Source organism: Ambystoma mexicanum, chromosome 6q (genome assembly GCF_040938575.1).
Source record: "Ambystoma mexicanum isolate Mex_15411 chromosome 6q, UKY_AmexF1_1, whole genome shotgun sequence".
In the NCBI taxonomy this organism is placed as follows: domain Eukaryota; kingdom Metazoa; phylum Chordata; class Amphibia; order Caudata; family Ambystomatidae; genus Ambystoma; species Ambystoma mexicanum.
This window is the reverse complement of record NC_090937.1, coordinates 288,074,412-288,362,769: the sequence shown is the minus strand read 5'-3', so window position 1 is coordinate 288,362,769 and position 288,358 is coordinate 288,074,412.

Sequence of the window (288,358 nt, the reverse complement as noted above, 5' to 3'; positions counted from 1 at the left end):
CTGTGAGGCTGGGCTGGGCTGCTGGCTCACACAGGCTCTGCACTGGGATGGCAACTCAGAAGTATGAAGGTAGCGCTGTGTGACCATCACTCCACCCACACACATTACGTGATTACAATTTCTGTTGGCTGAGAAACAGCCAATGGAAATACCTTTACCATGCAAGGCATTTATTTCTTTAATTTATTTCCACTACTACGACGTGCCTTGCATGGTAACAGTATTTCCATTGGCTGTTTCTCAGCCAATGGAAATCGTAATGTGTATGGACTATGATGACTTGATTCCTACTCTGAAACTGCATCCACAACGCTCGCTGCGTATAAAATAAATACAAAACGTACAAAAGTAACCCTAATGCTTTGTCTGTGTTCTTGGGCTTTGTGGGCCACATAAAATGGCTTGGAGGTTGCTTTGCAGCCACCAGGCCGTATGTTGGACAACCCTGTTCTAAAGCAATGTATCCTAGAGCAAAAACAGAGCCTAAAACAACCTGGAACATACAAATGGTAAAAATGGTCAAACAAATTAAAGTTACTTTCAGGTTTTTATGAATTTCTGGGGAACATGTTGCTATCAGCTTAACAGATCCTGGCATTGCTTTTAGGAATATAAAAAGGTTTTGTTTTTGACTAGGCATGGGGGAACCTCCCAAAATGGGTTTATTTAAGTCTCAGTATAATTTCCCTTCACCAGTCTCTCTTCAACAGTCAAACAGGCACTCCAGCATTCTCATTCTATCATCCACTCAAACCCATACATTCCCCTCATCCATACATGGCAGTGCATGCAGCCTCATACATCATCAAGCACACTACATACCTCCGTTTCGTAAACAACCAAAAACCCACACCGTCAGAGGAGATAGTAAAATCAACCAAACAACAAACAAAAGAAAAGGTACAAGAGTGTTCACATGTTTCTTTCACTCATTTTTGTCACACAATCCAACCACATAGTCTGTGAATTTCTCAGGAATTCTCATTCACTGTTCTGATCTCCTTCCCACTTCATCCATTTCTTTGTCTTCTTCCCCAGTAGCGACCGCAGGAACATCCTGATCCCCTGGTTTCACCCCTCTACTAACATTCCAGGTTCTTTCATCTTCAGTCATAACAGTGTTATGGAAAACGGTTTTAATTTTACAAGGCTTTTACCATTTCAATGGCCCCTGTCTTAAAGATACCAAATCACCAGTTCACAGGCAACAATCCTTGACTGCCTTCCTCCTTTCATAATTATTTGTGTAAGTTATTTGCCTCTCTCTGACACGCAATCTAGCTCGCTGCACACTCTCCCAAGCCCACCTTGCTCTCTTCATCCATGGAGGATACATTATGCAATTCGTTTTCCTCCCCCTACTCATCTCACAGGGGGACACACTGGTCGCCCCATGTGGATAAAATTGGTGTGCCTCAACATTGCTTTCCACCACACTTTCCCAGTCCTCACCATTTGCCCGTGCACATCTTATGAAATCCGTTATCACTTTGTTGAACCTTTCAGCCACACCATTGGCCTGTGAATGATATATGGCCATGAATTTATGTTCAACTCCATTCTCTGCCAAACACTGACACATCTCTTTAGATTTGAATTGAATGCCATACTCTGTAATTACAGTACACAGGTATCCTTCCGGTTTAAACACCTGTTGCATAAACCATATGACATCCTTAGTGGTAATGCTCATTGTGATTTTCACCTCCACACACTTTGACAATACATCAACCAGAACTATGCGGTACTTCTGCACACCCTTACTACAGATGCACTATCCATTCCAACCTTATCCCATGTTTTTGGGGATCGGAAACCAAGGTCATGGGACTGTCTCTGGTCACCACATTTCGTTCATACAATGAACAAGATACACATTTCCTTACAGCTTGCACATTCTCTAAGTCACACCCAGGCCACTAATACTCCACGTAAACTGTTTGTTTCATCTTAGAAACCCCTTGATACCCTTCATGAGCAATTTCGGCAATCTTCGTCCTCACACCACAAGGAGGAATAACTCTGTCTCCTCTCATAGCATATTCTCCATTCACATGCAGATCATCCTTCACCATCCACAAACCTTCCAGCTCCGATCCCAACACACACCCTTTCATGATCATCCCTTTCTCCACAAGTTCACCCTTCACCTTTCCTAATATCACATCATTGACCATGCTCTCTTCCCATTACGCCTTTGCAACCATTTTCTCTTCCACAAGCAGCACACTGTCTTCCTCTTCATCAACTTTAATAGTGGTTAAGTGGGACAGACAGTCGGCAGGAATGTTCCTTTTTCCTCGAAAATATTCAACATCAAACGATACTCTTGAAGTGCCACAACCCATCTAATCCTTTCTTCTGTAACGTCTCTTTTAACGGCTTGTGATCTGTCCTTATTGTGAAACATGAACCCCATAGGAATGGTCTAAACCTTTCGACAGCCCACTTTATGGGCAGTAGCTCCTTCTCAATGGTAGAATAATTGAGTTCTGCTCCCTTCAACAAATATGTTGCAAAGAAAATAACATGTTCTTCACTCCCTTCCATCTGTGTTAAAACTGCTCCAATCCAGTGTCAATTGCGTCAGTTGAGATGATGGTTTTCCTGTCTATTTCAAAGTTCTGCAGAGAAGAGGTGTTCTCCAAGGCCAATTTGATACCTTCAAATTCCGCTGCACATTGCATAGACCATTCAAAAGGGGGTTTGTTCTTTAATAGAGATCTCACATTAACAGTCTTGTCTGCAAAATGTTGTAGAAACTTGGAGTAGAATTCAGCCATGCCAAGAAATTATTATAGTTGTTCCATATTACTTGGTTCCGCCACACTTCTCATATTGTCCACCAGTTTTCTCTATACATTTACTCCCTTAGCTGAGACTGTGAGGCCAAGATACTCAATTTCTTCCTGGTTAAATTTGCATTTCTCTTCGATCAAAGTGAGACCCCTTTCGATCAACATGGCCATGACTTTTTTTCAATCTCCTATTGTATGTTGACTGATCAGGACCAAATACTAACACATCGTCCTGGAAGCATATCTCCCCTTGCTCATCCTCAAATATTTCATGCATAGTCCTTTGAAAGACGGATGCCCCTGACACTAGACCAAACGGCATCCTCAAAAACTTGAAAAGGCCCTCTGATAAATAAAAGCAGGTAGCTGTATGGATTCATGGTGTAGTTTTATATGGAGCATACCGATGTGAGGTCTAACGAGGAAAAAACATGTGCCTCTCCTAAAGTGTTTCCGGTATATTTGGAAGAGGATGGCGATATGGAATAACACATCTATTCAATGAGCTAAGATCAACACAGAGTCTCAACTTTCTGTTGGACTTTGCAACTGCCACCAACAGAGATACCCATGCTAATGATTCAATTCTCTCAATTATTCCATCTTGCTCCAGTTTCAACAGATCATCTTTAACTTGTTCTCTAAGAGTCATAGGAATGGCCCTTACCTTATGCACATTGGGCCTTGATCCTAGTACCAGCCGTTTTCTAGGTGCAATACCATTCAGACATCCTATTTTGTCAAAGAATCGACGTGGGTGAAAGTTACAGCATCGGACAGAAGAACTCATATGATGACATCATTAGGGTTCAGTCGGATGCTCAATCATTTTTGTTGTAGCCAACTCAGTAACGGGACACTCCCTCCCGTTGATGTTCCCACCACCATATGCCTGCGGCTTTATGTCAACATCTCTCAAAGCCATATTCGGAAACACTTTATCAAAGACACTTTTAGGCACTAGGGTCTATTTTGCACAGGAGTCTATCATTATGTCCACTTGTCGACCATTAATACATACTAGATCCTTAAGACCATCTATATCCTCATCATCTTCACCATCCATTGCAAATACTTATTCTGTGTGATCATACCACTCATCAATCATATTTATAGTATGAGACCTACAGTACTTTGCACAATGACCTTTTCACTTACACTTGGTGCATTTCACTTCTCTTGCTGGACAGGAAATGTTGTTGCCAGCTCGCACCTTCCCTCCCTCTCTCCTCCCTCTATGGGTCCCCTCCCTCTCACCCTCTTGTGAGGCAAAAAAACTTGCTGTCATCTTTGACTCCTCTCTCTCCTTCTCTCCTCATATCACAGATCTTGCCAAGAAGGCCCACTATCAGCTGCACCTCCTCAGAGGTGTTCTCCCTTTTCGCACCTTTCCCCAGAAACTCAATGGGCCTCATTATGACCCTGGCAGTAGCCGTGCCCTTATTAAGGGCACGGCTGCAGCCGATAATGATTTTTTACCGGAGCCCAGAAAAGGACAATAACCGGGTCATGTCGACCTTGGCGGACCCGGTAATTGCCCTTTTCTGGTCTCCGGTAAAAATTAATCCCCATTCCCATTTGAGCCCCATAGGGCTCATTGGGAATGGGGAGGATGCTAACAATGGGCCCGTTAATGATGGGCCCGTTGTTAGCATCTTGGTCTGCTAGCGGGTCCTGTTAAGACGAATTTCTGAACTCTGTCCTGGTGGCGCAGAAGTTCAGAAGGCCAACCTAATTACTTGGAACAGGGTAACCTCTGGACGAGCCAGACCAATCAAGGTAGCGATCGCGGAGGTCAAGACTAGGTCTCAAGAGGGGTGAGGGTGACTGAAAGCCCGCAATGAGCACACAAAGCAAGAACACTTACAAACTACTCCAGACAGTTGTTATATTAAAAATATATACACATTTATTCCAAGGCCTTTAAAACAATGACCGTAGCGAGAAAATCACAATATAACGATAGTAAACCAACACATACCATATCAACACAATATATATACAAATACGACAGTCTCAAGCGTTAGATGCACGAAATGGGTAGTCCACCTAAAAGGGAAGGAAGACAGGCAGTGCGAAATAATGCTTCAACCCAGTTCGCCTTCAGAGGCACCTAACTAGATGGAAGTCCGAGCCCTGCGAAGAGTGGAGCCTTGTGCTCAAAAGTACCAGCACGCGCTGGTGCCAACGGGCAAAAGGAGAAGCTCTTCAAGGGAAATCAGGCAGTTCAGTTTAGTGCACAAAAGAAGAAGAACAGAACACGTTCCGCGACTCAAGCGCAGCCTCCACAGTGGGCAGAAGCAGAGCGCGAGTACGGAAAAGGGTGCTGTTTGACACAGCGGGAAAAAGCAATGGGCTCCTGCAGGAGGGCGACCAGATCCTAGCTATGCTACTCACCGGTCCCCGATGCAAGCAGACCCAGGCTTCTCCGCGTCCGTTTCAGTAGCTGGCAGGTTCAGAAGAGCAGGGAACGCCTCGTCGTCGTGTTGAGTAAAAAGACGTCCCAATCGAAGAAACCCGCACAGTTTGTTACCACAGCAGGGCAACGGAGCGGCCGTGTGTATCTGAGCCAAATGTACACTACTCACTTCAGACCTGGGAACGCCAAGTGTACGAAGCGTGTGAGAGTGACAAGGACTCGAAATACTACACAACCTGGCGGCGGTTACAGAGCAAGACTCCCGTGTAAGCTGGTCAGTCAGCTGGATGGCCCAGAGACGCTTCCGAAGGCTTACTGGCAGGAGATGGTGAAGATGCCGAGAATAGCTGTTCCCGCTATTCCAAGGGTCGAAGTACCAGTACAGGCCTTCTGATTCGATCAAAGGTGAAAAGGGTTTCACAAGGCAACAGCAGTGCAGAGGAGAAGTCCTTCAGCGGGTCACCAGCGATTCCTCGGTCCAGCCTCTTGGTTGCAGGATACTTGGCTCCTGTATTCCTTCGTTCGTGAGAACTCAGGAGATCGACATGGTAGTGGTGTTTCCAGCCCCCTCTTATCCACGGTTCCCTTCGCGCCAAAACGGAGGGGACCCAATGGGAGATCCGCTCATCAACACTCACACCATTCGTGGACCAATCACGGACCACGGTGGTCCCAGGCATTCACACCACCCTAGACTCTCTGGCACCCAGGATGTGTATTGGGACCAGACATCCCAGCCCACATCCTGGAGGCACACACAAGACATGTAGAAGCCCGCGAAAGCATCCGTGTTTCGCGGGAAAGTACATGCCCAAATAAGGAAGGCCCCGGGTCGGCTCGACCTGGGGAAGGTGAAGGGAGCAAGACGGTCAGCGGACAGGACAAAGGAGCCTCGTGGTCTGGCCATTTTGGGAGCCAGGCCACCATTTTGGGTTAAGCGCGAGAAACGTGCTTAGAACGCCAAAAGGAGCTCAAAACACAAGAAACGATTGCTGCCACCATTCCCGTCCCTGAATCACTTGCACCGATCAGATACAATCCTAAACGAGTATCTAGGGCCTGTAGAAGGCTAGAGACCCAAGAGAGCTGTAACTTAGCTTACAGTGCCCTCTTGTGTCATGTTGCACGAAAGCCGCAACATGATAAAAGAAACTACGGGAAACAGCGTTCCCCGGTACTGACTGTCTTAAGGGCATGTCAGTTTCCCCGTAAGAAAGGAGCGAAAGCCCAGAGGAGTGCGGCAGAAGGCTGCACTTCTTTGGCAAAGTCAAGAACAAGGTGAAAAACAACAGCAAAAAGTTTAGGGGTTGCCACATGGAAGGAAAATTACCTACAATTAAGAAATCTTTCCTAACAGGTCCCGCTAAGGACACCTGGTCTGACTAGGCGTTCCTTAGCGGGACCCGCTGCAGACCTCGTAATAGGACCCTTACCAGCACCGTTCATTCTGTGGCCGCCTGGGTCGTAATGAGGCCCAATGTCTCCAGAGCGCTGGTCCTCTATAGGCTTGACTACTGTAACAGCCTCTTCCTCAATCTTCCTTCTTACTCCCTTCTTCCCCTTCAACTAATCCAGAATAGGACTGCAAGACTTATTCCTGGCCTCAAACCCAGGGACCGCATCTCTCCAGCCCTCATTTCTCTCCACTGGCTCCCGGTTACTGCTAGGATCAAATTCAAGATCCTCTGCATCATCCACAAAGCTTTTTGGGCCCTGGGACCCTCTACATTCGGCTCTCTCTCCCTAAATACGTCCCTGCTTGATCCCTTCAGTCTGCTAGCTCCAACTCTCTGTGAATCATAGGCTTCTCTAAGCAAATAGTATGAGGTAGATGTCTCTGCTCTGTAGGAGCACCCCTCTAGAATGGTCTCCCTGCCCCTCTCAGGCTTGAGCCGGCTCTCCTTAAGTTCCAAAAGCTCCTCAAGACCCTCCTTTTCTTCTCCTCTTTCGCTCTCCCTCTCCCATGCTAACACCTTCTTCTATCTCACTGACAGGCTGCCTGGTTTCCTCTGAGTACTGCAGGGCTCGAGACACCGCCCCCCGCACAGTTCCCCCTTCCCTGCACTTGCCTGCATTCCATGGCACTTGGCCGCTGGCCTCCCCTTAGCACTTACACTTCGCCTCTTCACCCTTTTCCCTTCCCACCTTAGCACTTTTTATGCAGACTGCCCACAGCTCCTTCGCACCTCTTTTTTCTGCAATGCCACGCCCCGTTAACCCCCTACCGCCTCATTACGAGGTCCGCTCGTGGGACCTGCTTAGGACTCCTGATAAAACCAGGCGTCCTTAGCGGGTCCCGCAAGCGGTCCAGCATGCTAACAACGGGCCCGTCATTAACGCGCCCGTTGTTAGCATGCTCCCCATTCCCATTGAGCCCTATGGGGGCTTAAATGGGAATGGGGATGCACAGGGGATGCACAGGGTCAGGGTTCCCTGGATGGGGAAATACCGGGCCCTCCAAGGTCGGAATGGCCCGGTATTTCCCCATTCAGGGAACCCAGACCCGGTACCCGGTATGGGGATAGCCATGCCCCTATATGTACGCAGAGTATCATAGGCCGATCTAGCACTCTAGCTCTGTCTCTCTGTCTCTCTGCCTCACTCTATGTGTCTGTCTTTTTCTATGTGGGTGAGGGCCGAGTTGTCAGGTGCATGCTTGCTGGAGCCATCGTGACTGTTGTCAGCAGCTGCTCAACCAGAGGAACACACTGAAATCATGGGTGGGGGAAGTGTTTTTTTTGTTGTTGTAAAAGCAGCTAATTAAAAAAAGAAATTATTTAATTGGACTATCATTTTAAATGGACTCTTTTTAAAATAGTAATTATTCATGTCTAATAATCACTTCCAAAATATATTCCGATGTATATTTTAGTCATAATACAAAGCTAAGCTTGCAGTTCTCTTAGCAAAGCACATTATCAAAAGCTAGAAATGTCATATCAAGTATTTTCTGATAAACGGTGATCATTCCAAGATGGAAAGTCTGGTATGCTCCTATTGTACTCTCATGAAATGCACTACGGGCAATGGTGAGGGTGTAAATAGCACCACGTAAGGTTCCAACCTGCTTTGTATGAAATCAAAAAGCAGCTAGGAAAAAAAGAAAGACACAAATATGTACATTTGACAAACACGCCTCTGATAAATGGTTGCAATACCTGATTCACTAAATACATAATGCACACAGGGTGTGGTGCACTTTTCTTCAATAAAAGTCTTCAAATTGTGTTAACATTGACAGATAAATACAGATGTGGAGAGCTGCAGATTATGGATGTGAGGATAACATTTGTGCAACATAAGTCACTCCATTGGGTTTGAGGGCTGTCTGGGGATAATGTTTCCTTTCCCCGCACAGAACTTTATTCAGGGCTCATGGAAAGGATGGCTGTGTACATGGCCAGTTCCCAAATGCACAGACTTCCCAAGGGAATTATGTACATAAAGGATACAATAAATGAATCCTTCAAGAATAGGGTGTGACCATCTATTTAAGTTCCAACTCTGTTGAAATATAGTTGATATGACATGATAGGTTATTTATAACGCGCTTAATACCAAGAGGTTTCTAATCGCGCACCGGGGATTGAACCTGTGTTGCTTCATGTCCTCTTGCTTCCAAGGCCAGCACTTAGCCCCAGAGCTATCCTCCTTTTTCTCATCTTTTGCCTGAGTCCAAAGTCCAGAATGATGGGCTCGGCTAAAACAAATGGGACTCTCTTAGGTTTCTCCTCTTCTGTTCCCTGTTCAGCCCACACCTTAGGGAACTGGACATTCCACGTTAGGTTTGGAGTGCGTGTTCCTCACTTCTACCTTCGTGACATTCCTCTTTTTAAATTCGGGGAGCCTCACTGTACATCCCCTGGAAGTGTGTTGGAGTGTGCAACTTCAGCTCCGATGCAATTGGGATAAAGGGAGGTTCTTCACCACACTCGGCGGGAATGTGAGTGTGGAGGGTGGGGCTAGAAACCGAGGAGACCTCGAGAATAAAGAGGGTCCATTCTGCCAGCCAGTGTTGCTCGCTGGGGATGAAGTCCGGGGCAGCATGAAGCATTCGAGGAGCCAGTGTGTTGGGCGAGAGTACCTTTCTTGGTTCAGTGGGACCGCCCAGTGGTGTGAGCTCCAGGTCATGTTTCACAATGTGATCCTAGAACTACGCTTCTTTGGCGACACTATCTGTTGAAGTGAGGAGGCATCCACACAATCCAAAGGCTGCGGGGATGCCCGTGGTAAGCCTGCTCGCTAAAACGAGGTGCTGTTTCCACAAAGATCTCAAAATCCTGCACGGGATGTCTTGGCATCCTGCCTGCTCACCAGCATGCACGAGACCTACATTCGGATCCCAGTGGCATGGAAGAGGCTTTTAAAACACTGAAGCACAGCTGGTGCGCTGAAGATAATCGCGTATAACTCCTGTACAACATAGGCAGTCGTCCATTCTGGGGACCAACGTAGACATACCTTCTATTTCCAATAGTGTTCCCACTCAACCCCTCCTATGTGAAAAAAGAGGGTTACACTTAAACAGGTGGACATTTCTTGGCCGCAATTTATTGACCCATGTGCATCACATATCAGCCCAATGCTGTCAGCAGACACGGGTGTGTTCTAGATACCCAGAAGCGTACAGACAAGTTCAGATACAGACAATGCCCCCTTTACCCTGTCTAGAATTCCAGAGACACCTGGTCGCCCTCCCCATCCTTCCCTGGGCCTTCTCTATGCCCCAGGAACACTGGTTGGCTGATCCAGCCGGTTTGCTGCAGGTGTGAGCTGTAGGGGGTGCCATTCTCTTATGCATAACAATGAGCGGAAGCTGTAGGGCTGCAACCTTGGTGCGTCTCGCTGCTGCCTTACAAGGCCCCCAAATGGGGCAAGGAGGCGTAAATCCCCCTTTTTTCAGTTTTTTTCCAGTCCTGCCTTGGTTGCATGATAGATTTGGCGGCTGCCATCTTGCGACACTAAAAGCGAAACAATATTAGTAATACCTGCAATGAACAAGTCTGGTGTGGAGGATGGGCTTTTCAAGACATCAAACACTTACAAGAAGCCCCTTCCATGTGTTGCCCTCACTTACCCTGCCTTTCCTGCCTCAGGATAGGTCTGGGGTGTGAGCAGCTTTGGGAGCATGTGTACCCCTTTCGGTGCCACAGCGGCCGCCCAGGCTCAACCAAAACTGCCTGGCTGGTACCGAGGCATCAAGTTCAGCTCCTGCCCTCTTGTTTCCCCTTCCTCTGCTATGCTACTGCTGCCCACCACTGCCGCCCATGGCGTCTGGGCCATCCTTCCTTCTACTGTCGATTCCCTAAAGTCTTCCTTTTCATAATAACGTGATATTAAAGAAAAACACGTAGTACTTGATGTTTTTATTTTTGAAGTGCTGTATATAACAGAAGTGACTGATGGTCCTGCCCCGGGCGGGGTTTAAAAACGGTGACTTGCGCAATATCACAGATCAGGCCAGCAAGCTTTTAAGTCATGGTGCTGCTTGGCCGCCTTATGTGGTAGGAATTGTTTGGAGAGTACCCTTTATTTTGAAAGTGAGCTGAACGGTTTGTTTATTCACTGTTTCACCTCCTTAACTTTAGGAGGCTCATCAGGAGAGTATCTCAGGGTACTCCAGAATTATGTTTGCAAGGATTTTCAAGGTGCATCGGATCGGCTGTACCTCACTGAGGGCTATTGAATCCTCTACATCTAAGCCATCTCTTACTATAAACTAAAGTCTGGAGCATAACGATCCTTAACAAGAAATGTTCAACAAGAAAAAAAGGCAAATGCAACTACTTACTTTGAGAAATCCTTGCAAACATAATTCTGGAGTACCCTTAGATACGCTCCGGATGAGCCTCGTAAAATTAAGGAGGTGAAACACGTGTTGAGGGTCAAAAAATTGAAACTTTGAAATAAACCACATTTGCAAACTATTAAGTGTGTAAACCAATTATTTAGATCTCACATTGGAGGCACCCTACTGTAAAATTGGAATAACATAACGGGAGAAAAATGGAAGCAATTGAATAGAAAATCTGAATCCGTTGGCGCAACAAGGACAATAGCATCGACAAGAAAATATTCTCTACTATTTCTACAGTCGAAATAGAGGCTCAAACAAATCTTATAAGAAGTTAGTTTCGCCAAAAGGTCGTTTTTTCACTGTACTTTGTGGAAGAAATGTTTATTCACCGTGTCCGCCTGTTATTCCCACAGGGAATACCTATTGTAAAGCCAGTTACACAAAATGCCGCCGGGGGTGACACCACGGCCATTGTTCCCGCCGTTGTGCAGTACTTTTAGAGCCTCTCACTATGGTGGCCGTGAAATAAACACGAATTGCCTTACCAGCAACTATCAATTACCCTTCAAACTGATATATTTAGAACGCAAATCAATTCACGAATTTAATTTAACAATAAAAAAAATCCAAATAAATGAAAACCGGATAAAAATACAATTATTGAAGTACAACAACAAGTGTTATGTATACAAAGAAAATACGCAATCTGAAATAAGAGAGCATTAATATAAAAAAGTGTCTGTATAAATTTGCAGCGACAATGTTTTAGTCTCTGAACCTCTGACCTAGGAAGGAGAACGTCATTTAGGGGTCGACAGAGGTCACAACTGCGACCTCTGAGGTCTCCCTTGCGACCTCTAAAAAAGTAAAAATAAAACAAGTGTTTTTTTTTTTTTAATGCAATCTCCTGGGCTGTGGCCAGCACCATGTGGCTCTTTATCTCTGGAGTGGCCGGTTTTCTTGTTCAGGCCCCTTAATAAAAAGAAGAAAAATAAGAACATGAGGGCCACAAGTCTAACACTTTCAGCACTGACCCTAAATCAGAAAGAATAGGAATGCCAAAAAATGTGTCTTTCTGGAATTCTATACAATAATTGCTAGACTCATTAAAGGTTTATTTCAGGCACACTTCAGGGAGTGAGTCACTGATTTAGTCTGTTCTTAAACGCCTCAACTCAGCCTTTCATCCTTCTGAGGTCGATAAATGAGTACCAACACAGGTTGGGTGATATTGGGTGTATTTTTCTATATAAAGCGCTTAAGCGTAAGTGCTATATAATAACACATCATTATCATTTGGTCTTGGACGTCTGCTTGCATTCACAGTAATTTGGTAATATGGGCCTATACACACTGATCCTAACAATACATATGGCGATCCATTCTTGTATGTAATGTACATCACATTATAGTGATATCGCAACCATATTTTTCGTAGAGTACAATGCTATGAGATGCCACTTCCTGTTTTGTGAACGGGTGAAAGGTTGTGTTCCATCGCTTCCCGCGATATCACTTTGGGGTGGAGTCAAATGACATCACTTCCTGTGATGTCACCAGGGGTCAAGGGTCATGTGATGTTACTTCCGCTACCCCTGTCATTTTGGTGGAATGACGTTCCTGGAAGAGGATGCAGAAGACGAGGGAGGGGGGAGAGGGGAGGCGGAGGTGTGCACAGGAGTCAATTTTACAGACAGACTATACAAACATGCTCCTCTAGAAAACCTGAGTAGCGTAGATTGCAGCTTTAGTAAAAGCGTGTGGCGGCGCTCCTCACGCAGAAGTCATACTAGACGGCGAGAAGGTTCTAGAATAAGAATGACTTATTCAGAAGAAGATCTATTTGCTGCAGGCCATGGTATTTCTTGTATTTATCTTAAACTGCGTCATGCGAAGTCGTGTAGTGTACGGTTCAGAGGTATAGAGGTGCTGTACAGGCATGTGACCAGTAAGCGCTTGAGGCAGACTGTACAGCCAGGACCTTTGTAGAGCGCAGTCTTCAGTCGCTTCCTGTAGCAGAGATGGCAGCTTTCAGAGAGGGAGCTCTTCACAAAACACCTGGAATACGTACATAGAAAACGCATTAAACTATGAAATAATTAATAAGAGACGATTCCACACTCGTAGTTTTTTGATGGGGGACCCAGAGAAGACAAGGACAGCTAGGCGCGTACGGAGGGCGTCCTGCAAGGTAATGGCTGCCACCGCCCCTGATTCGGTTACTCCGCCCATTCTTACAAGGACCTTCTTGGATTCCATGGGCCTCCTCTACTCTCCTTAAAGACACCACAACTCTCTGTTTGGCATTAATGCTACGTTCTGTTTTCAAGCAATGATGCACTGCGGGCAGCCAGTGGGAGCCAGTAGGAGCTGTGATAACCAAATAACTTTGGCATCCATTGTCCAAACATTAGATAAGATTAATATGAGAATCTCCTCGGGCATTAATTCGGGTTTCTTTGATAGAGATAAAGCACAGATAGCGGGTGAAGGAGCCAAGCCTGCCTCACCAACCGGCAACTCCCAAGCAGTTCCTTGGAACCCTCCCATCACACTGGAGAAGCACACTTATTCCCCAGCACCAATGCAATTTGGTAGAGTTTCAAGGCTGAAGAACGACCCCCACAGGCAGCGCTCCTTATATCTCTGAATGAAGATAGCAAGGTATACTCGCCCTACTGTTCCCTTTCATTTGTGATGGGACTATTTTGACTTTATCAGCCTGTAAAGTCCTTTCGTTTTCAAGTTCTCATCAGAGCAAATTCCCAGATAATTAACAGGAGTGAGTGCACGAGGGCTGGAAAAATCATGGGCAAGGGACTGGAGTTTCTCTTTAGACTCTAAAATAAGCTTTATTTTAATATTTTTCCATAGCAGCACCTTCCGCTTAAGTATTTTTTGGAAACCCCCCGGTTAGGCAGGATCTTGAAACCTTCTTCTGCACCCTCATGACTTCTCTGCGCTGCTCTTCTTTTCAGGACTCTATGTACATACTGGAAATTAGGTGCGCGCGCGCGCGTGTGTTTGTGTGTGCGCGCTCACTACTGTAAACTACTTTATATGAAAACATTCCATCTTTCAATAAAGCAACACTAATCTGTGCATTATAGTTCCTGATTGGTAATTACCAGGGTTGGATTGTTTCCTTTTCAAGTCGCCAAAGTGTCGCACCCGGGGCTCCCTCCCCCACACCCTCTTATTCCTGGCCCCCGGGAACCTGCCAGGCACCACCACTCCCCAGTCTCCCACCACTCACTGCCTTGTCTTTGTACCCCATGAATGGACACCCGCTGCCAGACATAGCAAAGCCACCCAGTCCGGTGAACCCTGTTCCAGCTGGTCCATAGCGCCTTGGCTGGACGTATGGCGGCAGAACAGGAGAAATCCCTCATTGATATGATATGACAGGTTATTTATAGCGCGCTTAATACCCAGAGGTTTCTAAGCGCGGACCCGAGGATCGAACCTCTGTTGCTCGTGTCATCTTGCTTCCAGGCAAGCACGTTGTCGCTGAGCTATCCTCCCGAGACCCATTGTCAAATAATTCCATTTGAGATCAGTGAGCATTGGCTTTGCTACCTGATCTCATCTGTCTTTCACACAAGACTGGAGCTGAAGGTTTTGAGCGACCCAAAAATGTGGACAACCGTGCCACCGCTTCCCCCACAGCCACCAAGGATCTTCACCGTTCCACGCAGTGCCTTCACCAGCATCCTTTTGGTGGTCTTGCAAATGTAGGAGGCCCCATGACTCTGGGGCATGATGTCACCCTAGAGCCCACAAAAATACTCCGCAAAAGATTCTACTGCAAGCACAGTGTAATATAACTCACATTTCAACATTTCCAATCAGCAATGATGACATCCCACTTGCCTTATTCCCATGTGTGCAGGAGAAGGGTTTGTGCCATTCCAGCCATCTCTGCATTTCCAGTGGCTGTTTCGCAGTGGTAAAAGTACCAAAAAAGTAGTGGAACTGTGACCTCGGCCCGGGATGAGGTAGGTGGGAGTGCAGTGCAACAGGTGGCAAAACATTGCAGCTGGGGCAGCTTGACAGCCAAGTGGGGGGAGCGGGGAGAAGAAAGTGGTGCCTCTGTATCAGAGGCGTTGCTAGGGGGGGGGGCTGAAGGGGCTATAGCCCTGGGTCTTTTGGTTGTAGCCCTGGATAGAAGATCAGGTGCTACAACCAAAATGCTAGCTAGACCCGAATCCCACCAGTCCCGACATTAGCTTAGCCCCTGATCTTTTCCAGACTTAGCAACACCCCTGCCCTGTATTGTCTTTATTTTGTTTTTCTTAGTCACTCAGTGGGAGCATTTCATATACTGCCTAGATTAGCTGATCGTGGATCCACTAGGACTTATTCCTAACATCTGCCTGAGCAGATGCCATTGTAACAGGGGCCCGGAACTAGAAAAAGCTTGTGATATCATAAACAGAATTTGGTCATTTATTGCAGATCGTGGATCCCAAGCTTGAAAGTCTTATCTCCTCTGGTCTGACATAATGGTTTAGGGGTGAATAGTCTGCGATCCTCTGCAGACCAAAGGTCCCATCCTGGGATACACTGTGTGATGCCCATGCCCAGGCAGGCCCATGCATGCACTTGGAAAGGATGCAAAGGATTTTAAGCTGAACTCTCTTCTCTACTGGAAACCACAGCCTGTTCCTGTGAACAGAATGGACAGAATGGACTTGATTACTTTTCCTACATCCAGAAACCAATCCATGTTGAGCCACCTGCAGTCTGCTCATAGGTTTCATTGACGTACCCCAAAGAGTCCAGGTGACTAGTCACTAAGACGACTACTAGAGCTTTTCACTTCTCCAAGGGCGTGAATGGACAAGTCTTTTACAGCCACCTGGTATTAAAATAGTATCCCCTTGCAAAAGGCAAGGACCTTTAGAAGCTATATTCTCTTAGCATTTAACCTGAGATAACAACTTGACAAGATTGGGGTAGATGGAGTGTGAGGAGAGATTCCTTCTTAGTGTTAGCAGGATCTCCTCCATCTTCCTCTGGCTAAGATGAGTCCAGCTGGAATCCATTCAGGCTATGTCATTTAGGCTTCATCAATGCACAGTCAGATTTCAGTTAAGCTGCAACTGCCATACGATGTTAAAGTAAAGAGGCATGCTTAAGCTTCAAAAAGTACAGTTCTGGAATAGTGAAAATGATTGTGAAAGGTAGTGGAACTGTTAATAGTAAAACATTTAAGTTGTGAAACTCGGCTCGCGGATGTTCCCGCTCACTTCTATCTGTGCTCTTTAGTTGCATTTACAGCAGGGGCATAATTTCACCATAATGCCTGGGGTAGCAGACGTGACATCACACAACCCTTGACCTCCGATGACATCACAGGAATTGATGTAATTTGACCCCACCCCAAAGTGACATCACGGGAAGCAATGGAACCTTCACCCCTTGACAAAACGAAGTGTCATCACATAGCATTGTTCCTAAGTACACTACGAAAAAATATGGTTACGGTAACACTGTAATGTGATATACATTTCATACAAGAATGGATCAACATATGTATCGTTAATATCAGTGTGTATAGGCCCATATTACCAAATTACTGTGAATGCACCCTGACTTCTAAGGCCAAATGATAATGAAGTGTTATTACATGGCACTTACGCTTAAGCGCTTTAAATAGAACAAATATGCATAAAATAACATCCAACCCGTGTTGGTACTCATTTATCAACCTCAAATGGATGAAAGGCTGAGTTGGCTTTGCTGGGATTCAAACCTGTAACCTGCTAATCAGACACACATCGCATCAGCGAGGACTCAACCCACTAAGCTATCTTACCAGCTGTAGCTATCTTAACGACTATAGTAAAATGAGCAATTATATGTTTGAATGTTCTCAAAGTCAGAAAGCAAACTACACTCTGTAGTGGATATCATTAAACTGGTAACTAAGATTTAACAGCAAGCCAGTTCATCTGCAGGTCTGGTGCAAAGTTGGCCACATGTCAAGCCTGCGTGGATCTACTTTTCAGGCTTCAGGGGTTGGTAAAATACATACCATTGCGAGGGCTCATAACTGTGTATTAAAGAATATAGAGCAGCGCAGGGAAAGCAGCACACTCGCATGGCATCCCGTACTCTGAGCACTCGTTACCTCACACATGCAAACAAACATCCTGAACAGCATGGCATGGAGACAGGAAAGATAGACACATTGCAAAAAAACTTTACTTGTGGCACAATGAAATCAATGGCCACTTAATGGGCTAGGGTCAAACATTTTAACACTGCACACAAGGAGGATTTTGTGAAGTGAAAATTGGACACCGAGGTGGAATGTCTTGTATTGATCGTAACAGAGAGAACGGCAGAAAAAACATGCTATTACGGCAACTTGCGAAAAGCAAAATACATAGTCCAAAATGGATGCTTATTCTACTCTAAATGCTTTTTGTACCTTTTTGTCTGCATTGTGAATCTGATGTGCTTAAGAACAGACTAAATCAAGTGACTCACCCCCTGAAGTGTGCATGAAATAACCTTTAATAAGTCTAGAAATTATTGTATAGAATTTCAGAAAGACAAATGATTTGTTATTTCTATTCTTTCTTATTTAGGATCACAGCTCAGTGTTACACTTGTGGAGCCCCCTGTTTTTTTAAGAGGCCTAAACAAGAAAGCCAGCCACTCCAGAAACAAAGAGAGACATGGCGCTAGCCACAGCACAGGAGCTTACATTACAAAAATAGAATAAATCTTTTATTTTTATGGGCTAGCAAGAGAGACCTCAGTTGTCCGGCTACCCATGGTGATCCCCAAATGACGTCCCTGATTTACAGAGTGCAGCTTACATCAGAAATGGTTCTTGGTACTCATGAGAAGTCAGAAATAGCAAAGAAGACAATTTAGAGAAAAAAGATCACTAGGGGTACAGCACATTTTCTTTCTTTAACAAATGGGGTTCAGGTGTAACTCAAACCTTCAAATGAAAGCAGGTCCACACATGAACCACATGGATCAAAAAATTCAGGCACCAAAAAAGCATATTTAAGCACGTATCAAGAAGCATACGTTTGAAATTTGGACACAGGAAAAGCTGGACTCTGGATGGTTTCGGGTACAAAATGATTAGCTTCAAACTTGATGTGTTCATGAACTGATAACCAATAAAGACAAGGACTAGTTGAAGACACAAGGCTAGATCATCTATGTTTTATAAGAAGACATGCAGCCACATTCACTTACATCTGCAAGCTCAGGATTGAGGGTTTTGAAAGATCCAAATAGAGTTGTGTTCTGGTGTGTCCCTTCACAAGATGACCAGGAACCACGGGTAGAAAAGGAATGCCTCTTCATTGATAAGTAATGGCAGCAGGTTTGTACAGGCCCCAGCAGCAACACAGGACATTCACAGGTAAGGGACATCCACCGGCATACCCTCTCACTCCAGCAGCCTCTCTCCAACTGTCATTCCAGCCACACTCAGCATGTAACTCCACACTTGGGCAGATGGTAATGGGGGAAACTGCCTCATATTGCAATTTTTCTGTAGTCCACCTGGAGGAAGATCTGGGTGTTATCAGCATATGTGCAAAAAGGCAGGTCAAAGAGGGCCACATGATGTGCCAATGGGGAAACATACATATTTAACCGACCTGAGACCTTTGGAAGCCTACAGACCAGCATGCAAGAAGAGGTTCCACAAACGGAGACTTGGGCAAATGATATATTAGAATCCCGCCAACAGGAAGGAACCCTCTGCAAAGCCGAGACACTAATAGCTAATGACTGAAGGCAGTTGCACTTGATGGTGGTGTCAAAGGCCACAGAGAGGCCTATCATTAATAAGGCTCCCAGTTTTATGGTATTTATTTGTATATCATCTCCAAATGTATTTGTCCATATTTATCTTTTGCCCAATTTGTCTGTAGTTATGCTAATTTATTGTTGGAAATACAAAACAATCATTTGCAACCGTTATGTTCCTTGCTTTATTCAAATGGAAAATGAGCATTTATTAAAACCCACACGAAAACAATGTGACTTGTCAATGCCAGCTCCATTTCTACCATGACAACAAATGGTTGCTCCTGTGATTGCTTTTGACCTAAGATACATGTTAGCAATTTAATTGGCCTGCGATACATGATTGACAGCCTAGGGAGCCAAGCAGAAATACCTGCTTTTCCATTTTTATAAATAAATACAAACTACTTTCAGTTTGTATTTCTGTGTAAAAATCAGTAACATTGGAAACAGGGATCCTTAATCACAATTAAGGCCCCACTAACAGCCAAACAAGGAGGAATAAGTCACAATAACCAGCCAAGACCACCTCTTTAAAAATCCTCAATTGAAAGCCATCTTGGAAATCCTATAGCAGTCCCGATTTCTCGCCAAAATATTGAAGTTAAGATTTTACTTGAAAAGGGCAGCTGTGAAATGAGAATTCAATTAGTTGGAATGGAAGGGTCGAGAGGCGGTTCCCTTAGTAACCGGGCAAATACAGCAGCTTATTGAAGGCCTGGTGAAACAAAGTCTGAAGACAAAGAGGATGTTTCCATTTGTCTTAGACCATGACTGATCGCTGAAAAAACATCCTTCCATAATTTGACAGGGCAGCCACCCCTAGGTAATTCCAAGAACTTGCTACGTAGTAAAACCTTTATTAAAGGATTATTCAGATAATTGAGAGAACAAAATATGTTTTTCTGAGGTCTCCAAAGGTGGAATGAACAGTGAACTGTCTGGCAAGTTTCCATGCTCCTCTAAATGGGTAACATTGGAGATGGCAGCTTTTACAGGGCACATCTTTCCCATTGATGTCCTTTAGGTTTCAGGTACTGTTTCAGCTTAACCTGGCTTTTTTCCCTTCTTTTACCTCACTGCTATCTATCCGCCATACACTTAAGTGGTAGCTAAGACTACTCCTCCGAACTGTCGTAGGGCTGCATCTATATTTCCAGAATACTCAGTCTCTAGCCAAGTCCCCCCAGGGGTAGAAGGGTACATTCAAAAAGTAGTGTAACTGTGGCTTGGGCTGGAGTCGAGGTACGCATGAGCAAGGATGTCCTACTTTATTGCTTTTCATTGTTTTCTCTGTTGGTCAGTCAGTTATATATCGCCTTTATGAAATCCGTTGCCTCTACTTGCTAATCCTAACTCCACTTGAATCCATATCGAACACCTACCTGAACAGCTGATGCATCAACTGAGGCCTGAAAACCTGATACACTTGGCTACCATTAATAGAATTTGGTAACTTATCCAAATCCTGGTTCTCAACACTGGCATTTATCGTCTCTGGTCTAAAAGAGAATTCTAGAGTTGAACAGTCTGGGACAATCCATAGACCAAAGGTCGCATCCTAGAAAATATAAGATCATGCGTGATCTGTCTTACACACGCTGCCTTTGCAATGCGGGCCTTTACCTTAACACCTTTGTGTCGTGGGCCATTACCACAATGCAAAAGAGTTGCGGTAACTCAACCTTCCGGATCCGTGGCATGGAGGAGGGCAGGGAGTGGCAGGAATGAGGTGGGCGGGAGGGATGCTGGGCGGTGAAGATGAGGTGGAATCAGAGTAACGCAGTACGCTAGGATGGCGGCTGCAGGCCCAAGTAAGTCTCGGGGTGCGAGTAGGATGAGCGATTGAAGGGGGAGACCTCATCTTCATGGAAGAAGGAGGCGGGGATGAAGGTGACGGGAAAGCCCTCGTTTGAAGAAGCAGATCGCGGTGGGGCAAAAGACGGGCAGCGAGGAAAGTGCCCCATGGCATTTGCTTTGTGGGAAAGGCCTGCACAGTAAATGTCACCGGAGCAAACTATATGAGGTTTTTCTTAAGGTAGACAGGAGCAGGCCCATTGGATGCATTTGAAGATGATGCAGAGTATTTCAAGCTGAATTGTCTATTCTGGAGTTTGCTGGTATATTGAATTGAAGTCCCCTCCAGGAGTGCATTACAATATTTTAAGCTACTAGTCACTAAGGCTCCTATTAGAAACGGCGCAATCGTTCACTGGCATGAACGTAAACGGCCCACGTAGCAACTTGATATTAAAATAGCATCCATCGTGAATGGTCTGGACCTTTATCAAATATGATGTCTAACAATTTAACCTAAAATGACAGCTTGACATATTTTCCTAAAATAAAATAAAGATGCGTGTGAGGATGAATTCCATAAATCTATAAGGAGGACCCCCTGCTGTTAGAGTCTATCCAGGCTGAGATGTCATCAAAGCTCCATGAACACATGGTCAAATGGATTTCAGTTTAGCTGTAGTTGCTACAGAGTGGTAACATGAAGCGGCATGCGTTAACTTCATGAAGAACCATTTTGGAATGGTGAAAATGGTTCTAAAAATGTGTTAATAGTAAAACATAAAGGTAGTAGACATCAGTTCGTGATAGTTCCACACACTTTGGCCTCAGAGTCCCCATTCCAGAAATTTAAAAAACCCTTGGGCCCTCTAGTATTGTCACGGGTTGCATTTGAACATTCCTGTTTTTGTTTTGCTAGACTATGTACCAGAGATAGCAATTATTTACCAAACTCCTTTAAGGCAAATGTGGAAGTGGGAGGCAGGCCAAAATGGGGGAGGCCGTGAGGGAGACCCCGAGACAGGGCCACCGTTTTGGACCAGGGAGTCAACAGACCCAGTGGGTGTGTGTTGTGTATGCAATGCAAACGGACTGGGTCCCCCCTCTGGTAATAACAGGCAGGATAAACTGAAAGGTGGGAACACACTGAAGGCACCAAAGTCTTTGTAGACACTAGGAACAGATTTATTGCAGGAAGAGGGGTAAACTCATTGCCAACAGGGTAAATTAGACACACTGGACTAGTTATGCACACACACTGGCATGAAACCCAGGGCCGGGTAGTACCTTGGATTCAAGGTGGTGGGGGGGGACACCAAGGGAGAAAGGGAAGGGTTGGAGAGGGAGTTGGAGTAGGGGGCTGGTAAAGATGGTGTGGGGGAGAAGAGAGAAAGAGGCAGGCGCAGAGAGGCACAGAGAGAGAGAGAGAGAGAGAGACAGGGGCCCAGGGAGACAGATACCAAGACACAGGGAGAGGGGGACAGGCACAGAGACACAAGGGGACCGAGAAGCAGAGAGGCACAGAGAGGCAAGTGGGAGGCTGAGAGGCCAGGGGAGAGAAGCAGGGGAGGCAGAGAGGCCAGGAAACCCACTTGTGGACAAATAGAGCAGGCTGGGGAGGAAGGGAACCAGAGGAAAAGGATAGGGCCAAACAAGGGTAAGGGTACCTTCTAGAAGGGCAAGGACCTCAATAACCTTGCGCGCAAACCACACAGTCAGCACACCACACCGCCAGCAGCCAAAAAGAAGAGTGCCCTGTTCTCTCTCCACAGGTCTTATAGAAGGCTGTCGCTCCCACCTGGAACACAACATGTGGTTGCCAGGGATATGTTCTTATGTGGTCTCCAGGGTAGGGGAGACCAGGCAACTGATGTGTTTGGTTGTTGCCAGTGACAAGGTTTTGGCTTCCAAAGGAGGGGCGATGGGCACACATTTTCAGGTAATTACAAGGTGGAGGACAAGAGTACTTCTAGAGCCCACTCCCACCTATTCCCACAATGGGGAAACTAGATTCTGTGTGATTAAAATTATAGAGTGCAGGGCAGTTGGGATTAATTGCAGGAATTTGGAATGGAGGAGGTTCCCAGAAAAGGTCAGGGTCTACCTTGGTTACTTGGGATAATTACATGGTGTGGGACGAGTGTCTTTCCAGAGCCTGCCCCCCATGATGGACACTACAAGTAGAACTTGTTTTGCAGAGATCGGAGAGGCTTTATGCCAAGACAAAGGGTAGATAGAAATTATAGGGTGGGGTGAGTGGAAGGAAGAGTTGAAAGGGGTTCAAGGCTGCAGCTGAGCAACAGCTAGAACTTTTTCTTGGAGGGATTATGGTTCTGGTCCACAAACCCCCCTCCACACACGCAGTCCAGGGGACACAAAGGAAAACACAGTTGGAAGAAAAAGTCACCCAATACTTTGGAATATGAAGTTGTGCAATACATTGAATACAGTGGGGCAATGAAAAGTCATGTACTACATTGCAAATGAAAAGGGAAAACGAAACTGCCATTTGCACACAAACACCATGAACCCACATTGTATTCTATAAATGTGACATGTCCCAATCGTTAATCAATATGGCAATGTGAGTCAAGCCTTTTTTGGGCTGGGTCCATCCACAACAGGTTCACAGTTAGAGACTCAAATGCTCCCTGAGGATGCTGTCCCACTCCCAGTGCGGTAGTTAAGGAAACGCAAAGCCATGTATGGCGTCGGCAGTGCATGCATCTGAAGATGTGGCAAACCCTAAGTACAAATACTTGCTCTGAGTTTCCAAGGTCACAAGAGAAGCTTCGTAAGTACTGACTACAGGCACCTCTCGACACACTCCTGAATTCTGTGCCCAAATGGTGTACCTGCTTTAATTTTACTTAATGATGTCTATCCTTTCTTGCACTAGGCACTGCCTGGAGGCAACACTCCACCATCACTGTTGTTAGTCGTGTGTGCTGTTGTGTCATCTGCCCCCACTGGAGCCTGTTAACTGCTGTACAGTTTGTTCCTCACAGATCCCCCTGTGCATGCCATGATGCCTTCCTAATATGTAGAGCCATGCAGAGCACGTGCCAGATTGTGATTGACTTCCAGAAGCTTCCACTCAGTCTCACTCTTAATGTGCCCTTCCAGTTCTGGTCAATGGAATCTTAACCCACACTAATCGAGGGCCGTTGATATACCTTCAAAAACGCCAGTCTCTGCACCCGCCAATCCCAAAAATATGTTGCCAAGCCTAGCCTATCATTTAATTAGGGGAACAGGCAAAGAAAAGAGCACATTTTTGAGCCACCTCCCCCAACCAATCTGTGCAATAAATTTAAATTAATAAGCATCACATTGACATGCCATGCCTTTGTACATGCAAATACCATTTTTCCTGGTCAAACAAGCATTTCTTCCCAGCTTAAGCGAAATGTGGCCATTCCAACAGTGGGCATGGCCATCGGTTCATCCTTTCGGTCATCCTCTCCATACACTGAGCCAGAGGGTTCAGGTCCTGAGGAAGGGCCGCGGGGTCTGATACACTCTGAACTGCAGCACAGAGCTTTTCACAGTGGCTTTTCATCGGGAGCAGCATGGATTCTGTCTAGCTGTCTGGCTGCATGTCCAGGACCAGGTGCACTTTTTCTCATGATATAAATTGTTCATGAATTCCTGAACAGGCCGTAATACATAACATGCACTTACACTTGGAAAATTGCTGTGTGCATTCTCTCCTCGGAGCACCATGATATGGACTGCAGAGGGAGGAGTCTGGCTGCTTCTAAAAAAAGGCATACCTCCGTCGACTGTCTATTTAGCACACAGTGTGTGCCAGTGTGCCACCTGAAACACATGAACACATTGCACCTATCTAGCAACACCCATGAGAAAGGTGCTTTTCTCAACCACTATCCAGGACATTCCTTAACCACATATTGAAGGACTCAAATGTGTTTATATAATTGGACCAGTCTTAGAATATGTTGGGCAGGCGGTATAGTAACAATGGGCCTCATTATAAGTTTAGTGGTAATTTGGTGGTGAATCTGCTGAATTACTGCCAAACTCTACTAGCGTTACTGCCACATGGTCCCGTGGAGTTACCAAGGGATTGCAGGTGGAGATAGGGTGGTGGTAATCCCAGTCTTTGACATCAATACAACTCCATGGGGATTTTAGTAGAATTACCACCACCAGAAAATTCCACTGTGGTAATTCTGCCGACATTTGGCCTTAAAGAAGCACATTTTTTTCCAGCATGACGCTAGAGGAAACTCCTCCACTTCAAGGCCAAATCTATAGTTCGGTTACCACCAAAAATAGTGGTGGTAATGGAATTACCACCCATTTTTTTCCCACACCGCTAAACTTGCAACGAGGTCCAATGTTGGGTGAATTACCTTCCTGCCAAAATCCGGGTCTTCGTGAGCCATTATGAGTTTCCGGGTCTTCGTGAGCCATTATGAGTTTCCGGGTCTTCGTGTGCCATTATGAGTTTCTGGGTCTTCGTGTGCCATTATGAGTTTCCGGGTCTTCGTGAGCCATTATGAGTTTCCGGGTCTTCATGAGCCATTGTGAGTTGGCTATTGGAAAGAAGGGCGGGGTCTCAGGAGGCTTAGAACCTCATCCACTGCGTCATTGGATCCGGGCGACCGAGTCCTATGCCTTTCTCCAGACAAGATTGCAGATTAGGGTTGACCCATAAAGTAGAAACCCCGCCCCGACACAAAAGCGACGCACGCTTTGCACGTGCACGTACACACTGTAATTGGCTTCCAGACGCGCTACCCGAAGGCATGCCAAGGGAGTCGGCCATGAAAGCAGGCCGAGTCCGCTGCCCAGACCGCTTCTGCACAGAAATCCGACCATGCACTCAATGCTTCTGCTGTAAAAGCTTTTTAAATTGAAGTCATCCGTCAAGAGTTGTTTTCCTTGCTGTGCTTCATAAACCCGCTGCAGCTCGTTCTGTGAATGCCACACACTTCTGCGGGTGCATTCATCTCTGGAAAAGAAACGGAATGTGTTCAAGTGCTGGAGCAATTCCTGAGTGGGTGTGCATTTGCCGAAATGAATGGCCACCAGGGACGGCGCACGCGCTGCGCTTATGACAACCGTGGGCCCATTATTATGAATACGTTTGCATGCTAAGCATCTGTTCAGAGCACGCTTCTGAGGTGTACAACCAGGCTGAGCTACCTTTAAAACCTTTTGTTGTACATTGTTGCTAAAATGCAGTGCATAGATTGCAGCACTCTGGTCCTTCCGCTCACACCCCCGCGCAACCCATTCAAACCTCACCTCCCGCACTCGTCTCACTGAAAAGACTGCCCGTCCTCTCTCTCCACCCTCCCGATTTCGAACAGCGGTCACTCTGGGCCTCTGAGAGTGACATTTTTATGTTAAGATTTTCTATTGTGACCATCGCCACCTTAGTGGTCAACAGTAACGAGGCTTGTCCGGAGAGTGGCTATCATGCCCAGGGCCAGCCTTAGGGTAGGGCCACACAGGTGAACGCCCAGGGTGACGTTAGGCCCCTACTACGCCACTGGGGTGAGTATTTCAAGGTCTCCCCCAATCTTGCATGGTGGGTGCAGGCACGACATGCATCCTATTGACATTAAATGTGCCCAGCTCTTTGGAGCAGGGCGCATTTAATAACAATAGAGCGCTAATGCTTTCACATCCCTGCCTATTGAAAAATGTGGCACCACTCCCGCATTGCCTGCGGCGCGCGCGCGGCACAACATTTTTGTTTTGCTGCCCTGGGCGCTGCCGCCACTATGGCCGTCCCTGATCATGCCCCTGCTGGTGGTATTCAGAAAGTGGTCTGGGAGAATAGGGCAGCAGGGAAGAGTAAAGGGGGAGATGCTTAAACATGCGTGATAGATTTGCACAACTAAGGAAGGACCTGAGGGGTAGAAATGAAGAGTCAGGCACAATGAGCAAAGCATTGCGCTCATCAGAAACGAGCCAGCGCTTGATGCTCCTGGCAGTTACCGTCTACCTCTGTACTTAAAACAAAGTGAGTGGCTGCATGATGGGCATGAGAAGGGCTTGAGCGTACCCTCGAAGCGTGGAGGCTTGTTTGCTCGTTAGGTGTTACTGCAACATGACGAACCTCAGAGAGATTCACCTGGGACTACCTAGAGGACTGCCAGAAGTGACAGAGCCCAGAGAGGTGGGCGCACAGGCGAGGAGATATCAGGTGGGTGGGCTGTCCTTCAGCTTATCATGCTTGAGGGCCACCTACTGAGCAGGAAGTAGTAGTGCAATAATCTGCTTGTTGCCTGCAAAGTCCCTGCACAGCTCAGGGTTGATGTACAGAGGGGGTGCCTTGAAACACTTGTGTATAGGCGTGTTATAAACGCCATATCATATCATATCATATAACATGACTGTCAACACATAAGGGTATGACAAGCTTGTTGGTTATACAGAACTTTATGTCATAGTGAGACCACCGCGCAGATCTAATGGCAGGGAGAAGGGATACTGTCTTTGATGCTGCAGGTCAACAAAGTAAGCGGGAGCGCACGCACCCAAGGATCTGCACTGGGACCCCCTTCAACCACGACCAGCCGGACCTAAATAAAAGTGGGCGATCATAAAGAAACACCCATGTTAGGCTATGCTATGCAAGTTCCACGTGAGAATACAACCCTTCAATGCTGCCCAAGCAGTCATTAGACCCTACCAGCAAACCGCTAGGGATTCTGAGGGCCTTGTGGAGACTGGTAATGCATATACCGGTTAAATGTGACATTATCGACTATTAATTACCATTTTGTGTTACATCAGTGTTAAAACATCTTTCACTCCAATGTCGCTTTCCCACCAAAACATTATATTTTAATGTTCACAGTTCCCAAACACCACAGCAATCTTGCTGTCACGGTCGCTTATCTTCTTCTCATTATTATTATTTTTTTTTTAAAACAATTTTATTGGTTTTCTTCAAACAAACAACATACAACCAAACTTGCAGTACATGTCACCATTTTCCAATTTTACACAGATCAATCAGTCTCTACTGCATCCCCATTCCCTCCCCCATTTGAGCCTACTCTACTTCGCGATCTGCTTCTCCATCATGCAAGGGTGTTTCCTCGTCTATGCTCTCAACTGAGTCCTGGTCACTTTGCCAGTCCTGAGTGGGGCCATACAATGTAGCCACTACATGTTTCCAGGCTGCCAGGGTCTCTGCTTCCTCATCCCCTCTTGTATTACCAGCTTCTTGCCACACTCCACCTCTATCCTTGGTCTGTTGCATGCCTTCCACCCCATGGCAATTCTGCGCTTTGCTAGCATATATGCCAAATCCTTTAATTTACTTACATGTTTCAATTTGCGTGGTCTAGAGAACCCTCCTATCAAACATGCCCACGCTGTTTCAACATTTATCTTAAATCCTTTCTCATATAATCTGTGGGCTACTTCTTCCCAGAATTTACCAATCTCTGGACACGCCCAAAACATGTGCGTCATCCCAGCATTTTCTTCACCGCATTTGGGGCAGGTTTGCCGCCCACATTTTTAAATTTAGCTATCCTCTGGGGTGTCATATATGCCCTGTGGGTTATGTATAGCTGTATTTGCTGTAACCTCGCATTCCTTGACACTTTCTTGTGGTATCCTTGGGCTCGTTCCCACATCCCGTCGCTCATTGGAGCACCCACCTCTTCCTCCCAGTCCTGTCTTAGTTGTATCACTTCCCCGCTTTGGACATCATCAGCTCATATACTCTAGATACCTCATGCCCCGCTTCTGCTATGTCGTATATCATTTCTATAGGTTCATCCGGTTGCTCCTCTAGAACTATTTCCGACCATGTCTCTTTAATCCGCCTCACCATCCTGATATATGCAATATATTGACTTTTATGCAACCCTGTTTCCTCCACCAACATCCCAAATTCCTTGATCCCCCTCTCTTGTCTTACAACTCCCACTGTTGCTATCCCTACTGGTTCCCAATGCTTCCTAATCATCTTCATTAGCTGGCCATCTTTTCCCATTAGCGCGACTAAAGGCACCTGCGGGGAGCACAGGGTTGGATTCTCCATAACCTGGCAGGCTTTACGCCATATTTTCCATCCCAGTATCATCATCTCAGGGCGTTCTTCTATCTCTAATTTGGGCAGCCATATTACCTCTCTCAGGAAGAATGACGCACACTCCAGTCCCAGCAATCTAGATTCTGAGGTTGTATCTTCCGATAGCCATTTGGCCACATATTGTAGTTGGCTAGCTAGATAATAGATCTCATAGTTTGGCAATTTTATGCCCCCTTTTTCATACGTGTTTTGCAACTTCCAGAGGGCAATTCTGTTCCTCGTCCCGTGCCAGAGAAAGTCCCTGCATATGCTATGTAGTTAGATAAAAAATTGTCTTGGTATCAGATATGGTATATTCCCAAAGTAATGTAATAATCTCAGCAGAACTGCCATCTTCAGCATTGCTCCCGTTCCCATCATTGCCAAGTGGAGTTTCTCCCAGAACCTCATGCTACTTTCAATGTTTCATATCGCTTTCTCGGTGTTGTGTTGGTGTTCTGCCTTAACCGTGTGATAAATGTCTATCCCAAGGTATCTAAACGTATCTATCTCCCATGGTATTTGTAATATTGGTAGCTGATCCCGCGGGATCCCCACATATCTACCCAGAGGGAATGTACATGATTTTAGGGGGTTCACCGCTATGCCAGATAACGCCGCAAATCGCTCCATCACTTCCAGGACGTACTGGAGATTCTCTTCAGGGTATCTCAAGTAGAGCAGCATGTCGTCAGCTTACAGTGAGACTAAATGTGACTCCCCTTTGATGTCAATCCCTATTATGTTGTATTGCTGCCTCAGGTATGTCGCCAGAGGTTCTAGTGCTAAGATGTACAACATCGGGGACCACGGGCATCCTTGTCTAGGACCTCTGCTGAGTTGCCACCTCTCCGATATTATCGCTCTTCTCATTATTATTATGGTATTTGTTGAGCACTGACCTAGCATTGAGAAACCACAGTGGGCTTTACAGATGTATACAACAATACAGATGCATCACAGAGCACGTTACAGAGGTAACAACAGAACAGATATACAGTGGGAGTTAGGATACAAAGTGACACAGAGGAGGGGTACAGCTGTACCGGGTGGCATGGTGTTGATGATGAGAGACTCCTTGAAGAGGTACATCTTGAGTGCTTTTGTGCATTGTGAATACTGCCTCCATTAACCCATGCTCACTGAATGCACCGACTCATTCCTGGAGAGTGAATACAGTGCAGTAACTGTCTTCCTGCCTCTCTGCCTCTCTATAACTTGTTCCGCCTCTTTCAAGCCTGCAAATTTAGTATTAGGTACGCCTGCCAGAAGACAGAGTGCATTCGCATCCACCGGGCCCATAGTGAAATGTTTTTGCATTGGCAGTTTCTTTACCATGTGAGATTGAATGCTCTTGGATGCCTGCAGGCTTTGGGCGCTCTACAAATGCAAAAATAAATAAATACATACATTTTCACCATCTACTTATGGCTTAAACCGATAAATGGCAAAGAAATATCTGCCTTTTGGGGTTTAAAGAATTAAAGGAACATGTAAACACACAGAAAAGCAGGTAGAACGTTGGTAAGGTCAGCAGGACAAGGCAGAAATCAGAAATGGCCCATGGCCATGCTGCTCCAACAGATCGTCTTGTCTCTGCCATTAAGACTCTTCCACAATTTACCAAAGGTTCTAAAGTGAGGGGCAGTATCCTGGACAAGTCATCTTTGACTCCTCTTTTATTTCCTCACTCACATTCAGGATCTTGTCAAGAGGCCCACTTTCAACTCCACCTCCTCAAAGGAATCCTTCCTTTCCTCACTTTCGCCTAGAAGTTCAATGTCTCTGGAGCTCCGGTTCTTTCTTGGCTTGACTACTGCAATAGCCTCTTCCTTAATCTACCCTCTTCTTCTCTACAACCCTTCCAGCTAATCCAGAATAGGGCTGCAAGACTTATCTTTGGCCTCAATCCCAGGGACCGCACCTATCCAGTTCTAAAAACTCTCCACTGGCTCCCGATTGCTGCAAGGATCAAATTCATATCCCTCTGCATCATCCACAAGGCTGTCTGGGGCCAGGGACCATGCTACCTACAACTTGCTCTCACTAAGTACTCTCCCTCCAGCTCTTGAAGCTCCTGCGGCACCAACTCTCTGCGTGTTAGCGCTTCACTAAACAGTGAGCTGCTGGCTGATCTCTTTCCTCGTCTTCCTGTTCATCTTGAGCCGGATCTCCTCAAATTCCGGAAGCTCCTCAAGACCTTCCTTTTCACCAGCTCCTTGTCTCCTCTGCTAAACGCCACAGTTGCTGAGATTTGTGGTCAGGATGTGTCCACCCGGGTTCTGACCTCCCACACCCAATCACCTCAGCCTCTGCCTGATCCCAGCACTTGCCTAGGCACCCACTTGCCTGACCTATCACAGGCTTGAACTTACATATTTATTGGCGGTTGACCACTCTCACAAAGTCACTTTTAACAGCTGCGTACTCCCTAGCACATCCCTCCTTGGTACTCCTAGCACTTAACCCCCCCTCCCTCATCCCTTCCTTCTCTCTCTGAACTTGCACGTTCTGAATGCTCACAAGGCTTAGTAGGTCTGCCTCTATCTTTCATTTTTATATTTGCATTTAATTCCCATGTTCTCTCCCTTTGCCATGTGGGCGCTTCGAAACACAATTTAATTGATGTATAAGTGCCTTACAAATGCACAATAAATAAAAAGATAAAATAAATAAATGCCTGCAAACTCTTCAAAGGGACACATCTCCTGGAGTGGCGTGAGTGTCGGTGGTTGCTATAAAAATCTGCACTAAGGCTGGGTACCTCAGCATACCCATCACCAGTACTATGGATACCCTGGGTCTGGAACTGAGCACATTAATGATGACCCGACAGTAGCACACTTCTGTTCACCCATACACAGGATTCAGAAGAGCTGAACCCTTTGTGCTTCAGTCCCCTGAGTTATTCACCTGTCCAGTGCGTGTCATCTTTTTTTAATTGGTTCGGCCGGCAATAGGCATCCTGCTCATTTTGATTGTGGAAAACAGGGCCAGCCCTTCTTGTGATGCTCAAACAATGGTAAGCACGGTTCAAGCTTCGGATTTGGGAGTTGCCATCTTGCCCTTTGATTAGCAGCCCACCTGATCCTTGTAACCTCTAGAAAAGCCTCAAGCAGCTTCATCCTGGCATACTACACCAATGAAGGGATGTATTGCCACAAAAGCACACACTCTCAGAAGGGAATTCAGTGGAACACAACCGGATCAGGTCTTCAGGACAAAGAATAGCACCTCACAAAACAGCACTCGGGGATCCCTGAAGGAGAATCCATACATTCGAAGTCATGGCCATGACATTATGAACACTTAGAATCCCAGTGGCACCATGGCACGGCATGCCACAGACCCCTGCCCAATGTCTCTCTCATCACTGTACATTACCTCCAACACCCGTTAATGTCTTACTGAGGTTGTGGCACAACCCCTCCTTCTCTCACAATGATGCCGCCAGCGTGGTAGTGGCATCTTGCTCAAGCTCACTACCAGGAGTCAAGTGAGACCAAAATGGCTTCAACATGCAATGATGTATACACTCTACCCCACCACTGGTCACTCTGGGTTACTGTGGGCTTCATTTCCCAAAATGCAGTCACCCCACACACTGCAGGTGTCATGTGATCTGCCCTGGACCTTGGTAGGTGCAAGCACACACTCCAAATTGATCCCCATTGTTTCACTTCGTAGGGTCTGATTCAGAGGGGATGCTACAAAACAATGACATAGTTGCTTATCTAATCAACATAATCAAGAGATTGATGGAGAGCTGAGCGTGTCCTCCTACCTGAACTCCACCCTCAAACTGTTTTCTTGCACAAGTATGTGAAAGGCAGGGGGATGCAGCTTTCAATGTGGCCTCCTGCTCAAGAGGAGGTTGTGTCCCCCTGCTCAAGAGGATACCCAACCCCTTGAGCCCCTGCTGCTGAGTGGAGGTTTCTGTCTTGTCTGTGTCAGTGATAGTGTTCCTACACAAATGCATCCTCATGGAACCCTCGAAGTGTGCTGTTTGTCAACTACGCATTTCATCTCCACACACAATGCAATGTTCACAGTGGTCTGTCACTCTGCCCTGACTCCTAGGGACTTGGGATTTGGACAGATGGAGAGGGAGCAGGGGTGCAGGCTAGAAGTGTGCCTCCACTGAGCAGGACAAACCCAGAGGGGCAGTAGGCAGGTGGCTGGGGCTACACAGGAGATAAAATAAGGATACTGAGCGTCTCTCCGCCTGTGACCTCAGAGTAGCGGGGAGCGGAAGAGCTGTACCCCATTCCAGTTCCTCCCCTGATTTAGGTGCTTCCAAAAACCAATGGTTTGGGAAAGATTAAGAAAGCTGCACACCTACATAGAAAGGTTTATACTGTAACTTGGCATATGGTGCGAACATCTGGGGTTCTGAAGGCAGTACATAGCCTTTGCTGTGATACCGCGGCATATGGTGGCTATAACAGGAACATAGTGTGAAGACCTTGGCGAATTGTGTGAGTACCTGGGAGTTAAATGACAGTACCAGGAAATTGGTGCTAGTAGCTGTGGCCATGTTATGTTACCACCATAGCAGTTTCAAAGCACTTGCTTGTGACATACTGTGCCCCTGCATGGAGTGAACCAGACCCTAGTCTGCCTAAAGAAGACCATGAGCCAGGGAGAAGAAAGAGGTAAGTGAAAAGCGGGAAAGAGGTTTTCGAAAGAACAAATGGAGGATGGTAGGGTAGGCTGCTTGTATTTGTGTGCGCGCATGTTCTACCATAAAGCAACATCTTCGTGAGAAAGGCTACACAGAATTTCCTGGATTGAAATAATAAGCCCATGAGGGTTCAAAGGAAGTATTGGAATGTCTGTAGAGAAGACCTGAGGTGCTGTGAGGATCTAGGACAATGACACCAACACCTTGCAAATGGTGTGAGGGCCTGGGCACATGATGGAAATAACCGCCAGCCTGAGCACCAGGGCATACAATGCCAATCCCTCGCAAATGGTGGCAGTACCTGGCCTTATGATCAGCATAACATTTGAAAACTTGATATGTACTGTGAGTATCTGCGCATTGGGATGGAATTAGCTGCATGTATGATCACAATACCTGGCATATGATGGGGATAAGTGCAGTTTGCCAATGTTACTTATTCTTACCTTGCCCCCTCCCCTCTGCCTGCACTCTACTTCCCAGCCACCACTACACCATTAGTGTATGTGTGTGTATGTGGTGGCAGGGGGAGTTTCCTCCTGTATATGCTGTGTGTGGGGTGGGGGGTCTTGCTCTTTCATTTGACTCTTGAGTATGGGGGTGGGGGTTGTCTGCTCTTTCATGTGTGTGTCTAAAGGGCGTTCCTGCTCTTTCACGCGTTGTGTGTGTGTGGGGGGTCGTTCCTCCTTTTTTGTGTGTTGTGTGTGTTTGGGGGGCTGCCTGCCCTTTTGGTTTTGTGAGTCACTCTCTAGGATATCCATGTCGGGGACGCGGCAAGGAGAAGACCTTGACATGAGTCATAGCCTCAAGCCAGAGATAATAAGGAGGGAGGCATACTTGCCAACCCTACTGATTTAGGCAGTAGGCTACTGCTTTTTAAGCATTCCTACTGCCTACAGATTTGGGTGTCAGATCCTACTGCTTTTTACAGTGGCAGGTAATTTATGTGACTCGCAAGTCAATTAATCTTTCAGTGCCATGGGCGGGAAAGTGATCAATTTGAGTGATGGGCTCAGATCAATCCACTGGCCTGACAACTACATGACTCTGGAAAAACTATAACAAATAAGGGTGCTGCTACCAAAGGGTAACTCTGCCCTGCACTCTGGCCGGGAAATGTCTTCTTAGGTGAACCACCAGTGAAGGCAAGTGGCAGAGCGTAACGCCATCACACAGCATCTGCCTATCAGACTGGGGAGGGTATCAGCCTCCATGTTGTTCAGTGTTCAACCTGCACTGCAGGAATATGCCCAGGCTGCACACGTTGCCTACCAGCTCTGTGTGATTATTTTCTGTGAAGTTAGGTAATTAAATTTGGTGTTAATTTACCATTCACAAAATTATACATTTTAAATATTTGAGCGTCTTTGCATGTTGTCCTGTTTGAGAGGCTGTGCATTTTAGAATACTCCAGCGGTGCCAACAATGAGTGTTTGTAATTTCCTGTGATGTCATTGATACATTGATATGCTAAGTATCATTTTTGAAATTTGAAAAATCCTACATCTTTTTGGTCACAGAAGGTTGGCAAGTATGGGGAGGTATCCAATGACTGCTATGAACCTATCACCTGGACAGCAGTTTCCGTCCCATTTCTGTCATTGCGCCAGATGAGACTCAACGCCTGGGCTTGGGAATGCACAGAGAGGCGCGCAGGTGCAATAGGTTCTTATTTACTTTCTGATTTATTCAAAATGGCGGGGCCTCTTGTGGGCATCGATACACAGAACGACATGTGGCTTTTGTATCCCTAAGATCACATTGGGCGGCCCCTGACACCTCCTTCTTCACATGCATGTATCAACCCTAGAAAAAAACATTCAACATGGAAAATGAGAGCAACCATAAGGATGATGTGTTGCACCAAATTCTGCCATGACCATTTAGACTGCTTGAGTTTTTTTGTGGGTTTGAAATAAAGCATGCTTTTAATGTAAGCCACCATAAGACACTATAGGGCACTGCTCATCATCAGGTGCTCCAAAGTGATAACGCCGATGTTTGGCAAATTAGAGATGCACTTAAAAATTATCCTGAACTAAAAAATAAACAGTTAAAATTTGTTGAGCTGTTTTGTATTAAAAAAAAAAATACAAAATAAGCTGAGGCTTCCATTACACCTGCACCCACTCGTGCAAGTCATTCGTTTTTTTTCTAATTAACATTTTCACTGAGAAGACTACCTTACAAATCAGAGATTAATCTACATCACACACATTGCAGGGGTCTCAATTTTATTACAGAAACAGATGGCATTATTAAGCATACCTACACCCAGGAAGCACCAAAGAAAACATATATTTCATTGACCAAATTCAAAACATCAGTGATAGCGGACCCCTTCTGAGAACATAACCTATGACGTAACGCACCGTGATCAAAGTATAGTGCCCACAGTCTGTGGTGTGACTTTCCTCCTCCTCGTCTGAACAGATTCAGAAATGTGAGATAGAGGATCCACAGCTTCTAACTTGCAAACAGAAAAACTGAAAAGTGGCAATTCAAGAGGATAATAAAAGTGACATGCTTTCAGTATTAATACAAAAAAGGTAGCATGCGCCCCTCTCTAGAAAGAACATGGCATGATAACCTGTTCTGTGGTTTCTACCCACTTTGAGAGCACCGAAATGGCTGGCAAAACTCCTTTGAACAAGAGTGCCAACAGCAACCCCAGATGCGTGTTTGGGCTTAGTCGAGTCTCATCAGTGAGGTGGAGCTGTGCCTCTCTGAGCACAGTGAGCAAGGGGGCAACGTCTGGGTTCCCCCAGGTAACTTAGGGTGACCAACCTCAAGTTCCTTGCAAAAATACAAAAAAGGTAGCAGGCGCCCCTCTCTAGAAAGAACATGGCATGCTAACCTGATATGCTGATATGCAAATGGATATTCCTCCTTTGTGAAAAGTACAGTGAGCAAAAAGCGATGGCTGTGGACTCTCACAGTGGGTAAAAACCACAGAACAGGTTATCATGCCAAGTTCTATCTAGAGAGGGGCACCTGCTACATTTTTTGTGCTTTCAGTATTACACTAAAAGAAAGGAAATAGAGAGGATCATACAAGGTTGCGTGGGAGGGATAATACTCATGTATGTGTCATCAGTAGACGCAAAATCTCCACTCATAAAACTAGTGAGTGAGATTAGACATTCTATGTCGAAGGATTGGGATCTCCCTGTTGAAAGAATATCAATGACATGTTGTACAGGACGAAGGATAGATTTGTGGTAGAACTTCTTAAAGGTATACTCAGGTAATTAAAGTCATCTTTGCATTTCTAGCTGAATTAGCGACAAATGCAGTAATGTCAAAAGCCAGCTTCCTTAAGAGCTCTTTCGCCCTTCTGGTTCTGAAGGGTATGGCGATTTCGTACAAGTCTGAGCATGGAGAATGGAATAGAGTTCTCATTTTTTAATTAGACTTACAAGGTTTTGTCGGGTGGTCTGGAAACCCTATTCTTGGCTCAGGCTCTAACAGTTTCTCATTCTTACAGACTTTGGGAACTTTATATTCAAGCTCCCACAAGTAACCTTTCTACTTTTAGGCAGTCTATTATTGGGTTCTATGAACTTTGCCTTCAAGTGCCAGCCTACAATTTCTCTCTGCGCTCCCAGTTTCTCAATGTCTCTAAGAACCTGGCCTTCAAGTATCTCAATGCAATGTGTGTTTCTCAGTGCAATTGGCTACTAAATGTCTCTAGGACCTGTTCCTTCAATGACCATCATGCACTGTTTCGTGTATCATTTTCTCGATGTCTCCAGGAACCTGGCCTTTAGGTTCCAGCATTCAATATGTGTGTGCGCAATCTGTTTCTCAGTCGCTGTGGGACCTAGGTCTTCCACATCCACATGCAGCATCTCCTCTCCTTACACACTACAGGCCTCTTTGCACCTTATTTCTGAAAGGCTGTTGGAACTTTCTCTCCCGCAGCCTATCTTTTCATTGTCAATTTCTCCGGCAGCTCGAGGAACGTCCCCTCCATGTTCCTGGCCATGTCCTCACTTCTCACAATAACCTGTTTCACATCAGCTCACCAGAGTTTGCCTTAGGTGTATCCTCACTGGGCTGAGGTCTCCCCCTTGGTTCTTCTTCACTTCAGCCTTGGGCAGTCACAAGCCTATCTCTGATCTCGGTACTCCTTTCCTCTGCATTGTCTTCTTTTGTCCTCCTCACTCACGCCAACATCTTGTCAGTGGTCTTCCAGTGGTTCCGCGTGGGTGCAGCCTCTGGTCTTCCACCTGTGCCTCTCACTCTTGACCCTCTCCTGTGATGTCCTCCTTTCCTGCTTTATGGGACCTGCTTTGTGTCTTGTTCTCATTACTGCCTACAGGATCAGTGTCTGACGTGCTCAGTCCCACTTCACCTTGGTCACACTAGCAACATTGTTGGCTCTTGCACCACTTTGTTCAGATATCTCCTGATAGCTTAGTCAGAAATCCCTTTGGATTTTCTTCTCCTCTCTCCTCTCTTTTGCCCCTCTCCTAGACTGTTGGGCCGCAGGCAACGTCAAATGACCATGGACATGAAAGAAAACCCCTAGTGGCACGCAGGCCTCATTGTCTTAAGAGTACATCACAACAGCAGGTGGACACCAGTGTAACTGGTTTCTTATATGAGATGAAGAATTGGAAGTCTTAAGACGGTTTCGATTCAGTTGTTATTGGCCCTTAGCATTTCATGCAATGATCAATAATTACATTATTGTTATAAACAAAAGGTAAAAAAGAAAGAGACATTGGTGTTGTTTTTGTGCATCTGTTGCTAATAACTGTTACTGCTTGTGGGGTATGTACTCTAGTGTCCTTGTCAAAAACCTTAATCTCAAAGACTCTTTTGAATGAAATTAGGCAAAGAAGGATAGGTGAATTGGCTGCAAGGGATTTGTATGGGCAACTCCTCAGGTGTGGAATGGGCGGTAAAGGTTAAGACAACATTGGTGTCTTATGGGGATGCTTGGGTTTAGGAACAAGTTCAGTAGAACAGATGTCAGAGTTTTCCTCATCAGTACGTTTTTCCCAAAGGGTTCCAGTAGAACCAAGTCCTCACCCCGATAACCCTCTTCCTTACTTTCCACAGACGAAGGTCTGACACCATACCGGTGGGGCTACAATACAGCATCTTTCCGACAAGCAGAGGCGCCGTAAGACCACTCCAGTGGTGTGCAGTAGAAATATTGGATAACATAACATAGTCTGGCTTGTAAGGCTTCTGTCTCAGGGACTTAATGCCAGAGGGAAAGTCGTGGAAGCTGACACTTCAGTCAAGAAGTGAATAGTTCAACATCAGAGGGGCCGAGAGTTGAAGGAGTGATGCGCATATTCTGATGAAGGATCCATTTATTATGGTGTTCTGAGTTCCAGTCTGTCACCGCCATGCATAGGCCTTCAAGGCATTCTGCTTAAATGGAAATGTTTCTGTCAATACAAAAATGGCACATGTCTTTCAAGATAAGCTAGTTCTTTCAGTGTGTTCCTTGTAGGTGAGTTATGTAGCATACTGATTAAATGGCCTCCATTCTCAATAGTACATAGCAGTTCACTCGTTCCTTGGCAAAGCTTTTCAGGGTTTCAAGAAACTGAGCACAAGTGGCCCATGCAATTGCCCCCAAAGACATGTTTTTAACTATTTCCTGTACTGTAAAAATCAGGAATCTGGCAAAGGTGGTTAAAACACTAATCCAACCAGGAGAGAATGAGTATCTCAACATGCAAGATCTGTGGGATTTGGAAACTTCAAAGTTTATCACAGGGCCTAACCCACAAGACCCATCGAGACCTAGATTGCTGATGCCAAGTGAATGGAAGAACCTAGGATAGATAGCCTGACGGGTAAGTCAGGAGGTTAAAAAGAATAATAAATCTGGTGTCGAGTTAATTCAGTGACTTAGGGCCTGATTCACAGAGCAATTTCCAATGGGGTTTCACCATTATAAAACGCTTCTGTGAATCAAGCCCTTAGTCTCAAAACAGTGGAAATGTGTGTAAATTCCATGGCGGGCCAAGCCAGCCTGGCTTCTGAGTGAGGGAGAGGATGGGGGCTTCTTTCTGTCAGTGTGTCAGAGCAATCAGCAGGACCTGCGCTTCTCCCTGCAAGCGCTGTGGTTGTATGGGAAAGAGCTATATTTCTCAACTAAATGGTTATCCACTAGCAGGGAAGTGGTTTCCAGGTTTGGTCTACTCTCCTCTTGTTACTTTGCTTTCCTGCACCTTGGCCCATCCAGGATAGTGATGCATTATGGGAAATGGTGTCCTGTTTGATTTTGATTTTGTTGTTTCATTTTGACATTTTTTATACCACAAAAACTGACAGACGGATCTGCAGCAGGAGTGTAGCAAACCATGGCAGCAATGAAAATGACAGACTTCAGAAGTTAACAGAAAGGTTATTAAGGCTGTATGAAATGTCAGCAACGAAGGAGGAATAGCTCCGAGGCAACACGTTTTTGTCTTGGAAACAAGACCACACATTGTGACACAGGTTCGAATCCCATTCCCCTGCTTAGACACTGGTCTCCTGTGTTAAGAGCGTTTTTATATCAGAGACAAAGCCTATAAGCGTGGGACAGGACGGGTATTGAACCCATGATGCTCTGTCTTGTCGTGTGCCAAAGAGAAGTGACTTGCCCTGAGCTATCCTCGAAGCTCAATATATACTGTAAAGTATTCTAGAGCTGGCTCAGCACTTGAAAACGTCACCTCAGGTTCTGAATTTGGTTTTAGGAACCCGAAGAAGAGATGGGTTTTGAGAGCAGGGGTCAAGTCCAGCTTGTTAAATGGAAGTCTGTTCAGCTGGGTAAATTGGAGCCAGACCATGGAGGTGTAAAGAGCACCGCAGTAGTGCAATTTAGTTTTTATTAGACAAACATTCAATATGGAGAAGTCAGATTTAGTGAGAAAAGGTAAAATCCTATGGAGTTGTCGTACTCATTGAAAAGGTGTTTTTTTAAATTTTTTATTATTATTTATTTATTTACAAGTATATACAGAAACAGTATTATAGTACAGAAGGAAAAGTAAAAACACCAAAATTAAAAGAAATAATTAAACACATTCCAGATCTTCTCATATAAAGACAATTTACATTTCAATTTGTAAATCAACTTTTCTGTTCTTGACAGACAGTGCATTTCCTGGACCCATTCCTCAAATGAAGGAGGGATCCGATCTTTCCATCCTCGAATCTCAAGTTATGCTTAAACAAAAAAAAACATGTTTATTTTACAGATTTTGCAAAGGTGGTCTCATACCCACTGGGTGGATGTCTGGCTGGATCATGAAGTAGGTGTTTATGGTTTGACAAAATAATCGGCTTCTGAAGTATTAAGATGTCAATCATTGTTCAACATCAAACCCTGAATGTGGTGCAGGTCACTAACCAGGTAGGAAAGGTCTTCGGAAGGGGTGCAGATTGTTATATAAATCTGGGTATCAGTGCCATTCGAATGGTATTGCATTTCACAGTTTTTGAGGATAAGGAAGAGTGGGCAAAAGTAAATATTGATTAATACCACACAGAGGGTGGACAACACCAAAGCACCTTAGTTTGGAGCCCAATCTTTTGGTCTTCCGCAAAAAACTCAAGACAGAGCTCTTCAAGTAACCCCCGTCTTGGGCCCTCTGAATCAGTTATCTGGTATATATATGTCTCCGTCCCATCGCCTCACTCTGGCTCCTTCTTGAGCTATGTATATGTCTAATTGTAAGTGCCCAGAAGCCTGCGGGCTATATAAATAAATAAATAAATAAATAAATAACAGAGAACCACTGTTGAGTCTAAGGGAAAATGACCCTTTTTTTATCCACTAGGATCTGTTACATAAAACCTGAACTAGCAGATGATCCATGCAACTTCTGTGAGTCGGGAGAGTAAAATACCATGGTCTACAATATCAAACGCCACAGATAAGTTAAGTGTCACCAAATGGATTAGACATCCTTCCTCAGCATTAGAGAGGATGCCGTCCCAAGCAGAAACATGGACAAACTCAGTGCCATACGCATAATGCAAGCCAGTTTATATCATCTCTAGACTCTGGTAGATGAAATATTTCTACATTTGATGGAAGCTGGGAGGCCACAATTGTTTTTTCTGGGATATTGGAAAGCCTGGGCAGGCCAGACATTTTTTAGGAGTGCTGGGTTTAGTTAAGTTTTTTTTTTTTTTTTTTGTTAACAGGGAAGCAATACTTCCTTTATGGCCAAAGGAACTTCAACTTCATGGAAGCACAGGTGAACAACCTGAACCACAAAAGGGGCAACTACTTCTGCATAATGAGAATCCACTAAAGCAGGCAGGCCATCCTCAGACCGGCATGTTGGTTCTAAGGTGTTTCCCATCCCTCTGGTAGGTATTGCTGGGCTCTGGGGCCATAAGGCAAATCCCATTTGGTGCCATTGAGCAGAGGGTCCTTACTATGGTTCTACACATCCCCTGCAGATTTCCACAATTTCAACCCGATCCGAACCTTTACAGATCCACTGCAGGTTTTCAGCATGAGAGTTTGATTCATTATGGGAGGTGTAGTCCTGGATTCTCTCGCTCGGCCGTAATGTCTCCACTCACTAGCAAAAGGTCAGGACGGATGTTTGATTACATGGAGAGGGTACCAAAAGCTCCCAGTATAATCCCCAGGTACCAGGCACAACTCCAGCCTCACATTCCAGGACTGTGGGACACGGGACATGTTCTAAAAACATAAAAAGTAAGGTTTCCTTATTGCAAAACGAATTATAAAAAAAGCCTTCCCTACCAACAAGAAAAGGATTCTTTGCCGCACTCAGAAGGCAAAACAAATAATGGTGGCCAAACTAGTCAAACAAAATAGATGTCAAGCTAATTCTTGCTCTGAATGAATCCTCACACTCAACCATTAGTTTGTTGATCAGTCTCGCTGGGCTACATACATCGATGCCCAAAACTCAGTTCCACATCAGACTCACCTGGATATCATCCGATCACCTGATCTTTATGCAAGTGGTTCACACATTCCTAATTAACCAGCAAGCTCTTCTATATCAAATGGGTGAGCCCACAGAGAAGTGAGATTCGCTCAAACTGGCAAGCGGCCCATACCAGTTAGTGTCACTCGCTGGAAGCATGCCTGCTAGCCCTAGTTTATATTGCTCTAAAAGGCTTTTTGTCTTTACTGCTTAGACTATAAATATTCCGAGAACGATATATTGTTGGTAAATGGCAATGGATTCAACAGGGACGTTATTTCACCAAAATGCCTGGGGTGGTGGAAGAGAACTCACATGACATTTGACCTCTGATGACATCACGTAAAGTGACCCCACCCCGAAGTGACATCACAGGAAACGATGGAACACAACCTTTTACCCCTTGACAAAACAGGAAGTGTCATCACATAGCATTGTTCCTAAGTACACTACGAAAAATATAGTTACAATATCATTGTAACGTGATAGACATGTCATACAAGAATGGATCACCATATGTATCGGCAGAAAAGAACATGCTATAACTGCAACTTGTGAAAAGCAAAATACATAGTCCGAAATGAATGCTTATTCTACTCTAAATGCTTTTTGGAGTTTTTTGTCTGCATTGTAAATTTGAGGTGTTTAAGAACAGACCAAATCAGTGACTCACCCCCTGAAGTGTGACTGAAATAAACCTTTAATGAGTCTAACAAATCCAGAAAGACACATTATTTGTTATTCCTATTCCTTCTTATTTAGGGTCACTGCTCAAAGTGTTAAACTTGTGGAACCCCGTGTTTTTTATTTAAAGAATCCTGAACAACAAAGTCAGACACTCTAGAAACAAAGAGCCACATGACATTGGTCACAGCCCAGGAGCTTCAATTTGTAAAGAAAAAAGAAAAAAAGAAAGGTTTTCTTTTTTAGGGGTAGCAAGGGAGACCACTGGGGTAGCAAGGGAGACCTCAGGGGTCGCAAGTGCGAGCCCTGGCAACCCCTAAATGACGTTCCTGGGATTCAATCTGTTTTGTTTGCAGGGAAATGGAGGAGCGGGGTTTCGGGATCCATGCCAATGGTGTGCTAGAGAGCATGCGGATGGACCCACCACAGGGGCTTGACAGCTAGTGGACTGGAATTAGAAGGTGAATCAGAACAGCTCTGTAACCATGCACACGAATCAAGATAGAAACGACTCTGTTAAACCCTAGAAGTCTGAAATAACCTAAGAAGTGTTCAACTACCCTAAGGGGATGCAGATGGGGAAAGCATTGTTACCAGAGACCTTTCTCCAAACTAGACTTCACAAAATACTCACTAGGGAACCACATTATCACAGCTTCTTCTCTGCATTGAAAAAAAGAGATACCAGGGCTTTGGTTTGAAAACAAGTTACCTTCAAAACAATTGCCAAACTTGAGAGGTGCCTACTACTTGAGAAGCACAGAAGGGACAGATCAGGCCCATCTTGATCAGCACATAATGATCTAATACAAAGAGCAGACATTTTAAATTAAACCTTTAACTGTGAGTAGTCAGCTCAGAGAAGGAGAGATAATAACTAAACTGCAGTCTCCACTAGTCTTAAATAAAGCTTCATTGAAGCAGGGTTATCTCAGTAAATTGCACCTGTGCTGAGCCTGCAGTCACATGTTTGAAACCCGGCAGGGGTAACATAACTTCATAACTTTTCATCATTCTATGGTCCAGCTCCTGTGCATTTGACCAAACGTGGTGTCAACTTTGGTGCTATCTTTGTGTCCAGGTCCACAAAACCACTGTCGGTTCGGATAAAATAACCCAGGTATTTCAACCTGTCGACTTTGGCTGTCTTAGCTCCATTTTAGCTCCATCAATTCACCAGCTGACATTTCTGGGTTTAGCCCTGCGGTCAGAGATTGTCATAATCGCAGACTTTACAATTCCAAATTGTTATTCCTTAAGTATAAGTCCAGACTTTCGAGAAAGGCTAAGGAGCCCTATCTGGGTCTCATTGACTAGGATAATATCATCCACAAATAACAGTGCCAGGATGTGAAGGTATCCCAAATTGGGTGTGAATGTGTTGCATCAGGATAAATCATCAATAAGATCAGATATGTATATGTTTAAAACTGATGGGGCAAGGACGCAACCCTGTCTGAGTACAACAAAGGTCTCTAAATAGGTACCCATAATGCCTCTGTTGGTCAGTTTCACCTGTAGTATTGTTTTATGTTATGTCATGTCGTGTCATGTCATGTTATGTTAAAGGTCTTTTTATATCACGCACTATCACCACCTGCATGGCCCCTTGGTGCTCTGGTGGTCTGTAGCACCAAGCAAGAGGGTAAAGTAGGAGGGTAAGTTAGTAGGATGGAGCGGGAGAAAAGAGCAAGATAGCTGTGATGTGCTGTTGGCAGCTTCAGTTCCGTTTACACCGTTCGCTGAGCGCAGGTGTGAATTTCCGGTTGGTAGCTGTCATGTGCTGTTGTGCTAGGCTATGTATGGTTTGTTTCATTGTTACGGTGTAGTGAAGTGTGTCCGGTTTGTTGTGCTGTACAGGTATGGTTGTGTTTAGTTGAGAGTTTGAGAGGTGTCTGCAGAAGGATGAGTTTTTTATGTATAGTTGTATAGTGGCTATACATTCATGTACCTCCTCAGTTTTGGCTGCCTGTGGCACATATCCCTTCCCCTGTCATACATTGTGGTGTGCTACAATTCCCACTCCTATTTTCTGTGCAGAGGTGTGGGTCATTAGCAGGGCTATTTAGTAGTGGACCCTTCGTGTTCAGACTAATGGATGTCCTGATCACTTTACCTCCTGGCACATCCCGGTGTGTGCAGCAACTGTCGCCCCCGCGGGCCTTATACTCCCTGTGTCCTTGAGCTTCCTGTGCCCTCTGGTCCATTTGGGCTGAGTGTGGGTCACCTCTCTCTCCTCTTTAATTCTAATGCCCTCTATCTCTGGTTCACTTAGGTCAGTCCCATCTCTCACCTTTGTTTCCAGTAGCACCCTCTATGGGAACGGGTACACCTGGGTCTCTCTCTCTCTACTTCCCTGCACTTGGCTGTGGTCCAGCCTAGTCCCCCGTCTTTCCAGTTGTGTGTTCATTCCATGGGGCATAGGCGTTGCTCATTCCTTTTTGACCCATTCAGAGTTGAAGAGCCAGGTTTTTAGAAGTTTTCAGAATTTTAGATGGTCCTTCATGGTTCATATTTGTCTGGGGGTCGGGGGGTTCCAGTGTTTAACGGCTAGACAAGAGACAGCTGATCCACCAAGTTTTTTCCTTGTGTACGGTTTAGGTTCTAGGCGGATGTCGTTGCTGGATCTGAGTGTTCTGGTCGGCTGGTAAATAGTGATTTTCTTTTGTATGAATTTGTCTCCTAGACCATGGATTACTCTGTGTGTTATGCAAAGTGTTTTGAAGGTAATTCGTTTTCTGACTGGCAGCCAATGTAGCATCCTTAGTGCTGGAGTGATGTGGCCCCTTCGTGAGAGTTTCAGAAGAAGTCTGGCAGCTGCCTTCTGTATACAATGCAGTTTCTTCAGTGAATAATTCAGCAGATAGAGTGGAGATGCATAATCAGACAAACCTCCTGGTATTTCCCAGTCATATAGCTTGTTCCATAAAAAGCACATGAGAGGTCCACTGGTGCCATGTACAAATTCTGAACTGTGATTTATTCCCGTGCTTGACCGACCGAGGAGCAAGCTTACCAGCAGGCCATTTAGAGATTACTATAATATCCCTGAATGCCAGTTTGGAACTTTGATGGGCGATTTATTGTTGATGCCCAAACGGAGAGGACAACCAGGAGTAATGACACAAAGACCTTTGAAGAGGCATTTGATAATGTAATGGGATGGTAATTACCTGGTTTTGGGTGGCGCCCCTTCTTATATATTGGCACAATAGTGTGCCAAGTTGATGGTAATGGTAGTATTATTGTTTGTAATAGGCAACATGACTGTGCTTATGCAAAGGCAATATTGGCATATACTGGTATATATTGGCATAGTCAGCATTAACATGTCTTCTTACAGATTAATACTGGCACTATTGGGCATTTCCACCATGAGTGTGTTCTTGCAGTGGACATGCTGGTATATATTGACAAGCCAGCATAAACATGTCTTCTTACAGTAGCAATTCTGACGCGATTGGGTGCAGCTAATATGAGTATGTCCTTACAGTTCCAATACCAACAGATATTGGTAAAGCCAATATGACAGTGCTGTTGCCTTCCTACAGTGGCAATACTAGCATATATTGGCCAAAGCAACATAAAAATGCCTTGTCTGGAAAGTGGAACATTGCTGACACATATTGTGGGAACACACACCATGAAGATTGTTTTCCGATTGGAATTCTATCAAATGCTGTGGGCACAGGAAATGCATTGGAAAATGCTCATGTACACTGTTGGTGACCTGGCATCTAGTAGATTTTACAATGGTTTAGCAATTGTAAGTTATATGGCTTTCTGCCCACATTTACATAAAAAGTGGGTTGTAAAATGTGCCAATGTAATCCATTATTTTACCAATGTTTTCATGGGGAGGACACCACACAGCCTCTCTTGGTTGGTTTGGGGACCCTTGCTATGCTTCGTTTCTCATACTCATTGGCACAATATAGTTGCCCCCTACATTAAAACAACTACCTCGCTGTCACGGAAGGGTCCTCATTGACAATAAGTGTGGGTCATACCACCTTCCCATCTCTATAAATACTAAACCCTGGTAACAGCAACTTCATACCATGCGTTGGAGGGAATGAGCTTTGATTCCTTTGTTGCCAAGACATTTCTGCAACATTCAAATCTTGTAGCCAATGTAAGCAAGTATTTTAATGTGGAGAAGACAAAAGAATGTACTTTGTCCAATAGAGGCACAGGTACCTGCAGATGGCAGTGTATGGCAAGTTACTAAACCATTACCAAAATTAAACATCTTAGACAAGGCTTGCAGAAGATACTTAATGTTTCTCGACCAGTGAGGCACTATATGATTAAATGAAATGAAGACCTGTGTAGCAAAGCTGATTAGGAGAAATGGAAGCATAGTCGATCCAGGGCTGAATAGACACCAGTGTTCACACAGGACTGTGCAACGAAAGGGCATTAAAACTGATCCATTGCAGTTACTGCACATCGGCAAAAATATTAAAAATAATGTTTCTTCATCCAAGAGGATATTTCTTACAAATATGTGGTCTGGATGTTAAGATGCAAGGGTACTGGATTTCCAACTGGTTGTGACGTTGACCATAACAAATAAATAAGAGTGTATGCTTTTAAGAGTCATCGTTTGATGCTCCATTGGGTGCATCTACTGTGTTTGTTGAGTCGGAATGATCCTAAGAGTATTGAAGACACCGCTTTTTAGGGCTTCCAAACCGGAGATCTTTGAGGGGTAAAACAGTTCACTAAGCAAATTAAGAGGACCTATGGGGTAAATTCACAAAAAATATTACGGGTAACTGTGACATACCATTGACTGGAGGGGGCTATGCTGTACATAAAAGAAGTTACTGTGAGTAACTTTGACGTGCACCTGACTTGCTTAGTGTAGGTCAGGTGTAAATCAGTGTTACTAGGTGTGTTCCATTCCGAAATGCATGTTGGCTGAAAATGTGTCACCGGTATTGGTTGTTTTCATGGGCGTAATTTTAGGGGGGGCAGGGGTGTTTGTCCCCCCCCCCCCAACTTTCATGGCACACCATTTTGTCCCCATTCATTTAGCTGGGGCACCTTTTCATCAGATGTCATGTCCCCGCCAACATTTTCAGCAAAGTGACTCCACTGGTTGTTTTAAATGTACATTTTCTCTTTGCTTGTGTGCAGTGTCCTCTACGATTCCCCTAGGACCTCCACTTTCTGGCCACCTCTTCCCACCTTGACCACACCTTGTTGCCACAATATATAATTTCTAATTTGTTTTTATCAAAATGCATTTTTGGGTTGTAACCCCTTAACTGCCAGGCTATTATGCACGTCTGTGCAAAAAGGACGAGCATACTCGTTCTTGGCACTAGGAGTGTTGGTCAGTTTTAGTTATCTGTTTTCTGTGTTTGAACATAAACATAAATTAATGTGGTGTATTAGGACATGGTGCATTTTAGAAAATGATCAAATGAACTGCTCCAATCTGAACAATTGATTTACAAATATGTCTGCCTTCTGTTTCCCCTTTATCCCATTTAAGGCTCCCCAACATTTGTAAATAGCCTTTCCTCGGAGGTTGAGATACTTGCAAAACTGTGAGCAAGGAGGCTGCCGATGAAAATACTGGTGCTCGCTCATGATGCATACATTTGGGGATTGGGTAAATCCTTGGGTAAATCAGGCAGTCAGGTCAGATAGGGATATGACGTCTCTGGGTAGTCCAGCTTGGCTGCAGGTGGTAATCGTGTACTTCATAAATGTGCAAAGTTCAAATATGTGACTGGAGAACATTTTACAGGAAGTCCATATAACGTGCTGGCAATTGCGGTAGATTAGAGGCTGCTATAATTGTCACGTGCCTGTGCTTTCATGTAATGAGACTGAACAATTCAAATATGTTCGCACATAACATATCTGCGTCGAACACAGCCAAGCAATTGTTTTGAGTACCCTTTGATAGTTGTTTAGATTATATAGGATTATTTGTCAAGATAGGCATATGAGGACTGAGTGGACCTTGAGCTACGTATTTGTTCTTAAATTGTGTGCTTCTACGGAAAAGGTATAATTGAAGTGTGTATACTATGTTGAAGTTCATATTTTGTCGTTTTACGGAAATAGTGATGAGAGAGTGAATATAGCTACATAGGATTGACGAGGGTTACTAGAAAGCCAAAAATGTACATTTGAAAGCATCTGGGTATAATATAAAGAATGCTTTGTTTTGTATGAACAGTCCCGCACCAAGCCTACATGCAAGGTGAGCCGTCTATGAAAAAAAATAAAAACACACACTTTCAGGGGAAGGGGGATAAATGCTCCCCGTTTTAAACTTTCCTCAGCCCTGAGGACATCCTTGGCCTGACCTATGAATTAATCCAACCATGAATACGATTTACAGGCCACCTGTTGCCACCTATTACTTTGCATTTTAGGCACCACCCACTGTACCCCTGAACTCCCAGGAACCTCTTCTAATGAAAGAGGAACAGAAAACTGTGAAGACGACATTGGGAACCTCACAGTGGACCCCATGTTAATTGTACCTTCGTTTCAGAAAAGACCTGCCCTCCATGATGGAACAATGGAGAGCAGCAGGGGCCTCATCTAATGTTTACCTCTGACCAAGCAGCATGCACTGTGTAGAGTCAAAATCCCTACTACCAACGCAGCTAAGGATAAGGCTCCTCTGCCACATCCTCAGTAGTAGGGGCGATGGGAGCAGGATCAGGATAAATCTCTGAAGGAACATTTGTAGGTTGGGGATCAGGGTCCCTAGGAGTGGTGTCTTGACCCATGGGTGGAGGAACCAGCACTAGTCATTGATCAACAAAAGGGTTGCTGCAGACACCAAAATTGATCGCCATTGGCATCTTCACTGGCTTTCAGCTGGCCTTTCAATGGTCTCGCTCTCTGTATCTTGAGGAGCTTATAGGGATTGGGGCATCAAAGGGTGTACCTCTGCTGGCCTGGAAGCATGGAGTCAATGCTGTCAGGTCATCAGCACCTTGGGTGATACCTCTTCATAATCTGCCAGTACCAACTCAACCTCATCACCCACTGGGAGTAGGTGGAACTAGGGCATTGTCTTGATGTTCCTTAGTTGTCCTTCCTCTTGTAGTCGGTAGACAGGGTGCTCTTAGTTGTCCTTCCTCTTGTAGTCAGTAGACAGGGTGCTCTCCTTACTAATGCAGTATGAGGACCGGTTGTGACACCCACTTATCACCCAGCTTGTTCCATGCTCTCTTTCCCAGCAAGCAGAATAACAAACGATTGCCAGACTAAAGAGCATGAAACCTGACCTTGGCATCCTAGCGTTTCTTACTCTCTGCAGTCTTCTCTACAGCAGCCTTGGCAAGTGAATGGGATTGCTCTAGTTCACATTTGAGATGCTTCACATAGCTGACGTAGATCATGCTGCCTGTTCCATCTGTGGACACTCCAACCCAAAGCTATACAGGCAGCCAGGGCATCCCTTTCGAACATCAAGTAATACAGCATAATCCCGGTGGCATCTTTCATCGTACAATTGTAGGCATGGAATAAGCAAGCCATATGCTGACTCCAACTGGTCTTCTCCTCTGGCCTCAGAGTGCTCAGCATCACTTAGAGAGTGCGATTGAATCTCTCCACTTGGACATCCTCTGAGGGCGGGGCAGAGTTGTATGGCTCTTCTTGATGCAAACCAGCTACAACATCTGCTTAATGAGAGCTGATTCAAAATTTGGTCCTTGGTCGGAATGAATTCTGTCTGGCCAACTGTAGTGTACAAAGGACTTTTCCCATAGCATGAGAGCAACTGTGGTGGCCCGCTCATATTTGGGAAAAACACATACATGTACTGAGTAAGTAAAGTAATCTGTCAGCCCCCAAGATGTTCTGTACACCTTATTGGTCCATCTCCAAAATCAGGAAATCAATGCAGGCAAGGTCCATGATCCCAAAGCCCTGCAGGTGATGCAGATAGGCTGCAGGACGAGCCACTGTCTTCCTGGTGACTCTTGGTACAGTACTGGAAATAATACTCTATGCCAGTGGATAGTCTGGGCCACAAAAACCTTGAACGGACCAACTCAAAGGTTCTTTCACCCCTGAGATGTCCATGTTGGTCATGGAATGTTTACAATACAGCTTGTGGAAGCGCTACAGTAGCTCCAGGCAATTTGAAACCCTTTCTCTGATGTTGCTTTCCTTGTACAGGACTCCACCCTTCTGCACGTTTGTCTTCCACTTCCTCAGAATAGAAGCCTGCTCTGTATCTCAAGAGAATCGCTGGGAAAATCTTCTCCCCTAGTCTTGGCTTTCAGGAATAGAGCAATGCCAGGACTCACAAGTTGGGACAAACGAATCTCCTCTCAGGTCAGAATCGGTATCTCAGATACCTCCATGCTAGTAATATTGCAGGAAATGGCTGGGACAGCCTCTGGTGGTGATCCCAAGCTGTCAATGCCACTGGCTCTATCTGGCTACTGCTGACTCGTAGCCTGTCAGATAGCTCAAACACGGTTCTATGTCATTTCATCGTCAGTCATTTTTACGACTGGTATTTTTACGAATACATTTTGCCAAAATAAGTCCCCCCCAAACCCCTCTCTTCCACCTATTTTCATCTAATCCCAACATCTCCAACCCAATTATCGACACTGAAAAAGTAATTCTCTCCCTCAAACCCTCTAATTGCAAAGGCGACAGCTGCCCAGCGCAAATAATAAAGGATGTGGCTAGGGACCTAGCCCCCTTCATCTCGAAGCTCATAAATGCCTCCTTCAAATCAAATACAGTACCTACCAATCTCAAAGAATCCTGGGTCCTTCCCCTACTTAAAAAACAAACCCTTGACCCATCCATCCCTACCAATTACAGACCTACCACCACCGTGCCCTTCCTACTCAAAATCATCGACAGAGTTGTCTACTTACAAATTCAGGACTACCTGGAAGTCAACCACCTGTTAGGCTCTCGGCAATCAGACTTCCGCCCCCTCCATGGCACTGAAACACCCCTGCTTGACCTAAAGACACAAATTGAGGAGCTTAAGGATAGTGGGAAAACAGCTTTGCTACTCCTGTTAGACTTGTCGGCAGCCTTCGACTTGGTGGATCATGCAGTTCTATGCAGTCATTTCAGGCTCGCGGCCAACTTCACAGGGGAAGCCATAGCCTGGGTCCAATCCTTTCTAGCTAACCGGACCATTCGAGTCTTCTCCACATCAACCGCCGCTGATCCTATCCAAATAACCTGCGGAGTCTCTCAGGGGTCATGTGTATCAACCACCATGTATAACATTTTCACCAAGCCGTTGTTCGACAAGTTGGACAATCTGGGTGTCACCTACATTAATTACGCAGATGACACCCAGATCCTCATACCCCTCTCGGGCAACTTCGAAGCGGATTCGGCCTTGGTGAATAGGATATACATCCTCATTCAGGCATGGATGGCGACCCATGGCCTCTGCCTGAATGACGATAAAACCGAAATACTGATCCTCGGCTCTGACACTAATTTAAAAAAAACGAACCCCAAACTACACATCCTTCAACATAGGTAATATCATCAAGGTGATGCCAGTGGTAAAAACTCTAGGTTTCTACCTTGTCTCATCTCTCACCCTAAAAAAACAAGTCAACTCCCTTGCCTCCACAACAGCCTACACATGCAAATTAATCCGAGCCTCCAGACCATTCCTCTCCAGTGCCAGCTGCATCACCCTGGCTAATGCTCTCATTATGGCCAGACTAGGCTACTGCAACGCCCTGTACTCAGGAGCCAACAAGTATGTCACCGACAAACTTCAAAGGTTGCAAAATAATGCCAGAAGAGTAGCATTAAACATCCCTTACAGAGAGCCCATCACTTAATTCAGAAAAGAGACTCACTGGTTAAACATTAAGGATAGAATCTTCCTTAAAACAGTCTCTCTCACCTCTAAATGTCTAAACAATCTAGCTCCGTCCTACTTGTCAGAAAGAATCTCAAGGAGAATAACTACCCGACCCATGAGAACTGCCAACGCATCCATGCTTGAGATCCCTAAATTCAAACTGACCACGGCCGGAGGAACCAGCTTCCCAGTTAAAGCTACGCAGTCGTGAAATACACTCCCTATTGACCTTAGACAACCACAACCCTATGCCACATTCAGACACAATGCTCTCAAATGGCTTCGTACTAACGACTCATAACTGTCTCTACTCTCACCAACTATCCCTGGACCTACTTGACTATTGTGACATACCATGCACCCAACACTACTTTTGCTACCAATGCACCATACCTTGGCCATAGGTGTTTCTTAAGTATACGTAATGGTAAGCACTGTCTTGTCATAAGTACATCTTTATCTTCCATGCTCCTTGACCTGCAACTGTCTGCACTGTATCCTATGTATGTATGACCATGTATGTACCTGCCTGTGCACTGTAACTAAGCACTGTAACTAAGCTTCAAGACTTCTTGTACTGCTGCGCCCAGCACCCAAGGGTTAGGTGCGCATTACCAAATAAATAAACAAACAAACCCCTTATCGGCCCTTTCCCAACCCCCCACCCAAAAATGTCAATGAATTATTTTGGCAAAGTGTACTTGTTTAAAAAACAGTCATAAAAACGACTGTCGATGAAACGTTATACCCTTAAACACCTTCTGAAGAAAACTTTTCCACAAGATCGATCCATTCTGTATCATCCAGCAGAGCATGAGGCCTCCGAAAGAGGACATCAGTGTTAGTACGCCAGGTCAGTATTGTAAGTTTAAGTTGTATGTGCACAATGCGGCAAGCCACGATGTCTGGGAGCATCCAGTATTGCCAAATTTGACACATTTTCAGAGAGTTATTGTCCGTCCTCACTGTGAAAGTGTCACCATAGAGGTAATTCTGTAACTTCTCTGTAATGGCCCACTTTAATACCATAAATTCCAACTTGGTGACTGGGAAGTCCTTCTCCCCAACATGCAGACCTCAGCCAGCGAAAGCGACCAAACCCATCTGACTGTTGCTCTCCTGGTAAAGGACAGCTCCCAATCCCTCCAGATTCGCACTGACATGCAAGATGTACAGCAACCCTGGATCCTGGTAGGCCAGGACTGGTGCTGTGGTGAGGGCCTGCATGCATCAGTCAGTCCATGTCTCACCAAAGAGCTTCTAAGGATGGTAAATATGATCTGCAGAGCTAGCGGTAGTCTACTGGGCTTGCTTGGTAGACGGTTATCCTTTGGTGAGGTCCTCAAGTGTCAGGCTATGTTGGCATTATCTCCAATAGTAGTTGCAGAATTCTAGGAAATTCTGCAGTCCCTTCGGGTCTGAAGTAATGGCCATTTGAGGAGGGTGTGCCTCTTTGCCAGATCTACTGTGGGCCAGGCGGATAGCTGAGGGGCAATGTGCTTGTTTTGGAAGTAAGACGATGCAGAGCAACACAGGTTTGAATCCCTAGTCCATGTATAGAAAAATCTTTGTTATTAAGCGCATTATAAAAAAACTATTATTCTGTTCACGTAGATGATGTGTCCAATGTACTAGACACTCGCCCAGCAAAACTGCCACCTGTCCACACTAACCTTCAGCCTTGACTGCATTAGGTGATCCAAAACCTTCATTGTTATTTAAAATTATTTTTAAATATGTTAATTACTTTTCATTTTCCAGGCATTATCTCATTGAACAGCATGTTATGTGAATGACACACCATATGTTCCAAGTTTCCCCCGCTCCACCTCCCGCTTACCCAACATCCCTCCCTAACCCAACAAAACAGTAACATAAATCACGGCTTATCATCTGCTTAGATCCACGGGGATGTTATTCACAGCTAATGTCTATGATTGCTCCGTGCTTTTATCAAGCATTTTTGGAGGTTCAGGGGGTCTGTCATCAGCTGAGCCAAATAGTGCTTGTACCAAAGTGTTCCAGGGCATTATGTCCTCTGAGGCTTCTCCCCTCTCTAATTGGATAGCCTTATACCTCACAGCTGCCATGGCAATCCTTCTTTTTGCCAGCACGTAGGCCAGGTCTTCCAGCTTGTTCTCTGGCCTGAATGATTTTGGACGTGCAAATATGGCAAGAAGGCAAGCTTCTAGAGTACATGTATATCTGGTTATACCCCCTTTCCGTATTCTAAGTTCCATTTCCTGCCAAAATAACTGCACGAGTGGGCACTCCCAAAATATGTGTCCCATTCCCACCCTGGAGCTGAGATGTCATGTATGCTCTATGTATTACATAGAATTGGGTTAGTTTCAGTCTAGCGTTTATTGAGATTATTTTCGGGTACAATATTGCTCTGGGCCAATCACTGCTTGTCAGTGTTCTACCCAAATCCGATTTTCATGCGCTCTTCCCTTTGGTCACGTCTTTCGGAATGGCCTTGAGTAATCCCTGATACAGTCGGCACACTCCATGACCACCCTTTGACACATTGTATAGGAGCCCCAATACGTCGTCCTCTTCTGGGGGGGTTTGGAAAGGTTGCCCATTTCATGCGCATTGAGTGAGTTATTCTGGAAAAAGTCAGTGGCTTATCCGAGGAGACTAGATCTCTGACCATTATTATCCCATTACTTTCTGAATGTGACCTAATCTGCACTAGATACTTGGTGTTTTCTCCGTAGATGGCTGCCAACGGTATCTGATGTGAAAAGGGTTCTCCCATCTTCGGTATAGACCAGGTTCTAGCCAAGACCTTCCTATCCAGTTGCAATTGTAATGTTGGGTTGGGGATCTTTTCCTTCTCCAGCCACAGTGCTTCCTTCAGTACATAGGGGGCCATCCCCGCACCGGACAGGGTGTGTTGTATATTTCTGTGGTCTACTAGCCACCCTGTCCCATGCTGTAGCTGGCCCACCAGGTAATAAAGCTCAAAGTTAGGTAACCTCATTCCCTCATTCGCATATTCTCTCTGCAAGGTATTCAGTGCTACTCTCTGTCTACCCTGTACCCTAATGAGTCTACTTATCACAGCGTTGAGCTCCCTAAAAAAGGACTGCGGTATGAGATATGCGACATTCACAAAGTGGCATAACAAATGGGGGATGGCCATCATTTATAGAAGCACGACTCTGCCTGTTACAGAGAGGGGCAGTTCCCCCAGAATTTGATCAAGACTTCTAAGCCGGATCTGGTCCTTAGCGTGTTCCTCTGGTGGGTCTCTTTTACGTTGTGATGGACATCTATACCCAGGTATCTAAATGTTTTGGCTTTCCACTTTAGACTCAGGCACAGTAGTCTCGACTCTTCAACTCCAACCCAGCCCGCAAGGGAAATACACAAGACTTTTCTTTACTACCTGATATACCCAAAAGCTCAGCGAAGTTAGCCAGTAGTGCTAAGTATGACTCTAGAGTATCTTCTGGGTTCCGCATATACAATAGCATGTCATCAGCGTAAAATTATAGCACATGATGCTCTCCGCCCACCAGCAGCCCTCTGTCTCTGAATTCCCTCCTGAGAAAAACTGCAAGTGCTTCCAAGGCTACGATGCACAACATAGGGGAGAGCGGGCATCTTTGTTTCATGCCCCTCTGTATAGGGAACTGCTCTGATATGAATTTACCGGTTCTCACTCTAGTTACAGGCCTGTAGTAGCATATCTGGACCCATCTTAAGAACTGTTCGCCGAATCCGAAGCTCCTCAGGGAGGCAAATAGCCGCTCCCACCTGACCAAATCGGAGGCTTTAACAGCATCCCGTGCTATCACTGCACAGCCCTTTGTCCAGTCTCGTGTTTTGTCGATAATTACATGGAATCATCTCAGGTTTTCTGTCACCACCCTCCCCGGGACATAACCCATCTGATCCGGGTGTATGAGTGATTCTATCACCCTTTTAAGCCTCTCTGCTGGGACCACCGTAAGGATCTTAGTGTCCTGGTTCATCATATCACAATCATAGATAGTATCTGAAGTTTTACTCACATGGCTTCTTACGAATTGGAGGTTGTTGAGTTTTGTTCAAAGAATTGGGTATGTCTCCCTCAAGTCACTAAAGAGACCAATGATTGGGCTCTCAGAGACTGGAGGGCGGCATCCACGGGAAACCCTCAGGGGAAGAAAACCCGCCGTTGAGATGCCTGAGCGGTGTCCGATGTTTTTCTGTGAAGCTGAAGGTAAGATGAATCCTTCCATGATTATAATCCACAGCGGCTGCAGACAGCAACAAAATAGGAGGAGATGGAATCCTTCCGTGAGAAAATCCTGCAGCGACTGCAAGCAGCAACAAGGAAGAGGGAGCCGAAAAAGAACGGCACGGCACCGGCAGCGCCGTGGAAGGAAGGAATGCAGGAAGCACAGTGAGGAGCAACTGAAGGAGGATGATAACGGAGAAGGCAAGGTAAGAAGGGAAAGGAAGTAATAACAAGAGCGTAGCGATAAAGCACACAAGGTAGCCAAGTAGTGACGCACCTACCCGATGTCCTGAATGCACTAAATAAATTTGGGTAGATGGCGGTCGCCATCTTGGAAAGAACTAGACCGCTGCATTGGAGTTGGAAGAACGGAACAAAAAAAAGGCGCCATCTTGAATTCTCCAGAGTGTAACTGGGATGATGCTTTTTCCATTGCATCCATAAGGATCTCCGTGTGGTTCTGACACATCAGCGATATCAGACAATACAACTCCCAGTGCTTCACGTCTTTCCCAGGCTTCAGAATCGGTATTATGATCGCTTCCTCCATGCTTTGGTGCCACCTCCACCATGAATTCTCTATTAAATGCTGCTGGAAGGCCATCTCCCCTCAGAGTTTTGCTTATGGGCAGCGAGGTGATGTCCTCTTGCACCTCCTCTAGTGAAAGGGGTGCTTCCAACATTTCTCTCTGTTCCGCACTCAGAGTGGGTATTGATATTTATATTAGGTCTATCTCAGTCAATGTCTCCTCAATCTCCTGTAATTTGGCTTCCCCTGAATCTTCGTACAGATGTCAGTAGAACGTCCGAAAGGTCTCGTTAATTTCTTTCTGCGACATCCATAATTCCCCACATTCGTCTTCTATTTCTAAAATGTTCTCTCAGTCCGCTCCCCTCTTGCACAGCCAGGCTAATCATTTTCCAGGTTTGTCCCCTTGCTCATGTAACCTTTCTGTGTAGATTGCAAAACTGTATTTCCCAAGCATGTAGCATTGCGCTCTGCACTTTAGTCTGGGTCCAATGAGCACCTCCTACGTCTCCTTGCTTCCCTCCCCTGTGCCCTCAGACTGCTTAATTTGTGTTTTCGTTCATGTTAGTTCCCGTTCCAGCTGTTTCCCTATCCCGCCCGCCTTGACCATACTGGCTACCCCTTTCATCACCACATTAAACGCATCCCAGAGGGTTTGTTCACTACCCACACTGCCTTCATTTAGATAGAAATAATCACTTATTTGCTGCCCCATTTCCTCCCTAAATAGTCCATCTCACAGGGTTTCGGCACAGAGCCGTCACGTGGGTGTCAGGGTGGTAGATGGCTAATGGTCCAGTCTACAAGTAAGGGTGAGTGGTCTGAGAGAGTCCGCCCCTCGTATGAAGCCCCCACGAATTCTCCCAGGTGATTTGTTCCTGTAAGGAAGTAATCTATGCGTGTATGGATTTTATGTACCCCTGAAAAGTATGAGATACCACCTTAGTCACCTCCAGATCTCTTGCAGCTCTAGGTCTTTCATAGGTTTCAGCAGGACCTTTGCGGAAGGGGACAGCGAGGTGCATATACGGTCAGATCTGTCTAACTGTGGGTTAATTGTACAAGTCTTCTCCCCAAATCCAGGTCAAAGCTCTAAAATGGGCTAGTCGCCCATAAAGGGACATGAAGAAGGTGCCAGCATTGTGGTTGGGTGCGTACGTGTTTATTATGTAGATTGCCTTTTTTTCTAGGTATCCATGAACTAGTACCATTCTACACTCATTGTCCATGTGAGTACCCATTGCCCTGAAGGGTACTGTTGGGTCCACCCAAATAAGCACTCCTCTTGCAGAGTTGGAAAATGTCAACCCTAATCCCCTTGCCCCCATTTTTTCACCACCTGTGCCTGCCTTTTGTTAGTGAAGTGTGTTTCCTGGAGTAGTGCTATTTTGATCCCCTTCCAGCGCAGATATGCAGCCACTCCTAACTGCTTCACATAGTTGTTTACATTCCAGAAGGCCTCACCCATGCATTTGGTACCACCCCTCCCTCTTATCTTCACTGTGTTGGCGTGCCCCAGCTGCCTTGTTCCCTTCATCACATGCCTTAGGGTCTTCCTCCATTGACCCCTCTCTCCCAGATCTAAGCCATGTTGTGATTGAGACCAACTTACCCCAACAGTAACATAAACAATAACTAACTGCCTGTCATAAAAGTCCTGCAGAGGCGTAACCACCATTTTTCCCCTCTGTTCTTCAGGTCCTGGTGGCTGGGTACCTGCAGGTACCCGAACTACCCCTTAAATAAGGAGATGATAAAACCAATAAACCAACTTGGGGGGGGTCAGATCTGGGGGTTGTGATTGGTAATGGTTTTCTGACCTCGTCGTTTTTCTCCTTGCCTCCCTGTAGAACTGGCGTCTGTGAAAGGTCCATGCACCCGAGTCTTTGATCATACTTTGCATTCAATTTTCACCCTACAGCTCGTCTGGTGTCCTCACCTTTGTCCAACATCTGTTTCATTTGATTAGCATCCATCCATATATTCACATCCTCTGGAGCATTGAAGAAGAGTCTTTCTTTGTATAGTACTTTTAGCTTTGCAGGGTACAGGAGAATGTATATTAAGCCCTGTCATTGCAGTCTCTCTTTTGTGGGGACAAATAGACGCCTCCTTCTCTTGAGTTGTATAGTTTAGTCTGGTAGATAGCTAGGGAGGTTGAACCCTAGCAGATTACCCCTCCTGTTCTAGAGAAGGGTAGGATTTTTTATTTGTTTTTGTAGTTTAGAATTTTAGCAATGACAGGTATAGGTGAGGCTCCTGGGAGGGGAGGTGGTGCTTTCTCATTAGTGCCCTATGGGCCCTTTCCACAGTAAACCCCTGCAACAGCTCACCCGGGCACATTTTCTTAAGGAGCATGTTTTGCACATACTCAGTGGGGTCTGTTCCTTCCACCCCTTCCGGTAGCCCCACAATTCGGATGTTACTCCTTCTTGTCCTTCCTTCTGCATCTTCTGCATGGTCTTATATCAGCCTCACCTTCAATTACAGCACCCGAATTGCCTCTTGCAGTTTCGTCATGTTTGTTGACACCTCTTCTACTTTCTTTTCATTCTCGCTCACTCTGCCCACCAGGTTTATGAGATCTTGTCGCAGAAGCCCTACATCACTTTTAACCTCCCCAATTCGGGTCTCCAAAGACGTTCTCAGATCTGTGATTGCCTCCAGCAGTCTGTCATTGGAGCAATCAGAATGAGGGTCCTGGGTATCCCAGGTCTTCTCCGTTGGCTGCGCGCCAGTATCATTGAGTGGCTGCTTGGGCTCCCCTTTCTTGGCAAACACCTCCATCTTTTTTTGTCTAGAGTGTGCTGAGCCCTTCTGCCTTCCCCCCTCTGACATCAGTGCACCTTGCATTCCCCTAACACCGTCCGGCTACTAGTAGGTCTGGGCTTTCGGCAGTCCTTTTATTTTAGATATTTCACTTCAGGCCGTAATGGTACCACTCCTAACTACGTCGCTCAATTTCAATTTCCACTTTTCTCACTCAAAAACGGGCTCCATGATATTAGGCCCCTCACCCATTCAGGACGCCTCTGAGGGTGTATTACACAGAGGGCAGGCGGGGGTAGTCCTACTTGATATCACCTCATGTGATAGGGGGAACAGCCTTAGTTGTCAGATATCAGTCATATGGAGTATATTTGCCTTTGACTTTATGTGGCTGCATTCACTTATTCCTGCCGTACCTTTGAGGTCTGTGTCTCACTGTGTTTTGCTGTTCAGTGCGGTGCTTCCCCCATTGACCTGGCTGTATCTGCATGCGGTGTGTCTAATCCCTTGCGCCTGCTCACCTTCCTCACCTGGGTGTCCTTTGTCTGCTCTCTGCACCGTCCTCTTCCAGTTGCAGATGGGTCATTCGAGCTGGCAAGAAGGATTCTAAGACTCTGCAGAGCCTCTGGTTTGGTCCGCCCTGGCGCTTTCTGCTCCTCCTCTTTCCTGCTTGCGTCGCGTGGATCGTAGGCTACCGGGTACAGAGTACTGCAGTCGCACCGCTATGCGTCATCAGATGTGTCCTCACCCGCGATCCTTCTGTGGTGCCACCAGGCATCACACGCTTCCCTCTCCATGCAGGCCGCCCACTCCTTGAGATCCTACGCTCCCCCACCTCAGGTATCCAGGCAAAGCTCTGGGGCAGCGCAGGTCTCGCCAGCAGTCCGCAGCCCCTTCTCAGGCCCCACAGATCAGTGTCCTCACACACGGAGAGTCGCGCCCAACATTTTGAATACGACGGGTGGTGGTGACTTCCCACTTTTTCTCCAGCTTTGAGGCTATTTGGGCTTTCTGAGCTCACTTCGGAGGACCAGAGAGCTCCTCTACAAATCCCTCTCTCTTTGGGCCGAGCTCCTGGTCCTTATCATACGCCCAGGTGCATGAAAAATATCACTTTAGAGGATCTTTTCAGGGAGCAAGGTAGGAAATGTGACTTCTCTACATTGCTGTTGGCAACGTCCCCCTCCAACACCTTCATAAGCCTCCTATTGTGTTCCTCCATGGTCTTGCCAAACATAATGATGAATTCAAAGTAGAACAGCACGTCCAAGAGGTTCATGTCTACGGCTCTGGAATGTCACTGGAGCACTGAAAATCCCCTGTGGCATCCTAATGAAATAATAAAATCCTTTCTGTCCACCGCTGGTGCATTGTGATCTGATAATAGACACTCTGCAAGTTGAGAACTGAAAACCACTTACTCTTTGCCATGCAGCACAATGTCTCATCTACCCGGGTCACGGTGTATTGGTCCAGAATAGTGCTGTGTTAAGCCGATGATACGCGATGAACTCCAGACACCCTATTCTTCTTCATGATGATGATGATGGGGGATGCGTAGGAACTTATGGATGCTCCCTGTCTGCAGAAAATCATCCAGGTTGCAGCGGGGTAAGTATCATGTGATCCTCCTTGAAAGTCATCCCACCCCTCACATGGATCAGCTGTTACACTCCCTGGACCTTGCTGATGCCATAGGGGTGGGAAAATTCTCGGCTGTTCCCTCAGATTGTCCTTGTCTCTTTCTGAGATTGGTGAGTCTAGTCTTTGGATCCAACACTGTCCTGTGGCAAAGCTTGCTGGGGATACAGAAGTGGTCAGATGGAACTGTGTTATAATGGTGCATCCTGGTAATCATATGGTTTAATTGGTCACATTTATGACCAGTAACTTGAAGGTTTCAAATTCATGCCATCCGTGGTTATCAAGATTCACTGTACGAATAAACCCTCTGAGCTCCCCACACTCTGGCGCCTCCATCACTAGAGTTCGTGGGTGTTGCTCCCTGCTGAGTGGAACCATCACAGTGGTGTGTGCCAGGACAGTGATCTGTAAACCTCTCCAACAGGTCTTTCAGGTGGAGCTCTGGACCAGATATCTCTCTGCTATACACCTGCTGACACATGGGCTACATGGACAACATGGTGACATATCATGGTCCAGCCATCTTCTCACCTAGTGCAGCCAGTGCGATGAAGATCGAGGAATTGGTTATTCTCACCAACAGTGTTTTGTGGTTCTACACCCCGATTGCTGCAGACCAGGGCCAGGATGTCAATGGTGGTGCTGACTCCAGATACATTGCATGGAATCTGCAGTCTGATCCAGATGTATTCCAGATAGTTTCTGGGGTTGTCCCCCACACTGGCAAGATTGAATTTAGCCAAGGGTTCCAATGGGATATGCACCAGGTGTTTCCTGTAGAAGGGCTCGTATATGATGGTCACCCGCTACCCGCGATTCAGTAGCCCTTTCACTTGCTGTCCAGGGACAGCAATTGCCTCATTGTCTGGTGGTGCTATTAGCCCTTCATGTACTCCCCAAGATGTTCAGATGCTGCGCTTGCTGGTACTGATACTACAGGCAATATTCCTCTCAGGTGGACTGGTAGTCCTGGGAGGATGCTGGTTCCCAGATGACTTACATACCAGTGGTGTAACTGCAGTCATGGGCCTGTCTGGTGGAGCAGACTTGGTTTTCTTTCTATTTAGTCAAAGCGCAGCGCATCTAGAGAATTCAAGTGTTCCATTTCCTGGTCCACTCTGGCATTTGCCACCTTTGATCGTGCTGGGTTGTTCCAGGCCTGGAACCTTTCTGTTTGATGAAATCTGGTGGGTTCATGGAAATATGGAAGGTGTGGTCATCCTGCCAACACATGTGCCAGTACTGCCAGAGCTGGAGTGGTGCAGGTTGTTGTAGCTCTTGAGCACATGCAGGAAAACTTAATGTTCCATCTCCCAGGATGGCAGTGCAGACCCTCTTCCATGCCAGCACCCTCCTCACATGCATAGCCTGGATGGTGTGGCACAGAATCCCTCCACTTAATGTCTAAGGTCATACTCTGGGGCTGTTGGCTGGGCAGATTATACACAGTGCCCGCCATCTCTCCTTCCAACCTACTCACCCCAAGACCAGTTCCTGAAAGGATGGGGGTTTCTGGGTCCATTCCCAGAGTCACAGCTGCATCAGCATCAGCAGCAGGGCTTTTGCTCTGTGAATGACTTGTTGCAGTCTTACCAGGTTTAGGCTGTTTGACTCAACACCCTGATGCTGGAAAGCCACCCAAAGAATCAGTTCCACCCTGGCCAGATATTCTGAGAGCCTCTCACCCAGTTGGAGGTGAGTGATGAAATATTTAACCCTTAGCTCTGAGCCTGATTCCGTGCCTCCAAAGACTCCAGCCAGCATGTACATTATATCCTCGGTGGTGGGGTGTGGGAGCACGGCACAGAGCACCTGGATGACTCTCAGCGCAAGACTTGTAGACTCCTGATGATGGATCACTGTTTCTCCTGATTGATCAAGAGCTCTAGAGTGGGGAATCATCTGATTGGTTTGGTCGGCTCAGATCTGACACTCATCTTCACCTCTAGGGGTAGACCTCTGCCCTGAGAAGGTTCTCAGGTGGACAGAGGATCCATGCTCAGGTGGTGTAGGAAAGGTCTCAGTTATAATGACCTTGAAAGCGTCTGCCATGGAGAAAGTGATCAGTCTGGCGCCTCTATCCTTGGGTGTAGTACTGGCACGTGTGCCTGGCACAGTGGAAATATGGGTGCTTGCTTGCACAGCTATGATGGTACCTATACTGGGCATTACTGGGAGACTGAGCACAGCACTGAACAAGGTAGGGCTTGGCCTAGGTACAGATGACGGCCTACTCTTCAAACATGGCAAGGTGGTTAAGGCCCAAAGAGGATGGAACACTATGGTAAGGGGCAATAGCTCAGGGTATACTTCTCATGGGGCATAGCAGACCAGGATACTGGTGCCAGTTAGACCTGGGGCTTTACCCAGGCACTTGACCTGGCCAGTGAGGGATTCTCGGTACTCAACTTGTGCACCTGATGGTGGGGTTTAATCCATGGAACGTCGCCTATAATGAAGTCATGTTCTGGCTTGATACCTCCATCCTTAGCCGATCTAACTACCTGAAGCCGATCCCTGAGGATGGTGCCTGACTGTCCCCTGGGGGACAAATCTGATAATATCACAACACAGTGTTTAGACTGCAAATCAACTCTATTCAAAATATTGCACAAAATAACTCATCAAAAAAATGAATACTTGCACTAGCAATATGTACACTTACCCCAGGATAGGGGGCAGGAAGAGATTAGGAATGACCAGGTAAGTAGGTAGGGTAGGTACAGACACACCAAAGAGTGTGCCCTTAAAAGATGTAGAGGGGGAATGTTTCTACTCGTACTTGGCGGGAGACAGGTGTATACGGGCACGGTAAAACACTTTTCTTCCATCTAATTACTAAGTCCCACCTCTAATCTGTTTCCAGCATCCCCCATGTACTTGCGGTCCTGAATTCACTCTGGGTGTGCCTCATTGGGATGAGGACTAGGTCGGTACAGGCAATAGGTATAGAACTACACCAACCCCTATAAAGAAGCACTAGATTAGGATAAATCCACAACACAGGGAAAGGCATTTAAAGGAATGCTGCTGTACGGTCGTTTAGAAATCATATGTTGTATATATGACTTTAATCAGGCCCAGTACACCAGCAGTTTTATATTTTTAGAAAAAGGGGTAAACACACTACATATTATAAAAAGCTATTATGCATAAACAACTACATTTAAAAAAAAGTTTAAAAAAGAGTAATTGAAAAATGCATATATAGTCCTTCTAAAGTGCCCTTTATAATTTCAAACTATTTACTAGAGTCCTTATTTAGAAGGCACGCTGACAAGGGCTGCCTTAAGGTTCACTTGGCTGCAGATGTCCTCTTAAAGCTCTGAGGCCCACCGGCGTGTGGCGCTTTATAAAAATTTAAATGAATAAATAAATACATACATACATAAATAAAAAGTACTCCTGGAGTGAAAGGTGTCACTTCAGAGCAGCAGCAGCATTGAAAGGGCCCCAAAGTCCATCCTGCTGAGCCATATTGCCCAGATACGGGGTGTGGCCTGACAAGTTCAGCAGCAGTATGAGGGCCCCTGACACGAGCCCTTTCAGACTGCACATGCCAGCAGTAGCCTGACACTAATTACATTAATGGGGACCCTCAGACAAGTCTCTTATCCCGGGACGCACATGCCAGATGTGGCCCAGGGATGTAGTATGGTCCCACTGTGGCAGGGGCGCCACCCAGCAGCAATCACTTGGCTCTCCCTTCTTCCCTGGCTAGCGCCATGCACCAATGTTATGCTGCCTGGGTGGTGGCGGCGGTGAACAGGCGGCTCTCCCTTCCCTCATGGGAAGCGCATATCCATACAGCCTGTGCCGCAGACGTGACAATGAGTGCGGCGCCCCTCCAGGCAACAGGGAATGGCTTCGTCAAAGGCAGAATCACTCACGTAATGGTTTTTATATTACAAGACCCTGACAGAGCGTGGCGAGGTGTCGCACTATATTCAACTGACCCAACAGCATGTCACACGCGGCGCATGCGCCATCTAGAATGTTCAATTTGTGCTTGTTTGAAGGGTCCCTCGCATGGCAAACGTGCAGGGGGATGCTTCTGGACACTTCTTTAAAAAAAAACACATCTGACTAAGCAAAGGAACCCTTCTATAAAAAAAACGCATGCATGCCTTATACACCTTTGGGGGCGGAGGGATACATACACACTTAAAGTCCCATTTAATCTCTCCAAAGATTGAGTTGAGAAATGTAGTTCTATACCCCATGCAGTGGTTGACAGAGTTTCTCCCTTTTACAGGGCTCCTGCTGGCATGGTTTTCACTTAACCGTGGTATTTTAGGGAGCTAGGGACATTGAGGAACAGTGGACCTTTGGGAGAAGGAGCATTGCTGGGTGAGAACTTTGACAGGTATTGACTACACTGTCCTTATAATCTGCCAGTGGCTTTATTTACACACGTTCTTCAGTGGAAAGACACTTTATATTGTCCTGACAACTACATGCCACAGGACTATGCTGTTACCATGGGGATCTTCAAGTGGGTCACTGTTAGGCTAGGCAGCCGTAGAGCCAGGATGTATTCAACAGCATCGATGCAGTAGATTCAATTCTGCCTTCTTAAATAGGATCACCACTTCTTTGCTGTTGCCAAAGCTATAATTATACCTGTACCTGGAAGAATAAAGCTTACTCTCTACTCCCTTTTGCTCACTTGTGGGTGAATTGGACCACTCGCAATAGCATTTCTGTCTTTTAGTGCTTCCTAGAGAGTGTTTACAAATAGTTACCCTAAGAAAGCAGCTAATATCGAGACCATGAATTTGAAGGTCAATTTCTAAATTATCATGCAGAGGTCACAGCATTCTCAATGTGCCTGCATGTCACTTGACACTCTCACAATTTATCTTTCCAAATGATCCACTCGCCAAACATATGTTCTAAATGATTTCAAACTACCAGGCATTCTACTTGTATATATCCATAATCCTTGAAAATAGGTAGTACAGTTCTCAGCAAAGCATGTTACTTGCCCGCTTGTCCATCTAATATATAAACACTACGTACATATCCTTACATTCCCAATGACCATGTTACCCGCAAGGTTGTCCTATGTGTAATTGCTTTACTCTTCCAATGGCCTTCCGGCCAACAAGGTTGTACAATGCATGAACTCTTTGCAGCCTTTGACCACTAGCGCTGTCGCCAATGTCCATGCCCAGGTTTTGCGTCTTTTGTTGCGTGCAGCAGTCACACAATCTATCTTGTGCATGCAGCATATTATTACCGGGGCCTGCTTAACTCATAAGCAGTGGTCCCATCAACATGGCATCAGTGTTCAGGAACTGGAATACTCTGTGTCTCTGCACCTTCGCTCAAGCTGGGAAGTCCTCAGAATCATGTGCAAGGACATAGGGTGATTACATAGCCTGCAATCCAAGATGGACACCCTCTGAGGAGGCTGGGACATATAGTCCTGTCACTGAGGATACTTGGAATGAGCACACTGGAGCATGAAGAAGGGCAGTAGTAGCCAGCAATTCAGCCAGTTTACCTACTCTGGTGCTCCTCTAAATATGTACCTAATATGTCCTCACCACCCCATGTCCAGCAGGTTTACCTCTGTCCTCATTTCCAGGCACATCCATAAGTGAGTGGGTCCGACTCTGGGTGGGCGGGTGTCGGCTAAGCTCATCTGAGCTCCGGAAGCAGCAACTGGTTTACTGCTCCCGGAGGTTCCCTTCACTGAGCCTCGTGGTCTGGCTTTGACCACTCCCCTTTTTTTCGTAATTGGTCCGGGGCGCATGAGAACAGCAGGCGTGGCTCCTATTGGCATCAACATCAACGTATTCGCAGCTTTTTCTCGTTGCCAATTGAAGGCATTTTTGCATGTCTATCTGCCCTTTTATCCAGGAGCAGCAATCGGTTTGCTGGTCTTGGAGATTGATTTGGTTGACCCATTTGTGATGGAACATGACCGGTCTTTCGGGTCAGGCATAACACGTTATTCATGGAGCATGTTTGGACTGGCTCACTAATTTATTTAGTTAATCGACAGTACAAGGTTTTGGGGTATGAATGGTGGCCATAAATGGGCCCACCTGATATAAATTCAAATGCCCTAGACTCACCACCATTACTGAGCAAACAACATGACGAGGATGCCTATTAGGGTTGCAATTATTTTTGTAAATGGACCAACTGTTAAGTACATTCAAACCCATTGTCAATCTTCCAAGAGATTTCATTGGGGCAATTTCTTATTGGCCAATTTGCCAACAGCATAGGAGCCAAGAATAAAGTGCTCATTTGCTGCGACACCAGTGGAATATGGCGTTGCCTCGTGGCCTTTGGTCTAGATATCTATTGATAAGGTAACCAAATTAGTGGTATTCCTTTGAACACATTCAACGGCTAATTTAATAAGCACTTCTCAGCATTTTTTATTATTTGTTCCACATTCAACAGAGATATACATGTGAGCAATTAGTGCCGGGTCCCATTGCTGCAGAGAAACTGTGACAGTCTATGTCCCGCTCCAGTTGATGAACATTTTCAAATTGAACATGGATGTGTCTAAAGCATAGGTAGGGTTGTTCTCTTCTTCCCTTGCATTTCAATGTCAAACCCTTAGGAATAACAGCATGCTTTGGTTAGACACATCAAGTGAGTTCTCAGGATGGGTCTCAGGCTGTGGTTCACACAGTTAAACACTGCTCTCTATGCTAATGGCCTCTCATTCTAGGTCTCTCTTTAGTCCTTCCTTTCACCCTCTGACTGTAGTGTTGTCCCTTGGGAGGGTGGGGGCTTACCCAGTGAAGGTGGTGGGTTCTATAACCCTCTAGAAAGATAAAGTCTGTTTTTATTTAATTTTTGAGTGACATATGAAATAAGCCACAACAGAGACAGACAGATTCATCGACAGGTGTACTTCAATTTAAGGACAGCTTAAGAGGATTTTTCTTTAACTCTTGAAATTTATTCCATAGATGTATAGAGTTAATGATGTTTAAATAACTTTGTTGTTTGAGAGACTGATTTAGACATATGTTTTTTCTTTTTCTATGGTCTCTCTATAGACAATTCATTGGCTCAAGCAAATTGATCAAAAATAAAGACTGTTTTAATGTCCTGATGAGGGTGTTGGTTGGAATACTTCATTATCAACCAGCCCCAGTCGACATGAACATAATTCTAGCTCCTGTTTAGGATTTTGACTCGTTTTTGGTCTATATAAATGTATATGGTGAATTGTACATATTGGAATCATTTGAGAATATGTGCCAATATGATATTAAGCCACTGATGCATTGTTAGATGATGAATACGAATTTGAATCACAGGTCTAATAGATAGTCCTTATGTGTTTGGAAACAAAGGTTTACAGTAGCATTTTTTGAACAGTATGATTGGTTTGTTTTGAATGAGGATGGGTGTGATTGAGGTGGATGAATAGGTATGTGTGATTACAGTACGGTGTGTTATGATAACATTGGAATTGCAATAGTTGATTAGTTGTACTTGGTAGTAATGAATTTTAAAGACTGTTGACCAATGATTGTCAACCTTGTGTACCCTGTTTCTATATATATGAATAAGATGATGTTCAGAAGAGAAAAAAGAAAATATGAATAAAATAAGAATACATTGAATTAAAAATAGTTTTTTTTAACTTTAATCTCTCTAGAAGGGATTAGTGTTGAACAGTTGAGAAGTAATAGGAATGCAAAGAAAGTCTGTACATGTCTTTTGACATTTGTACTTTTTGTGAAACATCTGTAAGCCAGACCAGCCTTCTGTTGTCCTTTCCATACCTGCCATAACTCTCCAGCCCCAAGACCATCTGTGTGATGTTCCCATTAGTATTCTATCCCCAGATGAATGAGCTGTGAATGTTCAGGAGACTTTCACGGGTGGTGACAGTTATTCAGTTTCTAGCCATTTTCAATAATGGCTGCAAATACTGTCATGAACCATCGAACTCGCCCCTTCTGGGCCTCCTGGTCCCTGACACGTCGGCCTTAAACTCTATAATGCTACCAACATGGCGGCAAGCTCAGAACGCTGCTCGCCAGTCTTCACGTTCTACGCAGCATCCTCTATAAAGAAGCCACACCCCCGCGGCCCTGCGTGTCTCAACGCTGCTACTAGCTGTGATCGGACATGTGCTCCGAACCTTCTCTAGTGCTACTTGCTATCCCCTGACCCCTGGATTCCCTTCTCCCGACTTCTTCCCTCTTTCCTAACTTCCCGGTAACCCTGCATCGCTTCCACGTGCCCCCCTACTCCTTCTTGAATACTCCCGGAGTTTCCCGTGATCCTGGACATCGAAGCTGAACGTAATCTGGAAGCCGAGGACGGCCGAGCGGGCTTATTTAAGTCCCGAACCATACGAAAGAAGACTCCACCTAAAGAGGACATCAGGCAACATAGACAGGTGAGAAGGGGGGAAACCTGTGACAAATACTAAGAAAAGGTTCCCAAAGACAATACATGTATTTGAAATGTCATGCCCAATTTACAAGACATTTCACCACAGAGTGGATATTTGTTTCACTTTTAGCACAATTCATACAATACTTGAACAATGTAATAGTCAATCTGCTTGTCCAGTGACAGCCACAAGTGGGTTTGTACTAATGTCTTAATGCCCCTTATTACACTAACTTTGTTAAATCCACTCTGGGACAGCAACTTTCCTTTAATGCACAACACCGTTTTCAGAATCAAATGTGTTAGTATATAGTATATACTCAAAAATACTGGGTTACTCCCCTGCCCAAGAAGACCTCATAGGAAGTAGCTGACTGTTCTGATTGCAGACATATTTCAAATTGCTCATTCCCTTTAAAATTCCTTGACAAAGTTGGATCTCTACAATTGAGAGACTTCCGAGAGGATGGGAAAACTAGCTATCCGGCATTCGTGCAAAACGGAGCATCAAATTGGCTTCTTAAGAAGTTAAAGAAAACCTCCTTAAGCTCTTAGATTCTGATGGATCATACATGCTCATGCTGACAGACTTATCAGCAGCATCTGAGACAATTGACCATTGCATATTGCTGCATAGACGTGACCAGACACTAAAGCTTCATGCTATTACCCATCATTGGTTTCAATCATTTCTTCAGAGACGTACCTCTACAGTCAGAATGGCCAACTTTGAATCCTTTCCATCCACACTGGACTATGGTTTTCCTCAAAGTTCATGTCTTTCGCCAGTTTTGTTTGATATGTTTCTGATGTGCCTGCATGATCTGCTGATGAGCTTTGATTTGAAATTTCGAAAGTACGCTCATGACACACAAGTCATATTACAATTCATAGGCACTCTGGAAGAATATCTGTCCCCAGTAAGGGATATCGTTGACAACATCAACAAATGGATGACAACAAATGTCCATAATCTAAATCAATCCAAAACGGAATTTCTTTGATTACACACTGATCGCTTAAGGACAGACATACCTTCTACTAACCCAGTCATTCCCCAATCCTATGAACATATCCGAACTACAGATAAGGTTAGGTCTCTTGGTATGCTGCTCGATTCCACCTTGTTTATGACACTTGATGTTAATGCAATTGTGAAATCTTCCTCATATTACTTGATGTTGCTCAGGCAGGTGCAGTATTTGCTATGTGAAACCAAGTGTGCCACTGCAGCGCACGCGCAATTATTGGCACATAATTAGATTGTTGCAACATCTTATACTTGGGGATTAACAAAACAAATATTCAGAGACTGCAGATCAACCCCAACACCACAGCATGCACTGTTACAATTACCTCAAGACAATCTCACATTACTCAGGTCCTTGAAAACGTACATTGGTTCCATGTGAGGGTCAGAGTTATATTCAAGGCCATGACCCTTGTCTGTAAAATTTTACATTACCAAGCACCCAGCCTACCTAAAGGATAGGATCGCCAGGTACACCCAGCTTAGACCGCTCAGATCTTCTCATAAATTACCTGGCAAGTTTCCACAATACAACAGTAGAGGGCCTTTAATTGCTCTTCATGTTTTAGCAGCATCCCTATGGAATTCCTTGTCCCTAGAGATTCAAACAACTAATACATTATTCTGTTTCAGAAGGAAACTCAAAACGTTTCTCTTCAAGAACTGTACATGAATCTATTTTATCCCTCTCGATTGTGAGACTGTAAAACCCACCTTTGACACTTTCTTGAGCCTTTCCCTTCTATTTTTCTGCTGCATCTGCATTCCTAAGGATCTTTTGGTACTGTGCTTAGATATCTCACCCGGTCATTACCACAATATAAATACACTTTCATTTCATTTCATGTCAAAAGTGACAGGCGCTCCCCTGGGAATGGACCATATCTCAAAAGTGCCCCCCCCCTTTTGAATTTACTTTTGGATCAACTTTTTTCATGTACATTTTTTAAATGTTTTTATCATGTTATTCTTTGTACTTCTTTGTATATTAAACACATGAAATGTTTATTTTGTTTTGATTTCTTTATTCTAATGTTTTTAAATCTTTTTTTATATTACATTTTAAACTTTATTTATTTGATGTTGCAATCATTTTTATTTTAAAAAAATCGTTTTTTCACCCTAAGACGTTTCCCACAGCATCACTGCCTTCGTTGCCTCGGGTTTCCACTGCTGAAGTGGCATCATCCAAATATTGTTCTGTGAATCTTCTATCATTCTGATCCTGTTTCACAACATCCATGTTCAACTGGGCTTCACGGATCCCCAGTGAATGTCTCACCCCACAGTGTTGATAGCTTTCTCCGTTTCCCAGACAAAGACATCCTCACCCCAATAGCAGTTTCTGCAGGAATTATGAGCAATCAATGGTTAGTATTGTTTACAACATTCATTGCCCCGTTGCAAGCATCCTCATGCATCACTATTGGGCTTTGCGTTGAAAGCAAACACACCCTTTTTGTTCTCTTGCACTGTGTTTGGCTTGCTCTGCAGATATCCCATCAGTTTGTAGATAAATGCACATGTTGAAAGACAGTCTCTCTTTATTTCTTTTATATACTTCACATACCCCTCAGACATACCACACATCAGCATGTGCTGCCATGCCCACCAGTGTGACAGCTTTTCGGAGGGGCAGGGACCACCCCCTCACCTTTGACGTACATACTGTGCCCTGTGGGGTTGGGTTACAGATATTTTAGCAGTAATATAACAAATATAAAAACGTTAATGAAAAGAAAATGTACAAATTCATATTAAAAATGCATACATTTAGTATAAAAAATAAATAGAAATCAAAAAGAATTTTTTAAAACAAAATGATATTCAAAAAGTATCACAGAGGAAATCAAAAAGATGTGGGGCCTCATCACCTAGAGTAAGCTCACAGAGTACTTGAGGAAAGGTATCGCTGTATACTAATTACGTTACGTCCCTTCTTCCTAAATTGAGTTTCATATAGCAATTCACCATACAAGTCGTATAAGCCAACTCTTTTCCCTTTCTGTTTCCTTCTTTTCACATCTAGAAATAGTGTTGGAAGTAGTCAAATAGATCTGTTTCACCGTTGTTCTCCACTACGCCTCCATTTTACTCCACCTGCAAGTAATTATGTCTTCAAAAAGTGCATTCTGTCTCTCTCGAATCCAATCCTCCCCAGATGTATACTTAAATGATCCTGTTATCCATCACAAAATGTATCCCTTTATGTAGTATTGGCAATCTCTTTAAGGGTTGTGATCTGCTTTCACATTAAATATTGTTCCACAGGAAAATCAGCCACATTTCTCCACAGTCCAAACAATAGCAATGTGTTTTTGCAAATCACATTGTATTTAAATTCTGCCCCTTTTAGTATGTTGGGAGAATAGACCTCTTCCTTTTCTTCCCCAGTATTGCATCCTTTCACACAGACCCGCCTCTATAAGATCAGCAGTTGCAGCACTTCTTTCTCAGCCACAAGACAAGATAGCGAATGAGCATTACCAATTGCCTCAGATCTTCGTGAATGGCTATTCACATTTCCCATCACTCACCAGACAGATATTGAGGGTAATTATCGTTGAGACGCAGATCGTACAAAATAGCGGTAAAAATGTTGGAGAGGGAATGGGTCGAACCTTTCATGTCCGCCTCCATTTTCTGTTGTGCTAGGCAAACAAGGCCGCCTTACATTTTGCTAGTGGCAATGCTATGGATTCCATGTGGTAATAGGAGGTAGATTCCATGAGAATCCATTGTAAATGCTTGCCGCAATTATTAATTGCAGGAGGCATTTCCTCTTACCCACCAATACTGGAATGATGAAGATGAAAGTGGAACTTGCTTATATTTTATTTTTCTCTTTTCCTCTATGTGCTGGAGAAGTTGAAAATTGATTAGAGGGGATCTCATTTGCACTTAAATTCAAACGTACATGGTCGATTCAGTGCAGTTAACGTTTACAATGAAAAAGTCCTCCTGGGACCGATTCTCTCCTGGTAAATCAATCAAAATAATCAAGAAGCTTACAGTCTTTGGTGTTTGAATAGCCTGAGCTCTTCTTTCAGTCCATGTCATTTCCGGTTACTTAGGGGTTCCCAAACTATTTTCCCACAAAATGCTCCGGGGATCTGCTCCTCAGTTCTGGGACTCGGGAGTTAAGGGTACCTGCACGTTGTTTCCTACAATTAGTTCTTCCGTTTTTGATGCAGCATCTACACCCTGGGATCAGCTCCAGACCTGCCTTGCAGACTCTGACAGTGGGGTTGTGAATGGTGGGGTTTCCAGTGGGATGGGATTTAGAGGATGATAGGGGGCTGCCCCAAAGCTGGGACGGTGTTCTCACTATGTCCCACACTGCCTCCCTATTAGGGTAATGCTTCTCCAACTACCTGCCCAATCTCTCTCTCTCTCTCTCTCTCTCTCTCTCTCTCTCTTTCTCTCTCTTTCTGTCTCTCTCTCTCTCTCTCTCTCTCTCCTGCCAAGCATCTCACCCCAAATCTCGCTCCCACAATTTGCACTGGGATTTCCATCTTCTTAGGTGTACTCCTTTTGGTCTTAGGGTCAGCCATCTCCTCTTTAACAATTTTTCAATTGACACATTTTTCTACCACCTCATCTCTTAGTCCTTTAATGGGTCTCCACTTCAGATCTTCAGTTCTTCCACTACCCTCCGAAACCCACCGCCATAATGTGACCCTGTTTCCCAATTACTTATTACTTACCTCCTATTACATCCCTCCACCTCCTTCAGCAACTCTTCTGTGAAGCCTGCTTATCTTCGCTCTATCTCCTGTTCTTTTATTATCCACCTCTCATCAGTATTTCCTATCAGACTACTCTCCTCCCCACCTTCTTCAGTCCTTTGTGTCCCTTATTCACTCCTTTGGGCACTCGTCATGTAACAGTCTGTATCCCCTACCTCTATCTCACTTCCTGGGCCATCCTTTCCCCACCCTCCTGTGTATTTCTTCCCCCAGCCATCTTGGTTTCTAAACTCATTACCTTTTTGTCTGTCTTTTTTCTGCAGCCTCCTGTCTCCTGCTCTCCCGGATTTGAGTGATCCTCAAGGGAGCATCACCTCAGTGGAGGGTCAGGGGGGATTGGGAGGAAGATACTCAAGGACGAGACATGGTATGTTCCCAATCCTAAAAACACCTTACCCTACTCTCCCTCAGCCTTTGTGGGGTGTTTACAATCTCACTCCATCTCCCCCTCTCCATATCCAATAAATACTGAGATGAGGAGGTCACTGGCATCAGTAAAGATTACCCATAGGAATAACATGGGGAAAGTAAGGGAAATCTACTTTAGAAAAAACTACTGTCCCACTAATAGAGGGAGGCAGAGTCAGGCATTGGTAGGTAACCATTCACACCAGACTCCACTTGACAGTGTGTTCAATAAATGGTGTGGTCAGTAATGGAGACATGAACGAGCTGAGGATGCAGTCTGGACTGGTCAAGCCCCGGACCAGAGAGAAGCAGGAGCTGCAGGCAGGAGGAGCACGGTGCATGGAAATGCCGGCCCGGCTTGTGTGGGCTGCAGTGTGGCGAGGGAGCTGTGCCTCCAGGAAGCCAGAGAAGCGCTGCCTGCACTCTGCAAGCTTAGTCCAGTGAAGTGCTTGTTCCGTTGGGGCCTGTGCCGACCCCAAGGGTGCCTGAGGGGCAGGTGGCTGGACACTGACCTGAACCCCACATTGCCTGGAGGAACCGCCTCTCAATGCGACGCTGCCCAGTGAGTTTAATAAAGAATGTAAGAGAAACTCGGGAACCTGCGTTTAAATGAGAGCGGGAGAAAGGCATGAACAAGAAAAGCAGCACAGCAGCTCGGAGGGAAAGGCAATTAAAAGCCTGATCGAAGCTGAAAGCGAGAGAAAGTGGAAAGGAGCAGCGAGTGGACCGTAGAGAGAGAGAGTGGCATGAGAACGGCAATGAAAAGTGCCTGGGCCATGCAAAAGAGGGTGCAAGTGTGCACAGAACAAAAGAGGGTGCAGGTGTGGAAAGGCAAGCAGATCAGCAAAGTGCCAGGGGTACATTAAAGAAGGTGCAAGTGTGCATGGAAAAGAAATCAGAGAGTGCAGGTGTGCACGGAAAGGAAAGCTGAGAGTGCAGGTGTGCATGGAAAGGAAAGCAGAAGAAAAGGGGTGCAGAAAGCACCAGAAGCAAACAAAAAGGTAACAGAAGAACATGTGAGCAAAGAGAGGGGCATGAGGGTCAGAGCGTTTGCGCCTAGGAAAAGCAAAAGTCTCCTGGTCTCCCCCAGCTCGGAGGAGCTTGGGAGACTAAAAACGAAAGCTGCTGCAGTCATAAATGCAATGCGGTTGTATTTATAATTGCTGCGGTTTTCTTTCTAAGCTTCCTGGGGAAACTTGGAAAGAAAACCACGGCAATCATAAATACAACGCTATATATGATTGCTGTGGTTTGCTTAGAAAAGGTAAAAAAAATAAGCACTTACTGGCAGCAGCCTTCCTGCCTGCATTCTCTGCTCTCCGCGTCTCGGGCACTAATGAAGCAAAACCTGCTGTAATAAAAGCTACCAGCAGGTGGATTTTGTTTCATTAGTGTTAATGTTAATGTTAAAGGATATTTGTACCGTGCACTATCACCACCGGAGTGGTTCCCTGGCCCTCTGGCGGATCTGAAAAAGGGAGAAGGAGGGTGAGTTAGTGGGAATAAGCTGGAAAAGTGCAAGAGAGCAGTGATGTGCTGTTGGCAGCCTCAGCCCGGTGGGTTCGTTGGCTGGGCTGGGGGTGTTTTACGGTCTGTAGTTGTCGTGTGCTGTTGTGCAAGTCTATGTGTAATTTGTTTTGTTGTTGCAGTGTAGTGAAGTTTGTGCAGATTGCTGTGTTTTAGGTTTGTGGCTGTGTTTGGTTAGAGTTTGAGAGGTGTATGCAGAGGCATGAAATTGTTAGTGGATTGGTTAGTTGGTATTGCTGTCTTTGCAATTGTGTCTAGGAGTGATGCTTGCTGTCATTCACTGTTCCATCTGAGTGTGGCACTTGCTAATCTTCAATATTCAATATTCCGTGAGGGCAGAGATTAACTCAAGCACAGGCGGCTCGTCCATTTTTCACAAAATGAACGCCTCCTAGTGCTTGATATTAAAAGGGCTTAAACATTTTTTTTTGTAACATTTTACATAGGAACTTTCATTAAAAAGATGTTTATTGTATATTTTTTATTAGTGCCCATCTTTTAAGACCATAACATTTTTTAGTGCACTATTCCTTTAAGTGGCATTCAGAATTAGGTTCCATCATTCTGTCCAAGACATAGAACTAGTGGAAAGGATACAGCCAAGTTGGTCGAGAAGGACTAAGGGAAACATTCCTATACTCAAAGAATGTAAGACATTTATCATTTCTTTTATTGTGCATTTGTAAGGCGCTTATACATCAAGAAATTGTGTTTCAGAGGGTCCACATGGGCAGAGGGGCGGGAACATGGGAACAAATGCAAATAGAATAGGAAAGGGGCGGTCCTACTAGGCTTTGTGAGCATTCAGAACGTGAAAGTGCAGGGAGAGAGAGAAGGGACAGGGAAAGGGATAAGTGCTGCGAGATCCACAGAAGGAAGTGAAAGGGAGTCAGTTGTGGGCCACAGAGGGAAGTATAAAGACGTATAACTTTTTTTGAGGAGCCTTAAGTGAGATACAAAACTTTTCTTTGGTGAAGTGTCAAGAAAATGTTTTTGAACACTGACCAATACCCCTAGAGAGATCCAAGTAACATTGGCCGGACAAAGCCTGATCTGGGAGGCTAGTGTTCTGGCTAAATGATATGTTTTGTTTTTTTTCTCAGGTGGTATGGCCAGATAGTTAATAGGTTTCTGGACTGAGGGCTCATGTTGTTTTGACGTATGACAAGCACTTTTGGTTTAGCTTATAGGCAGGCAAATAAATCCCTGTTTGCAATAGTGACAGATAGACATGTTCATTTACTTTAAACAGAAACCCTCGAAATGAAATCCTCGAGTCTGACTCCTTCTTTCTGGTTCGCCACAGCTCTTTTTTGGCAATTTTATGACAGAAATGTTTGCCTCCACAATTCACAACTGTCTTTTAAAGACAGCCCATATATACATCTACCTAGTATCATTGCATTTGAACAGTGGCGAAGCGTTACACGCCGGTAAAACAGCTCAGCAGCGTGTGTGCTTGCTGCCGGGAAGTGTGTGTGGTCTGCAGGATGCAGGTCTGAATCCCGACAAGGTCAACTCTGCCTTACATCTTTTCGAGATCAAAATATAAGTACCAACTTTGGTAGTGTGGTAATTGTGTGCAAAAATGTTCTATGTGCTCGATGTACAGCGCTTTGGCAAAGCACTATATTAGTACCAAATCATATGAAACTAAAGTTTCCTTTGTTCATTATGAGGAAAGAGAATATATTGTGGGACGAACCATGCCTAATCCTGAGGCAAGAATCTCACTTCGAACCCAAAATCCCAATGATCTGTGATCTTCCAAGTCAAATTCATGCCCAACAGAGAGGCTATGACAGCTCTGCCACTTTCTGGATTTATATATTGTTAAGCGCAATCCTTGATCCAAGGTCATACAGCGCGCCGAACGATATAGATTGTCGATCAAAAGCGACAATATATCCTCAACAGTCAGTATAAAACATTCTCCAAATAGAAGGAAAAGCAAGACAAATTACAACATTTAGAGCCGTAGCAAGTACTCGGTCGCAGGATTGGGACCAAGATATTAGCAGATATGTTTGGTGCGCCCGGGGGCAAGTGGACACATGGCGTGCCCATGAACACCTATAGGATGCTTCCCTCTACACTGACGGGGCACACATTATCAAGTCAAGTCATGGTGCAGTTGAACACGGTGCCACCTGACCTGCAACGTGATTTTTTCAACTGGCGGCACAATTTACCTTTTGTTGCCCTTTTTATGTTGGTATCCCTGGTAAAGGATGCTGACAGCACCTTGAGCGAAACCTAGTGTGCCGCCAAATATATGAAAGCATGCTGATGATGGTGTATTCTGGTTCCATTTTGACGTAAACAGATACTATCCAAACGAGCTGGGAAATCCCTCTTGCAATATTTCACAAATTCATATGTAATGACAGTGTTCCATCTGAGGTTGACTCTGGATTCAGATCATAAAGAAAACATTTAATTACAATCTAATTTATGTTGAAACGTACAAAATTGTACAGGTATTGCGATGCGTGTGGGTTTCCCGGCCCTCCACCCTGTAACATTAAATGCGTTATTTATTTATTTATTTTGCATTTGTAAAGCGCACTGCAGCCCACGGGCATAGAGGCGCTGTCAAGGATACTTAAGAAGGCTTGCTTGACGGTTACAATAAGCGGCCCAGGAAGTATATAACGCATGCTTTGGTTGGTACAGTTACAGCGAAACATTATTATACATTGTTAGGTGTGAAACATTCAGTGATGGAGCATATGTTATGGGAAACTCCTCCTCTCTGTAGGACTAAACACACATTTATTACAGCAGAATTGTGTTGGTTGGCCCAATACTTTTCAGTGCATGCAACATCATGGGACTTGCATACTTTATGTATTAACGACCATGGCTCTGTTTTTACTGGAGCCGTTTTGGGATGCCTCATAAAATTATGAACATATTTTACCCAATTATGCTTAGTGCTAGGGGCCCTGTGGTTATGGCTTGCATCCAACGCTTACCACTGAAGGTGATTCAGCCTTTTCTGTAACCTAAAGCATTAAATACCGAAGCAGATATCACTGGGTTCAAAACTCTTAAGCTTTCTGTCATTTTGGGAAAGAACGCAACCTTTCACCGTTTTACAGGTGCGCTCTGGCTTGTAGCGACTAGCTTTTAGGACACCGCTGTCATAGAACTAGACGAGAAACAAGTAATGCTTTGAAGAGTTTTATTGCAGCATTTAAGTTGGCTCCTGCGTTTGTTTTTTTAGACACCAAAAGTGATGTGGGAGGATGCTGAACAAAGAAACAAAAGGGAACCAATGTTAGGTTTAACCTCTCCAGGCTTCACACAGGAATTGATGGGGAATGGTCAGGTCCTGGAGTATTCAGATGAAATGAACCCTCAGTGAACAGGGGAAGTGCTGAGGACCAGTGAGAACCCCCAATATCAGGATGGGTGCTGGTTGAAGGATAGATCTCGACGGGATGGGTTCCAAACAGGTCATGAGGTTTCTGAACTGGTGAGAAGCGCGCTGGTGATGTCGTAATGGAGAAAGAGGAGAGTTAGAACTCAACTACCACCTTCTTAAACCAAACTTCTCTCTATTTGCTTGTGGAAAATCACAAATGTACCATTAGGGCCTGATGGGGAGGTTTGGTGGGTGATACCACAGCACAGGGGACATCTGGGTGTCTTTCAGACCAAAGACTGGTAAGGTAAAGACTGAGAAAGTCTACTGTTGAAGGCAGTGTAGGGGAAGAACACGCAGGGTTGCTTACAGGGAGGAACAGCACAGCATGTCTGAGTAGGAGAGCGGACCACCAGGGCAGGTGGACACAGAAGGTAGCCTACAGCTATCGGGCAGCTTTGCACGCTCTGGGATGATATGATAGGTTCGAGAGCAGGTCCTCACGGATGTTCAGGAGAGCAGTTTCCATGCTCTGGCAGCTCTGAAGCCAGACTGATGGTCATTAAGACTACCAACAGATTCAGCATGGAGATTAAGCTGGGAGATGGCCAGTTTCTCCAGGAGCTTGCCCAGGAAGGGAGTGATAGAGATTGGGCGATAGTTAGCCGGGCAGGAGGGGTCAGAAGAGGGTTTCTTAACATGGGTAGAGTGAGGAGGGCAGGATGCTTTGAGACTGGCAGAGCAAGAGGGGAGAGAAGTCAGAGAGAGAGAAGGGAGACGGGAAGAGGGAGAGAGATAAGGAGAGGGAGAGAGAAAGAGAGAGAAGACGAGGGAAAGAGGGACGGAGAGAGAAAGGTAGAGGGAGAGAAAGAGCGAGAGCACACAATGCGCCCTCTTATTTGCATAAATAGTGACAATGATATAGCAGACAATGATATCACAGAATGAATCTTTAATACGTAAAGGTATCATGGGAAGTTAGATTATAAACATGTTGCCACAAGGAAGGCAGGAGACAAATACACTGTAACGTCCAGTATATGAATTGCCACTGCTAATCTTTGGATGTACGTTAAAAGAACGTAGACAAAAATACGGAAGCCGAACACAGTGAGGCTGAAATGCTAGAATTATTTAAACGGCTCTTATTTAAAATTAATATATATGTCCCTCACTTTTGATGTTATGTAAGCAGGGGCCACCCCCTCGCCCTCCGAAGCCATTAATGCCGAACTGGGTGTTGGGGAACACCCCCGCAACTCCTGCTGCCGACGTTCGGCATTATTGGATTCAGCATTTTCTACTAGCCAGAATGCGGCAACCAACGTTCATGCATTTTTATTCCTGTTCATTTCGTCTGAAACATTAATATTTACCTATGTGGCAACATCTACAATGGGCTACTTGTGAAGTAGCAGACAGTGTGAGCTGAATACCTTGTAGAGACTTCTAATTTTTGCAGGAAAGGCTTAGTGAGAAAGTGTTGAAGCCGGGATTTGACACCAGTCTGCAATTCAGGCACTTGAACACATCTATTCAGAGATAAAATTCTGTTTCACATTTTTTTGAACATATGGGAATCACTGCCGGCTGGGCTAGGAGCTACTGCCCTGATCACTGCTCTCGTGGCACTACTTGTGTAGTCGTAAGGTTTTTATCACATGCTGCCCTTTGCTTTAAGGGCGCACGCGATGTGTGATGTAATGACACAGGGCGCCTTGGAAAATGCAGTTCGGTGCAGTGGAGAGTACGAGCCGACGCCCGGCAACGAGCCAGTCTGCGCACGGGCCCCGCTCCCTCCCCGCTACTGTAACCATGGCAAGGGATCCCTAGGTAACCCCACTTGGCATAGAAGAACCTGTGGTGAATTACGGATCACCTGTAAGATAACTCCAAGACTTTATGCAAATAAAGCTGCTGTGGCATTTAACTCTTCCAACTTTACAAAGTGTCTGGTGTGTTATTTCTGGCTGACAAATCTCTACCGGTTTGGAGTAGCGCGCGGGGTGGGGTGGGAGGGCGGTGGCCTGAGGGAACAAGTCAATGGAGGGGGGGTGCGGCACTGGGATGCCCCGCTAAGGAAAGGCTGCCGCCTACGGCAGCTCAAAGAGGGCGACCGAATCCCGGCGTGCAATAGAATGGTCCTCTACTGAGCGCACAAACATGCGTCGCACAATACAATCTGCCTAATCTGGATCTTCGGCACACGCGCAGGATCCGCCCTGTGACTGGCACTAAAATCAGCCTGAGGCGATAAATGTTTAATTCTACACACCTTCAAACATAGAACAAAACCAAGCAAAGGCCATAATTCCAATACACATACAACCTCTAATCAAGAAAACGGTTAAAATTCAATATACAGTCAATAATGATTAGAGAAGCATTCTGAGGTACTTATCTGCTAGAGAGCACCATAAAGAAGAGGAAGGGGCCCAGACATGGCAGGACACATGGTGGAGGACTGCACCCTGATTGGACGAGAGCAGGGCATTCAGGACTACCAGAAAGAAAGGAACTATGGGAGATAGTAGTTCTTGTTTCATTTTGGGCTTTTTCTGCAGTTTATTGCTAATGTTAAATAAAAAATAAAAAGAACATTTTAAAGTTTCTAAGAGCTGCTGGAGAGTAGCTAATAAAAGAAATGACGCATAATGCTTGCCTTGGTGTCTTCAATAGATTCAAGACTCCCTGTGCGGTAAGCTTGGGTAATCTTCATTGGTAGAACTATAGTTTGCAAAAGGTCTTTTTGAAAGTTTGGCTTGAAAACACCACGTGACAGTGGAAGGCATTGAGCAAATATGGTGATTTTGTTTTGTTAACTGAAGCTAACTGCTGCTTTTCCAGAAGTTTCACAATTCTTTTGATTTTTATTGCATATACACTGTCCAAACTAGCAATATGCTTTCAATTCAGAAGCTACAGGTAAGAATTATTTTGAATGCTAAAAGAAATAAACTGGAAACAGGCTCCAAGGATGGCATGTTAGGGCAGGGCTTGGGCCTGTGGCAGACAGGGAAGGTTGAGTCAACTGCAGCATTGCCTAATAGTGCGATAGAGACTATTTACCTGGGAGATCATGAGGCAGTGAGAGTAAGCAATTTTGCAGGTCTACAAATAATACGAAGATTAACAGGGCTCAAGTACTAAAAAAAGTGGGGGGCTCAATAATATATGCATAGTAGCAGAGTACAAAGGGGCAGAGGGTGATGTTGCGGCAGCCTTTCTCCTTTAACCAATGAGGGCAAGAGTGTCATTTTGCTCCTGTGGACATTCTGCAAAGTTTTTGCATGGGACAACCAAAAAAGAAACAAAAAGCTGTATAGAGTGCCCTGCTCCTCTAAATCACTGGGAGAGGCAGGGCTTCTTTCTCCCCTCCTGCTGGGTGCAGGCCTGGTGACGTGTTAGCATGCATCTTGCAAAATTAGAAAGTGCTGCTCACTACAAAGTGGAAAGGCTGCCTCATCAATGAACCCTATGAGCCTTGATTGGAAGGGGTAAGCATTCCAGAACTATTTGGGGAGCTGGAATAACAGGGGATCGCATAGCAGAATGTTGCAACACAAACCAGCAGGTTAGGAGACTGTTGCTGAGATGTTCTATGTTTTTACCTTCCTGTAAATCACATGGCTGTTTTCCTATTCCTGCTCCAAAGTATGCTCTAAAATTTGTTGTTTCCACCTGGGAACAGGAAGGGCTCCTTCACTTCACTCAGTGTGGGAACTTCTGCCCCATCACAAAAATCAAAAGCTGGACCCATGAATGTACGCACAGTAAGTGAACATATCTTAAAGTGAAAGATAGACCTTTAATTAATGTGATCTTTCCCCTTAGATAGAAGTGCACAAGACAAAAGAGCAATGGCCTTTCAAAAAAAAGGTATAAACAGCTGAGAAAAATAACACGAGAGAGATTTTCCAATAAAAGTTGCCCACCTTTTAAACCCAGTACTCTATAGTGAAATATTCTCTGGAACAAAATCCCAATACAAGACGTGCTTTAATGACACCTTTATGTGGTCTTGTGGGTAAGTGTCTGCACTGGGAACATGGCAACCTGGGTGAAATCCTGGTAGCCAAACACTTGAGCAAGCTTGCAGGCCTCAAAAACATCAAAGGGAGGCTTGTGTCTGCCCTCTGAAAAAAATGGGTAGGCGCTGTCCATCCACATGAATCCTCTACTTGTGCCCTGAAAAGCAGCACATGGCCACAAGCAGGGAAAATGACCGCTCCAGTCTCTTTTGCCATATCATTGGCAAGTATTCATGACTCACTTACCATCTTATTTCCTTTCCTCACCCAATGTTTAGGTTTCAACAATACTCTGTTTCATAAAGATGACCTGATAAATTCACACAAATATATAAACCCATATAGATATATGTTGGCAAAAGGTGTACAATTGTGGCATTATTCTCCCCACCTTGAATGTGAGACTACAAATACCAGAATACAATTTAGCAGAAGGCAAAACATGGCCTTTGGATTATGAAAATGGATTTTCAAGACTTAAAGGCGCATAACTAAAGGTAATGTGTGAAAAGGTTACACGTGTGTTTCAATCTTTCACAAATGCAAGCTTCATATATGATATCAAAATATTATATTCTACCTATAAAAAGGTAAAAAAGGTATAAAGGTAAGGCTACCTATCATATTCTACCTATAAAGGCTTATTGGTGTGTTACATATGAACATCTGAACATAATGTGGTTACTTTAAAACTATTTTGTGTGATATATTTTAATTGGCCTTGAGGAGGTGTGAGGATCCTGAGGGCGTCCTCACTTCTTTTCTCCCATTATCCTCTTCTCAGGTGGCCAGGGAAGGGCCATCGCTTTTGGATCCTGATCATGGGGGTGGATATGCGAGGGAGGATCACCTGGGTGGAGGTGACTTGGGGAGTGGGGAGAGGACATCCTTAGGTGAGACATGGTATCCCCCATTTCCCTTTCACCACAAACCCTCCATCCCTCAAGGCGTTTGTCTGCCCTTTTATTGTGACCCCCCCAAAAGTATCCCAAAAATGTCCTCAAACTGGTACTAGGACGAAGAAGAGGACACCTAGACGCGCAGATCCTCATTTTATAAAAACGAACAAACATCAGCTCCAACCAGGTACTGTTCGAGGAGGAGGACAACAAGAGCAACTCTGGACTGCCGCTTAGCTGGTCTAGTCTTTTTCATAATAGAAATGGAGGCCCGAGCTTTAAAAACTGGAAGCCTGACACTAATAGAGTCAGCTGTGGCACGGTCAGCTATGGAAGCCCGGTTAGCTACGGGCAGGGAAACATCTCTGGTGTGGCGACTTGTCAGGAAGAGTGCTGGAGGCCTGTGAAGCAGTGCAGAGTGTATGCAGCAGGAAGCAGTAGCAAAAGAAGCTGGAGGCCAATGGCAAGCCGTGAGAAGGAGGCCGACCAGACAGAGGGAAGCAGTCCTAAGTATCCTGCTTCACTGAGGAAGCATTGCTGATTGTGCACAAGCCACAAGGAGACCACCGGTAGAAGATGCAAGCAACCGCACTGAGAAACTGGAACCCATGGCGCCCGGAAGGACTCACGAGGAGCTGTAAGACCAACAGGTGAGTGAAACCAGAGAGATGGGGAACACTGGGCTGGCATGTGGTGATGATGACTGACGTTAAAGTGTACTTTGAATACCGAATGAATCGAAAACAAGTTGAAAATACTTGGGCACATTGAAAGGAGTGAAAGAAAGATTTTGAACTTTACTGAAAGGAACGTTTTGCATCACATGGATATAATGATATAATATATGATATGATAGTTTATTTATATAGCGCCTCTACACAATGTGTTTCAAAGCGCTTTAAGGCATGGGAGGGAACAAGGGAAAATACAATTACATTCTTACAGGCCATGAACAGTAAGGATGTGAAATTAACTATGGTACTCGGCCTGATGACATTTCAGATAGTGCAAGAGCTAAGACATAGATAAGGAAGGAGAGAGTGGGAAGGAAATGGAAACAGACAGGCGACTACCATACTAGGCCTGACAACATTTCTGTTACAGCCGGAGAAAAACAAAAGGTGAGGGAGAGAGGTGCAGAAAGGGAGGGGAGGAACAAAACAAGAGACTATCGTAGTAGGCCTGACAACATTTCAGGTAGTGCTAGTGGGGGAGAGGACAAGTAAGGGGAGAGGAGCGGTGACAGACGAGGTTGCTATCATACTAGGTCCAGGGACAATTCTGATAGAGTAAGTGCATAGAAGAAGGTACGGGGAGGAGGGAAGGAGATAGGAAAAGGGAGAAAGGGAGAGAAGGAGAGAACATAGAGTAAGCAGTCAAAAAGAGTGGAGAAGCAAGAGGGGAGAGTGAATACAATTTCAGAAGTCAGTAGTAACACATAATGTTGCAAGTCAGGATACAAGATGAAGATGGGAACAGCATGATTCAGGGCCACCATGAACTGCATTAACTGAAACAAGTGCTAGAAAATTCAAGAGAGCACTAGGAGTTGAATGCAGGATATGGAAATCCAACACTGGTGCAAAGACCTGTGTAAACATGCATTGGCAAGAGCCAAGGAAATATAAGGAGGGGTAACAAGTGAAAGGTGGTGAAACAAGCCACAATACTGTGTCAGGAGAATGTGACTGAGGCAACCCTCACTGCAGAGGAAAAGCAGTGTACTGATGTCAAAGGAAAAGCAGTCAATGAAGGGTATTGGTTGTGAGACCTGTTATGGGTGGACCGTGTGGTCCGACAACTGCACCTAAACCGAGTCCACCTGATTGGAAAGCCACTGAAAGCACCCACAAAGAGGATTGTGTTGATCAAAGACTTTGTTGTGATATTTACGTCAAGTGTTGTTTTGAAAGCTGGAAGATTTGAACTTTAGGGAAAGAAACCCCCTGTGTTGTTTCTGTTTTGAAAGCTGGGAGATTTGACTTTGGGGAAGGTTACCCCTGTATTTAATAAACTACCTTGAACTTGGGGAAGGGGAGCTGATTACAAGACAGAGAACTAGAAGAAGCTCTGAACTTTATACTGAATACTATTCCTTTTTGTTGCTGACATCCCTACACATTGTATACAGTTAGTTGTGAGGGCAAGTATAGGTTTTGGATACAGACAGATGTTTTACTTTGGACTTCCTGATTTAGGCTATCCTTCGTTTTCTTTAGGAAGGGAAATCCCACCTTAAAATAAGGCAATTTAGGAATTCATCAACGCTGCCTTTTAAGTTGAATAAAGGTTTTGTTAAGAAAACTTAAACCTGTTGTCTGTGTCTGACTCATGATGTCTTCATAGAGGGCATATATGTAGGTAGCTAACTGATGCTTTGTGTGTGCTTTCAGAATAGAAATTCCCCTTTGCGTCTCTTAACACGGAAACGTCAAGAACGTCTTGTCCAAAACAATGATCTCTCATATGAGCCATGACTTATAAATCTCTCCGACTTTAAAAGCTCTGCTAGAAAAAGAACGGGATTAGACTTAATCATCAGACTGCATCATCAGACTGCAGCATCTGCTTGGCCTTTGGTAAGTGGTATTTGCATCTAGAGCCTCACGTGTATGGAAGCAGCACAACCCTATTTTAAACCAATATCACTTGGTGGGTTGGAGCAGGCACAGGGTCCTTGACAAAAGAGGTAGGACACAGCTCTGCGCCATGTGCATGTAGAATAACCTGATCCAGGGCAAGTGGCTAGAGACCAAGATCACAGGAAAAGAAAGGTGGGAGAGTAAGAGGAAAACAGAGATGGATTGCGGACCAGGTAACAAAGAAGTCAGCATCGGCATGAGGTTGCAATACGTTCACTCCTGGGGCCAAGATAATGCCTCATCTCTGGGTGAGAATGATCAGCCTGATTGCAGCCATCCCTCCTGCAGGCAGAAGTGCCACACTATGTTTAGCCCTGCCTACCAGCTTATGCCACACTGATTTCTACTCGCTAACAGAAGCACAGACAGCAGGTAGGTCTACTATTGCATTGTTCCTGAAACTCCTGAGGTGGTACAAACACAACTCACCTGGACTGTAGAAAAATGTGATTAATGGAGAATATATTGACATATGGATAGGCCTATCATTTTTAGGCGAGGTGTAATGGTAATAAGGTGTACACAAAGAGATAGAATAGAGGAATGCATTTCCAAACATCTCTGCACTACAGAACACTTTCTGGCATATATTACATTTTTACAAATCTCCATCTTCAAAATAGCTTTGAGCCCTACAACAATTTATGGCAATGAATAATCCCCCATGAGAGAGGGGTTTAGATTCCATTAAAGACATGGAGGCGAGTATTATGCTTTAACTTCTTTACTACTAACAAACATCACACAAAAAAGGTTTCAACTTTTAAAACAAGTTTTTTTCTTATTGTTAACACAACATTAATATTTTGTTCCAAGGGCTGACCTGAAACCAAGAATGAGAAAGGTCATGCCCTGAAATCCTCCAATAGGCTAACACTGCAATGTATATGTTCCTTCTTTCTGTAAAGCATCATCCTCTGCAGCTGTGAAACGACGTCTGGCAGCCAAAGGGAAAAAAACACTATTCCATCCAAAACCTGAATCCAGGAATCTCACTTTGGTGATACCGTCTTCTGAGCTTTTGGCCTGCATCTGCATCAACACCTCCTCACACCGTAACCGTAAGAAGTGAAAAACAAGCTAAGGTGGGTAGGAGGCATTACTCGCCTCTTTGTCTTTACTGTGTCTTTAATAGAATCTAAACCCCCTCTCATGGTAGCAAGAGAGATTATTAATTCTATGCCAAGACCGAAGGCTTCTTATTATGCAAGTTTAAAGCTCTTGCAAAACATTTATTACTACATTTTGAATGCATTTATAATGACACGTTTTGAACGGTGATTCTATAGACCAATCAGCTGCTTTTAAGCTATGTTCAAGTCTCCCTCCCAGATATGCCGATTTTGAAGCCATGTCTCCCCTTACTGAATGTGCCCCATAGACTGAAATGTCAATACCTGCTTCCTTCATCACTCTTCTGATCCATCTAGCTAGAGTGGCTGCAGACACTGGACCATGAGGTTTACAATATAAAATAAGTAACTGAGAGGTAGCCGGTGGTCTAATAGTAGCTGTTCTATGTTCAAAGCATTTCAAATATTGTACCACACACAGGTCATGATTCTCCTGAAAGGAAGGATAAGAAACTGAAAAGGACATACATTTTTTATTACCCGAAGAACTAAATCTAACTCCCACTGGTGATGAATGCACCTTATTATCAATGGTTAATGGTCTTTCAACAGATATCCTTTTAATAGAAATCGAACACAATAACAATGAGTTGGGCAAACAGTTGATGAAATGTTAATACCTCATTATCTGTCCAAGACTTGAATAAACTGAAATCCAAATTTGCAGCCCACAAAACAGAATACTTAGGTGGTGCGTCAATGCATATAGACCAAAGAGCCTTCCTTACTAGGAAATGTTTGCCTATGGTTCCCCTTTGACTGAGATATGACCTACAGCTATCGCTGAACTGAACCCATTGATTGTGCTGTAAGCTTTCCCTTCTTTGAACAATGAAACCAAAACATGTGTAACTACTACTGGAGAGGCAAACATGGAATAGATGTGATCCTCCACACAACAGCCCACCCACAGGGCCCGTGAGGAAGAATACCCTGACTTTGTTAAGTTTGCCCAAGAATCCTTAACTTGCAAAGACTCCTGCAAATCCCTGGTAGAGGTGGAATCGTCCAAGCCATGAAGCATAGGTGTTGCAGATGGACCAGGTCATGATGGAGGCCTGCATCATCTGTCAGCAGATGAGGGTATTTGTATTTTTGTATTTGTGTTTTATTTATAGAGCGCACCGAACCCTTAGGTATCTGGGTGCTTTTCTTACTGTTGCATAGAATAAACTATTGCAGGTGGGGAAGAATAATACAGTTACATAGAATAGGTATTTACATGATGATGGTACATTTTACAGAGTATTTACAGAAGATATACAACAAGTTTGGTACATATTTTTACAGGTAGTAGGACAGTGCATAAGTGGGATACAAGAGCAGTAGATGCAGTGATGGGTACAAGTGTATAGGCTATGAGGAGGTTAAGGCTCATTTGAGATTAGTCATAATTTTGCATTTTTCCTAAAGTTACAGTAGGTGGGTTCAGCTCTAAGGGATGCAGGTAGAGAGTTCCTAATTTCGGCTGCTAGGACTGGGAAACTGCTGCCCCCTGCCTTTTGGAGCTTGATCCTGGGGATCATAAAGCAGTGAGACTGTGCAGATCCGGAGGGTCGGTCCGATGAGTTCCATGTGAATTTGTCACTTAGGTACTTAGGTGAAAGGTTATTTAGGTATTTGAAGGTGAGTGTGAGTGTTTTGAATCTTATTCTTTGATTGATAGATAGCCAGTGTATACTGCTTCTCAACTCAGAGATATGATGTGATCTAGGGATATTCACTGCTGATCTCAACGCATTGTTCTGTAGGATTTGTAGCTTTTTTAGATTATGCTGACTGGCACCTAGATGGAGGGCATTGCAGTAATCTCATTTCGATAAAGCTAGAGCCCTAGCTAGGATGATGCAGTTACTTGTGGACAGAAAACCTCTGCAGGCGTTAATTAACTTGCAGGTGTATACAGTCGTGGAAGCAGTTCCATTAATTTATCATGTCAGTGAAAGAGAGGAATCTATGTAGATGCCTAAGGTTTTGACGTCTTTGGAAACTTTTATGTTATTGCCGTTGATGTTAAACGCATGAACATGTCTAGTTTGTTGAGTTTGAGTTGGGATCCTACAAGAAGCAACTCTGTCTTATCGTCACTAAGACAGAATCCATGCTTGGCCATCCAGGCTTGAATAAATCTTGTAGTCACCAATGATAGGGATAAGGATTTGGGTGTCATCCACATAGTTTGTATATGAGACACCCAAATGGTCTAGGTCATCGAAGAGGGGCTTTCTGAAGATATTGTAAAGCGTTGGTGAAACACATGAGCCCTGAGGGATGCCACATGAGACTGGTATTGGTATCGCTGATGCATTAGGTGCAAATACTGTTGTGGTTCTATTGTTGAGGAACTACTGGATCCAAGAGGTTGCTTCATCAGAGAAGTGGGCTGCGGTCAGAATGTGGTTACATAGGATTTTGTGGTCCAGTAGGTCAAAGGCAGCTGATAGATCTAGTAGCAGAAGGAGTGCTAGATTGCCCTTATCTTTTATAGCATCGATTTGTGTTAATAGGTCTATCAGCGCAGTTTCAGTGCTGTGTCTAGGTCAGAAGCCTGATTGACGTAGCCCTGGTAGGTTGTTGCTTTCCAGTTGATGTTGGATCTGTAAGTAGGCTGCCCTGTCCAGAATTTTCAGGAGGAACGGCACTGTAGTAATTGGTCTGTAGTTTGCTGGGGTGTTGGGGTGAAGGGATGGTTTCTTTAGTAGGGGTAGTACCCAGGCATCTTTCAAATTGGTAGGTACAGTGCTGGCTGGAATGAGGCATTGATTAACGATCAATGTAACAAAGGGTGCAATATCCTTAGCTATCTCTTTGATAATTGTGGCTGGGCACAGGTCGCCCTGGCATCTAGATGGTTTCAAGCTCAGGATTATGTCCTCAATCTCCTTAGTAGAAAGCGGAGAGAAATTAAACTGGCTATGTTTATCTAGTATGGGAGTTTCAGTCATAGGTTGGGATGAGTTAAGAGTGAGGCTAGTTTTTCTAACTCAATTTTAGCTTGAAGGAGCTTCATTTTGTCCGAGAGGGCTTTCTGAATATTGGTACATCATGCAAAGTCTTTGGTGCAGGTCACAGGTGGTGCTGTAGGGGATTCGAGCTCTCTGAGGATGCTGAATAATTATTTTGTATTAGACTTGGCTTTTGTGATCCAGTCATTGTAGGAGTCAGTTTTGGATTGGAGGATTGCAGTTTTATAGGTAGATGAGGCAATTAGGAAAATATCTTTATTTAAGGTTTATGGAAGGATTTTTCAAAGGGTTTCGGGAGCTCTTTTATTTTTCCACAAGGTTCTGAGGTGCGGGTTAAACCAAGTGTTTAAGTGTGAACAGGGTTTTGCTTTTCACATTTTTAAAGGTGCAATCTTATTCATGGCATTCAGTATGGTGACGTTATAGAGGTTAACTAATGTGGTTGGGTCCTTATTTAGGCGAGAATGGTTAATGATAGGTTGAAGTAGTGGGAGTAGGTTTTGGGAAGTTATATTGTGCATGAGTCTAGGAGGTGCCAGAGGACTGCTGGAGTTGGGATGAATGTAAGATGAATAGGATAATATGGTGGTCGGACCAGGCACAAGGATCATTAGAGAGTATGTTGATGTCACTGTTGATGTCTGTAATTCAGTCTAATAACCTCCCTTTGTTGTGGGTAGGTTGGGAGATATTTTATCTAAAGCCAAGTTCTGATATACTATTGGCTATGGCTAGTGCATTAGCATCTTTGGGATTGTGTAGTCCAAGGTTAAAGTCTCCTAGGAGCATGATTTGTGACCCTAGTTTAGTGTTAGCTGTGAGGAGCATTGTTCGGTCTTCCTCGAAGGCTGATAGTGGTTCTGGAGGTCTGCACATGAGGTGTATGGTTATGGTCCGCGTAGGTGATATCGGTACCTTGATGGATAAGAGTTCCCCAGAGGGGAATGTTTGGTTACAGATTGGTCTAAGGCCTAATAATATTTTAGCAATAAAGGCGATACCACCACCTTTGGTGGATGTTCTATCCTGCCTGATGATCGTATATTTATCTGGGATAGCAAGTGAGAGTAGAGGGCGTGAGGTAGTATGGAGCCAGGTCTCTGTTATGGTTAAAAGGTCCAAGTCGTTGTTGATTATGAGGTCATTAATGTCTAGATCATGAGCAGTTATTGATCTAGCATTAATGAGCCCCCCCTTTGATAGCAGAGTTTTTACCTTTAGCGTTGCTTATGGTGGTAGGGCTAATTTTCTATGAGGCAGGCACCTAATTAGGTGGCTTGCTCATTGTACTAATTTTTTTCGGGCTGGTAGGTGAAAGTTTGGTGCTAGCTTTATTCCAGATCTTAGTTGGTGTGGGGTGAGTTGTAGCGAATCTGTAGCCTAACCTAGAGTTTCTAGTTAGAGTCAGACAGGGTTGATTGGCATAGGTCTAGAGGCATATAACTTAATCCATTGTGAAGGAGGCAGCAGATGGGCGTTATTCGTTATAGTTGATGTCAAATTGTCAAAATTGGTAGTGTCTCAGTCTAGTGGGGGTAACAATAGGGTGGGCTTGACACTATCCGATGAGGGCAGTTTAGCGGCCATGGTACGGATGACAGTGTGTCTTCTAGGTGTAGTTGAATCATCAAGTAGAGGGAGATTACAGTTACCAGTGCTGGAGGTGCCTAGGGCTGGGGCTGCCATAGTGCGATGTGTTCGTACGGTAAGACTATGTAGTATACTTGTGATAGTAAATATAAATTGGAACATGGCTGGAATTCAGGCTAGTGGGATAAATTGTGGGCCGTGAAGTTTTAGCTAGGGTGTTAGTCTAAGATTCTAACATTGGGCAGACTGAGGAAGAGGACTGCAGCAGTCTGACCTATCAGGCGATTGAGAAGTAAGGTAGAAAATACAATTGCGTGACAAAGTTCTACAAGGAGGCAGACATATTATACCTTTCATTCAATTACATTGAGTGCACCAGTTAAGATTCTGGGCCATATAAGCGTAATCAGGCAATACGACTTGTTCTAGTATAAGGTAAGAGGCAACCAGAGGGTGTGCTAGTTGGGCGCTGGATATGTTGCCAGAGAACATGCAGCACAGCCAATTGTTAAGTGGTTTAGAAGTTAATGTGACATGGTATGGTACCATTAACTGCAGGCGATCAGAGGTAGTAACATAGGAAAAACTGTAATGGCACTCAAGAAATGAGATGTATAGTAGTCGGTGGCAAATTGGCAAGATTAGGATAGCTATAAGCCATGCATTTATGCAAGTTAGGTATTTGATGGCAGTATGAGACAACATGTTGGCTTGGTCTAAAGGGAATAACGTTTGACATAGATGGCAAAACCATCAGTTTGACAAACATACCATGCAGTTAGCATAGTGGTGACCGACAGTTCTGGTAGCTCAAGTTTGCATTCAGGAATTAAATAGTCAGAACAGCAGTGTAAGTATAAGCAGCTGACGGTGTAGATTAGGTCTGGCGGTCAAGGAATGAAGCCGTTTTGGTGCCCGGCGTCCACAGTCTCAGACAGGCTCAGACAGGTGCCTTTTTCGTGGTGCCTTCGTCGGGGGCCCAGCTTCGGCCTGCCGGTCCTCCGAATTGGCTTAAGGCAGGAAAGAAGCCAATCAGATCGAGGGGCACGGTCGAGTCGGATGGCTGGTGTCAGCAGTATGAATCAGACGGCCATCTTGGATTGGCTGTTTTCGACTTGTTGCTGGGTGACCAGAGACACGAAATAAAAACACTCCGCTTTCAGTCGTATGTTGCAGAGGGTGCATCCAACACAATGCTGGTAATTGCAAAGTGAGAAGGTGCTCAATGAGGAATATTTCAGCTGAGGTGCTCGTCGGTGAGCTGGAAGGAGCCTGGGAATGTCTACTACCAGTTCTAGAAGGGTGGGAAACCATACTTTAGATGGCCAAAGGGAGTTACTATCACCATCGAAGAGTGATCCCTGTGTACCCGAATCAGAACTCTCGCCATCATAGAGAAAGGGGAAAAAAATGTACTGTCTTCCCTGGCAAATCCTGCAGGAATTCATCCATTGCTAATGCCCCCAGGTCTGATTTCCAACTTAAGAAACTGGGGAACTTTACAGTTAAGTCTGTAGGAAAAAAGGTCCATCTCTATTGGACCACAGAACTTCTGAATGCTTAAAAAACGTGTTGCTATCCAGCATCCAATTGCTCTGTTCTAGGGGATGCCTAGAGTTCCAATCCGCCACAGTATTGTTCCATCCGTAAGAGCCGCAACCAAAAAGCCACACCGGTGGCTCCAACAAACCGATGACTTAGTAGCCCATTTTCCCCTTCCTGCTCCAACAACATAACTTACGCCACTACACCAGACCTTGAGCTAGCCACACTGCACATAAACAAACCAAGAATCAATACTATGTTCAAACCCAGCATCTCTAGATGCTGAAGCACATCTAGAGTGAACCACCCACAGAGTCCATAAAACCATCAACTACGCAATTACACACCAAGACACCGGATTATCTTACAACTAGAGCCACTCATGACTCTGAATACCTTATGGATACTATCTAACCAGTGTGCACTACCAAACCCACCACATCACACTTAACACCAACACAAAACACTACAACACACCGAGGCATACGGTTACAATGCATAAGGCCCTCGCACGGAATTCCAACATGCAAAACAACACTCATAGACGCCAGTTGCTCCTGGTTCTGAACCTATCCTCTCACCCTATCCCCACTAACCTCCCAGTCCCCTCTCTTGCAGAGCTAGGCGAGTATCTGGAGATTGCCCCTGGATGGTAGCGGTGCGCAGTATAAAACAACATAACATAACGTCCCGGAAGGTATTCTGCCAGAAGATTTATGTTTCTGTCCAGACAAAACTGCCAGAACTCTTTTCATAAATTTGCTAGGCCCTGGGACCGAGTGCCCCCAAATGGTTGATGTAATAAACTGTCAAAATATTGTCCCTCCACAAAATGACACAATAATTCCCCTGATCTTTCACTAGACTTTTTACCGCAAAGGAGACTGCTAAGAGTTCAACACAGTTGATATGGAGGGTCTTGGCCTGTTGAGACAAGTTTACCCGATTAGACGTCTGTCCTATTTTGGATGCCGAGCCCTATTGCTCCCCAGCCCAAGATTATGTCTGGAGATGGATCAAAAATTGCTTTCCGATTCCAAACTTCAATGTGGTTTAGTCACCAATGAAACTCTTCATTGGCATCTAAAGAGAGAGCTACTGGTTGGGCATAAGAGATGTTCTTGCAAAGGTGTCTGGTCTTTAGATGCTGCAAAACTCTGTAATGATGTGGGGCTGGGAATATGGCTTGAATGGATGTTGATAACTTACCTAACACTCTTGCTAACTGCCGGAAGTGAAAACCTCTCCTTTGTGAAAAGAAGCTGAATCACCTTTCTTATTTTGGGCATTCTGTTTTCTGGGAGCATTGGGATACACTGCCACAAATCTATATTGAAGCCCAGGAATTGGATACATTGTCTTGGTTACAAGATTGATGTTTTTACATTCATGACAAATCTCAAACTCTGGAGTTTGGAAACCATCATTGCTAGATGTGTCTGGAGAGTGCCGTAATTCTGGCATGTCTGTTTTCCAGATATACTATGATCTTCACATGCCTGACCGGAGATGTGCGATTACCGGTTTCAACAGCTTGGTGAAACACTGTGGGGCTGAGGAGAGGCCGAATGGGAAGAGGAAAACTGCAAACTGCGACTCTTCCAAAGGATTTGCAGATACTATTGATGAGGAGGAAAATAGGGAGGGGCTACTAGATAAGTGACCTTGAAGTCTATCTTGACCATCCAATCCACAAGCAGCAGAGTGTCCTTTAGAGTGTTCAGGATGGATGCCGTCCATCTTGAAATTTTATAAATCACAAATGAATTTAATTACTTCAGAATTATGAATGGACAATAGCCCTCATCTGTTTTCGGGACCCGGCATATCGAGCTGAGGAACTAGGAGGCTTTGAATCTGGCTGGGTCTGCAGGCCCTTTTTGGATGAGGTCTTGGATTTCTAAATCTATTAGTCTTTATTTGAATTTGTCGAAACTGAGTGAAACAAGGAGAATTAACTGATAAGGGAGAGAGTAAAGATCTATATGGAATCCTACCACTGTTTGGAGAACCCAAGGGTCTGACGTGAGAATATTCCATACCAGTAAGAACTTGGCTTACATCCCTCCCAAATCTCTGAGGGAAGAAACTTTTGAAAGGAGTGTTTTACCTGTTGCTGATCTTGATCTACCAGATCTCTGTTGACACGTCCTCTCCATTGGTTCCCTCTCTGGGGAAAGAATCCTGCTTTGCCTCCTCTAGCAGAGGCGGAATTGTGTGCATCTCTGGATGCATGTTGGACTGGGTGGGAAGAAACCTCGGGAAAATGACCAGAGGAGAAGGCTCTACCTTTTCTAGCCCTCTTGAAAACCCTAGGGGGTGAATATATTTGTTTTTGGCTTGTCTAGGGCAATGAAAGTATTCATGAGGGTCCCAACACCCCCATATGCTGGGTCTTGGCATCTCTTGGAGTCAAAAAAGGAGACTCTGGAACAAGCAGGAGACTCAGGCAGTTTTCAAGAAGACATCAGTTTATTTTCTTCCAGCAGGTAATACACTTCATACTTCAGGGACATCTCTGCAGCTCTGCTCTAAAACACTGGGTTTACTCACCCTTATATACAGTCCCAAGGAGGTGAGCTAATGGTTTGGTCACAAAGACAACCCCTTCCTATTTCTGATTCGTTAACTGATATGGCATGATCAATGAGCTGTTCCTCTTTCTACTTTGTGATTGGCTGACCTCTCTGCCACTCGACTGGCCCATCTGCCACTCGAGCCTACTCTAAATTGGTTCTGCTCACTCCTAGCCCCCTCCTTCGACCTTTACTTGAACTCTTATAAAAAAGATCCCCATTGGTGTCATCATGACTCACAGCAATGCACCATTTTAGGAATTGCTTAACTCTGCCTGACCTGTCACAAAATGGTGGATTACCCTATTTCTGGTCATATCTTGACACCTGGTCCATTTCAAGTCTAGTTTTTTAGTACAATATACCGATCATGTACTACTTAACAAGCCTTTTATTATTTAAAACATTCTGAACTTATAAACATAACTCGGTTTTTAAAGTGCTTTTGCTGCAAAGCACAACAATTCTAGTTTTCTGGACATTTGAAGACATAGATCACCCACCAAGTTGTCTACGTGCGGTTTAAGGGGCGGGAGGTCTATCCCCATTACATTCAGTATAAGGGAGGGGGGAATAGTCATTCCTTTACAAAGGTATGAACATAATAGGACAAATCCTTAATAAATGGATCCTCAAATGGATTTCCCTGTGCCTTGGTGTCTGCCTCCCCTTCTGCATATTAGCCAGTTTTGGATCCAGTCGCATAAGCAAGGCTGTATGCCTCTCCTTGAATATGGCTGCATTAGTATTGCAGAGCAAGCAAACAGCTCTTTGAACCCATCCCCTGAGGACTTGGACATCTAAAGGTGTGTCATGCAGAGCACAGTCTTCTGCCATTTTGAATATGTGTAACTGTTTATCCTGACACATTGTCAGAGCTTTACCAATTCCCTTCTTTGGGTCATTGTCCTTCAGTACCAGGAACGACACCATTGGTTGATCTATTTCTGGTGTCAGTGATACTTTGTCAGTCACAATGGGTCTAAGGCACTCCGAACAGAGTTTATTTCTATCGTCCTTAGACAAAAGCGTTTGAACCCAATGGTGTTAAAAGGAGGATAATGCCCCTGAAGGATGCTACTCTGCTGACCTTGGGTGTTGTATAAAGGCAGGGTCAAAGAAATGTACTCCATCATCTAGGATGGAAACTTTAAAGTTACAGGTTCAGAAGACACAACATTCCTTTTCCGACATTTATGAGGCGAATTTGAGTCCTCAGATTCCAGAGAGGAATTAGTGATTGAAAACATATGAGGGGTATAATTCCCTTGGGACACCTTGGACACTGTGACCTCTGGTGTGAGCAGCCCTGTTCCCTCCTTTTTCCTTTTTAAAGACTTCTTTGGGGAAATTGGGTACAAAGAGGGATTGGAATCCTCCTCCGAATCCACATTAATGTGTTTAGCCTTGCAAGTGCTCTTGCACTGACCCGAGGAAGTAGGCATTTGGGCAGGAGGTAAGGACATAGGAATTACACTTGGATGGAAATCTGAAATCCTATCTATTAACCTGTCAAAAGCGCAGGCTAATGTGTTATTACGCTCATATGAATCATTTTCTTTTATGTCTTGAATTACTCTTGTGACCGAAACTACAACTCCCACGTTGGCCTTATCCCATTTATTTCCAATTTTGCCATGGGATAACATTATTTCAGCAGGGAGATTATTGGAATGTCCCTCCAAACCTCTAGAGGCCGTCATTGAGCCAATACAGTACTGCCCCTTTAAGGAAACATTCTAACAACTCGAAATAGCGTTAAGGCTGCTTCATCAGAATGAACACTACCCTTGCTGAGCAGGCACTCTGCCAGAGGACCGGCTGAAAATGCACCGAACAGGCACCGGAGCTGCTGCTCTCACTGAGTCCCTCACCAGGAGCAGAGGGTGGAGGGAAATCTTTGTTCGTCCTCTGCCTGAACTGCGCCGAGTAGGTGCCAGAGTCACCACTCTCACTGGCCTCCCCAGGGGGGAGCAACACCTGGGAAAGTTTGAGTTGGAGACAGGAAATACCCTTGTTTACCTGCTATGTTCCCGAAAAGACCACATAGGACTTAATATGCCACTTCATGCCACGTGTGGTCCACTGGCAATTTCTCATCTTAGGAGAAAGGCACACGTGCAATGTTGTTTATTTATTTTATTTATTTATAAAGCAAATAAAAACGCAAGTAAACAAGACCCATTACCCTGTAAATTGAGGGTCTCGTGCTCCGACACCACCCCAGGTGTCTTCCCTACAAAGAAAAATAATCAACCTGTCATAAAAGCACACATCACTTGTATAAGTCAATTAATTGCAAAAAAACGAATGCAGGAGGAGGATACTTACCTTCTGGCGTCAGGAGCAAAGAAGAGGATGCTATAAAGAAATTAGGGGCTTATAGAGACTGCAGTGTTAGCCTATTGGAGGATTTCGGGGCATGACCTTCCTCCATCTTGGTTTGGGGTCAGCCACTGGAACAAAATGTTAATTTTATGTTACAAATAAGAAAACATGTGTTTTAAAAGTTGAAAAGTGTGTTTTTCTTTGCTGCTGTTTATTGGTAGTAAAGAAGTTAATGCATAATAAGAAGCCTCCCGTCTTGACGTAGAATAGAGGCTTCCGAAGAGCTGCCAACTAGAGTGTTGCATGTGAAAGGTGAATGGGCAAATGAGCCCTCCCCATCAGTCATTTTGCCTGACAAGAGGAACTGGGATTGTTGCTGCTGGAGCTTGGACTGGGTGAAATAGTAGGGGTTCTGCCACAACGGAGGGGGGTGGGGGGATTGGGGTCTGCTGTAACTAATCAGGACACACAGAGCATTCCTGAAAGTCAGAGAAAAGGAACATTATGCACACTTTGATTGGTCAGGAAAGCTGTACGCTCCAGCCAATAAAGTGGGTAGAACACTTATGCCACTATTTGTTAGTTGGAAGTATTCATCACACCTGCCTACTCCACAGCACCTACCAGACAGTAGCAAGTAGAATCCTCAATGAAGGGTAATCCAGAGAAAGTTCATATAATTCCACCTCTGGTAGAAACGTTATACCTACTCCACATCAGACTGCATCTGAGTCCAAGAAACAAAACCTTTGTAGTCTACTCACAATAGCTACATAGCAAATTATTAAGATGATAGTTTGTGCTATCTTTGTAACTGCTGCAAAGAATAGTCTGTTGTTGTTGAGCCCTTTCCTAATATGTAGCACAGTGACATCTGTTTTGTGCAGTAGTGCTTGAACCTCCCAAAATGTGCCCCCTGGGAAGGTCAACCTTTTCTAGGCAGGTGCGACCAGCCCTGTAGGATTCCCTGCGGAGTTCCCAAGGATCGAACCCCACGGTGGGTCTCAAGGAAGGTTTGAGGCCCACCGTCCAATTGCAAGGCCCAAGACTTGAGAGGGGACTTCAACCAGCCAATCAGAGGCCTTGAGCCATTCCAAAATAGGGTTCGGGGGCTTGCTTTCGGCTTCTGTTGTGTTTTTTTTTTTAGCTGTTGACTTAGGAGTATACAAGACACGCTCACAAATTGGTGGTTTTGGGGGAGTTTTTGAGTGCTTTTGGTGCCCCTAGGAGATTTTAGGGGTGTTTTGAAGGAGTTTACTAGTGGTGTTTGGGGTGTCTCTTGATCTGTTTTATCCTCTATGTGTATTCTTTAGGCTCCCTCTCTAATATTTCCTTTTAACCCCAACTTCCTTTTAATTAAAAAAAATGTAAATGGCCTCTTGCACTTTCCTTTCTTCCTTTTGCGTCACCCCACAAATTAGAAAAACAAAAGAGGTTTCCTAGCCATTTTCCTTACCTGTGTTTGTGGTGTGAATCCAAGTAGTGTTCCTCTGCTGTACACAGTGACCTTCCGTACTTTTTGTGTATTTTGAGAACCCTGTCCCATCTCTTTAGACTTGTGAGAATCCCTTTGTTTGTCGTTGTCAATTGTTTTACACATTGACATCTTAGGCGCATTAGGCACCTTAGCCACATTGGTGTTTTGCCCCTTGGGACCTTCAGCAACATGTCCTTTCATTTGGAGCGAGTGCCGGGGATAGAAGATGTGTCAGGGGTTGAGTTAGTCAGCCAGAAGGAGAAGAAGGTGTCTGGGGAAGGGCAGAAAGTGGGCGAGGAGGGCAGTGGGTGAGGGGGTGATGGTGGCTGGGGAGGGGACGATGGTGGATGGAGAACAGCAGGCATAGCATGAGGAGGAGGATGTGGCTACCAATCTAGCATTAGCATAGGCGAAAAGACACTCAAGGAGTACCCGCAGAAGTTGGGCAAATACACAGAAGTTGAAGTTGGCTGGGATAAGGTGGTACTTCAAGAGCAGCAGAGAGAGGCAGCTGCAGACGTGCAAGAGTATGAAGGGAAGGGGGACGAGGAGTAAGAAGCGTGTTTGCTACAGGAGAGCACCAGGCAGAGGAGCCTGAGATGGTCCCTCACAGGATTGCTCGGAGGCGGGGAACTGTGACCACTGCAGCATGGCCTTTCCCTGAGGAGGGGGCATGGTGGCCTCATGCTTCCCTTAAGAGGGTGAAGTCCTGTCAGTAGACGCTCCCATCCAAGACATCACTGCCCATTTGGTCTTGGTTGTGGGCCTACTTCACCTTGCCAGAGGGTATGACTGTCAATGGGAGTAGGCCATGTAATATGCAACCTATGCCTGAAGACAGTTCATTGGGGTTACTCAGGTAAGAGTGCCTTGGCACCCCCTCAATGCACTCAATGCACAGGCACTGTAGTCTGTTGCACAATTATGTCTTTAAGGGCTTCACATCACATGTCACTGATCCAGATAGTGCAGCATCAGTCACAGTAACTGCAAAGAACTGTCGGGTGACACTCCAGCTCATCGCCAATGAGGCTCTATCAAGCGACCCCACCCCTCCGGTTCAGGGCCAGCTGAACCGTCTCCTGGGCCCCACATGTCTTTCCTAGCACAGACTGACTCTCTGGCACCATCGACTAACCATAGCCCAATCGCCTGCCTATCTTGGAGACCAACGTAACACCTCGGGTGATACATAGTCCTCTAAACCCAGACCATTGCATAGCTGCAAACTAAACTAGTCTACAGGGAAAAGACAATAAAGCGGCCCTACTGCTGCTGTGCCCAGGCATACTGGAACATCATCCCAGTAGCAATAAGGAACTCTCCAGCTCAGGTAAGTACTGTAAACCCTTCTCTTCAAGGAATTTCTAGTTTTGACTTAAGTAAATCTGTCCTCAGAAATAAAACAAGTCCACAAGCACTGTAAACTGCACACCTCTTCCTTGAACTCTTTGTTGTTGTACAGATCACACATCCAAATACAAAATCCAGATAGAAAGCTAGATTGGTGGTGGAGTCTATCCCACTGCCTCTTCCATTTTTCCACTCTGCAAAAGCTGGCCTTGGTGTTCCCTGAACTAGTGTCAGGATCTGTGGAGAATGTGTCCACGGTCAGATTAACGTATTTGTGGTGGTGAAAGCCAATATTGGGTTGTTGATCTCTGATCATTGGCTCTCTCTTCTTGTCGACCCTGTCTTTTAAATGGCTCTTTAGTGCATCTTCTCACACGACTACAACTCCTCTTGCAATTGACAACCCACTGTGTTTTCTTCATCCTCGCGCACATGTTGTTTAAAGGTCGCCATCTTGACTTCAAACCGTGGGTCAAGGAAAGATGCCAGGAGTGACTCCATGATCCTCTTCCTCTCAACATTATGTGGATGAAGGTTGAGAGCGGATTCGTAGCTTGTTGCACTGCTCAATCTCCAGACCGGTTATGTATTATGCTGGATAGTTCTAACGCCAACAGATACACCAGCAGCAGAACCTTGATGAGGTATGTTGCATGCAGGTTAACCCGCTAGCTGGCCTCTTCAAATGGCTGCCGCATAGAACGAACTATGCCCAACATTAGACAATGTTTAGGTGATAAATTGGTATCATCCCGTTGCTGGCATTGGCTATTGCAATTGTCAGTTACTGGGTTTCACTGTTCTCACAGATGCACCAGCATATGGATGGTTGGATTCCATTGAGTTTGGATTGCAGACGTCAGCTTATTCTAAGGGAGCTGTTAGCGTATCTGCAGATGTTCCAATATATGCTGTGCACTGTATGAGAGGTTGAAGTGGGTGCAAATCTTCTGGGCCACACTTAAAATATTGTCTATTGGCAGGTGCTGGTTTATGAAACAGGTCGCCACTAGGTGGATGACATGGGCAAAGCAGGGCATGTGCATGGTTTGGCGTATCACGAGGGCAACTGCAACATGAAATCTATTGACAGCTGCCACAAAGACCACTTGTAAACCACGCAGAGGGAGCCAATGTTCCACAACCTCATTTACTTTCTCTCAGAAATCAACTCCCCTGTCAGACCTGGTGTCATACCCTTCCATACACAAGTTGGCCCACTGATGAATGAAATTTGGTGAATGCTGTCCTGGGCTTTGGTGATGAGAGGTATGGGGAAGGTGACCCAGTGGCCAATGATGGTCACAAAATCTGTTCCTTGAACACTAGTCTACAAGTCCATTTTTGTGTGGACTTTCTCACCTTCTGAGTAGTCTGGTGCCATTCCTACTGCTAATATGGTCGTAGAAGTGTGGTACCAAAGTTTGCATGTTGATCTTCTCCTATGCGTAGTAATTGCATTTTGGATTTCTGATGCATTGGCCTTCTCCTCCACCTAGTAAATGCTTGTGGGATTTTCAGGGCTTTGACCTTCTCCGCTAACTTGTAAATGCATATGGTGTTCTCTGTGCTTTGGCATGGTCCTCTGCCTAGTAAGTGCAATTCAGGTTCTCAGTTCTTTGCCTTTTCTTATCGGCTGCTGAACGCACATATGATTCCCAGTGGTTTTGCCTTCTCCTTAGCACAATAAATGCATGTGGATTGTGCTTGCTTTGCCCTTCTCCTCTGCCTAGTAAATACACAGGTTTCTCAATGCTTTCCTCTTCTCCTCTGTCTAGTTCATGCATGTGGGACTTTAAGAGCTGTTGCCATTCTTCTATATTTACTAAATACACATGGGTTCTCAGTGCTTTTGCCCTGTCTTCTTTCTAGTAAAGGCCTGCGTGGTTCTCAGTACTTTGGCTTTCTCCATTGCCTGGTAAATGTGCATGGGGTTCTTATTTCTTTGGCCTTCTCCTATGTCTACAAAATGCATGATGGGTTCTCAGTCCTGTGCCATTCTCCTCTTATCATGTTAATGCACATGGGATATTGCTGTGCTTTGGGCATCTCAGTGCTTTTGCCTTCTCCTTAGTCTACAAATTCACATGGATTGCATTGCCCTGCCATCCATAATGTATGCCCCCCCACCAACAAATCAAATGCTCCCAACCACCTCCCCAAAAAATATTCCAGTCTAATTCCCGAACTCTAACTATGGCTTATCATCGAATTAAGTTTACGCTTGACTATCCTAGCTGCAACGCCTTTCCCAATCCCTTGTAAACCCGAGACTGTCATGAAACCGCTCGGATGGCGGCTGTTACCACGGGTACGGCTTCGCCGTCATTGACTGCTTGCAGCCATTGATCGGTTCCATTACGTCTTTTTCGCGCCATCTGCAACGCTCTAGTTGTTTTCTGGTTTCACTTTGGCCGGAAGTATTTCTTCCGGCTTTCCCTGTGCTCTGCGCGTTGCAACCGTCTAGCTTTCCTCCACGGTAAGACGCTAGTTTTTCCTTTCGCTTCGCACTGAAGCCTGCCTTTCTCTGTCTTTTCTGCAATCCTCATTACTGCCTTTGTTCCGTTTGCTTTGGTCCACTCGCCTCGCGAGTTGCCGCCTTTCCCCTAGCTGCCTTCTCTTCCTGACACTTACCTTTCTCTCTTTCCTCCTGAGGTCGTCTTCGCTTGCCAGTATTTTCCCTCAGTCTGGTTATTCCCTCTGCCTTTGTTGGGTACCTCTTCCTCCTCTCTTGTGCGGCTACCTTACGGCCACTTACTTGGGCTGTTGCGATCTTGATACTGGGTTCCGATCGCCTAGTTCCTGTTGGCCAGCAACGAGGGACATACCGGGGGTTTTTTGAGCCATTGGCTTTTTCCCCCATACTTTCCTGTTTCCGGGACTGTAGTCGCGGAGTGGTCCAGTTCGGGATCCACCACGGCTACTTCTCGTGACAGGACCCAAGCATCTAAACGGAAGAAGGCCTATCTGGCCCATCGTCAAGGTATCAAGGAGACGGACTCCGAACACACAGGTGAGGAGAGTGGTGATTCGGAGGACGAAATTGACAGTATTGACAGAGACGCTCCTGCCATTTGAGCCATTGACTGCCCTTAGTTTCTTGTTGCCTGTATTTATACAGAGGCAGGCTTTAACCGAGTAGAACTTCACATCCAGAACCTGACAGCATATACGTAAAGTTTGGCCTGGTGGAAATTCTGCGTGTTTGAGTTTTGCTCAAACCACCTCTCCCGGGCTTTCTATTGTGTTAACAATGCTAAGCATGATGTAATTAACAATATATACCAAATAAGTAAAAATGTACAAAAAGCTACTCTTGTGGTTGAAGACAGGGACAATATTATGGTTGTTTTGGCCAGGCCTTTAGCACGTGTGAAAGATCTCCTGCCACCATGTCATTTTAAGTTGCCTTGCATGCTTGATGTCGACTGCGGTGCAGTTTTGCGCATGCGCGGCGAACGTCTTGCGCCTTTTGTGTCTGATAGAGTGCTAAATGCAGCTTTGCGGCCGTAACTTCGCTATGCCTTGAACAATGAAAACTCGACAGCATAGTCTTGTGCGGGAGAATTAACAGTAACAGGGGAGCAAAATAAGAAAGGTAGCTGCACAGCAACGTCTGATTTTGCAGAGCCATCTTTCTGTCGCGTGCGTCGTTTCTACGCTGCTCGCTGAACACGGCAAGGGCCCAGCAGTTAATCCAGAGCTCGGATCATCTTTGACCCGCTTCGCTGGCACATCTGTGCGCGTCATATTAAAGTCTCCGGCAGATATAAATCCCGAGCACAGGAAGCAGGCCATTATAGCATCAGCAATCACCTCCAGGTTTGCCAAAGAGTGCCATTGTTCCACCCCTGTCAAAGAGGAAAGATGGATGGAAAGTGCAATAATGGAAATTCCTCCAGGGGTATAGAGTTCATTACTTTGACAAACCAGATTTTAAAAGAGTACTTTAAAAAGCCCTGACATGTAATCAGGAGACCTTTACACAATGGCAGATTGCGCCTGCCTTTGAGCTGTCTTTTGTTTGCACCCGATTGTAGGCAAATGTAAGAGGGGAGAAGCCGCCAGATTGGCTGCCTCTAAGTCGCCTGCAGGAAAATAATTTCATAAAAATGAACTTGTCCCCTTGGACGCATTCATTTTATTCATGTAGCCCTTATTCACACACAGTGTTTCCCAGTGGGGTTTTACCATTATAAAACGCTTCTGTGAATTGGGCCATTAGTGTCTTAGACGAGGGTGGCCAGACGTCCAGGTATTTCCGGAACTGTCCCAGAATTGAGTGATCTGTCGCCCTTCTCATGAGTGTATTTGATTTGAAACCGCTGTCGTCCCAGTTTTTGGTAGAGGGTTTTCAATAGCTGCGACCAGAAGGTAGGAATGCACAAGGAATGCACAATCTCGCACAGAAGGAATGCTGCATTTAACAAATCAAGATGGAGGTATTTTGTGATAGAATTAATAAATATTGTAATTAATTTAACAGTAACACTTAAAGGTAAGCCATCTCTTGTGCTCCCATTCATGTGTTTCTCATAGATGCCTACATTATCCATTCCATTCATGAGACTTTAGCCCAGTCCTGGTTTTCACTTTCCATTCTGGGACTTGTAGTCCTGGATTTGTAATGGGGTAATCCCAGTGGCAGATTTAAAGTAAAGGGCCCCGTGGCCAAAAATGACAGAGGGCCCCAAGTGGGCGGGTCATGGAGGCGGAGCCTAGAGCATTCAAAGTTTGCAAAGGTTAACTTTTAGCGCAAACACATCACAATTCTAAGCATAGTGCCTCCTGCTGTTTACCATTTCACTTCAAAATGCACTTCACGTCTTTGTTCAGCGCCAAGTGGAGGTCTGGCATGTAGGAATCCTCAAATTTATTGGTGCCTCGTGAAAAATAAGTTTGTATTTTACGGCTCAAATGTATATATCAGGGAAAAACGCTGTGGCAAACCTGAATAGGTGTGACTTTACACTTTACTGCACATCGTACCAATTATTTATATTACACTTCCAGCTCTGAATGTGGCGTCTGTGACGTGTCAGTCAGAGAGACTGGGAAGGGAAGGTCCAGGGCACAGGGGCCTGATCGCCATTTGTCTGCCTGGTGACTGTTAAATCCGCCTCTGGGTAATCCAGAACTATAAATCCCAGAATGCAAAGTTAAAACCAGGACGGGCTTAGCCTCTAACAAAATAGAATGCATGATGTTGGCATGTATGGATCCTATGGGTGGCGCAGTGCTGCAGATTAAGCGATCGCTGTGCGAGTCCGGGCCAAGAACAATACCTTATATTACATAACAGGCGTATTTGTAAAGCGCACGTTCACCCCCAAAGGGGCATCTTGGCGCTAATAACAGATGTTTATTGTTACCCAACTTAATGGTACTCATTTTATCAACCTCGGAAGGATGAAGGGCTGAGTGGACCTTCCGGGATTCGAACCTGTGAACCTTCATTTAGTGGTCTAATCCGTTTGAACTTTGGATCCACCAGCGCAGCTGTTGGATAGCCCGTAGCAGTATAAGACTAGAACGAATGCATTCGAGATCCAGAGTTGGTGAAAGTAGGTGTCAAGCACAACTGATGTGCAGTTGATTCCACACCATCCCCCACCATAACCTCTGGGATACCAGCCCTCAATAAAAAATCTCCCCGTTCAATATTACCTACCTCCAGTGTACCCATACAATCGCCCTCGGGAGGGTGAAAGGCTGAGCCAGGCTTAACAGTTCAGAAGGGCTGTCCATTACATGGAAAGATTCGGGCAAGGGCCAGATCACCCAGCAGGTGAACTGTTGGCCTCAAGTAGAGTTACACTTTAAAGAAATCAGCATGTTAACCTCGCATATTATCATCCAACTCAATGTTACTCCTTTTTATTGCCTTTTGAAAGTCGAGATGCTCAAGCATTTCGGAAAGATCAGACCCTCATGAAATCTCCATATTTGAGGCAATCCCCCTCAATGCTGCACGCGTAATTACCCTCAAATGGACAAAGGACTTGGTGAGATCCTGGCTGCCCCATCCCCAACAGCCTGTCATTAGTACTTATCTGTAAAGACATTTATCCTTTCATGGCACACATTTCATCACTCTCAGAGTAATTCAATATTGAGTGAGGCCCACATGACACGCGACAGACTGTGCTCCCCAGGTCCGCTTTTTAATGTACCAGCCTGCTGCAAAATCCACACATACCAATATCATTCAGAATTGCCCCTTCGCCTGGGTTCAGCCCTATTTCTCACCTCTCCACCTTTTTTACCCATGTGCTTCGGTACCATTATTATAATTGGTTGTTTATAACGCACTTACTACTCAGAGGTTTCTAATCGCGGACTGGGGGATTTAACCTGTGTTGCTCTGCGTCATCTTGCTTCCAAGGAGAGCACGTTGCCCCTGAGCTATCCTCTCCTGCTGCCCCTTTGCTTTCGATCTGACCTTTCTCTAAATGTACCCCTCCTCTGACTTCAGCTGCCTCTCTGTGTTGACAGAGAAAATGTTATTTAATGTACAAAAGCCTAAGTTGTTGCCTTGGCCTATGCTTGTTACACACAGAAATAGTCTTGTGTATTGGTATCACACATAGGTTTAAAAAAATCTATGTGCATGTGGGTAGTTTTAAATGTAGATTTAATTGGTGTGAATGTGCAAATCCCCAAAAATAAAAGCGATAATGAGAACAAGTCCTTTTAAACCAAAAATGCATTTTTTTAAAAAAACAATATAGCGCAAGAACAAGTGTGAGGATTAAAGGAGTCATCATAGATAATGTTTTGTTATTTATATAGCGCTTTCGCCAAAGCGCTGTCCAGAGCACATATAATCATCACCCAAAGTTGGTAATCATTTATCGACCTCGGAAAGATGAAAGGAAGAGTTGATCTTGTCAGGATTCCAACCAATGACCTGCAGATCATGCTCAGATCGCAGCAGCGAGCGCTCAACCCGCTAAGCTATCTAGATTGTTTAGAAACTTGGGGCAACCAGGGGGCACAGAGGCTGAACCCCATTAAAATACCAGAACAGTTTTTTTCTCGGACCAAGGATTGACTTAACCTTCCACAAGTGGTGTGCTCAGCAGGCGCAGGAGACTTGCAGAGAGTTTGCTCTCTTCCCCGGGGTGGACCTACACCCATGAGTTGGTCATCCTCGCTTCAAAAATAGCAATACGAAGCAGGACCCCAGTAATCCCAGGAGACTACACCCGCTTCAGCGACACCAGTCATGGAGGACACCCAATCTATGAGAAGGGATATGTCAGCACAGCTAGAAGAAATAAAGGGCTTCAGAGCAGCAAAAAGCTTGATGGGCTTGATGAGTAAGCAGACAATATGGACGACAGAATCCAGGGACTTGAGGCAAACTAATCCTCGATCGACATATTGGAGACTGAAAGGGATATGAGAATCTCAGAATTGGAAGGGAGGGAAGAGCAGTGTGCCTTGAAAATGGATGACTTTGAAAACCGAGAACACCGAAATAACCTGAGGTTTTTTTGGTTTTCCAGAAAGAGATGGAGAAACGCAAGGCAATATAATTAAATCCATAAACAACATAATTAGAAAGGTCTTCAATGATGATAATACCACAGAGCCTACCATCAATAGAGTGCACAGAGCAGGAGGGGGAGCCCGTGGACAGTGGTATCAGCTTCCCCCCTCAATCTTGAGTGGACGAGGCGATCGTTGGCTGCTCTTGGAAGGGAACCAGTGAACATTCCAAACATTAGGAGATGAGCAAGTATTCACCAGTCTTTGAAGTGCTGTAGAGCTTCTTAAGCCTCACATGAAAGATCTGTTCTACTGTCTGTACTGTTTCTCCTATGTGCATAGAGATTGGGTACTGTGTTAATTGTATAGGAGGGGGGCTTATTGAAGGGGGCTCAGAGGTGACAGAGTGAGAATAGAAAGCCCATGGGTGGGGTAAGGAGTCCACATGCCAGGGGGGGCGTGGTAGGAGAGTTGGGGGTTGGGTTGGTAACATGCAGGATCACACATTAAATATTTCAGTCAAGGCCTTTCTACAGAGGGTTGGGATACTAAAAGACAGAAATGTTAGGTTTAAGACATCAGTTCACATACTAGACAGCACTAAGAAGAGGAGGAACAATGACTTGATCACAGCCCTAAATGGCTAATGTGGTTTATACAATGGCACTGGGTTCACTGAATGTTAGAGGATTAAACTCCCTGAATAGGAGAACTTTAACAATACATGAATGTACCTAAATGAAGTTAGACATCATGTGTCTGCAGGAGGCCCACTGGCAGAGGGGAAAAGAACCAGCCTTGAGAGCCAGGTCGATAGATAAGGGTTTTCATGCTTACAATCTATCCAAAAAGAAAGGGATAGATTGGGACGGAAACAGCTCTCCTAGATCTAAAAAACCAAATGGATGAAGCTAAAGACAAGGGCAAGTTGGCCATCCTGCTCTTGTTGGATCTGTCCGCAGCCTTCGACTTAGTCGACCACAAAATCCTCACCGAACACCTCTCCTCGGCTGCTGCATTCTTCACCAATTGGATTCGGTCCTTCCTATCGGACAGAACAACCAGGGTCTTCTTCCCGACTGGTGGTGCTGCCGCTGACACTATCCCAATCCAATGCAGAGTCCCCCAAGGCTCATGTATCTCCCCCGCACTTTACAACATCTTCACCAAGCTCCTCTTCGACCGTCTTGACAACCAGGGTGTCACCTACACTAATTATGCAGATGATACCCAGGTCCTCATTGACATCACAGGGAGGTATGACGAGGATGCTGCTAAACTAAACAAGATCTACTAGAGATCCAAGCATGGATGGCCACCGATAGCCTCTGTTTAAACGATGATAAGACGGAACTGCTTATTGTCGGATCACAGAATCGCCTCAACAAACTGGACTCAAGATACCAGTCCTTCTCCATTGATGGCAACATCATAAAAGTGTTGGCAGAAGTCAAAACATTGGGGGTATACCTTGACTCTACACTTTCTCTAGAAAAGCAAATTAACGCCACCATCTCAGCTACAGCCTATACCAACAAACTCATAAATGCTTCAAAACCATTCCTATCCACCAACAGCCGCCTTACACTGGCAAGAGCCCTCATACTGTCCAAATTGGACTATTGCAACAACCTATTCCTGGGCTCCACTAATAACAACCTGAACAGACTACAAATAATCTAAAATAATGCTCTCTGTTGCGTTCTCAATCTTCCACGCAAGGCACACATCACCACACTCAGAAAGGAATCCCACTGGCTCCCCATCTGTGATAAAATTAAATTGCGGACGTTGGTCATTACTCACAAATGCCTATACCAGACTGCCCCACGCTACCTCTCAGCCAAATTCACGCGACAGAATTCCACCAGACCTACCAGATCACCTTACCTTCACCAACTCAATATACCAAAGTTTAACCTGAAAACAGCTGGGGGAACTAGCTTCCCTGTACAGGCAGCCAAACAGTGGAATGCACTGCCCACGGCTATAAGAGCTGACACCTCATTCTGGTCATTTAGAGCCAAAGTCAAGGATCTGCTTAGCTCCCAACAATAATTAGACTAAGGCTCTTAGACTTTCCAAACGGATCCAATATCGCACTTATGCTTCTGAAACTATTCTATTTTCCGCTTGATCAATTGAATGTATGTTATGCGTACTGCAAACCTAATTGTAACCGCCCTATCATAATATACTATGCTTCTCCCAGGACCACTCTGTAATCAGGTCCTTCGAACCACACTGGAATGTACCATTCTCACCTACTTGGATGTGCAACATTCTGTGACACTGCTGTACTTAAGAAGTAGCACCCAGCTACCTGAGGGTTCGGCAGCGCTTTACAAATAAACAAACTAAACTAAACTGAAGGGGTGACAGTATTGGTGGCTAGCAAACTAAGTTTTGTCCTGAAGGCGCAATCAAAAGATCCCGGTGGTCGATTCGTGATGGTGAAGGGTGCAGTGAGAGGCAATATGGTTACCTTGGTCTCATTGTACTGTCTGAATGAAGGGCAAGATCAATTTTGGGATTCAATGAAGCGTAAGATTCAATCGTTTTTAGAAGGTTCTTTGATTATAGGAGGTGATTTTAATATGGTCCTGGACCCTGACTTAGACAGAAAAAGAGCAGATCCACATGGAACGTCCTGTACGCAGTACAAGAAAGCTCTCTGTTTTCAACAGACCAATGCAGAGTTGGGGGTGGTGGACTCATTTACCCAGGTGCGTTGTTGGGACCCCCCATTTACCTACTACTCGAAAGTGCACAATACATTCTGGAGAATAGACTACCTCCTGATTGAAAGCCCATTAAAAAACAGAGTGCTGGAATCAACCACGGTGTTCACACCGTGGTCAGACCACAACATGGGGAAAATCAGAATAGGGCAATAGTCATCAGGTAAACACAATACTAGATGATCCGGTAACTACCTGTTGTTAAAAGATAAGGAGCTAGCACAAACACTGTTGAAGTCAATTAGAGAATTCTTTCATTTTAATGACAATGGTGAAGTGGGAATTCCGGGAATATGGGAGGCATTTAAGGCGAGGCAATAGGAATGGGAGCAAAAAAAAAGAGAGAATGGGCATCGCAAGATTTGACCCATAGGGGAAAAATAGAAAAACTGCAACCAGGGGGGAAATTTAAGTCCCAAATGCTGCCAGGTGATTGGGAAAAACCCCAGAAATACAGAGACAAATTGAAAGCCCTTTTGATGTATCAAACGGAACGTAAATTGGCATTCCTCAAACAGAAATACATGGAGAAGGGGGAATGAGATGATAAAATCCTAGCCTGGAGGTTAAGGGAGCAAAGAAATGCCAGAAAGGTAGCCACAATACAACCAGCAAGAAGAGACAAACTCCTTGATGATGCTCAGATAGCAGAGTCATTTCGCAAATATTTATGAAACCCTTTATAGGGCCGACCACAATGAGTAGGGATTCCTTATTGACCAGTTCCTGAATGCTCTCCCCATCCTGTGTCTGACACCAGATAAAGTGACTGCATTAGAAGCCCCTATTACCGAGGAGGAAATAATTGATACCATTAGTAGTATGAAGGGGGGCATAGCGCCAGGGGAAGATGGCTTCATGGTCCAATTCTTTAAAATGTTCCGCTCCACTTTACCCCCTTTCATTACTAAATTGTTTAATAATGCGCTGGAAATTGTCATGCTCTCGAGATCCATGCTCTCAGCCCTAATAGTAGTCATCCCGAAGGAAGAAAAAGACCCATTCGAATGCCAATCATATTGCCCCATCTCCTTACTGTACACGGACATGAAGATCATGGCAAAAGAGTTAGCCAATAGTCTCCATCGCTTAATGTCCTCTTTATCCATGGGGACCAGATAGGGTTTATATAATAAAAATTATCAACTTAATACATGAGGCACAAAATAAGGGAATGAGGGTTTACTTGGTTTCAATAGACCAGCCTTTGACTGAGTAGAGTGGTGCTACATGGGAAAGGTCCTGCAAAAGATGGGGTTTAGTAGTAACTTTAGGCAATGGATCTTAGCCCTCTATAATGATCCGGTGGCTAGGGGGCAGTGAACTGCACTATATAAGCCCCTTTCGACTTGTCGAGAGGAACTAGGCAAGGTTGTCCCAGTTCTCCCTTGATATATGCCCTTACGATGGAGCAGGAATTGAGTGTGGGGTCCTTGATTTTAAACTTTCTCTGTTTGCAGACACCCTATGTTACTTAACAAAGATAGAAAAATCCCTGCCTGAACTTCTCACTGAAATAAGAACGTTTGGTCGTTTCTCAGGCTTGAAAATAAACTTCCCCAAATCAAACATAATGCCCATTGGAGCCAATGACTCATCAACTAGAGGTAAGAGAACTATCTGTTTGATGAGAATCGAGAACACAGCTACTCCGTACTTGGGAATACAAATTCCCAGGAACCTCTCAATGCTGGTAGAGTGTCATTCTACTCCCATGTTGGAGAGGATTAGAATAGACCTAATATGCTGGGCCCCTTAATACTTTCATGGTTTGGGCGACTGACTGGTGACAGTTAAGATTAATTTTCTTCCACGGTTGTTATATTTGTTTACTGCTCTTCCAACTCCTCTCCGGAATCCTTCTTTGCCAAATTAAAGGTGATGGTAAATAAATGTATTTGGAAAAAGAAGAGGCTTAGAATTAAACTGGCTACTGCCTAGAGATTCTGGTGGCTTTGGCCTGTCTTACTTCTGGTTGTATTATAAAGCGGCCCAACTACGAGTCATGTTAGAGCACCTAAGGGATGAGTTAGGCACATACTAGACTTACATTGAAGAACTATATGCCCATCCAAACAAAGACAGAGACTTGTTGTGGTGCCCAACAAAAGCTTTCCCCGATAATATTAGGAGACACCCAACTCTTGCAGTTATGTGGAGTCATTGGAAAAAGGATAAATTCAATAAGCGCCTCTTATCCTGGCGATCTCTGCTAGTTTCTTGTGGGGGTCCCCGCTGGAGGTTGGTGGGCTGGGCTTTTGCCACTAACAAAAATGGTCCAACAAAGGGTTAGAAAGAGCTGGATATATGTTCATCGAGGACGATTTCATTGAATTCAATTCCCTGACTGAGTTTCTGGGAGCTGAATTGTTGAGTGTATTCGAGTACATGCGCCTCAAATGTATTATGTCTGACCCAAGATGGTACTCCAAGATTTCACGACCCCTTACACCCTTTGAGAAAGTCATTAACGAAGCCACCTCAAGAAAGGGAATACTTTCAAAACTATACAAAGTGATGGTCACGACGGAGCTAGAAGGGATTCAGAACTTTAAGCAATATTGGGCTGAACAAACAGTTTAGTTTAGTTTAGTTTAGTTTATTTATTTGTAGAGTGCGCTTAACCCTAAAGGTATCTAGGTGCTTTATGCTTGAATACATAGTTACAGAGTTACAATACAGACAGTTACAGATACGCAGTTGCATAGTAATTGACAAATCAAGTCTGAAGAAAAGTTACATGATAGTCTTTGAACGATTAGTACAGAGTGGACTGGAGAGTAGGTTCGTTTTGCTAAGCTAAGAGCCAGGTTTTAACACTGTTTCTGAAAGACCAGAAGGATGGTTCTGCTCTGAGAGTGTTAGGCAGGGTGTTCCATAGCTTGGCAGCTAGGACAGGGAAGCTAGATCCACCTGCTTTTTGTAATTTGTATATTGGAATGTTAAGGCGATATAAATAATTGGATCTGTTGGGTCTGGTGGATTGGCTCCTGGTAAATTTAGCAGAAAGGTATTTTGGGGCTGTGTTGGACAAGCATTTATGAGTGATTACTATAGTTCGCAGGGAGATTCTGTCTCGCAATGGAAGCCTTTATGTGTCTTGCCTAATTACTGAGACATAACTGGATCTGGGATACTTAAGGCAGATCAGAGCATGTTATTCCGCAGCACTTGAAGTTTGTTTAGATTACGTTCATTGGTGCCTAGATATAGAGTATTGCAATAATCAAGCTTGAATAAGATCAGAGCTATAGCAAGCATGATGCAGCTATTGGTGGAAAGGTACAGTTTGCATGCATGATTCAACTTTGTAGTGTACGCTGTTGATGAGGAGGTTGTGTTAATTTGCCTAGAGCAAGAGAGGGTGGAGTCTACGTAATAAAGTAGTGTTTTCACCTCGCCAGAGACCTTGATGCAGTTCCCATCGATGTTGAATGATTTGTAGAGCGCGTCTAACTTGTTTAGACGTGATTGAGAGCCTATGATGAGAAGCTGTGTCTTGTCATTGTTAAAGCACAGGCCGTGTGTTGCCATCCGAGCCTGGATCTGGAGATAGATATTGTTTCATATTTTTGCGTCCTTGTCATAGCAACCTGTCAAAGTGATGAGGACTTGGGTGTCATACGCATAGTTAGTGTAGGTGACACCCAGGCCATCGAGGTGGGACATTTCAGAAGTCACCTGGCGTAAGATATGTATACTAATGTTGTCTGGTAATCTTTATACCTCTGCGATGGAGCACAATTTCAAATTATTGCACTGCTGGCATCTACCTCCCCTGAAACTTTCCAAGGTGTTCTTGGGATCTTTCCCACTCTGCTCCAGACACCGTGGTCAGACTGGTTCATGGTACCACACATGGTGGTCGTGCTCAAAGGTAAAAGTTTACTGGTCTGAAGTCCTCAGCTGGATCAAAGACACAGTGGGAATATCCCCCGACCTGGAAGCTTTACAAGTACTCTTGGGCATCCCGGATGAGGATAGTAATGATCTAAGATTCCCAAAAATTAGTGAAGCGATGCTGAAAGCGGGGAGGGTGGACTTAGCCCAGAAATTGAAAGGCAATTCCATACCTTCATAAAATGACTGGATGGACAAACTCTGGGACATATTCACGTATGAAAAATTGTCAGCTGTGGTTAATGATTGTGTGGAATCATTTCATGTTGATTGGGGAATTTTTATTTTAAAATGGGGAAGTGACAGACTGAAACACTGACCTCTGACACAATCCCCTCTATGATGTGTAAGGCTTGACCCTAGACCAGGCCATCCTTTGCAGGGAGAGTATAGAGGTATCCAGTGAACTGGTGTCGCCATTAATTTTCATTCTTCTGTCTAATGTAACTAATACACTGTCCTGACTGGTAGAATGGTCATTGTGTATAACTCACTGGGTGTGGGGAGGGATGTGGGGTTTGTTCAAGGAAGTTTGGCAATGTTTGTGCTTTAATTCAGTAAGATGTTTTTTCCTAAAGTAAATGTCAATAAACATCTATGTTAAAAATAAACGTGTTTTTGGTGGTTTTAATGTAATAGGTTTGTTCCCTACTAGTCACTTAGCAATGTTTTGTCACTTTCACTGCCGGGATTTCAATGCCTCCCCACGGAAATTAGGAAACATACACATATATAGCTGACCTTTCCCCCAAGTCTATAATTGTTGGCACAGTCTCAATATCATGAAACGCTTTTCCATCTCTTACAACCCACTTCTCCATGAACTCAAATCCTTTTCACCCCCACAGTCTGGCTACCACCCCGGGCAGGATCCCAATTTGCTCTGAGACTACTACAGCTGTGATTGGGTGCATTAAAATAGCCTTTTAACATAACATAGCATATGCAGTGAACCTTTTCTCAACCTTTACCATCACCTCTGTTGCGCTTCTCTCACAGAGCAAGGTCTGGCTACCTCTGGAGGCGGCACAGTACGCCACTCTCTGGACAAGTCTCGGTGCTGTTAGACTACTACGGTTGAGACTGGCACAGTATAAAATATATGTTAAAGGATTGCATACCGTGGACTGTTGCCACCTAGGCAGTCTCTTGGTGCTCTGGCGGATCTGTAATACACGGTGAGAGGTGGGTATGTACGTAACACCTCTTTAAATATAAGAAGTGAATTTATATGAATGTCTTCCCACTGCCATTAACTTTGTCTGTCCTCCCCTTCCCTCTGTTTCAGTGCTTTGAGAGAGCTTAAGATCCTTTAGAGGACATGCAAGTAAACAGCATAACAGTATGAGCTTCCGTTCCCTGTTTATATGAATGTCTTCCCACTGCACCCCTCAGCTTGTCGAACCTGCCGAACTCTGCAATTTGACCGTTAGACAGCCCCACCTTAGTAGTGGTAATTAACAGAAATACATAGTCATCAGGATCCCTAACAATCGCTTGAGAGGACTCACAATGAAGAATATTTGGGGAGGCTCTCATACTATGACAAAATATAAGTAAACCTGGGTACGACAATAGTGACCCCTATTAATGTTTCATAATTTTTCCAACTCCTTTCTTTTCCAAGTGCTTCTCCATTGACTATCCTTCCCTTCTCACTAAGTCGGGCAGGAAGAAGTTCAAAAAGGATATCCTGGTCTTCCTATCGACGACACTCAATGCTTCGTCCAGACAGACCCTCACCAACATCCTCTTTGTCGTTCCTTCACAAGATCTATGGACTCTTCATATGATTTCTGTGCTCTGTCCTATCTCCTCCTCTCCCATTAATGGTGGCACTCACTGGAAAGTTCTCATGGCTTCCTTCGACTCCTCTAAAGTCATAATTAATGTCTACCTCAATGGCACTGTCATGGTCCAGGGCCCTCAGGCCAATCTCCTCCTCTTTCATAGGCGCTTCCCTCACCTCATCAATTTCCTCTCGTCTCCTGCTGTCCCCTTCTCTCCCCCCTCGGCTACCTTGCCCTCTCTCTCCCCCTCCTCCTCTGCCCCATCTCAGGCTCCTTCTTCCCCTCCGCAGGGCGTTCCTCTGATCTGTACCCCCCCAGAAGGTCTTTAAGGCTGGTAACCTTCTTCATCGTGCCACTCTCAACTCTTGCTCTGCTGTCAAACACACCTCTGACATCTGCCACCTCCTTGAAGAATTAGACCTTGATGTCCTGGAGACATGGTTCACGGCCAGCTCTGTCACAAGCATTGACACTCTCCTTCCCGATGGCTACAGATCCTCTCCACACCCAGATCCTCCCAGTCAAGTGGGGGAGGAGGGAGTAGCCCTGTTCATCCCTGAATGGATTCCTGCCTCTATCATTCCCACTCAGACCTACTCCTCTTTTGAATGCCTCGTCTGTAGGCCCTAACTCTCTCCTAGCCATTCTCTTAAAGTGGCTACGATCTACCGGCCTCCTGGTCAAATCACCTAATTTCTTTCTGAGTGGGCGGACCACTCCTCTTCCCTCCTGGTCTCTACGACTCAACTTCTCCTCAGTGACCTCAATATCCATCTAGACTCCTTGTTCCTCCTCCTTACTCTTCCATGATCTCTGCGACTCCCTTTCCCTGTCCATTCTCCCCTCAGGCCCGACTCACTCTGCAGGGCACACACTCGAAGTCTTGATCTCCTCTGACTTCCTCCTCTTCATCCCCCTGCCCACTCCTCTCTCCTGGAATGATCATTCCCACCTCTCCTCTCATCTCTCTGTCTCCCCGAGGCCAAGCCTACCCCAACATTGGCACCTACCTTCTCCGACATCCGGCCCATTAAGCATGTGTCAGTTGAGGCTTTTGCTGCCACCTTCTCTCCCCCACCAACACCTCTGGCTGACTCACATCCTGACACAGCCCTGTCTCTGCTCTACTCTTCTATTTCTGATACTCTTGATGCTCTTGGCCCTGTCATGAGGCTCCGTTTGAAGTCCAAAGCCAAGTGCAATTCCTGGTATGTCTCTGACCTAGCTACACTTGAACGTAAGTGTAAGGCGGCTGAGAGGAAATGGAGGGCTTCTTGTTCATCCTCTGCCAAACTGGCCTGTCGCCTGCTCCAAAGGCAATACCGACTCTCTGTCATCACCAAGAAGAGAGGTCACATTCAAGCCTGTGTCTCTGCGGCATCTAACAACTCAGTCGAACTCTTCTAAATCTTCAAGGAGCTGTCCAACCCTGCTGCAGTCTCTATCCCTCCTGTTGCCTCCCAGGCTCTTTGCAATGCCCTTGCCTCTCACTTTATCTCTAAAAACCAGGATATCCTGTCCACCATCTCCTCCTCTACCCTTCCTCACCCCTCTCCATCTGTGCATACTGACCCTCCTTCAGCCACCCCACCTGCTTTCTCATCCTTTCCTCTTTTCTCTCCTGATGGGGTCACTAGACAAGTCCAATCTTTGAAAGCCTTCTCAAAACAGGTTAATTCCTGTTCCTATAAAACCATTAAGGACCATGTTGATACCCTCGCTACGACCCTTGCCGATTTCTGCAACCACTCCTTTGCCTCAGAATCCTTCCCCTCCCCTCTGAAGCACTCCCTTATTCATCCTCTTCTCAAAAAACCCACAGCTGATCCTTCTTGTCCGGCTAATTATCGCCTAATTTCCATTACTTCCTTTCTGGGCAAACACCTGGAAAAGCTGGCCATCTCTCAGCTTAACCTTCATTCCGATTCTGTTGGCGGTCTCCACAACCACCAGTCTGGCTTCTGAGCTGCCAGAAGCACAGAAACTGCTCTCCTGAACATCCGTGAAGATCTGCTCTCCAACCTTGACTCCAACATTCCCTCTGTCCTCATCCTACTCAATCTCTCTTCTGCCTTCAACACGGTCAACCACACCATCCTGCTCAACCGTCTCCGTGATAACCTGGGTATGACCGATCAGGCTCTGACCTGGCTCACCTCTTTCCTCTCGGATTGACCCTCCCAGGTCTGACTTGGGTCCTTCCTATCATCTATCTCCCTTCATACCTGTGGTGTTCCCCAGGGGTCTAACCTCTTGCCCTGGCTTTTCAACCAATACCTGCCAACTCTCGCCCACTGCATTGCCATTTTCTGCCCCAAATTCCAGTGCTATGCTGATGACACTCAACTCATTTTCAGGCTGCCCTCGGCCATGTCCTCTCTTTCTCTCATTTCTGATGACCTAACTGCCATTCAGGATTGGTGTGCCACCAACGATCTTTCTCTGACTGCCAGTAAGACAGAGATTCTACTCATTGCACACCTTCACACTCCTTGCCCCCCTGTTACACCGTGGCGACACTGGTCTCTTTGGCAGCGCCGCCGTGTGTACGGAGCAATACGATCCAATACGTCCAAGATTGCCGCGGATGTCCGTGCTGTTGTTACAGACAACGGTATAGACGTTGCACGCTCCCCAGAGACACGGATGGCTGTTCACGTGATCACATATAGGGAAGGAAGTACTGCTACCTGCCGCGTCGCTACTGCTGATTTCGGTGCTCCGTAAATTCGCTGCTAGGTTATTCCTCGCTTACCTTGTGAATTTCTTGCTCTCCCTAACTGCTACCTATTGACTCTCTTCCATTCAGACTCTCCTCTCCTTTCTCATCTCGGCCCCATTCCGGGTCTGGTTTTTCACCGGCAAGTTATCGCTCCCAACATCCATTCAGGCTGTCTTCACTTTCTGCTTTCCCATCCAAAGTAAGTTAGCGTGTTTTCCCAAACACCCGTTTTCCGCGTTACTTGTTCCCATTGGCTGAAGTTTAACCTCTTTTTCTATAAGGGAGGGCTTATGTTACTGTTCTCGGACTACAATATTGGAAACTGGTATCCCCGGTCACCTTACTGTTCTTTGTAACCTCAGCATAATCCTACAGTAAGTTCCAGCCTGTTACCTCTCCTGAGTCTTTCAGCCTGTCCTTCACAATTGAATACTTATCTGTCTGTTCTGCTCCTGTAGAGAGTCCATTTCCATTGCGAGTTGTCAGCTACACCGAAGACCTCTACTACCTCAAGACCTCTTCAGCTGTGAGCGACATCGTCCAGGGTTTTCTTCCCCAGAGGGTTTCCCTGAGGGTTTTGCTCCTTCCCACACTGGTTCTATAGTGTTCCCGGTGTGGGGGGAGTAGGGCTGTCTGGGGGTACTTTCATTTCAGCATTTGTATCCTCCAAGGGAAGTCGCTGTTAAATCAGGTTAGTGATACTTTCAAGATTGAATGTTGTCAAAGAAGTTACCATCTAACAGATAGCGACGCCATAGAATTAGGAACTATACTTGAGCTTTCAGCCTTCCCATGGAGCAACAAATGCAGCAGCTTATGGCTGCGATGCAAGCCATGTCCCTCGAGGTACAGTCTCTTAAGCAAGATAATGCCCAACTTAAGCAACAGGTTGCTAGAGCTTTCTCTGAGTCACCTCCAGCCACTTTACAAATGGGCAAATTTGATGGGGATCCTCACAAGTTGAAGGAATTTCTGGATAGCTGTACCGTCCAGTTTACCTTCAAGTCTCTGTTTTTTCCCACTGATAAGGACAAGGTGGGGTTCTTAATATCCCATTTAGCCGGGCCTGCATTAGCCTGGGCTACCCCGTTGGTCACTTCCGGTAATGCCATTCTTGATTCTTATCTAGCCTTTACTAATAGTCTAAAGTCCATGTTTAGTCGACAAGAGGTCGCTGTTACCACTCAGGAAAAACTACTTGATTTGAGACAGGGCTCTAAAGACCTTATGTCCTACATCACTCAGTTTAAACAATTATCCGCCGAGACGGGTTGGTCTGATGATGGTCTTCTCACACTTTTCCGACGAGGACTGTCTGAAGATCTTAAAGATGAGATTGCCAAAGTTCCTCGCCCAGCCAACCTGGCAGATATGATTACTCTCACAATGCAGATAGACTACCGTCTGCACGAACGCTCCCATGAGAAAAGGAAGGGAAAGAGTGTTCGGTCAATACAAGAATACCATCCTCCCGCTAACAAGCCCTCATCAGGGGATGAACCGATGCAAATCGGATCGGTTCGAGCCCCCTCTCTAGTATTGAGAGAGAAAGACAAAAGACCCTTGGCCTATGTATGTATTGTGGATCGTCTTCACACATTTTACGCGATTGTCCCATAGTTCCACCTCGCCGGGCACCAGTCTCGGTGCCGGGAAACACCAGGGTCCTGCCATAGGGGGGAAAATGGCAGGATTACAGACACAGAGTTCCCCACACAGGTTCGGATTATCTTTAGAACCACCTTCCGATAACCAGACAATGGTAGTTCTCTCCCTAACCATAGTGTTACCAGATGTAACATTAAGGGGCATACCGGCATTAGTTGATTGCGGGGCAGCTGGGAACTTTTTGGATGATCGATGGGCTGCAGATAGAGGGATCGCTAGAGAGACCAAATCTTTGGCCACATCTATTCAAGGGGTAGATGGTAATCCCTTAAGCTCTGGACCCATACGAGAACAGACTAGACCAGTCACCTGCATGATCGCTTCCCACAGAGAATCTATGGTGTTCGATCTGATCAAGATCGCCCATTTCCCGGTCATATTAGGTCTTCCTGGGCTGCGGGTCCATAACCCATACATTAATTGGACAGCTGGTACATTATTTTTAGGCTCGGAACATTGTGTGAATAATTGCCTTTCTCATGATACTGTTGGAGTTCAGGTCCCTTTGGAGATAGTTAGCCCTCTCTCGGCACCGCTGGTCAGTCAGCTCGGACTTATCCCAGAATGCCATCAATCTTACCACACAGTGTTTGCAGCACCCGAATATCCAACGCTACCACCCCATCGGAGAGACGACTGCCATATAGACCTATTACCTGACACTCCTCTCCCTTTCGGACGCATGTATGTACTATCTCAGCGAGAAAAGAAGGCCCTCAAAGAATATCTACATGCAAACATTCAGAATGGACTCATAACAGAATCCAAATCCCCGGCAGGAGCCTCATTATTTTTTATTCCAAAGAAGGAATCTGAAGAACTCAGGCCCTGCATCGATTATCGGGGCCTTAATAAGATCACTGTGCCCGATAAATATCCGATGCCGTTAATAACTGATATACTAGAAGCAGTTCAGGGGGCTTCTGTCTACACAAAACTGGATCTCAGAGGTGCGTACCATTTGATACGGATAGCTCCGGGAGACGAGTGGAAAACGGCCTTTCGGACACCGTTTGGCCATTATGAATATCGAGTGATGCCATTCGGTCTTGTCAACGCTCCCGCTGTATTCCAGCGTTTCATGGATCATTTGTTTGCTGACATCCTCCTCCATTTTGTTGTCATATATCTGGACGATATTCTGGTCTTTTCATCAAATAAGGAAGAACATATTCGACATGTCAACATAGTCTTAGAACGCTTACAATCCAACTTCTTATATTGCAAAGCCGAGAAGTGTGCCTTCCACCAAGATAGCGTTACCTATTTGGGATTTGTACTGTCTGCACAAGGAATCTCCATGGATCCTAAGAAGGTCTCTGCGGTATTGGAGTGGCCTTCTCCGATGAGTATAAAGGACATACAACGTTTTCTTGGTTTCGCGAACTTCTATCGGAAATGTATTCCCAATTTCTCAGAGATCATTCTTCCCATCACCAGACTACTAAAGAAGGGAGTTGTTTTTACATGGGACAAGCAAGCCCAAGAAGCCTTTGAAACCCTGAAAGGATTATTCACATCGGCTCCCGTATTGTCAACTCCAGATCAGTCTCGGCAATTCATAGTAGAAACGGACGCCTCTCATCACCCATTAGGGGCCGTTCTATTACAAAGTTCAGAAGAAAGGGAGGAAAGACCAGTGGCCTATTTATCCAAGACCTTTAATCCTTCGGAAATAAACTACTCAGTTCTGGAGAAGGAGCTTTTAGCTATAAAGAGAGCTTTTGAAGAATGGAGACACCGTCTCCTAGGCTCTCCCTTTCCGGTTCAGGTACGCACTGATCATCATAACCTCAAAGTTCTTCAGCAAGCCCAGACTACCAATAGCAGACAAGTAAGGTGGGCCCATTTCTTCCTACCATTCCGGATTGAATTCACGTTCTTACCGGGATGTCAAAATCTACGAGCAGACGCCTTGTCTCGAAAAGACACACCCATTCACAACTTTCGTTCGGAAAGGCTATTTCCAAAAGCTCAGTTCATCGCGGTACTTACAGAATTTCTTCTAAAGCTACCTCAAGACACAACTCAACACAGGCAATTATGTGAGTCTCGAAGCAACTCACCATCTCACAAAGGATCGAGGGTATTTCTTCTATGGGGAACAGGTCCTGGTTCCTACACCTTCCCTGCAAAAGGAAGTCCTACAGATGTGCCACGACTCCCGGGCAGCCGGGCATCGCGGCTATCAAACTACTCTTAATTTGACTAAGCGACATTTCTGGTGGCCCACCTTATGCTCTGATGTCAGGGACTACGTAGCAGCATGCACCGTATGTATACAATCCAAAACTCCTCGATCTCCACCATTCGGTTTACTGGCTCGCATGCCTATCCCGGAGAAACCCTGGCAGGTGATTTCCACAGATTTTATTGTGGATCTCCCCTCTTCTTCTAAATACACTACCATTATGGTCACTATTGACTATTTTACCAAACTGGCACATTTTACACCGTTAATCAAGATCCCAGGAGCTTCTCACATGGCCAAGCTGTTTATTACAGAGGTATTTTCTCGACATGGTCTACCAGACACCATAGTATCGGATCGAGGCCCTCAATATACCTCTCGTTTTTGGAAAGAAGTCTGTCACGCATTGGGAATCAAGAGGGCTCTTAGCTCGGGATACCACCCCCAGACCAACGGACAGACTGAATGCCTCAACCAAACTTTAGAGGGTTACTTGCGATGTTTTGTTTCAGCGGCTCAGGACAATTGGGTCGATCTACTTCCATTAGCGGAATTCCCTTACAACAACTCTATCCATTCTGCGTTGAGGACTAGCCCTTTCCACTGTTCATATGGATATCACCCTTCCTTTGTTCCTACGGTATCCCCTTCCTCCACCAGTTGCCCAGGGGTCGATGATCTTATATCAAACATACAGAAGGGCCATCAGATCGCTCGTTTATCCCTCCAAGCTGCACAAGACAGAGCCAAACGGTTTGCTGATCGTCATCGCCGTGTGATGCCGGAACTAAAGGTGGGAGATTCAGTTTGGCTAGCCTCACGGTTCCTCCCAAGGCACTTAACTCCATCTAAACTATCTCCGAAATTCTTTGGCCCTTTCAAGGTGAGAGAATTAATAGGAAATACAACGGTTCGTCTGACTTTGCCCCTATCATGGTTTCGTATACATCCAGTCTTTCATGTCTCTCAAATCAAGATGTCTGTAAAGGATCGTTTTCTACGTTCTAATAAGGCACATCCTCCCCCGGTGATGACAAACACCGGTCCAGAATATGAGGTGTTCAGTATCGTTGATTCCCGTTATTATAGGGGCCGCCTTCAATTTCTGATAGACTGGAAAGGCTACTCTCCTGCTGAGAGAACATGGGAACCTGCTTCGGGGGTTCACGCCCCTAGACTCATACAGCGATTTTTCCGGTTCCATCCTGGGAAGCCGGGTTCACCCCCTTTGAGGAGGGGGGCATACTGTTACACCGTGGCGACACTGGTCTCTTTGGCAGCGCCGCCGTGTGTACGGAGCGATAGGATCCAATACGTCCAAGATGGCCGCGGATGTCCGTGCCGTTGTTACAGACAACGGTATAGACGTTGCACGCTCCCCAGAGACACGGATGGCTGTTCACGTGATCACATATAGGGAAGGAAGTACTGCTACCCGCCGCGTCGCTACTGCTGATTTCGGCGCTCCGTAAGTTCGCTGCTAGGTTATTCCTCGCTTACCTTGTGAATTTCTTGCTCTCCCTAACTGCTACCTATTGACTCTCTTCCATTTAGACTCTCCTCTCCTTTCTCATCTCGGCCCCATTCCGGGTCTGGTTTTTCACCGGCAAGTTATCGCTCCCAACATCCATTCAGGCTGTCTTCACTTTCTGCTTTCTCATCCAAAGTAAGTTAGCGTGTTTTCCCAAACACCCGTTCCCCGCGTTACTTGTTCCCATTGGCTGAAGTTTACCCTCTTTTTCTATAAGGGAGGGCTTATGTTAATGTTCTCGGACTACAATATTGGAAACTGGTATCCCCGGTCACCTTACTGTTCTTTGTAACCTCAGCATAATCCTACAGTAAGTTCCAGCCTGTTACCTCTCCTGACTCTTTCAGCCTGTCCTTCACTATTGAATACTTATCTGTCTGTTCTGTTCCTGTAGAGAGTCCATCTCCATTACGAGTTGTCAGCTACACCGAAGACCTCTACTACCTCAAGACCTCTTCACCTGTGAGCAACATCGTCCAGGGTTTTCTTCCCCAGAGGGTTTCCCTGAGGGTTTTGCTCCTTCCCACACTGGTTCTGTAGTGTTCCCGGTGTGGGGGGAGTAGAGCTGTCTGGGGGTACTTTCATTTCAGCATTTGTATCCTCCAAGGGAAGTCGCTGTTAAATCAGGTTAGTGATACTTTCAAGATTGAATGTTGTCAAAGAAGTTACCATCTAAAACCCTCAATCTCTGGCCGGCCTCCCTTGGCCCTCCTCCTACCCCCACTTGCGAGGCTAAAAACCATGGGTCATCTTTGACTCTACACTTTCCTTCTCCGCCCACATCTCTGATGTCTCTCAAAGTCAAATTTCCTACTGCACCTCCTCAGAGGTACTCTGCCTTTCCTCTCCTTCCCCCGGAAACTTGTCTCTCAAGCTCTCGTTCTCTCTAGGTTGGACTATTGTAACAGCCTCTTTCTAAATCTACCTCCCTCTACTCTCTGCCCTCTACAATTAATCCATAACATGACTGTTGGCCTCAAGCCCTGGGAACGTATCTATCCAGCACTGAAATCTCTCCATTGGCTCCCAGTGGATGCAAGGATTCAATTCAAAACCCTCTGCATTGTCCACAAGGCTTTCTGCCACCTGGGTCCAAAATACCATCAGCTATCCCTCTGCAAATACCTCCCCTCTCGAGCTCTTTGCTCCTCTACCTCTAACTCCCTCAGGATCAGTCATTTCTCAAAGAAACGCGCTGGTGGAAGATCTCTGTCTTCGGTTGGGGCCTCCCCCTGGAATAGCCTCCCTACCACTCTGAAACTTGAGGAGAACCATCTCCGGAAGCACAACAAGACCTTCCCCTTGCTTCTGCCTTCGCCCCCCTCCCCCTGATAATCTGTTCTCACTCGGCACCATGCACCTGGCCTACCCTCTGTCTTCTGTGCCCACGTACCTTCTCACCCTGCCACCCTCCTGCACTGCCTCCGGGCCATCCCTTGCACTGGGGGCCTGTATCTGCACCCATACAGCCCCCCCCCTTTTTCTCATCAGACATACCCTGCTGCTGCCTTAAAGCCAGCACTTGCCACTTGCTGGCTGCACTACCACTGTTTGTTGCCTTATTAATTATTTATTTAGTATTATTTATCTGTTTTTTTCTCCTTTGATCTGCACTTTCCACGTCTCCTCCTCCCATGCACTTTTCCCCTCCCCAAACCCCATGCACTTGTGCGTTCTCAATGTCACTGGGCCTAGTAAGATCGTTGTTTTGTTCTCCTTTGTTCCCCTCCTCTCCCTTGTCACACTCTGAAACACTTGTCTACGAGCGCGATGTAAATAAAAGATCAATATCAATTAGGGATGTAACGGTATTACGGTATATCGTTAAAGATACCGTGAACCACTTAATTGAACAATAATAACCGTTGCATTGTTTATACCGGTATACCGTTCATACCGTTAAGTGTGCTTTTCAATCTGATTTGGAAAGGCTGCAGTAAGCAAGTTCTGTGCAGTCTTGGTCTTGCACTGTTGGATGTGCCGTCTGCCAAGTAGTTTCAGTTTGAGCAGTTTTTAATGCCATTCCATAAACCACACGTGCCTGACACAAAATCAACATGTTAGCAATAGGAAGAATAAATACAGTGCCAAGAAGGAAAGGGGTTTACTTTTTTTTATTTACAGCGCTCACACAGCCCCAGGCGGTGTTAAAGAAATTGGTTTTGTTTATTTTGTTGCGTAATTTTTTATGTCTTAATTGCATATTTATAACGTGCTTAAACACCCAGAGGTTTCTAAGCGCGGACCCAGGGATCGAACCTGTGTTGCTTCGTGTCGTCTTGCAAGTTGCCACTGAGCTATCCTCCCGGGACTTTGGGTTGGCGGCTTTGGGGTTTATATATTTATAATGGATAATGTTTTCTAAACATATGACAATGGCGGATTTCCCTGATTCTATCATTGAATTTACATATAATAAGTCACACTGCGAAATTTAATCATCTCTGTGGGTATTCCCTGCTGCCATACCAAAGGGTAACATGTCCGTGATTACTGAACACTTTTGGCCCAGAAGTAAACTAAAGGCTGTAACGTAAAGAGAGAGTGTGTGTGCGTGTGTGTTTGTATGCGCACAAGCGTATACTACCATCAGACTCCATTGATCTGTGGCATGCAGATTATCAATATGGCAACATGTTCATCTTCACCAGTAGCCAGTGGGGGAGCTAAAAGCCTAAATGACCACTTAAGAAAAGCTATTCAGTTTGCTTTGCCAGTCGCAGCAGGGCCCACCTCCCCCTCCTCTCCACACGTGCGTTTGTGTTTGGTGCAAGCAAGGGGTGGCATTTCAGTGGAAAGTATGTTGAAAAGCCCAATTCTGGCCCTGGGTTCCTGGTTTTGTTTGTGATGATAAATCTGACAATTTATGACCTTTTAGAAAATATTTGTTAAGATTAGTTAACTCCACCTGCTATACCGCGATAACCATGATATACCGTCATTTGGCAAGAAGGTTATTGTACCGTCAAAAAACTAATACCGTGACACCCCTAATATCAATAACTTCTGATTTTTCACAATAAACGCACTACATCGGGCTCTTTTTTTGCTAAAATATGTGTCAAATGTTGCATTTTAAAACGCGTTAGGTCTGTGACGTAGTTCAAAATAACTCGTGGTGAATCTTAGCCACACAACTGGCCCACAGAACCGGCCCACGCTGTTGAGCTGCCCTTTGCGTCTCTTTCGCCACATGAAGGCAGAGACAGACACCTGTAATGTAGATTACAGTAGCTTCCCACAGATTTTATTTCCACTTTGGCTAAAACTCACTTGATTTCACTCCTAAGCAAACACACACGGACACCTTCTGCATCCTGTTGGAAGTGTGAACGTGTCCCATTTTCTGCGACAGGTGCTGCCAACACATGGCACTGCCAGGCTTCTCGGCAGCCCGTCTGCTGCGCGCATCACCCTCCTCCTTAGATTAAACGGTGTCACACAGAGGGCCAGCCACAGAAAACACACCCCAGCAGGCGAACCCGGAACAAACGCCGCAGTGTAAACACAGACAGCGCGCCCTCAAAGAAGAGACGAGCGCGCGCCAAGTGATTAAGTGCCCAGAGCATGGTTTATTTTCAGTTCAGGAAAAGGGAAGAGGTCGTAAAACAGTGGAAAGTTATGAAACGAACACACTGCAGCGCATTTGCTCAAAAAGGTTTATTTAAAGCAAGATATGGGCCCGGGCCGTGGTTCAGCTGTAAAAAGACAAATAACAGAACGTTTATATTATGTTAGAGTAAACAGTTTTCAAGTGTGTTGTCACACAAAATCATGGGTTTCTGTACTATGTAATTAGAAGCCCTCCTCCGTGCCATATACAATGGAAGGGCTCAGAATCAAGTGCATGGACTGGCTTTGGTTCTTTAATTAGATTTCTTTCATTTTGACCAAGGTTTAATTTTCAATGTTCAAAACGCGCCAATGCGTTGATTGGTGCAAACGACCATCTACTGACACTAGAAAAAGTCAAACACATTCGAATCTAACGGATCGTAAAGACTTCATAAAGCTTAGCCTGAAAAAAACATACACATCCTCCACTTGGAAAAGTGCAAAATACTTGGCACACCCGACGACGCCATGACTCAGTATACAAACCCTTCACAATAGGAGCAAGCGCTGCCCCTTCTCTGCAGGCAAATATTTATTTGTTTGCATTTGTATAGCGCACTTGCAGCCCACAGGCATCGAGGCGCTGTTACATGAATATTTAGCAGAGTTTTTAATAGTGGCTCGGTAATATATGAGGGAAATCCTGTCAAAGCTTGTCCATTTGGGCATGCCAGTAAAGGCTGCCTGTATTGAATGGTATGTTATTGTATTGATCCAACTTGCCTTAGGAATGGAAATGCATACAGAATGTCATTCGCTTTCCTTGCCCACACCATGGTCAGCGGGGATACTTGGGTATCAGCATACAGTTGCTATAGTTTGTTTGTTTGTTTTATTATTTATAAATATAGTTGCTATAGTTGCAGTTGATTGGGTCACCATCAGTAAAGACATTTATCCTCAACCCTGGCAGACACCAGGAACACAAGGCATAGAATCTCCCATGGTTGTCCAAAAACAAGATTCGAGGGCCAGAAACATGTTGGATTTTCAGAAAACTCTTATTAATATTCATTAGGAACATTTGCATACAATGATTTTAGATGTATGCAAATTTGTTCTCAATGAACATTAATCCTGAAAACCTGACAGGGTTCCGTCCCTCGAGCATGAGTTGGACAACCCTCGTCTAGCCACATGAGGAAACTACCACCAAATGTGGGATGGTATAATATTACCTTTACTAAAAGGGAAGCCATACAGACGACTAGCTCCACTCACTGAGCAGAAAAATAGACACATTTGAGGGTATTTTAATGGCTGCATATCAGTCGTTGAGCAAAGACCAATTAGGTAGGAGGTCGGGGAAGGAACTTTGAAAAGTCACAAAGAGACCAAGAAACATATGCCACGTCTCCCTACAATAGAGGATACAAAGATGAAGAACCAAAATCAGAGAGACTCAGGAGAAAGATACGCTCCCCTGGCATAATAGAAACAGACGAAGAAGGCAATGGGGTGTGTAGGGTCACACAGGATCTCCAGAGGGAACCAAAAGTCAGGTGATCAATGTTAATGTGGGCGCGCGAAAGGCGCGAATAAAGTTAGTTACTGTGTAACCGGTATCCGGTGTGGTTGTGCCTCATTGTGCTGTGTGGTACACCTACTGCCACCACTAACACCTCACGCTGGTGCGGCAGCCTGCACCTGGCCGCGGGCATACATCAGTGTCACAGATTAGTCCCGGCATACTAAAAGAGATGGCAGAGGGTGCAGCCACGCCCACAAAGCTGATCCACTTGCCGGGGAGAACGGGCTGCTCCTGGATAAACCCTGCGACAGCCAGCTCACGAGCTGTAGACCCAGGAGGTGAGAAGCCCAGTGTGCCCAGACAGCAGGGGGAGCCCAGGAGTGTGCCAAACTCGGCCCACTGAAACCTCAAAATTCCTCGCTCATCAGAGGAGACGAAATCCTGAGGCCCCACCGCCCTGCTAAGTCAAACCACATTGCCCAAGAGGCAGCCATAGGATAGTGAACCCACTCACAATCGGCAGCATGAGTACCCCAGTGCAGGACCAAAACCCTGCCGCCCCGGCACTCCAAGGGAGAGACGCATTCCTGTTGCCATCCCTGCTTCCATTTGACACCACAGACTCAACCAGCTTGGGACCACAATGGACCAAGTGGATGAAGGAATTTGACGCATATCTAGACGTTCTTGGCCCTCAAGAGAACAAGCGTATCAAAGGGCTCCTTACCCTCACCGCTGCCCAGAGGTGTGAGACATTATCTTTGAAATCCCAGAAGATGTCGACTACAAATATGATGACCTCAAATGCATACTGAACGATCATTTTGCGGTACAAAAGAACGTGGATTATGAAAAGCATGTGTTCCACACCACTAGCCAACTCCCAGGAGAGAAAATGGACACATTCGGAACACGCCTTCACCCCAACGTAAAACACTATGAATTTCATTGCTACATGAACGATGAGGCCATCAAGTCACAAATCATTTCAGGGTGCAAGTTAATTCCCCTAAAAAAGAAACTAGTACAGGTGCCACACACACTAGCAGAAATTCCCATCCTAGCAAGGACAATCTCGGCGCTGGACCTCCAAATATCCATATTTGTAAAGTCCAAATTTCACTGACAGCGACAATAATATAGGAAACCATAGATAAGCTCATGGTTAAAATGCAATAAATAAAATATATCATATCATGGCACAGCCACAAAGCATACCAGAGCAGAGAAACAACTGTGCTTCCGATGTGGCTACGACCTCCCACACAATGGATTGTACCCAGCCATTAGTCAGATATGCTCAGCATGCAGAGGCGAGGACCATTTTCGCATCATGTGCCGAAATCCCGAGGCATCCAGGGAAAAACGAGCAAAGCAAAGAATGCACCAACATAAAACTCCCCCCTAGGACTACCAGGAGGAAAGACACAAATATGCAGAAAGAAGACACAATAAGGAAAGACGCCATGCGCAGTCAAAGCACTCCCCTTCTCCGTATGCTCGCCGGAAAGGAAGGGGACAAATCCACCACTTACACACAAACACGCCATCCACTAACGGTTCTGAATCCCAGTCAAACACAGAACGGAGCAAGAGAGGGGATCTGTATGCCCTAGGAAACCCAGCAGACTCGGAACATAGCCTGACCCAGCACCATTCAAGGGAGAGGATTTGAATTCCTCATTGACGTGGGTGCCACGATCAACGCAATGCCGGAGTGCAAATACAGCAGGCTCGCACAAGCTCAGAGATGACAGAAAGCTTGCGTGGAATTGTATGCATACAGAGCGAAACAACCACTCCCATTTCTAGGAGCCTTCATGACCACATGCCGCCACAAGGACAAACAGGACTGCATACTCATTCATGTCCTTGCCACTGAAGTATCCGGAGGGTCTGTGTTAAGTTTCAAGTCAGCCATACAGATGGGACACATCCACATATTATACCAAATAATGGCAGACAAGTACATCACGCCTGTGGCAAAAGTAGCAGCAAACTTTCCACGCCTTTTCAAGGGTATTGGGGAAGTGAAAGGTAAAAAAATCCACCTACACATGGACACAACTGTGAAGCCAGTAGCACAACACTACTGCAGGATCCCATTCAATATTCAACACCTAGTTGAGAAGGAACTACTCACTCTCGTTGAGGCCGACATAATGGAACCGGCATCCAGTCCCACTCCGTGGGTCTCCCCAGTGGTGCTGGTACCGAAAAGGGGACCAGTGGGACACATAAGGTTATGTGTAGACATACGTGCACCAAAACAAGCCATACTGAGGGAACATCACCAATTCCCACACATCACAGATGATTCACCTACTCAATGGAGTCAAAGTCTTCTCTCGCCTAGAAATGAACAAAGGGTACCATCCAATAGAACTAAGCGAAGCGTCGCTTTACATCACTACCTTCACGACCCATCTAGGACATTTTCTAATAAGTGTTTGAACTTTGGAATATCATCAGCTGCAGAGCTATTCCAGGAAGAAATCCACAATATAATATGTCACATACCACACTGTATCAATTACAGTAACAACATCCTCATCTTTGGTCAATCTTGATTCTTCTACCCTGCTCCCTCCCATCCCTCTCCAGCTTACTTCTGCAGGAGTCTGTTCTGATACATTCTGGTTTCACCATCACTGTCTTGTGGTGACTGCTTACTCTCTGTTCTCTCCTCCTCTCCATTTCCCTCTTTTCGTATCTCCTCCCCTCATCTCCTTACTTTCTTCTATGCACTTACTCAGAATTGCCCCTGGACCTAGTATGATAGCAACCTCATCTGTCTCCTGCCTCCGCCTCTTACTTGTCCCACCCCTTCTGCATCTGAAATGTCTTCAGACCTAGTACGATAGTCGCTTGTTTTGTTCCTCCCCTTCCTTTCTGCACCCCTTTCCCTCGCCTTTTGTTTTTCTCCGTCTCTACCAGAAATGTTGTCAGGCCTATTACGGTAGTCGCCTGTCTGTTTCCATTTCCTTTCCACTCTCCCCCTCCCTTACTTATCTATGTCTTAGCTCTTGCACTATCTGAAATGTCGTCAGGCCGAGTACGATAGTTAATTTCACATCCTTACTGTTCATGGCCTGTAAGAATGTAATTGTATTTTCCCTTGTTTCCTGCTTTGCCTTGAAGTGCTTTGAAACACATTGTGTATAGGTGCTATATAAATAAACTATGATATCATATATCATATCAATCACAGGACACCCACGATGCAACACTGATGAAACTATGCTCCATCCTCAACGATGCGCATCTAACACACTGTAAGGAGAAATGTTAATTCAACAAGACGACAATCAAGTTTTTCAGGCACATTTTCTCCGAAAAGGGCATCCAAGAAGACCCTGACAAAATCAGGGCACTAACAGAAACTCCTCGCTCGACGGACATTGCACAAGTGAGATCCTTTCTAGGACTGGTGAGTTACTGCACTTGCTATCTGCCTGACTTTCCCTCGACGAGCGCCCCACTCGGGCCCTACCAGGCCCTAACCAAAAAGGACCATGCTTTTAAATAGGATACGGCACAACAGAAGACGTTTGACAAAACTCACCCCACTGAGGATAGGAGCACAACATCGCAATATAGTTGCAGGAGCAGTCTGCCGCCGAAGCACCATCCCTGACACTGCTGCATGAGCAGCACGACCAGAACCAGGCACCCGCGACTACGAGCAACTTCCAGCTGTTTCCTGCCTAAATATAGCACCAGCCACCCTGCCTGACCGCCCCTTCATTGCCGCCGCACCCACCTTGCAAGCGGCGCCACATGGAGTCTGCACTCCGTGGTTCCAACGTGCTTGCTACGGGCCGAATTAAGATGGCCGTGCACCCATAACTTCCACAAGCAGCCGTATTATGTTTATTATTGTTGCCTAGCAACCTGCTCACCCGAGCCCTTTTATCCCATAGGGCTCCACCGGAGGCAGAAGCCAGTGCCCTCAAACAAAGGCCCTGCTAACTAAGGCCCCTCCGTCTGCCCCTGTCCGCGGCTGAACGCGGCCAACGTGGACATTGTACTTGAACTATTGGACCCTTTTGAACTGTTCCTGCATATGTACAAGTGAGTACAACCAAGTATACGATCCATCGTGAATGTCATGCTCATTCCCATGTATTATGCTATATATGTCACCCGGTCCACATATTACTGACCCACACTTTATTGGTCATATGATTGCTGTATGTAACAAGTGATACCATACTTTATATCCAGAAATGTATGAGTGCGCTCATGATGCATAATTGTTGCTTTGTTACGCTTATGCCCCATATATGCTAACCCGAATTGATGCTATGCACGTATATGATGCTTTAGGAAACAACCACAATCCTTCAATGCGAGGCCCCATGCCCAGGTTGCACATTAGTTGTTACGGTCTACACCTATCGCATCAGCTTAATATAGTAGTATGCTGCATGCTCTCTAATTGCTCGAGTAAACACAGTACTGATATTGTTGCATGCCACCTGATGAATTTCGACTGTCAAAACTGATTTAGGCCTGTGCACTAGCTCTCTTGGTCTGACACTCTAATACTCTATTATATATGATCTATTGGTTATGCTTGCACAGCTTATCCACATGCGTAGAAAGTTATCAGATATACGGCCCTTGTTGGAACCTCAGAAGGGCATCTATAACAAATAAGCTTGACTATTCAATTGTATTGGTGGCTAGCATACAACACATGCTTATTAAGTGCATTATACTGCCTGATCCTATCTCTTCAGACCAATATATATTACAGTAATTGGTTACTTTACTCCACTACCACACTGTGTTGCAAATCCTAGTCAATATGTACTTCATCTGTCCTAACATGCTTTTAGTAGGCACCATACTGATCGTAGTGTTACTAACGCTGCACCCTACCTATGCTACCGTTACATCAACTCCCTCCTGCATTTTGACCACTATATCCATAACCATGACGACCTTACCTATTACACCCACTCCTTTCATCATGTCACCTAAATCATCACATAAGTATAGCCCACCCCAGGGACCATCCAACTTACAGATCCCATGTAATACTGCTGACAGAAATGCTAGACTGCATGCACGTCTACCTAAATTGTTTGAAATACCAGCTAAACTAGCAGTTAGACTGAACCACCTAATTCAAAAAGACCTAAACTTAACTCTGCCATTCATGCAAATAAAGACACTTTAGAGCTAACTTACCATATGCGCTAGAAACCCCTATACCCGACCTTAAAGGGGCACTAATAAATGCAAGATCTCTAGTCACACGTTCAACTGAGATATCCAACATCATCCTAGCAGAAAACCTCAACTTCTTGGCCATTACGGAATCTTGGCTGCATGATGCCACAGGCCCTGCCCTCTCTCTTGCAGTCCCTGATGACTACACTATCCTGAGAGCAGACAGACGTGTCTCACGAGGAGGAGGCATAGCAATAATTGCTAAAACTAACCTCTCCACGAGATTAACTTCCTCACCTATTCTGAAATCCAGCGAATGCCTATCAGTTAAAATACCCACTGCCAAATCCCAAACCTTGAATATTCATCTCATCTACAGACCACCGGGCACGATTGGAACCTTCAATGAAGATATTTCCACCATTTTGTCAGACAACCTAAAAAATACTTCTCAAACTCTATTTTTAGGAGATTTCAATTTGGGATTTAACGATATTAAGAATCTTCAATCCACTGCTATAGCTAATATTCTGGCAGAACTCAGCTTCACCCAGAAAGTTAACTTACGCACACATGACAAAGGTCGAATCCTTGATTGGATTGCAGATTACAACTGTAACGCATCTATCACTACTATATCCCCTCAAATTTGAACCGACTATTATATTCTGACATTCACATTGGCAACAAAAATAGCCATCTTTCAGTCAACATCTCTTGCCCCCCCCTACACTAACAAGGAACAAAAAAAATATTACGGTAGATAAACTACTTCCTCGCATTTTACCTAATCTTAACTCCCTTCCTGACAATATGGACTCAAACCTACTAGTTGAGGAATATAATAAAACCATGACCACTGCTCTTGACGATATCACCCCACTTAAATTAAGGAAGAGTAAACCCAAAAGACATCTCAACACATGGTTCACCCTACACCTAAACAACTTAAGACTAGACAAAAGAAAATGTGAAACTGCTTGGACACTCCTACCATCAGCAGAAAATAAAACAACACTTATTATTATCTCAACCCAATACAAGAAAGACATCCTCCTGGCTAAACAGGAGACATATAACAACAGAATCTCACAGGCTAAGTCTAGCATGAAATAACTTTTCACAATACTAAAAGAATTAGAAACACCTATCATAGCACAAGAAAACTGCACACTCTTCGACCCACACTCTCCCCCTCTCCTCACATCTCCGACGTCTCTAAGAAGTCACACTACCAGCTGCACCTTCTCAGAGGTATTCTTCCTCTCCTCTCCTTCCCCCAGAAGCTCACCGTCTCCAGAGTCCTGGTTCTCTCTAAGCTGGACTATTGCAACAGCCTCTATCTAAATCTGCCTGCCTCTACTCTCCGCCCTCTGCAAATTATCCAAAACAGGACTGCGAGACTTGTCCTTGGCCTCAAGCCCAGGGATCGTATCTCTCCAGGACTGAAATCTCTGCACTGACTCCCAGTGGCTGCAAGGATTAAGTTCAAAACCCTCTGCATTATCCACAAGGCCTTCGGGGGCCTGGGCCGCATTACCTTCAAATCTCTCTTCCTAAATACCTTCCTTCTCGGTCTCTTCGCTCATCTGCCTCCAACTCCCTCAGGGTTAGCCGCTTCTCCAAGCAACAAGTTGGTGGTCGATCTTTCTCTTCGGCAGGGGCCTCCCTCTGGAACAGCCTTCCTGCCTCCCTGAAACTTGAGGAGAACCATCTCCGGTTCCGGAAACACCTCAAAACCTTCCTCTTTGCTTCTGCTTTCTCTGCCTCTCTCCCCTGCTGAAATTCCCTGCCGAATCTGCACTGATTACCTGGCCACCCTTTCTGATCTTGGGGCCAGGTCCCGCCTTGCACACCTGCCCTGCCTCCCTGGCAACCCCCTGCACTTAAGGACTGGTTCTGTATCCCTACAGTCCCCCTACCAGCACTTATGTCTGCTCCTAACTTGCACTTGCCCCCCTCAGGACATTTATATTTATCGTATTTATTCTTCTTTCCCATGTACTGCACTTTCCCTTCCCCCTGGCACTCTTCCCTTTCTCCCTACCCTCGCACTGCGCGATCTGAATGACACCTGGCCTAGTAGGATCGTTGTCTGTCTTCCACTGTTTTCCCCTCCCTTGCCTCGTCACGCCTTAAAACACTTGTGTATAGGCGCATTATAAATGCCATATCATATCATATCACAAAAGACAAAACTTGGTGCACTGATATTCAGCATGCACTAACCAATAAAGTCTCTAACCTTCAAACTAAGATTGCTCAAAAGAAAGCTTCACTAACACCTTTGATTACGCCCAATAAAGGGCCGCTGTCACATTGCAAACAAGAAACTAATTTCAGCTTTTCTAAAGTCTCTATCATCGAGGTAGAGAAGGTCATAATTGCACTCAAACCCTCCAATTGTAAGGGCGAGCAATGCCCAGCACAATTTACCAAGGACACTGCCAGAGAGCTAGCACCTTTTATCTTTAAACTTATTAATGCATTATTTACATCAGGTATTGTCCCCAGAAACCTGAAAGAATCATGGGTACTACCCCTCCTTAAGAAGCAAACCCTAGACCCGACCATACCTACAAATTACAGGCCTATAACTACTGTGCCCTTCCTGTTAAAAATCTTAGATAAAGTGGCATGCATCCAAAATCAGAACTTCTTGGAATCTAACCTTCTACTAAGATCTCCCCAATCCGGTTTCTGTCCTCAACATGGCAGGGAAACAGCACTAATTGACCTTAAGGCCCAAATAGATGAATTCAGAGATAATGGACAACTAGCACTACTCCTCCTCCTGGACCTCTCGGCTGCATTCGACCTGGTAGACCACAAGGTCCTATGCAGCCACTTGGATTCGGCAGCCCATTTTTCCAAGGAGGCTATAGTATGGATACAGTCATTCCTGAGCACTAGGCCTATGAGAGTCTTCTCACCTTCGGCAGCAGCGGCCCCCATCCCCATCACCTGCATTGTGCCCCAGGGATCATGTGTCTCGCCGACCCTCTATAATGTATTCACCAAGCCCATCTTTGACGATCTGGACTATTTGTGTATCGCCTACACGAATTATGCAGACAATACTCAGATCCTCCTACCTCTTACCGGAGATTATGCAAGGGACCTGGCCTTGTTGAATAGCATTTATAGTATCATTCAGGCATGGATGGCCACTCATGGACTCTGCCTGAATGATGATAAAACAGAGCTTATCATCCTTGGTACTACTGCCCATTTGACCAAATTAAGTCTGAACTACGCATACTTTACTATTGATGGTAACGCTATCAAAGTGTCCAAAGAGGTGAAAACCCTAGGTTTTTACTTAGATGCCACTCTAACATTCACCAAACAAGTAAATTCCCTGGCATCCTCTTCTGCATACACGTGCAAATTAATCAGAGCCGGCAAACAATGTATTTCCACCAATAGCTGCCTAATTCTCTCCAGAGCTCTCATACTCTCCAAACTGGACTATTGTAACACCCTGTACATTGGTGCGAGCAAACACACCATCAAAAAAAATACAGGTACTCCAGAACAACGCCCTGAGAGCCGCTCTAAACTTAATAAGGAAAGAACACATTTCCACTACCAGGAGACAACACAAATGGTTATCCACATTTGATAAAATTCGCCTAAAAACGGCCACCCTTTTTCATAAATGTCAATAACAAAGCACCTCGTTACTTAACTGAAAGGATTACGAGAAAAATATCCAATAGACCCACAAGATTAGCCAACTCCAACTGTCTCCTTGTACCACGATTTAAACTTTCCACCATTGGGAGATCCAGTTTCCTAGTCAAGGCAGCACAACTGTGGAACTCCTTGCCACCTCCATTGAGAGTGGACCAAACCTTTACCAAATTCAGACAGAACGTGACTAACTGGTTGAAAGAGAACAACAAGTAACTGTTTGTTGCCCCCTATGCCTTTAACATGCTCTACATCAGTCCGAGTTTCCTGCCTCTTGCCGTAGTGTCCTCCCATTGCATAGTTGCAATTTTAGACACCTTTTACTCTACTTTGTACCTGCTTGATGTGATGTACCTAGCGGCTTTTGTCCATTCTGTATATTTGACTCTTATTAGTTATGTAAATAGTCTGCCGCACTTTGAACCTGCTCCTACCTCTAGCACCCTGACTCCGTAGGCCGCCTGTGTATCTTTGCTTATGTATTTTCTAAACATCTGTCTGTACTTGCTCCCATATGAAACCTGTGTACCTATGTATATGTATTATCGGGCATCTGTTAAGTACTGCTTTTTCTTATATGTAACCAAGCTGAACGTATTCTTTTGCTTTGCGCCCTGATACTCTCGGGTCTGGTGCGCACTACAAATAATAAAACAAACAAACAAACAAACAATATTCGGAAAGGACACCGCAACGCCCGTCTGCATGTCATATTTTGATCCCAACAAACACCGAAATTACGGTTGATGCCAGCCCCATGGGCCTCGGTGCCATCGTTGCCCGGCATTCAGGCAGCAAACATTCACAGAGGAAGATTGTGTCATACGCCAGTAAAAGCCTCACAGAGGCACAGCAGCGATACTTGCAGGCTGAGAAGGAGGCACTTGAGGTGGTCTGGGCATGTGAACATTTCCACCTCTTCCTATATGGCAAACCATTCACCATCATCACGGACCATCAAGCCCTTGTCACCATATATGGAAAACCACTGCCCAGATGCCCCATCAGATAGCTAGATGGAGTCTTCGCCTGCAGGAATACAGGTACAACATCATATATAAGCCTTGCAAAGACAGAAACCCGGCAGATTTCCTGTCCCATCATCCGCTGCCAGTACCGCACACCCCAAACCACTGGGCTGATCGGTTTGTTAACTACATCATGCACCACGCAGTGCCACATGCCAAACTCATGGCAGAACTGGCAAAGTCCACCATGGAAAATGCAACCCTGGCCCTTGCAACCAACTGTATTCTCAACGACAAATGGAAGTCAGCGGAAGCTTCGATACAGAACAATCAAGCACTCAATATACAGCTGTTCAAGACCTTGGCAAGATCCAAAGATGAACTTTGCATTTCCCCATCATCCCTAGTGTACAAAGGAGACCGAATCCTGCTGCCAGTCTCCCTACACCAGAGGGCGGTCGACATTGCACGCGAAAACCACAGGGGGACAGTGTCAACGAAACGCATGCTCCGGAGGAAAGTTTGATGCCCCGCATGGACAAGCACATCGAAAGCACATTGAAATCATGCCACATATGTCTCAGCCTACAATCCCAGTTTTGTCCAGAAGCCCTACGCATGACGCCCCTCCTGGAAGGAGTCTGGAAAGAAGTTCCAATTGATTTCTATGGCACATTATGATTAGGAGAGGATGTATTGGTGGTCCTTGATGAGCACTCCAAGTATCCTGAGATGGCAACACTTCCATCCACTGCTGCCACGGCCATGATCCTGAGGTTGGACTTCATATTCTCAGCCTATAGCGTCTCCAAGGTAGTGAAATCGGAAAATGGCCCTCCGTTCATGGGGAATGATTTCAGTAACTTTGCCAAATACATGGGATTCCACCACAGAAATGTTATACCACTCTGGCACCAGACCACGGGACCGTAGAGTGGTTTTGGCAAACATAAAAAGAGCTGTCCGAATAGCAACCATCACTCACATGCCCATTGAACAGTCCCTATGCCAACTCCTGAGGGACTACCGGAATACACTCCATGACTCCACAGGAGTCTGTCCGACAGAGCTAATGTTTAGTCGCCCTCTGCGCTCCCGGATACCCTAAGAGTAACCGCATCGAGAGGAAGGCACACAAGATCAGGAAATGAGTAACAGGGACGACCAAGCGAAAGACAAGATGAAGGACTATGCAGAGCGGAGACGACAAGCACGAGAGATGGGCCACAGATCCGGCAAATGTCATGGTACGGCAAACTCAATCTCATAAGGACATACCACATTTCGATCTGCAGCCTTTGAATATCGTTGACATGAAGGGGTCCATGGTCACGGCAGAGAGAGACGGCTAGCAAGTGACCAGGAACAGCTTGTTCTTCAAAAAGACATAAGGCGATCCACCACAGATGGACCAAGAATGGAGTGAGGACAAAACCTGTGTCAGGGAAGAATCAGGATACTCGGGGGACAAAGATGAGTCTGGTGCAGAGAAGCCACGTAGTTTTAAGATTAAACAGAGTGACAAGCCAACTCATCCCAGAGACAGAAGCAGACCCTGTCGCACCAGCCGGAAGCCAAGGCAATGGATCGAGGAGATGGGGTAGGACAATACTATTTTGCAGGTAGGTGTAGCGTCGCATAGGATCACTTTGTCGGGTGACGCGACCATGGGAAACCAAAGGTCAGGTGACCGATGTAAATGAGGGCACGTGAGATGCGCAAATAAAGTTAGTTACTGTTCAACTTGTATCCAGGTGTGTTTGAGCCTCATTGAGATGCACGCAGAGACCTGTGCGCGCCCACGGCCTGAGAGGCGACAGGGTGGACTGGGGGAGAGAACAGGGGTTAATCTGGCTTTAGCCTTACTGATTATGACTTTAGAGACAGAAAGAAAAGGCTGCCTCCACCCAAGTATGGAACTGATAACAGCTAGGTTCTGTCATTCATCATTCTATAGCATTAGCAAATTAAGCTCTACCTGGTAAATACTTAACCTGAATAATAAACAATTTCATACATCCAACTGCACTGCTGGAGATGTCTTTTTACATTTTTTTAATTTAAATTTGCTCAGAGTGAATACATCAGTCAAACATTTCTACAAATGGTAGTGTACATATCTAGCATTACTATCGAACATAATCAAATCCTACATGTTCAAATTTTCTATCACAGTGCTTCATTCACATCGTGTCTATAGGCCTCTTTGTCGGCTAAGTATTGCCGGAAGCCCCACCAGATGTCTTTCGGTCGGTTCACAATGGGCAACAAACTAGAGTATAACTCTTCCTTATCTTATTGTAACACTGTTACAAGTTCAAGATGACATGTTCAAGAAGTGTTGTTCTGCATCCTCATAACATTAGTATTCAAAACCTAATGGAATAAGTGGCCAACCTTCACGTGCATTGTGACAAGTCAAGTAAATGCAAAACATATATAGATACATATCTATATATAGGTAGGTGTCCCAGAGCAAGTGTGCGCTATTCTTGCAGAAGAGTTGGGAATGCTGAATTCCACCCAAAACAGAACCAGTGTTCTAACTGGCTATGTCACAAGGGCTCGCCTTCCGTCATCCACCCTATTCATTAGCTTTAGCACTGGCATGTGTTTCATGATACTAAAAACGTCATCACCACCCAATAATAATTATTATCTGGTCCTGTAACTTCCGATATCTAAAGAAAGAAAGAGAGATAGAGTCCCAAGCCTGGGTAAACAATCTTCAGATTATGTCCAGAACATTGCAGGCTGAATACTGTGGTTTTAACTAAGTAAATTACTCTGTGGCAATTTACTGAATCAGAATTACTTTATGGGTAAGTAAAAGTATATGTCTTTAACGCTTAAGCGTATGGGGGTTTGAGTGGAGGAGGGTAGGTGTGGGGAAGGGATTATGGGGGGCCGCCTTTAAAAAACAATACAAAAATGAAGTAAATCTGACGAAGTATTTGTATTTGTATTTATTACATTTTATATTGCGCTTTAAGTCAAAGCACTTTACCTGAGACAACAGTGAATGCATAACAAGCATTACATAACAAAACATGAATCAAGTAACTGAGAACAGTATATGGAACAATTTACATGAGAAATATGGGTTGACGTGTGTAGTATAGGACAGTAGTGAGAGAAAACAGTAAAGAGGTGTTAGGATGGTGATTGGAGGAAGTAAGATTTTAAAGAAGTGCGGAAGGAGGAGTAGGAGGTGATGGAGCGAATAGGGAGAGGGAGACGATTCCAGTGGAAAGGAGTAAGAAGTGAATTACTACCAAATAATTTACTTTGTTAAAACCATGTAGAACTTTGCATGATCTAGGGATTTTTATTCCGACATCCCCTTGACTTGCCATGCTCTCTCCTCCTCCACAGAAGCAACTTGCACCTTTATACTGTTCCAGTCTTGGCCTAGGCCTCTGAATTAAGTTTGAATTGGCAGTCCCAGAAGTACCATCCAGGAAATGTGTGCAGTAATTTAAATGCATGCAGCAGACATATTAAGTCGACACCTCTGCCAGGATTGCCCAAGCGCATTCTCAATCCCCTCGATACTTAATTGAGTGCTCTTCAAAACATCCTTGCAACCAAATTACTTAAACTATCTCAACACATATTTCTGTTATCTAACTTTCTCCAGAAGACAACCTATACAATATGGAGTGACAGACTTCCATCCCTACACAAAGTAATTTCCCAAATGCCCTTCTCCTCGTCCCACTCTCTCCTCTTGTATTCCATAGTTTTGCTTGTTAAGACGGATTTCTGAACTCTGTCCTGGTGGCGCAGAAGTTCAGAAGGCCAACCTAATTACTTGGAACAGGGTAACCTCTGGACAAGCCAGACCAATCAAGGTAGCGATCGCGGCGGTCAAGACTAGGTCTCAAGAGGGGTGAGGGTGACTGAAAGCCCGCAGTGAGCACACAAAGCAAGAGCGCTTACAAACTACTCCAAACAGTTGTTATATCAAAAATAGATACACATTTATTTTAAGGCCTTTAAAACAACGACCGTAGCGAGAAAATCACAATAACACAGTATTAAGCCAACACATACCAAATCAACACAATATATATACAAATACACAGTCGCAAGCGTTTAAAGCACGAAATATGTAGTCCACCTGCCAGGGAAGGAAAACAGGCAGTGCGATAACGCTTTTGACTCAGTTCGCCTTTAGAGGCACCTAACTAGATGGAAGTCCGAGCCCTGCGAAGAGTGGAGCCTTGTGCTCAAAGTACCTGCCACGCCGGTGCCAACGGGCAAAAGGGGAAGCTCTTCGGAGGAAGTCAGGCAGTTCGGGTTAGTGCACAGCAGAAGGAGAACAGATTCCGCAACTCAAGCGCAGCCTCCACAGCGGGCAGAAGCAGAGCGCGAGTACGGCCAAAAGGGTGCTGTTTTTACACAGCAGGGAAAAGCAATGGGATACTGCAGGAGGGCGACCAGATCCTAGCTAAACTACTCACCGGTCCCCGAAGCAAGCAGACCCCGGCTTCTCCACGTTTGTTTCAGCAGCTGGCAGGTTCGGAAGAGCAGGGAACGCCTCGTAGTCGTGTAGAGCAAAAAGACGTCCCAATCGACGAAACCAGCACAGTTTTGTTGCCGCAGCAGGACAACGGAGCGGCCGTGTGTATTCAAGCCAAATGTACACTCCTCCCTTCAGACTTGGGAACGCCAAGTGTACGAAGCGTGGGAGAGTGACAAGGACTCGAAATACAACACAACCTGGCGGCAGTTACAGAGCAGGACTCCCTTGTAAGCTGGTCAGTCAACTGGATGGCCCAGAGACACTTCCGAAGGCTTACTTGGCAGGAGATGATGAAGTCGCCGGGAATAGCTGTTCCTGCTATTCCAAAGGTCGAAGCACCAGTACAGGCCTTCTGGTTCGATCCAAGGAGGAAAGGGTTTCACAGGACGACAGCAGTGCAAAAGGAGGATTCCTTCAGCGGGTCACCAGCGATTCCTCGGTCCAGCCTCTGGGTTGCAGGATACTTGGCTCCTGTATTCCTTCGTTCGTGAGAACTCAGGAGATCGACCTGGCAGTGGTGTTTCCAGCTCCCTCTTATCCACGGTTCCCTTCGCGCCAAAACGGAGGGGAGCCAATGGGAGATCCGCACATCAACACACATACCATACGTGGACCAATCACGGACCACGGTGGTCCCAGGCATTCACACCACCCCAGACTCTCTGGCACCCAGGATGTGTATTGGGACCAGACATCCCAGCCCACACCCTGGAGGCACGCAAACGACATGTAGAAGCCCGCGAAAGCAACCACGTTTCGCGGGAAAGTACATGCCCAAATAAGGAAGGCCCCGGGTCGTCTGACCTGGGGAAGGTGAAGGGAGCAAGCCGGTCAGTGGACAAGACAAAGGAGCCTCGCGGCCTGGCCATTTTGGGAGCCAGGCCACCATTTTGGGTTCAGGGCAAAAACGTGCTCAGAACGCCAAAAGGAGCTCAAAATAAACAAAGCGATCGCTGCCACCATTCGAGTCCCTGAATGACTTGCACCGATCAAATACCATCCTAAAAGAGTATCTAGGGCCTGTAGAAGGCTAGAGACCCAAGAGAGCTGTAACTTAGCTTACAGTGCCCTCTTGTGTCGTGTTGCACTAAAGCTGCGACACGATAAAAGAAACTACGGGAAACCACGTTCCCCGGTACTGACTGTCTTAAGGGCATGTCAGTTTCCCCGTAAGAAAGGAGCGAAAGCCCAGAGAAGTGCGGCAGAAGGCTGTACTTCTCTGGCAAAGTCAACAACAAGGTTAAAAACAATAGCAAAAAGTTTAGGGGTTGCCACATGGAAGGAAAATTCCCTACAATTACGAAATCTTTCCTAACATTGCTCGCTATTCCCCAAGCAGACCAAGGTCTGGAGCTCCCTGGGCTGGGCCCTATATGACACAGAGGATTAGGTGCTCTGAAACATCTACAGTGTGGATTTGGCGGCGCAGTAGAACAACAGAAAAAATACATAACACAGTATACCATGATGTTGGTATCTATGGGTAAGGACTACTGGAGCCAGTAGGCAGTAGATTAGTTTGTAAGGTTTATTTAAAAAGAAGGCAAAAACGCAATGTATGAGCTGGTGTGGTAAGCGTTTGTTCTGGGACGGGCATCTCTCAAAAGTGAGCCTCTCGTTGCACGCATGCACTTTTTCTCTCCCGCCTCATAACTCTCACTCTGCATCACATTCGGTGCCGCCAGGATCCAGGACATCACCAATGACCTCTAACCTTTTATATGATTAGAGTAAAAGGCTTGTGGGTCGAGAATTTGCAGGGATCATCTAGCGAATGTCACAATGGATCTAAAATCCCAACCAGGAAGGACCTGCTACAAACCGTGGGTGATGTTACAGTCAGTGGTGGAAATGGAAAAAAATTGGCGGGGGATCCCACAAGGGCGGCGGTGGGGACAGAGTTTGGGGGGCTGTGCCCAACGAGGTGGGGTTAAGGCAGGAGCAGCTGGCCGTTGACCTCCGATCAAAGAAAATATTCAAAATAATAGTTTAAAACGGCACTATTTCTTTCATGCTGCTTCTTTTCCAAACTATATATCTATTCCAGTTTAAACCACTTCCATGGCACTGGTGATGAGTTACTTCACTATGCGGATAATAGTTTTGACCAGTATTCCTAAGTAAATATTCTTTAAAATACACAATTTGCATGACATTTTATTAAAAAACAAAAAAATAATAATCTCCTTGGGTACTATTCATACAGGGTGATTTCTGTTCGCAATAAGCAACGCTTTCTTTTACTTGAACCACACCCAGCACAGCTCCTGCAGCTCCCCTCTGAAAGCAGTTGGGTCACTGCATCATGTGTGTGATGTTAATTGGGGTATTTATTCATGCAATGTTTGTCGAATTGCTGTATGTTTATTTATTTATGCAATGTTTGTCGGATACAGGTATCCAACAAACATTGCATAAATAAATAAATAAATAAATAAATAAATAAATAATCTGGGTCCATGTGTCCGACAAACACTTCTTAAATAAATAAATCGTATCGTGGCTAAGGACTATATCTTCCTCTTGTGACCTCTTGCATGGGGTCACCAGAGGATGTTACACTTTCCTCACGGGTGCTTTTCTCCCCAGCGCAGAGCAGGGGTTTGGGACGGCTGTCTCTGGCCGGATCCCGCGATCCAACTACACATCTGGTGCCGGATATGGGATCTGGCGAGAGCCGGACCTTTTTTTTTTAATTTAAAAGTTGTTTATAGTTTTTACATTAAAACATCAAACTTTTACAACATAGTTCTTCCAAAACAAAACATAAGAAAAATCATAACATTCCAGATATATATTTGTTTCCGTACAAAATTATAAAAAACGCTCATCATTTTACAAGATCATTTTAGATTGCAAGTACAGGGATCCTCATCCTTATTCAGGGCACTCACATTTGTACCCGAGATTTTATTTACTGGACTCCTTAATCCAGTAACATCACCATACAATACACAAATAGATCAGAAAAAGGTTCAAACTACAATATCTTCATACATGTTCTCATTTCATACGGTTACATTTCATTTAATGAGTTACATCAGAACTCTCAGTTCAGAAGCTTGTAATTTTCCGTATGGTAATAAATCTTTAACTGCACTACTTTTGGCAATTTGTGCCCACTTGTTGATTTACTCTTGATAGTGCTTCTTCAATTTTAAAGAGGACACGTGTCAATGCCAAAATCAAACGCATACTATTACCATATAAGCATCTTTCCCAAAATGTAACTCTTGCTATATCAGTTGCCTGAGAGTAATAGATTCCCAATAATGTGTGTCTATCCTCTTCAAAATGCGCACAGTAAACCACTAGATGTTTTAGGCTTTCACCCTGAGTGGCACTTATACAAAATCGGCAGCTCACATTCCCACTGGCCAATACACCCTGCTGCCAACTATGAATGCGTTCTAGTGTATGGAACTGATTGAGCTTGAATCTCAAGTAGATAGGTCTTATTCTATTACAAGGGCATTTAGTTAAATAAAGCGAGCACAACTCTCTCTTCCTTGATATCAATGCCTACTCAGCATAGGTTTTATAAGTTTTGTTTAAGTCTAACCTTATAGAGCAATCGAGATCATATAATGTACCCTTAACGTTCAGTAGACCTGACGTCAGATTTTCAGTCGACGAATCAATGCTATATAAAGTTTTATTCATTTGTTCATTAAACTTTTCCATAGATGGAAGAGATCCAGCCATCAAGATCACATTGAGATTGTAAAAAAGTGAGTTGCGAGGCGGTTGCAATATTTTGGTGTATCTTGACAATTTTCGCCATGTCCACCTGGCTTCCAGTGAGGAGAGCCCCATTTCGTGCCGCACTATAGAGTTTGGGACTGATAGAGCCAGGCCCAATGTACTTTTCCGTAGATTACCCTGAATCCTATTTAATAAAGAGTCCACCTCCAATAAGCAAATATCTAAACCAAATAGTATTATCCGTTCAACCTTTAGTAAATAGAATTCAATAAGCTGAAGCAAAGAAAATGTGCAATATTTCCTAAATATGACTTTCATCCTCGATGCCAATGGTCGTGCTTTCATTTTTAAGCCTGACTCCCAAGATTTGTTCGTATTTACGTCAGCTAAAGAATAGCCAAGATACCGAATTGCGTTTGACTGCTCTATTCTTACTCCTGCCATGTGCCAAAAATAAGATTTGATTCGTTTGTTATTATGAAATATGATGATTTGAGATTTCGCTGAGTTTGCCACAAGATTGTGTTCTGATGCATATTCATAGAATCTATTTAGTTTATTTTGAAGGCCATGCAGGGTTCTATTAGCACCTTGGTCCATGCCGGTAAAATACCGGCACCACCTTGGTGGAAAGGGGAATTACCGCCCTATTCCAAGGTTGGCGGGGCGGTAATTCCCCCTTCCACCACTGCCCTTCCCCATTCCCATTTTTGCCCCATAGGGCATAATGGGAATGGGGAAGGTGCTAATTGCGGTACCGCAAATTTGCGGTGCCGTAATTAGCACCAAGGTCCCTTAGCGGGTTGGTTTTTAACGCCTGCTAAAAGCAGGCGTTAAAGTACCAACCCACTAACGGACCTCGTAGTAAGGCGGTAAGGGTTAACGGTCACCGGTACCATTACCGGTGGCCGTTAACCCTTACCGCCTACCGTGTAATGAGACCCAATATCATCGGCAAAACATAGCCTATGGGCCTCATTACACGGTAGGCGGTGAGCCATGGCGCTATTAGCGCCATGGCTCATGCCGGTAAAATACCGGCACCGCCTTGGCGGAAAGGGGATTTACCGCCCCATTCCAAGGTTGGAGGGGCGGTAAATCCCCCTTCCACCATTGCCCCTCCCCATTCCCATTTCTGCCCCATAGGGCTCTATGGGAATGGGGAAGGCGCTAATTACGGCACCGCAATTTTGCGGTGCCGTAATTAGCTCCGAGGTCCCTTAGCAGGTTGGATTTTAACGCCTGCAAAAAGCAGGCGTTAAATCCCCCAACCCGCAAAGGGACCTCGTAGAAAGGCGGTAAGGATTTACCGGTACCGGTATTTTACCGGTAAATCCCTACCGCCATCCGTGTAATGAGGCCCTATGTATTTTTAGCCCACCCAGTTTAACCGGATACATTGCAGGCCCATTCCACAGTTCATCCATATCACAAAGATATAAATTAAACGTAGTAGCCACAAGATTGCAGCCTTGTTTGACAGCGGTCATAGTTGGTATCGGTGTGGTAAGTGCCCCAGATTTCGTGAGTCTCACTTGACAGGTTGTGTTTCAGTGCAACAAGGCAATCAACTGCACCAACCTCTTGGAAAAGCCAAGAGCTAGCAATTTCGTCCATAGCACAATAGAGCCGGCCTAATGGCCAGCGCTGGTTACAGTGCTTAATGTGTGCTGGTGTTTGCCAGTGTCCAGTGACTGACTTTGGAGGCGGGGCTTAGAACCGGCTCTTCTTTGGGAAATGTGTGTCATTACGTTATTTCGTGATGCTCTTTCACAGCAGGGAAAAGACAAGTTGCAGCATGCTTTTTCAATGCTGGTCTGCTGCTTAAGCCATTCCGCTGGCCACTTTGTAGAACCACAGGGCACAGACATGCAGGCACTCCTTCTGCCCGGGGGCTTAGAGCGGCACAATAAAGCGGTGAAGAATGTATACATGGCATAGTTCATCGCTTATTTACACAACGGTATCATTTATTGTACAAGGTGGAGTCAGAATGACAACGCATTGTATAGTCGTTCTCCCCACAGTCCTGTGCTACACAAATAATGATGAAAACCCTAGCCCCGTAATGGGAATTTCTGAGCGGTCGTATTCTGCTTCATTATGCGTTTGCATTTATGAAAGGCACCACGTATTAAGAATTGATAGTGGGTGGAGTCTTCCTGGGCTTCCTGGCCAGGGTGACACATGGGCCACACAGGCAGATACACACAGGGTTCAGCCAGTATGGCACTAACTCAGAACCTGCGTATGCGCAGGCAGCAGCAGACCTGCACGTGCGCCAGGTTTCCCCTCGTGCGCATACTGCACTGCAGTCAGTGTTGTTTGCTGCTGCCGCCACGGTGCCGATTCCCCGGCTGCTGAAGGCCAGTGCTTTGTGACTAGGCTTGCACAGGTGGTTTGTAGCCCTCGTTTCCCAAAGTAACATTATTTCCCAGCATCTGTGGAGACACCCCATCAAGAACATCGAGGAGGAGGACAACCTTCTGAAACACCTGGTGTAAGCACCCCAAGAGGATCTGGCCGCAACCTCCAGGGCTGTAAGTATGACCCCTCACTGCCCTGCTAGTTTTTTGTTTCTGCTCTACGTCCCTCTCACCTGTGACCCTGCACAATGTACACAGGTCGCCATACGATTCCAGCGGTTTGAAAACAGACACCTCACCTCGTTATTACCATTTCTTCACCTTTAACTTCCACCATTATTTAAGAGAAATACTTTTTATGTTAAAGAGAAGTGCTGGGTGTGTCTTGCTAAAACAATTGATTGTATGAGTATAATTAGGCAGAATAGTCAAAACATCTGAAAAGATATTCCAACACTAAGGACCCGGTTTATAGAAAATGTGCATAGGCCCTGCAAATTACTCTGCGCGTAACACCATTTTGCATGTACCTGCATGCAAAAGCATGTTATGCGCGATCCGCGTATTCATGGAATTTGAACCGCAAAGTAACCCCGGGCGCAAGTAGAGCCAGAATGCCCATGACACGCCCCCAAGGAAAGCTGATCCAGCCACATATATCAACCTTTGCGCAGTCCACAACCCCGCCATCATGCACCCCGTCAATATTGTGGGCTGTCCCCCCGCAATCAAGGCTTCCCCCCGGTGACACTGTGTACATTCCCCGTTATTCCAAACTGCACAATGATAAAATGCGTTACATGTCACGTAACTCAAGTGGGCCCCTGGAAAATCTGCGTGCAAACCCCTGTAAATGATGGCTGCACCCTGCTTATCTGCATATGCTCACCCCTAACTTCAATCAGCACCTCACCTGCGTGCCGGCACCCCTACATTCCTGACTGTGCCTTACCTTTGCACGTTGTTTACTATGCAATTGGGACCTTGCAGGTCCTTTCATGTGGCGGTAGGAACACAAGCTTTGCGTGCTTCCTCACCCAACGTGACATTATGCAGTCAGGTCCATGAATACACTTGTGTGTGCACATTGGTGGGCATGTGCGATTCCTTTGCGTAGTCCATCCCTCGACACACCCATGTGTGAGATTTTGCACGGACCTCGCAAACCGTCACCAGGACATAGTACGCGGGAGCCAGGGTGCGTTGCAACTTACTTTAATATTAACACGCCAGTAACTGCCGGAAACCCCTCGCCCCCTCCCTAACCCAACGTCACTTCCCTTCCCAGGGAAAAGACTGCAACGGCGGTTTACCCATATAACGATGTGGGCGGGTGATGCTTCGATCGGAGCAAACTGACATCTCCCTCCTTTTTAACATACCAGGTCCTTGCCTCTTCTCACTCCATCTCTTCATTGAGTCTGTGAGGTTTTATGTGACTCCTCTGTGGTCTCTCAGATCTACGAGGAGTCACCTGGGTCTCTGAATAGTGCATCCGACTGTCTTCACCCTCTGATGCCTCGCTATCCCCTAGGTAGGGTTCATCTCGTTGTCTTTCCTCGTTGCTGTACTCCTTTCTGTCCCACGTGCTTTCAGGGTTGGTCGTCCTGCGCTTGAAGTGTGAGACGTTGCAGGTTACTGAGGAGTGGTCACTTCTCTGTGCCATGATCATCGTTCCTTTCTTTTGCGTCACTGTCAATGGTTCCTTTGCAAACGTGGCGTCGTCCTTTCGTTGTTTTGGTTGACGCATCCACACATGGTCTCCTAGTTCCACGGTTGATTCCTGAGCTCGCCTCTTGTATCTGCGTTGTCCGTCATGTTGGCTTTCGCGGCTTCGTCTCTTTCTCTGGCCTCCTGTTCCAGCGGTGTTGCCTTTACCGGGCTGGGGTCTTCAGGTAACCGAGTTTTGACTGGTCTTCTGAACATCAGGTCAGCCGGGCATATCCCCATCGTGCTGTGAGGGGTATGTCGGTAGTCCCTCAAGAATTGGTAGAGGGCCTGTTCAAGAGGATGGTGGCTATTTGTAGTGTTCTTTTGACGTTGGCCATGAATCTCTCGACGATTCCGTTTGCCTGTGGCCATCAAGGTGTTATTTTTCTGTGTTGGAACCCCATGTATTTGGAGAAATTGTCGAAGTCCTGGCTCATGAACGGCAGCCCGTTGTCGGACTTTATCAGTCGTGGAATTCCTTATGTGGACAGCATGCGGTCGAGGGCAGGGATGACGCTTGAGGCGGCTGTGCTCTCCACGATTTGTGCTTCAGGGAATTGTGAGTGTTCGTCTATTAGTACTAGCACATAGGTGCCGTCTCGCAGTGGTCCGAAGAAGTCCACCGCTAGTTCCTCCCATACATGTCCAGGTAGGGGTGACATCTGGAGCGGGTTCGGGTGTGGTGGTGGCGCTATCTGCTCACAGGTCGGGCACTTTCCCACTATTTCTTCCACCATGGCGTCTAGCCTCGGGAACCACACTTTCTGTCTTAGTAGTCGCTTGGTGGCGACCACCCCTCGGTGACTTTCATGTGCCATGTGTATTGTTTTTGCTCGCAGAGTCTCCGGGATGAGTACCTTGCATCCGTTTAATACGATGTGTTCATCTACTATCGAGAGTTCGTCTCGGACGTTGTCTATCCATTTGATGTCCTCTTGAACCGCCTCCGGTTCCTGGTTTGCCTGTTGCCTCATGTGCGCTCTCCTTTCCACCTGTATGCAGTGCCGGACGATCCTGAGGGCCGGGTCTTGTTCCGACTGTGTGATGATGTCTGCCCACCCCACGGGCAGGGGCTGCAGGTGATGGACCATATAGATGAGGTACTCACCCGCTATAGAAGGCTGGGGGCTTGCTGGTCCTGTCTGGTGGCGAGACAGGCAGTCTGTCGGGTTGTCCTCTTTTACCGGGCGGTGTTTGATGACAAAATTGTAGTCTTGCAAGCGCAAACCCCACCTGGCTATCTTCGGGGGCATTCTCGCCTTGGGGTCTCCATATATTGTGGGCAGGGCTTGATGATCCATCGTGATTGTGAATGCTTTCCCATACAGAAACAGGTGAAAATACTCACACGCCCATACCACCACCAAGCTTTCTTTTTCTGCTTGGGAGTAGGCTTGTTCTGTGGAGGTTAGGCTTCTACTGGTGTATGCCACTATGTGGGCGTTTGTAGGTGCCTCAGGGTCCCTCTGTGTCAGTTTGGCTCCCAACCCGACGGTGCTGGCGTCGACTATTACCTCAGTGTCTCGTTTTGTGTCGAAATAGGCCATGTCCTCCGCTTTCGCGATGGTGTTGCGTATTGTTTCAAATGCCTTCTGGCAGTCCTCAGACCAGGTGTACGGTTGATCTTTGCACATTAGCAAGTGCAATGGGTTGCGGACCATGGCATAGTCCTTTAAGTATCTGGAGCAGTAGCTGGCCAAACCAAGGAATGACTTCAGTTCTGTTGCGGTTTTTGGGGGCGAAGCTGAATTAAGGGCAGCCACCTTGTCAGGGTCCGGCCGCATGCCTTTGTTGGAGAAGGTATGTCCAAAGAATCGTAGTGAACCTTTCCCGAATTCGCATTTGGCCTTGTTAAGTGTCAGTCCTGCTGCTTCTAGGGCCGCGCACACCCTGGGAAGTGCCGTGTCATGTTCCTCTTTAGTTTTTCCGAAGACTAAGACATCATCGGAGTAGTTTAAGCAGTTGGGTCGTGCCTGATGACGCAATTAATTTCTTCTTGGAAGATCTCGGCTGCAGATGAGATTCCGAAGCTGAGCCTCTTGTACTGGAACAGCCCCAGATGAGTCACAAAAGTTGTTATGTATCTTGACTCAGGCGCTATTTCTATTTGATGGTACCCTTTTGTGAGGTCCAGCTTTGAGAAGACTTGTGCTCCGTGGAGAAGATGGATCATGTCGCTGAACCTGGGTGCTTGATGCCTCTCTCTTTCAATTGCTGCATTGGCCCTACTCATATCTACTCACAGACGTATTGATCTGTCCGGGGATTTCTTGGGCACCGGGACTATGGGAGATACCCATGGGGTGGTCCGGAGACGGGTTCAATGATGTTGAGTTTGATGAGCTTGTCTAGTTCTTCTTCTACCTGTTGTTGGATGTTCACGGGTATTCCTCGATAGTGTTGAGTGACTGGCGGGACTTCTGGGTTGATATGGAGCTGTACTTTCCTGTGTTTCAGTTTCCCCAAGCCTTTGAAAAGATTTGGAAAAGCCTGTTCTACAGAGTCGGGTCTGGTGAAGTATTTGTGGGCCATTAGTTGGTATAGTATGTGGACCAAACCCATTTCTACTGCAGTCTTGAAGCTTAAAATGCATCCGCTGTTTGCTTCCGTCTTTAATATGTGTAGAGAAATCTTCTCGGTGTACGATTTGTGTACACACCATGCTGAGATCATGTCTTTGCAGGGTAGCGGGGTTGTCGCTCCGTACGGGTAAATGTCTACAGTTGCCTTGCAGATTTTTGGTGGACTGATGAGCGAGTTGTACGCTTGTTCGCTTATGATGTTAACTCTCGCCCCTGTGTCTATGAGGAATTCTATGGGGGTATTGTTGACTTATAGCGTGAGGCTGGGGCTGTGCAGGGTGGTCGTGGTGTCACTGGGAGCCCACACGTAACCTTTTTTTCTCTGGTCATCTTCAGATGACTGGGTTCCACTGCTGGATGGGGAACGCATCTCGATGTATCTGACAAATCTCCTCCTCTGAGACCGTCTGGAGCCATCCGATGTCCTCTTGTCTTCACGTGCATATGAGCTCCTTCGGGCTCTGTCCTCCCGCCTTAGTGCCGCCTGTTCTCCATCACCTCTACTGGCCGGTGGGCTGAGTTGTGAGCTTCTCCGTCTCTCCTGGTGTCTCTGCCTGCTGGGTGCTGGTCCTGGCGCGTTCTAGCAGACAGCCCTGTAGTGATCCATTCTGCTGCAGGCAGCGCATTGTTGTCCCACTGCGGGGTACTCACCCGTGTGTGGATACTCATACCCACAGCGATAGCATGTGGCGCCCGCACGTTTTACGACTTGCGTGGGAGCTGTATATAGCTTGTTGATCATGTCCGTGTTAGAGGTTGGCTGTTGTATGGTGACTTTTCCCAGACTGTCTAACTGCGATTCTACTGCTGCCTCCATCCTGGCTAATGCAAGTATTTCCTCTAGCGACCTTTGTTTTTGGAGCAACTGTTTTCTGAAAGGTTGAGATATGCAGCCGGCAATTACTTGGTACCTTAGCGCCTCTTCGTTAGAGTATTTGTGAAATTCGCAATATTTCAACTTAGGCGTAGGCGCAACACGAAGTTGTCCATCGACTCCCCTTTTTCTTGTCTCTTGTCTCGTGGTGTGGAATATGTGACGCTCGTAGTCAATGTTGTTGTGGGGAGCAAAGTATTCTGACAGTTTACCATGAAGTTCCCCGTAAGTTACCGTGTCCACGTTTAACAGTTCACCTGCGATGTCCCTGACGGCCGGGCCTACTGTCATGAACAATGTGTTTTTGAGCCTTGCGTCGTCTATTAGGCCAATTGCCCCTGCGTAAAACTTAAAATCGCGTAGCCATATGACCCACCTGGGTCCTAGGTTGGGGGTGTCTCTGAGATCAAACGGGCCTGGCATGGGCATATTCTGCCAGGAGCTTCCTGCCCCTTGAGCCTGTTGTGAAGACGGTGGAGGGGGGTGTCTGTACTTCTGCTCTCTATATGGTAGAGGAGAGGCACAGAGGACCCCAGCCAAGATTCTCTATTATTGGTACGTGGTCGGGCAATCAAGGCCTAGCTTCTCAGGAGGTGATGCAGACTGGTTCTTAAGTACAGTGTAGTCCCCAAGCCCCCACAAAGGAATGTCCACACACTGTATTGGTTAAAACACAGTCTTTATATAATTAATATTTAAGGTTATGTACACTATCACAATAACTCACTTTGTGCTCCGAAAATCAACAATGGTAAATATATACAGTTCTAAGTGGTACCACAAGTATTAGCAGATCTCATTAAAGTGCATCAACTGTACTCAGGTTAAATGTCACACAGATCAAATTAATAAGGAAACCAACAATAGAAAATAGGAGGAAAGCAAATATGTATCCCAAGCCCAGTCCATATATTGTTCACAATAGACTTCCCAATAGTTCTGCAACCCCAAAGTACCTGGCGTTGTAGCATTCCTCGTCGGGGAATCGACGGCCCTACTTGAGTGCCCTCCCTTTAAGGCAGGAGTCACGGGTCGTAGAACATACGATGGAGAACAGGACGAGCTACGACCGTGAAGTGGCAGCGTCGTTCCTAGCAGTGCTTGTTGACAGGGAAGCGTAAACGTCCTGCAAGGAAGAGGCGTGCGGGGCACCTCAGTGTTGATAGTGCTGGACCGCAGAGTTTGAAGAACTGTGGCCCAGCAAGGGTGTCGAGTTGTCGGCATCTCTGTGATCTTTGGGTGGCGGGAAATCCACCGGCGGATGCTCCTCGGCGCGTCGACGGTCAGGCCTTCTCCAGCAGGATACAGCAGTGACGATGCGGACGAGAGCGTCCTTGGATTCGAAGGTTTTTAGGCAAACGGGAGCACAGTGGCTCAAGTCGGCGACGGCGGTCGTCAACAGTGGCAGACAACAATCCGGGCGCTCCTCCTTGTGATTCCGCAGCGGTCCCCTTCTCAGGTCGGCAGCCTGTCGAAGGTCTGTCTACCAGGGAGCTTTGGCAAAGATCTGCTGGTGCACGATGGTCCCTCATAGCTCGGGAAGAGGGCGCCTTACCAGGTCCTCTCTGGGTCAGTCGTTGGAGGCACAGCAGCTTTCAGATTGTGAAAGAGATCAACAGCAATTCTTCTCTTCCAGAAGGGCTTCAAGGTCAAGCTTCAGTTACTCCAGTTACTCGTCGTAGTGGACTTCAGCTTCTGAACACGATTCCTAGCAGTGAGAGGTCCCCAGATATACTGTTGATCTCCCATTCATTCCGCTGGGTCATACTCAAGCATCCAATCACGACTAAGGGCATTCAGGCAGCCAATCAGGCACATGGTGCATTCAGGCCATTCACTTCTCTCCAGACACTCACAACAAGTTATGTGTATTGGAACAAGTACCCAGCCATTCAACACTCCACACTGCATTCATACCGGTTTCGGGCAGGGCTGTCTCAGTCATTGTGTCAAACACCAGATACTAGACACCCACAACATAGAATGCGTATTCGTCACACACCCCATTCACCCAGGTCCTACCCACAGGCGTACCCACAACATACGGTTGTTGGGAAGGCTCCAGCCAGTCTGGTCAGCACTTCCCCACACTACCATATATGGAACTTCCACCCAACAGCCAGTCAGGGGGAAGGGACAGAGTCAGGGCTTCCCGGGACTTCGGGAAGATCAAGATAACAGGCGATGGAAGGCAAGAGGCCATTGGGGCCATTTTGTCTCCATCAGGAATCTACCGATTCCAATGACAGGGCCTGGGCATCCCAAAATGGAGGACGCTCAGGGCACCAGTCAATTCGGCACAGAGCTGCCACCAGCCTGTACCCTGCTCTGTGGGACACACACAGGTGCCCAAAAACATACACTAGGGGCACAGGGTTGTTCCCCCACCCATGGGTGCCATAAGGGTATCCCATGGGTCTGTTCACCGAAACCAAAGGAGAGAGCTGCACCGCCAGGAGTCCCACATGAACTCCTGCGCGGAAGACACAACAGAACACATGATAAAAAGCAGCAAAGGACAATTATACGGAGGCCCTGTCCCTCCGATGCATTTGCAGCATCACAGTCGCCCCCCCCAGACTGAGGTTAGGGTGCCTAATCTCCCACGAGCTAGACACTCTCCTCCAGATGGTCAACATACCTTCTGGAACGGCCATCTGCATTATCGTGACTCTTCCCTAGTCTATGCTCTACGGTGAAGTCTAGCCCTTGCAGGCTAATGGACCACCTGAGCAGTTTCGGGTTCTCACCTTCTCACCCTTCATCTGATTAAGGCACTTCAGGGGCTTATGATCGGTTTGGACCTTGAAGGCAGACCCGATAAGGTAGGGTCTAAAACGCCTAAGGCTCCAAACTATACTAAAACATTCCTTTTCAACAGTAGCCCACCTAAGTTCCCTACCCTTAAGTTGTCTACTGATGAATATGATCGGATGTTCTCTTACTTTGTCATCTAACTGGGACAAGACAGCTCCAATTCCGGTGTCGCAGGCGTCAGTTTGAACGATAAAGGGCTTGCTGCAGTCAGGCGCACACAACACCGGTGCCCTACACAGACTTCCTTTCAAGCCATCAAAGGCCGTCTGACAGTCTTCAGTCCAATTAACCTTCCTAGGCTGTTTGGGTGAAGTCAGAGCTGTCAGTGGTGCAGCTATGGTTGCATAGTCCGCCATGAAATTGTGATAATATCCAGTGAGGCCCAAAAAGACTCTCACCTGGGTTTGAGTAGTGGGAGTCTCCCAGTCACGTACATCCTGTACCTTACTGGGGAGAGGTTGGATTTGACCCCCTCCTACCTCATGACCAAGATATGTGACTTTCCCCTGAGCTATCTGGCACTTGGTGGCCTTGATAGTGAGGTTAGCCCTTTTCAAGGCCTGCAACACTTTATCCAGATGCATCAAATGCTCTTCCCAGGTGGAACTGTAGACGGCAATGTCGTCTAAATAAGCCACACAAAAGGCTTCCAGCCCACTGAGCGAATGGTTGAGCAATCTCTGAAAAGTGGCAGGGGTATTCTTCAACCCAAAAGGCATGACCCTAAACTGGACGAGTCCCTCTGGTGTTGAGAACACCGTCTTTTCCTTGGCATGGTCCGTCAGAGCTATTTGCCAATAGCCTGAGGTAAAGTCAAAGGTGCTCACAAATTTGGCAGCACCTATGGTGTTCACGAGCTCATCAGCCCTGGGCAATGGGTGCGCGTCAGTTTTGGTGACGGCATTGACTCCTCTGTAGTCCACACAGAACCTACAATCCTTGGTACCTGCTTGGAAACTTGCCTTGGGGACAAGGACCACTGGACTGGACCAGGGACTGGTGGAGGGTTCAATAACACCCAGATCCACCATCTTGGTGACCTCAGCCTGGATGTAGTTCTTAACAGTATCTGACATACGGTAGCACCTGCTTTTGACAGGCACACTGTCATCAGTGTCAATTTTGTGCCTACACCACGGTGTAAGGCCTGGTGTCAGGGAAAACAGAGAGGCATACTGCTTGAGAAAAGTCCTGCAGGCCTTCTGCTGCTCTGTCGTCAGATTGGGAGAGAGATGTACTCCCTCCACTGAGCCATCCTGAGGGTTGCTATGCAGCAAATCAGGAAGAGGCTCACTCTCATCCTCTTCTTGCTCTGACGCTAGCAAGAGACATGAGACTTCGGCTCCGCTGTGGAAAGGCTTGAGCCTATTAATATGGAATACCTGAGGGGCTACCCCCAAGGCTCCCATGTCAACCAGATAATTGACCTTGCCCATCTTGGAGATTATCCTCAAGGGTCCAGTCCACTTATCTGCCAAAGCCTGAGGCTTGGTAGGCTCCATCACGAGGACCTCCTGTCCCGGAGTCCAATCCACTTGCGATGCTTTAAGGTCATGCCAGTACTTGTTCAATTCCTGGCTGGCCTTGAGATTCACTGTTGCCTGACCCATCATCTGTGTCATCCTCCGTCTGAGGCCTAACACATAGTTCCCCACTTGCTTGGCGGGACCTGGAGGGGTGGCCTCCCAACCTTCTCTGATCAAGGCAAGGGGCCCCCTCACGGGATGTCCAAAGAGTAACTCAAAGGGGCTGAAACCAACAACCCTCTTGAAGTACCTCTCGGTAAGCAAACAGCAGGCATGGCAGGAGAAGATCCCACTCCTTCCTTAGGGGCTCTTCCAAAGCGCCTAGCATGCCCTTTGTTAAATATCTCAACCAGACTGTTGGTCTGGGGGTGGTAAGAGGTGGAGAATTTATAGGTTACCCCGGACTCTTTCCACATGGTTTTCATGTAACTCGACATGAAGTTGCATCCTCTATCAGAGACAACCTCCTTAGGGAATCCAACACGGGTAAAAATGCCCAGGAGAACCCTGGCAACCACCTTGGCAGTAATAGTCCGAAGGAGTATAGCCTCAGAGTACCTGGTGGCATGATCTACCAAGACCAGGATGAACCGATGTCCACCTGAAGTGGGAGGGTCAAGGGGATCGACAATGTCGATGCCCACCCTCTCAAATGGTGTACCAACCACTGGCAATGGCTGCAGTGGAGCAATGACTCTGCCTCCAGTCTTGCCAGACAACTGACAAGTTGGGCAGGTCCTGCAGCCTCCACTTCTACTCCAACCCTAGGCCAGTAGAAATGGGCAGAGAGCCTCTGCTTAGTCTTCTTGGTCCCAAGATGACCAGCCAAGGGTACCTCATGTGCCAACTGCAGCAGGAAGGGCCTGAAAACCTGGGCTACCACCAAGCTCTTGAGGGCACCAGATTCAGGCTTAGTGGGCTCACTAACAAGGAGCTCACCCTCCCAATAAATCTGGAAGGTCCTACGCACTTCTCCTTGTGCCTGGGACAGGGCCTGTTTCCTCAGACCCTCGAAAGAGTGGCACTCTCTCTGTCCCTTACAGAAGTCCGCCCGGGAGGGTCCCCCTTCAGCTAACAAGCATTGAAGGTCGGGATGATCTTCCGGGTTGAGAACCTCTCCCACAGGAAAGTTTTATGGCTCTTCTCCCACAGGAGTTGAGACAGGATTCACCACTGGACCCAGCCCGTCTGGAGCATGGATCCCAATGGGTGCTGTCGGAACAGCAGGAAGAGCAGGTGCCCCCTCCACAGAGGTGGCCTTCTTAATCTTCCGTTTCCTTCGTGCCTTGGGTTTCCCTGTCAGCGAGGGTGCCGGGCTCGCAACCGGACCCTGCGTGACCTGCAATTGGGTGACCGCCACAGCAGCCATGGGTAGACCATCCGTGATCATCACCAACTCGACCAAATCGTTTCCTAACAAAATGTTCGCAGGCATGTTGTCCTGAACCAGGACCGGAAGCTTTGCTGTCTTGTCTCCAATCGTAATGTTGACTAAGGCTACAGGCGATAATTTGGTAGGCCCACCAGCTAACCTGGTGGTTCTCAGAGGAGCACCTACATAGTCCTCTGGCTTGAGCAGGGTCCTGTCCACCACTGGCATGCTTGCCCCAGTGCCTCTTAAACCAGTAGAAGGCTGGCCATTCACGAGGACACTTCTCAAAAACCTATGAGTGTTCTGTGGGATAGTCGCCAGTACTTCTGCGTACTGTTCCCAGGCACCAAGGGACACTAAGGAAATCTCCACGGGAGCACCGAAGCTGATCCCGGTAGAGGAGGGGAGGACAGTGGCCTCCACCTCAGGTACACGGTAGGGATAGGTCAGGCTGACAGCCTGGACTCCAAGTGCCTTACCCTTACACTTGGGGTCACCCCTTCGGTGATCCAGAGCCCCACAATCCCAAGAAGTGCCAGGAGTGTGGGGTACGGAACTGGAACCACTGGGACCCTGCTTTGCAGCAGGCGGACCACTACTGTTACTCCAACCCACAACAGACTTATCCCCACTAGATTTTTGGGTCTTCGGAGAGGAAGGTTTTGGTTTACCCGACTGTGATTGCTTTTGGGACTCCTCAGCTTTCTGAGAGGCCCCCTTTTCTTTGTCTTTGTCCTTCCCACTGGAGACCTTAGGGGACACCCGGTGAGAGACCCACTTGTCAGCCAACCTAGCCAGCTTAAAGGGGTCCAAAATGTTCTGGTCAGCAACATACCGACGCAGCTCTGGTGAACAGGCTTCCAAAAAATTCTCAAAAAACAAGAGGTGGGACAATTCAACAAACGTTTTCACTTTGTAACCATCAATCCACCCCATCATGTTCATGTGCGCAGCACTCACCCAGTCAATCCAAGACACATTCTCTCTTTTCCTAAAATCCCTGAACCGTTTAAGGTATTGGGTCAGCGTCTTGCCAAACTTGGCAATTAAAGCAGACTTCATGCACTCATACTGACCCCTTTCTTCCACACTCAGTTTCAGAATACAGTCATATCCAGTTTGAGGCACTCTGCTGAACAAACACTTAGACCAATCTCTCTTATCAACATCATGAATTGCACAAGCCATTTCAAATGCTTCAATCCATTGGAGGATATCAGAACCCTCCACAAACACACCAACCAAATCTTTCATAAACTTGCTGGCTGGGGACCTGACACTCTCACTGGGTTTAGCTGAAGTCTCCACTCTAGCTTTCTCTAGATGGATTCGCTGACATTCAGTGTCCTTGTCTTTGAGTTCAAGATCCCTATTTTTGAGTTCCACTTGCTGTGCCAACTCCTCTTTCTTAAACTGAGCATCTATTTCCAACTTGCGATATTCAAAGGGCAATTTCATCCATAATAACTGAAGCTCCAAGGAATGGCTGGAGCTTGGAACAGAGGCAGCAGGAATGGTGGCATTCTCAGAATCAGATTCGGTGACAACCCTTGGGGTAGAGTCCTCATTGGTTGCATCCCCCACTTCAAGAGTTTCACAATCATTCTGGTAGTCCTCCAGGGCAGCTATTAGCTCAGCCCTAGACTTATCCACAAGGTCTAACTCCCTGGCTTCACAAGCACTCTGGAGAGCCTCTAAGCTCATCCGAGTCAATTTACCATTTGAAATAGATTCCATTGCTTGTAATGCAGTTATCTTATACACAACTGAACCTTAATTTAACAAAGTGCAGATATCCTTCGTAAGTAGCACGGTTATACACTGATTCTTAAAACCATAAGCATCCCACCGCTGCCACCAGTGTGAAGACGCTGGAAGGGGGTGTCTGTACTTCCGCTCTCTATATGGTAGAGGAGAGGCACAGAGGACCCCAGCCAAGATTCTCTATTATTGGTACGTGGTCGAGCAATCAAGGCCTAGCTTCTCGGGAGGTGATGCAGGCTGGTTCTTAAGTACAGTGTAGTCCCCAAGCCCCCACAAAGGAGTGTCCACACACTGTATTGGTTAAAACAGTCTTTATATAATTAATATTCAAGGTTATGTACACTATCACAATAACTCACTTTGTGCTCCAAAAATCAACAATGGTAAATATATACAGTTCTAAGTGGTACCACAAGTATTAGCAGATCTCATTAAAGTGCATCAACTGTACTCAGGTTAAATGTCACACAGATCAAATTAATAAGGAAACCAACAATAGAAAATAGGAGGAAAGCAGTTGGTTGGGACAATTGGCAGAATACTGGTCCCGCTACCTAGACACAGTTCTGTGTGGCGATCCCCCCACCTGGGCAACCTGTAATGCAAAGATGTATCACAAGCCCAGTCCATATATTGTTCACAATAGACTTCCCAATAGTTCTGCAACCCCAAAGTACCTGGTGTTGTAGCGTTCCTCGTCGGAGAATCGACGGCCCTTCTTGCGTGCCCTCCCTTTAAGGCAGGAGTTACGGGTTGTCGAACGTCTGACAGAGAACAGGTCAAGGTACAACAGTGAAGTGGTAGCGTCGTTCTTAGCGGTGCTCGTTGACGGGGAAGCGTAAACGTCCTGCAAGGAAGAGGCGTGCAGGGCACCTCAGAGTCGATAGTTCTGGACCGCAAAGAGTTTGAAGAACTGTGGCCCAGCAAGGGCGTCGAGTTGTCGGTGTCTCTGTGATCTTTGGGTGGCGGGAAACCCACCGGCGGATGCTCCTCGGCGCGTCGATGGTCAGGCCTTCTCCAGCAGGATACAGCGGCGACGATGCGGAAAGAGAGCGTCCTTGGATTCGAAAGTTCTTAGGCAAACGCGAGCATGGTGGCTCCAGTCGGCGACGTCGGTCGTCGACAGTGGCGGACAACAGTCCGGGCACGTCTCCTTGTGATTCCGCGGCGGTCCCCTTCTCGGGTGGGCAGCCTGTCGAAGGTCTGTATACCAGGGAGCTTTGGCAAAGATCTGCTGGTGCACGGTCGTCCCTCGTAGCTCGGGAAGAGGGCGCCTTACCAGGTCCTCTCTGGGTGAGTCCTTGGATGCACAGCAGCTTTCAGATTATGAAGGAGAGCAACAGCAATTCTTCTCGTCCAGCAGGGCTTCAAGGTCAAGCTTCAGTTACTCCAGTTACTCGTCGTAGTGGACTTCAGCTTCTGAACATGATTCCTAGCAGTGAGAGGTCCCCAGATATACTGTTGATCTCCCATTCATTCCGCTGGGTCATACTCAAGCATCCAATCACGAGTAAGGGCATTCAGGCAGGCAGGCAGCCAATCAGGCACACAGTGCATTCAGGCCATTCACTTCTCTCCAGACACACACAAGTTATGTGTATTGGAACAAGTACCCAGCCATTCAACACTCCACACTGCATTCATACCGGTTTCGGGCAGGGCTGTTTCAGTTATTGTGTCAAACACCAGTTACTAGACACCCACAACATAGAATGCGTATTCGTCGCACACTCCATTCACCCAGGTCCCACCCACAGGCGTACCCACAACATACGGTCGCTGGGAAGGCTCCAGCCAGTCTGGTCAGCACTTCCCCACACTACCATATATGGAACTTCCACCCAACAGCCAGTTAGGGGGAAGGGACGGAGTCAGGGCTTCCCGGGACTTCAGGAAGATCAAGGTAACAGGCGATGGAAGGCAAGAGGCCATGGGGGCCATTTTGTCTCCATCAGTAATCTACCAATTCCAATGACAGGGCCTGGGCATCCCAAAATGGAGGATGCTCAGGACACCAGTCAATTCAGCACGGAACTGCCACCAGCCCGTAGCCTGCCATGTGGGTCACACACAGGTGCCGAAAAACATACACTAGGGGCACAGAGTTGCACCCCCACCCATTGGTGCCATAAGGGTATCCCATGGGTCTGTTCACCAAAACCAAAGGAGAGAGCTGCACCGCCAGGAGTCCCACATGAACTCCTGTGTGGAAGACACAACAGAACACATGATAAAAAGCAGTAAAGGACAAGGATACGGAGGCCCTGTCCCTCCGATGCATTTCCAGCATCACACCTGTTGTGCGTCATCTGCCGCCTTTCCCACTCCACCGGCTGAGAATGCCACTGGGCTTGAAGGGTTCGACAAGATGCCATGCGCGGGGCCTGTGACTCGCGCCTGTGGTGGCTCTGGCGTGTGGTGGTCCTGTGTGCCTTTTTGGTGATGTTGGGTATGGAGTTCCTTATCTCTTCCCTCGTGGCTTGTGTGCCACTCTTGGGCGGCGTGTATCTGCTGGCTTTAGGGAGACTCTTCTCAGTAAGCCGGCTGTACGTGCCTCCTGTGCCTTTGTTTATTATACGTGGCCTGTGGGCCCGCGTGTGCTGTGCCGTGATGCCTCCCCCCAATCCGTCGCCATGTGTGGTGGGACGGATGTTGGCCGCTTCTGCGGGCCAGCGTAGTGCGTGCGCACTTGTCAGGGTCTTCCTGGGCCACTGTGGAGTCTGTTGCCTTTTGGGTTGCAACGTGGGGCCAGGGCTGCTGACTTGTCGCTTGATGCGTGCAGCTGGGGTGCTCCGGGGCCTGGACGGGTCCTCTCACCTTAAGTGTGCTGGGTGGGGGAGCGCTGACGCACCAAGCCGCTCGACCGCGGTCCTCCAACGTGTACAGTGTGCCTCTGGGGTCGAGGTGCGCCGACGCGCCAAGCCGCTCGACCGCGGCCCTCTTACCGGCACGGGTGGGTTTCGAACACCTCTCATCGCCAGCTGTGAGGTTTTGCACAGACCTCGCAAACCGTCACCGGGACATAGTAGACAGGAGCCGGGGTGTGTTGCAACTTACTTTAATATTAACACAGCAATAACAGCCGGAAACCCCTCGCCCCCTCCCTAACCCAACGTCACTTCCCTTCCCAGGGAAAAGACAGCAACGGCGGTCTACCCACATAACGATGTGTGCGGGTGATGCTTCGATCGGAGCAACCTGACACCATGTAAGTCCTTGTTCTTCATCATTATGCGTAGGGGGAATATGTAAGTTCCACCCCCTATTTCTTTCCATGAGTAGGCCTGCCTGACAGGTTGCGTAGTGTCTCATGCAGAGCACCCGACTGCACTCAAACACCTGACGGACCTGCGCGAAGTCCCTGCCAGGTCCGGGAAATGTACACAAAGTCTGTTCCATGAATCAACAAAAGGAGTTTTGCGTGCTGATTAGTGAGTAAATCAGGCCCAAAGTGAGTTAAGTTTGCTTTTACATGTGCATTCCTGGGCTGGCTGTTATAGCACTATGTTCCCCGTTAGGAATGCTATGAATAACAGAATTCAAAGAAAACAGTACTATTTGAATACCTGCACAGAGCACACATGGGACAACTGAACATAGCCTCTGGAGGCACCCCTCAGTAACATGCCAAGAATGGCTGATAACCTTGAAAAGCACTTCCAACTGGAATGCGCCTGTGTTTCGTACTGTCTATTAAAAATACATGGGGCCTCATTACAAGTGAGGCGGAACGGGTTAACGGGACCCGCTAAAGGAGGCAGACCCGTCAAACCCGTTCCGCCTCATTACAAGCTCCGCTCGCGGGACCCGCACATAATTGGCCCGTTGTTTGCTTCCTCCCCCATTGCCATTCAGCCCAATGGGGGCTGAAATGGGAATGGGGAAGGTCCTGGCCTGGGTTCCTGGAGGGAGGAATTACCGGGCCCTCCAAACTCAGAAGGGCCCGGTAATTCCCCATTCTGGGAACCCGGACCTGATTTTGGCGGCAGCCATGCCGCCAATAGCGGCATGGCTGCCGCCAAAATCGTAATGAGGCCCATGGTCTTGAAAGGTGTCCTTTGTTTAAATGTTGTGAAACCCTTCTGTAAGCTGTATGAGGAGGTCCAGGGCCTACCAAGGTGTATATGAAACGGAAGTGCTAATGAAACTAGAATCTGCATAGGGCCCGGGGTGGACTGGGAACCAAAAGAGGCCCTAGAAATAATGTTCAAAGTGGCCTCATATTAAACATTTTCAGTAGGTCCACCCGTTTTCTTATAAGAATAAATAGGTTACCACACAAAAGATGCGCAGGGTGCGACTGTGTAGTGGTGGGCAGTTATGATGGCGTAGCGCAAACGTTTTCAGAAATACATGCACTTAAAATGGCATTTAGAAATTGTCACTGCATGCTATGAAAAAATGATGTTAATATTGACAAAGTAGCTTTGGAGGTGAGTGCATGCATTCAGTTAAGAGGAGATGGGAAGTCTGAGGCTGTGGGACTCTGGAAGACATGTATTCCTATATGTGCCACCTGCTGCTCACTCCATGTATCTGCACGTGTGTGTGGACGTATGTCATTTAGGTGAGTGTAAACGTGTGTGCATATGGAAGGAGAGAGAGCGCAAGTGTTTGGGTTTGTGTGTGCATGTGTTTCAGGAGCGTGTGCTTGTTAATGCAGAGGATGGAAATTTAGTGTGTATGCAGAGCTCATGTGCATATGTGCAAACTGATAGCCTAGTGTGATTGTAGAGTGTATGCTTGCATAAAGGAACAGGCTTGCTTTTAAGATTTCAAGACAGTCACTGTTTGAGATAATGTAAGTTGGCACAATCAATAAGAGAGTGCATACATGTATAGGAAGGGTAATCATGCATGTCAAAGAGTACACGCTTGTGTGTAGCAGAATGCAAGCCTGTGTGTTTGGAAGGAGACTTAAAATGAGTGCATTCCTGTGTAATTGATGGGAGTGTGTGTGGTAGAGGGACTGTGTGCATCTGTGTGTGGAGAGCGTATGCTTTTGTGTCTCTTTTGAAGGTGTGTAACCGTGTATGTATGGACAGTGAATATGAACGTTAAATGTATTCTTGTGTGGTGTTGTAAGCCGAGTGCCTGCTTGAGAATGATAGCCTAGCACTTCATCCTCTTTGCCGAGCAAATAAATACCATACCTGTCTGTGAGTATGTGTGTCTCAAGAGAAAATGCAAGTGAATAAGTGACGCAAAAACATATTTGTGAGATGTAGAAAGGAGGATGCGCCCTCAATGATATGAAGGCATGAAGGGGAGAGGAAGGGATTGAAGAGTGACAAATAAATGTGTCATTCATTTCGCCCCCCTGTCCCCTGTCCCCTGTCCCAATGGCAAAGAAACAGCAGGTGCACCTCAAATGTGGTCTCTGACTAATCCCCACCACCGTATCGCAGATGGGAGAGACGATACTCGCTGAGACAACCATACCAACCCTACTCCTCAGGGATCAAAAAAGCACTTAACCTGCAGGCTATCAAGGCCACAAACGAACTGTGACCAAGATGATGAACACAAATGACATTCATCACGATCATACATGAACAATAGGTCAAACCGCACTTAGACATGAAGATCATGCTTGCATCCAATCGGTTAGAAATCATATACTCTCGCCTTACGCTGAAAGGCAAGATGCACAAGAATACACATATTGCTTGCTAATGCAGAACGTAACTAAAATGAGTGGCCATGTAAACCAAGATGGATGACGCAGCCACATGTGGGTGAATGGGAGACAGTGGAGACGCTTCGAGGTTGCAAGGGGACGTGGCTCACTGAGTTAGCAGAAAACCCAAGCTGAACAGCCCAGACAATAAAGAGCATATATTTGCCAAGGCTACACGGGAACTAAAGGTCTGAATCAGCACCCAAATGTACAAATGAAACCAATTCCCAGACGGGACAGACAGTTCGCTTAGATTAGTAAAGAAACAGGTAATACTGGAAGGTCAGATTCCCATCAACTCACACTTAATGACTAAAATTCTCATACATCTTTAGAAGAATATCCTAAAATGTGGTGTCCACACTTGTGACCCACAGTTGAAGGATAATGTCTATTCATTAGAATCTGACACAGACAGAGAGACTTTCATTCCCATCCAGTTCTTGGGACAAAAGATGTAAGGTAGTGCAACGTTGAAAGCTAAATGTCCTGGCCTGTGGCACAGAGAATCTCAAATCGTAACATTATTGTGACAAGCAACACCTTGGTGCCGTTCTCATCACCCTATTGTGCTCATGTGCTTGTAAACCTCCAGAAGTGCCAAGGCTGAGAAAGCCACCACTGACCAATCTTCACCCTCCGTCCATGTTGCTCTACACATTGTTGCATCGGCCAATAAGGATATTGTAGGAATAGTCCCTGATAAATGAATGCACTAACCCCTATACAATGCATGTGTAGTTGATTCCCTTAACCAGCCACTTCCCATCTTATGATTTTGTGAAATGAAACGTCAATTGTGATGTCATACCCCTTTTGAAAGTATGGTCACGCATGGAGTTCCTTGAGAGACATGGAGATTTGTCTTATGGTCGTGCTATCCCTGTTTTATATGGGTTTTGTTAAATAAAACAGGAGTTTGTCACATTTTTGGTCTCTTCTGTTTTTTGGGCGTGGGATTTCCCCTGGCCTTTCCTCTTACTTATCCACAGGGGTCTTTCACCCCAGTTTGACCGGATTGTTTGTGTGGACAGAGCAATCTGGCTTTATGTTTAATTAGAACGACACATACTTGAGTGTGTAGGAGGAGGAGAAAGGTCCATATCTGTTTGTTGGTGAAGGCACATATTGTATGTGAGGGGGTAGGCATGTGCTTCTATTTCTGAAGAGAGGAAGGTGCCTACTTGTATATGTGAAAGGATAAGGGTCTATGCGTTTATATTTGGAAGCTGGACGAGTAATACTTTTATGTTCGGAGGGAAGAATAAGCATATGTGTATTTAAAAGGCGGACAATATATGCTTTATCGTTCAGTAGAAGGAAGGTGCATACTTGTAGTAGAGCATGCTTGTTGGTGTTAAAGGGTGGTAGCTTGTGCAATTTTTGTGTTTGGTAGTGTAGGCTATTTCCAACATCATCCATATGGTGGCCCAATTTAGTAAAGAGAAAAGTCAACTACCTTGAAATGAAGGCTGCACAAAGCACTCATCCCAAGCAGCAATTTCAAACCCATATCTTTAATTATGAAGTGGTTCAAGTTGTAAAAAAATCAAACTGGCATCTGGAAGCAGGTTCGCATCCTCAAACTATGCTTCACTGCTTTGCAATGAACAGCCTGCTTCTTCCAGAATTTTTCTGCAAAAACAAACATGTATTTGTTTTACTCTGTCCTAGTTTTAAATGGAGTCCAAATGCTAGTGCTGAAGGATTAAAGAGTGGTATAAATGTAGTAATCAATGTAACTTCCCATGAACTTTCTGCATAGTCGCAGGAGACCAACATCAACTTCAGCCTTTTCAATTTTAAGGGGGGGTTTCTTATGGTTTGTGGCCACTGGCTAATGAGGTTCACCAAGAACTGGGGTACATGTACAGGTTAGAAGATTCAATCAAGGCACAGAAAGCTACGCAATCCCGACAATTATACATGTACACACAGCACACCATTTCCTACTCGCCACGAGTCAATTATCGCCCGCCAATGGCTAACGCTGGGTGCACATTTCAAGGCCTAGACAGACCCCAGAAAAGGGATCCTCTCTGTGAGCATCTCCTGTTTGCTCAGCTCCAATATTTTGCTTGAATAAAATAATTACTTCACATAAATATGTGAGGATTTGAATTTCATGTTATGTTGAAGTAAGTGCAAAAACAATGAAGTGATCTCTCTTTCTCGGTCTATACTCTTCGACGGGTTCAGAATATCTGGGAACAAATCCGGATTCAAAAACCCTTTGTGCTGCGAACTATAACCATTGAATCCGAATAGGTGGTGAAATAAGACCATTGTGGATGGTTGTCAAAGGTCAAACAGCACAAAAAAACAAAGAGGAACTCCAAATACAGTGGGAACTAAATGGAGCAATATAGCATAAACAACAAAGAAGTGTTCCCTGTGTAAAGAATATTTACATTGTCAATACAACTTATTTAGTATTTAGTGTTACATTAAATGGTGATTTAATCACATCATTCATAGATCCATGGTACCTGTGTATATAGTGTAAACATAACACTATTTTCATTAAAAGGCAGAATCATAAACAGAAAGATAAAAGGAAATATTCAATACATTCTTTTTTAAAATGTTTGAATAGATAGTAAATGAGCACAGGCTTGGTAATATGCCAATGAATATACAATATTGCTAGAAAAAAGAATAAATGTATATAAAGAAGCAACATTAGAGAAAGAATTATTAGAAAAACACAATGTGCTCAAGAGCAAATTAAGTACAAAAAGCCGGACTTTTACAAACATAAATTAATAAATAAATAAATCCATACACTTTTGTGAAAAAACAACAACAACATTAAAATTGTTGAAAGAGCACAATCAATGTGTTTCTAAACAATAGAAACAATATTTAGCCCGTGGGAAATCTGGTCAAGACATCACATCTGACCGCACTGCATGGGGGGAAACCATGACACTTTTAGGTAGGGCCGCATAAGCCTTGCACTGCCCGCATCATGCCCCGCAAAAGCATCCCACAGCTGGCAGATCATTCTCTAAGAAGTACCCAGCTTGAGTCTGACCTCCTGTGACCACCAGCCTCCACACCTCTCCCCAGCACAGACCCCCTGCAATAGCTCACAGTCTGGTACACTTCTTCAGCCTGTAGATCTGCATTTACAAACTGTGAGAAATATTTCCTGGGTTTGGGACCCGCAGGCACATAACTCACCAAGCCTAACCAGCCCATTAGTCCAGAGCAATGGCTCATTGGAGGCCTGTCTGAGGACGGGGCCTACGCGTTACTCGCAGCTCCATGTTCGTGTAGCTGGAAACATTTCAATAGGTGTAAGTGTCCTGCTGTATCGTTATTTTTGTGAAACATGAAATTAAAAATCCATCCTCTCCCCATATTCATTGTCCCACTCTACCTCTTGCCAGTAGCGATGGCACTAAATGCAGTGGTAGCGTGGCTAGGGCAGTGCTGGCATCATTATTTGACAGTGGCAGTGTGTGGTGATAGCAATGATCATGGGCAGTCCTAGCTGGGGAACTGGGCGGTGTTAGCAATGATAGTGGCTGGCACCCGCTGTAAGATTGGGCGGCAGTCTTGTAAACCAACATTGTGAGCCCAGGCACTTATTTTGTTACAAATGAAGCACTGGTAATGTCTGATTGGATAAAGAAGCCGGCAATCTTTCGTTTTCACTAGGGCCCCTTTAAATGATTCCTTGCTCTATCTTTGACCTTTGGTCTTCGGATGCTTACCTTGGAAAGAAACCTGGATCCAGCACAGGAGGGGAATAATCAGCGAATTTTAGAGACACTGCAGATTTAACAGCAGTGTTTGGAATTCATCCCTTCGGGTTCCCTTTACACCCTATTTAAATCTTCTACCAGGACTGGTTACATACAATGTGGTGCTGTGGTGGCCACATCCTGTAGAAAAATATTCTGCAACATAACAAAGGACTCAGTTGACTTGATTAGAAAAATATTAGCCAGTGGAGAACACAACCTGCCCCTCATGCATGTATATATGGATCTAACATGGACAACAGGTAGGTTGCTCCATGTTCATGCTCCAACAGCCCTAATTGCATGCACTTTATTATACTCTAATATTCCCCCCACCCACATCTTTTGTACTCACCCTCGTGTGCTTTGTGGTCTTCTCTTTTGTCTTTTGCCTTGCTCACTCCTCTGTATCTGATAGGGTACTCATCTGGTAAAATGGTGTACCATTGCCAAAGTATCCATTGCTTGCAGCTGGACTTTTCTGCAGAGTTTGGGTGGCTGGTGTGGCACGACATTCCCCACTCGTCTATGCGGCCCACTCGGTCGGCTTTTTTTCTTCTGGCCATTGTGGGGTTTGGGGGTGTTACTGTGAGTACTCTAATAGTCTTTTCTCCTGGGACATGTTCTTCTCCGGACTCTTGAACTTCCCTGGAACACGGCAGTGTGTGTATGTGTGTGTGAGAGATAGAGAGAGAGAGAGAGAGAGAGAGAGAGAGAGAGAGAGAGAGAGAGAGAGAGAGAGAGAGAGAGTGTGTGTGTGTGTGTGTGTGTGTGTGTGTGTGTGTGTGTTTTTCAGCTACCAATTTGAAGTCCGCTCTGTACCTTTACTGTAGGTGGTCAAGGGATTGGAAAGGTAAAAGGCACACTCCAGAAAAGTGATGAGTCTAAGGATGGGTGCTGTAGGGCAGTCACTGAATGACAGTGACAGAGCCAGAGAGGGCAAATGTTTGTGTCTTGGATGTCAACTGAGGTGGTAAGAACATGGTGGAGCATGGAAGAAATGCACAGCACCATGCAAAGAAGAGTACACGACCTGACACACACCCTTGGGCATGACAGGTCAGGGTATTGTGTGGGCCAGCAGCCAGAGGTCTGATGCTGAGGAGGATCTGGGAGGCCAGTGGTTCTGGGTGGGAACAAAGGGTAGAGGCAAGAATGTTCCCAAGTGTCCCGAGGCCCCACATCAGCGGTAGCCGCACATGGAGATTACAGGTGATCATGCAGAAAGCTGAGCGGTGTGAGCACTCAGTATGGTGGATCTGGACCACAAGGCTGCATGGACAATATGCCTATTCTTGTAAGGGGGCTGAGACTGAAGACCGCCATGGGTTAAAGTAGGTAGAGGAGTACTCTCTGCCCAGCTGATTACCCACACCAATCAGATGGCCATTACCAGTCATTGGTGGACAAGTGAAGTGCGTAACGGAGGAGAAGGAGGAGCATGTAGGAGACAGTGGGGCTGCCTGACCCCGTTCTCTTATAAGCCTGGCTGTTTACATGGCTCTTCAGCAATAGGGGCCTGGCTGGGCGCGAGCCTTTCTCTAAACCTGCACCCACATCAAGCTCCCTTAGCACTGGTACCTGGCTCTGTTCTCATCCGCACACTCTGCTATGGAGGCAGAAAGTCAAACACTGCTGTGTTTGAGGGCTCACAAAGGGATCCTGATTTGTGGACTGTCCCTTTAAAGCAGACGAGGAGAACCTATGTAAAATCTGGTGCTAATGTGGCAAAGTCGACTGAAATATGACGAAGACGTCAGAGTCATCATAAGACGACGCGCCTTGCTGTCCAAGAACCAGCTGGGAACGGTGAACTGGGGTGCCAGCAGTACAGTACCTACAAAAACAGTCCCAGAAGACTCTGGTGGGAACCACTGTAAGCTGCACAAAGACAATGACAGGAAGTGGGAAATGATGAGATGGGCGAATGATTATTTTGTCCAGGATATAATCAGTACAAAATGTTCCTGAAGAAGACCGAGGAAGCACGAATATCAGCTTTCTACCTATCTTTTGAAACATGTCCATGAGATGTATTATTTCTGCACTTGTTTATTTAATATCCTTAAGTGTTTCATGGTTTATAGTAGCAAAGTGTGTGTTTAAGCGTTTCTTAATTGTATTGCTTTTGTTTTCACACATGGGTGTTGTTTCTTTAAGACAGATCATGAAGAACGCATCAACTCATAAGCGCCAATCGTGATATGGAAATGTAATTCTTATATATGATTATATAGTTGTGATATGAATGAAACATATTTGGCAAACAATCAAGGTGTTATGTGAATCAATAGAGTGCACTGTTCATTCTTGAGCAGCCTGACATAGCGAACCTGCTAAATCTTTGGGGAAGTGCTGGTATTATTTGCATTGCTTCCCCTTTTTTAAATCGTACATGTGGTCCCAGCACTGTCAGGTTTCAAAGTTAAAATGAAAGGGTTCCACCCCGTAATTCTTGTGCTGATAATAAGGTACGCAAAGTGTTCAAGTTTTCATGTAAAGGATTTAATCAATGCTTTAGGTAGGTCAGCTGACATGTGTTTCGACCCCTAAGGGTCTTTCTCAAGGCTAAATTAATTCTTGTCTGGTCATGGTTGATGGGTTTATGGCTTGCCGGTTGGACAATCCTGTTAGCAATGCCAGAGCTGGATTCCTTTGCTCTGTTGGGCAATTGAAGATTGACCTCAGGTATTTGTGGTTTAGTAATGCTATGAATGTTGGCCCCGGGGGCTGGCTGTGCCTGTTCTCCTTGGCTGGTCTCGGGATAGTGACTATTTTGCAAAGTGCTGGTATTATTTGCATTGCTTCCCCTTTTTTTAATCACATATGTGGTCCCACCACTGTCAGATTACAAAGTTACCATTCAGACAGTGCACAGAAGTATGGGACAAGCGCCTCACTGACTACACTTAGGTATCGGAATGGAGGCAATTTTGTAGGGTTTGGTCCCCTCTCTTGCGTCCATTGCTGCTCATGCTTACAAATTAACTTCCAGCCAGGCCTTGCGCACCTCCTTCTTTAATGTCTTGCTCTCTTTTCCCCCAAGGGCCGGGCTGATACAGATCTGCAGTTTAGTTTCCCTGCATCTGCCATTTCAGCACCTGCACCCTTTCGGGTTGCTTTCTTGTGGCTTGTTCTCATTACAGCGAAGTGCTTCACTTGCGGCAGTGCTGTCTGGGGCTGGGTCCATGGACATATTCTACAGCACTCGCTGTTAAACGTTATTTCCTAAGCTTACATATTGTTTCCTCTCCTCCACTGGGCAGCACTGACCTGGCAAACACAATATGGAGATTGAGGGACAGAGTTCATAGAGATCATTAGTTTAGTTTAGTTTTGCTCGCGTCTGACAGTGAATTGCTGTCCTCCACACGCTCAGGACTGTAATTCACTGTCGGACGCCAACAAAACACGAATGGAAAGAGATCAATGCACGATTCGAAAAATAACTGGAAGTTAACCTGTTAATGAAACAGATAAAACCAATCATCTCTATGAATTAAGGAATGAATAGAGAATATTCAAGAAAACAGGTTGGGATAATAATAACCCTGTAATCGGAAATAGAAGATCTCTACAAATGAGACAATAACGGCTCTATTTGAAAAATTTAAGTTCCAATCTAACTACTTTCCTTCGAGACTACAGTTGATGTGAGACGACAACTTGAAAATCAAAAACCTTTCTGTCCTGAAGATGGCCAAAAACATCAAATAATGATGCTGGAGATGGCATCTAACTCATTCGTTTTGATAAAAGGCCGAAACAAATGCACATATTTAGACACATCTGATAAGTTTATATTCGAATCATATAAACTAGTGAACATCTGTTGAGAAATAACAACTTGTGTCACGTACTAACCTCACATAAAGCATTGGACGCTTAGCTGAAAGTGTATTAAAGTGCAGAAGTGTGGCACTTCTTATGGTCTTAATGTTTTTTAGCTTTGTAAATGAATAGAAATTGTATTATTGAAAATTGTTGTATCCATGCCCTCTATTTTTCGAACCGATGTAAAATAGAGTAAATACCACACCTGCTACCTTGAATTAAGCGGATTGAGAAAGGGGTAGTTGATATGACCAGTTCTGTTATATGTCATATTGTCCCTATATCAAATCAACCCCCCCATAAACAAAAAAGAGGGGAAAACCCATACAGTATTACCAATACAAAATAGGGCCAGATTTAAATGTCTTCTCCTGGTTCAGAAATCTATCCACGGTAAGGCACCACCATATCTATCCTCCTCCATCCAACTCTACAGCCTTCTGGTAATCTTAGCCCTGCCTCCTCCACTAGTCTTGTGTCACCTGGCCCCCCCTGTGCTTCCTCTCGCTTCCCTTCTTCTCTTTTCTTGCTCCACTTGCATGGAATTCTCTTACCCCAGACATCAAGAAACAGTCCACACTGATTTGTTCAAAGACAAATTGAAAGCCTGGCTCCTCGACTCCGAGTTATCCTATTAACCGACCCCTAATCTGCCTCCAAGGTAACATTTTCCCATCGCCTCTTACCTGCCTGGGTCCCTCACTTTCTCTACCTCCACTCTAACACTTCATCCATCATGGTCACATCCGTAACATAGCTGGCCGTACTGCCTATCTGCGCTTAAAGGTGTCTAATGTTGGTTGTCCTTAATCTATGTAAGTCCCCCATGTATTGTCCCCGCTGACAGTACCATTTACTCCCCTCCACAACATCCTATCTAGCGTACGATCTTTTGCAATCAACAGTGCTTTGTTCTTCCTTGTAAATAAACAAATAAATAAGCAAATAAACAGATATTTCTGTAAACTGGCTAGGGGCATAAAAGGGAATGCTCGCAGTTTGAACCACAGTTGTTTGCCCAAGTTATGGAACCGTGTGCGATTCACAGTAAGGACAACATGAACATTCTGGAGTTTAGAGGGAGAACAGGTGCAGTAAACCTGTATGTTTGTGGAAGACGCAGTTCTTCTCACTGCTGCTGATCCAAATTCCTTGGGATACAAATTCCTTCCCTGCTATCCAAAGTGAACGCCTCTAAAACTGAAATTTAAATATAACCCTTTTAATGCAAGAGGTGGTTCTTAAGGAGTTGGTTCTCTTTGAGTTTGCCCACACATCACTAAAATAATTGAATGGAAATATTATGGGCTTTTAAAAAGCACTATGTAAAGCCAACTGCCCAAAATTATTTGTATAATCCAAAAACAATCTGGAGAGGTTTAGGCACCTACTATTCAATTGGATGGGCAAGATAGCCATTGTTAAAATGGACAGCCCGGCCCTCGCATTACTTTCTTTTTCCAGGCAATACTTCCAGGCAATAGATATCACAAGAGCAGGATTTTCCCAGCTTCGATGATATATTATGCATGGCATCTGGGATTGGAAAAAGATACTCTTAACACCAACGAGTAAGGGGTGTGTGGGATGCCCTGAGTTTTAGTAGTACTTTCAGGGGGTGCGACCAGCCAACCCCTTATGCAACACATTACCGAGACACTGATAAGTGTCCAATTCCTAGAACTCCAATATAAGTAAATGTATAGATAGTATTATACCCAGGACAGACGCTACATCTTCTCACAAGGGCGGACTGCTGTTGGAGGGTTTGTGGTCTGGCAATAATCCCCACATGTAGTGATAATGGTATCACCAGAAAACAACGCACACCATTATGGTGAGGTAGAAAACATTGCAGTTTTAGGAAAGATTTTATGCAAAAATATCGATGGGGGTTGGGTTGGGGTATTAAGCAGAGTATCACCTACATCTATATTTGCATAGAATCGATGTAAAAAAATGCGATGTGTTCACATCCGCAGTCATGGATGCGTTGTTTTAACGTAGATCCATGATAATACCCTAAGCTTAGGAATTACTGGCTGGAAATGAAGTTGTCTATGAAGGGAAATAAGCCTTTCCCATTGCCAACCATCCCCATAACTTTGATATCTAGTAGTGTGAATGTTGTGTGTGTGTTGTGTAAGAGAGGGAGGTGTGTTATATCTAGTAGCATGAATGCTGTCACTGGTCCTGCTACTAGTAGAATGTTGGTGCATGTGGATGAAGGACAGCTCAGAGAATGTTGGGTGAATGTGATGTGTGTGTGGTTCTATGAATGTGGCATTAACACCCCATTCCAAGAGCTGAAACGGGGGTAATGGCCCAGAGCCCAAGTTACCGGCCCGAGCGAAGGCAAGGGCGGTTAACGAGGGCTCTGGGCCACTATCCCCTCACCCCGTTCCAGCCCTTGGAACGGAGTGTTAATGCCATTATCACCCCGGGTTACCTCTTTGGTAACCAGGGGGGCTGAAAAACAATAAGCGTTTTCATTCTTTGAACGGAATGCTGCGTGCCTCTCGTTTAATGAATGAAAATATTTATCCAAAATAGCTGCCATGGTTTTGAAGGCGGGGCTCTGTACGGAGCCCCCCTTCTATTATCATGGCGGTTGGAAAAGGGAGAAGGGAAGCTGCTGTGGCGGCAGCTGCTGCGGCAGCCGGGGGTGCCGCTGCCGCAACAATAAGGTAAGTGCAGCAAGGGAAGGAGGTTGGAAAGTGGAGAAAAAATAAACAGGAGGGTGGGGGGAAGATGGCAGCCCATGGCAGGGAAGGCAGCCTGTGGGTTCTGTACAGCATGGACTGAGATCAGAGATTTCAGCCCGTGATCTGCAGAACCCGATTGGCCGGATTGGCCGTCCCCCCGCCTCGCATGCTAATGTGAGGGCCTGAGGATGGACTGGTGTGTGTCTGTACCTGTAAAGAGTAACTGGAACCTGGAACTACAAGTAAATAAAGGAACTTAAGCGCAACAGTGGACTCAGGAGTCATTAGCTGTGTCTTGAGTAACTGCAGTATGATCTTCTGTATAATAATAACATCCTGCTTGGCTTTGTCACATGAATCCGAGTACCTGGTGGGAATGAAGAGTGGGAAATTGATAACTGAAACCCAGCTAGCAGAAAAATGGTGCAATACCATTCCAATGTGGAAACCTGACGTTTCTGCAAAACTATGTAGCTTGTTCAACGACGGAACTGGAGAAAATGACTCACTTAGCCCATGGCACCACTGGATACTTTCCCTCGGTTCTCACAATGTTCATAAACTGTACTATTAAATCATTGCATGGTCAGAGAACAGCATGCCCATGAAGGGGTTGAACTCAAACTCTTTGATCAAATCAGGTCCTTTAAGGGCAAGGTGCACTGTTGGGAGTGTATTGATTAGGCCGCACTTGAAGGCTGAAAAGTGGGGTCACGTGTGTGCCTTTGCTCTCTGAGTATTCTTAAAATGGATGCAAGGGGGTGACAGCTTCAAGTGAGCATGGAAGGGACAGTAACCACACAAGGAAACTGCTTCATGCACATCAGCTAACAGCAGTATGGAAGGGAAGACACGCCATATACAAGTAGGAATAATGGAAAGACAGTACTGCCATACAGACCTGCCACACAGGGAGAAGGGGAGGTGGTGAAGGGAAGGGCCATACAGGGAAAGAGTCAAAGTAGATGCATGCAGTGCCTTTGGCAATGGGACATGGAAGGGTAACTAGTCATGCTACAGTTTTGGACGCACAACAGTAAAACAAGTGAAGTTGGGAACTATCAGGCAAAGTTGTCAGTCGAATGAGTTCCAGGCACACAGAGGGGAAATATAGGAAGGCAGCCAGTGAAGAAGGAAGGAAGGTGATACGAAGGAGGTCAAGCGCACACAGGGAGGGAAGGAGATGCAGTCACACCACGCCACATGAAGGAAGCAGAAAAAAAGGTAAGTGCAGTCACATAAACATGTGCCAAAATAAGTTGGGAAAATGAAACAGGTGGGCCCGAAAACTGGGCCTAACTATAATTCAGGCAAACGAGACTAGTCTTGTTTTCTCACGACTGGATGATTACTTGACGCGCCACCTGTCTTGCCTGCCTGAATTCTCTCGCTCTTGCAATCTCTTTACAGCTATGCATCTCCTTTTCAAACTTCCCACCCAACCCTTATCTTTCTTCTACGCCATCTTCTGCCCACTGCGTGAGCTGTTCTCTCGCGTTCGCTTTCATTTTGTTGGCATTGTTTTCCTAAGCATACTTGGCCTTGTTAGCTCTTCTCTTGACTCTCACGCCACTCCATGGCTTCCTCTGGGGATGGGCTAGTCAACCATCCCTCAGGCTCTGCTTCATCCTTTTCCTGTCCCCTTTCTCTAATTGCCTCTAAGCTTCAGGTTGTTCTCTCCCCGCCCATATGGATTCCATTGTCATTGTAGTGGTGGGAAGACTGTTGAGAAGGCATCTACATGCCCACCATCTCTTCTTACTACAGTGAGAACTGTTTGAAAATGCTACGAACATGTTTTTGCTCCAGAACATGAAATTTAATTCTACGTGGGAACGTGTTGCTGTTAGTTGCATGTGATTCATGGTTTAAGTGTTTGTCCAAGTGCCCTGCAGGTAGCACCGCACCCCCACATCATAAAGCAGGGTCCCATGAAAAATGTGGTGCATCTGTCACTGAGTCTCTATCATATGAATGTACACTGCGTGTAAAGTATAGCAGAGCCCTCGACTGTAGACAGTTGCCCCAGGGGTTCATACAGTTTTCACTCCTGCTACCTCCCCCTTATAGTGCTGCACCTCACAGCACACAGCTGAATCCCATGAAAAACGTTGGTCCAGTGTCACATAGTCTGTACCATCTAAGTTACACCCCTTGCCTACCCAGTCTGCGGAGACCATTGTCTGTACACTAGAAACGTCTTCGTGTTCATGCCGTGTCGAAAGTAACATGGCTGCTGCACGAAGTGTGATGCTCCTCTCTCTCATCTTTTCTGACCATGGTCTGCTGAAGACCCATGCTTCATACAGCATTTTGGTGCCAGACATATGGCAGGAGGCACTGTACAAATGTAAGATAAATGCACCAGCCCTCAAAATACCTAACCATTCGTCTGCTTTCTTATGATATGATGGGTTATTTATAACACGTTTAATCTTAATACCCAGAGGTTTCTAAGCACGGACCCGTGGATCGAACCTGTGTTGCTGCTGTCGTCTTGCTTCCAAGGCGAGCACCTTGCTGCTGAGCTATCCTCCCGTGACTCTATGGCTTTCTGTGTACTTCTTCTTAGGGCTATTTTGTTTACATTTTCTACAGTTTTTTCACATGTTCTTGTGCACCATTTTTTTAAATGTTGCACAGCACTTTGGCAAAAGCACATTAAAAATTCGATAGAATTAAATTAAACAGCTTTCACCTTTTGTGGTATAAATTGATTGAGGTTTGCGTGATGGGTAATAGGCACTGATTGAACAATCACGCTCTTCTCTATTATGTGTTATATTTGGTCTGATGTGCTTGACTTACTTCACTTTAAAAAGGCACAATGTAGCGTTAAGGGCCTCATGAGTATTGTCGTGTGGGTAAATCATGGGGTATTTTAAATACCTCCTATATTTAAAATGTTTTTTTTCATTATGGGTTGGAATTGCATGTGGTATTTACTCCATTGAAAGTCATTATGGGATAGTGTCTCCATAGGGGACTGTCTATGCAGCTCACATGGTAAATAAACATCCCATGCAATCCCAACTCGTATCTGTGTGTGTTTGCAATGAGGAGCCCCTTGCGCCAGCTGTGCTCGCAGTCTAACACTTCAAAGTGCATTCGTGGTGCATTCGTGGTGTGGATAGGAAACAGACCCATGAGGTGGGACACGCATTCACGCTGCCAGTTCTGTCACCAGCCAGTGTGATCTTTTTTAAGGCAGGCCTTAATGGAGGAAGCAGACTGGGAGGGAAGCATCGGGCACCAAATTATCGCTCCTGACAGCGAGTGGAGACCCACTTTGCAGCAATTCAAAGCAGCGACACTTCTTTTGTGACGTGGGAGACACCCTGCGAGCCAAATATTGTTTGCAGAAATGTATTACATTCTCACGTCCATCCCTCTCTCGTGTACTCGTCTCATCACAAATAAAAGCCAGAACGACAGCAGTCCGAGGTGAAGTACTCCCAGGCAGGGGCAGAGCCTGTCATTTGGGTTTGTAAAAATGAGCATCAAGGTACACCCAAGGTTTGGTTGCCAAGCATCATGCTACAACATCTAATTCCTTCTATTTACATCACCAGTAGAGCACAGTAGGCTCTGACAGAGCATACATGCAGCCTATGCAACATGCCATGTAACATTTCGGCATCCTCGTCGGGTGCGTCAACCAATCACGTTTTTCAAAACCGGGGCTGAATCTAACGATCAAAGCCCGAGTTTTGAGCACCCCCTAGCAGTGAAGACACCCGCTGGCCATCTTGCCTCCCGCTCTCCCTGTCTCCGTCTCTGTCCCCATTCCCCCCCCCAGCCCTCACCCCGATCCCGCCAACCACCACTCACCTGTTGCGTTGCCGCCATACCTCACCCGACTCCAACGATGGACGCCATGGAAATGGTAGAAGGTCTCCGCACCAGAGCCCTGACTTCCGGTGGCCTTGTTAGGTGAGGCTTTTGCAAGCATCAACGGGTAGCGCGCTTGCCATGACCCGTTGATTCACACACATTTATTGCTGATGGCACTGCAAGGGTTAGCCTCGGGGTGCTATTAGAAACAAGCACCCATTCTAGGATCTTCACGGGGCGGTAACGGCACTGGGGCCCAGCGATATGGCCCTCACTTCACTTGGGCCTATAACTTGGGATCCCGACCGTTACCACTGGGTGAAGCCCCCAGAACGGGGGCTTATTGCGTTGGGAATGTTGGTAGGCCTTTCCAAACAATGGTTCAGCAGAGGGCCAAAACCACCAATACAAAGCTTGATGTTTCCCTCTCAACAGTCTGTATGCTCATTGTCCCCCTAGGCCAACATTCCACGAGGTCAATCCTTAATGCAACGCCCCAAGCACCTTCTGCACGTGGTTGCTTTAGTTTCCAACTTATTTTTAACCTGTATTTGTGATTTTAGCATATTGCAATGACATTACAGCCAATGCGGAGAGACCTTCTTCTAGCTTTCCCTCTCTCCTTTCTTTTCATCTTCAGCCCTTTAAAACGTTATGGAGGTGGCGTAAAAGCACTATGCAAGCAACTGGATCTACGTTATAAAACCGAATCGCAAAAACTAGAATTACAAAATTACAAAGCACACTTGCTCGCATTTTGAAATTCGAGTTTTGGGGGTTTTGTTCCCCACCTCCCAGGCCTTTTAATGTATGCAGTGGACAACCCCCGCAACCCCTGCAGCCCATAATACCAAACAAGGGGAGCGGGGGACACCCCTACCCTTGTTAGGTATTATGGGCTTCGATTTTTATACCAGGTCGAATACACAGTAAATGTTGATTCGACCGTTTTTTTCAACATTTTTGGGGTAAACCCAAAGCAACTAACATTAGGGCCCCGCCTTCGTTCCATCGGCATAGATGACAGTCAATGTGCAAACATCATTTTTTGATTTCATGTTGCCTGCTGTGGGTCTGTTGACTTGGGTGAACCAGAATATACAGTAAGCTCGGCCGCCAATATGAAAGTGGCCCAAAATCGTGAATGCGAGATTTTCTGTTACATTGGTCATGACTACAAGCAGTGCAATGCAGAAACTCATCAAACAAACCCTCTTTGGGCCAGCAAACGACCCCACAGTATCATGTTGGTGCCAGCACTTTGGGCGTTGCCTTGCTGCCTTTTAGGCCAATCAGTGCCTGTTGTCAGCCCTGGCTTGGTTATTGTGCTTCGAGTCTGCGGATAGCAGTCTCTTTATGGTTGCGAAGAAAGAGTACTTGCATGCAAAATTCCGAACAAGTCGGAAGGAGGAGTCAATATAAAAAATTATCTGCAAAGCCTGGTAGTCACAGTTGGAGCTGTATGGAGGGCAGTCAGAGTATATGAAGCAAACTGGCAAGTCTGAAACCTGCTGTCTGAAAAGTGACATCACTTTTAGGCAAGCCCCAAGGATGGGTTATCGCCTTCATTTCTCTGTTGCACAAGTGTATTGCATTTCCGGACGCGTTCGTTAGTGCACTTTCTTCCGTGGACGTGTGTGTACTGTTGCACCGCCTTGTATAACTGGATGTCTGTTGTTCTTTGGTGGTTAACAGGAGAATGACGTATCCTCAGCCTGCGTGGTGCTCCTGGTGCTTTCTTTCTATTGCATAACTTCATTTATAGCGAGGGCTCCTTTGGACTGTGTGTATCCTGTGACCGCTGTAGGTATTGCATCATATTTGCTTGTGTTAGTTACCAGTGTGTGTCCACTTGGCTGCCCCTGCGGTATCTACAGTGGACATTCAAATGGTGCATGCTTGGTAGTGCGGCACTAGAAGAATGCCAAAATGTAGTGTTCAGAAAATAATCAAAAGGGGCTTTCTACAGTTAAATCACCTAAAGGAGCCGGCTACACACTAAATGTGTTCCTCACTGTGATGAACTAGAGGATAGTCCCTCCTATGACTCCGAACATATCCTAGACATGGGGTCAAGGTATATTTTCCTACGGCAGATGGGTACGCATTACTACCCCCAATTACTGCCCTGCATCTAACTGAAATGACCCAGCTTTCAATTCTCAGTCTTATGCTGAAGGAAGTGTCCAAGTAGTTAAGGCGCTTGGAGGATCACAATCTTCCTTTCTTTCCCTTACCTTTTATGTTCCTTGCAGTGACTTTTACACAGGCAGAGCTTGATTCAGGCACTTTGGTCAGTCGGCTTGGCACCTCCTAGAAAATCCTTCCTGGTTTACCGGGTGGTCCGATTTCATGAATGTTATGTGGACAAGATGCTACCACGCTTCAAGAGCACACCTAAGCACATCTAGCGCCCATCACACAACCAAAAAGCAGATTCATTCTAATACCATGGAATCAATCCACAAGATATTGCTTGCAAGGAAAATTGCTCGCTTTCACATTGTATTGCCTCTTTTCTCATTCAACATTTGTTGGATCCACTGTGCCTGCACACACACACACACACCCCTACTCTCACAATCACACCCCGCTTTCCTTCTACCCCTTGTGCCAGTCAAATGTTTGTCTGTTTCTTCCTTTCCTACTTCTGCTACTCGTATCCTCTTATTTTTTACCCTCTTTTCATTTCCCCCAACAGACCACGGTCTGGTTACCCAGATGAGGGCACAGTATACCACTATTCGGCCAAGCATCAGCGCTGTAGGAACACAATGGTGGTGATGAGTGCAATGTAAAACCCTGTTAACATAACTTGAAACAGAATGTGAGAAGGTGCATCAAAACGTTTTCACTAGGCCTCAGTATGAGCAACTTGGGGATTGGTCAAGAACAATCTTGATTTTGCACAGTTGATTCTGCTGAGGATGTTCCCTTGGAAGAGCCTGCATGCTTAACCATTGTAGAGAAATCATAATGAAATCAGGTGTTTATTCTTTTTTATTGATGTGGAGATGACTAGATGTGTTGACCAGTAGGAAGAATGAGTAGGAGACCGTTTTACCAAGAGAGAACAAAATTAGAGGGGAAGTCCCAAAATATTTGAAAGTGTGGTCATTTCACGAATCTGCACAAAAGTTTGCAATATGATATAGGACCCAGATCTGAATGTTTCTGCAAAGTTTGGTGGAACTTTGTGAAGAGGGGACAAAATTAGAGTGGGTTTCAACATTTTTATATGGGTTATAACTTTGTTGCCATTTGGCAAATGTGCATAAAATATTTTACAATGATTATAGCCCGAACCTTGAATTTTTCTGCAAAATCTGAATGAATTTTGTCAACAGGGAGATAAGTTATATGACTGTTTTATGCACGTACATGATGACACTTTTCAAAAAACGAAACACGGATGTATTGACACAAATGTTGTGCAAGGAGTATTGGCCGGGACTTATAAGCATGGTTTTGCAAATGTGTCAGTGTTTTATTTTTTGAAAAGTGTCATAATGTAGGTACAAAAAATAGTGATACACCATTGGTGAATGAGGTATAGCCGGTGACCATGGGCAGTGGCCAGATTGTCTGAGTCATGCCCTATGGCCATTGGCAGTGGCCAGATTGTCTAAATCATGGCCAGAAACTACTGGCTATGACCAGGAGGGACTGGCAATGGGGTTAAAGTGGGCATTGCCACCAGGGACTGGCTATGTGGTGAAGTTTTTCAAAATCAGGATAGGTTTGAATGGGAAAATAAATTCTGCCCGTGGGTAAAAATCGGACTGTGGCTACAGCCCGAAGTGCTGCACAGAATTGCACGAACAGATCGCCGTGACTATCGCTGCATACACTCCGAGATAATGCTAATTAGCAGATAATTACTAAGCATGCTGAACCAGGTGTCCACGTGGTCACCAGGCCACCACTTGAAATCATTACCCACCGTTATTTGCGACCCTAGTGGGGCAAGGAATTGGGATTGGATGCTGGACTCATTTCCACAACCTCGCATCAATAACTGGCCCACAATCCACATGCCCTGAGAAAGACTCTAGAGAGTCGGAATATGTGTCCGCTGAGTTCTAACAATAAATATAGCATCAAGAATGGTTTTTAAGACTGCTTCTTTACGTCAGCAATTACTTACTAAATAACCCAGTGTTGAGGTGAACAGGGCTCACTCCCCTGTTCAAAACCTAACACTTGAAGAAGGAAGGGCACCTTCACACAAAAGAACCCCATCACCAGCAGCAGGGTAATCTGTTTAACGTACTTGATGAAGCACATTGCTCTACGCATTCTACCGCCCTGCAATTACTTGATAATCATGTACTCTGATTTGATTATTGAGGCATGCAACATGGCTGAACCATAGGTTTGAATGGGAAGAAATATTTTGTTTTCAGCTACAGCCTGCAGTGGTGTACTGAATGTCAATAAACCTGCGCAAGAAGCATCATCCAGGACCTGAAAGCATGGCTTTGCAAATCTGTTTTTTTTTTTATTTTTCCAAAGTGTTCAAATGTAAGCACACAAAATTGTGATATAAGTTTGGTGCATGGATAATGGGCCTGACAATCGGCAAGGACGAACGCCTACTCTGAGTTATTTATCAGGGCATGTGGCATGGCTGAAGCTCTAGGTTGAAATGGGAAAGAAAATTCTGCTTGCGGCTACAGTTCAGAGTAGTGCTGGACGGTATTGCAGCAAACTTGCGCGAGGAGCATCAGCAAGGACCTGAAAGGATACTTTTGCAAATCTGTCCTGTGTTTTATTTTTTTTAAAGTGTGGAAACACAAGTACACAAAATAGTGATATAACTTTTCTGCCGTGGGCAGTGGCACAAAAAATAGTGATATAAGTTTGGTTCATGGACAATGGGCCTGGCCCTAGGCAAGGATGAGTGCCTACTTTGATTTACTTATTGGGGCATGCAGCATGGCCAATGCTGTAGGTACAAATCGAAAAAGAATCTGCTTACGGCTTCAGCCCGGAGTGTCGAACGGGACTGCAGCTAATTTGTGCAAAAAGCATAAGCAAGGACCTGAATGGATGCTTTTGGAAATCTGCCCCGTGATTTACTTTTTTGAAATTGTCGAAACTTAAGTACAGAAAATAGTGATATAACTTTTCTGCCGTGGGCAGAGGGCCTGGCCTTCGGCAAGGACAAATATCTACTCTGATTTGCCTATTGGGGTATACACTTCTGATAATGACTCACTCACATAAGTATGCATTGCAAAACATGTTTGTTATAGGAGTATTTGTTTCGTATATGTTAAAAGAGGAATTATTAATTAAGCAATATGACCGATGCGACAGGGGCATTACCGACTCATAGTTAACGAAGGCCCCGGGGCATTACCTTAGTTGGTAATGCCGCTGCCGCGAGGGTCATATTGCTTTTAGTACCCCGGCCCACAAGATTTGCCTGACCGGGACACTAAAAGCATTTTTTTCTGTCCCGAAACACTGTGGCATTTCGGGACAGAAAAAAAAACGACCAAGAAAATGGCTGCCGGGAAAGGAAAAAACGGAGTCCATTTTTCCTTTCCATGGTGGCCATCGGGAGCGGACGCGCTGGGAACAGAAGTGTTTCCAGCGCGTCTGCTCCCGAAAAAAAAAAGGAGAAGAAGTTAAGTGGAGTTGGGAGGGCGGAAGGGAGGAAGGGAAAAAAAAGAAGGAAAAAAACCTACCTGCGTCCCCGGCAGGGAACGATGGAAGCCTCCAGCCGCGTGGAGGCACGGAGCGGGGATGGCCCTGCTCTGAGTCTCCACGTGGCTGGAGGCTGCCATCATCCCCCACCGGGGACAAAGGAGCAAGAAGGTAAGTGGGGTGGGGTGGGGAGGGAGGAAGGAGGAAAGGGGAGGGAAAACAAACAAAAAAAACCTAACCTGAGTCCCTGGCAGGGGACGAAGGCAGCCTCTCAGCCGTGGGGATGCTCGGAGCGGGGATGGCCCCGCTTTGAGCCTCCTCACTGGCTGAGGGGCTGCCACACCCCCTGCCGTGGACAAGGAGGATGGACCCGCTGAAAGCCAATCAGAATGCGTGTTGCATTCTGCTTGACTCTCGCCGGGTACTAATAACTTATATACAGTGATGTAACATTCTGAAACATTTTCACTTATGAAAACGTATTCAATTGACATAAAAAAAGTTGTTAAAGGGATGTTACGGTTAAGGTGTACGCCAACCTTGGGACTCCGCCGCCCCAGGAGTTAGCTAGTAGCCTCCCACTTCCCTCCTGGGCTCCCATGAGCACTTGTCCATCCGTACTGCCCCTTTTATGTATGCACTTCTGTCACTGTACAATGCATATGTGCATTTATAAGAGCACTATGTAAAAATGTTTGGTATAAGTATGAGAAATGTAGATGCAAAAAATGTGTAGAACATTGTTAAGTGGCAGTTGGTGGTTGGAAGTTTAATATGTTGATAGGCTATACAGAGAGTTTCTTTTAAGTGATTGGTGGATATATGTGTGAATGGTTTAAAGAAGGCAATGAGGGAGTGTTGCAAAAATAACAGTAAAAAGACTAGATGAGCTGTTTTGTGTGATGGTGTGCATTTGCAATCTGGGTTTTCTAATAAGGCCTGGGCTAGCCAGGGGAATGCGGAGACTGCGGATAGTTATAAACAGCTATGTATTATGGTGTTTATTGTATCCTAGAGAGAAGAATTTGAGACAGAAATGTGTTTCTGTGCTTTTTTCTTCTTCTCTAATATACAATTGTCCATTATTTCCATTAGCAAAGTAGAAAATGCCAATGGGAATGTTGGAGAATATTATTGAATCTAACTCCTGTACTGAAAAATGTAAGGTAGATGGAGTCTATAAGCTTTTTTTAGTTCTATTTTATAACTGTGAAAGGTGGTTCTAAAAGGAATCTTTTTTTTGGCAGGATAGGCCAAAATGTAAGGTGGGGAGGGAAATGAGGGAAGAAGCACCAACCAGACTTATGGAGGGGCAGGTGGACAGGTTAAGATGTTGAGTGTGTGTTAAATCTAAGGTAGAGGGCAGTGTTTATCATGCTCCTTGATCACAGCTCCAAAAAAACGTTGAAATTGCTCCCCCCTGCATAGTGGTATGTTGCAGTATATACAGAGTACTGTTGTCTTCAAAAGATATAGATCAACAGCCTCTTTTATCGCTTGCAAGGTAGCTGGTGGGGTTATGTGTCCCACAGAAGTAGACTGTGTGGTTACAGTATTGTTTGAGGAAGATGAGGTAGAGGAAGACAGCCTACTACTTCCTAAGAAAGGAACAGACTTTCTGAGAGCATTGCAGTGGTTGGATTTGGTGTGGTGGCGCCTGTAGGTGGTCCCGTACGAGTACTGCCCAGTTTGTCCGCAACTGAGTACAACTGAGTACAACTCAGTGCATTTCACTTTAGTAGCTTTAGCCTTAGGTACATTCCCAACAGTTTTAAAGAACTGCCACACCCATGATTCTCTCTGTGTGCTAGAGGTAGGCATTTCTTCTACCTCATCTTCCTGGTTTTCTTGATTGTCTTTTGAAGTATTGGGCTTCTTTCATTGTGAAGGTCCTCCAGCTGGTGGTGGTGGTGGTGGTGGCTCTTGGGGAGGAGGGATGTCAATATCTGATGCCATTTTTAAAATGAATAGCAGTTTTCCTAATTGTCTTCCAAGTATGTGCTGTGTGCTAGATTGTTAATGGATAATGAGGAAGGATAGGTGTAGGAGCTGTTTAAGAGTAATTTTGAGCTTAAAATGTCCTAGTTGAGCTGAAAAACGCAGTTGCCAAAGCATGGACCCGTTTGCGAAGTGCGGGCACATTCGTGGACACGTCATCATGCATTCACGGGAGTGTGTGGTCACGTGACACTGTCTGAAAAGTCTGCGATAGCATTTCTGAGATAATCTTTCATGTACTGGGTGTGTGTCTTAGCAGTGCACGATGGTGGCACGAGTTATGGTTGCTTAGCTTACCATAATTGGTGAATTTCTGGGGGTTTTTGGTTTTACTTGTAAACATAACGTCACTTTAACAAAAAGCTTTCATTGAATTTCATGGGTTTTTATTAGTGCAACTTAATAACGTTCCTTTAACAAAGTTTTTCATTCAATTTCATAGCTTTTAATTCGTGCAACTTTACCATAACGTCCCTTTAACAACGTTTTTTCATTGAATTTCATGGGTTTTTATTAGTGCAACTTAATCATAACATCCCTTTAACAACGTTTTCCATCTCGCTCTGCTCGTTCTCTGTGCGCCTTTCTGCTAGCGCTACTCATATCCACCGCACTCTTGAGTGTTCATGTTTCTCCTATGACTCCAAATACCTTATTTTCTTGAAAAGAAATGCCGGTTTCGTCCCATTCTGAAATTATCATACCTGGCTGGTTTCTTGTTTGTTCTGCATGGACATGTGATATTGACGGCTTCTGATCATGCACTCAACTAAAACTGCTCTTCTCACCTTGTTCTCGTGACAAGTCCATGTGGGCATTTATTTCCATGGAATTATCATTCCATCTTGAAATGTGATCACGATCTTCTGCACTGCTGCTTGGATAGCATTCTTGTTCTGGTCTATGTTCAGCACCCATTCATCTTGCATTGTCTTCAACCTGAATGTCATGCATTTCTTTGGCGAACATCTACATTCTCTGTAGAGTCCATCTCCTTCCACCTTGGGTACCCATATGATTTGTGCCTTTCTTCATTGCCCTCATGGGATGACTGAATCAGGATCATGTTATGCTGCCCTCTTGCGGTCGTTTTATTTTTTTTTATATTTCCGTATACTTCCATCCTTTGCACAGCTCCGCGGCTGTCGTACCACGTTTTCATTTGTCCTTGCTTCTCTTAATTCTCCATATGATGCCTTCCAAACCTATTGCTTTGTATGTCCTATACTAGAGAGCCAAGGTGGCACTAGCATGAATGCTGCTCTTCTGCCTCTCAGCAAGTAGAAAGGCAATAGTTATTTATTTCTTTTGGATTTATTTCAGCGCACAAAACCCTGAGGTATATAGGCGCTAGTTACAGAAGAGCATGGTACATTGGTCAAGTGCAAGACATTGCATATGGTTACATTTGTGTGTTGTCATGGGTATGTAAGCAGGAAAGGCCGCACCTTTTGTTGTGGTGGGCTACATCTGGTAGCATATTAGTCAAAGTGGAGTGGTTACACAGACAGGCAAAGCCTCACCTCTTGTTGTGGGGGCTACATCTGGCAGCATAGTAGTCAAAGTGGAGTGGTTACACAGACAGGCAAAGCCTCACCTCTTGTTGCGGGGGGCTACATCTGGCAGCGTAGTAGTCAATGTGAAGTGGTTACACAGACAAGCAAAGCCTCACCTCTTGTTGCAAGGGGCTACATCTGGCAGCATAGTAGCCAAAGCGGAGTGGTTACGGAGACAGGCAAAGGCTAATCACATGGTACGATGGGCTACATCTGGTAGCAGAGTAGTGGTATCATGGGAGTGGCATTTGGAGTCTGCCTATTATTTGTATAATTAACCTATTTCTCCCCTCAGACTCTGCACCTTTACATCTTAGTGTAAGGCACGACTTCCCTTCATACACCTTGCACACACATATAACACAAACACTCTTGCATATCACCTCTGCCATAAGAATGAAGCTACATTTAACAGCAAAAATTCGAACTAAAGCTTCCCACATAACTCTTTACCGCCTTAAACGAAATCCCTCCTTAGTCTATAGTATTGCTCTGCTATGCCCACACACACTCCATTTAGACTTGGGGTCTTGGCCACCCTCACATAACTATAATTGGCTGAAATGCACACACGCATAATAGCAGCAACCAAACCTTTCCAATTTTTCTGGACACCCGTCCATCTGAGGGCGTTCAACCAAAAGGGCATTGGGACCATAATTATGGTGAAAGGCTCTATAACAAATGACAAAATGAATGAATGAATTAATGATTGAATTCATTTTTAGGTATTCTAAACTTCGTAAATCTTCTACTAATGCTACCAGGCATTCATCACGTAAGAAATGAATTGTGGTTCTGTCCTTCAGCTTCTGGTAATCTAGTCATGAAGCCTGCTTGAAAGTTTTCCATCCAGGAATGTGTAAAATATCGTACATGCATGCAGTCCTGCAATTTGGCTGCAAGGCGCCAACCATGGTGTGGCATGTTTCATGACTCCTGGGCTCAAATGTGTATGAGTAGTTTATTGTCTTTCACAAGGTTGAACATTGTTCCCCATATGTATATCGGAAAGTATTCTACAGCCCAGGAACAGACCACAATGCACTTTTTGAATAGTAATTTTCTGCATCCCATAGTCCTTTGGGCGCAGATGAAACTACATGCTCAACCTCTCCTCTTTTCTGCATTAGAGTTGCCCCAATGCCATAGCCACTTGGATCTGTGCTGATGCATGTCTTTCATAGTGGATTAAATGACTTTAAACAAGGAGCTTTCAAAATCATCCTATTAACTCCTTCACATATTTCCTCTTGTGCAGCTGTCCACACGTAGTCCACTCCTTTTTTCAACAACTCTCTCATTTGTGTTGTAATCTCAGACAACTGTGGTATGAACTTTGCATACGATTCTGCAAGGCATGAAAAGGAACGTAATTCATCTTAGTTGTTTGAAGCCGGGGCATTAACTATAGCCTTTAGAAGATTCATTTGGGTTTTTAAGTCCTCCAGCAACATGTTGTACCCTAAACATGCAATTTATCTCACATTTCTCATACCTCAATTTCATTCCAGAATTCTCCAGCTTTCCTAGGGCTTTCCTGGGTCTTCTCCGAGTATTGTGTCATGTGTTTTCTCATCCTCTGTGTATATATAAGGATATCATCTGAAAAGTATGATACATTTCCAATCTTGTTTAACCCTGAGTCCAACATTCTTTGGAACACGCAAGTGAATGAGTATAGTAGACATGTCATTTGTGTGAATTGGTATGTACAAAATGGTGTGATGAACGACATGAATGGCCTCGACTACTTATGTAGACTCATCTGATGGTACACATCTCCCATGTCTAATTTAGAGAAGTGCTTTGCCTCCTTCATCATCAGGATGAGTTCATTTATGCTATGAAGCGGGTAGCTATGAGTAACAACATCTTGATTTAGGTTGTGCAAATATATACATATCCTCAGGGCCTTTGACTGCGGTTCCTTTATGAGAACCACTAGCTCAGCAATTCTGAGCATTCCACTAGTTCCATTGTGCCTACTTTTATTATTTTCTGTAGTTGTTCTTGTAGTGCAGTCCTGGCGGTGGCAGGAACTGGCCTTCCCTTATGCTTTACGGGAATTATAAGCCCTAGTTTGTGTACATAGTTCTTTTCAAAGCTTAATGTTTCAGAAAACTGATCAGGTGGATTCCTCCTTGGGCATGGATGTTCCTTGCAAGGGTAATATTTGAGCTGACGTATTTGGATCCAACTTAACGTTCAGTTTGGCTTAATCGTCCCAGGACGACAGTTCCTTTCGCTGAGAAATACTCTGGTACTGGCTTTGCGCTCTTTAAACTCCACACACCCCTTTATGTATACTAGCTATTGCATGCTGGCAACGTTTGCTGCTGCCTCATCTTTAAAACTTCGACTTCTTGTTTCCGCAGTATTTCCTCTGGCGTATGGCGGGCAGTATGGTCAGGTCTGATTCAGAGTCGGACATTACTTTGGTTTCTTTGTCATCATCTTTCCTCACCTGCACGCACCTTCCAAGATTTACCATTAAGGCAGTGGGGTTCTCTTCTTCATATGATTTTCCGGTCATTTTATCTCTTCGTTCAACAGTTATCACCTTTCTTCTCCCCCAGGTACACACTGCAGCAAAATGTCTGATCTTTTTGCAGTTGGCACACTGCTTCCCTCTAGCCGAACTTTTCATGCTTTTCATCTGCCAAGTGACTCATGCTGGCAGACATGTGGCATTTTAACAGTTCTCTCCCTTTTTTCTCTCTCTTCTCTGATGTTGTTTGTGGACTGTCACACAGCACTGCCATTTCTCGCAGTCTGGTGACATAGTCATTTACCGGGTCAGCACTTTCTTTCTTCCTCGTATGGAATATTATTCTGGGTGCAAAGTGTTCTCTTTATTTGAAAATCCCCACCCTATTCTTTGAATAGCTTCATCGTCATTCTCTGCATCTTCTGCAGGTTTAGGATTCAACCTTGCACATTTTCTTTGTCCTTCCACACCCATGGCATTCAGTAGCATTGCTTTCCTTCTTCTTGGGGCGTAATCGCCTCCCCCAACGCGTCGACATATGTAACAAATAACGTTTTCCACTGAGGCCAAGGAATCGCTGGCCTGCTGGCGTCAGAAGAAACAGCCTGGGGGTATTGCTCCTTGCATCACGCTTTGCGGGAATTCGCTTTCTTGGTGCTCCCGTCCTGTCCTCATCACCAAATATCTAGTGGTATCATGTGCCAATAAAGGGCTTAACGCCTTGCACCTAATTACTGCGTTTTATTTATTATACTGCCATGTTATCAAACATATACTTGTATATAAATATATATGCCTTTTATAGTCCTTCCTGCAGTCGTAATGTGTGCACAGGTGGGGAGCGAGCAGGCTGAGCGTTCTGCTCCAATAAGCTCTGCCCGCTCCCTGCATGGCTTCCTGCTTGCACCCCTCTAACCCACCGTGCTCTCGTGAGATCTCGTTGCTCCTGTATGCATGCATGTGTATTTTGGATCAGTGTGTGTGTGCATGTGTTTGAATTCTCTCTGCAAGGGATTTACAGTGATACACCAGTATGGTTGGTCACTGTAAATGCCTTGCAGAGACTGCTGGCATAGTGATTTACTGTGACCGTTACTGACATAAATAGGTTGTGACAATCTATCTGTGCCAGTAATGTTCACTGTAAGTAAATCACATGCAGGAAGCTGCTCCCAAAATCAATCTATCTTTAAATCACATGCATGAAGTGATTCAGCCTTCATGCATGTAATTTAAAATAACCATTAGTGGCATAGATAGTTTGTGGCACAAGCTTCATGCATATGATTTAAAGTGCATTCCTGACATAGATAGGTTGTCCTATGTATGTGAGTAATGGCCACGTTAAATCGTATGCATGAAATGCTTCAGTCTTCATGCATTTGATTTAAAATGGCCATTAGTGGCATAGATAGGTTGTGGCCTGGGGCAGCTCGGCCATAATGGGCATGGAGGTGTCGACCCACCAGAACTCTCACCCATTATGGAAGAGCCACTCCAGCCGAGGAGCACTGCCTCAGCTGCTTGTTGCAGCTGAGGGAGTGCTCCTAGTCTGGCTGGAACTGTCAAAGGAAAATCTGGTTTCCCTTTCACAGTTCTTACCCAGCCGCGCATGTCCAATGTGCCATGCAAGGTCAACACATTTTGTTTCTCCAGCCCTGCATGGCCCTTTGGGTATGCAGGTTGAGGTACTGCACATTTGTATGTGCAAGGGGATGCTGTGCACCTGCGCCTCCCCGCACATACAAATGGATGCTACGTCATCATTGCTTCGGCTCCTACCCGCATGTGCCGGAACCAGGAACAGTGCTTCTTGGTTCCTGTTCTTTCTGCGCTGGAGTTGGGGGTGGCAGCGTAGTCAGTGAGGATTGGGGCTATGTGCAGGTAAGATTTTATGTTTTTATGTATTATGTATGTGAATGAGTGAGAGTATGACATATCGGTGTGCATGTGAATTTTGTGTGTGAATGTGTTGTGTGTATGTGTATGTTCATGTGTGTTTATGCTGGGCCAGGGAGCAGGTGTTCAGGGTGGGGCATGTTAACAATACCTTTTTCACTGGGCATCTATTTTAGATGCTCAGTAGAAAATCATCATCCTTTCTAAAGGATATGTTATTATGTGGCTAGGCTGGCGTTTTGGGGCAGGTAGTCTAGCCATTTCTTACTGTGGCATGACATGTTTTGTACTGGGCATCTGATAATACAAGCATGTTAAGTGTTATTACTTGTCATTTTAGGGCAGCCAGTCTGGCCCTTTCTTACCGTGGCATGAATTGTTTTACTGAGCATCTGCTAAAACGAGCATGTTAAGTGTTATTACTTGGATAGAATGGAAATTTGTGGACAGCCAGTCTATCCATTTCTTACTGTGGCATGACAGTTTTTGAACTGGACATCTATGATAATGCATGCATGGTATGTTTTATAACTTGTCAAGACTGGCATTTCAGGACAGGCAGTTTAGCCCTTTCTTACTGTGGCATGCCATTTTTTTTACTGTGCATCAAGAATAAAGCAATCATGATAAGTGTCATCATTATACTGGAATACACTGTACAGCCAGATTGGACATATTTTCCTATTGTGACATTGTATTTTTTTAAAGACAAAGCCAACAGCAGTCTGCTCTTTTGTTAGGATACTGCCATGCATTGGCAGAGCCAGTGTGGACACATTTTCCTATAGTATCAATACTGGTATTTGTGCAAATCAAACATGAGTATGTCTTTAAATAGGAATTCTGGCAAATATTGGTTCATCCAGCATGGAAATCTATTGGCACAGCGAGTGTGAAAATGTTTTTATACTGGCATATATCATGAAATGTTCCTGTGCAATGTTGGTATCTCGCATATGTTGCATGTTGGTATTGGAGATACCCTTCAAAACCAATTGCAAATAGTTGTATTTATTTAATTGTTTTTTTTATTAAAAAAAAGAATAAGCACAGATTTTGGATTCAAACCTCTGTTGTTCTGTGTACATTTGCTTCCAAGATCAGTGCATTACCCCTTTGCCATCCCCCACCAGCAATTTAACCCAGTTTTTCCCCTGAAAGCGTGCTGAATAACCCAATATTATATTGCCCCTCTCCGAACCCCCTTGTTTGGTACAGGTATAGTTACGGCTATAGACTTTGCCAGTAATGGTCACTATAAATCACATACATGAAGCGCTTCATTTATGGGATTTAAAGTGACTGGCATAAATAGGATGTGGCTGAAACCGCCAGTAACATGTAATCCAAGACATTACATTAACAGTGGGGAAAAACACATGCGAACCATTGCAAGCCTTTAATAGTAGCTCCATGTATTCAGGCTGCAACGTCAACAGTAGATCAGGATTCTTTAAACCCGTTTTGCTATAAACCAAAGTAGTATTCAATAGGTTAACGAAACAATGAGCTGCACAAAATGTCACTTCTTTACTGCTGGATGAGTATATAAGGAAGATTATGCATAATATAAAGCCTTCGGTCTTGACATAGAATAGTACAATTAGAGTATAATAACCTCTTTCCCATGAATGTTTCCATAAAACCTGATTTACAAATGGGTGTTGTCTGTCTGGTGCAGAATCAGTGGGTCCATTGGTGGTTGGCTGGAGCGCCAATGTTCTCCCTACCAGTGGGCGGCGATTGAGCCTTTTCGGCTTCCGTTGGTGGGGTACTCTGTGACATTGATTGGTCAACAGCCCCCTTGCATTTGCACCGCTAACTGAACGAGACTTGTGATTAAACTAAAGGTTTGACAAAAAGTAGCGTTAGTGAAGGGGGGTGGGTCAAGTATTGGCCTTGCACCCCGGCTACTCATAAATGAGGCGTAGTCTATAGTCAATGTGTGTTTTTCTTCGGCCCTGCTGCACTTCAGTGTGGAAGATTTCTTCTTACCCTGTACACTTTATGTGCTCTTTGTTGCGTAGTGCCTACGCTGGTGATACGCATGCGCGAGTGGCAACGAGACTCACGCATGCGCTGTGTGTAATAAAGATGGTCACCCGGCAGTTCGAGTCGGGGACCGAGCAGAACACACACGTCCTGCGCGGTTCCTTGCGTGTGTGTGCTGGCGTGCCGTGTGAGTGCCGGTGGGGACCCTGGGCAGCCCTCACCATCTAACACTCTTGACTTCCCCTGATCAGCGCCCTCGCCTTGTCTCCGACTCTGCTTGTGGAGGAGGGTGCCAGAAGTTAAGAAAGAACACCTGCTCGCTCCTTTGCCTCCCTCCGACTAATGGCTTACAGTAACAAAATGAAGGATCGACGGCTGCGAGATAATGGACCAGCAGAGCAAACCACGCTAAGAAAAGCAAATAATGAAAGCTTGTTTAAAGGACACCCATAAGTCTTTTGAAGTATTCCGCTGTGTAAAGAGCTGACAGACATGTTATGGCACTTGACCTTTGCCTTACTCTTGCCTCTTGCCTTCGCCCAACCAATTTTGTGTGCATCCTTTCTAGTGTTGTATATTTTTGTTACTGAGCATGTGGATAAAAAACAGACCGTTTGTTTGCATCCTTGTTTTGCCCGCAGTAATCTCTTCCAGACAGCTGGCAGCCTGCTTTTGAAAAATGGCCGCGAAGAGTGAGAGGCACGGTGTCACGAGGTGAACAAAGATTTTTAAAAAAACAAGTACCCCCTTGTCTTCTCAAAAGCTGACGCAGAAAATATGGCAAAGGCAAATAAATCGAACAACGGCAATGCGAAGGAGGGAAAACCGAGAGCGGAGTGGGAAGTAACGAATTAGTCCATGAGAAAAACAGGAGACAGCGTAGGAGTCATTCCGTTGCTTGTAAAGTTAATACGTCTACCTGGCAGCTCGTATAACAACACCCCTCGGCTATGCGCCTTAGCACCATGATGCCTACTCGGGAGAGGGGGCAGGGGGGCGTATGGAAAAACTACGGGTCCTGTGTGAGCCGGTGATGTAACTTCCTGGCGGTGGATCCCGCTGTGCATGGCCGCCAACTTTTTATTCATACTGTGCGGCAGAAATCCTGCCTCCCTGCCTATATATCAAGAGTCCGGTCAGACTTGCCAATAGGGCAGTAGGGCAATGCCTTAAGGTATAGTTCAGCATGCTAGTGAGGGTCAGATTTTTTGGGGCAGAGTGGGCCAGGTTAATGAGTTACTGATCCGTCCAGCTGGTAATTTCGACCAATATTAACTACAAAACTTTCTTGAAAATGCCAATTTATGGAACACAGTTTTACCAAAAATTTCCCGTTTGGTAGAATTAAATAGTTTGGGAGTCATTAGAAGTTTGCTGGTATCCCGGCGGTAATTCCGGCTGGATACCGGCAAACGGACCTACCGTTTCCGCCTCCTGATATCCCGGTATTAGCGAGATATCGCAGGCGGCGGAAAGGGCGGTAAATCCCCATTCCATGGAGTCCCATGAGACTGCATGGAGAGGATTGCCGATAAGGCATTGTTTTTTCGCTGGGGGCCTGATTTGCCTCTAACTCTTGGCTGCAGGTAAATCGGTGACCTCCACTAGCATACTTGTAGTTTGGCGAGGCAGGAAAAGTGCCGGTAATGGAATTACCAGCACTTTTCCCAGCACTTTTCTCGCACCGCCATACCTATTGAGACCCATATGAAAAGGAATGAATTGCCGTAGGCGATTGTGGGCCTATTTTATGTCCCAGTCCAACCCTGTCCAGAATAAGAGTCAACCAACCCCTTCATGCCACTTCTGAATGTTGGGTGCTTCCTGCTCCAATGTGTTTTGTTTATATATAATTGATTGTAATTGTGCAAAGTGCATACATTTGTCAGAAGTAAATGGAAAGAGTACACGATTTACAGATAGTTCTGTACACATGAGATCTCACTCAGTCTGCTGGTTACCTTTCCAGCTTCCTGCCTCAGGCTAATCACCTGCAGTCCAATTCCTATTAACAGGGTTTCATCTCCAGCATCTTAGACACTGTACACAGTCACGTTTAGGCTATGCAGCCCATTGTGTCTTGAGCCACCCCAAAGAAGCAGGTTCGATTGGAACAGGAGGGCAAGAGGAAAGGGCAGGGGCATACATGGGGTTAATGGTACAAACTTTTCAGCGCCACAATGCCTCTGGGCTGCCCCGCGCTTTATAAATGTTAATACATAAATAAATAACCTGCCACCCATGGCAACACCCTTGGTACCCTTGGCACTGATTTTGCAACCCCTGACTCTGGCATTGCAGGGGCAGGGCCGAACTGAAAGTAAAGTGGGCTGGTGAGAGCGTTCTTTACTTAATGCAATTCCCAAACATTGTCCCTCCTTTACCCCCTTAGCAGGTAAAGGTGTAGTATACATATGAGACCAGGCATGTGGTGTGGGGGGGAGTGCATACAGTGATCAGCAGATGGGTGGCAGTGGTTGGCTTGAGCATATGGTGTTGCCATGTAAAGACAGCAACAGATTTACTGGATCATTTGATGCTGCCCTTGACATGTGATGTCAACAGCGAGCCATGTGTGGCATTAACTGGGCTTAGATGGCATGCCTGGGACATGTGAGGATACACTTGGTGTTCGATGGGTGCTAGTGAACATGTGAGTCTGCATTTTACATGGAGTAACTATACCCTATGTATGATGTATCAGATGCCATTACAGTGGCATTTGAGGTGGCACTTGACATATAATGGCAGCACACACACATGTGAGGCTATACCTTATGTGTGATGAATATATCTTGCATCCAAGTCATTGGGTAGCATTACTGAGGTATTTGAGAGTCTGCTTGACATATGATGACAGCAACTGGACATGCGAGGCTTATGGTGACTGTTACCATGCATAGAAGGCAATACCTGTCATTGGAGGGCATTTCAAAGTAAGGCTGGGCTGCACTCGGCATATGATGGTGGCTCCTAGATTTGTCAGGCTGTATCTTGAACTTTATGACTGTACCAGGCATGTAAGGCTGTAACAGACAAGTCTATGTCATTCTTTCAATTTTTATAGGCCGCCTAACAAAAAGACTGATATTTTTCAGCCAATTTTACGCGGCCTACACAAATCGAAAAAAGGACCATTTTCAAACCACAACCCCCCCCCTCTTGCTAGTTTTCGTCAAAATCAGGGGTTTCACCCCCCAAAACCCTGTCCCTCAGCCCCTGCCGCCTCCCTCCGCACCCAGGACTCCCCCCTAAACTCAAACGCACACAAACACGAACACATAACACACAAAAACGTACCCATTCTCCCCTGCCGGCGCTTCCAGGTCCTGGCCTGCCTGTCAGCCCCAGCACGCACTCGTGTGCGGCAGGGGCGGAATAGTCTGATTTAGAAAGACCGCTCTGTGCACTCAGAGAGGTCTTTCTAAATCAGTCTTTTTGTCAATCGTTTTTAAAAAAATGTTTATTTGTCTTAAGACCATAACAGACATATGGTGGCTGGTGCCTATTTTCTGGCATACTGTAGAAGCACTTAGGAATGTGGGGTTGTAACCGCAATAAAGTAGCTGGCCATCTGTGGCTGTCCTAGCATTTAAAGCAGAGCATGGGCTATGTGGATTCTGGGTCTACCACTGGCATATCATTAACCAATAGGTGACCATAATTTGTTTCTGGCTTGTGTAGTCTATAGTCTTTCTTTGCTTTAGTAACTTTCTTACTTTTACGTCCACAAATTCACTTCCTGTGATGTCATAATAGGCAGAGGGCATGTGACACAACTTCCTGTGATGTCATCAGGGACAAGGGTTACACGATGTCCCTTTCTGTGAATTAATCAGAGTGTTGTGTCACTTCTGCTACCCCTGGAATTTTGGTGAATCGATGTCCCTGGCAAGGAGGAATACATCAGAAAAGAAGCAGCGACCAGCAGAAGTTTAGAGACTGCACAGATCAATAACAAAGAGCGAGCTCCCTCATTCACTCTGGTGTCGGTGTTCTTTACTTGTGAAACTCTACAGTGGAGATGAGCAGCGCCTCTGGCGGATGCACCACTGAGTAGCTGAACATGCACAGGTGCGCCTGGTCCTGCGAAACTGGCGGCGTTCTTCAGGGTTCTGTGGACCACTTGCCAATGATGCTGCTGCTCTGCTCGTCTGTTGTCTGAGGTTTCTGCATTCCTTTCGTCAGCCTAGAGGACTTATCTATGGTACTTGCTTGCGTTCATCAAACTGAAGCTCCCACCTGCTTCATTCTGGGGCACTGGCACAGTGCTCCAGGGGCTTTTGTTCTCCTGGTGGTTTCCTGTGTTGTCTATCCGCTTCCTTTCCAGCACGCTGCCATTTGCTGAGGACAGGGGATTGCTGCGTCCTCACACACATAACTCTGCGTAGCCCTCAGGAATATGTCCACTGTTCTTACCTATTGCCAGAATTCAGTTGCCACTGGACTTTCTCTGCCCTCTCATGAGTGTTGTTTGAGAAGCGTGGTCAGGGAAAAACAACTAGTGCCTGCTCATGAGCGCTGCTCTTTACTGACTATATTGACCCTCCTTATGGAGGTGTATACTGGCCCATGTTCTGTCCTTTTCCGATCTCACCTTCGCCATGTCTTCAGAAGACGTTTAGCCCTTAATGAGATTCAGGCCATCCTCTTCTCATGCTGAAGGCTCAGCCATGGATGCTTTGCCCTACAGATTCCTCTTCACATTGACCTTGACGACTCCAGCAACCTGCATCCCTGAAAGGTCAAATGGATGCAGAGTTCTATATAAGTGTGACTGCCATGGGTCTGCAAGATGGCCAGTGCACGAGAGGTCTACTGATACTCTCCCTGGGTCCAGTTGAGTGGTTCGTGACATCAAATATGAGATGCTAGAAGACAAGGCTGACATGTTTGATGGTCTGAATGCAGGTCTAAATATGTTGTGCCACACAAAAATGTGAATTATGAGCCTCACATTTTCCACACCATGACTCAAGCAAAGGGCCTAACAATGAAGATGTCACCAAGCACCTCAGAGCACTCATTAAACATTGTGATTTTCATTGATATTCGAGTGAAGATGCACTCAATCACAAGTCATTGGTGGATGTGAGTCCCCATATTTGTGGTAAAAACTCTTACAAAAAAAGGATACTCTTGAGGAGATTCTGGCCATGGCCAGGATTGCCCTGGCAGTTGATCTTAAAGCAGAAACGATCAACAGGTGAAAACCATCATAGCCAGTGCAGTTGCCAATCTGCCAAGTGAGTGACACTCTCAAATATACTAAAGAAACTGGGAGGACATGCTTCTGATGTGGTTATGAGTACCCTCATGAGGGTGACTGTCCGGCTGTAGGTCAATAATGCAATGCCTGTGGTCAGGAAAATAATTTCCGAGTGGTCTGCCATGCCTCCGGAAGCATTTGCACACTTGCAGTAGTAAAGCCTCACGTGCACGACCCACAACATCCTCACAGATGTGGAACCCAGCATTCACCATTGTGCCCAAAATGCTTGACGGACCATGCAGTGGCATGGATGCCAGGTCACAGAGTGCGCTGTCGAGATTTCAGATCTTCCGGTAACAGTGATTCAAGGTCCTCATCCAATGATGAGAGGTGACAGGGATATGTTTTCACTTTCCGAAACTTCACAGCAACAGAGTGCAGCCTGATCAGCCCCTAGGTGCCTAGACCAGAAAAAATGCAACCCACTAGGGAAAAAGGCCAAATACACCGTTTGCAAAGATAATAAGTTTATTTCCACACAAAAATGGAAGTCCCAACAAAGAACTCTGCTGCCGTGGAACAGTCTGCCAAAATCTGCAGGAGCAGCACATAATGAAGGTTCACAGCGTCATCAGTGACATCATTACATACAGTAGGAACCCAGGCGGCTGGTTGGTGAAACCATACACATAGGTTACCTTCTCCATAAGGGATGCCATGCCATTGGTCCCAACTCTGTCCGTCCATCTTCTTCCTCGTGGGCGATGCTGTAGTCATCATCTGTCAGAAGATGGCCAAGTGGCAATCATATTGCAAAAAAAACAAAAATTATCTATGTAACAATGCACCGGGTACAAGAAGACAGGGTCCCAGGGGAAAAGTCGAGGTCATGTTAACTCACACACTTCACTCACTCCCAGACAGGCCATCATCTCTCTGAGGTCTTCCACTCTCGTTCCGGGCTATAATTTCACCCTCCCTGCACCTTGCAGCACAAATCATGTGACCTGGGAGTGAAGGCAGGAAATCCCTGCTTTCTGATCTTTTTGATCGATCGGGGGCCAAACCGGTTTATGATCAGTGGTCTGGGGCTGGCTGGTACCTTGGAATTCAGGAGTCCTAAAGGTAGGGAATTTAGGTGCTATAATGTACAATTGGGACTGGTGGGGGTCAGAGGCCCGTGCCCTCCTTCTCATGGGATCGTATTGTACACAGACACTCAGCCCTCTTCCTATTGCCTTGCAAGGCACATTGTTCCCAGGGCACGAAGGTTGCCAACATTTTAGGACAGGGAAATATATGGATCTGTGAAGCTCTGGCCTTTCTCATCAGTGCCTAGGATACAACTTATTCCTTTAGTCATGTTCACAGCCTAGGGTTGAGGTTCTGACTGCCACACTACATTTAAGGTTAGTGCTACAGTATGGCTGCTAATATCTAAGATGGCTGCTATTCCCACATGTGCACTGCATCTATGAAACATGCAATAACATAATCGTGTAGAAGCCTTCAAGTACATCCCCCTCCCCCTGGTCTCTCACAGTACATGTTATTGTTATTTTTGTTATTGTTATTTTGCATTTATATAGCACCTTATATACCATTGGTATGGTCTGAAGGCGCTGGTAGGTGGAACGCCCTTGGGAACCGAAGTTCAGATCAGTAGAGAGAGTACAGAGAGTCAAAAGGTGCGTGTGAGCACCGGGTATGTGTGCAGCTCGTGCAGTATCCGTGTAATAGCTGCTTCTTAGCGGTAGGTGTGGTGGTTGAGAGATCAGGAGTATGTGTTCGTTCTGGCAGGATTTATCCAGACCGGATGTGGCTGTCTTAGGCCTCAGGAGAACGACTGGCTGGGGGGTATGTAACCAGCACTGTTTACTTAGAGTGATGTGGAGGGAGCGGCGAATGTTGGTATGAGAACAGTTATACCGAATGATGTCATAGTATCTCTGTGTTCTAGTTGAGTGGTGATGTAAAGGAGAGAGTAAGCGTGGTGGTGTGATATGATGGGTTATATGCTCTTTCCAATGTTCTCTGCATTCGAAACCATACTATACACGTCACGCAATTCTATGCGCTCTAGTCCGTTCCATGCACTCCTATTCAGCCCATGTATCCCAGTCTGCTCCATACACTCCGTGCCATGTACTCATGCATTCTGGCTCGCCCTCGCGCTCGGGTCTGCTCCGCGTGCTCCAGTTCGCATGCGTACTCGAGTCGGCCCCACGCATGTACTTTTATCTGCCCCACGGATGTACTCTTGTCTGCCCCAAGCATGCACTTTTGTCTGTCCCACGCGTGCACTCCTGACTGCTCCACGCATGCACTCCTGTCTGCCCCAAGCATGCATGTACTATGCATTCACCTGTTTTACGCACTCATCCCCTCTACGTACTCGCCCCCTCTACACACTCGCGCCCTCTACGCTCTTGCCCCATCTACACACTCGCCCCATCTACGCACTCGCCCCATCTACGCACTCGCCCCATCTACGCACTCGCCCCATCTACGCACTCCTCCCCTCTACGCACTCCTCCCCTCTACGCACTCCTCCCCTCTGCGCACTCATCCCCTCTACGCACTCATCCCCTCTACGCACTCATCCCCTCTACACACTCGTCCGCTTTAAGCACTCGTGCTCTACACGCATTCAACAGCAATATCCTGTTCCATATATCCCTCTCTACACTCATCTGATCTATACCTTCATCCGTTCTGTACACTCATCCTCACTGTACACTTACCCACTCATCCGCTCTATCCATTCATCCACTCTACCCCCTCATCCGCTCTATCCCTCATCCACTCTATCCCCTCATCCACTCTATCCCCTCATCCACTCTATCCACTCATCCACTCTATCCACTCAATCTACTTATCCGCTCTATACACACATCCGCTCTATCCACTCATCCGCTCTATCCACTCGTCCGCTCTATCCACTCGTCCGCTCTATCCACTCGTCCGCTCTATCCACACGTCCGCTCTATCCACACGTCCGCTCTATACACTCGTCCGCTCTATACACTCATCCGTTCTGTACATTCATCTGCTCCAGCGATCTACACGCTCTTCGCACTTCCATATTCATCCGTTTTCCACACTCATGCGCTCTACATACTCATCCGCTCCACATACTCATCTGTTCTACACACTTATCTGGTTTACGCTCATCCGTTCTGGACATTCGTCTGTTTTACGCTGTTCTTCCACTCATGCATTCTTCCACTCTGTGCATTCCTTTGTTCCACCTGTTTCATCCCTTCTAAATAATTCATCCAAGCCATTCAATTTGTTTACTCCGCATGCATTCTGTTCATTTCAGGAATTTAAATCTCTTTACTGTTTCCCTACGATTTACTCTTATTAACCATTTCACTGCTTTGATCCACTTTATTTGTTTAATTCTGTTTGCCCTTCTAGTTTATATTAGGGGTTATTGGCTGTTAGTTTTGCGCATAAGGTGGTTTGATGGATTGGTGTCCTTGAGTTGCTGTTGGTCTGTTTGGGTTAGTTTGGTACAGGTTGGTTTTAGGGGAAGAGCCAGGTTTTCAGCAGTTTGCGGAAAGACAGTAGATCCTCAGTTAGGCGGATGTGGGGTGGGAGTGAGTTCCATAGCGTGGGGGCCAAGGCTGAGAATGATGATCCGCCTAACCTGATTGAGTTTGTCTTCGGTATGACTAGGAGACCGGCTGAGCTTGATCTTAGGGTGCGTGGGGAGTGGTAGGGTTTTAGCTTGTCTTGGAGATATTGAGGTCCGGTTTTATGCAGTGCTCGATGGGAGATGCACAAGGTTTTGAAAGTCACCCTTCGGGCTACTGGAAGCCAGTGCAGCGTTTTAAGGGCTGGGGAGATGTGGTCTCTTGGGCCGAGCGCAAGTAGCAATTTGGCTGCCGCGTTTTGTGCCCTTTGGAGTTTATTCAGTTGGTACGCGTGGACTCCGAGGTATAGGGGGTTTGCGTAGTCCAGTCTTGATATAACGATTGATTGGACCGCAGAGAGTCTGTTGGGAAAGGAGAGATATGGAAAGATGCGCCTAAGGGTTTTAAAGTGGTAGTGCCAGGACTTTGAGACAGTGTTGACTTGGCGCGAGAGTATTTGGTCAGAGTCAAGGATGCATCCAAGATTTTTCACTGAGTTGGAGGGGGTCGGTGAGTTGCCCATGGCGGATGGCCAGGGTAGTGGGTGCGGAAGGAGTTCGGAGTTGCCACATACCATGATTTCCGTTTTGGCAGGGTTTAACAAGAGGTGGCTTTGGGTCATCCAGAGTTCTATGTCGAGGAGGCAGGAGGCTAGGTCAGGTCAGGAGTTGGTTTTGAGTTCAGGAGTTTTAGAATTAGTTGCGTTTCATCAGCGTAGTTGTAGCACAGGATGTTGTGCGAGCGAATTATTGGTGGGAGGATGATCAAGTAGAGATTGAACAGGAGGGCGGATAGGCATGCTCCTTGTGGGACTCCCGTGTCGACTGGTCGGGCTTGGGAGGTATAGGTGGAGAGTATCATTATTTGGTACCGATCTTTGAGGAATGAAGCTATCCATTTAAGAGCGGTCCCACGAATTCCTAGGGAGTGGAGGCGGTCTAGGAGGATTGAGTGATTGATTGTGTCAAAGGCGGCGGATAGGTCCAGAAGGATTAGTGCTGCGCATCCTGCGGAGTCTGCTGTCATTTTGAGGTCATCCCAAATTGAGCTTAGGGTGGTTTCAGTTATGTGAGGGGCTCTGAAACCTGATTGAGCGGGGCCTAGGAGATTGTTGGCTTCGACAAAGGCATTTAGTTGGGAGTAGGCAGTTCGGTCAATGAGCCAGATTTGGCATGGAATCTGGTGTTTGAGATGGGGCGGTAGTTTTTGGGCTTGAGAGGGTTGAGCGAAGGTTTTTTAATTAGAGGTTTGACATGAACCGTTTTGAATGCGTCGGGAAAGATACCAGAGGAAAGGGAGGCATTTATTATGGATCTTGCATGGTCTCCTGCGCAGGTGGAGGCGAAAATTTCTCTGAGGGTTGTGGCTGGGCAAGGGTCCAGCGGCGAACCAGATGGTTTGCGGGCAGATAGAAGTTTGAGAAATTGTTCTGGTGATATTGGACTAAAGGATTCGAATGTTGGTTGCGCAGTGGTCGCAGCCGGTGGGCCGGCTGGTATGGGGGGAGAATTGCTCGGTGGATGTAAGAGAGCCAGTTTGGTGACTAGAGTATTTGTTCTTTCGAGAGCTGTGGTGTAAAAGTGGAGGGAGAGTGAGTCACACAGTGATTGTGAGGGAGTCGGGACGGTCGTGTTGCAAGCCGGATTGGTGAATTCGGAGATGATTTTGTGGAGTTCTTTGCTTGGGTTTTTGCAGTTTAGGATTCGGGAGTTGTAGTGGGCTTTTTTTGCTTTCCGGATTTCGGCCTTGTACTGATAAAGGTGTCGGGCCAAGGTGGCCCTGTTCTCCTGGGTTTTGTCTTTCTGCCATTTGCGTTCTAGGTATTTATATAGATGTTTGGTGATCTTTAACTCAGGAGTGAACCATCTGGGGAAGAGGCCACGGTGGGTTGATAGTTTGCAGGAGGGGGTGAGCCGCATCAGAGATGCGTTGAGCCATGAGTTAAAGGCGTCGGGGGTTAGTTGTTTGTTGAGTTGGCAGGTAGGTGGTGGAGACTGGAGGAGTGCTGGATTTGGAGGTTCAGATTTGAGTATGGGAAGGGGGTTGGGTGAGTGAATGGCGAACGAGAGAATGAAGTGATCGGACCAGAGGATAGGGGTGGGAGGCTTTAAATGAATCAGGGTGTTGGAGCTAAAGATGGCATCAAGAGTGTGTCCTTTATAGTGAGTCGGGCCGTTTATGTGGGGTTGGAGGTTAATTGCGTCCAAACCGTCAACCAGAGAGTGTGTCATAGGGCTGGAGGGGATGTCGAGCTATATGTTGAAGTCTCCAAGAAGGGTGAGGTTGGGATGGTTTAGTTGAAGGGTGGCAATAGAGTCACAGAGGTTGTTTGCAAATTGTCTATCATAGCCAGGGGCCCTGTAGATTATTAGGAAGCTGTGTGAGAGCGACGGGGAGAGGGATAGTCTCACGAGATTCGCAGGAAGGAATGTAAGGTTGGTTGTCGATGATTGAGGTGTGGAAGAGAGACTTGAAGGCGAATGCTACTCCCCCCTCCTCTGGAGGGATGGTTCAGTGGGATGAGGGAGTAGTCAGGGGGGGAGGCTTCATTAGCGATTGGGGCGAAGTCGTCAGAGAACCAAGTTTCGGCGATAAAAACCAGGTGTGGTTTGTCAGAGGCGAGGAGGTCAAAGATGCAGTATCTGTTTTTCGCTATGGATCGGGCATTCAATAGGATGCAGTTTACATCGGCAGGCGAGGTTGGTCTTGGAGCTGGAGCGGAAGGTGGTGGCGGAGAGAGTGGTGACTGGTGAGGCGGGGTGATGCTCGATGGGAATAGAGTGCGAGCAGAAGAATTGGCGGGTTTTGGGCGGGATTGGGTAGCTGCGTGTGTTAGGATGATCGGGTTTGGTTCGGGGGATCTGAAGGTTGGGTGTGGGCAGTTAGGAGTTTCAGTTGCAGTTGATGAGAAATCGAGGGAGAGGGGTTTTAGGAAGGGTGAAGCCACGGGGGAAAGAGGTGAATGCGGGAATGAGGTGGTGGGTCGAGACAGGGGAGGTGGGGAGTGCTGAGAGATTGAGGGGGACCAGGTACATTTTCTCTTTAGTTTCTTTGTAGCAATTGGAGTGTGAGAGAGGGTAGGGGGATCGGAGGGAGAGAGGGATGCAGCTTCGGTTCTTGCTAGGGCTAGGCGTGCAGTTTTTAGGGAGGGGAAAGGGTGCGGTCGGGGGAAGGTGGCGGGGGTTTGTGGGCAAGGTGGGGTTTGATGATTGCAGGGCGGGGTGCGCCTGTTGTGATAGTGAGGGGAGCGGGCATGGTTAACATTGGCTGGTCGGTGGTGGGGTTCGGGGGAGGAGTGGTCTTAGGGTGGTTGGCACGCCATCGTGCCCCTCTGGCTTGGTGTTTGGAGAGGGGAATGGTAGGGAATGCGCAGGGGGGTGGGATGAATTGGGCAGGGGGGCGGGAGGGACGGCAGATGGGGGAGTGGGGGCGGTCTACGGTGGACGTTTCCGACACACTCTGGTGGAGTGGGTGTACTCATGCTTGGTACAAGCTTTTAGATGGATTTTAGGAAGGCTTTCTAATTGTAGTTCTAAATTCAGTGAGGGCACGCTTTTAGGCACAGTTCTAAGTTCAAATTGCTCCGGGATGATATTAGACTATTAGGTGCACTTCTCGGTTCGACAGTACACAGAGGTGTTATTGGGCTATTAGGTGCTTATTAGGTACACTTCTAGGTTCAACTGTGCACAGAGATGATATTAGGCTATAAGGTACTAGTAAGTACACTTCTAAAATCAATTGCACACAGAGATAGTATTAGGTCTATCTCTAGATTCAATTTTGCGTAGAGGGGATATTGGACTATTAGGCACACTTCACTCAATTCGACTTATACAGGGAGGGTGTTAGGCATGATTCTAAAATCAACTTTGTACAGAGAGGTTATTAGGGAGATTAGTCGATTCAACCAGGCACAGTATTAGACTAAAAGGATATTGGGCCCACTTCCAATTCAACTTTCACAGAGGGGCAATTGGGACACTTCTAGATTCACAGAGGTTATTGGGCACACTTCTAAGTTCGAGTTCTAATGCACTTCTAAATTCAACTTTCACAGAGAGTCTATTGGGTGCACTTTTAAATTCAACTTTCACAGAGAGGCTATTGGGCGCACTTCTAAATTCAGCTTCTAAATGCACTTCTGATTTCGACTTTCACACAGAGTCTATTAAGCACACTTCTAAATTCAACTTTCGACACAGAGGCTATTGGTCACACTTCTAAATTCAGCTTACACAGAGAAGCTATTGGGCACACTTCTGGATTCAACGTTCACAGGGATGCTATTGGGAACACTTCTAAATTCAGCTTTGCATAGAGGGGTTAATGGGAACACTTCTAAATTCAGCTTTGCACAGTGGTGTTACTGGGCACATTTCTAAGTTCAACTTTGCATAGAGGTGTTACAGGGCATACATTCTAACTTCACAAAGGGGTTATTGGGCACGCTTCTAAATACAGCTTTCAATGAGTGGCTATTGGGCACACTTCTAAGATCAACTTTCCCAGAGGAGATGCTGGGGCACTTCTAAATACAACTTTCAATGAGCGGCTATTGGGCACACTTCTAAGTTCAACTTTCACAGAGGAGTAATTGGGACACTTCTAAATTCATAGAGAGGTTATCGGGCACACTTCTAAATTCAACTTCTAATGCACTTCAGATTCGACTTTCGCGGAGAGTCTATTGGGTACACTTTTAAAATTCAACTTCTAAATCCAACTTTTACATAGAGTCTATTGAGCACACTTCTACATTCACCTTTCACGGAGAGGCTATTGGGCACACTTCTAAATTCGACTTCTAAATGCGCTTCTAAATTCATCGTTCACGTAGAGTCTATTGAGCACACTTCTAAATTCAACTTTCTCAGAGAGTCAATTGAGCACACTTCTAGATTCAGCTTTGCACAAAGCTGTTATAGGGCACACTTCTAAATTCACAGAGGGACTATTGGGCACACTTCTAATACGACTTTCAATGTGCGGGAATTGGACACACTTCTAAAATTTGCAGGGGGGCTATTGGGCCCACTTCTAAGTTCAACTTTCACATAGGGGCAATTGGGACACTTCTAAATTCAACTTCTAAATGCACTTCTAAATCCAACTTTCACCTAAAAGCTATTGGGGACACTTTTAAATTCAGCGTCTAATTCACTTCTAAATTCAACTTTCACATAGAGTCTATTGAGCACACTTCTAAATTCAACTTTCTCAGATAGTCAATTGAGCACACTTCTAAATTCAGCTTTGCACAGGGGTGTTATAGGGCACACTTCAAAATTTACAGAGGGGCTATTGAGCACACTTCTAATATGACTTCCAATGAGCGGAAATCGGCCACACTTCTAATATTCACAGAGGGGTTATTGGGCCCACTTCTAAGTTCAACTTTCACAGAGGGGCAATTGGGACACTTTTAAATCCAACTTCTAAATGCACTTTTAAATCCAACTTTCACCTAAAAGCTATTGGGGACACTTTTAAATTCAGCTTCTAATGCACTTCTAAATTCAACTTTCACAGAGAGTCTATTCGGCATACTTTAAATCAATTTTCACTGAGAGTCTATTGAGCACACTTCTAAATTCAACTTTGCACAGAGGTGTTACTGGGCACACTTTTAAATTCAGCTTCAGCTTTCACAGAGGGGCTATTGGGCACACTTCTAAATTCAACCTTCACAGAGAGTCTATTGGGCACCTGTTTAAATCAACTTTCACAGAGGGGCTATTGGGCACACTATTAAATCAACTTTCACAGAGGGGCTATTGGGCACACTTCTAAATTCAATTTTCACAGAGGGGCTATTGGGCCCACTTGTAAATTCAACTTTCACAGAGGGGCAATTGGGACACTTCTAAATTCAACTTCTAAATGCACTTCTAAATCCAACTTTCACCTAAAAGCTATTGGGGACACTTACATTCAGCTTCTAATGCACTTCTAAATTCAACTTTCACAGAGGGTCTATTGGGCACACTTTTAAATCAATTTTCACAGAGAGGGTATTGGGCACACTTCTAAAATCAACTTCTAAGTGCACTTCTAATTCCAACTTTCGCTATTGGGCACACTTTAAATTCAACTTCTAATGCACTTTTAAATTCAACTTTCACAGAGAGTCTATTGGGCACACTTTAAATCAACTTTCACTGAGAGTCTATTGAGCGCACTTCTTTTTTTAAAAACTTTTCTTTATTGGCAAGAAGTAGCAGCCGGTACAGTGCAAATTAAAACAGTGACACACATTTCATGTTGAAGCGTGAATGATGAAGTATAAGTTCTACAGAAGGTCGGATACAGTCCCAACAGAGGTTAATCACAATAGAGGCATGCATCATGTAGAGTGATCCGCCCCCTGATCAGGAGAAGGAGGGGATGATAAGAGCTCCAAGTCCACCTTACTGTTCAAGTAACTACAAAACTCTGTCCATATGTATTTAGGGCGACCATTACTAGGCAGCATGTTAATATAGTCTTGTTCACAGGATTGTGTCCAGGTGAGGGCCTTCAACCACATTTCCAGGGAAGGGGGGGATCTGCGCTTCCAGCATTGCAGAATGCATTTCTTGGCCACAATCGCCGCCACATTCAAAAACTTAGCTTCCCGTTTCGCTTCAGCCCCCTCCCAGAGCCCAAACAGAAGAGACATGGGTTCAGGATCTACACAGAACCCTACTATTTCAGAGAGGGTCTCAAGCACCGCATTCCAGAACAGGGCAATGCCCCACAGGACCAGAACATGTGTGCATGGTCCGCTTCGTTAGATCTACATCTTTGACAGGGGTGGGATTGATCCCGGGCAAATTTTCCAATCGCATAAGGGGTGTAGTACAGGCGATTGAGTAGCTTGTATTGAATACATCTAACTCTAGAATTAAAAGAAACCTTGCGAGTGTGCATGCACATTTTGGACCATATATCATCTGTGATGTCTAATCCCAGATCCCGACTCCAGGCATCATGAACAGTGTGGGGGGGTTCAACAGCACGCGCCATCACATTTTATACAAGGAGGATACGATACCCCTACCACCAGCGGAACTGGCTATATAGCAGACCTTGGGGGACTCAGGGGGTTCGTTCAGGTATGAAGGCCACATGTCCTGGACTGCCGCCCTAATACGGAAGTATTGCAGCAGCTCAAGTGGGGACCTGGAATGCCCTGGCCTCCACGTATCTGAGGTGACGAATTTCCCATCAGGGAACAGGTCGGAGAATGATCTGTATCCCAGGTCTGACCAGTGGCGTATGAGGAGCTGATCCTGTGTGGGGGTGAGGCCGGGGAAAGACCAGAGGGGAAGCCATTTGTAGTACAGGGGGAGCCAGAACCAGGCGTCAGAATCTGCCACCACGCCCTAATAGTGGAGGCCACTGGGTGAGCAGGGGCCCGCATACGATATGAGTGAAACAGGATCAAGGACATGACATTCACCTCCTCGGTCGCTAGGATTTCAAGTTTAACAGGCGGGGGCGGTTTCCTGGTGGTGGTACCAATATGTAGCATGCTGGGCCTGGGCGGCTATCCAATACTGGGTGAGGTCAGGTGCATTGAAGCTCCCCCTCTCGTAAGGTAGGGTCATATGCTGCCACTTTCTGCACACGGCCCCTGAATGCCAAAGAAAACAGGCGCACTCCGAGTGCAAATCCGCAAAGTATTGTTTCCCCGGCCAAAGTGGAACGTTACCGAATACGTACAGCAGTTTGGGAACGATAATCATTTTTATTAGGGACAGTCTCCCTGATAGTGAGAGGGGGAGGTTTCGCCATCTTTCCATCCTGGTATGAACGTATTGTGAGGCAGCCCCATAGTTATCAGACAATAGAGAGGATTTTGAGAGGGACACCTGGACCCCTAAGTATTTGATGCCCTTGGGAGCCCATTTGAGAGGGAATTCCCATGCAGGTTGGGAGGTAGCAGGAATAAGGGGAAAGATTTCTGATTTAGAGTAATTTATGGTGAAGCCCGAGAATGTGCCAGTTTTGATAATTTCACGCATGATCGGGTCGAGGTGGACTGAGGGTCTCTGATATATAAAAGCACATCGTCGGCGTATAGTGATATAATTTCGGGAGTATCCCACAGGCGAATCCCTTTGCGCACATGGTTGTTACGTACACTATCAGCCATGGGCTCGATGGCCATCGTGAATAACAAGGGAGAGAAAGGGCACCCCTGTCGTGTCCCCCTGTGGAGGGAGAAGGGAGCCGATAGGTGAGAGTTAACCAGGACTCTGGCCACAGGGTTAGTGTATAGCGGTTTAATGCAGGACATCATGTATTGGCCAATCCCCATCTTCTCCAGCACCGCCCACAGATATTGCCACGAGACCATGTCGAACGCTTTTTGGGCGTCTAATGTCACGGCCACCGCGTTGGCTTGGGGGTCAATTCTAGAGATGACGTTAAATAGCCGCCGAATGTTTAAGGCAGTGGAACAAGCAGGAACAAATCCGCTCTGGTTTGGGTGAATCAGGTATTTCATGATGGGGAGGAACCTATTTGCTATGATTTTGGTGAAGATCTTGGTATCGGTATTGATAAGGGATAGAGGTCTATAAGAGCCGCACTCATCCGGAGGCTTATCCGGTTTAGGAAGCACGGTAATGACAGCCTCACGCAGGGACCGGGGGAGGGTGGTAAGGTGCAGCGACTCCTCCCAAACCTTGTGAAGGCGCAGAGCAAGAAGAGCAACATGTTCCTGATAGAGCTCGGCGGTCAGGCCATCTGGACCGGGGGCTTTCCCCTTAGGGAGGGCTGAAATGACAGCAGTGATCTCGTCAAGGGTGAAGGGAGAATCTAGTTGTTCTTTGGTGGCTAGGGATACAAGGGACATTGGAATGCGGTCTAGGAGGTCGTCCAGATCCTGCGGGCTGTGCTCTGGTTGCTGGGCATAAAGGGTTGCATAGAAATCTGCGAAGGTCTCAAGAATGGGCCGATCAGACCAATGTCGCACCCCGTCGTTGTCAATGATACTATCAATTCGAGCTCTACCTCCCTCGGCCCAGACGAGGCAGGCAAGAGTACGGCCTGGTCTCTCTCCACCATATTTTCGGGCCGCAATGGGGCGGGCAAGGTATCTTATCTCGCTGTGGGCGAAGGACTCAAACGTGTCTAGTTCAGTTCTAATCTGTGCCAGTTTGGGCGGAGAGAGGGTGGCCGCATACTCGCGCTCTAGCTCCCCAAGTCTGGACTCAGAACGGCGCAGAGAGTTTCTAATATCTTTCAGGACCCCAGCCTCCCTGGAGATGCACATGCCCCTGATGAAAACCTTAAAGGCCTCCCATCTCACCCTGTCCGTTGTGTCATGGCGTTTGTTGCTATCAAAAAACAAGGTGATATCTGCAAGGATGTCAGCCTTGAAGACTATATCGTGTAGTGTGTCAGACTTAAACCTCCAGTTAGAATGCTGAGGGAGGGTTGGGTGCAAGGCAATGTCCAACGTGATCGGGAAGTGATCGGAGAGTGTGCGAGGGAGAATCTGTGTGGTGAGTGTTTTGCCCATGAGCCCCGCAGAGAGAAAGAAAAGATCAATCCTGGAATGACTGTCGTGGACGGAGGAGTAAAATGTAAACTCTTTCGACATTGGGTGGAGTACCCTCCAGGCATCCACCAGACCGGCAGCAAGCATGTGTGCATGGAGGCAGCAAGTGACCCTGGACAATGTTGTAGGTGCAACACCGGATCTGTCCAAGTCGGAGTCCAGGATGAGATTCATGTCCTCCCCATATGATGAGAACCCCAACATAGCCAAGGAGGATGTCAAGGATGTGGTCGACAAAATCGGGTGCATCAATGCATGGGGCGTATGTGTTGGCCAGCAGGCACTCCCCATTAGCGAGGAAACAGTGTAGGATCACATATCTAACCTGGACATCTATATGGCTGGTGCGAAGGGAGAACTCCAAGGACCTGTGAATCAAGGTGAGGACACCTCTGGATTGTGAGGAGAACACAGTGTAATATTTATTGGGACCCCATGACGGGGCAAGGGAGGACGATAATTGTGCGAGGGCATGAGTTTCCTGTAAGAAAAGTATTTTGACCCCGTGCCTCTGGACGTAGGCCGTGACCCTGCGTGCCTTCGTGTAGTTGCTGAGCCCTCTGATATTCCAAGACATTAGCCTAATAGCCATTCAGTAGCAATTTAGGGGGGATCCGAGTAATGTGTGTCATATATTGTCGAACAAGTGCTGGCCACTTGTACAGTGACCAGATGTGTTATACCCAAAGCTACCACTGTCTCACCATTTATGTTATTATAACATCCCCCAATAACACCTCCCCCCTCCCTCACTGCCACCCCCAACATAGCAGTGCCCAAGAACCCACCCAAAGTCTCATGGCTTTTGTGTCAAGCCCAACGGGGCTGGACCAACCCCCAAACCAAACAGGGGAACAGCCAATGAACTAAACAAGCCAAACTCGGCGTTGCAACTGCAGCGGGGGTAGCTGCTGCCATGAGCCCGATTAAGATAGTTGAACGGTGGAGTACATCAAATAGCGTACAGCAGTGGTTAAGTTACGTTTTTTAGAGGAGACAACATAGTAGGGTACAGTGAGTAGGGGCTGTAGGAATAAAGGATCCAAGTATAGGTACGATATACCGTGAACCATACAGCTGTGACCCATGTTGCATTTCATGAAATTTCACAATGAGTTACGACAATAGGAGAATTCACAAAGGAAAAGATACATGAGATTACAAGTAAATTGCAAATAACAGGCGTGGTAATAGTACCACAATGATTCGAGTAACAGGTGCATGACAGGCCGGCTCAACCCTCATCAACGGGATCACCCTCAGGGCCCGGGACAGGAATATGGGACTCAATAAATTTCACCGCCTCCTCGGGGACAGTGAAAAAGTACAGTTTATTACGGCGGGTGAGCTTCAGCCTAGCAGGGAACAACATGGCATATTCCACCTTCCTCTCTCTGAGCATTTATTTCACACCATTGAATTGCCTGCGCTCCAATTGAACATTAACAGAGAAGTCAGGAAAAATGCGGATAATCTGGGACTCAAGTCTCAGTTCCCCTTTTTCACGGGCCAGCCGTAGGATGTGGTCTCTATCTCTGAAGCTGAGAAACTTGGCTATAATTGGTCTGGGGAAGTCGCCCGGCTTGGGGCGAGGGGCCAATGAGCGATGGGCGCGCTCGATAGTAAAGAACGGGGAAAGTTGAGGATCCCCTAGGAGGTCTCTCAGAAGGGCCTCGACTGCAAGTTCCATTTTACCCTTGAGGGCCGTCTCGGGAACCCCTACAATGCAGATATTATTCCTGCAGGATCTGGACTCCAAATCATCGCACTTCGCCCTGACCTGCTTCATATCTCGCACCAAGTCAGAGACCGTATTCTGGAGCACGTGTACCTCGTCCTCAGTGGCCCCAATCCTGGTCTTGGCCTCAACCAGCCTAGTGCCATGCTGATCCAATTTGGTGCGTAGGGAGGCTACATTGGCATTTATGTCGTCTAATTTTTCGTGAAATGACGCAAAGTTTTTGGCCATTGACTCCATGAGTGACATAAGGTCAGGCTGAGGAGAGCATGAGGATGCATCCGAGTCGTCTTGAAGAAGGGCAGCCCCAGCTTGGTCTTGCTTGGCTAAGGCTTTGGCAAACTTGTCCATTGCTCCAGCCTTGTTGGCCCCACGTGCCTTGCCGGACATCTTCGGGGGCACCTTGATAAGAGCAGTGAATGTTTCGTAGAAAGGCAGCAATGGGGCCCAGGGGGTTTAGAGAGGGACTAGGCCCATAATCAGCGATGGGTCGGCGACTGCCTAGGAGGCAGAAGCAAGGAGCACCCCCAACTAGCGTGTTCTGGGGCGATGAGCCAGCTCCAAGGGGCAAGCAAGGTGTCAGGGTGGCAGTATGGTCCGGGGTGGACAGTATCCTGCGGCGCCCGCCTCTGAGCCAGGAGGGCCCAGGCAGAGGGGGCCAGTAGTGGAGGGCAGCGTAGTCAGGGGCGCAAGGTGCACCCGGGGCGTGGCGAGTAGGTGCGCAGACTGGGGAGATGAGACCAGTGGACGCCCAAGGTGGCACTAGCAACAGGAGAGTGGTCGCAGGGGAGCCTAGTATGCTTGGGGGTAGATTTCTTTCTTTGAGTGGAACAGGCGTAGCCCAGGAATGAGGTAGAGCAGATGGGCACAGTGCGCAGTGATCAGTTCACTCCCCCTCCTCACCTTAGGGCCCTGCAGGCCGAAGAGTGGGTGTCCATCCTGGTACAAGCAGGCCTCCAACCCGCAGCAGTGGGTATAGGTGGGAACGGGCCCCCAAACCACAGCTGGAGCCTGTAACGGGGAGGCCTCGGCACAGCCACCCGTCGCAGCCGTCACAGGGGACCAGTGAAGTAGGCGGTAGAGCCGCGAATCAGGAGTGATCAGGTGGCGTTAGTGCGGGGGCCGCTCCAGCAGCCCCCGCCGTATCCCGGAGTGTCTTTGCCCGCAGGGGGCCGGCGCCGTCACCGCCGCCCAAAGGCAGGAGTGATCGGCGACGAGAGCGGGGCGCGGATGACTGCGCCGCCGCAACGGGTAGGCCTCGGCACAGCCACCTGTCCAAGCTGTCACAGGGGACCAGTGAAGTAGGCGGCGGAGCCGAAAAGCAGGAGTGATCAGGTGGCGTTAGTGCGGGGGCCGCTCCAGCTGCTCCCGCTGTATCCCGGAGTGTCTTTGCCCGCCAGGGGCCGGCGCCGTCACCACCGCCCACAGGCAGGAGTGGTCGGCGAGAAAGCCGCGCCGGCAGACCACGGGCCCCAGCGCCCCCCCACGGGGGGAGCGGGCTGCAGATGTCAGCGCCGCTCAGGAGCAGCCGGCCATGCAGTCCAGGGAGGGAGGGCGGAGAGGGGGTGATGTCTGTGCCCCAGGCGGCCGCGCACCAAGCCGCAGCAAAGCAAACCCTCGCAGGGCGATGGGGGGGGTGAGCTGCAAATGGAGTCACGCGGCCCGGAGGCCTCCACCGGCGGCAAAGTGGCTCCAAAGGTCCGTTTTCGCCCAAAAATAGGGCAGGATGAAGCAGAGGCGGTGGGCAGCAGAATGCCTGGGGTCCCAGCTCCCGTATATACCAAGAACCGCTGATTGTGGCGGATGTGTAGCTCACGGGCCACGGAGCTTGAAAGCTAAGCGGCCATCTTGCTGGCTGCTCAACAGCGCCTCCCTATTGAGCACACTTCTAAATTCAACTTTCACAGAGGGGCTATTGGACACACTTCTAAAATCAACTTTCACAACTTTCTAAATTCAACTTCTAAATGCACTTCTAAATTCAACTTTCACAGAGGGGCTATTGAGCACACTTCTAAATTCAACTTTCACAGAGGTGTTACAGGGCACACTTTTAAATTCAGCTTCAGCTTTCACAGATGGGCTATTGGGCACACTTCTAAATTCAACTTTCAAAGAGAGTCTATTGGGCACACTTTTAAATCAACTTTCACAGAGGGACTATTGGGCACACTTTTAAATCAACTTTCACAGAGGTGCTATTGGGCACACTTCTAAATTCAATTTTCACAGAGGGACTATTGGGCCCACTTCTAAATTCAACTTTCAGAGAGGGGCAATTGGGACACTTCTAAATTCAACTTCTAAATGCACTTCTAAATTCAACTTTCATAGAGGGTCTATTGGGCACACTTTTAAATCAACTTTCACAAAGGGGCTATTGAGCACACTTCTAAATTCAACTTTCACTGAGGGGCTATTGGACACACTTCTAAAATCAACTTTCACAACTTTCTAAATTCAACTTCTAAATGCACTTCTAAATTCAACTTTCACAAAGGGGCTATTGAGCACACTTCTAAATTCAACTTTCACAGAGGGGCTATTGGACACACTTCTAAAATCAACTTTCACAGAGGGGCTATTGAGCACACTTCTAAATTCAACTTTTACAGAGGGGCTGCAAGACTCAAAGTAGTCTATATGGAATTGTAAGAGGCAAATCTACAAGTAAGGCAAGGCCAAATGCATCACACCAAAATCACAGATAGATTTGTACAAGCGTATTTACAAATTACAATTGCAGAGACATTTCTCCAACAGTGCACAATGCCTATGACCAAGGCTAACAGCACTGCTGGCAATCATTGAATATCTGAAGGTATACATTTTCAGAAGTGGAAGCTTTGTCACGAAAGTTAGTGTGGACTCAGGTTTGAAAACAAAGGTCATATTCAAAATGATGAATCTTAATTTTACCACTATTGTCACATTTTGGAAATGTGTAACACATGACATGATGTACAAAGACCATCAATGTATATGCACTAAAACAAAATGAAAGCATAACAGCAAACAGCCCTTCACACCTTAAATAAAGGACCACCCTCAGATGAGGAGTTGATCAGAAAGCCAGCAATATGGGTGGGGATTTTCTGGATCATATTAGTGATTAAGGGTCTGATTCATGGAATCTTTTTCATGGTTCAAAGTGACTTTGCACTGCTGAATAATAGTGCCTTTGCACGGCACATTTGGAATGTTAAATGTCCTGACAAACCATCAAATTGTGAGTTTACTAATAAAAAAATGAAAAACACTGTTACAAGATTGTCTGTGCCAGATTCATTTGTATATGAATATACAAGATTCACCAGGATTATCACACTCCGATCTAGCTCACTCTGTCTCTCGTTGTCACTCTCTATCTCATTCCATCTCATCATCTCTTCTTATACGTCTGTGCTTTAATGTGAGAGCCTCACTGAGTCCCACTCATTCTCTCCCTGAAGGCCTCCCAGGATGTGGGGCAACAAGGGCTGAGTTATAGGGCAGGACTGAAGCTGTCCACCGAGGTTCAACATGTTTGAGTAGTTATTTATGGAGTGGAATGCGAGCTAAGGTGGCAGGGGCGGACTGGCAACAATTGACCCTGGGGGCAAGTTTAATTTGTATGGCCCACAGTGCAATGGCCCAAGCTCACAGTGCTCAAAAGTGGTTATATAGTCCACGCTGCAACTAGAATGATTCCACATTAAGTTAATTGTTCTTTTCATGTGGTATGTGTATCAGTCTTGATATCACATTATGGTATCCCATGACCAAACTGAACACAGTCACGTCATTTCTCAGAATGGAATGTTTTATTCAAAATAAGAAAGACAAATACTGAAAAAAGTGTAAAAGGGTAATAATGATGATACATCAAGGCCTTTGATAAGACAAAACACAAAGGCCGCTCTCTCAAAAGCATAACATTTTTTTCAAAAAGGTATAGTTGATGAAATAGGGGCGGTCAGGAAACAGATCCTAAACAAAAGTTGATTTCGGAAAAAGAAAGGAAACAAATCCCAAATTTCATGAAGAGAGAAAGCAAAAGTCGATTTCAGAAATAGAAAGGAAACAAATCCCATTCTTTATGGAGAGGGTAGACAAATCCCAATTCAAATCCACAATGCTTTTTGAATGATGGAGGTACCACTATTCGAAGTGCCTCTAAAGACAAACATGGTAAGCAGATATCCATGTGTAGGTCTGCCAAGCTCACAGTGCAGCAGCCGTCAACTTCCAGAACAAGTAAACTCAATAACAGACAAATTCTCCATATGTATAGTAGACATTATTGACATTACTTTCCTTTTATGCAACATGTTTTTCAGTTGTGTTTTTTTAGGTTTCTTATATAATTGGTCAAATGGAAAAACTAGGATTTGAGCCCAGTTTTCATTGTATTACAGTCTGTAATTTGACAGCAGGATAAATCTCCTCCCATCCTAACCCATCTTTAGTTTTAGAACAATGTAAAGAGGTGGCGAAGCCAGAGAATTCATTGGTAGAGCAGAGCCATTTCTGAACCAGTGGATCTGTGTTTGCTCTCAGAGCCAACCATGAGCTGGCATGGCATAAGCTCATACCTGGCTTCCTACCCTCCACCCCCCCCAGCCCATAACACAAAACTCATTCCTGAACTCTGTGTACCCATCCCCCACAACAATACGACCCTAACGTTTCATTGTACCTCCTCACCAGTATGCTTAATATAAATTGTTAACATTATTTATAGAATAGCACTATAGAGTATAAGCCCTTACGAGTGAGGCTTTCTCTACAGACAGTTAAGGAAAATAAGGTTCAGTGATGAAAGGTGATTTGATCAGGATTACATAATGCATGAATTGTGGAATGTGGGGATTTGAGTCATGTCTTCCTGGTTGTACAACTTCCAAACCAGAAAGCAGGGGAGACTTCATCTTCTCCTATTCAATCTTCAATATTGGAAGGAACCCTATTTGTGTTTTCATTTAAGGGCTATGCTAGTAAACTGTTCAATAAATCTGGTTTCCAACGCACTAATGTAACCACAAGGGGAACACCTATTCATTGTCTGTATCCTGAAGCAAATACATCTGAGAAACAGACTAAGATTATAATTATAATGAACATTTACTATAATTACAATCTTAATCTATACAATGTTGTGTACTTTCAAAGCACCAAGACACATGATAAAGCAACCTGAAAAAAAAATAAAAGAAGTAGTCATTGAAATCCATGCTCATAAAACAGGTATGCATCACTTAGTCAGAAAAAAGAACAGAGGTCAAGCCAGTCTCACAATCGGGTGCCAGTGCATCTAGGTCAGACATAGATCACAATAAGCAGCAATTTGCTGACCCTTCCATTCCAGATGTGTACCTCTGACTCATTTACCCTATTTTCTATACCCATCATCCTCTGGTACCCTTCCTTTGCCCCTCATTCTCAATGTTCCCCTGTTTCTTACAAATAATCTTCAGAACTCTGTTTGCTCCGTTCTTCACCTATTAGCCCAATCCCTTCCCTTACGTTGCACACACAAGGGACTCAAGGAGACCTAACTATATCAGGAGCGAACACAGAATGTTGATGAACCATAGGAATACCAAAAGAGCAGGAAATTAACCAATGAACACACTGTTGCATAATCACTGATATAATATGATACAATGGTTTGAATAGATGGCATGTACTTGAGCAACTTGAGCATCTATACTCTGAAAAGAGTAATTATCTTTATATAATAATCATAGAGTTATTCATCTGTGGACAACTATATATTGTGATGAAACCAAAAATTCAGATGTATTTGTGAATACTATGGGCATAATTACGAGTTTGGAGGTAGCCATGGTGCTATTAGCGCCATAGCTGCCTCCAAAATCGTGTCCGGGTCCGGGGTCTGTGAATGAGGAATTACCAGGTCATTCCAACCTTGGAGGACCCGGTAATTCCTCATTCACAAAACCATTCCCCATTCCCATTCGAGCCCCCATAGGGCTCGAATGGGAATGGGGATGGGGCTAATAACGGGCCCGTTAATAACAGGCCCGTTATTAGCCTCTTGGTCCCCTCACGGGACCTGGAAAGGACGTCTGGTTTTACCAGACGTCTGTTCCGGGTCCCATGAGGGAACCTCATAATAGGACGGAATGGGTTTACTGGCACCATTACCGGTGCCGGTAAACCCATTCCGCCAACCTTGTAATGAGGCCCTATGTTATTGTGAAGAAAAAATAACAGGAGATTATGACAATGGGGATGAACATGAACTCACTTGTGAAGGATCAATCCAATATCATTTATGATGAACATGTGTTTGTAAGACGAATGTGTCAGATACATTATTTGTAGATGAATCAAATTCAGTTTGTGACATGTGGGTAATTCACTGTGCCTTGAGAAAGCCCAGGTACGGGAAAAACATATGCGCCGTCCTCCAATTGGAGAATGTGGGCACCAACACACAACAAACAAAGCGATTTGGAAATAAACCAAAAGTGAACTAAGATGAATGGGATGATTTATTTTTATAGAAACAGAGCACAGGCGCAGCACGTACACCTACCTACCCACTCACACTGTTACTTTATACTTTTGACTGACTACTGAATATCAGTCCAGGTCAGGTGTCTGCAGCCAGGCATTACTAACTACTTATTAGAAATCTTAAATAAATGAGGTAGGCGCACTGCACAATGTTCGCTTCTCTCCTTACATCACTGTATAAGTAACATCCATGGGTGCTATTCAGGATGCTATTAAAACTCTTTTGGTATGAACACAATGGTGATAAGAAATTCACCAGAACATAGGGGAAGCATTCATACAGACTCAAACCGAGGGCAAACTCTAATATGGTATGGACACTTACTTCCTTGACAAGTAGCCATTGTGATAGGCTGCTATGGATTATAACAGAACAGTGGTGTGTGGTGAGCAGTGGTGGCAACATCACCATCCAAGATCACAGAATCTGTTATTTAAATCCATACATTGTGGCTGCGCACATCAACATAGTCTGCTCTCCTTCTCACACACTGTGGACTCTCATGCATTGGGGCCATCCAGGCACATCCACAACATCGCTGAAATCAAGACAAATGCCTCACCCCATTCACACAGAATGTGAGCAGACTCGGTTCCTTTGTGGAAGGCTAAATTCTGAATGATTTAGTCTTTTTCAATAATTATTTTTACATTGTGGAGCTCTGGCCCATTGGGCAGCAGAGCAGCCAACCTGTCCCTTGCCCCTTTGCCCCACTTTCCACTGACGCTCACCCTAACAACAAAGTGTTTGTAACCATAAACCACATATAGACATTCGGGTACTCTCTAGGTTTGGATGTGATTAAAGCCGGTCAGATAGCACAGCAAGCTCTATTCTCTCCCCTGATATCTCTGCCCTGCCTGCTGTGGCAGGTTTGAATTCAGGCAAGGTCAGCTTAGCCTTCCATCCTGCCGAGGTCGCTAAATTGAGTACCACTCTGTGGAATAATAATGTAATCTGTTATTTCAGCCCGCTGAGACCCATGGGTGTGTAGCGCTATGTAAAAAATGTATATTATTATAAAATGGCTGTGACACGTGTCTGTCCTAGGGCCACTAACCTCTTTGTCCAGGTCCAGACCAATAAGAGGAAGAGCTGAGAGGGGAAGTCGGGTCGTTGGGATAAAGTCGTCTGTCCGTATGCACATTCCCCAATGCACAGACACCCTTAGAAGAATATATATTTGTAGGATTTCTCCTCCTTACACAACAGCTGCATGCATATGCAGTCTTCTGAATATCTCAAATCCAGGCATGCCACTCCCTAGTTATAATAACAAGAATTTAGCATTTATGTAGCGCTACGAACCCTCAGGAATCTGAGCGCTGCTTATTATTAGCCACAGTGTGTGGTGCTCATTTGTTGACCTCGGAAGGATGAAAGGCTGAGTTTTGCCCTTGGAAGGGAATCAAACCTGCATCCGCAGGCTCTGCACAGAAGTCAAAGCGAGCGCTCTACTCGCTGTACTATCGGACCAGCTATCAGACTGTCTGGTAGTTAGGCAGACGTGGCAATGCTCTCTTGGGAAGACTGTAGGAAATTCAAACCCAGAAGGAACTGTCTCTCCATTGGCACTGGAACCTAAGGGATATCATTACAGTCGGGATTCCGCAAAGGGCACGGAACCAAAACCGCCTTGCTAGATCTAAAAAACCAAATCACCAAAATCCTCGACATTGGCAAGCCTGCCCTCCTCCTCCTCCTTGACCTCTCGGCGGCCTTCGATCTTGTGGATCATAAAACTCTCACCACACACCTCATGCATGCAGCACACGTCTCCGACCAAGCAGCTTCCTGGATCACCTCCGTCTTAGAAGGAAGAGCAATGAAAGTCTTCTCGAACACAGCTAATGCAGCTCCCACCATCATTCACTGTGGTGTCCCACAGGGATCCTGTACGGCTCCTACACTATACAATCTATTCACAAAGTCGCTTTTTGATAAACTTGATACACTTGGGATCGTTTACACTAATTATGCTGATGATACCCAAGCGCTCCTCCCATTAACAGGCTCATATCTCCAAGACGTTACAGCTCTCAGGCAAATCTACTCCACCATCCAAGCGTGGATGGCCACTAATGGCCTATGCCTTAACGTGGACAAGATGGAGAGTCTCATTCTTGGTCAAAAGACCACCCTAGCCAAGCTAGACAGTCTTTACTCCAATTTCAGCATCGACAACTGCATTATCCCAATCTTATCCTCAGTTAAAACTTTAGGGGTCCACATTGATGCTACCTTGTCTATGAACAAGCAAGTCAGGGCTATCGTCTCTACAACTAAGTACTAAACTCATAAACGTCATAAAACCCTTCCTAACTAAAGAAAACTGTCTCTCAATAGCCAGCGCCACCATAGCAGCCAAGCTCGAGTATTGTAACGCGCTCCTAGCCGGCACCTCCACAAAAAATCTAAACAGACTCCAAATCACCCAAAACAACTCATTAGGAGCTGCCTTAAGCATGCCAAGAAGAGACCACATACCACAAGCAAGAAAGTCTGTTCACTGGCTCCCAGTCAAAGACCGCATCACATTCAAAATTCTCACAACTACACATAAATGCATTAACCTCACAACTCTGACCTACCTTTCAGACACCCTATCCAGATCCACATCAAACAGGCCTACCCGAACAAACTACACCAACCAACTCATTGGGCCTCATTACGCGGAAGGCGGTGAGCCATGGCGCTATTAGCGCCATGGCTCATGCCGGTAAAATATCGGCACCGCCTTGGCGGAAAGGGGATTTACCGCCCCATTCCAAGGTTGGAGGGGCGGTAAATCCCCCTTCCGCCATTGCCCTTCCCAATTCCCATTTCTGCCCCATAAAGCTCTATGGGAATGGGGAAGGCGCTAATTACGGCACCGCAATTTTGCGGTGCCGTATATAGCTCCGAGGTCCCTTAGCGGGTTGGATTTTAACGCCTGCAAAAAGCAGGCGTTAAATCCCCCAACCCGCAAAGGGACCTCGTAGTAAGGCGGTAGGGATTTACCGGTACCGGTATTTCCCTAACGCCATCCGTGTAATGAGGCCCATTGTATCGCACATCAGCAGGGCCAAAGCTGGAGGGATAGGCTTCCCATACCTATCCCCGAAGCTCTGGAATTTGTTCCCCACAGTCCTCAGAGAAAAATCCTCTCTCCCCTTCTTTCGAAAAAACTTGAAAACTGCTCTCTTTCACTAACCAACCACGCTATTGTCCCACTCCTCACACCTCCACCCTGTCTACATGTGTCATGAACTGTTTTTATGCAAAGTTGTACAGTTACCATGCTTGCATGTTTTTGCCATATGTAACTAAGTTGTGCTCATTTTCTGTAACAAACGCCACGATGCCCTTGAGCTGTTGTGCGCTATACAGATATGAATAAATAAATAAATAAATCATTCCCCTACAGAGGAGCGGCAAAACATAGTTGTAACAGAGGCTTACCCGAAATGTAATACAATGATTAATATATAGAACTAGGTATCTGTAGTCGCCAGGATTAAAGGTTGAAGGCAAATATGATTTTCCCACGGTGAAGCAAAGTTCTTCTTGTCGGGCTGATGGCATCTCCAGCAGTTAAATCCCTGCTGAACCCCCTGGGAAACAAAACACAGTTCCATTCACTGTAGCATGCCAAACATAACAAACACAGTACTAGCTTAACACCTAATAAGAAGTATGTTGAACACTGGAGAAGGTCCATGGAATGTTGAGCAGGAATGCAACACTCAGAAGGATGAATGTTGCGAATCTACCAAGGCCGGCTTCTTGCATTCTCTTATGCTTGGGCATTCTGGTTTGCATCTGATGTCAGCAGGTTACGGGATGTGTGCAGATGTCTTCCATTTGAGTAAAGGACCTCTCCCCCTGCTTCAAGCCGCTCTAGTCAAGATGTTTCTATGTTCCCAGGCACCAGTGTACGTAACGAGGGAACCTTGTAAACATGGGCCTCTTGGAAGGGCAGGAGACTGCATCCTAGCACTAGTTGTCTCAATACAGGAAATCATCGACCAGCAGTTTGACAGAACACATTGTGGATTCATTTTTGTATCCTTTAGTACATAAATTGTCGTAATGTTGTAGATGATACAAAACATATATTGCTCCAAATCGAATAGATTACCCAGTTACTTTCCTATTGGGCTGTTCCCCTGCATGGTGTTTCTCACTATACTTCAATTAGTGATGCAACAAGGATACAATGTTGGAGATACTTGATTCACAATTGTTGAAGCTCTATATTGGAATATGCAGGCATGTTGATAGAAGCAGCCGAGTTATTGTTTTTTAAGTACACCTGCTCTAGAGTTGATGGGGATTCTACTTACAGTTTCATGGTGTGGAGGTGGGCAATAAATGTGCCCATCATATGCCAACTTTAAATTGGCATGATTTGATAAATATGCATAGAGACCTTTATCATCTTTGAATGTTATAAATATGACAAAATGGTGTGATGATGCGCAATAAATAGAACACTTGTGGCACAGAAAATGTAAACATCTTTACCACAGGTGGGTTAGGGGAACACCTAGAAAGAAAGGGGGTGGTATAGGAAACAAAACAGAGTGACCAACCTGGCTGCAGCTGAGCAACAAAAGAATGTGATGGGACCCAACAAAATGCAAAGGTTTTATTATATCTTCTGTATTTCCACTGTTGCCCCTGGACAAAGGTACAGTTTACTTTCATGAGCAAGTCTTAGTCTCTCAATTGGTCTCTCATTTAGTCTTAACCTCTTATAGGTACATGAGAGGGTCACAACTAGGCATGCTTAAACTTCTGAAAATGTGCCCTACAGAAAGCCCCATCTTGTCCAGGCATGTTCAAACCACCTGTGAGATGCCTTCTGATTTTCCGTATTGTCAAAACCCACCTCAGGACTCAAGGCAGGATTTCAGTCCTGCTGTCCAATTGGGATGCCCGAGGCTCGAGAGAGGAATTTTTTCAGCCAATCAGAGTTCTTGTTTGTTTGTTTGTTTGTTTATTTATTTGTATAGCGCTCTTGACCCAGGGGTATATGAGCGCTTTGAACATCAGGTTACAAGTAACAGAAGGGGACAATAGTACAGTAATAATAAGGCATAGGAAGGTTGACAGGAAGGCAGTTAGTGCATAGATAATAATAGGCAAGCAACATAGGAAAACATTTGAGCATTAGGTATACATACATACATGGTTGGTCGGTTATTTGTTGAGTAACCAGGAGATGACCTTAGTTCTGAAGGGTTGGAAAGTGGGTGTGGATTTGATATCCAGTGGGATAGTGTTCCAGAGTTGTGATGCCAGAACTGGGAAGCTGGATCCACCGGCTCTTTTGAAGGAGTATTTGGGTACTGTTAGTTGTAGTGTGTTAGACGATCTGGTGGTTCTAGTATTCTGTCTTAATGTAAATTTGTTAGAGAGATAGGGCGGGGCAAGATGGTTAAGAGCTTTGTATGTGAGGCATATAGTTTTCAGGTCTATTTTTTGTTGGATGGACAGCCATTTGCAAGCAGTTCTGGTGGCGGAGATGTGTTCTCTTCTGGGAAGATTTAGGGCGGCACGGAGTGCATTGTTTTGTAGGACTTGCAATTTATTGATTAATGTTTTGTTGGCACCTAAATAGAGGCTATTACAGTAGTCCAGTTTGGATTGAATGAGTGCTCTGGCTAGAATGAGGCAGTTGTTAGGGGAGATCAATGGTCTGCAGGCCCTAATTAATTTACCAGTGTAGGCAGTGGCTGAGGCAGTCATATTAATTTGTTTAGCTAGATTGGTATTCATGTCTAGGTAGAAACCGAGGGTTTTTACGCTCTTGGCGATGGGTATGGTGTTACCGTCAATAGTAAAGCTAGTGTAGGCGGGACAGAGTTTTCGGATGGTGTTAGGTGAGCCAACAAGGAGCAGTTCAGTCTTATCATCATTCAGGCACAGGCCATGTGTGGCCATCCATGCCTGAATGATGGAAAAGACTTCATTAATCCATTTGGCGTCCACGTTGTAATTACCTGATAGAGTGAGGAGTATCTGGGTGTCATCTGCATAGTTCGTGTAGGTGACACCCAGATTGTCCAGCTTATCGAATAGGGGCTTTGTGAATATATTGTATAGGGTGGGTGAGACACAGGATCCTTGTGGGACACCACAGGTGATGGGGATGGGGTCAGCCGCTGCAAGGGGAGAGAAGACCCGCATGGTCCTATTGTCCAGGAAAGATTGGATCCATGTGATCGCAGAGTGGGAGAAGTGAGCTGCCAAAGACAAATGGTTGCACAGGATTTTATGGTCAACCAGGTCAAAGGCAGCGGAAAGGTCGAGGAGAAGAAGGATGGCAGCCTTACCTTTGTCTTTGAGTTCATCTATCTGGCACTTGAGATCAACAAGGGCCGTTTCTGTCCCGTGTTGTGGTCGAAAGCCAGATTGGCGAGTTCCTAGTAAATGATTTGCCTCGAGGTAGTCCTGGATTTGTAAATAGGCCACTCTATCCAAAATTTTTAGTAAGAATGGGACGGTGGTAATGGGTCTATAATTCGTGGGAATGTCAGGGTCGAGAGTAGTTTTTTTTAGTAGAGGTAGGACCCAGGATTGTTTCAGATTGCTGGGGACCAGGTTATTGGCGAAAGACAGGTTTATTAGTTTAGTGATGAATGGGGAGAGATCCCTAGCTGCATCTTTTATGATCTGTGCGGGGCAGCTGTCCCCCTTGCAGTTCGACGGTTTCAAGGATGCTATAATTTTCTGAACCTCCAATATGGATACCTTTTTGAAGGTGAAACCTGAGCTAGTGGCAGTAAGCGGAGGGGGAATGGGACTGGAGGTGGGATCAAGAGTGAGTTGTTGTCGTTTGATGTTAATTTTGGTTTGGAGCCCTGAGATTTTGTTAGCAAGGGCATTCTGGATCCCTGTGCACCACGGTTTATCCTTAGTGCAAGAGTCAGTGGGAGTAATAGGGTTTTCTAATTCCTTTAGTATGTTAAAAAGCTCCTTTGTACTGGAGCTTGCCTGGGAGATCCTAGTGTTGAGAGATTCTTTCTTGGCACGTGTAATCTCATTTTTGTAGAGAGTGGAAATGTTGGTGAGTTTGGTTCTGTTATTTACAGATGGCACTGATTTCCATAGTGCTTCGAGTTTATTTTTTTGTTGACGGAGAGTTTTGAGCTCCGGGGTGTACCATGTGTTCAGGTGCGCTTTAGGTTTCCCTTTGCGCAATTTCAGTGGGGCGATAATGTCGATGGCTTTGGCCATGGAATCGTTGTAGACGTTGACCAATTGGTTCAAGTCCGTAGTAGCCGGTAGTGCGTTCAAAGTAGGGATCACCAAAGGTATTAAGGCTTCCGCTGTGATGTTGCTCTTTTTTCTGGTTGGGCAGGCAGGTGCAATAATGGGCCTTTTATGCACTAAATTGCTGGTATGAATGTCAAATGGGAGGAGATAATGGTCAGTCCAGATAAGTTGTGTGGGATCTTTCACACTGATGTTGCAGTTAAGGGCAGTTATCCAGTCAAGGATTCTGCCCTTCGAGTGGGTGGGTTTGGAGCAGAGTTGTTGGAGGCCATGCTCCTCTAATGCCAAGGCCAGGGCGATGGCTGGGGTGTCGAGAGGGTCGTTAAACCCAAGATTAAAGTCTCCAAGTATAATCATTTGTGCTGATGGTTTGGAGCTTTCAGCAACTAGTGAGGTGATGTCTTCCTCAAATGAGCCAGGTGGGCCCGGGGGTCGGTAAATTAAATGCAGCGTGATAGTACTTTTAGGGGAGGTTTGTAATTTGACTGTGAGATGCTCACAGGATTTAAGTGGAGGAGAGGAGGCTAGTCTGAAGTCAAGCGTGGACTTAAAAATAATGGCTACACCGCCTCCTCGAGCGTTCGGTCTATCTGCTCTAAGGATGGTGTAGTTATCAGGTAAGGCTAGAGTAAGAGATGGTCCTGCAGCATCGTGCAGCCAGGTTTCGGTTACAGCAAGGAAGTCCAGGTTGTTTGTTAGAATAATGTCTGCGACTTCTATGGAATGGGCGACTAATGATCTGACATTTAGGAGAGCTCCTTTGGGAATGGGAGGGATAGTGTTGATAGGTGCTACAGTGTGAGGGTTGGTCTTATTTGGTGATTTGGCTGGGCTTTTGCTAAATCTGTAGTTGGTCTTGTTAGATGGTTTAGCTGGGCCTTTGCTAGATCTGTGGTGGGTTCTGGCGCCAAGTCTAATGTTCCGATCGGAAGGGATGAAGGTAGTGGTTCGAGAGATAGTTGGGTTGGCCATTGTGGAGGTGTTGTAGTCGAGAGTGGGGCATGATGCTCTCGTGTTGATGGGGATCCGCTTGTAGACAGCTGAGTGCGTATTAGCTGGGACATCCGGAGAGTGAGCATAGCTATGGGTAGGATGGGCGGATTTAGGTTCCGGGAGGAAGGCTGGTGTGGTGGGCAGGAATGGTGTGGGGCAGGTGATCGGGTGATGTCTTGGGCAGGCAGGTCTGACTAGACCATTGTTATAGGCTAAGTAACTATTGCTAGTGCATGGTATGTTATTTTGCATGACACAGAAGGGGAACATGATCGCAGTCAGGCAAAGTAGCATGCTAGGGCTAGGGTGATGTACAGAGGAGTGGCGGGTAGGGGACATTGGTGATATGGGTGGGGCACAACACAATGCAAATGAGGTCAGGAGGCGCACAACACAATGCAAATGAGGTCTGGGGCGACCATAGGGCACAACACAATGCAAATGAGGTCTGGGGCGACCATGGGGCACAACATAATGCACATGAGGTCAGGGGCGACCATACGGCACAACACAATGCAAATGAGGTCTGGGGCGACCATAGGGCACAACACAATGCAGATGAGGTCAGGAGGCGCACAACACAATGTGGATGAGGTCTGGGGGGACCATAGGGCACAACACAATGCAAATGAGATCTGGGGCGACCATAGGGCACAACACAATGCAAATGAGGTCTGGGGCGACCATGGGGCACAACACAATGCAAATGAGGTCTGGGGCGACCATGGGGCACAACACAATGCAAATGAGGTCTGGGGCGACCATAGGGCACAACACAATGCAAATGAGGTCTGGGGCGACCATGGGGCACAACACAATGCAAATGAGGTCTGGGGCGACCATGGGGCACAACACAATGCAAATGAGGTCTGGGGCGACCATAGGGCACAACACAATGCAAATGAGGTCTGGGGCGACCATGGGGCACAACACAATGCAAATGAGGTCTGGGGCGACCATGGGGCACAACACAATGCAAATGAGGTCTGGGGCGACCATAGGGCACAACACAATGCAATGCAAGTGAAATTGCAGGTAGGTTGTGGGCTCGGCGGAGCGTTGATATAGCAGGCACAGTGTTACCTTGGCCGGTGAATGCGGTGGACCAGGGGGTCTGGCAGACGGCAGAGTCGGCAGTTAACAGGCAGAGAACAGGCTCCAGCCTTGTTCCCGTGGGCCTTGGAAGGAGGGGGCCGGCTTCGCCTGCCGGCGCCCAATGGCAGGGGTTGTGGACGCTGTAGCCAATCAGGCAGGGCAAGGCTACTGATGTGTGCCTTGTAAGGCACAGAGTGAAGCAGGCCTGAATGCGGCGGCCATCTTGGAAAGGGGTACCTCGTGTGCCTCGGTGCAGGATACGGGGCAAAATGAGCTTTGGCAGGTGCGGGGCAGGTGCAGGTTGCCTGGGGCCTTAATGGGGCAACTCAGAGCACTTGCGAGCATTTATGTCGTAATTTAGCAAAATCGAACTTGGATGGATGAAAAATGAGCGCAATTGTGGCAGCGCTTACCGGATAGCAGCAGCTAATCCTGGATGGCTTCCTGGCCCGGCCCGCTGCTCCTGCCATTTTAAAAAGAAGTTTGAGGGACTGTACAAGGCCCAGCTTGCTTACTTCTATCTTTGTAGGTTTTGTTTGGCTGTCGATGTAGGAGTGGACATGACAGGCTCCCCAAAGGGAGGAGTTTTGTGGGGGTTTGATGTGTTTTGAGTTCTGGAGAGTCTTGCAGGAGTTTAGTTTAGTTATTTGTGTGTTTGTTGGGCCACATCCTACTCCATTTGTGTGTGTATGTTTAGCCCCCTTCCCCAATTTTCTATTTTTTTGTAAATTTGTAAAACGTTTTTTTATTTTTATACAGTTGTACAACTTTTAGAACAGTGCATCCCTTCATATCTAAAACCAATACATCTGATAATAAGTCAGACTTTTCCCAAAAAATAATTAATTAATTAAAACAATACATCAAAAAGGTCATCAATCTTTTTCCAAAGCAGCGAACAATGGTAGTTGCAACCTCCAGAGTTCCCATCCATGAATATTTTCCATACCTCAGCAGACGAAAGTGATAATTGTAGGCTTGCCCCTCTCATCGCAATTAACCATAATTAAGCAAGAGACCTCACAGTGCAGATAGCAGCACCAAGGGCGTTTATTAAGCAATCAGTGTTCCCTGCGCAAAGGAAAGCACCAAGGCAGCTTGTGCCTTAATGGAGGCCTTTCTAAGATTATCATCGTGTCCAGAAATACGATTTAAAGCAGTATTCCCCATTAATTGGCCAAGGTCCACAAAAGTCGGAATAGCCTGAGTGGTATTCAACTTTACTAACAATGGAAAATGGTCACACTCACTCCAATTCCCAATACATATATCCAGGATCACATCAATAGGGTTCAATATGAATACATAATCAATTATACTGCTCGTAATCTTCCCGACCCTTGTGTTTCCCAGGGGGATCTCAGAGGGAAGCTACCATACGCCATTCCAAAATCATAAGAGTATAAAAGGTAGGCCCAACTTATTCATTTCATGACTACATCGTTTTGCTTGTCTAACAGACTGGTCTTCAATAGTACGGACCAGGGAGTTACTTGTAGTTGTGTGGGACATGTTGGGTATCCTTGCGCTAAAGTCTCCACACATCAAAGTCTGCTGGTTAATATGAAGCTTAGTAAGAATAGCACTAACAGATCTCAGGAGCAGGGCGTGATCAGATCTGTAATATGCATTGTAGATATTAATTACATACAGAGGCTAATTAACAGTTTCGTTGGAGCATGCCTGAAATTGGATTTCCCAACCAGCACATCCTCGAATTCCAAAAACACCCGCTCATTCCCCATCACCTTCCTGACTCCAAGGGTCAGGCTCCCTTTAGGCCGACCCCACAGGCCCTCGGATGCCAGCAGAGAGAGAACATTCCAACCATCAACCACCAATTGGTTAGTGAGCCATATCTCTTTAAGGGCAACTATAGCAAATTTGTCAATATGTGAGAAAAGTCCACTGTGCTCATTTAAATGCAAGTTACCCAAGTGTTCCAACTGAGTAGGTACGAGCAACCATGTGAGGCAGGGTTAGGAGCTACGCCTACCATGTTGGTCCACCATGTGAGGCAACCAAGCCCAGTGCCCCTCATCGCTAGATGTGCTAAAAGTTACGTTGTTTCTAAGTTGGCTAGCATCAACTTGTGATTTACAGTCTCGTTCTCTAGTTTGCTGACCCGCAGACTCCTTGCAACTGCCAGATCCCACCGAGAATGTTTTACCAACAATTGCCACTGCAGAGCAGTCGTTACCCAATTTAAGCAAGGCTGGGTGTTGTTCTAAAACATAGGATAGTGTTCCCTCAGCATTAAAGAAGATATTGGAAATTGCTGGACCATCCCTAGTTAAAGGGTCACACATATCTACAATAGGTATATCATTAGTGTGCATGAATCGGAGTGGAATCACAGAATGGAATAGCTCTGGAACTCTACATCCATTAACATAAGCACACTTATCTTGACCAAATATGCTACGTATTTGTAATGCAAATACACAAACAACGTATAGACCAAAGGGTGTATACGAACTCTCATAGTATTTAACACATATTCTGACTTTAGCAATCTCTTTGCAATAGAACAAACCTTCAATTGTTATCACAACATTCTTTATTGTATTTATAAATAGAAAAAAGCACAGTGAATACAAAATTATTTATTTAAAATACATTGATACATCCGTAGTTCTACAGTTATTACAACCATCTGTAACCAATATTCAAAACATTCAATTCAAACCACACTCAGTCCCATACATTATTCATTCAGACAGTGCAAAAACGCTAAAAGACAATTTGTAAAGACGGTAGGTCATAGAAGTTGACCTAAAGTGCAATGTGCTGTATTAACAATTAATGCACTGTGGTAATCAAATGCTGGCATGCGTCAAATGTATATTCTGCCCACTGTGCCTGCTTGCTGCTTGTTGTTTTTAGTGGGGAGTGTGTTTGTTAAGGCACGTTAGGGGTTGCCTGGTGCTGTCTGTCCACTGCGCTCTCAGTGGGTTTATGTGGGTTCACGGCCTTCCCTGCTGATGACTCCGGGTCTTAGAGGCAAGGCGAGGAGATTGCTGCTATGTGCATACCCACGGTACATTGTACCTTATTCGTGCTGTGCGCGCATCATGGTAAACTGGGGGAGAGAGCGATCCAGCTGCCTCTGTGTGTGTATTGACTCTGCACGCTGTGTGGGGGCGGGTGCACTCTAATTCGGCTTCTCGCTGGTCTTTTGTTCCTGAGCCCCGTGAGCTCGCTGTAGTGCAGGGACCCTGTCTCTGCTGTGCGCTGTCGGAGCTGACTTTTTGTTCTTACTGTCTAGTTTCCTGCGTTGTACTTGAGCTCCTGTCTTGATCCTCCATGGCTTCGGTGGGGTTCTTTAGAGCTGCCTAGCGTCGCTGGGATGTTCCCAAGTCGGCTCTCTCATCCACAAGTCGCGGCCGCCATTTTGTAGGCACGTCCCCTCAAGTTGTCTCCACCGATTTCTCCTCGGGTACGCTCTCAAGGCTTCCACTGTGCTGATCAGTGTGAACCGCCAGAGTTCCCTCATTCGACTTTTATTTCCTGGGATATTTAGTCATTTTTCACGCCCTCAGGATCGAGTCTGCCAGGATCAAGTGGGGAGCTGGCTTAGTCGTGTTGTCCTCACATCACGGCTGGCCACGCAATCCCTGATGCCAAACACACTTGTCTGAATTTACCTATGAGCATTTGGAACAAAATGCCCTTTAATGCATAAGGGGTCATACATTGTGGACGAACTTGTATGTTTTCATCTGATGGTTCAATTTGTAGAGGACTGCATTGGCCCTTGTTCCCTGTGGTTAGTGCTGGATACCCAGGAGCTCAATTAGCTCCTGTTTAGCCAATCTTAATTTCATTCCCTGATTTAGAATCCCCATTTCATCGCTGAAGGTTGCCAAATTGGGGTTGGGCAGAAGAAGTAAGGCCAGGATAAATGCTGCAATCTTATCTCTGAGATAACTTGGCTGTCCAATGCAAAACAAAAAAAATGCCCACACTCCTTGCATTCAATCCATTATCCCACCCAGTAGGAAAAGATTGGCGATACTTAACTCTCATTCTTTTAAAGATCATGTTGCATATCCCTACCCACCTCCTCTGCCCTCCAGGCTTTCCAAAAAATGATTAGATGCCCCCTCAACTCTGTAAATAAAGGTCTAACATTGTTTTCACCACTATTCCTTGCTGGATCTAGTACTGATGCCATAATAGACTTGCTGAAATATTTTCTGACAGTAATCCAGTTTCTTTGTTTACATTTGGCAACCGCAAGACCCTCCAGTAAATGATATTTGTATGGCCACAATGCACAGTATACCCCCACTTGAGTCCAAGTTTAAGATCGCCATGATATGTTCCTCCATTCTCCGAAAACCTCCATGTTTTCCCCCCACAAGTGTATTGGTATGTAAAGCCTCTGTTGAGGGCTGGGAGTGTCTGGGGGCATTTCTTGCTTTAAAATCTTTCATGCAGGCCTTGAGATCATCTTCCACCTAGGCCAGAAAGCCTAGCACCTTGGTCCCTTCTGAGTTCTATTCAAAGTGTTCTAACCTAAGTAGCCTCTCATATTTTGCCCAACACTACTTTGTTTTTTTCTTTTGTAGAAACGGCCTCTTGATTCCTCACCTCAGACAATGTACATTTAGCTTTTTCCTACCTGCTCTTGATGTTCACCATTGCAACTGTGCTCTGAGCCATGTGACCTATGAGGTTCCCCTAGCTCCACCTCCACAGTGGTCAATTTGCATTCAAGAATATGCAGTTTTTTTACAAGTCATTTATAGAATAGTAGTTTTGGCTATTAAGTTGCTCTGTAAGTGTTGCCTATATAAGCAGAATTTCTTAACTTTATTTTTTACTGTATATGATTGCATTCTATTCAACCTTTTCTAAAATACTTACAAAGCGGAAAAATAACAAGGAAGAAAAGTAAGGGAAGAAAAAAAATCTTGGCAAATCTTAAACACTTATCGACAATTCATCGAAATCTAAAAGCTTCAGTTGTTTCAGAAAATCCAGAGCAGCCAATGCAACAGAAGTAGCACCCCCCGGCCCCAATAAGTGGGGATGGAAAGACTGTATAAGCGGGAGCTCAGGGCAGCTCCTGGGTATCCGGCATTAACCACTGACCAGGAGCTACTATTGGGGGACGGGGGGCGGGGTGTGTGGTTTTCTGCAAATCGAACTTCCACATAAGCTGCAAGTTTATCATTTTGTCCATAATTTATGGCCCCTTATGGTTTAAGTGTTACAAAGATGTGTACTAATATTGTTTTTAGGTGGTTCCCAATGTACAGAGTAATATTCAGATAGCGGCCTTTGTTTGGCATCATTTGGCCTGGGGTGCCAAGGGTAGCTCCTGGTAGCTGTTGTCAAGCTGATAGGGCTCTTCCGGGCCACGGGCAGGAGCTGGATAGCTCCCAGCACCCATCTCTACCTCCTGTTCTAACTTCAGTGTTATGCAGATGACTCTTTGCTCTCCTTCAGTCTCCCCTCAGCCTCTTCTGCTCCTCCACTCATACCTGACTGGCCGCAATTCAGGAATGGTGTGCCTCCAACGATGTCTGCCTTAATGCCAGTAAGACTGAGATCCTCCTCATTGGGACAACTGCTCCTGCCTTCCCCCTCTTTCTGGCTGCCCACATTGGGCCCTCTACCTGCGCCTTCCTGTGAGGCTAAGAACCTTGGTGTCATCTTCAACTCCACCCTCTCCTTCTCTCCTCACATCTCTGACGCCTCTACGAAGTCACACTATCGCCTGCACCCCTTCAGAGGTATTCTTACTTTTCTCACTCCCCTCAGAAACTCACTTTCTCCAGAGCCCAGATTCTCTCCAGGCTGGACTACTGACACAGCCTCTTTCTAAATCTGCCTGCCTCTACTCTTTGACCCTTAAAACTAATCTAGAACAGGACTGTGAGACTTGTCCTTGGCCTCAAACCCAGGGATCATATCTATCTAGCCCTGTAATCTCTCCACTGGCTCCCTGTGGCTGCAAGGATCAAGTTCAAGGCTTTCTGGGGGGTATTACCCGAATTGTTCGTTTACAATTGTTCGAATGACACAATTGTTCGAATAATAGGAGTCCTAATTGACCTTCTACACAATTGACCGTATGGTCATTTTAATATATATTATGGGTTGGGTTGGTGTAATAATAATATAAGGGGATTGGGAGGGGGGTTGGGGCGGGGGTTGGATTGGGTGGGGGGCTGCAGGGGGTTTCCTCCTGCAAATATATCCTAATTGACCGTTTAAATTCAGTCAATTGTGCAGAAGGTCAATTGTTATTCGAACAATTGACATTCAAACAATTCGTATACAACCTTCTGGGCCAGGGACCACACTACATCCAACTTTCTCTTCCTAAGCATCTACCTTCTTGGGCCCTCCGTTCATCCAACTCTCTGGGGGTCAGGCGTTTCTGCTAGTAGAGAGTGGGGCCTAGATCTCTCCTCGGCTGGGGCCTGCCTCTGGAACAGCCTCTCTCAAACTTGAGCAGGATCACCTAAGGTTCCGGAAGCAACTCAAGACCATCCTTTTCACTTCCGCTTTCTCTCTCCCTTGTTGATTCCCATGTCTGCTGCGCAAACTGGTTACCTGGCCACCGACTGAATCTACGGGACCAGGCTCATGCATGACCAGTTGCCCTTGCACTGCCTCAGGGCCTCCCAAGCACTTGGAGACTGAATCTGCATCCCTACAGCCCCCTGACTCCCTGCACTTATGAGCCACCTCCCTGGCAGAATGTACGCGTTTTATTGCACTCTGCCCTCCCCTCTTGCAATTGGTTGGAAAAGTCAGGTGTATCTGTGCCGTGCTTCCAGCAGCCATTTTCCACTTGCTTTGTGGACTGCAATCTGGAAGGATTCGGTAGGGAAACCACTTTGGAAGCAGCTTTAGGGGCTGGTTGTTGCTCAGTGAGTAGTTGCACATTGATTGTAATCAATTTTTGGCCTGTTTCATGTACTCTAGTGGAGGGGTTTGAGTGTTTTTTCAATTGTTGTTGACCAGATTGTGCTATTCTGGTGGGCTTCTCTTGTGTTTTAATAGCTCTATAATTTCTGTGCTGGCCTGCATGTAGAGTGTGCAGTCCTTTGTATCTGGCTTTCTCCCATTCCCGCCTTTCCACCTCCCAGCCCGCCTACCTCGCCTGATTGGTACATCCACCTGGCCATAACTGTCCTTCCAAGGCCAGCCCTCTGCCTGTGCTTCCCCTGCGGCTAACGGCCCCAGGGCAAAGGGCGTCTCCCACAGAGGCGACTCCAGATTGTGTCTGCATGTGTCAGCAGAGGAGGCCAGCCATCAACCAGCAGCAACCATCAAGGTAGGTGTGGCCTGGGTGGGGAGTAGAGCTCTACTCCAGAAGCCCTGTCACTCTACCTGCCTTCAGACCATTCTAGACCAGGATATTAACACTAACCTGCTTAACAACTAGAATGAACATTAGCCTGCGTCGCATCTAAATAGCATTGTGAATGTAAGCACCTGCCACACTTAGAATTGTGAACATTATCCAGCATCACATCTGGAAATGATTGTGAATGTCGGCCAGTGCCACATCTAGATAGAATAGCGAATATTAGCCATTGCCTCCTCTAGACTGCATTGAGAATATTACCAATGCCACATGTAGATGAATTGTGAATGTTAGCTTGCTTCGTATCTATACAGGATTTCGAAGGTGAGCCAGTGCCACATTTGCATATAATTGTGAATATTGGCATGCGTCATATATAGACAGGATTGTGAATATTAGCCAGTGCAGGATACAGATAGAAATGATATTCACGTGCCACATCTAGAAAGAACGTGAACATTTAACGCAACACTTCTAGATGGCGAGGCCAATAACCAACCCACTAACAATTTCACCCCTCTGCGTACACCTCTCAAACTCTAACCCAACACAAGCACAACCCTAAAGCACTACAAACTGCACAAACTTCACTACACCACAACAACAAAACAAACCACACATAGCTTCGCACAGCAGCACATGACAGCTACCGACCAGAAAGCGCCCCCAAGCTCAGCGAACTGTGTTAACCAAACTGAAGCTGCCAACAGCACCACACTGCTCTCTTGCACTTATCCCGCTCGTTTCCACTAACTAAACCCCCACCCCCTTTCCTTTTCAGATCCGCCAGAGCGCCAGGGAACCACTCCGGTGGTGATAGTGCATGGTACAAATATCCTTTTACAATAACACTAACAATAATTCACCACACAATTCATATGGGCTATCCAGCTGTTGTTGCCCGATGGAGCGTGTGAAAAAGGTGTCTACTCGAGTTTCGGCTGGGTAATCTTACTGCGTTTCATACCCCAGCCATCTTCAGGACACATGAAATCATTCCTGATCACAATGGTATGTGTTACCGACTGGTGACTAGTAGCAGTATGGGTGAAAAATCGTCCAACCCTGACGTTTGAAAACATAACAAGGCCTGGAAGGGGCCAGATCATTCAATTCCCAGAGGAGCGTGCTGGCGTCTGAATCTCGGGGCTCAGAAGATTGAATTGTTTTTTCCTCAACACATCCCAGAGTGTAAATAAATCCAACCAGGATTTCGTTTGCATGTTCAATGGCCGCAAATGTGTTTCGCTTGATGTCGCTTGTGTTTTGCTATTTGTAATGCAGCAATCCTGGTCTCTATTGACAAAGCAAAAGCTATAGTAGTAGTCTTGACTCAAACAAGAGTTAAGATGACCCAGGTCAGTTTGTATAGAAGCATTAATGACTGATGTTACAGCCGCCACTCCCATGCTTGCTCTCCAGTTGCGGTTGATGAGTTTGGAACAGGTATTCAAGATTGAATGTAGTCTCTCTTGTGTTTTTAAGAGCATTTTTCTTCCTTGACTTCTTATTGGGTTTTTCTAGTTTAGAGTCGTGCTGGCCCTTACCAGTTGCGGGGGCTGACTCTATTTGTTGCTGTGTATTAACTGCACAATTAGAGAGACCACCTTGCGTAGCTGGCGGCACATAAGGACTAATCGGGATAGCTTTAGAGTGGGCTTTCACTAGTTCATTGCTTCTACCCGCCGGCACTACAGGCACAGCGGCAGCTATCTTTTTCCTTACTCTAGCTGAATCTTCATACATGATGGCTTGTTTCAAATGTGTTTTTTTTCCTTGAATGCCATTCAGTGGTATTCATCTTTGAATTAGCCGCCACACTCAAGCCACTTTCCAGTGGTTCCTTTTCTCTGGGTAGTTCTCTGTGCTGGCTATTATGCTTTTTCACAAGCTCTGTTAACAAAACAGAAGAGTTATTTTGTGCTCTAGCCAGACCACAGATGCCCTTGGATAGTTTTTCGCTGCAGGGAATAGATTGGGATAAGGTAGCCTGAATCTTCAGCAATGAGTTCGCCATGTTATTACATTTGGAGCTGAGACGCTCCAATATACTTTCTCGATTGCTAAACATGACAGCCAATGATTCACTGGTAGTACTTGCAAAACTTGAATTCAATTCCTCTTGTGGGTCTACAGCATCACTTATGCATTGTCGAGAAGTATTCATGGCAGTAATGGCCGATAGAACAGATAGTTCCACCCGATCGAGCGCATCGGTAGATGAGCTTCTAGCAGGTAATAGAGCCTGCCTGAGGGCATCAGTACTGGCGTCAGCCATCTCACCGTCGTAAGCAAACACTACTTTTTGAGGTCGAGCTATCAAGCAATTTTCAAGCTCCTTTTCTGGCAAGTCCAGCAGTGGCAAAGCCCTATTATCCAAGGCAGAGTTTATCGACGGAGCAATGGGGTGTGGAAAATCATGAATGGGAGAGATGGCCATAATTGATGGCGACTCACAAGTACCAAAAGTCACATCTTGACCAAGGCTACGAGTGATTAACGCCTGTACAACATGTTCAATGGCCTTAGTACCCAGACAAGGCAGAGCTATCAACATTTCATTCAGCAGCTCATTTCCAAATTCCATCTCTGTGCTACCAGGCACATTGTGAGCAACAGCCATGGGTATAGATTCTCCCCGTTTTCCATCACAGGAAAATAGTCAGTCAATTAGAAGTGCCTTGCGATTTAAGTTGTACAACGGCCGCAATAGTCACTTTAGCCGATGGTTTGTGTCCGGATTTCCTACAAGAGTTCAAAGCGATAACTGCTGGGGGCACCCTTTCAGACATCGAGGAGTGCTAGAGTTTTGTATTATTGTTGATTTGCCAGCTGTTTCCGCTATTTCAGCTGTCTCAGCTGTCTCAGCACCCACTTTAACAGCCACTTCAGCCACATCAGCCGCTACCATAACTCTATCAGAATTACTGGGTTCACAGTATCCCTCATCTCCCTCTCCCTCTCCCCTGTTAAGGTTCTCCAAGTCAATAATTGAGAGGGAGTGCTGAACATTGATCAAGGTAGATGCCCCCTTGGTGCTGGTTCCAGGGGAATGTGTTAAACAGCATTAGGTAGTTGGAGAGGAAGGGCAGAAGGGAAGGGAAGTCCTTAGCTCACCAGATTTCCGTTTGGTGGCACACGTTTTGATTGCAAATAACGTGCCGTGTTTTGGCATAGTCAATAGGGCTGGCTCAATCACAGAAAAGATAGAACAAACAGTTCTTCCCAAGAGTAAAGTAAAGACCAGTAGGCAGTGTGACATATCTGCAACCCCCCATCAGACCACCGCAAGAACACTTTCATCACTTTTCCACTCCGCGTTCCGTGGGTAAATAATGTTTTAACGGTGAAGCATGGACACTCCAGCTAATCCGCCGCGCATTCAGGAAATAAGCACAGTGAAAAGCCACCATAGGACCACTTTCACCACTATTTCTGCTCCAATTTTTAATATGACTTCCTCATCAAAAATGTAAAAATAAAAAAAACATGAAACGTTTCTTTGATACTCTCCCCTCTTCATTCTCCCTCTATGTGTGATACAAACAATTAAAAACAACAAATCCTCTTGTACCTTCCACTGCTCTTTTGTCTCTTTGTGCCACCCACATTTAAAAAAAAATTACTAACACCATGCCTTTACTGTATTTGTAAAAATCTTTGTGTAAACCTGATAAGTCTCCCCTTGCTGTGTATTAGTCACTTTCCAACCTTACCCTGCTTCTCAAAATGACAAATGTGAATACAAAAGAAAAATAGTGTCTCCAAAAAGAAATATCAGAATGGCTTCAGCAATAACTCCCTTCCCCAGGTTCAACCCCATTGGGCTTAGAAAGCCCTTAAAAAACAAAGGATACGTGGATGGCACAATTCTATCAGTCTCACACAATTTGGCTTACTGGTACAATTCAACAGTTCAATCATCTATCTTCTGGTAGTTCAATCAATTCCTTAAGGCTTTGCCTGCCTTGCCATCAATATTCAGTTAGCATTTGCTTTCTCAGTTTCTCACAGTTCTGCACAGGCTTCCCTTTGCTGAGCTCGAGCAGGTCTCATTTTCACTTTATCACATAGTTCTGCAAAGGTTTCCCTCTGACAGTCTCAAGCCTGTCTCTCCTTCGTGGAAGTTTCCTTTGCCACGTTTTATCTAAAGCATCCTTTCACTCTCTAAGACTTTCGAAACTGCAAGGAATTCACATAAAACTCTGCATGACCACTTTGACGCCTCTTACAACAATCCTTCAATTCACAATCTTCTCTTGCAGCACCAATGCCTCTTGGTAGTTGTAGTTCGTATTTTCTTCAACTTGCCTTCTTGGCCTTTTCCAAAGTTCTTATATTTTGCCCTCTTGACATATTCACAGTTCATATATTTCACTTTCCTCTTATTCAACATTCTTTCTTTATCGAGGTTAGTTTCTTTCCTTTGATCTCTGCTGTAATATCTTTCAAAACTCATAACATTTCAAGAGACTTTCGAATATGCGACTTCGCCTCGCAGGACCACTCTGTTACTTTGTATCATTTCTTTTCATCAATTGTTCTCTTCATTCGTGTTTTTTTGGTACACGCGCAACCTTCAACTTTCATATTACAATCACTTTCCCTTTAACATCAACCAGACCTTTGTTCCCTTCGGTAACTCACTGGTCGTGTTAATGAGATTACTTTCATCTTTTACCTGCAGCTCAAGGCCGTTACCAACGCCTCCTCTGGCTCCTCCCCAACTCTGTTGTTCACCCTGGAGTGTCGGAAGCCGCTTTCTCAGCTTTGCTCTTCGAATGCTTACGGCTTCCTGAAAGCTTAGAAATCTTGCCTGGCTTTCTCTTTATCCTCTCAACTGCTGATCAGCCCATTGGTATTCCAACTATCACAACCTGGTTCGCATCAGCCTCTGTAGAGCTATTATTTTTTGTACCCAGCTTCGCTCAAAGTGTGATTGTGTGCGCCACTTTTTATCTTCACATGGCGTTTAATAAGTGGCAGGTGTACCTTGTAAAAGCTACTTGCCTGACTCTGCCTGGCCTCATTACAGGGACAGGACCAATGCAAATCAGAGGAGGTAATCTTTCTGGCCTCATTCCCCATCTTCCTCAGTGCAGTACTGTTGTAGTTTCCCATATAATAAGCATGGATAGGGGTTAGATTGGTTGTGGAAAAAGGGGGATACCCTGTCTCACCACTGGGTGCTTCTCCCCCACTCCCTGAGGACCCCCTAACCAGGTGATCCTTCCTCGTTTGTCCACCCACAGGTTCGAGACCCAAAAGCGATGGCCTTTCCCTGGCCATTTGAGCACGGGATCCTCGGGACTAGGTCATGAAACACCCTCTGGTTTTTCACAACATTGACAACCTTAACAACATATCCTTTTATTTGGATGGAATGTCGTGGGGGAGAAGTTGAAGAGCTGGGCAACGCCTCAACCTCAGTGTCAGAGCATGCAGTAGTCAGCCAGGGATCTATGTGATTATTTTGAAAATAAAATGTAGAATCCCAAAATACTGATTATTTTACTGCACATGTATTTATTTATTTTGTCATTTGTAAAGCGCACCAAACCTGAGGGCATCAAGATCAAGGCGCTGGTTACAGAAAGCACATCTTAGTATAACATGAAGCGAAAAAGAGGCAATAGTCATAGTTACATAGAAGGCATCTTAGTATAGCAACAAGGGAGTATGAACACTAGGCGCTGGTTACAGAAGGCGCATCTAATGCACACATCTTTACTTTACTCTTGGGAACGCATGTTATGGCCCAAGGAGACAGAAACTCTATAGGATGGTGGTCACTGAACTTGGACATACATGGGGCACAAGTGTAATGTGGGCAAAAAACCACTTTGTCCTGGTGAATGGTTACCAATAGATCTTGTTTAAGTAGCCCACCAACCAGACACCCTTAGTGTTCAACCCACAAGGTGCCGACGGCATATTTGGGTGGCATGATCTGGCCACCATGAGAAGGGGCCGACCATGCGCTCAGATTGAAATGGGTCTGCGTGCACTGGCAAGATTTGCATGGTACCGACATCATCTGGTCGGGGGTGGTGCCCAGATTGCAATGGCGCAGGACGGCGTCACACAGGGCATGGGGAAGTCCAGTGGCAGGCTCAACAGAGGGATCAGAAAATGTACACAGCTGAGGGCTTTGGTTTTGTAGGACACACCTGCCCGAGGAAGAAGTACTGCATGCAAGACAATCTGGAGCGTGTGCCCGCTGCCTTGCTAAAGCTGTGTGCGGCAAGGGGACAGCGTGACCATTCAGAACTTTGCATTGCCCTCCTTATGGGCCCCCTTAGAAGTCTAAGGGAGGATTATGACATGCAATACAACCCGAAGCATATGCCCGCTGCCTTGTCCAAGCCGTGGCAGGCTAGCGGCCAGGGGAACATTCAGAACTCGGGCAGGGCCCTGCTTTGTCCCTTCGGACCATATAACAGACGGTGTGCATCTGTTGGATGGGGGAATGGCCTGTTCACCACGGCCATCCTGGGGGCCCTCTGGAAGGTCTTACAGCTAGAACGATGGGAAGTTTTAGTGGAGCATGGGGGCATTAGGGGTGGTGGGGCGGGCCACCCCCAAAGCGTGGCGGAGTTCGGGGCAGTCCTAGCCGGGGAGAGGAGTACACCACGGCTTCAACCGTGGGCAGGTTGCCCAAGGGCCGCACTCGAGCCAAACTCGGACGATGGGCACTGAGTTCCTTAGGGACACTTGAGATTCCTCACCTGCAAGTTTCAGTGGCCCGAGGAGGAAGTACTGCGTGCAGTACATGCTGGAGTGTATGTCTGGTGCATTGCAAAAGCCGTGGGCGGCAAGGGGACACCATGGACATCCAGAACTTTGAAATTGCCCTGCTGTCGGGCCACTTTTGATAAAGTATGGTCGTGAACCATGATGTGTTTAGGGCTGGGACTGCCCCTCTTGTTATGCCCCAATAAATTGTGACCTGTTGTTTCCAAAATGTAGAACTATTGTCTGTCTATTATTTGGTTAGTAATAGTATGGTCCAGTATCTGGTATCCCCCTCACGGAAAAGGGGCTGGGGGGCCAACGGCGGCTGACACCGCTAAGAGGATGTCCAAGCTCCTGTAGGGGGCACTCAAGGGACATCCCACATAGCGGGACGCCCCTCTGGCCGCCTCATCCCCTCGTTAGGTTCTGTTGCCCCTCCCTCTTGTAGGAAGGGGCGTCTCCAGGGCAAGAGCATCCAGCGTGCCCTGGGGACAGTATATAAGGCAGGGGGGGTCTGGAGCTCCGCCTCTTTCCAGTCCCCCCGCCTGAATACCCACCCACCCTCACCCTTCTTGGCTAAGTCAGAGCAGATAGGACCCCGCAGGTCCGCAGGTAATTGCTGATCAGGATAGCGTACAGAAGGAAATATGAAGTTGTGGCAATATGTCAATTTTGTTACAGCAGATTTTGATTGGTAAATTGGTAAATACGGTTGGATGTTTTTCTCACTAAATAAATATGTTGAATATATGTGCAATTGTTTAATTTGCTTTCAGCGGATTTCGAGGTGTAAGTGGTAAAATCTTGGTGTTTCTTGTTCCTTAATTATGTATTAATTGTTCCTTTTCTGTCACAGGCGGAGTTCGGGGCAGTCCTAGCTGGGGAGAGGAGTACGCTGCGGCTTCAACCGTGGGCAGGTTGCCCGAGGGCCGCACTCGAGCCAAACTCGGACGATGGGCACTGAGTCCCTTAGGGACACTTGAGATTACTGACCTGCAGGTTTCAGTGGCCCGAGGAGGAAGTACTGCGTGCAGTACATGCGGGAGTGTATGTCTGGTGCCTTGCAAAAGCCGTGGGCGGCAAGGGGACAACATGAATATCCAGAACTTTGACATTGCCCTGCTGTCGGGCCACTTTTGATAAAGTATGGTCGTGAACCATGATGTGTTTAGGGCTGGGACTGCCCCTCTTGTTATGCCCCAATAAATTGTGACCTGTTGTTTCCAAAATGTAGAACTATTGTCTGTCTATTATTTGGTTAGTAATAGTATGGTCCAGTATCTGGTATACCCCTCACGGAAGAGGGGCTGGGGGGCCAATGGGGGCTGACACCGCTAAGAGGATGTCCAAGCTCCCGTAGAGGGCACTCAAGGGACATCCCACATAGCGGGACGCCCCTCTGGCCACCTCATCCCCTTGTTAGGTTCTGTTGCCCCTCCCTCCTGTAGGAAGGGGCGTCTCCAGGGCAAGAGCATCCAGCGTGCCCTGGGGACAGTATATAAGGCAGGGGGGGCCTGGAGCTCTGCCTCTTTCCAGTCCCCCCACCTGAATACCCACCCACCCTCATCCTTCGTGGCTAAGTCAGAGCAGATAGGACCCCGCAGGTCCGCAGGTAATTGCTGATCAGGATAGCGTACAGAAGGAAATATGAAGTTGTGGCAATGCGTGCAGTACATGCGGGAGTGTATGTCTGGTGCCTTGCAAAAGCCGTGGGCGGCAAGGGGACAACATGAATATCCAGAACTTTGACATTGCCCTGCTGTCGGGCCACTTTTGATAAAGTATGGTCGTGAACCATGATGTGTTTAGGGCTGGGACTGCCCCTCTTGTTATGCTCCAATAAATTGTGACCTGTTGTTTCCAAAATGTAGAACTATTTTCTGTCTATTATTTGGTTAGTAATGGTATGGTCCAGTATCTGGTATCCCCCTCACGGAAGAGGGGCTGGGGGGCCAATGGGGGCTGACACCGCTATGACTTCTTTGGAGACTGGGATGGTAATGCCATCGATGTTGAAGGATTTGCATTTATCATCAGGTCTATTTAGAAGTGATAATACAGAGGTCAGGGGTCGCCTGGGTTGCAGGTGCACTCAGCTCCGTGATGTCCTTCGTTCCTACTTTTAATAGTTGGGTAGCTGCAAAACTTAGTGAAACAGAGACTCACCCCCTTGTCTCTAAGCTTTCAAATACATTAAATGGTTGTCTACTGGGCTTTTGCATTTATCTTACAATAGGTTTAGAACAGAAAAATATGTCACAGTGAGCCTTATATTAAATACTTTACTAATTGTGCAACTAAAACAATAATATACGACTCACTGTGACATATCCTTCTGTTCAAAACCTATTGTAAAACAAGTGCAAAAGCTTAGTAGACAGCTATTTCATCTATTTAGAAGTGTTTGAGATCCAGTCAAGAGTAACTCGGTCTTGTTGTTGTTGTTTAGGCATAAGGGGTGTTAGGCCATCCAGGCTTGGATGATTGGGTAGATTTTGTTGAGACCCTTGGAGTTGGTGTCAGAGGAACAAGAAATCCCCTGCAGCCCGCTGATACCCCTCCACCTTTTTTATTAACTTATCTCATCTCCCCTCACATATATATATAGGGTAAGATGGGATATCAAAATTCGGTAGTTTGGGCTTTGACATTTTTTCATCCTTTATTTGGGTATGATCTCGTCAGCCAGGAGGGGGATATGGAAGTTGAGGAGATGCAGTCAGAGGTTGGTAGGGCATGTGAGGAAGGTGATTTGATGCTTGAGGAGGGGAAGACAGAGACTGAGGAGGGGGCAGGAATAGCTTGAGGAAGAAGAGAAGAAAGACACTGGCACTTTGAAAGGAACCATATTCAGGCAAGGAGACCTCTGGCCAGAGTCAGTGGCTGGAGGCGCTGGTGGGTTCAGTGCAGGGGTGGGGGGCAGAAGATGAGGAGCTAGGCAATTCCTCAAATTCAGCATCAGAGGAGAAGGTAGTCAGCCAGGAGTGGGAGATGGAAGTTGAGGAGGTGCAATCAGAGGTTGACAGGGAGTGAGAAAGATGGTGCTTGAGGCGGGGAAGACAGAGACTGAGGAGTAGAACATGGGCTAGTACATTCATCTTGCACTTGGTGTAAAAGAGGTGACAAACAGCAGCAGCATGGGTTAGCCACAGAGGTGCAGGGGAACGATGGGCAGAGGGGAGAGCAGGGGTTGGTGGTTCAGGAAACTAACGAGGACCAGGTGGCAGAGGCAAAAAGGGTACCCAAACTGATGGCTCAAGAGGAGGAAACTGGGAACTGTGCCATTGCTTGCTGGTGCACAAAAGGTATGTCAGACGTCATCTCAAAAACAAATCAATGTCCTTAAGTGAGGGGCACCCCCCTCCCATGTACACCTTTATCACTGATATAAAGTCAGTCAATAGTTAGTCTTGTTCATATAAGTCAAAATCAATAGCTTTAGAGTTGTGTAATCAATGCAGATTTCACGTATATATTCTGATATGTTTTAATTTAGCATAATCCATAAAAACATGAATACATTAATCAACAAAGAGTGCTCAACGTGTTTTGGGGTATCCCTTCATCCGGAGCATAATTCTCTTATAAACGTTTAACTCTTCAATGTGCTTCATTAATTTTGAGAATAATCAGAAAAATAATAGTAATGTCCATCAATATTGCTTAAATAGCCACATTTGTATAGAACACTATCAACAATCCTTAATCGGAATCTGTTCCCATTTACCTGGCTGACTCTTGATAAATGTAAAGTTTTCAGATGAATAGCCTATTAAGTGGTCTTCCCATACTCAGCATTCGTCTTGATCTGTATAGTGATAGAGTAGGGCACAGGCTTACTAACAAATTAAATCATTTAATGTCTGAAATTACCCTAGTTGTCTGCTTCTTACCTCCTTAGAGATAAAGATGTGGTTCCAGAAGGAATCTTCAAAACTCTATAGTCAATATTCTTGCATCAGCATTCAAAGTTATTGTCAATCCTCAGCCATATATAGAAATATATAAAAATCTATTCAGTAGGAATATGTTCAGGTGTTGATAAAGAATGGATCCTGTTCACATAGGCTGATGCCAATAATGCAAGTACCTTTAAATGAATACAATCGTATTGTCACAATCACTCCATCTGGTGTTACGAGTAAGTAGAATTGTGAACAATAGGGGTTTATAACTCCATACCTCTGCTGCAATTAATCTTACCTTTAAGATTCAAAAGACTCTCCCTGAGAGTATCACGGTAAAAACCTTGAGATCACGGTCAAAATGGCTGCTTTTTGTTTAACACATTTAGGCCGTCTGCTAGGGATAGGGACGGTGTAGGTAATTATGTGGTGGTCTGACCATGGGCAGGGAACATTTGAAAGGACGGATGTGTTGCACCCATGATCCAGTAGCCAGTCAAGAATATGTCCTTGGGCATGAATGGGGTTGAGGATGCGTTGGGTGCAGCCTAGGGCTGAAGTAGATCTGATCAGGGCTAAGGCTTCTGCGTTGGACAAATAGTTAAAGCTGAGGTTAAGGTCCCCCAGGTTGATGAGCTGGGCAGTGGGCTTGAGGTTTGTGGATATAAGTTGGGTGAGGTCATCTCCAGAGTTTAGAATTGGGCTGGAGGGCGGTAGATAAGATGAAAGTTGATAGGTGCATTGGGCGAACCGTTAAGTTTTGCAAAGATAGATTCACAATTTGGGAGCTGGTTGGTGCTAACGTGGCATAGTGGGAGACTATCCTTGTAGATGAAGGCTACACCTCCACCTTTTCTGCTTGTTCTATTGCAGTGTAAGATGGCATAACCTATAGGGACCGCAATCAAGGGTGCTGGGCCGGCTGCTGGGGTCAACCACGTTTCTGTAATGGCTGGGATATCAGGCTTGTTCAAGGTAATGAGGTCCAAGATATCAGAAGCATGGGCCACTATGGATTTACCATTGAGCAGGATACAACAGAGGGCTGGTGTCTGTGTGCCATTAGCTTCGGCATGAGTTGTGTTGTCTGGGTTAGTTGGGCTGGCTGTGGAGATAGGTGAATTATAAGGAATGGGGTGTAGCCTGAGATTTGCATTCTGTGTCCCAGTTGTGGGGGGAGCAATTCCGGTGTGGCCGGAGGGGGGGTGCGAGCTGTCAGGTTGTCAAGGCGTTCATGTAGTGAATGTGGAGCAATGATAGAGGTGGCAGTGCTACTGGCAGACCAAGCTGAATCAGGTGCGCTTAGGGTGGAGCCTGATTTTGGGGGAGTCGAGAGGTGTTGGTTATGCACTGTGACACCCGTGAATGTAATTCTGATGGCGTGGTAAGGTGTAGTGAGTTGCTTGCAGGTGATTGCACCACGAAAGGCACATGTGTGGTTGTCAGTGTTTGTTGGTTGAATTGGGAGGATAGGTGGGCTCTGGCATCAGGTGTGACCATGGGTGAGATGGCATTATAATTCTCAGTCCTGTGCAGCACAGTATTTGTACAGAGAGGGGATACTGCCTGGGCAGTAGGCACGCGTGGAATGGTTGCGATTGTGTGCATTGGGCGGAGTGGAGTGAGGAAAAGGGTTGGCTTTGGTAGAGGGATTTGATTTGCACAGACAAAGCAAACATAGCGGTGGCCGGTTTCTGGGACGGCACAGGGCATTATTGATGTACAGGCTAGGCACGAGTGTGTAGGCTTAATTTGACCATTTGTGCGGGAAGCAGGGAGGCAGCCTGCAGGTATAGCTGCCCCTGCCGGCTTCCTGCTTCCTTTTTCTATAAGCAAATAAAAAACCTAATATAAAGTACCACCCTAAAACATGGTTTCATTGGATTGTTCTGCATCATACCCTATGCATGTAGAGCTAACGCTGTGTATCTGGCTTTTGAATATTATATAAACCTGGTAATTCACAAATATGGGTTGATAAGTAGGCATGCATGGGATGTATACTCAACATATATGACAAATGTGCATGTAATTTGTATGTGATTATGTTATTCATTGTACATGTGTTCTACATGTAAAGTATAGCAGAGCCCTCAACTGTAGACAGTTCTCCTTTGGGTTGATAGACTGATTTGCGCTTGCTCCTGTCCCACCTTTAGTGCTTTACCCCATAGAATACAGCAGTGGAGTAACTTTGCTCAAAATGTTGGGGGGGACATGACATCTGAAGAAAAGTTTCCCCAGCCAAATGAATGGGGACAAAATGGTGTGCCATGAAAGTTGGGGGGGACAAATACACCCGTCCCCCACTAAAATTACGCCCATGGAATACACGATCCCATGAAAAAGTCAGTCCAGCAATCCCGTAGTCACTGACATTACAATATACACCACACCTGAACAATCTTCATACTACAGCTAATATAATGTAAGAAAACGCGCCATCTCCGCTAATAAATAAACCATTGTTTGAAAATATAAATACTATTTGCGTGCAATGTAATGCTCCTCCTATTTCACATCTGTTCACTCTATGGCTGCCAAAGAGCCTTTCAACTCACAGTGCCTCAAAGCCAAAACAATGGTAGTAAGGCGCAATACAAATATCAAGTAACATAAAATAACATAACCAGGGCTCAAGTCGAGGTTACGTGCGGGTAGACGCCGTCCCCACACTATTTTCAGAGGGCAGACGCCAACACTGTGTATTTTAGAGGTTGTGTGTAAAACAAGAAGCTTTAAGCCTCATTATAACCCTGCCGGTATCCTTTAAATCTGCCAACATACCAGCAAAGGCTATTACCGTTTCCTGCACTCGGTCCGGCATTGCCACCGGATTACATGTACCAGAGTGACGGTGTAAATCCCTTAGGACTCCATGAGGTGATTCGCCCGTCATTACCAGCACCGGAAATACCGGTGTCGGTAATGACAGTGTTTTTTGCCAGTAGGGAACCTGCCTCACCTCCAGTCTTTAGCTGGAGGTAACTCAGATGCCCCACCGGCAAATCCATAGTCGGTCAGTCCTGTAAAGTGCGGGTTTTCGTGTATATCAGCACTTTAATACCAGACCGGCCGACACAGAATGAGGTTCTTTGACTTTTTAGAAATTATGATTTTAAGCGTGACCAGAGACTGCAGTTGACAAGACACTTCACCACTACACCATAGGACTACACTTTCCAGGAAAAACATTGGCAGTGATCTTGGGGTTTAAAACGTTCACACTTTTTTACATTTTCAAACCCTATTAGAAAAAAATATCCTCTCTTGGTTTTTTGTCTATGTTAATTTTATGAAAGGCAAATGGCAATTTTTCCTGCCCAATTTGTATGGTTATGCAAAGACAACTGAATTAAATGTGCATATTTCACCTTGATATGCTAATTTCTGGTGATGTAATATCCCATCGCATATGTTGATGAGCCCCCCCACTTGTTTTTGGGCTTGACTCCTGAACATAACATAGCATAACACCTTTCGAAATAGAAGTTGGATCCACTTTATGCGTTGCAGTTCCCTTCCTTGACCCAGGGTGGCCATATTGCTGTGCCCTAGCACATATGCATGCAATGTTTAAATAAAGGTGACTTTTAATTTACCTGGCCACTATTACTAATTCCGGGGATGCTCTACTCATTCCAGCGACTGTGAGGATGTCTGCCAGTATTTTGTGATTCTTGGAAACCATCATAACATGTCTGCCTATCTTTCACTCCAGATCCAGGATGCTATTACCAACAGCAGGGACGCTTGCAGCAGACACGCTGGCATGGCACTCTACGAGTAGTAATTGCTCCTTCTGGTGCTATTAGCCTTCTAGTCTTATATAGTTGGCTATAACATATATTAAAGGCACAAGAGACAGTATTAAAGGCTTTAACTTCACTGAGGCCTTTGTCTTAGTCCATGTGCCCTGATGGCCACTATGTTGGTGTAGTAGTACAGGTGCAGAACACAGTGAAACCAGGGCAGAGAGGAGTAATTGCTTGGAGTAAACACAAAACTGAGAGAAGTATTTCCTTACAGCACTTGATTCAACAGACGCGAGAAGCACCATTCAATACCGGCACTGGCAGGGTGTAGAGTGATGATGTTATAGACCTGTCAGTCCTTCAGAAGGACCGTGTGGACTCACTCTCTCTTCTAAATGTGAGAACATCTAGATGCCACAATGTACAGGGTGCAGAGAACAGCTGCAAGAAGGTGCTCAGGGAAGATGCTACATCACCTTCTTTCCTTGGGTAATTGAGGTTAGTAGAATTCCTATTGTTGAACTTGGCAGGTGATCTCTGTTTAGTCACAGAACAATGTTGCTCTTCCGATCTGTCACATGGGGAACCCTCATCTCTTTGACAGAAATTGGTGTTCTCAGCGAGAGCTTTACCATCAAGTGACTAATGTGTGCTGTCAGTCATAATGGTATGTTCTTCTCATTTGTGAGTTGAGTTCTGGACACTGTTTTTGGTCTCTTGACATCCAATGATCCTTGAACTATGGGATTGAGATAAATCTCTTGAACTGGTGGGTTCCGTAGTGCTGGGTTCCAGGAGAACGTTGCTGCATTAGGAATTTTGGTCTATGCTCTGAATTTTTAGTGCATGTGGGAGTGCTGTCTGCTTCATCACTTGTCCATATAATGCTACTCTACATAAGTTCAGGAACTTTTCCACTTTCTGCAATGAATGAGTTACGAAACGTGGCAATGACTTTCGCGAATGTGAGGGTGTCTTTCTGGGTATGTTTTCTTTTAATATGCTCACAAACTTCAATGCGTTGGTGGGCAATGATAATTTATTTGTTGAAAGTATCTGCTTGGTTGGATTGTACTTGTCTCGGCGTGCAACAAGCAGAGTACCATAGAGTACTGTCTGCTTTACTGCTGGGTCCCGCTGCCTCTGCTCTGCTGCGACATTAATTCCTCATTTACCTTCAGAGGCTTACAAGCACTTTAATTTGGACTTTCAACCAGTTGCTGGGCCACGCCCCCTCTGTCACCTGACTGGAAATAAATTCGGCACCTGCGCGCACCAGCGCACGCGCACCTAGCAGAGTACCAGAAAGTACTTTGTGCTTTACTGCTGGGTCCCGCTGCCTCTGCTCTGCTGCAATGTGAATTCCTCATTTACCTTCAGAGGCTTACAAGGACTTTAATTTGGACTTTCAACCAGTTGATGGGGTAAACTAACCCTACCCTACACTTTCTAAATATATTAGGCTATTTACTACCTCAAACTATGCATTTACAATTCTTTTTTCTTTATATTTTTATAGCCACGCCCCCTCTGTCACCTGACTGGAAATAAATTTGCAACTGCATGCACCAGCGCGTGCGCACCAAGCAGAGTACCATAGAGTACTGTCTGCTGTCCGCTGGCCCGCTGGTTGCTGAGGTGCACGTCCTTGTTCCAATTCCTTACAAGTATGCTCCTTTCTAAGCTTGTGTATTCATATTGACAAATTACCCTGCCTATGTGTCTAGTTTTATTTGTGCACATATATGTTTAATAACCGACTGCATGTTATCTACGGTAATGCTCATTCAATATCCAGTTTTAAGTTGATAATCTTATTTTTACTAATCCTCAACCTCGGTGCTTACTGGATACGTATATGCACTCTCACTCATCTTTTACTTACTTGATCTTCGATCCTCTGCTCAAGCTGCTGATTGAGTTTATGCCTTGTTTCACTGCCTAACTTGCTTTTCCCCTTCCCCCCGCCCATTCTGTGTGGCGGTTCCCGGCTGCCTTATCCGGGCGCTTGCTTGCTGCGACCATCCTCTTGTGTGTTCGGGCTCTGCCTTGGTGGCTGACCCACGTCTCCATCTTGGGTGGGTCTCGGCTGCTGTCATCTGGCGGATTCTTGTCCTCACTCAGTGTGGTGATTAGCGGCCGATTCCATCTGGTCTGTTTTTGGCGGCCTGTTGTGCCCTTGTGGGGTTCCTGGTGCCTCTCCGGCTCAAACTTGGGTACTTCCTCTTAATCACCTTACTAAGTGGGTGATCAAACCACAAATTTGTTAACGTTCTCGCACCAAAAATGAAAAGATTAACCGCTGGCATGTCATACCCGTCTCCTTATTTTGCTCCACGGCTGCCTGTTCATATCTGTCCAGGCTTTCATGTTTCTCCGCTTCTGGGCACTTTTACGTCGCATACATCTGCACCTAATGCTATTCCCAAAACTGCCCAAAACCTACCACCAATTGGTTCTGGTATCAATCCTCCTGCTACAGTCTCTGACCCCTGTAAACCACATCTTCTCTCAAACAAAACCATGCATGACTGCATTCCGGAACAAGTTCCTTCTCCTGCTGAGGAAAGTTTCTTTACACTGATTTACCAATCTAAAATTGCACCTTCTTCTCCAACTCTTTATTCCCAAATTCTAAATTGTCTGCACTACACTCCGATGGACTTGGAAGCCCTACCACTAAACATTCAACCCATCCCTCTCACTCCAATAGCCCACTCCACCCAAACAATTCCTATGACGATTGATTCCCTGAATAATCAAAAAGACGTGACTGGATCATTACCTAAGCCTAATGCTTCCAGACTCTCAAACTCTCCGGACCTGTTTCCCACCGATTGTCCAGCAGACATAATTTCTTCACCTGAATCCCCTTCTTCTTTACCTTCATGTTTTGCAAGACATATGCCTCGTCCGTCCTTCGGATTTCCTGTGATAAACAACCATGCTCTTGAGTCTGATTTAACTGCTATTAACACAACCATATTTATGCTGACTAAACTCTTTGAACTGTTAGACTCGAGAGCTTCATTTCAGGAATCTTTGGTTCTATGTCTAATCAAAAAACCTGACTGGATTGTTTCCAATTTACCAGTAATGATGAAAACAACTGTTGAAACGGCAACCATTTCAACTCACACCTGCCTCGCTGTTATACCTTCCATGAATGACATTCTACCAGTCGAGACGGAGACTAGGATAAATGGGTGCAAACAAGCACAGAGAATTGATTACCCCTCTCTACACGGACCTGAAAGTTAAGAGATTGGAGTGTTTGTCACACAGAATTTGACATTCACATAACATGATAACGTGTTTTTTCAGTAGCCAAGACCAGCTACAATGACAGAAAGACATATGCAATGATTATTAGCAAAAAATACGTTTTTTTAATAATACAAAAAGGTTTATAAAAAGATTGCATAAATACAAATACAATAAGGACTAAAAAATAGAATCAATGGGGTGTACATCACTCAGTGAACAATACTTTTAACAAAAATTAATTAATCAAACAGCTATCTTTAGTAGTCTTTTGAGAGATAGTGTGTCAACATGTTTCGGCCATATAACGAATTAGACATTCTCTCGAGTGTCTATTCAGAGATTGATGTTACGGCCATCTGAAGGGCAGAGGATTTCTTCCAAAAAGTCTTCACATACATGGTTTACCCCAATTTTTGATGTAAATATAACATCATTGATCTAAAAAGATATTTAACAATTGATTAGCTGGAGGTCTTTTCTGTATAAAACATTATCTAACAAAAATATCTAGTACAGTGGTCTTCAAGTAAAACATTTTGTCAATCAGACAAATTCAAAAGACATGACACTACACATGAGACAAATCTACCACGGTACTTCTAATTTTCTAGGGAAAAATATTGCTGTAAAATTAGGGGACTGGCAGATTGTCAAAACAAAGTGCAATTTTGTACTGAACCCTCATCTAATTTGGGATCTTCATTACAACAAACGACAAAGAATGATACATAGTATTTTGTGACAAAAACTCTGATACAATCTCTTACTTCTCCAGGTTAGGTGAGAAATAGTCAGTGAAAGGTACGTCAGACTAGAGGATATTTCTTTTAAAATTGCCACGGGTTGCTAGCGTTGGTCGTAGTTCCTATGGCAAAAGCCACCTTGTCCTACTTGGTAATTGTAGATGGGTGTGATTAAATCAAAGGTTGAGGCTAGCTAGTATATAGTGTTTACATATTTACACTTTAGTATTGTATATTAATGGTTCATCTGAGTGCAAGTTATTTTTAGCTGAGCTCTATCTGTACATTTAGTGGGTTAGCATCAATAAAAGACAAGAGAAAGCCTAAGTTGGTGCTTTTACCCTGTAAGGTTCTTTGATAACACCCGTGTAAAGTTGGGCTATAGTTGCCAACAAAACGATACAGGTTTAGAAAACGTGCATTAAAGTTGCATTTATGGGTGAGGTAAACAATGACCCAGTAAAAAAAACAACAGAAAAACATAGAGCAAATGCATAGTGTGTGCCTTTTTTTATTTATTTTTTTCCTAATACGAAAAAAACAATCCAGTTCTTATTTGGGTGTAAACACTCTCTCAGCAGCATTTGTATTTGATGTTTTCTGACTATTAAAATGTCAGGCACAACGAGGATGATTAATTAGCAGATGGTCCGATCAATGGGCGAGATGCAAGTGCTGTTGCAGAGAGAAGAGAAGAAGAGCTTATGGATACTGGTTAATGCAAGTTCAGCAGCATATGTTAGTGTCTATAATCGACAAAAAAGTGCTTAAGTCTGTAATTTTACCTTGTCAGGTTCCTTGCGAAAAAACTGTGAGAAATTAGGCTGTGGTTGTCAACGGAACGGCACAGGTTTAAGGATCGTCCATCAGAGTTGCAGCTTTGGGTGAGAATTCGAAATGACCCAAACAAAAACAAAAGCAACATACACGAAAAACATAGTATATGTCTTGTATTCGAATTGCTTATATCCGAAAAAGATTACGATTCTTTCTTGGATATAATCACTGACGTAGCAGCATGCTCTCTGTAATGTGTCCCGACTAATAACTCGTCTGGAGAAAACCAAACGATGCTTGCTCAGCGGGTGGCCCGATCAATGGGCGGAATTACAGTTACTGCCGCAGAGAGAAGGAACACTTGTAAAGACTAGTTGGTACAAAATCAGCAGCAGTAAAAATGCTGGCCAGATTTACTTAAAATAATAAATGCCAGTTAGGTAACAGCGAGTTAGTTAACATGGGTGGAGCCATAGACAACCAAGAGTTACTTGGACGCCTGGTGATGAATCAGGTTGCGAGCGAGTGGAGATAGCCGCTTAGTGCAAAATTTGTGACTGCAAGAAGGAAACGCCACGCTCAAAGTTGGTGTTAGGAGTACTTACTTGGTAAAACCCTGATGCAGACGTCGTCATCCGTGGACGATGGAAGAGAGTATGCTCACCTGGGGGCGGATCTATTTAAGCGTAACGGCATATGTAGAAACAACGTCGTTATCGCACACGAGGTCACATAACCTCTGTTGTAGTTGAAAAGAGAATGTGATTTTTTAAAAAAGGGGCATAGGCTCTTCTTGTCAGTTTGTGTCTGACAAAAGTAAAACAAAAGCTGCACAACGTATTTCGGAAAGTGTTCTGGGTGTAAATGTATGTACTAGCCTAGATAGAGGTTTGTGAGAGAGAGATAGTTATTATAGAAAAGAGATATAACTTAACCTGTCTCCAGGGTAACCTGGTCTCTTGATCTGTGATGACACCATCTCTCCCATGTGTCTAAGTCAACAGAGTGTGATGGATGTCACTATCGAGAGGAGCAGATGCACACCACGCTCAATTGGGGAAAATGTACCCAGTGGAAAAAAGGGGGATGCAAAACATCACGTGTATCAAAGTGGTAAAAAGGAAGTCAGAATTGGGCAAAAGCTCACACAGGAACACCAGGAACTGCTTGGTGTTCGCGTTAATGTAAAACTGGGTATTTAGATTCAGGGAAGTAGGGGACAGAAGAACTGAACCACGTATGGAGATACTGATATCATAATGTGCAAGCACAGTGACACATACTATGGGCAGATTGAGTTACCCTAGAAGGCTATTCCATTCCACTGATGAATTCAGACCTTGGTTAACCGTGTTTAGAGTGTAAATCCACTGTTGTTCTGAACGACTAAGTGACTTTGCCCTATTGCCGCCTCTTGCCAATCACAAACCACTGCATATCAATATATTTCTGTTTGGCTGTTATATACTGGGCAACTAGTGGTTTCTTTTCTGTTCTGTTATTTAGACATGATTTATGTTCGCATATCTGTTGTCTTATGGATCGGCCAGTTTTCCCTATGTATAGGAGGTTACAAGGGCATTTAATGCCGTAAATCACCCAATCTGAGGCACAGTTAGAAAACTGTCGAAGTATCCACGTAGTGCCATTTAACTCTAGAGATTTAAGATTGTTTGATGGTCCCCGTTCTTTTGGGTACGTGTGTACTAGGATGTCTCTGAACATTTTTTGCGTTTAAAAGCAAATCTAGATTGCACAGGGCAAAAGTCTGCAGTAGATAGAATGTGCCAATCTTTTTTTTTATGGTTTTACGTAATCCATTGCTGATAGGACTGAACGTGCTGACGCAGGTTATTCTTTCTTCTTGGGTTTTGGCTTCGGGATGAAGGCATCTGTCTCTGCTATCTCCACTCGCTCGCAACCTGCTACATTACCGGGCATCCAAGTAACCCTTGGTTGTCTATAGCTCCACCTATGTTAACTAACTCGCTGTTACCTAACAGGCATTCATTATTTTAAGTAAATCTGGCCGGCATTTTTACTGCTGCTGATTTTGTACCAACTAGTCTTTACAAGTGTTCCTTCTCTCTGCGGCAGTAACTGTAATTCCGCCCATTGATCGGGCCACCCGCTGAGCAAGCATCGTTTGGTTTTCTCCTGACGAGTTATTAGTCAGGACACATTACAGAGAGCATGCTGCTACGACAGTGATTATATCCAAGTAACAATCGTAATCTTTTTCAGATATAAGCTATTTGAATACAAGACATACATTTATTTATGTTTTTCGTGTGTGTTGCTTTTGTTTTTGTTTGGGTCATTTCGAATTCTCACTCAAAGCTGCAACTCTGATGTACGGTCACTAAAACTGTGCCGTTCTGTTGACAACCACAGCCTAATTTCTCACGGTTTTTTCGCAAAGAGCCTGACAAGGTAAAATTTACGACTTAAGCACTTTTTTGTCGATTATAGACACTAACACATGTTGCTGAACTTGCCTTAACCAGTATCCATAAGCTCTTCTTCTCTTCTCTCTGTGACAGCACTTGCATCTCGCCCATTGATCTGGCCATCTGCTAATTAAGCATCCCCTTTGTGCCTGACATTTTACTAGTCGGACAACATCATATACAATATGCTGCTGAGAGAGTGTTTACACCCAAGTAAGAACTGGATTATTTTTTTTCGTATTAGACAAAAAAGGCACACACTTATTCATTTATTTTACTCTGTGTTTTTCTGTTTTTTTTTGACTGGGTCATTGTTTACCCTCACCCATAAATGCAACTTTAATGCACGTTTTCTAAACATGTATCATTTTGGTGGCAACTATAGCCCAACTTTATACGGGTTTTGTAAAAGCACCAACTTAGGCTTTCTCTTGTCTTTTATAGATACTAACACACTAACAGGCCGATTCATGGAATAATTAGCGCGGCGCAAATGGCCAAAAACGTGCAATTCGCAGTGGAATAGCGAAAATCGCAGTGCAAGTGCGAAATTCGCACGAAAAGCAGCGCACATCGATTCATGGAAGGCTGTGCGCGAGAAAACCATCGGATGTGCGCTAAAAAAGTGCGCGGCGCACGTTGGCGCACAGGCCATCTAACGGCGTGCGCCAGGTCACAGCGAAAATCGCACAGGCCACAGCGAAAATCGCACATAGCGCGGCGCACACAACAAAAGTAGGCGGAACACGGGGCGGAACACTCGGAATGGGGAACAACTTGCCAAAATGTGGGCGTCACGGGGGAAGTACAGGGTGCACGTGCGCGGAACGCCCACACGCTTGCCTACAACACGTATTCATGGAATCGAATAGAGTAAAAAAGCGCACGGTCAAACCAGCGCACAGGCACAAACACGACCGCCACAAGAAAGCAGGCGGTAGCGTCTCTGCGCCTGTAATAAATGTGCGCCAAAAGGTGCGCCAACAAATAGCACCTATATACAGCTATGATGAATGTCCTATACTGTGGCCCTCCAGGACAAATGACGTGCAAAGGGGTACCCACAAACACGGACACCCGCTGACTGAAAAATAACGTGTGCGTGTATTTCGGGGTGCGCGGGAAGTTTCACACGTGATTTGGCAGGGTACGTGGATTTCAGGGGTGCGCGGGAAGTTCCACACGCGATTTGGCTGGGTACGTGCACGGGAATTTCCACACGCGATTTGGCTGGGTGCGTGGATCTCAGGGGTGCGCGGGAAGTTTCACACGCGATTTGGCAGGGTACGTGGATTTCAGGGGTGCGCGGGAAGTTCCACACGCGATTTGGCCGGGTACGTGCGCGGGAATTTCCACACGCGATGTGGCTGGGTACGTGTATTTCAGGGGTACGCGGGAAATTCTACATGCGATTTGGCTGGGTGCTCCCAGGTATTCCCTGTACACCCTCCACGGCCCCTGCAGGCAGCCGACACCACAGGGACTACCCTGCACACCTGCTCATGTCACCCAGCACCCCCACCCCCCAGCACTGTGGGGCACCCTCCACCAGGCCCCCACTCATGTCTCCCTGCACCCCTACCCCCCAGCAGTGCAGGGGCAGCCTCCACCAGGCCCCCACTCATGTCCCCTATCACCCCCACCCCCCAGCAGTGCAGGGGCAGCCTCCACCAGGCCCCACTCATGTCTCCCACCACCCCCACCCCCTAGCAGTGCAGGGGCAGCACCACCAGGCCCCCACTCATGTCCCCTATCACCCCCACCCCCCAGCAGTGCAGGGGCAGCCTCCACCAGGCCCCCACTCATGTCTCCCACCACCCCCACCCCCCAGCCACCATGGGCAGCCTCCACCAGGCCCCCACTCATGTCTCCCACCACCCCCACCCCCCAACCACCAGGGGCAGCCTCCACCAGGCCCCCACTCATGTCCCCTATCACCCCCACCCCCAGCAGTGCAGGGGCAGCCTCCACCAGGCCCCCACTCATGTCTCCCACCACCCCCACCCCCTAGCAGTGCAGGGGCAGCACCACCAGGCCCCCACTCATGTCGCCTATGACCCCCACCCCCCAGCAGTGCAGGGGCAGGCTCCACCAGGCCCCCACTCATGTCTCCCACCACCCCCACCCCTCAGCCACCATGGGCAGCCTCCACCAGGCCCCCACTCATGTCTCCCACCGCCCCCACCCCCCAGCCACCAGGGGCAGCCTCCACCAGGCCCCTACTCATGTCCCCTATCACCCCCACCCCCAGCAGTGCAGGGGCAGCCTCCACCAGGCCCCCACTCATGTCTCCCACCACCCCCACCCCCTAGCAGTGCAGGGGCAGCACCACCAGGCCCCCACTCATGTCCCCTATCACCCCCACCCCCCAGCAGTGCAGGGGCAGCCTCCACCAGGCCCCCACTCATGTCCCCTATCACCCCCACCCCCCAGCAGTGCAGGGGCAGCTTCCACCAGGCCCGCACTCATGTCTCCCACCACCCCCACCGCCTAGCAGTGCAGGGGCAGCACCACCAGGCCCCCACTCATGTCCCCTATCACCCCCACACCCCAGCCACCATGGGCAGCCTCCACCAGGCCCCCACTCATGTCTCCCACCACCCCCACCCCCCAGCCACCAGGGGCAGCCTCCACAAGGCCCCCACTCATGTCCCCTATCACCCCCACCCCCCAGCAGTGCAGGGGCAGCCTCCACCAGGCCCCCACTCATGTCTACCACCGCCCCCACCCCCTAGCAGTGCAGGGGCAGCACCACCAGGCCCCCACTCATGTCCCCTATCACCCCCACCCCCCAGCAGTTCAGGGGCAGCCTCCACCAGGCCCCCACTCATGTCTCCCACCACCCCCACCCCCTAGCAGTGCAGGGGCAGCACCACCAGGCCCCCACTCATGTCCCCTATCACCCCCACCCCCTAGCAGTGCAGGGGCAGCCTCCACCAGGCCCCCACTCATGTCTCCCACCACCCCCACCCCCTAGCAGTGCAGGGGCAGCACGACCAGGCCCCCACTCCATGTCTCCCACCACCCCCACCCGCCAGCAGTGCAGGGGCAGCACCACCAGGCCCCCACTCATGTCCCCTATCACCCCCACCCCCCAGCAGTGCAGGGGCAGCCTCCACCAGGCCCCCACTCATGTCTCCCACCACCCCCACCCCCCAGCCACCATGGGCAGCCTCCACCAGGCCCCCACTCATGTCTCCCACCACCCCCACCCCCCAGCCACCAGGGGCAGCCTCCACCAGGCCCCCACTCATGTCCCCTATCATCCCCACCCCCCAGCAGTGCAGGGGCAGCCTCCACCAGGCCCCCACTCATGTCTCCCACCACCCCACCCCCTAGCAGTGCAGGGGCAGCACCACCAGGCCCCCACTCATGTCCCCTATCACCCCCACCCCCCAGCCACCATGGGCAGCCTCCACCAGGCCCCCACTCATGTCCCCTATCACCCCCAACCCCCAGCAGTGCAGGGGCAGCCTCCACCAGGCCCCCACTCATGTCTCCCACCACCCCACCCCCCAGCCACCAGGGGCAGCCTCCACCAGGCCCCCACTCATGTCCCCTATCACCCCCTCCCCCCAGCAGTGCAGGGGCAGCACCACCAGGCCCCCACTCATGTCCCATATCACCCCCACCCCCCAGCAGTGCAGGGGCAGCCTCTACCAGGCCCCCACTCATGTCTCCCAACACCCCCACCCCCTAGCCATGCAGAGGCAGCACCACCAGGCCCCCACTCATGTGTCCTATCACCCCCACCCCCCAGCCACCATGGGCAGCCTCCACCAGGTCCCCACTCATGTGTCCCACCACCCCCACCCCCCAGCCACCAGGGGCAGCCTCCACCAGGCCCCCACTCATGTCCCCTATCACCCCCACCCCCCAGCAGTGCAGGGACAGCCTCCACCAGGCCCCTACTCATGTCTCCCACCACCCCCACCCCCTAGCAGTGCAGGGGCAGCACCACCAGGCCCCCACTCATGTCCCCTATCACCCCCACCCCCCAGCAGTGCAGGGGCAGCCTCCACCAGGCCCCCACTCATGTCTCCCACCACCCCACCCCCTAGCAGTGCAGGGGCAGCATCACCAGGCCCCCACTCATGTGCCCTATCACCCCACCCCCCAGCAGTGCAGGGGCAGCCTCCACCAGGCCCCCACTCATGTCTCCCACCACCCCCACCCCCTAGCAGTTCAGGGGAAGCACCACCAGGCCCCCACTCATGTCTCCCACCACCCCCACCCCCTAGCAGTGCAGGGGCAGCACCACCAGGCCCCCACTCATGCCCCTATCACCCCCACCCCCAGCAGTGCAGGGGCAGCCTCCACCAGGCCCCCACTCATGTCTCCCACCACCCCCACCCCCTAGCAGTGCAGGGGCAGCACCACCAGGCCCCCACCCATGTCTCCCACCACCCCACCCCCTAGCAGTGCAGGGGCAGCACCACCAGGCCCCCACTCATGTCCCCTATCACCCCCACCCCCCAGCAGTGCAGGGGCAGCCTCCACCAGGCCCCCACTCATGTCTCCCACCACCCCCACCCCCCAGCCACCAGGGGCAGCCTCCACCAGGCCCCCACTCATGTCCCCTATCACCCCCACCCCCAGCAGTGCAGGGGCAGCCTCCACCAGGCCCCCACTCATGTCTCCCACCACCCCCACCCCCTAGCAGTGCAGGGGCAGCACCACCAGGCCCCCACTCATGTCCGCTATCACCCCCACCCCCCAGCCACCATGGGCAGCCTCCACCAGGCCCCCACGCATGTCTCCCACCACCCCCACCCTCAGCCACCAGGGGCAGCCTCCACCAGGCCCCCACTCATGTCCCCTATCACCCCCACCCCCCAGCCACCATGGGCAGCCTCCACCAGGCCCCCACTCATGTCTCAACCCAGCCACCAGGGGCAGCCTCCACCAGGCCCCCACTCATGTTCCCTATCACCCCCACCCCCCAGCAGTGCAAGGGCAGCCTCCACCAGGCCCGCACTCATGTCTCCCACCACCCCCACCCCCTAGCAGTGCATAGGCAGCACCACCGGGCCCCCACTCATGTCCCCTATCACCCCCACCCCCCAGCAGTGCAGCGGCAGCCTCCACCAGGCCCCCACTCATGTCTCCCACCACCCCCACCCCCCAGCCACCATGGGAAGCCTCCACCAGGCCCCACTCATGTCTCCCACCACCCCCACCCCCCAGCCACCAGATGCAGCCTCCACCAGGCCCCCACTCATGTCCCCTATCACCCCCACCCCCAGCAGTGCAGGGGCAGCCTCCACCAGGCCCCCACTCATGTCTCCCGCCACCCCCACCCCCTACCAGTGCAGGGGCCTCACCACCAGGCCCCCACTCATGTCCCCTATCACCCCCATCCCCCAGCAGTGCAGGGGCAGCCTCCACCAGGCCCCCACTCATGTCCCCTATCACCCCCACCCCCCAGCAGTGCAGGGGCAGCCTCCACCAGGCCCCCACTCATGTCTCCCACCACCCCCACCCCCTAGCAGTGCAGGGGCAGCACCACCAGGCCCCCACTCATGTCCCCTATCACCCCCACCCCCCAGCCACCATGGGCAGCCTCCACCAGGCCCCCACTCATGTCTCCCACCACCCCCACCCCCCAGACACCAGGGGCAGCCTCCACAAGGCCCCCACTCATGTCCCCTATCACCCCCACCCCCCAGCAGTGCAGGGGTAGCCTCCACCAGGCCCCCACTCATGTCTCCCACCACCCCCACCCCCTAGAAGTGCAGGGGCAGCACCACCAGGCCCCCACTCATGTCCCCTATCACCCCCACCCCCCAGCAGTTCAGGGGCAGCCTCCACCAGGCCCCCACTCATGTCTCCCACCACCCCCACCCCCTAGCAGTGCAGGGGCAGCACCACCAGGCCCCCACTCATGTCCCCTATCACCCCCACCCCCCAGCAGTGCAGGGGCAGCCTCCACCAGGCACCCACTCATGTCTCCCACCACCCCCACCCCCTAGCAGTGCAGGGGCAGCACGACCAGGCCCCCACTCATGCCTCCCACCACCCCCACCCCTAGCAGTGCAGGGGCAGCACCACCAGGCCCCACTCATGTCCCCTATCACCCCCACCCCCCAGCAGTCCAGGGGCAGCCTCCACCAGGCCCCCACTCATGTCTCCAACCACCCCCACCCCCAGCCACCATGGGCAGCCTCCACCAGGCCTCCACTCATGTCTCCCACCACCCCCAGCCACCAGGGGCAGCCTCCACCAGGCCCCCACTCATGTCCCCTATCACCCCCACCCCCCAGCAGTGCAGGGGCAGCCTCCACCAGGCCCCCACTCATGTCTCCCACCACCCCCTAGCAGTGCAGGGGCAGCACCACCAGGCCCCCACTCATGTCCCCTATTACCCCCACCCCCCAGCCACCATGGGCAGCCTCCACCAGGCCCCCACTCATGTCCCCTATCACCCCCACCCCCCAGCAGTGCAGGGGCAGCCTCCACCAGGCCCCCACTCATGTCCCCTATCACCCCCACTCCCCAGCAGTGCAGGGGCAGCCTCCACCAACCCCCCACTCATGTCTCCCACCACCCCCACCCCCCAGCCACCAGGGGCAGCCTCCACCAGGCCCCCACTCATGTCCCCTATCACCCCCACCCCCCAGCAGTGCAGGGGCAGCACCACCAGGCCCCCACTCATGTCCCCTATCACCCCCACCCCCCAGCAGTGCAGGGGCAGCCTCCACCAGGCCCCCACTCATGTCTCCCACCACCCCCACCCCCTAGCAGTGCAGGGGCAGCACGACCAGGCCCCCACTCATGCCTCCCACCACCCCCACCCCTAGCAGTGCAGGGGCAGCACCACCAGGCCCCACTCATGTCCCCTATCACCGCCACCCCCCAGCAGTGCAGGGGCAGCCTCCACCAGGCCCCCACTCATGTCTCCAACCACCCCCACCCCCAGCCACCATGGGCAGCCTCCACCAGGCCTCCACTCATGTCTCCCACCACCCCCAGCCACCAGGGGCAGCCTCCACCAGGCCCCCACTCATGTCCCCTATCACCCCCACCCCCCAGCAGTGCAGGGGCAGCCTCCACCAGGCCCCCACTCATGTCTCCCACCACCCCCACCCCCTAGCAGTGCAGGGGCAGCACCACCAGGCCCCCACTCATGTCCCCTATCACCCCCACCCCCCAGCAGTGCAGGGGCAGCCTCCACTAGGCCCCCACTCATGTCCCCTATCACCCCCACCCCCCAGCAGTGCAGGGGCAGCCTCCACCAGGCCCGCACTCATGTCTCCCACCACCCCCACCCCCTAGCAGTGCAGGGGCAGCACCACCAGGCCCCCACTCATGTCCCCTATCACCCCCACACCCCAGCCACCATGGGCAGCCTCCACCAGGCCCCCACTCATGTCTCCCACCACCCCCACCCCCCAGCCACCAGGGGCAGCCTCCACAAGGCCCCCACTCATGTCCCCTATCACCCCCACCCCCCAGCAGTGCAGGGGCAGCCTTCACCAGGCCCCCACTCATGTCTACCACCGCCCCCACCCCCTAGCAGTGCAGGGGCAGCACCACCAGGCCCCCACTCATGTCCCCTATCACCCCCACCCCCCAGCAGTTCAGGGGCAGCCTCCACCAGGCCCCCATTCATGTCTCCCACCACCCCCACCCCCAAGCAGTGCAGGGGCAGCACCACCAGGCCCCCACTCATGTCCCCTATCACCCCCACCCCCTAGCAGTGCAGGGGCAGCCTCCACCAGGCCCCCACTCATGTCTCCCACCACCCCCACCCCCTAGCAGTGCAGGGGCAGCATGACCAGGCCCCCACTCATGTCTCCCACCACCCCCACCCGCCAGCAGTGCAGGGGCAGCACCACCAGGCCCCCACTCATGTCCCCTATCACCCCCACCCCCCAGCAGTGCAGGGGCAGCCTCCACCAGGCCCCCACTCATGTCTCCCACCACCCCCACCCCCCAGCCACCATGGGCAGCCTCCACCAGGCCCCCACTCATGTCTCCCACCACCCCCACCCCCCAGCCACCAGGGGCAGCCTCCACCAGGCCCCCACTCATGTCCCCTATCATCCCCACCCCCCAGCAGTGCAGGGGCAGCCTCCACCAGGCCCCCACTCATGTCTCCCACCACCCCACCCCCTAGCAGTGCAGGGGCAGCACCACCAGGCCCCCACTCATGTCCCCTATCACCCCCACCCCCCAGCCACCATGGGCAGCCTCCACCAGGCCCCCACTCATGTCCCCTATCACCCCCACCCCCCAGCAGTGCAGGGGCAGCCTCCACCAGGCCCCACTCATGTCTCCCACCACCCCACCCCCCAGCCACCAGGGGCAGCCTCCACCAGGCCCCCACTCATGTCCCCTATCACCCCCTCCCCCCAGCAGTGCAGGGGCAGCACCACCAGGCCCCCACTCATGTCCCCTATCACCCCCACCCCCCAGCAGTGCAGGGGCAGCCTCCACCAGGCCCCCACTCATGTCTCCCAACACCCCCACCCCCTAGCCGTGGAGAGGCAGCACCACCAGGCCCCCACTCATGTCCCCTATCACCCCCACCCCCCAGCCACCATGGGCAGCCTCCACCAGGTCCCCACTCATGTGTCCCACCACCCCCACCCCCCAGCCACCAGGGCAGCCTCCACCAGGCCCCCACTCATGTCCCCTATCACCCCCACCCCCCAGCAGTGCAGGGGCAGCCTCCACCAGGCCCCTACTCATGTCTCCCACCACCCCCACCCCCTAGCAGTGCAGGGGCAGCACCACCAGGCCCCCACTCATGTCCCCTATCACCCCCACCCCCCAGCAGTGCAGGGGCAGCCTCCACCAGGCCCCCACTAATGTCTCCCACCACCCCCACCCCCTAGCAGTGCAGGGGCAGCATCACCAGGCCCCCACTCATGTGCCCTATCACCCCACCCCCCAGCAGTGCAGGGGCAGCCTCCACCAGGCCCCCACTCATGTCTCCCACCACCCCCACCCCCTAGCAGTTCAGGGGAAGCACCACCAGGCCCCCACTCATGTCTCCCACCACCCCCACCCCCTAGCAGTGCAGGGGCAGCACCACCAGGCCCCCACTCATGCCCCTATCACCCCCACCCCCAGCAGTGCAGGGGCAGCCTCCACCAGGCCCCCACTCATGTCTCCCACCACCCCCACCCCCTAGCAGTGCAGGGGCAGCACCACCAGGCCCCCACCCATGTCTCCCACCACCCCACCCCCTAGCAGTGCAGGGGCAGCACCACCAGGCCCCCACTCATGTCCCCTATCACCCCCACCCCCCAGCAGTGCAGGGGCAGCCTCCACCAGGCCCCCACTCATGTCTCCCACCACCCCCACCCCCCAGCCACCAGGGGCAGCCTCCACCAGGCCCCCACGCATGTCCCCTATCACCCCCACCCCCAGCAGTGCAGGGGCAGCCTCCACCAGGCCCCCACTCATGTCTCCCACCACCCCCACCCCCTAGCAGTGCAGGGGCAGCACCACCAGGCCCCCACTCATGTCCGCTATCACCCCCACCCCCCAGCCACCATGGGCAGCCTCCACCAGGCCCCCACTCATGTCTCCCACCACCCCCACCCCCAGCCACCAGGGGCAGCCTCCACCAGGCCCCCACTCATGTCCCCTATCACCCCCACCCCCCATCCACCATGGGCAGCCTCCACCAGGCCCCCACTCATGTCTCCCACCACCCCTACCCCCCAGCCACCAGGGGCAGCCTCCACCAGGCCCCCACTCATGTTCCCTATCACCCCCACCCCCCAGCAGTGCAAGGGCAGCCTCCACCAGGCCCACACTCATGTCTCCCACCACCCCCACCCCCTAGCAGTGCATAGGCAGCACCACCGGGCCCCCACTCATGTCCCCTATCACCCCCACCCCCCAGCAGTGCAGGGGCAGCCTCCACCAGGCCCCCACTCATGTCTCCCACCACCCCCACCCCCCAGCCACCATGGGCAGCCTCCACCAGGCCCCACTCATGTCTCCCACCACCCCCACCCCCCAGCCACCAGGGGCAGCCTCCACCAGGCCCCCACTCATGTCCCCTATCACCCCCACCCCCAGCAGTGCAGGGGCAGCCTCCACCAGGCCCCCACTCATGTCTCCCGCCACCCCCACCCCCTACCAGTGCAGGGGCCTCACCACCAGGCCCCCACTCATGTCCCCTATCACCCCCATCCCCCAGCAGTGCAGGGGCAGCCTCCACCAGGCCCCCACTCATGTCCCCTATCACCCCCACCCCCCAGCAGTGCAGGGGCAGCCTCCACCAGGCCCCCACTCATGTCTCCCACCACCCCCACCCCCTAGCAGTGCAGGGGCAGCACCGCCAGGCCCCCACTCATGTCCCCTATCACCCCCACCCCCCAGCCACCATGGGCAGCCTCCACCAGGCCCCCACTCATGTCTCCCACCACCCCCACCCCCCAGACACCAGGGGCAGCCTCCACAAGGCCCCCACTCATGTCCCCTATCACCCCCACCCCCCAGCAGTGCAGGGGTAGCCTCCACCAGGCCCCCACTCATGTCTCCCACCACCACCACCCCCTAGAAGTGCAGGGGCAGCACCACCAGGCCCCCACTCATGTCCCCTATCACCCCCACCCCCCAGCAGTTCAGGGGCAGCCTCCACCAGGCCCCCACTCATGTCTCCCACCACCCCCACCCCCTAGCAGTGCAGGGGCAGCACCACCAGGCCCCCACTCATGTCCCCTATCACCCCCACCCCCCAGCAGTGCAGGGGCAGCCTCCACCAGGCCCCCACTCATGTCTCCCACCACCCCCACCCCCTAGCAGTGCAGGGGCAGCACCACCAGGCCCCACTCATGTCCCCTATCACCCCCACCCCCCAGCAGTGCAGGGGCAGCCTCCACCAGGCCCCCACTCATGTCTCCAACCACCCCCACCCCCAGCCACCATGGGCAGCCTCCACCAGGCCTCCACTCATGTCTCCCACCACCCCCAGCCACCAGGGGCAGCCTCCACCAGGCCCCCACTCATGTCCCCTATCACCCCCACCCCCCAGCAGTGCAGGGGCAGCCTCCACCTGGCCCCCAACCATGTCTCCCACCACCCCCTAGCAGTGCAGGGGCAGCACCACCAGGCCCCCACTCATGTCCCCTATTACCCCCACCCCCCAGCCACCATGGGCAGCCTCCACCAGGCCCCCACTCATGTCCCCTATCACCCCCACCCCCCAGCAGTGCAGGGGCAGCCTCCACCAGGCCCCCACTCATGTCCCCTATCACCCCCACCCCCAGCAGTGCAGGGGCAGCCTCCACCAGGCCCCCACTCATGTCTCCCACCACCCCCACCCCCCAGCCACCAGGGGCAGCCTCCACCAGGCCCCCACTCATGTCCCCTATCACCCCCACCCCCCAGCAGTGCAGGGGCAGCACCACCAGGCCCCCACTCATGTCCCCTATAACCCCCACCCCCCAGCAGTGCAGGGGCAGCCTCCACCAGGCCCCCACTCATGTCTCCCACCACCCCCACCCCCTAGCATTGCAGGTGCAGCACCACCAGGCCCCCACTCATGTCCCCTATCATCCCCACCCCCCAGTCACCATGGGCAGCCTCCACAAGGCCCCCACTCATGTCTCCCACCAACCCCACCCCCCAGCCACCAGGGGCAGCCTCCACCAGGCCCCCACTCATGTCCCCTATCACCCCCACCCCCCAGCAGTGCAGGGGCAGCCTCCACCAGGCCCCCACTCATGTCTCCCACAACCCCCACCCCCTGGCAGTGCAGGGGCAGCACCACCAGGCCCCCACTCATGTCCCCTATCACCCCCACCCCCCAGCAGTGCAGGGGCAGCCTCCACCAGGCCCCCACTCATGTCTCCCACCACCCCCACCCCACAGCAGCAGTGCAGGGGCAGCCTCCACCAGGCCCCCACTCATGTCTCCCACCATCCCCACTCCCTAGCAGTGCAGGGGCAGCACCACCAGGCCCCCACTCATGTCTCCCACCACCCCCACCCCCTAGCAGTGCAGGGGCAGCACCACCAGGCCCCCACTCATGTCTCCCACCACCCCCACCCCCCAGCCACCAGGGGCAGCACCACCAGGCCCCCACTCATGTCCCCTATCACCCCCACCCCCCAGCAGGGCAGGGGCAGCCTCCACCAGGCCCACACTCATGTCTCCCACCACCCCCACCCCACAGCAGCAGTGCAGGGACAGCCTCCACCAGGCCCCCACTCATGTCTCCCACCATCCCCACTCCCTAGCAGTGCAGGGGCAGCACCACCAGGCCCCCACTCATGCCTCCCACCATCCCCACTCCCTAGCAGTGCAGGGGCAGCACCACCAGGCCCCCACTCATGTCCCCTATCACCCCCACCCCCCAGCAGTGCAGGGGCAGCCTCCACCAGGCCCCCACTCATGTCTCCCACCACCCCCACCCCCTAGCATTGCAGGGGCAGACTCTACCAGGCCCCCACTCATGTCTCCCACCACCCCCACCCCCTAGCAGTGCAGGGGCAGCACCACCAGGCCCCCACTCATGTCCCCTATCACCCCCACCCCCCAGCAGTTCAGGGGCAGCCTCCACCAGGCCCCCACTCATGTCTCCCACCACCCCCACCCCCATTCAGTGCAGGGGCAGCACCACCAGGCCCCCACTCATGTCCCCTATCACCCCCACCCCCAGCAGTGCAGGGGCAGCCTCCACCAGGCCCCCACTCATGTCTCCCACCACCCCCACCCCCTAGCAGTGCAGGGGCAGCACGACCAGGCCCCCACTCATGTCTCCCACCACCCCCACCCCTAGCAGTGCAGGGGCAGCACCACCAGGCCCCACTCATGTCCCCTATCACCCCCACCCCCCAGCAGTGCAGGGGCAGCCTCCACCAGGCCCCCACTCATGTCTCCCACCACCCCCACCCCCAGCCACCATGGGCAGCCTCCACCAGGCCCCCACTCATGTCTCCCACCACCCCCACCCCCCAGCCACCAGGGGCAGCCTCCACCAGGCCCCCACTCATGTCCCCTATCACCCCCACCCCCCAGCAGTGCAGGGGCAGCCTCCACCAGGCCCCCACTCATGTCTCCCACCACCCCCACCCCCTAGCAGTGCAGGGGCAGCACCACCAGGCCCCCACTCATGTCCCCTATTACCCCCACCCCCCAGCCACCATGGGCAGCCTCCACCAGGCCCCCACTCATGTCCCCTATCACCCCCACCCCCCAGCAGTGCAGGGGCAGCTTCCACCAGGCCCCCACTCATGTCCCCTATCACCCCCACCCCCCAGCAGTGCAGGGGCAGCCTCCACCAGGCCCCCACTCATGTCTCCCACCACCCCCCAGCCACCAGGAGCAGCCTCCACCAGGCCCCCACTCATGTCCCCTATCACCCCCACCCCCCAGCAGTGCAGGGGCAGCACCACCAGGCCCCCACTCATGTCCCCTATCACCCCCACCCCCCAACAGTGCAGGGGCAGCCTCCACCAGGCCCCCACTCATGTCTCCCACCACCCCCACCCCCTAGCATTGCAGGGGCAGCACCACCAGGCCCCCACTCATGTCCCCTATCACCCCCACCCCCCAGCCACCATGGGCAGCCTCCACCAGGCCCCCACTCATGTCTCCCACCACCCCCACCCCCCAGCCACCAGGGGCAGCCTCCACCAGGCCCCCACTCATGTCCCCTATCACCCCCACCCCCCAGCAGTGCAGGGGCAGCCTCCACCAGCCCCCCACTCATGTCTCCCACCACCCCCACCCCCTGGCAGTGCAGGGGCAGCACCACCAGGCCCCCACTAATGTCCCCTATCACCCCCACCCCCCAGCAGTGCAGGGGCAGCCTCCACCAGGCCCCCACTCATGTCTCCCACCACCCCCACCCCCTAGCAGTGCAGGGGCAGGAGCACCAGGCCCTCACTGATGTCCCCTATCACCCCCACCCCACAGCAGCAGTGCAGGGGCAGCCTCCACCAGGCCCCCACTCATGTCTCCCACCATCCCCACTCCCTAGCAGTGCAGGGGCAGCACCACCAGGCCCCCACTCATGTCTCCCACCACCCCCACCCCCTAGCAGTGCAGGGGCAGCACCACCAGGCCCCCACTCATGTCCCCTATCACCCCCACCCCCCAGCAGTGCAGGGGCAGCCTCCACCAGGCCCCCACTCATGTCTCCCACCACCCCACCCCCTAGCAGTGCAGGGGCAGCACCACCAGGCCCCCACTCATGTCCTCTATCACCCCCACCCCCCAGCAGTGCAGGGGCAGCCTCCACCAGGCCCCCACTCATGTCTCCCACCACCCCCACCCCCCAACCACCATGGGCAGCCTCCACCAGGCCCCCACTCATGTCTCCCACCACCCCCACCCCCAGCCACCAGGGGCAGCCTCCACCAGGCCCCCACTCATGTCTCCTATCACCCCCACCCCCCAGCAGTGCAGGGGCAGCCTCCACCAGGCCCCTACTCATGTCTCCCAACACCCCCACCCCATAGCAGTGCAGGGGCAGCACCACCAGGCCCCCACTCATGTCCCCTACCACCCCCACCCCCCAGCCACCATGGGCAGCCTCCACCAGGCCCCCACTCAAGTCTCCCACCACCCCCACCCCCCAGCCACCAGGGGCAGCCTCCACCAGGCCCCCACTCATGTCCCCTATCACCCCCACCCCCCAGCAGTGCAGGGGCAGCCTCCACCAGGCCCCCACTCATGTCTCCCACCACCCCCACCCCCTAGCAGTGCAGGGGCAGCACCGCCAGGCCCCCACTCATGTCCCCTATTACCCCCACCCCCCAGCAGTGCAGGGGCAGCCTCCACCAGGCCCCCACTCATGTCTTGCACCACCCCCACCCGCTAGCAGTGCAGGGGCAGCACCACCAGGCCCCCACTCATGCCCCTATCACCCCCACCCCTCAGCAGTGCAGGGGCAGCCTCCACCAGGCCCCCACCCATGTCTCCCACCACCCCCACCCCCTAGCAGTACAGGGGCAGCACCACCAGGCCCCCACTCATGTCTCCCACCACCCCACCCCCTAGCAGTGCAGGGGCAGCACCACCAGGCCCCCACTCATGTCCCCTATCACCCCAACCCCCCAGCAGTGCAGGGGCAGCCTCCACCAGGCCCCCACTCATGTCTCCCACCACCCCCACCCCCTAGCAGTGCAGGGGCAGCACGACCAGGCCCCCACTCATGTCTCCCACCACCCCCACCCCTAGCAGTGCAGGGGCAGCACCACCAGGCCCCACTCATGTCCCCTATCACCCCCACCCCCCAGCAGTGCAGGGGCAGCCTCCACCAGGCCCCCACTCATGTCTCCCACCACCCCCACCCCCAGCCACCATGGGCAGCCTCCACCAGGCCCCCACTCATGTCTCCCACCACCCCCACCCCCAGCCACCAGGGGCAGCCTCCACCAGGCCCCCACTCATGTCCCCTATCACCCCCACCCCCCAGCAGTGCAGGGGCAGCCTCCACCAGGCCCCCACTCATGTCTCCCACCACCCCCACCCCCTAGCAGTGCAGGGGCAGCACCACCAGGCCCCCACTCATGTCCCCTATCACCCCCACCCCCCAGCCACCATGGGCAGCCTCCACCAGGCCCCCACTCATGTCTCCCACCATCCCCACCCCCCAGCAGTGCAGGGGCAGCCTCCACCAGGCCCCTACTCATGTCTCCCAACACCCCCACCCCATAGCAGTGCAGGGGCAGCACCACCAGGCCCCCACTCATGTCCCCTACCACCCCCACCCCCCAGCCACCATGGGCAGCCTCCACCAGGCCCCCACTCAAGTCTCCCACCACCCCCACCCCCCAGCCACCAGGGGCAGCCTCCACCAGGCCCCCACTCATGTCCCCTATCACCCCCACCCCCCAGCAGTGCAGGGGCAGCCTCCACCAGGCCCCCACTCATGTCTCCCACCACCCCCACCCCCTGGCAGTGCAGGGGCAGCACCACCAGGCCCCCACTAATGTCCCCTATCACCCCCACCCCCCAGCAGTGCAGGGGCAGCCTCCACCAGGCCCCCACTCATGTCTCCCACCACCCCCACCCCCTAGCAGTGCAGGGGCAGGAGCACCAGGCCCTCACTGATGTCCCCTATCACCCCCACCCCACAGCAGCAGTGCAGGGGCAGCCTCCACCAGGCCCCCACTCATGTCTCCCACCATCCCCACTCCCTAGCAGTGCAGGGGCAGCACCACCAGGCCCCCACTCATGTCTCCCACCACCCCCACCCCCTAGCAGTGCAGGGGCAGCACCACCAGGCCCCCACTCATGTCCCCTATCACCCCCACCCCCCAGCAGTGCAGGGGCAGCCTCCACCAGGCCCCCACTCATGTCTCCCACCACCCCACCCCCTAGCAGTGCAGGGGCAGCACCACCAGGCCCCCACTCATGTCCTCTATCACCCCCACCCCCCAGCAGTGCAGGGGCAGCCTCCACCAGGCCCCCACTCATGTCTCCCACCACCCCCACCCCCCAACCACCATGGGCAGCCTCCACCAGGCCCCCACTCATGTCTCCCACCACCCCCACCCCCAGCCACCAGGGGCAGCCTCCACCAGGCCCCCACTCATGTCTCCTATCACCCCCACCCCCCAGCAGTGCAGGGGCAGCCTCCACCAGGCCCCTACTCATGTCTCCCAACACCCCCACCCCATAGCAGTGCAGGGGCAGCACCACCAGGCCCCCACTCATGTCCCCTACCACCCCCACCCCCCAGCCACCATGGGCAGCCTCCACCAGGCCCCCACTCAAGTCTCCCACCACCCCCACCCCCCAGCCACCAGGGGCAGCCTCCACCAGGCCCCCACTCATGTCCCCTATCACCCCCACCCCCCAGCAGTGCAGGGGCAGCCTCCACCAGGCCCCCACTCATGTCTCCCACCACCCCCACCCCCTAGCAGTGCAGGGGCAGCACCGCCAGGCCCCCACTCATGTCCCCTATTACCCCCACCCCCCAGCAGTGCAGGGGCAGCCTCCACCAGGCCCCCACTCATGTCTTGCACCACCCCCACCCGCTAGCAGTGCAGGGGCAGCACCACCAGGCCCCCACTCATGCCCCTATCACCCCCACCCCTCAGCAGTGCAGGGGCAGCCTCCACCAGGCCCCCACCCATGTCTCCCACCACCCCCACCCCCTAGCAGTACAGGGGCAGCACCACCAGGCCCCCACTCATGTCTCCCACCACCCCACCCCCTAGCAGTGCAGGGGCAGCACCACCAGGCCCCCACTCATGTCCCCTATCACCCCAACCCCCCAGCAGTGCAGGGGCAGCCTCCACCAGGCCCCCACTCATGTCTCCCACCACCCCCACCCCCTAGCAGTGCAGGGGCAGCACGACCAGGCCCCCACTCATGTCTCCCACCACCCCCACCCCTAGCAGTGCAGGGGCAGCACCACCAGGCCCCACTCATGTCCCCTATCACCCCCACCCCCCAGCAGTGCAGGGGCAGCCTCCACCAGGCCCCCACTCATGTCTCCCACCACCCCCACCCCCAGCCACCATGGGCAGCCTCCACCAGGCCCCCACTCATGTCTCCCACCACCCCCACCCCCAGCCACCAGGGGCAGCCTCCACCAGGCCCCCACTCATGTCCCCTATCACCCCCACCCCCCAGCAGTGCAGGGGCAGCCTCCACCAGGCCCCCACTCATGTCTCCCACCACCCCCACCCCCTAGCAGTGCAGGGGCAGCACCACCAGGCCCCCACTCATGTCCCCTATCACCCCCACCCCCCAGCCACCATGGGCAGCCTCCACCAGGCCCCCACTCATGTCTCCCACCATCCCCACCCCCCAGCAGTGCAGGGGCAGCCTCCACCAGGCCCCTACTCATGTCTCCCAACACCCCCACCCCATAGCAGTGCAGGGGCAGCACCACCAGGCCCCCACTCATGTCCCCTACCACCCCCACCCCCCAGCCACCATGGGCAGCCTCCACCAGGCCCCCACTCAAGTCTCCCACCACCCCCACCCCCCAGCCACCAGGGGCAGCCTCCACCAGGCCCCCACTCATGTCCCCTATCACCCCCACCCCCCAGCAGTGCAGGGGCAGCCTCCACCAGGCCCCCACTCATGTCTCCCACCACCCCCACCCCCTAGCAGTGCAGGGGCAGCACCGCCAGGCCCCCACTCATGTCCCCTATTACCCCCACCCCCCAACAGTGCAGGGGCAGCCTCCACCAGGCCCCCACTCATGTCTTGCACCACCCCCACCCGCTAGCAGTGCAGGGCAGCACCACCAGGCCCCCACTCATGCCCCTATCACCCCCACCCCTCAGCAGTGCAGGGGCAGCCTCCACCAGGCCCCCACCCATGTCTCCCACCACCCCCACCCCCTAGCAGTGCAGGGGCAGCACCACCAGGCCCCCACTCATGTCTCCCACCACCCCACCCCCTAGCAGTGCAGGGGCAGCACCACCAGGCCCCCACTCATGTCCCCTATCACCCCAACCCCCCAGCAGTGCAGGGGCAGCCTCCACCAGGCCCCCACTCATGTCTCCCACCACCCCCACCCCCTAGCAGTGCAGGGGCAGCACGACCAGGCCCCCACTCATGTCTCCCACCACCCCCACCCCTAGCAGTGCAGGGGCAGCACCACCAGGCCCCACTCATGTCCCCTATCACCCCCACCCCCCAGCAGTGCAGGGGCAGCCTCCACCAGGCCCCCACTCATGTCTCCCACCACCCCCACCCCCAGCCACCATGGGCAGCCTCCACCAGGCCCCCACTCATGTCTCCCACCACCCCCACCCCCAGCCACCAGGGGCAGCCTCCACCAGGCCCCCACTCATGTCCCCTATCACCCCCACCCCCCAGCAGTGCAGGGGCAGCCTCCACCAGGCCCCCACTCATGTCTCCCACCACCCCCACCCCCTAGCAGTGCAGGGGCAGCACCACCAGGCCCCCACTCATGTCCCCTATCACCCCCACCCCCCAGCCACCATGGGCAGCCTCCACCAGGCCCCCACTCATGTCTCCCACCACCCCCACCTCCCAGCCACCAGGGGCAGCCTCCACCAGGCCCCCACTCATGTCCCCTATCACCCCCACCCCCCAGCAGTGCAGGGGCAGCCTCCACCAGGCCCCCACTCATGTCCCCTATCACCCCCACCCCCCAGCAGTGCAGGGGCAGACTCCACCAGGCCCCCACTCATGTCTCCCACCACCCCCACCCCCTAGCAGTGCAGGGGCAGCACCACCAGGCCCCCACTCATGTCCCCTATCACCCCCACCCCCCAGCAGTTCAGGGGCAGCCTCCACCAGGCCCTCACTCATGTCTCCCACCACCCCCACCCCCTAGCAGTGCAGGGGCAGCACCACCAGGCCCCCACTCATGTCCCCTATCACCCCCACCCCCCAGCAGTGCAGGGGCAGCCTCCACCAGGCCCCCACTCATGTCTCCCACCACCCCCACCCCCTAGCAGTGCAGGGGCAGCACGACCAGGCCCCCACTCATGTCTCCCACCACCCCCACCCCTAGCAGTGCAGGGGCAGCACCACCAGGCCCCACTCATGTCCCCTATCACCCCCACCCCCCAGCAGTGCAGGGGCAGCCTCCACCAGGCCCCCACTCATGTCTCCCACCACCCCCACCCCCAGCCACCATGGGCAGCCTCCACCAGGCCCCCACTCATGTCTCCCACCACCCCCACCCCCAGCCACCAGGGGCAGCCTCCACCAGGCCCCCACTCATGTCCCCTATCACCCCCACCCCCCAGCAGTGCAGGGGCAGCTTCCACCAGGCCCCCACTCATGTCCCCTATCACCCCCACCCCCCAGCAGTGCAGGGGGAGCCTCCACCAGGCCCCCACTCATGTCTCTCACCACCCCCACCCCCCAGCCACCAGGAGCAGCCTCCACCAGGCCCCCACTCATGTCCCCTATCACCCCCACCCCCAAGCAGTGCAGGGGCAGCACCACCAGGCCCCCACTCATGTCCCCTATCACCCCCACCCCCCAGCAGTGCAGGGGCAGCCTCCACCAGGCCCCCACTCATGTCTCCCACCACCCCCACCCCCTAGCATTGCAGGGGCAGCACCACCAGGCCCCCACTCATGTCCCCTATCACCCCCACCCCCCAGCCACCATGGGCAGCCTCCACCAGGCCCCCACTCATGTCTCCCACCACCCCCACCCCCCAGCCACCAGGGGCAGCCTCCACCAGGCCCCCACTCATGTCCCCTATCACCCCCACCCCCCAGCAGTGCAGGGGCAGCCTCCACCAGCCCCCCACTCATGTCTCCCACCACCCCCACACCCTGGCAGTGCAGGGGCAGCACCACCAGGCCCCCACTAATGTCCCCTATCACCCCCACCCCCCAGCAGTGCAGGGGCAGCCTCCACCAGGCCCCCACTCATGTCTCCCACCACCCCCACCCCCTAGCAGTGCAGGGGCAGGAGCACCAGGCCCCCACTGATGTCCCCTATCACCCCCACCCCACAGCAGCAGTGCAGGGGCAGCCTCCACCAGGCCCCCACTCATGTCTCCCACAATCCCCACTCCCTAGCAGTGCAGGGGCAGCACCACCAGGCCCCCACTCATGTCTCCCACCACCCCCACCCCCTAGCAGTGCAGGGGCAGCACCACCAGGCCCCCACTCATGGCCCCTATCACCCCCACCCCCCAGCAGTGCAGGGGCAGCCTTCACCAGGCCCCCACTCATGTCTTCCACCACCCCCACCCACTAGCAGTGCAGGGGCAGCATCACCAGGCCCCCACTCATGTCTCCCACCACCCCACCCCCTAGCAGTGCAGGGGCAGCACCACCAGGCCCCCACTCATGTCCTCTATCACCCCCACCCCCCAGCAGTGCAGGGGCAGCCTCCACCAGGCCCCCACTCATGTCTCCCAATACCCCCACCCCCCAACCACCATGGGAAGCCTCCAACAGGCCCCCACTCATGTCTCCCACCACCCCCACCCCCAGCCACCAGGGCAGCCTCCACCAGGCCCCCACTCATGTCCCCTATCACCCCCACCCCCCAGCAGTGCAGGGGCAGCCTCCACCAGGCCCCTACTCATGTCTCCCAACACCCCCACCCCATAGAAGTGCAGGGGCAGCACCACCAGGCCCCCACTCATGTCCCCTACCACCCCCACCCCCCAGCCACCATGGGCAGCCTCCACCAGGCCCCCACTCAAGTCTCCCACCACCCCCACCCCCCAGCCACCAGGGGCAGTCTCAACCAGGCCCCCACTCATGTCCCCTATCACCCCCACCCCCCAGCAGTGCAGGGGCAGCCTCCACCAGGCCCCCACTCCTGTCTCCCACCACCCCCACCCCCTAGCAGTGCAGGGGCAGCACCACCAGGCCCCCACTCATGCCCCTATCACCCCCACCCCTCAGCAGTGCAGGGGCAGCCTCCACCAGGCCCCCACCCATGTCTCCCACCACCCCCACCCCCTAGCAGTGCAGGGGCAGCACCACCAGGCCCCCACTCATGTCTCCCACCACCCCACCCCCTAGCAGTGCAGGGGCAGCACCACCAGGCCCCCACTCATCTCCCCTATCACCCCCAGCCACCAGGGGCAGCCTCCACCAGGCCCCCACTCATGTCCCCTATCACCCCCACCCCCAGCAGTGCAGGGGCAGCCTCCACCAGACCCCCACTCATGTCTCCCACCACCCCCACCCCCTAGCAGTGCAGGGGCAGCACCACCAGGCCCCCACTCATGTCCGCTATCACCCCCACCCCCCAGCCACCATGGGCAGCCTCCACCAGGCCCCCACTCATGTCTCCCACCACCCCCACCCCCAGCCACCAGGGGCAGCCTCCACCAGGCCCCCACTCATGTCCCCTATCACCCCCACCCCCCAGCAGTGCAGGGGCAGCCTCCACCAGGCCCCCACTCATGTCTCCCACCACCCCCACCCCCTAGCAGTGCAGGGGCAGCACCACCAGGCCCCCACTCATGTCCCCTATCACCCCCACCCCCAGCCACCATGGGCAGCCTCCACCAGGCCCCCACTCATGTCTCCCACCACCCCCACCTCCCAGCCACCAGGGGCAGCCTCCACCAGGCCCCCACTCATGTCCCCTATCACCCCCACCCCCCAGCAGTGCAGGGGCAGCCTCCACCAGGCCCCCACTCATACCTCCCACCACCCCCACCCCCTAGCAGTCAGGGGCAGCACCACCAGGCCCCCACTCATGTCCCCTATTACCGCCACCCCCCAGCAGTGCAGGGGCAGCCTCCACCAGGTCCCCACTCATGTCTCCCACCACCCCCACCCCCTAGCAGTGCAGGGGCAGCACCACCAGGCCCCCACTCATGTCCCCTATCACCCCCACCCCCCAGCAGTGCAGGGGCAGCCTCCACCAGGCCCCCACTCATGTCTCCCACCACCCCCACCCCCCAGCCACCATGGGCAGCCTCCACCAGGCCCCCACTCATGTCTCCCACCACCCCCACCCCCTAGCAGTGCAGGGGCAGCACCACCAGGCCCCCACTCATGTCCCCTATCACCCCCACCCCCCAGCAGTGCAGGGGCAGCCTCCACCAGGCCCCCACTCATGTCTCCCACCACCCCCACCCCCTAGCAGTGCAGGGGCAGCACCACCAGGCCCCCACTCATGTCTCCCACCACCCCCAGCCACCAGGGGCAGCCTCCACCAGGCCCCCACTCATGTCCCCTATCACCCCCACCCCCAGCAGTGCAGGGGCAGCCTCCACCAGGCCCCCACTCATGTCTCCCACCACCCCCACCCCCTAGCAGTGCAGGGGCAGCACCACCAGGCCCCCACTCATGTCCCCTATCACCCCTACCCCCCAGCAGTGCAGGGGCAGCCTCCACCATGCCCCCACTCATGTCTCCC